General features: G+C 41.8%; 4 protein-coding genes across 9 annotated transcripts; 1 reads left to right on the forward strand and 3 right to left on the reverse strand.

Moving 5' to 3' along the window:
- Positions 1-30,437: 30,437 nt before the first annotated feature.
- MTARC2 (mitochondrial amidoxime reducing component 2) lies at positions 30,438-52,384 on the reverse strand. Its single transcript, XM_067564918.1, has 7 exons — positions 52,063-52,384; positions 50,782-50,955; positions 38,820-38,982; positions 36,442-36,582; positions 35,020-35,081; positions 34,870-34,941; positions 30,438-31,813 (listed from the first exon to the last, which is right to left on the reverse strand). The coding sequence occupies exons 1-7, from the start codon at positions 52,341-52,343 to the stop codon at positions 31,687-31,689; spliced, it is 1,020 nt and encodes a 339-aa protein (XP_067421019.1). The 5' UTR covers positions 52,344-52,384; the 3' UTR covers positions 30,438-31,686.
- A 382-nt stretch (positions 52,385-52,766) lies between these two features.
- Positions 52,767-54,724, forward strand: PFN3 (profilin 3). The gene has a single exon (XM_067565401.1). It carries the CDS (start codon positions 53,495-53,497, stop codon positions 53,906-53,908), a length of 414 nt encoding a protein of 137 aa, XP_067421502.1. The 5' UTR covers positions 52,767-53,494; the 3' UTR covers positions 53,909-54,724.
- Positions 54,725-68,966: 14,242 nt separating this feature from the next.
- CUNH1orf115 (chromosome unknown C1orf115 homolog) lies at positions 68,967-75,558 on the reverse strand. The gene is made up of 2 exons (XM_067565402.1): positions 75,169-75,558; positions 68,967-70,369 (listed from the first exon to the last, which is right to left on the reverse strand). Exons 1-2 carry the CDS (start codon positions 75,445-75,447, stop codon positions 70,250-70,252), a joined length of 399 nt encoding a protein of 132 aa, XP_067421503.1. The 5' UTR covers positions 75,448-75,558; the 3' UTR covers positions 68,967-70,249.
- A 12,451-nt stretch (positions 75,559-88,009) lies between these two features.
- On the reverse strand, positions 88,010-219,060 carry MARK1 (microtubule affinity regulating kinase 1). 6 transcript variants are annotated; one of them, XM_067564922.1, is made up of 18 exons: positions 218,943-219,060; positions 164,977-165,180; positions 164,273-164,326; positions 152,807-152,855; positions 151,564-151,629; positions 150,297-150,367; positions 148,020-148,076; positions 135,667-135,903; positions 135,461-135,580; positions 115,241-115,340; positions 114,703-114,815; positions 111,977-112,130; positions 110,062-110,255; positions 106,970-107,070; positions 97,078-97,239; positions 95,937-96,188; positions 92,584-92,628; positions 88,010-90,069 (listed from the first exon to the last, which is right to left on the reverse strand). In XM_067564922.1, the coding sequence occupies exons 1-18, from the start codon at positions 218,991-218,993 to the stop codon at positions 89,715-89,717; spliced, it is 2,385 nt and encodes a 794-aa protein (XP_067421023.1). In that variant the 5' UTR covers positions 218,994-219,060; the 3' UTR covers positions 88,010-89,714. The 6 variants fall into 6 exon arrangements, with proteins under 6 accessions (XP_067421023.1, XP_067421022.1, XP_067421021.1 ...); XM_067564921.1 differs by having other exon boundaries at positions 95,937-96,191; XM_067564920.1 differs by having other exon boundaries at positions 95,937-96,191; positions 111,956-112,130.
- Between the last annotated feature and the right edge of the window lie 24,733 nt (positions 219,061-243,793).

The following is a 243,793-nucleotide window of genomic DNA, read 5'->3' on the forward strand; positions in this document are numbered from 1 at the left end:
TTTTCTACTAATCCCTGAGGCAAACTAGGAATATTATATCATGATGTAATACAGCACTAGGCGTGAGTGTGTTGGTATGGTGTGAGTGTATTGGCATGAGTGTGTTGTGGCCACAGATACTTGAAGTGCTGTGCTACTCTGAAAAGGGAGGCTGTAGAAGTAGAACCTTTGGGCTCCATATTTGTTGTCTCAGTGACTTCCAGAGCACATCTACTCGTTTGACAAGAGCTTTTCTAACTACTAGCCCTCCACACAACCTGGGGCTAGAAAGCTGTGATCTTTCTGGTTCATAAATCACTACTAGCAACATAGGACCACATTCTGTCCTCTGCTATCCTTATGCCACCAATTCCACTGAAGAGCTTATGAAGGCATAAGTCGGGGCAGAATGTGAACCTGCTTTTGGAATGTAGTTAATTTTGTTGAAGCCAAAAGAGAAGTTACCTCTCTCATTCAGCTTGCAGGTTCTGCAGTGCTAAGAGGAGCAGAAAGTAATAAAAACTTGTTTTTAGTATCCCTGCAATAAGCAAATATGTCCCTGAATACAATTAGGGGACAGTTCTATTGAATATAATGTGCACATTTTACCGTCACTTTTCTGTCTAATTGTACTTCAAATCTTGGTAGTTTACTACCCCTCCCCCCATTTCCAAAAGAGATTGAGGATTGATACCATACATTAGGTACACATCAAAAGATATGATGAAGACTATAAACTAACACATACCACCATTCCCAGGATCTGGCACTGAAATGGGGCCAGTCAAAAGAATCTTTGCATCTGCCTAGCAAAAGGAAACAGAGAAATAAAACCTTTTTAAAACAGCAGATGGAACTGTTTGTTGTAAAATGTAATTTGCCAGCTCTGTCATGTTTCCAAGATTTCTTGAAAACCGTATCGTCTATTTTTTTTTTAAAAAAAAGTAGTGAATATTATGAGAAAGATGTCGGTTTAATTCTCCTCATATCCCCTCTGTTTCCTCAACAATATGCACATTTCTTCAAGTGATATATGAAAAATGCCTGGATTGTTTGCATCAAGTAGGTCATTACTGGTCTACAAAAACCATTGGAAAATTCATGTTAACAGCTATTTGACAATAGTGTATTTCAAGCTACACAAAAAGCTTGGAGTGTATAGGCTAGTGCTTCAATTGATTTGAAATATAGCCTAGCATTTGTCTTGGCTGCATTAACAAGATCTGTTTTACCATTACATTTATATTTATGACGACGAAGGGCAGATTATAGTTGTTAAAATTTGTCCTCCTGACATGAAAACACTACTTTGTCATTAATACATTTTGTAGTATAAACTATGATGTCAGGTCAATGTAAAGGGTAAAAACTTTCCTAAAGTATGTACACATCTTTTTTTTTTTTTAAGCAATTGAGCCTAATGGAATAACAAAGGTCATCATAACAAACCATTACAGCTTTGGTCTTGGCAACTATGTCCAGGGAAGAATCTCCAAGAAACAATCATCATTTCTCCAATGTTATGGCATTCGGACGACAGGAATGGTTCACAAATGAGTCATGTGGGCCCAGAAACGCAGTAGCTATGTGAAAGCTGAGCGATCAATTACTCATTTGTTTACCGAGAGCTTTCCTAACTGAGATTAACCAGAACTTCTTGAAAAGAAGAGCTTTACAGCTGTCCTTGGGTGTCCCATGAGCCTGCGCTCAGACACTAAAAAGATTGCTTGCTTTCTCTGCAAGTAATCTGGTATTTTTATTGAAATAAACAACAACATATGGACAAATTTACCGAGTTCAACCTGAGACCCAACAGGTGTAAAAATATCAGAGAACCATCATTGTGTGGGAAAGGAGATGGGGGGGGGGGAAGGAAGGGAGGGAAGAGGGAGAGAGACTAAAAGCCAGCACTCATAAAGTTCATTTAGAACAATAAACCATAAACACACAGAGGCCCTGATCCTGCAACAATGTATGCATGTATGTGACTTTATGAACTCAGTGAACTCAAAGGATTACTCATGTGCAGTTACTCACATGCTTAGGCCAGGTCTACATTACAAACTTACATCAGTATAAGTACATTGCTCAAGGTTGTGAAAAATCCACACCCCTGAGCAACACAGTTATACCGACCTAATCCAGTTTAGGCAGTGCTATGTTACTGGGAGGGCTTCTCCCATCAGCACAGCTACCACCTCTCATGGAAGTAGACTAACTACGCTGATGGAAGAAGCTCTGCCATCAGTGTAGAGCAGCTTCACTGAAGCGCTGCAGCGGCACAGCCACATAATGTTTTAAGCAGAGGCCTGCCCTAAGTGTTTGCAGGGACAGGACCTAAACTAATGGTGGCCTTTTAAAAAATAAAATTACGTTTGTCTGAAATTGTAAAGCTATTAAAGCCCTATTAAAGTCAATGGAAGTTTTGCCACTGACTTCAGATTAGCCAGAATTTCACCCAATACGTGCAGTACCTGCCTGCATCATGAAGGTGTTGTGACAATTAATGTTTTGACATTTTTGCGTATCATTATAGAAACTGCAAAGTGAGGCAGGGAGGAGAAAAGGGAATAAATAATGCAAGCAGTAAAGGTGAACAAGATGAGAAAAGAGGAAGCAATTAAGAGAGAGGACACAGCAGAGAAGACAGTTTAGTATTGGAAGGAGGCAGGGGCTGAACAAACAACAGGGAAAGGGAAAGAATAAATGGAAAAGAGAAGATCATAACTCTTTATATCCCAGAACAGTAAATTTAGCTAGATGGGTGTTATTAGTCTTATACTACATTCCCTCTGTTGCAGGGTAATTTCTCAGGGATAGAGTCTTCTATTTTCCAAGATATAATTAGACTGAAACGAAAGCAAAGCCATTCCATTCCTCTCATGTTCAAGAAATTATACACTAAGTAAAGGTTTTAGTTATACTGGCCTTCAAGAAAAACTAAGTTGTCACACTCACTCCTCCTGTCTCATCATGACTTTACCAACTATCTATTTAAAGTTTTAAATATATTTTTGTATTAATTTTAAGATTATTTTTATTTACATATCTGTCATGGAGATTAGGTTATTGCTGTAAGGCAATATTCAGGATTAAGCATTCCCACATTAGATGGTAGCATGATTTGAGTATGTTTTGGCAAGACATAGGGTCAGACTGAGAATAATACATTTTTCAAAGGCCTATGCAATGCAAAACTAAATCCAAAAGAGACTATGGCAGTGATTTTAGAAATAATTATTTGCAGAGAAATAAAAGGGTAAGTTTCTCCATTTAAGAGGTATCTTTCATCATTTGATTATCTTGTACACGAGGTCTCCAATCTGAAGCATTCCAATTTTATCAATGCCAAAAGACTCCCAAACTTTGCGGCCGATTTGTAGATGTGCTTCAGAGAGAGATCACACATCCAGTACCTACAGAGAGGGGAAATAATCAGCATTAGTCACTTATGGCAAAACAGACGCAGCTGCTTTAAAAGCACAGTTTGAAAATGGCATTTTCTTCTTCATGTTAAGAAAGAGGATAAAATGCAGTGGCATCATAAAAGTGTTTGCAGCACCTGTCTGCATTTCTGCTTGGAGCTACTTCACTTTACCTGTCGGGTGGTAGCAAATTACAATCAGCAGCATTTAAAGTACAACTGAAACTGATTTTAAAAAACCACTCAAAGGAATGACTAACATTGGTTCCTTAATGGAGGTGGACAAGCAAAAACCGGGGAAGTACACATAGGGATAATCTCTCATGAGATTGTTTAATACGGATGATCTCTTATACATGTTTCACTGTGTACTTTTCTTAGGGTTACAAGTGAACTGAAGTGCTTTGTAAAAAATAAATAAATACAAACACTCAAGTTCTTGAAAAATTCAAGGCCTGAGTCTGTTCCCATTGAAATCAATGGCAAAACTTCCATTGACTTAAGTCAAACTTCCACTGACTTATGGGGCATAATAAAATAAACTAGCAGATAAATTACAACAGAAAACAATACCACCTAGTTTTTATATAGCGCTTGTCATCATAGATCTCATAGTGCTTTACAAGGGAGGTCAGTATCATCTACATTTTATGGGAGTTGGAGGGGTTCCCCCTATCCTCCTGACAAAATCCAAGTTCAGAGTCCTCTGTTTTTCCTATAAGAGTTACAGACAGTACAAACATGTAAATAGTGTAAGGAACAAATCATGTAACAGAAACACAGAATCCTGAACTCGGGATCTTTCAGGTGGATAAAAGAAACTGTTTTCAAATGTGGTTTTAAAGTGTATTTGTACTTCATTAATGATTTAGGATCTTAAAATTTGTATTTATTTAAAAAGCAGCACCATTGTCAAACAGCTGACAAAAAGAATAAAATGCAGCTTCGCTGCTTGGACATCTGGAAAGCCACAGCGGTAGGGAAATTATTTTCTGACAACCATTTACCTAGCTCAGATTTAGGATCCTATGCTGCCAAGTGCTAAAGTTTCTCCAGACAGGATTGGAGGGCACTCAGCACCAGCTGAATCAGTCCTTTGTGAGATCATAGAGGACTTTCTCTCACCCAAATGTTTTACTCCATCTCCCAGAAGCTTATGCTTTATTATATTTATGATCATTTAAAATCTCAGTAAAACACTAAGCACTGACTTTGCTGCATTGTGTTGCATTAGCCACACGATGTAATTTTTTTAAATAGTTCAGTATAGAAAAAGGTAACCAGTTAGATCCTTAGTCTTATTATTAGGCCCACTTTTCTACTCTGGAGAAGTATGACTGCTCTCCAATTTACCAAAACACACAAAAAAGTAGGGAAAATTGAAGTTAGTCAAATTTTCTCAGAGTAAGAAATTCAGAATTGGGCAGGATTCTGTTTATTGGTGCTAAAGGACTTTGCACACATCTCTCTCTCTCTCATATTTGTGTGCACATGTTTGTGTGTGTGTATAAGACATACTTAAGACAAAGTGTGTGCAGGGTCCCCACATGGGGAGGAAAAAGGGTACACTTTACCAGGGGGGTCTGGCGGCCATGGGGGGGCCCGGCCCAGGCTGCAACCCCCATTACCACGAGGAAAAAATTTTTCATGGCTCATGAGATTGTATGTATGGGATGAGGGATTGTGGTATGTGTGTGGGAGGGAGCCCGTGTTACAAGTTTGTACTGGGCCCAAAAAAATTATGCTTGGGCCCTGAGTGTGTGTATATAAAATACTCGTTTTGTCTTAAGTAATAAGTTCAGGAAAGCTAATATGGAAGACTAAAAAGTTCACAGAAAACTCAGAGCTCTGAAAAAAGAGCAGCTAAGCTTAAAATTACGAGCAGTTGTAGGGTCTTTACCCAATGAGATATTGTAGAAAAGGATAAAGTCAGTAGATGATCTTTTGACAGCAAAAAAAGCAAGCTGAGATCACAGGCCAAATCCTGTTTGCCATACTCAAGTGAGTTGTCTCTTTACTCCTAGGTGTTGCTGCCACCAGACATTGTACATATGGCTTCTAAGGGATTATCTACCATTACCTCTAGTATCCGTAAGAAGATAAGCACAAGGCCAGTAATTCAGACAGACTTTATTTAAATGAAGAACTGCTGAAATATGGAATGTGTAAGTGAACCAAAAAAGCAGCAACAGAATGAATCCATTTAAAAACATTTTCTTAGGGAAAACTAGAAGGGCTGGATTGTATCATGCTGTGCAGTGGGTTTTGACCGTCATAAATGAAAACTAAGATGAAACCACAGAGGTTTGTACCACACTGTGTATATGTAAAGTTCTACATAAATACTCAGGATTATTTTCATTGTGACCACAGATGGAATTTGTCCCGGGTCTTCAATGGCAAAAGGCTAGTTGAATAGCCACCTCTATTACTTAGCACTTTTATTACATGATTTTAAAATAGCCTCCTTGCAGAGTTTTAAATAATACAGACCATTCCAGCAGATTAAGGGATTTTTGTTTGTTTTTAACTACTTAAAATAAAGAATCTAATTAACAAGGTTGAATATACTGGGTACAAATTTCAAATGCCTTTAAAATAACTGCCCACTGCAATAAGCGTACAAATATTCTTTATTTAGGCCTTAATTCATGAAAGCAACCCTATCTGGAAAAGCACTTCAATATAGCCTTTCACAAATGGGGCCTTACCATTTATATTACAATAGTCTCCATAGGCCCTAATCAGGACCAGGACCACAACCCCATTGTGCTAAGCACTGTACAGACATATAAAGACATAGGGTATGTCTACACAGCAAGGAAAACCCCGGGGCTGGCTTGTGCCAGCCAACTCAGACTACTGGGGCTTAGGCTGCAGGGCTATTTGACTTCAGTGTAGACTTCCAGGCCCAGGATGGATCCCAAGCGTTAGGACCCTGTGAGGTGGAAGGTCCCCAAACTCGGGCTCGAACCCAAGCCCAGAAGTCCACACAGTCTGGCAGCCCAAGTCAGCTGGCACAGGCTGGCTGTGGTTTTTCTTTGCTGTGTAGACATACCCTTAGTCACGGCACCAAAGAGGTCACGCTCTCAGTAGGCAGGTGACATGCAAAGCATGAGAGGGAGATGGATACAATCACATGCTTTCTATAGATTTTAGACACATATATACACCCATCTTTAAGTTACTATAAACAGATGAAGTCTCAATTATACCCATAGACCTATACACCTAGCCATCAATACATTTTAATTTAACAAAACTGTTCTGGATACATAACAGATTAGAATTACTTTCATATTTTAGCTACCCTTCCAGTGGCTCCTTCCTGTTCATGATCCCAGGGTCTGGGTCAACAATAGTTAAAATAGACCTGCAATGGCAAAGAACATTAAGCCTAACATTCAAACAGCTGATTATTCTCCTTGCTAATTATAGTAACGCACTTACTTCCCACAAGCCACCCACCTCTTTCATTTCCACATCACCAGTTAGGATCTCATCCCAGGTACCCTCAGGTAAATTAAGCAATGTATATTTAGCTTGATATTCACAAGCACTTCTCAAAATGTCCTAGATGCCATGGGGAAGTCTCTCCCCACAACTGCTTGTGTGCAAGGGACCAAAACCACAGGGAAAACCCCAATGATCCCATGCAGAGGGAGAAAGAGATAAGGATGCTCCCCATTCCCTTACACTTAGACATTTTCTCCTTCTGCAAAATATCCGTATGATCACTGGGTTGCATAGAAAGAAGCCAGGAAGGAGCATAATTAACGGACATGCTCCCTGGCACTCACGTCCTCAAACTACAAACTAGCTGCAAGAAAACTGGTGGAGAATTAATGCTCTCTAAGCCAGTATTAAATCCAGTCAAAGAGCAGAACTGGGGGAGCAAGCCAATGGTAGTATTGTGAATGGGGGAGGAGCTTTGCAGAGGTGTGTGGCAGGGAGTCCCTCTGTGCAATCAACTGGAAGCTGCAGGGTTGGAAGCCTAGATCCACATTTCCAGGAATGATAACATTATCTAGTACTTTCATCTGTGGCTCAGAAAATACTTTATAAAGGTGGGAGGGGATTTTATCCCTATTTTACACATAGAGAAACAAAGGTATTGAGGCTATGCCTACTCTAGGAAAAAAGTTGTGTTAAACTAACATGTTAAATTTGTTTTGTGGACAAGGCAAGTTGCAGTTTTAAAGTGAGTTAGCTGGTTGAGGTAAATCTTTGCATGAAGCCTAAGGTTACCTTGTCCAGCTAACATGTTTAAAATACACCTCTCCCCCCCCCTTGTCCACTCTCACCTACTCCAGTGAAGACAAGGCCAGGAAGGTTAAATTACTTGCTTGTAGATCACTGAGCTAAAAAATAGCAGAGGTGGGAGTAGAAACAAAGTCTCCAGACTCCTAGTCCAGTGACCTATCCACTGGGTCAAACTTCATGAACCAATAGAGCTGTGGAGTTCGGACATTAATTTATTCTCTTACTCCTGCTTTTGTACTGAAGAGGATCATACAGGCCTTTACCTCTGTGCCTTTATCAAATCTCTTAACACGTTGTATTTCACTTTGCTCAACTGTAAAATAGAGACAGTACTTAACCATCATCAGAGGGTTATTATAAGACTAAATTAATGTGTTTGAAGTGCACAATGGCCTTCAGATGAAAGCCACAATATTATTTCATATGTGTAATTACCAGTCATATTTCAGAATAGTTTTCCTGCTATCCCAAAGAGCTACAAACAGCTATTTGAGTATATTTTTCATAAGCCTGTTCCCCCTGCATTTATTACAGAGAGAAAATCAATTAAATTCTCCCAACTGTCTACTCCTAATCAGAGTACATCATGCATGAAATTCACCTTAGTTTAGTGTGATGCCAGGAGTGCTTCACACACACTTCACCACAGGATGGCAATGTGATCCCTCAAAATGTGTTACAGCATCAAAGATTAAAAATTACTACACTCAAACATTTGACACCTCCAATGTTTTGCCTAATTAACTGTTCATAAGTGGTATTCCAAAAACATCAGTGAAAAAAGGTAGGGTCTCATTTGTAATGCTGCATTCCCACAACAGAGTCAGGAAATTCAAGGTTATAGTAGCAACAGTAGCTAGCTCTCTCTCACACATGAAGTATATATTGTTCTAGTCCTGCATTTGCCATTAAATTTATGCCTTGCTACTTAAACAGGCCATGTGACAGTAACCATTGCTGTGAAAATTTTGAATAGGCCTGATTATTGGTTGTCAGATTAGAACGTTAATTTTTTCATAACATTTAATTTTACCTTTTAAAAGAGAAAAAAGCAAGTTGTTGCACCTTGAACAATAAGATAAAAAAGCTAAGCCTTTTCCACTAGAGTCCAAAAATGCATCTGAATAATTTTTTAACACTTGAAGAAAACTCTTTTTCTCACCTGCTCAAATAATTCAGAGAGATGCACAGAATTATACTAAAAATATTGGCCTTCAGGCTGAGAATAAACATAAGAAACCACAGTGCAAGGGGGAACATTTTCAAGAAGTTATGTACCTGAAAAGAAAAGTTTACCATAAGAATTCCATCTCAACCGTAAACAAAACATTGCTACTCAAGGTTACAATACCCACTTCACATTTCACTTGGCATGCATTAACTGGGTAATATATGTAAATATATTAAAGACCACAAATAAATGATTTTACATGGTTTGAATTATTAGTACCAGGCAAATTGGTTGAAACTATAGCAAAGAACAGGAATTATCAGACACATGGCTGAACATGATTGGTTGAGGAAGAGTCAACATGGCTTTTGTAAAGGGAAATCATGCCTCGCCAATCTATTATAATTCTCTGTGGGGGTCATCAAACGTGGACAAGAGTGATCCAATGGATATAGTGTATGTGGACTTTCAGAAAGCCTTTGACAAAGTCCTTCACCAAAGGCTCTTAAGCAAAGTAAGCAGTCATGGATAAGAGGGAAAGTTCTCTCATGGATCAGTAACTGGTTAAAAGTCAGGAAATAGAGGATAGGAATAAACAGTCAGTTCTAAGAATGGAGAGGGGTAAATAGTGGTGTCCCTCAGGGATCTGTACTGGGACAACATATTCATAAATTATCTGGAAAAAGGGTTAATAGTGAGGTGGCAAAATTTGAAGATGATAAAAAATTAGTCAAGATAGTTAAGTCCAAAGCAGACTGCGAAGAGTTACAAAAAGATCTCATAGAACTGGGCAAGTGGGCAACAAAATGGCAATGAAATTCAATTTTGATAAACGCAAAATAATGCACATTGGAAACATACTCCCAACTATACATATACATTTATGGGATCTAAATTAGCTGTTACTACTCCAGAAACAGATCCTGGAGTCATTGTGGATAGTTCTCTGAAAACATTTGCTCAATGTGCAGCAGCAGTCTAAAAAGCTGTGTTAGAAACCATTAAGAAAGGGATGGATAAGAAGACACTAAATATCATAATGCTACTATATAAATCTACGGTACGCTCACACTTTGAATACTGCACGCAGTTCTGGTCACCCTATCTCAAAAAAGATATCTTAGAATTGGAAAAAGTACAGAGAAGGGCAACAAAAATGATTAAGGATATGGAACAGCTTCCATATGAGGATAGATTAAAAAGATTGGGGTTTTTCAGCTTGGAAAAGATACAACTAAGGGGGGATATGATAGAGAGCTATAAAATTATGACGGTTGTGGAGAAAGTAAATAAAGAAGTGTTATTTACTCCTTCACATAATACCAGAACCAGGAGTCATACAATTAAAATAATAGGTAACAGGTTTAAAACAAACAAGAGGAAGTACGTCTTCACACAATTCATAGTCAACCTGTGGAATGCATTGCCAGGGGATATTGTGAAGGCCAAAACTATAACTTGGTTAAAAAATAATTAGATAAGTTCATGGAGGATAGGTCCATCAATGGCTATTAGCCAAGATGGTCTGGGATGCAACCCCATGTTCTGAGTGTCCCTAGCTCTGACTGACAGAAGCTGGGAGAAGATGACAGGGGATGGATCACTCGATGGTTGCCCTTTTCTGTACATTCCCTCTGAAGCACCTGGCATTGGCATCGGAAGACAAGATACTGGGCTAGATGGAACAATGGTCTGACCCAGTATGGCCGTTCTTGTATTCTTATGTGTTCTTACTGGCTTATTACACCTATGAACTGTGCATGCAGCTAGCCTATGCTAAAACATCCTATTATTAATGTCACTCTGTACTCCCCTTCCCCTCAGCTTGCTTGTTTCAGCCACCTGATACATCTTCTTTCTTAGACTGCAAGCTCTTTGGGGTAAGGACTGTCTTTTACTGTGTCTGTACAGTGCCTAGTACAAAGATGCCCCAACCTGGTTCAGACCATTAGGTGCAACTGAAACAAAAATAATGATGCACAAAACTGAAATAACATTGGGGGGAGGAGGGGCTACTTTTTATTTTAGCCTTGGAAAAGGTTTGATTCAGGTATTAGAAGGAATCTGTGTCAATTATTTACCTCTTGGCACTGATGGTTGCCAAAAATGTACTTTCCCTGTTGGTGGAGTTACACAGCAGTGAATTTGAACTCCTGACACCAAAGGAATTGCAGATAAATGAAGTCACCCTAAGCCAATACAACAAGGTTAGAATTATACTCAAATATATACGGTTTCTATTTTGCACACCTCCCCCCTCACTGTATCATTTTTAAGAGGCAAATATTTGGGGTGTAGTTATGGAATAACTGGGTGCTGGATGGACCAAAAACTCCTATGTTAGTACAGATGCATTTTACATATAGCAACATTTATAAAACTGAAAAATCCTGACTCATTCTGCTGTAGGCCATCTAAGAGATTATTTAGTAATAATGATTAGAAAAAGATTTGCTGAAGTTGTAAGACCAAGGCAGGGTACGTCATTCTTTCAGGAATGCCAGAGCAGAGCTTTTTGCAGAGAGCATTTTCTCTTCATAGACAGTAAAAACTAGATTAGAACACACCATAGTTAGTCATTAAAACTGACGAATGGCTGTTTTTAGCTAAACTACATTTACTAATCCCTTTACTGGAGGACACCATCAGCATAGAAGTACAATAATTAAAATCTCTTTTGAATATGGCATTAAATATTTCTTGAGTTTTATGTTGGCATGTAATGTGCTTCTGCTACAGGGTTTTGGTGGGGGCTTGGAGGGGGAGGGGATAAGAGAAATGGAAATTTAAGAATAGAGTAAACATCCTTCTAGAACACTGATGCAAAACAAGAAAACCCGGCATAGAGCAGGATTTCTCAACTTGCACATCATAACCTAGAATGTGTCAAAGGGTCATGTGGGAGGCCTGGGGGTTGAGTCCTGCCCCCTGGGTGTGTGAAAATTCTAGGGGGATTGCAGAGAGTCTGCCCCACATTCAGCAATGACTCCTAAGGCTTCAGTCGCTCTGGGCTGGCTGGACTTGACTCCTTGTTTCCACTCCAGGCATTAAAACCTGGCGCATGGGGTCATAGCACCACACAGGTTTGGTCCAGCCGACCCTCCATCATGATGACAACGGGGAATCTAGGTCAAATCTGAGTGAGTGGCCCAGGTTCCCATGGCCTGGCTGTTGGGCCCCACTGGGAGGCTGGGTCAAATCTGAGTGGCGCTGTAAACCTGAAGGTCACAATGTCCAGAGAGGCAAGCTAAGCCAAACCAGCCTCATGGGACAGGAGCCGCCGGAGTCTCTGCTGTGAGACACACGATGTACTTATTACGTTAATGTGTATGTTATATATAAGAGAATATAGAAGAAATATTTAGTAAACCAAATTTTTTTTTGCACTAAAGCTATGTACTAGGTTACAACAAGCCATCAAGGTTTACAAATGGGTCTCCCTGAGCCCAGAAAAGTTGTGAACCACTGTACTAGAGAACAGTCTAATAGAAATTGTGTTTATCCAGCACATTACTGTCCTCTTCTGCCCCATAAACATACAGACATTTGAGATTATTTACCATTTATCTATATTAGCTATACTTTACCTCTCCTTTCCCCTAACACCAAAGCCATTATACATTGCAAACTAGTTTGCTATCCAAAATGTGTGTTTTATCTTGGACTATTAATTGAATGACTGACAATGAAGTTAATTTATTCACAAACCCATTACTTCCCTAAAGCCTGTCACACATTCACAGCATACTTTCTAAAGGTGAGTTTTAGACATTTGACCCCAATACTTTAGGAAAGAAGTTATTGAATAATAAATCCAAGCCTAATGGTAACAAATATTAAAGTGTTTTCTTTACCTCTGTAGAAGCTCTGCAACCTGAAATAGTAACGTTTGGCCTAAAATTGAACATATCTATTTTCTTCCCCATCCTGGTGTTTAGATCTTCCACTGAAGTGTCTGAGATTATCCAGGCTAGATCACAGTCAGAGTGTACAAAGGAATCTGTACAAGGGTGTACAATCTGCACAAAGGAACGGAGAAACACCCCAAAATATACATAAAAAAACACACTTCCAATAGCCTGTAGAATATTAATGCTGAAAAATACATTAAAACATGATGGTCACCTCCATTCTTGGGTGTTAAAAGAACCATCCAATTGCAACTAAAATGTAGGTTTCATAATAATTACACTAAACCTTTTTTTTAAAAATAGTAGCTAACCCCTTTGCTCCTGATTCTTTCTTCTACATTACCATCACATAATTACTTATCCCAGTCCTCAGCCAGCCCACCCACTCACCATGTAAAAAGCATGGGGGGAGGGAGGGAACAGAACAAAATAACAACAAAAATAAAAAATGAGATTAAAAAACCCTGATTATCACAAGGAAAACCCATTGTCCAACCTTCTCAACTGATCGAAAAGGAGACTCAATCTCGCTTGATTTCTTTGGTGCCATGAGACTCAAAATAGTAATTAATGTTTTGGTTATGGCTCACTGTTCGAGAAGGAGGGGAACGACTCAGCTGCCTCATCACCACGCTCCCTGCCTTGCATAGCAAGTCCAAACATCCTGCAGCAGATCACAAAAAATAACCATGTGTATTACGTTTGAAAGTGGCTTGTTCAGATTTATTTTACCTCCGAGATACCACTGTTCAGAATGAAACACTGCAAACTTATTTCAAAGACGCAAGAGGAAACTTCCCTTAAGTAGGTAAACACTCTTAATGTCCAGAAGACAACTGTTTAAAATCAACATTTCTAACATAGATTCTGGATCCATTAATACAGTGGACCAGATCCTTCGATCCCACTGAGTTGTGGGTGGCGGAAGACAGGTAAGGGTCACAAGGGTAGTTTTATGCCTCCTTTTCACATCCAACTGCCTATCCCAGTTCCCTAGCAAATTATAGCAGCCTCAAGGCCATATGCCACCCAAGAATTCTTCTATGTGGGGAGATGCCTCAAAGGGCTGGTTAAGCCAGTCTGATGGCTGCTTTGCATTGTTATTTCTCATGGACATATTCTGCCATCAGAGTTTAAGCTGAAGATCCAGTAGAAACAATAAAGAGCTTTTGCTGAAGCTCAGTGATAGAGTATGGTTCTTTATTTTTAAACATTGTTACATTAGAAATTTATGCTAAAGTTACCTTCATCCATATATGCCTGGTTAATAATTAGCTTATTACTCCTGGTAAGATGCCAATACGTTATCCAGTTAGACAAAAACATTAATCCTTTTGGAAATGATATTTTTCCACTGTGATTTCCCACATCATCAGAGGCAGGTTTCATTTGTCAGCCAGTCCCCCCTACATAGGATGCATGCTCAAGCAATGGAAAGTTGCACTCACAGAGATAACAGATTCCAGTGTAATTCAACAGCTGCTAAAGCCAACTCCCCATTTGTAAATATTTCTGGACTGAGCACATCTGTTGAATGGCACTGCAAGCACTGAGGATTAACCCTGGCTGCCCTCTTTTCAGGGCTCTTATTTTTCCTGTATATTTTTCCGTCTCTGAGGTTTTTGATAAGTTCTCAATCTCAGACATCACTAATTGGCTTCAATTTAACCCAATAGCGGAGCTAGGGGAGTGGAGGTGAGAGGGAAAGGGAGAGAGAGTGGATGGGGGTGTGGGTTCTCCTTCCCTTACCACATATTCTGAGGATACCAGGTCATTAGATTTAGTAGAAAGTGCCTCAAATTTGCCCTCAATCTGTGACTGTAGCCTGATCTCGTCTAGTTAATAGATGACCAAGACCTGAAGTACCAACCATCCACAATCTCCACTGAAGTTGGTGTATTCTGCACCTCTCAAGATAAAACCCTCATAGGGTGTCTAAATGCCACTCTATGGGAATAGGTTGTAGAGAAGGAGAGAAGGCATTGCAGCCTTCCCTCTAATGTCAACCCGTACAGTACTGGGAGAAGCTCTCCCACCAACATAGCGCTATGCACATTGAGTGCTTATGTTGGTGTAACTTATGTCGAACAGGGGGGGGATTTATTCATACCTGAGTGATATAAGTTATACTGACATAGGCTGTAGTGTAACACAGCGTTAGGCTTTGTCTACACTATAGCGGCTATTCCAGCACAGCTGTGCTGCCCCAGGCCCATACAGTAGATGGTTTTTCTGTCAGTGTATGCACACCACCTGCCCAAGCAACAATAGCTAGGTCAATGGGACATTCTTCTGAGACACAACTTCAGCTATGCCAGGGGCTAAATTGGCACAGCTCCACTGGTCAGCAGTACGGGGGGGGTTTCCCACACCCTCTGACCAACGTAGCTATGTTGACCTAACTTTTAAGGGTAAATCTAAGAACATTTAATGCTCAGAAGAAGCCACTCCTGTGTCCTTCACTTTTGCTCTTTTTTGTCTGTTCGAGTGCAGTTCTGTGCCTGTATACCCACTCACATGAGAAGAGGCAAATGTTGCCTGTTCCCTCCACACCAATTTCCTGCTCAAGATTTAAGATCAATTACAGGCCTATCCCGAAGCACTGATGTAGGCAAACTCCCTTTAATAAATAAATTCTACCTGTGTAGCACTTTCCATAAGAGGATCTCAAAACACTTCACAAATGTTTATTAATTTAGTCTCAACACTGCAGTGAGATAAGGCAACATTACTGGCCCCATTTTTTAGCGATGAGGAACCTGAAAAACGGAGATTAAGTGACTTGCCCAAGGCCACACAGGATATCTGTGGCAAAAATCAAGAACGGAACCCAGGTTTCTGGACTCCCAGTCCTGTGCCTTAATCAAAACCAGCATTCTTTCTATTGAACTTAAGGGGAGATACGTCTGAGTGAAGACTTCAGAAGTGGGGCTAACAGGCACCTGCCTGAAAACAAGTGCATGACTGCTTCCAAAGAGAATACTGTCTTTTATTTATAAAATAAATACTTCTTCTAAAGTTACAGATTAATTTAATCAAGTGAATCACTGCTCAAATATGTGACTCAGCTGATTTTGTACCATAAGATAATTTAAACAGACACTGGGAGATGCAGGATTGTTGCATCTTTATACATGTTCACTCAGGGCCACCTCCTCTTAAATCAATGCCCATTGAAATCAATTAGTCTAATCCTACTCTCCTCAAAGACAGTGCAAAACCACCAATGAATTTGTGTGTGTGTGTATGGGACAAAACGTCAGACACTTCACAAAAAGTATTAAAAAAGGAGCTACTTTAGATTTAATGACAAAAAGTACACATTCAGTTTAATCAAAATTTGTTTTAGTTGGGACTATAGTTTCAATCTTATCTTCTTAATAAACCACATACCAACCGCTATAAATCCATTATTGGAACCATGGTCCTACCACGCCAAATAAACAAAGAAAATAAAACCCAGACCTCTGTCACTTGTGCTAGAGAAGAATGTTAGCTGAATAGAAGGACCCGTCTTTCTAAGCTGCAACCAGCCAATAGAAAACAGATGAGTCACTCTCCAGTGAAAAGTGGCAAAAAGTCCCACTGACACCGATGCAAGTGGGACTGGGCCTAAACTACCTGCAACACTAGCTAATAATGTACTTCAAATATATAAGGCACACAAATCCTTATGGCTATTTAGAGATATAGAAGACTTGAAGGGTTGGAACAAACTATTTATGATTACAGGAAGGTCAAGGAAAAGTTAGACAAAGGTCAATATTTCAAAAGTCAGGGAATTTTCAGGGTAAACAAATGTTTAGCAAAAAGGTGCTAAAATAGGGCTTTATAATAGTTACAAACTATATGTAAGGGTTCTTCTCAATGGACAGGGAGATGGGTTTTTTCCCTTTTGCCTCAATTCCAGTCAATAGAGATTTTATTATAATGAAAGGAAAGATCCAGGGTAGCCTGAACGAGAAGTCTTTTTTTTTTTTTAAGTTAGGGGAAACTGCATTAAAACTCTAGGTAATGTGTTATTGTAAATAAAGATGTGTTAAAGTTCTTTAACAATTTTGAGGAGGTATTAGCTACAGTAATTTGTGGTCAAACTGAACAAGATTATTAACACTAGCTATGTATTAAGAGTTCCTGTAAGTGAGATTGTGAACCCTAGGAGGGCACTCAAATTAACCACTGTTTTATTCAACATAGCCATTTTAAATTATACAGTTTCCTAATGTGGCTGTTTTTATAGATAACATCTTTTTATGGCTGAACTGTTTCTTATAACTTAGGTTTTTGTGTTGGTTTAGCCTAAAACATTACTCACTTTGTACCAGAAATGCATAAACTCCCCATAATTCCTGAGCTTTCAATGGTAATTGCAATCTTTGTTATTTTATAAAAGATGGTTACTTACCTTCCGTAACTGTTGTTCTTCAAGATGTGTTGCTCATGTCCATTCCAAGCAGGTATGCCCTTGAGGAATTAGGACACCATAGCTTTGGCAAATATTGAACAGCCCCCTTCTCCCGCGTGGAAAGCGGAAATAACCACCAAGTGCACCTTCACCGATGCAACCACCAAACCTGGCTGCTTTAGGTGCGGTAGGAAGTCCAATATAAATGGCAGCGGAGCTTGCATTGGGAGAGTTCCTCTTTGTACCGACCATACTGAGAACCTTTTCCATTTAGCCAGATATGCCGTCTGGTGGATGGTTTTCTACTACCAAGGAGCACCTCCTGTACTTGCACTGAACATTCTGTCTCCCTCGGGTTCAACCACACAGCTTCCAAGCCGTGAGATGGAACGACTGTAGACTAGGGTGACGCAGCTGGCCATGGTTCTGTGTGATGAGGGCCAGAACCGGCAGCAAGATGATCAGGGTGTCCATGGATAGCTGCAGTAGCATTGTGTACCAGTGTTGTTCAGGCCACACTGGGGCTATAAGTATCACCGAGGACCTGTCCCTCCTAATTTTTGGGGAGATTTTGTGAACGAGGGGGAATGGTGGGGAACTGTAGTACAAGTGGTGAACCCAGGGGAGGAGGAAAGCATCTGTTATACAACCCAGGCTGTGCCCCCGGTAGGAGCAAATCTGGTGATACTTTCTGTTGGACTGCGTTGTGAAGAGGTCCACCTGAGGAAACCCCCACCTCTGGAAAATCTTCCTTACGATATCTGAATGGAGAAACCACTCATGGGTGTTGAAGGAGAAGCTGAGATTGTCCGCCAGTTCTTTCTGGGAGCCAGGCAGATAGGCCACCTCCAGGTGGATGGAGTGGGCAATGCATAAGTCCCAGAGTTTGATGGCTTTCTGGCACAGGAGAGAGGAGCATGCTCCCCATCTGTTCATATAGAATATCACCATGGTGTTGTCTGTCAACACTGATACCTCCTTCCCTGTCAGCTGAGACTGAAACGCCGGGCATGGCAACCAGACTGCCCGTAGCTTCCTGACATGCATGTGAAGCAACAGCTCCCCTGAGGACCAAAGGTGCACTCCCCACCCAAGGCAAATGCGTCTGTAACCAGCACCAACGATGGCTGTGGCCTGGCAAAGGGGACCCCTTCGTACACGTCGGGGATCGAGCCACCACTGGAGGCACTCCACCACCTGTGGTGGGAGAGAGAGCACTCTGTTCAGACTGTCCCTGTAGGGTCAGTAAACCGATGCCAGCCATAACTGGAAAGGTCTGAGCTGCAGTCTTGCATGCTGGACCATGTACATGCAGAAGGCCATGTGGCCTAGGAGCGTCATGCAACTTCGGGCTGTTGTAGTAGGAAAGTTTCTGAGGGACCTTATGATGGAACCCATGGTCTGGAAACGAGACTCTGGCAGCAGAACTCTGGCCTGTACTGAGTCCAGGACTGCCCTGATTAATTCTATTCACTGCGTGGGCACTAGGGTTGATTTGCTCACATTCAGCGGTAGACCCAGGTTGAAGAACGTCGTCCTTATTAGAGCGACTTGGGCTTCCACCTGCTCCTTGGAGTGGCCTTTGACTAGCCAGTCGTCCAGATATGGGTACACATGGACCCCCGCCTCCTCAGAAATGCAGCGACTATGGTAATGCACTTGGTAAAAACCCTCAGAGCCGCCGATAGGCCAAATGGGAGGACAGCGAATTAGTAGTGATTGCGTCTTATTATGAACCTGAGAAACCTCCTGTGTGATGGTATTATTGAGATATGGAAGTAAGTGTCTTTGTCAAGGGCAGCATACCAGTCCCCCAGATCCAGGGAAGGAATGATTGAGGCTAAGGAGACCATGCGGAATTTCAGCTTTTTTATGAACTTGTTGAGTTTCCGCAGATTGAGGATAGGCCTGAGCCCTCCCTTTGCTTTCAGGATTAGGAAGTATCTGGAATAGAACCCCTTTCCTTCTGAGGGACCTCTTCTATTGCCCTGGAGCGAAGCAGTTCTTGCATTTCTCCTAAGAGGAGTTGCTCGTGAGAGGGGTCCCTGAAGAGGGACTGGGAAGGGGGGTGAGAGAGTAGGATAGAAGAAAATTGGAGGGAGTATCTCATGTCTACCGTGCGCAACACCCATCTGTCCGATGTTATACGGACCCAAGCATGGTAGAAATGGGATAATCTGTTGTGGAAAGAAGGGACAGGATCTGGGTAATTGTCCTGGAGTGTCGCCCTCAGGCGCACCTTCAAAAATTTTGTTTTGGTCCTGGTGGCTGCTTCCCTGAGCTTTTGCCAGGGTTGGGCGGCTGGGAAGTCCTGTGCCTGTTATTCCTGCCCCTTCTTCTGGAGAAGTCCTGCCGAGGATGCGGTGGATAAAACCTCTGGCTAGACTGAGGTTTAAAGTGCTTCCACTATGTGGAAGGTGTATGTAGCCACAATGACTTTAAGGTCGCCCTGCAGTCCTTGAGGCTATGGAGCTTGGAGTCTGTCTGTTCCAAGAATAGCCCTGCTCCTTTGAAAGGAAGGTCCTGAATGTTAGACTGAACTTCCAGAAGGAGACCTGACACCTGCGGCCAGGAACTTCTTCTCATGGCCAGCCCTGAAGCCATAGTTCTTGCCACCAAATCTGCTGCATCTAGTGAAGCCCGTAGCGATGTCCTAGCCACACCTTTGCCCTCCTCCACCATGGCCCCAAACTCTATTTTGGACTTGGCAGGAAGGTAGTCCTTAAACATCATCGTGTCCCACGAGTTGAAGTTGTATCTGCTGAGAATTGCCTGTTGATTGGCGATTCTCAGCTGCAGGCCCCCTGTTGAGTAGACCTTCCTACCAAACAGGTCCAGTCTTTTAGGCTCCTTCGTCTTTGGTGTCGGGCCCTTTTGCCCCTGCCTTTCCTTTTTGTTCACCACTGACACGATGAGCAAACCTGGCTGAGGGTGAGTAAAAAGGTACTCATACCCTTTGGAGGGAGCAAAATATTTCCTCTCTATCCCTTTTGCTGTAGGTGGGACAGAGACCGGTGTTTGCCATACAGTGTTTATCATGGACTGGACAGTTTCAGTTAGAGGTAGAGCCACCCTTGAAGGACCCCCTGGGGCCAAAATGTCCACCATTGGGTCTAATGGCTCATGTACCTCTTCCACCTGTAGACCTAAGTTTTGGGCCACCCTTCTCAAGAGCTCTTGATGGGCCCTATTGTCCATGGGTAATGCGTTGGCCATTGTTCCTGCTACCACTTCATCAGGGGATGAGGAAGAAGAGGCTCTGGGACCCGTCTCAGACTCTGGAATGTCCTGGGCCACCGGGTCCTCCCTACCTGGAACCTCTCCACCTGCGTCGGGTCCCGCCCCGATGCCAGGGTCTTCCTCCTCTTCAGCACTGTGCCAACAGTCCCTGCCAGCACCACCTCTCCACACCCACCAACTTCAGAGCTGTGGGGCATGGCACTGTGTTTCAGGGTGCCCACCGTATGACTCCCTGAGATGGGTTGAATAGGGCCCCCTAGGTTGGGATGATTGGGCTTGGTGGTATGCCCGTGGGGTCCAGAAGTGCCATTGCTGAGGCGCCTGCCACTGCATGGACCAAGGTCCAGTGGGGGGTACTTGCTCTCTGCCTGCCCTGTAGTATTGCCCCTCCTTGAGGAACCAGAGTCCACCTCTGAGTTGGACGATCTAGACTCTGATTGTGGGGACCACAGTGGTGCCGAGGTGGCCACAGCTCATGAGCAGTGCTGCAGAACCGGTGGCCAAGGTGAGTGCAATCAACGCTGAGATGTGGGGGACCGGTGCCGAGGTGAACATGATCTGCGAGTGGGAGACCGGTGCCAAGGTGCAGGAGATCAGTGCTGAGAAGCCAATCAGCACCAGTGCCATGGGGAAAGGGAAGGGTGTCTAGGAGAAAGTGATCCACGCCTCATCGACTGCTTACCTCTAGATGACAGCGTGACCAGCAGTGCCGGAGGTCTTGTGTCCTGTACCTTCTGTCTGGAGACGGGGGACTACTGCGCCGTCATGGCAATCAGGTCCCACACTACCTCAAACATATCTGGCGTGGAGGTCCAGCTCTTCCATCTCACTCTCTATGACCGGGGAACCCACACTCACCAGGCTCATAGGTGCTCTCTGCAGAGCTGCCGTCAACAGGCCCAGGGACTTTTACACCAAACATTCCTGCAGGCGCAAAGGACGAGCTTCCTTGCCCCATAGGCCTCACCATAGGCAAGCGCCCCCGGTCAACCCTGTGTTTCTTACAGGGCACTGGAGAATGGGATTGGTGCTGAGCTGCCTTTTCTCCCAGCGAATGTCGGTGCTGAGGCTCCTTCTGCACCGAGCTCTTCTTTGGCACCGGGTCCCTGATGGACGCTGGGGCACTGTACACTGACGCTCAGTGCCGGGTCTTGAGGTTGCGGCTGAAGAGCTGCCTCCATGAGGATCTGCTTTAGGCAAATGCGCCTCTTCTTACAGCTCCGTGGGCGAAAGCTCTTACAGATCCTGCAACGATCTGTCTGGTACGACTCTCCCAAACACTTTAGGCAGGAGTCGTGTGGGTCACCTCTCAGCATAGGCTTGTGGCAGGATCAGCAGGGCTTAAAGCCTTGGGCCCGAGGCACGCCCCGGAGCCCCGGTGAGGGGAATCCCAGAAACAGGGACGCCCCTTAACACTACCTACACTTATCTACTATATAATTACAACAACAGTTGACTAATTCACCTATCTTTAACTATTTACAGGAACCGCTACGAACAAAACAGGGGATGCTTGCAGAAGCAAGACGACTGAAGCTCCAACGACCATCACGGGCAGTAGGAAGGAACTGGAGAAGCAACGGGTCGGCGGGCCCCTATATACAGCATCATGGAGGCACCATTCCAGGGGGCACCTGCTCTGACCTTGACCGGTCACTTGCTTGGAATCAACATGAGCAAATTTCCATCTCTCTTGTATTAGTTTAAAAAATAGTTCCCAAGAGTATTTCCTATAGCAATGGAATTACAGCCAAAGTTTGTAAATACAATTCCTTAGACATGCAGATACATTTAGACTAGCTGGGGCCACAGAGGCAGTAATTTCTTCTGCAATCCACAGATGTAACACATTTAGCAGCGTGTTCTTTATTGCCATCAGTGTTTTGAATTTCTAAAAAATTATTAAATATAACTATTTTAAACACAGTGAAAGAGTTCTTATCTTTTATATTTGGCACCAGCAATTTTCCACAATGTACAGTACTTAATGTCTTTCCTGGGTTCCAGCTGGCCATCTGCATGTTCAAATAGTGACAATACAAATCAGACAGCATTTGCTCCTATAGGAAATCCTGAAATAGGCATATACATATGACCCCTTTATACATTTGTTTATATAACATTTATTTAAATATAACCAGTATTTCCAAATATTGCTACAGAAAGCCAAATTAGGTCTTGAAAAAACAACAGGCTGTATTTTCAGCAGCCATCAGTAAGTTCTGGGTGAAGCTGGGCGGGGGGGGGAATAGCATAGGAGTCCTCAGTTCCTTCTCCAGTTCAAAGGAAATGCTGAAGCAGAGGGGAGGGCAAAAGAGTACCCATAAGAACGCATCTCGATGGACTCCCATTACTGCACAGGGTGAGTAGCCTTCCTTCCTCTTCAAGTAGCGTCCCTGCAGGTGCTCCACTTCAGGTGACTCCCAAGCAGTACCCTCTATCACATCAGCAAGCGAGGTGAGAGGCTGTAGGGGATTGCTGGCAGTACATCACCGAGGGGTCCCAGTATAGCAATTGAGGGGAATTATATGGGATGGCAGGAGGCATCCAAGAGTGTTCAGACCACTGGGATAGGCTTCAGAATGTCTCTCTCAGATGTCTTCCGTCTCTCCTTAGAGTTCTAGAAACGGGTTCCTAGGACAGTGAATAGGAGAGTCCTGGATGATGATTTGAGAGGACCGAAGAGAAATCCCCCTCATCTTCTAGCGGTTGACTAATTCACCTATCTTTAACTATTTACAGGAACTGCTACGAACAAATGGTGGTGACTCCATCAGTAGTGGAGATAAGTGAGGGTCCAGAGACCAGGTGGGTTTAGGGCCTGATGAAAGGTTGGTATCCAGCAGATGGGAGTGGGAACCGCCACCATGGTCAGGTCTCTTGCATATCTGAATTCCTGGGGCACCAATAGAGCCATCATTACCAAGGTAGTAGCCTGAATAGACAGGTTTGTCAAGGGTTTTGTTCACTCCGACGAGTGCCTAGAGCTGGCTGGCCGCTTGGTCTTCTGCAGCACTCAGGTGTTAGGCACCGCGTATAGGGTTGTCTACAAGGGTACCCATCTAGTAGAGGCAGACTTTTTCTCTGACTCATGTCAAAAGCAGGTCAGAGGGAATGCTCCATCATGTGGAGTCTCAGTTTAATTTCCCAGTTCTTCCTGGCCCTGGATTTACGTATTAAATAAAAGTTGCACTTTTGAGGGACGTACATTTTCCCAAGGCAATGGATACTCAAGGAATGTCCATCACACAGTGGGATGGCCTCCTGGTAAGTGAGGCAGTTTTTAAAGCCTGGTGAACCAGCCATGCCCGTCCGATGAGATGAAAACCTCCCCAGAGGTGGGGGGTGGGAAAAAAAAAAGAGGGCAAAATGGTCCTAAGAAAAATCAGCTACCAGCTAAACTAACAACAAGACAAAATAACCAGGCAAGCTCAAAGGGCTGAAGCTCCATCTCAGGTCGAAGTAGTTGAGAAGGAACTGAGGGCTGTTCACCCATATAATCCTATACAGCCGCAGTGCAGGGCACGAGGTTGCACAAAGCATGTGCACAAGCCAAACGAGCACTGCTAGTGAAAGTCTCTGATTGAAGGCACCTGGGGCACACGCGCCCCTGAAGTGGAACACCCAGAGGAACACTGCCCAAGGAAGAATAACTCATTATTCTTCTTTATTGAGCTTCAACCGTGTGCGTAGGGCTGTACAAAAGTTAGAGGAAGACATTAACTATCCAAAGGATTTTACAATCCAAGGCCCCAATCCTGCCGAGGGATACATCTGTATGGAGTCCTACTAACAATAAGGGAAACGCTGTGGGCAATAAGGGTCCATGCAGGATCAGGCTCCAATCTGTGAATCCTTACTCACTTAAACTCCATGGAAGTCAGTGGGACAACTGGCATGAGTAAGCAATAGTCACCTGGTTAAGGATTTGTGGACTCAGACTCTTTACAGATAAGGAACAAACTTCAGACACAAAACTCACTGAATTATTAGAAAAAAATTGTCCCAGAGCAGCAATATTTTTAAAAAGATAAAGCATTAGTTTGTGGGTTTGGAGGGGGGTGTTTTGTTTTTGTTTAATTCCAGTGAACACAGTTTGTCTTTTTTGCAATTTAAGTCTGCTCTTACAGTGTCTGCAACCCGGACATGGCAATATTGTGCTAGCACAAAACTTGGAAGTAAAACTCAAGATGACCAAAAGTAAAACACATACAGAAGATATGTTGTGTAGGTATTTCTAGATCAGCTGTCACCATAATATTTAGGTATGTAGGTCGAAATTTTCAAATGTGCACCCCAATTCCTCACTGCTGAAGTCAATGGAAGTAGGATCTGGCCTTTGGTGCCTCAAGATTGGCACTGAAGTCCATATGTAGGCAAGTAAGTGGTCTGGTTTTCAAAGAAGCTGAGCACCTGCAGTTCCCATTGACTTTACTGGCCAGTCTGAGTAAAATGCACAGCAAAATCCAAACTCACCACTATATATATGATGAAGTAGATTTTTTAAAAAATCATTTGTTATTGTAGCTACAAAAAAGTATGAATTTTAGCCAGATTTTAAAAACAAACAGTCTCCCTTGAAATTAAGCAAATGGTTTGTGTGTGCGTGGTGTGTCTTCTTTCTCTGAAGTTTTTAAGAAAGCTAGGGTCTGGTTTATGGTATATTTTTGACACACAGAACTCAAAAAAGTATTTTAAACAGAAATTTTGCATATGTAGGCCTCACTCCTGCAAGCTGCTCAGCGCTGGAGGGCCCATGTGGGACCCAAAGACAGATTAAGGCAAGCTAGAGCCCTTGGCACACCAGAACATGGGCTCTTCTGGCTCTGCCCCACCACCAGGAGAGGCCGTTGGCAAGGGCCCTCCTTCCCTTTCCCAGAGAGATGGGGCAATGGCATAGGGAGCCCTTAACTCCCCTAAGAACAGCAGCAGCTGGATCCCTTCTTCCCCCAGGTGCAGCAGCAGGGCCCTTTCACCTTTGGCAAGGCAGGTGTAGCAGTAGATTCCCTCCTCTCCCCCAGTGTTCAGCAGCCTAGACACATCTGCTTAGGTGGGGGCCCACTCCTGCCGCTCTCTTCTTCTCTTCTCACGTTCCTCTGCTGGAGAGCAGTTGGCCCAGTGGCTGACACGCAGCAGAGGGTCTTGGAGTTAACACCCCGTTTGAGAGGCAGGGGGCAGTTCACATCTCTGCCGACACAGGCACAGGAAACTGCATCCATTACGCTTTGGTTAGGTTTTCAAGATTTTCTTTGCAATATGAAGACTAGAAAATTTAAAAAACCCATGAAAGCTGCGATTCTGATGTAATCACCCAACTCCAGGAACTGGGGGCCTGGCCCAGGCCTATAGCTCCTATGCCTTAATTTAGCCATTGCAGGGCCCACTGACTTCACCAGACCTCTGTGAGATCACAAGAGTCCATCAGCCCGAAGCAGGAAACAGGGTCATAGTTGAAATCACAATGTGGACTTTGACATTTGATTCTGTCAGGAGGGGCAACTTAAAATGACTAGCTTACATGGGATAGGAGACTAACTCATTTTTTCCCCATTTGGAATTATAGCAGCAGACTCCGTGCAACGTTTTAATCACACTAGATGTGCATGTCCCTAAATCTCCTAGAATATTAATGCTGAGTTTTGGAAAATCCTTCCTTCCTCTCTCTTCCCAAAATGAAAACCTTAAATGTTGGGTCTAAATTACCTGACAGTGTCTCTTTAAACAAGAGTAGGCAACAGTCTGCAGTGATTCATCTTTATTATTTATTAAAATGTTCCGTACACCTAGTAACAATTTATTATTGTTTTACCTGCCCTCCAATGGGAAATTTACTTGTAATCATGTTTTGGAATCCTTACACATTTCGCAGTGGTATACATTAGATCTTCTCTGTTTTCTGCTGACATGGATCTAATTTCTTACCAGCGATTCTTGAAAAAAAATCACAAATTACATCCTTAAACTGCAAATAGTATCAATTTGAAATTCCCGACTGGCAGGCCAAATACAGTCCACTAATATGTTTATATAGTCCTCATGTTAACCTATAGCCCCAATCCAGGCAATACAATTTTAATGGGATTAGTAAGGGCTTTCGGGATAGGGCCCTGGATCATATTATTAAACAATCAATTTGGAAGCACCTATAGTATAATAGGGTTATAAGGAATAGCCAGCATGGATTTGTCAAGAATAAATCATGCCAAGCCAACCTAATTTCCTTCTTTGACAGGGTTACTGACCTACTTGATGGGGAGGAAGCAGTAGACATAATATATCTTGATTTTAGTAAGGTTTTTGATACAGTCCCACACAACATTCTCATAAGCAAACTAGGGAAATGTGATCTAAATGATATTATTATAAAGAGGTTACACAACTGTTTGAAAGACCATACTCAAAGAGTAGTTATTAATAGTTCACTGTCAAACTGGGGGACGTAGCTAGTGCAGTCTTGGGTCCAATGCTATTCAATATTTTCATTAATGACTTGGATAATGGAGTGCAGATGACATCGAACTAGGAGGGATTGCAAGCACTTTGAAGGACAGGATAAGAATTCAAAACAACCGTGACAAATTGGAGAATTGGTCTGAACTCAACAATGTGAAATTCAAGACAGACAAATGCCAAGTACTATGCATAGAAAGAAAAAAATCATATGCACAACTACAAAATGGGGAATAATTGGCTAGGCAATAGTACTGCTGAAAAGGATGTGGGGATTGTAGTGGATCACTCATTGAATAGGAGTCAACAACGTGATGCAGTTACTAAAGAGGCAAATATCACTCTGGGGTATATTAACAGGAGAGTCATATATAAGATAAATAAGGTAATTGTCCCGCTCTACTTGGCACAGGTGAGCCTCAGCAGAGTACTTTGTCCAATTCTCAGTGCCACACCTTAAGAAAGATATGGACAAATTGGAGACAGTCCAGAGGAGAAGAACAAAAATGAGAAAAGGTTTAGAAAACCTGACCTATAAGGAAAGGTTAAAAAACTGGGCATGTTAGTCCTAAGACAAGAAGACTGAGAGGGGACCTGATAACAGTCTTCAACTGTGTTAAGAGCTGTTATAAAAGGACAGTGATCAATTGTTCTCCATGTCCACTGAAGATAAAACAAGAAATAATGGGCTTAATCTACAGCAAGGGTGATGTATGTTAGATACTATGAAAAACTTTTTAACTATAAAGGTAGTTAAGCTCTGGAGTAGGTTACTATGGGAGGTTATGGAAGCCTCATCATTGGAGGTTTTTAAAAATAAGTTAGACAAACACCTATCATGGATGCTTTAGGTAAACCTGGTCCTGCCTCAGCATAGGGGGCTGGAGTAGATGACCTCTCAAGGTCTTTTCTATTCCATAGGTATGTCTTCACTGACGGTGGCAAATTCGCCGCCATCAGATCGATGTATCTGGATCGATTGAGCAGTCAGTGAAGACCCGCTCAATCAATAAAACTCCCCCTCAAGTGGCGTAACGCTGCATCAATGGGAACACATTTCCCATCGGCTCAGCGCAGTGAAGACGTTGAATAGAAGAGAGTTACGAAGTTGATGGGAGTTACGCAAGCTACTCTGTGTAGCTTGTGTAACTACTGTCGACTGCCACTGAATTTCCAGGTAAGTGTACTCCTGGCCTATGATTCCACGACTGTATTGCAATTCAGCTCAACTAGAAGTGACACAAGGCTAACTTGAAATTAGCCATATTGTGTATGTAAAGAGATTCTAATTCTTTGAGAGAGGCAGGCTAATTCAAAGGCAATGTGCAAACAAAATGGGTTTAGCCCTGTTTAGTTTTCTACATAAAATCAACACACAAGATCTCCCCCCAAAAAAACACACCCAACCCACAAACACAAATTTTGGTTTTTTGGGTTTTTTTTGTTCAAAATTCAGATCTTGTCAGCAGTTAGAAGCTCTACAGATAACTGAATAATTTGTAGAAAAAAACTTTATAAATGCAAGAAATGAAGACTGATTTAACAGAGTTTGATAATAGAAGTAATTTGATTCAGACTGTTAAGAACTGTTTTGTTAACACAGGCTTAACATGACATCCATATATAGGAGAAAAGGCAATGACAAGTCTGTATTTAATCTGCTTATCTCTCTCTTACATCTATATCCTAACTCCTGAAGAACATCATAGCTGGGGTGCATACTCTGGGTTCCCCCCCCCTTACAGCTTCCACTACTGCACACAATTCTATATAGCTCAGATACGACTGTATACAATTGTCACTGCTAATTATGGCCCTGATCCTGAAATAAACCCTCCATACACCAATTTCTACTCTTTTTTAGTGTTTAGTTTATATATATTTTATAAACCCACAGTTATTTATGGTAGTCAAGCATACGTACCTGAGCTATGCTCTGTGGAGGACTTGCTAGTCATGTAGCTCTGGCCCTACCCATTTCTAATCCATAATATACTTTCCTAAGGTTACTTGTCTCTGTAGGCAGTTGGTGTAGGGACATTATGCATCTAGGGTCAGGACAGGCAGGTGGGTCCACCTGAACTATGAAAATGTTTACAACCTTCTGCTCCTGTTTTCTGATCACTGTCTATGCTCTGCTGGACACAGAGCAGGTCAGGGTAGTGCCCAATAAATAGTAATGATACTCATCCAGGAGGCATCACTATATTAACCCAGGGTCAAAGTGCAGGCCTCCAGCAACAAGGAAGGGGGCTGCCACACAGCAAGACGATGATTTCTATTGACCGTGGGGCTCGGAGCAACAGAACACCCCCCATTCACCACCAGCACACAGCATCTCCACATGGCTCACTGCTGGGACCCCCTGCATCTCGCTGCTTCCCAGCCGCAGCTCTGTCAACTCCACCCACTGCACAGCCCCCCCACTAGGACTTCACCAGGTATATGAAGAGGCCAGACACCATCACCACCTGCTGCAGCTGGGAGCTACCCACCCACCTCCCGGACCAGCACCAAACCACAGCTGCAAGCAGAGGGCTCAGGGCCAGCACAGTGGCAGCACCAAGCGGAGCAGCTCTCGTGCTATTTATTTGTTGGTACAATAAAAGTTATCACATTTGCAGCCATATTCATTGAGTCTCACCTGAGAACTCCAGCATTAAAATTGTCAGCAGATATTACATCCCCTCGAGCAGGAATAAGCAACTGTGACCAAGTTCAGAGGTAAAAGTTTATAGCACAGTTACATCATTTGTTTTAAGATTCTCTTGGCAAACTGCAGCCAGATAGGAAGAAATATAATTAATGATTTAAATAGTTAGGGGCCAGTCCTGCAAGTTAAGCACATGCTTTATGCACGTGAGGAATCTTAACAGCTGCTCTAACTTGCCCCCAGGAACTGTTATGCCAGCCACAGATGTCAAGAATGCAGCCAAATCTTTTCCCTCAGCCACACATTTAATGTCTCACACACACACCAATGATCCCGAGGGAGCAGGGAGCATAGAGCTAGCTCAAACTGATCAAAAATTCACCCAACCCAGCATTCAGTCTCCTTGTGCTACTACACTAGTGCAAATGGACCATAGCAGGAGCCAGGAACTAGCCTACCTTGAGTCTTGGTTCTTAGCTCCACAGCACTAGTTAACCTAAAAGGTACCTCAGCTTTGATGTGTCCTGTACTGGAAGGATTGTTCTGCATCAACATGTGGGCTTCAGGTTCAAGAACGGTGGTTTGCCAGTATCCACAAGTTCTTTGCCAATATCCACACAGATCCAGGCTGCTACCAAATCCTGATACTTTCCCCACATCAGAAATCTCAAGACTTTTCTGCACTGAAGCCTTTCTCCACAGCAATGTGTAAAGGCACTTTGGATGCTAGGTTTGGCATCTGCTTCTTGCATAAAGCCTTTCACTGTGCAATAGGGCACCAGGGGAAGTGTCTTTTGCCAAAAGCAAAAGGTATATGAAGCAGCAGCAGAGAAATGACTAAACACCAAAATAGGTAAGATGTAACATCAAATGACAAAACCAAGAGAGCAATTCTCTAAAATTGTACATCATATTAAACAGTAGTTAGGCCCCTGCAACAGTTTATATTTTGATTTATATTTATTTCCAGAGTTAAAATGTGTTTTACAGTTTTAAGTGCATAATTTTAGAAAACCATTGTTGAATTGTCTGATTAGCAATGATTACACAATCAAATTCCCCAAGCTGTTTCAATCAAATAATTACATTTCCATCAGTTAAAAAAGTTAAAATTTATGTTAAAAAATATTCATATGATCTTATCCACCCCAAATCCCAAAAAGCTCACTTTTAATTACTGTAATCTTAATGGATTTAAATTTTGTTCAACTTCCTTATGTTCAGGAACATGAGGTTTACAGGATTCACAAATTTCTGCCCACGGGGATGCTGGTTCTTCCACTGCCTGCCACCATTCACTGCACTGTGCACTGACAATGTTACATTTCTTCAGGGGCTAATACTGGGACATATATAAATGCTTAGTATTACTGTGGCAACACAGCACTTTATGAACATCAGTCAAACTTCAGCCACACCAATGTGAGATAGGTAAGTAGGCAGGCAGGCATTACTTGCGACAAGCATGATAACAGCTTATCCAGGTCTGTTAACTGAGTCCATAACAGAGTAGTCTGGTTCTTCACTTGGTTGTTATTCAAGAATATTCAACAAAAATCACACTTTAATATTCACAACAGAAAGCAGAGAATCTAAGCTCCAAAACAATCTACCTACTCTCTGCTTTGTCACAAATCATTCTTTTGCAGTTTCAAAATTTCTTGCTCTATCTGCCAATCCGTAACAAAGTAAAAAGAGATCAAAAAACATTCCAAAGGTGATTTCCTTAAGACATTAGTATTTAAAATGTATGCAAACCTTGAACGAAACAGTCAACTATCACCATCCAACCTCTTTCACCCTTTTGTCTTATGATTCCACAGAGAGCGATAATATAAATGAGAGAGAGAGAGAGAGAGAAAGTGTGTGTGTGAGAGAGAGAAAAAGACTGAGAATCACCTTATAATTTGATCTAAGTGTTTGACAATTTACCTTTTACACTCCAATGAAAAACTAAAGATTTAGGTGCTAAAGGCACATTAGTGGACTGACTGATCTGAGAAGACTTTGGCACCTCACAAGATCTGTGGACAATCAAGGACAGCATACTTTACACAGTCCCAGGGAATGCAACATTGGTATTAACTTGAGGTAAAAAATTTCTAAGAGTTATTTCAGGCTCTGTGCTCACAGAAAAAACATTTGCATATAAAAAGGAACAATTATCTCCCACTCAAAATGCATCTTCCATCAGCGGACTATCTTGTACACAGGGTCTCCAACTTGAAGCGTTCCAATTTTATCAATTCCATAATACCATCCAAACAAAGGGTGGGATTTGTATAGCTGTCGCTCAGAAGGATCGCACAAACGGTAACTGCACAGAGAAAATGATTATTATTAATCACGTAAGGCAAAATATGGCTTCAAGAAGCAGAGCAAAACAAAAGGGTCTTTGTTTTAAGTTGGATGAAATGCAGCAGAATAATGAATTTATATAAGTACCCAGATTCTGTGTATGCATTTAAGACACAAATGGAATCTGCAGATATTATATCCTAGGTAACAGAGGTCTAATGGGTTGGGGGGGGTTTTAAGATAAAATTAAGGGATGTTAGTAGTAGATCATGTTCTGGGATACTCTCCACTCATCTTTCTTTACACCACTACTACTACTTTTCAAAAAACTGAACAAAAACCTAAACACTTAAATAAATATGCAGCATGTAAACACAAGCAGCCCAGCATACATGGTCTGCCCTACAATAATAGGGACAAGTGCAGTGGAGGAAAATAAATGGTTATAAAGAAACAGTTCTGTTTCAGGCTTCCAAAGGATTAGAAAGAGAAAAGATCATTTTTGTTTAGCAATTTTTGTTAAAGATGAAACGTGAATAAAGTTTTATGGTACATCAGAAATAGATTTTCTTTTGACAAACTCAATGAGACTACTGCTGTGAACAAAATACCTCGCTCATGCATAACAGGTTTCAGGATTGGGGCCTAAGTACCAGTACAGTTTAAATAGCAGCAAACTAGTTAATACTGCTGGAGGGATATTATCTGGGTATACTGACAGATCCGACAATTCAATTCTCAGTTCAGTGTGCAGAGGTTGGGTAGAAAATTGATAAAATGCTGGCTGTATTACAAGTCCAAACCTATAGAGCTTTATGCACTTACCTAATTTTACTACTATGAGTAATCCCATTGAGTTCAAGAAAAAGTTGAGCATGAGCGTAAGTGATTGCAAGATTGGAGCCTTATAGCACACAAGTCAAAGGAAATATCACTTTATAGGGCAAAGGTTAGAGAACACGAAGTTTGAGCTCTCATTTTGGTCAACTTAATGGTTGAAAGCTAGTTAAACAGATAATGTAGGACAACGAGGATAATTAATGGAACAGTGCAGCTCACATGAGAGAGACTGACTGATCATTGTCTCACACACACACACACACACACACACACACACACACACACACACACACACACACACACACACACACACACACACACACACACACACACACAGAGTTGAATGTCTGACAGTTGAGCCAAGTAACTCACTATCTGTGCAGTCTCCCTCAAAGAACCAATGAAATTGTTGCATGCAGATTACATGTAGAGTAAGGGTAGTATCACAATGGTCTAGGGACTTTTGGCATGGCATGGATACATGCTTTACTGTAGCTGTACACCGGTGCTCGGTGTAATTTGTGAAATCAAAATGGCTGAGAACTTAAAAACTGGCCAGTAACAGACCGAAAATCCAGTGATGATTGAACCTCATGATATTCTAAACAAGAAGAGCTTTCAGCCATGCTTTTAACCATTTCCATCACTTCATACTGACTCAACAGACATGCTAGGGTTCAGAATGACAATCCTATAATCTTATATAGACTACACACATTGCAACCTTAATAAACTCAAGCACTCAAAAGTCAGAAAACGCCAGAACAAAGGTTGTCTGTGCTACCTTAATTTGGCCTTGCGGGTATTCATTATGACAACCTTTAATTACATGATCACTATTGTTTTTTCCTCCTCCCATCCCACTAGTTCTCGGTCCCAGTATACTCCCAGCTCCTTGTCCAATCTTTAGTTTCCTCCCTCCCCCACGTACCAGACTCCCAGTCTTCCCTCCACCCATTTCCTCCCTGACTCCCAGCTACAGGCTCCTTGCCAGCTAATTGCAGTCCATCCATTTCCTCCCTTCCGCCATCTCTTTGCCCAACAAGTCTCAATCTCCTCCACCACCAAATAACAATCCTCCTATCCTGCCCCACCAGTCTCCAGTCCCAATTTCTACTCCCATTTCCCACAGGTCCAGCTCTTGTCCACTCAGCATTCAAATCTGAATCAGGTAGTTTCCTCCGCCATGATGCCTCGGCCCAGCAGGGGTTCATTTAGAGCACAGGAAAGAGAGTCTCACTGCCCTTAGTTCAGGTACCCAGACCGATACCCAGGCCCAGCCCATTCCAGCCCAGAGCTTCAATTGCATAGGAAGTCCTGCTCAGCCCCAGGCTGGAACACAACTACTGCAGACAGAATCTTCAGGGAAGTCTCTACTGAGCATGTACAAACCACAATTTTTCAAAGGCTTATAACTTGGCCTCATATGGGAGGATTTTCATAGGGACAGCAAGCCAAAGCCTGGGAGCACTAAAGCTTTCCAAAGAAAAGGTCACCAAAGTTGGGGTTTTTGTTGTTATGGGTTTTTTTTGTTTGTTTGTTTTTTTAAACATGGGGGAAAAATATTTTTCCCTAGCCTCATTCTCAGAAATGGCTGAATCATTGGCTAAAATCCACCCCACACCCCCCAACAATCAACAAACAAAACCAAAGCCTCCCTGAGACAGACAACTATCATGGAAAACTTCAGCCCAAATGATTAACATTTGGCAAAGTTATAAGTAACTGAAAAAGGAATCTTCAAATGGGAAGGGTCAGGCTACCTTAATAATAGGGGGTGCTACTTGCCCCATCTATAATCACTCACACTCATGCTCTTTGTAGTTTTTATATTTGTAGGACAGATATAAATGATTACCAGCTACAATTAGGCAATTATTTAAAAAAAAAGAATTTGAAATGTATGCTAAATGTACTCATGCCATTTAAAAGGTTATATACTTTGGGTTCACTCCTTGCCTATGCGATACAGGTGTACTATACTAAAAAGAGGACACAGGAGTCCTATATATAGGAAATGGGAGGTGAATCTTCCTGAGTACTTTTTTCAACGTAGTGCATCTGTTTAGCATAGGTAAGGATTGAACCCAAAATTTACAGCCTTTTAAACTGCATGAGTACATGTAGCATATGTTTCAAATGCCTTATTTTAAAAAATAACTGCAGAACTGTAGCTGGTAATCATTTATCTCTCTCCTACAAACACCAGATGTGAGACACTACTATTTTTGCTACCTTTTCAGAGTTTCCAATGGCTCCTTTCTGTCCATGATCCCAGTTTCTGGATCAACAGTTGTTAAAATACACCTGTAATGACAGACAATGTTAGACAACAGCCATTACTTAACATTTATTTTTCCTTCAAGTTAATTCCTAAACCCTTACCTGGGGCAAGCCATTGTCCCTTTCATCTCCACACTACCAATTTGTATCTTATTCCAGGAATCCTAAGGGAAATGTAAATAAAAGTATAACATTATACTTTCACAATTTTTGCATTTAGCCATTTCCCAGAAGTTGGCTTTGAGCATGGCCATTTCTATAAAACGAAGAATCATTTTAGAGAATTATGCTTTCTTGCATCCTCACAATAAGAGCTACAATAGATAAACTAATATTTTTAATAAAACGGCATCACTGCATTTGTCAACATCAGTATTTTAATCATCTATGAAAAGTAGTCAAATCAGTTTTGCAAAAGTTAAGGGTCAGCTGTATGAATTACCTATTTGCTTCAGATACACTTCACTAAAAGATGAAAACCTGGTCATTTAAAATGAACCTGTTTGATAAGTACACTACAAGTGTTTTTTTTAAAAAACACAATATATCAAACACAAAATGCAGGATAATACAAAAAGGGAGAACCCCCTCCCCCCAAAATCTACAGAATGTATTTTCTAGTCATAAATGTGTTGGTTCTGATTTCACAATTGACAATTAACATTATATTTAATCTAAGATTTTTTGTTGTTGTTGACATTTTTGTGAAACTGTAGTTATCAGTGAAAACAAGTCTTCATTTATCAGCCTAGAAGCTTCCTATTGCAATCTTTCTTGGAAGAAAGAAACCCAATCCTGCAATGGGAATTTTGGGTGCTCATGAACCATCAAGCCCATAAAGAGCAACTCTCTAAAAAGAAATCAGAGTGAACTCAAACATGTAACATCTGCTTTGCTCCACCAGGTAAACCCACACTTATCTACACTAATGAAATGTAGAAAGTTAGAGAACCAATAAAAATACAGCAGCCTCAGTACTGTAGAACAATCAGGATGAGCTTTTATCTATAAGCCAAATGTAATAAAATATTATACAAACAAATACCCAATTGTTGGGGTTTTTTCCTGCATCATTAGATGTTTTATACTGTGCATAACATTTTCCGTTTTAGGCCTAAAAGCAAGCACGCAGTACCAACCTCACATTTTAAATACATTCATTTTATCCTTCACTAAGCAGCATAAACATAAATTAATATCCACAAACCGGTTATCTCCCTTTAAGCTTTGCACACATTTATAGTAGAGCCTTAGAAATTCTATTTGTATCTGGGATTCAGCTATTGGTGGCCAGATGTGCCAGTGCAAACTCCAAGATAGCAGCCTTCCTTATGTACATTTCAGATTAATACCATTGCAGCTACACCTGTCACTGGTCATTGATATCTAAATTAGGGCTAATCCCAAGTACAGCCAAGGCTTTAGATGTTTTATGGATTCTATATCCCAAGGAAACAGGGTTCTGAAGAACTCATCAAAGACTCAAAACAAATAGCAATTAAAGCATGTATATATATCATTTACCTCTTCAAAAGCACTGCAACCCCTAATAAGAATATTTGGTCTGAAGTGCTGTATTTTAACTTTCTTCTCCATCTTACTATTTAGATCTTCCAGTGAAGCTTCTGAGAGGATCAAGATTGGGCTGCAGTCAGGATAGGCAACCTACAAAAATGAAGGCAAACAAACCCTAATGCTCCACAGGAACATATTTCTCAACAGCCAAAGCCTGCAGGACTTTAGATGGTTAAGAAACAGGTAACTGTGAACTGATGGCCATATATTAGCTAGGTAGTCTAATGTTGTTGTAGTCACATGCTTACTACTCAGGGGCAGTATTATGAGAAGTGAAATAATATGTCCCTTTCCAGTAAAGTAGCTATCGTATATTGTATTTGGTCAAACTTTACTATTAAACTTCCATTTATAAGTTGTTTGTAAAGGATTAATAAATGATAAATAATACATGTTGCAGATGATCATAAATACATCAGTAGAAGATATTACAGAAGGTTATAAGCAACCCATTGACTTGTTGGACTCTATAATAAATTAACCATTTAATAAAACATCTATTAATCATTTACTACTATTTTACTAACTATTTATAAATGGAATTTTCATATAAAGTGTGACCTGTATTTAATTATAAACAAAGAATGTCCAGAACTATTATTTTTCCAATTTTTTTTCTGCAAGTCAAGTGTTTCTTTCAGTCTACACAGAGCCTTGTTTCTAATTCACAACCCTTCTTTGCACACCCTTTGGTCAGCATGTAGTTTATTTGCATATTTATGGCTCTCTGCCTGGTGATATTGTTAGATGGCTTTCTCTGAAGTGTCAGAAAAAAGACCATTCCCTTTCCTGTTCCCAATCTTACAGGTAGTTAACGGACTATGTTTTTCCAGTATTTCCTTTTTCAATCTGTATCAAATGAGATTTTTTGATGGTGACTAAGCAAATTCAGTCTAACTCCGGGGAAGAGATTCAGTCAACAAATAATATCAAAATTAAGTTGCAATTGATCATTAATGGCGCTGACTTTTCTCCATGGAGGTTGCCACTTTGGCAAAAAGTGTCATTGAATAACAAAGAAAACTCTCTCTGACTCGTCCGTAAATGAGACAAGCATGAGACTTTGAAGGCAGTTTTCAGGAGAGTTTCAATGCGTATTGAAAGTCTCCCTTCCCTCCCAAATTATACTTTTTTCCTTGCACATATTGTACAAAATCTGTAAAATGACAGCTAGTCCGTACCCTCCCCTTTCCCAAACAAATGAAAATGTACAGTGAAATATATTTACATTGCTATGTTCTCCATGTTAACCCCAACACCATCACCACCACTCTGTGCGCCCTGTATATGTGCATCTGCCAATTTAACACCTTGCTTAGCCACATACATACAGTATCTTCAGTTTCAGTGAGTGCTGCACTGAAACCATTAACCCTCTTAATAGTCTTAATTAGTCTTCATTACTTGTCGATAAGATACACACAGAGAGTAGAGATTTCAACGTAACTTCTTATAAATGTTTTTTGTTTGTGCAATACCAGGCAAAACGCCGATGCTCAACAAATAATAATGTTCACAGTCTACATCTCCCTGCACTACTAGAGCCACTATGCCCCAGGGGGAATTCTTACCTGAAGAAGGAGACATACTGTTTCCAACACCACACTCCCTTGAAGATTTTGCTCAAGGGAGGTAAGGTAGATGATGGGAATGAGGGGGCAAAAAGGCTCATTGGATCCCTGACCCCAGGGAGCTGAGGCTGTTGAGGGAATGCACCAATTTTGCACAACACCTGACTTCCCTGGCCTTGTACCCTGTTTCAAATGCAGTGGTTGCAGGCCCACTTCAGGGGAGAGGGGATGAGAGCACCTTGGGCTGCCATAACCCCCTTTTGCATGGGCTTTCCTCAGCGGAAGTCACAAATCTCTGACTAACACAGGGCTCAATCCAGCCTAGTATCTGTAAACAAAATAGCAGTAAAGACAGTTCCTATTAGAACAGTGCTGCACATAACTGGGGATGGAGAGAGAGGAGCAAGTTTCAGTACACGCTGAGTTTACCAACAAACTGCCTTCAAAAACTCCAGCATCTCTCATTCATTAAAGTGCAGCAGGAATTCCCTTTAGTCACGTGCTGTCACCTCTTGTCAAAATGGCAGCCTCACTTTCTCTAGTTGTCCATGTCCAATAACTTTAAATTGATTAAAACAAAACTGAAGCAAGCGAGCAACCCCACCACAGTCAACTCATATGCTTGAAGTAGGTACTTAAGCATGAATGCCTTCCCACTCCCTTCTCTGCCCATGTAATAAGTATTACAATAGGAGGGTTGGGTGGGAAGGAAGACACACACACAAAAAGGATTATTGAGGAAAACTGTAATCTAACCTTATCTGTGGTTCGGAAAGTAGTGAATAAATCCCTTGACTTTCTTGGCATCATGTCTGGCTCAAAGTGCACCAGTCGATATGACTGTGTATTGAAGAAGGTGGTGATCCACTGAGCTGCCTCATCTCCACAGTCCCTGCCTTGGATATCCAACCCAAACAGCCTAAAAGAAGCAACAGTTAGTTTGAAAGCTGAGAATTCAAGTGTACTTATTTTCATCTCTACAATTCAAAACCAAATGCCTCGCTTTTATAAAACAAAGAAAAAGATGCTATCAGTGTGCTCTGAGGGACAATAAAAAGATTAATATGGAACTTTTGGATTCTGACCATTTCTATATTAGATTCTGGACCCACTAATACATTCTCTGCAAATGTTCAAAAAACTCCAAACAAATCTAGTACATGCAATGTCAATTCCTTGCAGACAGGGAATCAGAACAGTGGTACTGATAAATACAGTAATGGAATGTCCTTCCTGTTAGGGACTAAACAAGTAAACTCCGCCTTCCTCAGTACAGTAACAATGTACTGTAAGACAACATCAATTTGCCATGCTAGATTTAAAAGAGAAAAAAAGTTATTCCACACATTTGTATCAATAATACCACTAAGTATAATTCCACTTCACTTTTCATTTTTAGAAGACAGAAAACCTTTACCAAAAGATAACACTGATTTAAATTTGATTAATTTAAGCAAATGAATGACAGTTTCCAAGAACAGAGTGTGACGCTGTCTGGATTAGGAGACCAATTTGTGATATTATTTAACATCAATATTTCAACATTACAATAATTCCAATGAGATATAACCTTTCCAACAGTACCTGACATGGCATAACTCGCTAAAATTAAAGTTCTCCATATATATGATACATTGGTATTTCATTTTGTGCTGTGTTTCTGGGTGACAGGATGGTAGCAGAACAAGCCTGCTTAATAGCCCATCAAGGAAACTCACAGGTATAATGAGACCAGGGAGGGAAGCCAGGGCTACAACTGATGAGTCATCAGGACATGTAAGAACATGGGATTCCCCCTGAGGCTTTTCCATACCATGTGCTGAGGGCCTGTGTTTGAAACAAGCCACATGGCAATCCACTATAAAAGGCAGCTGCACCATATCCATGTTGTCTTCAGTCTTCATTCCTGCTTTCTATCTCTGGACCAACTCATCTGCAACCAAAGCTGTGAAACAAAGGATTGAGACCCATCCAGGTACTGGATGTACACTAGAGGAACTATACAAGCCTGCAAACTCCACATTTCTATTGAAAACCTGATACATATGGACTTTCAAATCATTTGTATATATCTGATTGCTTTAATCATATACCTCCTCTCACCTTGTTTGTTTCTTTCCTTTTATAATAAACCTTTGTTTTAGTTACTAAAGGATTGGCTGGCAGCATGGTATTTTGGGTAAGATCCAAGATCTCATATTGATCTGGCAATGTGGCTGACCCTTTGGGGTCAGGAGAACTTTCTGGTAAAGAGCACAGAGTTTTAACAACAACTTATCTCTTTATTGGACCTAGTGGCTGATTCAGAGCCAGAGACTGAAATGCAGAAAAGGGGGCTGTGTATTTTTGGTTTTAGCTTCTTGATAATCAGTGTGGGGAATCAGAAGCACTGTTTGCGGCTGGTTGGGAAAACCAACTTCAGTGTTACCCACTAGTACTGAGAGAATCTCCTTTTGCAGCCAGCCCTGACCTTGGCATTTTCAGGTGGGCTACCCTAGGCATGGACAGATCTCACAGTCAGTCACTGTCAATAAACATTTGCTAATCTTATCCCTTATGATTAAAGAAATGTTGTCTCAAATTTTAGAGGTGTGAAAATTTAGACAAAAATGAGAGATTGTGCCACCTAAAGAATATATCAGACTAAAAACAGTCTTTCTGTGTCTTAAGCATCTTTTATTATGGGGCAAGGATAGACTTACCATAATTAAGGCTGTAAGATGGCTTCTGTTTAAAGCTGATATTGCATCCTTTTTAAAAACCACACACAGTCAAAATCATCTTGAGAATGGGCTTGTCAGTTCAGAAGCCAGTGTAGGATGTGTGAAACAAATTTAGAATCATTTGATTCAGGTGCCTGTGATAAAATAACCCCTCATTTTTGGGGAGGGTTGTGTAAGTCCAACATTTTTCCCTGACACAGGAAGGGAAAAATAGGATGATATGTGAAACTCATCTCTCTCTGGAATATCTCCTACTATAAATGTGTGCTAAGCCCTGAATGATGGAATGAGATAGAACCATAGAACCATAGGGTTAGAAAGACCGCAAGAGTCACCTAGTCTAACCCCCTCCCAAGATGCAGGATTTGTTGTGTCTAAACCCTCCAAGACAGATGGCTGTCCCATCTCCTTTTAAAAACCTCCAATAAAGCAGCATCCACAACCTCCCTAGGCAGTCTGTTCCATTGTCCTACTGTTCTTACAGTTAGGAAGTTTTTCCTGAGATTTAATCTAAATCTGCTATGCTGTAGTTTGAACCCATCGCCTCTTGTCCTGCCCTGTGGCAAATGAGAACACTTTTCTTCATCTTTTTTTATGGCAGCCTTTCAAGTATCTGGAGACCACTATCATATCCATCCTTAATGTCCTCTTTTCAAGGCTAAACATACCTAGTTCCTTCAGCCTTTGCTCAGATGGCTTGCATTCCATCCCTTTGATCATCTTTGTCACTCATCTCTGGATCCTTTCTGGTTTTTCTACATCCTTTCTGTACGTTGGTAATCAAAATTAGACACAATACTTCAGCTGAGGCCTAACCAGTGACCAATAGTGTGATACTATCACTTCTTGTGACTTGCATGTTATGCCTGTTAATACAACCTAATATTGCATTTATCTTTTTTTTTTGCAACAGCAATGTATCTAACATACAAACTAATTCCATGTGGGTCAGAAAAGCTACCAACAACAGGATATAAATATTACTTATGAGAGGGATCGTTTTCCAACCTAGAGCAATAATTTTCCCCCAAAAAACTTCTAGGCCAGTCACTATTGGTTGTATTATTACCTCTAAAATGGTCCATTTGATTTATATGCAGTGCAGCTTTCTTTACCTCTATAGTGAGTGCCCTGAAGGCCATAAGAAACTAAGTGGAAGTTATTCCCAAGTATTTAAACTCTCTCTACTTACTGCATTCATTCACATACCTGAACTCCTGAGAAAGTTTTTTTTTAATTGTTGATTTATTTTCATTAAAAAGCTATTTCAATTTTCTACAGTATGACTTGCCAGCCTTAAAAGCAACACAAAAGCTCTCTGGCCAAGATTTTCAAAATTAACTATTCCAAATTAAAATGATTTTGGGCAACCCCACTGAACGAAGCAGGGGTCCTGCGGAGGAAAAAACAGCATGTGATCATGTAATTCAAGACTATATCATAACGCACAAAGGGGCAGAATTGAGAGTAGCACAGGCAACCTTAATTATGGCATTTCCTAATTTTGGAGGGTTTGACTTCGCAAACTTAACATTTTTTAAATGTATTTTTATGCAATTTCTTAACTTTTAAAAAAACCTCAAAAGTTGAAAAAACAAATTCCATCACATGACATTTGAGTGACTCATGATGTGGAGTCTTCTACTATTCGAGCTAATGGAGTAACTAGCAGCAGTAGTCTCTGTGTAGACCTGCCATGAGAAGGGGTTGAAAACACACTTTGCCAATGGCTTTCATAAGTATTGACTGACAGCAGAGAGATGTTGAGACTCAGGAATAATGTACTGTAGGGGAGTGTTCTCTAGTAGTTACAGATCCCTCTCCTCTCCAGCCTCTCCCCATCCCCTTCAACTCTGACCCCACCCTCAGCCGCTATCCCCACTTTGGCTCTCTCTCCTGCCCTGGTCCTGCCTTTATCTCCCTCCTGCTCCTTCCCCTGCTCATGTTCTGACCCATGGCTCCTGCCATTTCCCCAGACCCTCTGATCTTATCCTCTCCCAACCCCAACTCCTGCCCCTTACCCTCGATTCTTGCTCCTATTCCTACATGCTCCCTTACTCTTGCCTCTCTTTTTCCCTCCCTAGTTTTGCTCTTAACTCCCCTCCCTTAGCTTCTGAGCCTGTCCCCTCACCTTGCATGTCTTTACACTCCCTCCATTCCTCATCCCTCTACATATGAGTCAGTCAGTTTTCTCTCTCTCCTCCACACTGCCTGGATGCCAGAAGGGGGAACACAGAGAGGACAGAAGAGACGGTCTCTGCTTTCAGTTCTGGTGCCCCGTGCCACAATGGTCTCTGGCAGCTCAGAGAAGCAATTGCAGAAATCCTGCTCAACCCGTGCAGCCCAGGGATAGAGTACGCTCAGTGGGGATGGCACATGCACACTTCAGTCAGCACACACAGGAGCTGTGAGGAGGAGGATGAAGCACACTCAGTGCAGTTGCTATCTTTGGAAAAGTTAGCTGTCAAACTCTAACAAGTCTCTAGCTGAACATACGCAATTTTAGATTTTTCAAAAGCTTACATTTAGCCAAAATTAGGCATTTTTTTCATGGTAATAGCAAAAGCACATTGCTGATCAAAGGCAGCCTTCGTGCCAAATTTTAAGTCCCTGTTACAAATCATGGAGGCCTACAACTTCTCAGCAATACAGCTATAAGAATTTTTAACAATGTAATTTTCCCTAATCTTGTTCTTGGAAATAGCGGAATCATTCAGAAAGATTTAATTTTAGGCAGACACCTGGATGGAAAAATTCAGCCAAAACTGTTTAATTATGGCAAAGTTATATGCAACTGAAAACAGTGTTTTTTAGGCTCCTACAACACCACACACTAACCAAATTAGCAATTTTTAAACAGTTGCACAAATCAATATTAGGGCTATTTTGGATTCCCCAAATCTAATATTTGCAAAGCTATGTATGGAAGCTCTTAACCGGTGGAAGAAGGAAAAATAAGTTAGTCTTAACTGAAGCAGCATAATCCAGTGGATATGGCATCTAATTGGGAGTCGTGAGACAGGAGTTGTTTCCATCTCTGCCATGGGCTCATAATTTTACCTTTGATAAATCATCATCTCTGTAGCTCAGTTTTCAGTACTTGTAAAATGGGGATTATACCTCTATAAAGCACTGAGATCTACAAGTGAAAAATGCAATGTTGCTTATTGTTTATCATTCTGATTTACACAGCTTGACTATTTTAAATCATCTCTTTCTAATCTCACTATCAATGTTTGGAAAGTAACATGTAAACCCCACTCAGCTCGTGCAGCTCTAAACTGAGCCTCTAGAGGGCTCTACCAACAGGACTACAACTCTAATGGCTACCAGAGTCCTCTGACACCATTTCCTAACCAATGTAGAATCAGGGGTAGGGACAGAAGGAACTAGAAGCTCCTGTGCTGAGGCAAATAAGGAGGTTTGTGCATGCATGGGTAGGCGAGCTGGACAAGTGACAAGCAAGGGCTGCACAGCTCCCAACAAGTGGACAGCCTGAGATATTGTTTTAGTTTCAGTTTTAAAACTTGAGTTTGAAAAGAACAGTTACTTACCTGTTGTTCTTTGAGATGTGTTGCTCACGTCCATTCCCAAATTAGGTGTATGTGCACGCCACATGCACCAGTGCCAAACAACTTTTTTCCCCTAGTATTACCCACAGGAGCTGACTCTAGTGCCCCCTGCAGTGGCGCACACATGCGCCTACATATAGGTGCCGTCAGCTCCCCCTCCCTCTCAGTTCCTTCTTGCTGGAACTCCAACTGAGGAGAAGGAGGGTGAGTGTGGAATGGACTTGAGCAAGACATCTCGAACAACAACAGTTACAGGTAAGTAACCATTTTTTCTTCTTCGAGTGTTTGCTCATGTCCAACCCCAAATTAGGTGACTCACCAGCAGCGTCTCCGATGGCGGGCAGGAGTTCATGGACGTGACACTTGAAGCACTGTTCTACCAAAGCCAGCGTCATCCCGAGCTTGCTGCATTAAGGCATATTGAGACGCGAAGGTATATACCGATGACCAGGTAGCAGCCTTGCAGATGTTATGGATGGGGACACGAGCTTGAAAGGCCACGGATGAGGCTTGTGCTCTCATTGAGTGGGCTGTCAAGGGCCCTGGAGGCGTGACTCCATCCCGCTCATAACAAGTTTGGATGCAGGCCGTAATCCATTTCAAGATTTGCTGCGAAGAAACCAGCAGTACCTTCATACAGTCTGCAACAGCCACGAAGCGTTGCGTCAAACGACAAAAAGGTTTGGTCCTGTCGATGTAAAACGCCAGGGCCCATCTCACATCAAGAGAATGAAGGCACCTCTCTACACCGGAGCTGTGAGGTTTGGGACAAAAGAAAGATGTCCTGGTTAAGATGAAAGTGCAAGACTACCTTAGGCAAAAAGGCTGGGTGCAGGCACAGTTGGACCTTGTCCTTAAAGAACATCATGTAGGGTGGTTCTGATGTCAATGCCCTGATCTCCGAAACTCGTCTGGCGGACGTAATAGCCAACAGGAAGGCGATCTTCCAAGACCAATGTGTAAGGGAGCTCAAGGCCATGAGTTCGAAGAGTGGACCAGTGAGTCTAGAAAGGACCAAGTTCAAGTCCCACTGAGGAGGGGCTCCCTTATAGACAGGAAAAGCCTTTCTAAGCCCTTAAGGAACCTTGTCATCATTTCATGCAAAAAGACTGTTCTATCTTTCACTAAGGGGTGAAAAACAGATATGGATGCTACATGGACCTTAACGGACGAGAAGGCCAATTCCTCTTGCTTTAGGCGGAGCAGATACTCTAGAATTGTCAGGATCAACGCCTCCGTCGGGGACACTCCACATTCGGTCGCCCAGCAGGTGAAGTGCTTCCACTTGGCCCTATAGGCCCATCTGGTCGATGGTTTCCTGCATTTTAGAAGCATGCGCTGAACTTGGGTTGAGCAGGCCTGCTCCTCCTGACTCAGCCACGGAGCAGCCATGCTGTCAGACGTAGAGAGCTCAGCTCCGGGTGGAGCAGGCAACCTTGATCTTGAGACAGGAGATCCAGCCACAGCAGCAGGGTCCCACCAACTCCAGAAGCATTCCGAACCAATGTTGCCGGGGCCACACTGGTGCTACAAGGATGACGCGCGTACTGTCCCTCTTCACCTTCAGGAGAACTTTATGAATCAGAGGTATTGGCAGGAAGGCATACAAGAGGCCCCCCGACCAGAAAAGGAGAAAAGCATCTGTGATAGAGCCCGCACTGAGACCTTGACGGGAGCAGAATCGAAGGCACTTCTTGTTGTGCCTGGTGGCAAAGAGGTCCACTTGGGGAGAGCCCCACCGCTGGAAGATGTGGGTCACTACCTCCGGATGGAGTGACCACTTGTGGCGAGAGCAGAAGGATCTGCTGAGTCAGTCCGCCAAAGAGTTGTTGACCCCCGGAAGCTGTACCGCGATTGGGTGAATGTTGAGTGACACAAAAGTCCCAGAAACTCACAGCCTCCTTGCACAGGGCCACCTGTATAATACACAGAGGCCATACTGTCCATGAGTGTCTGCACCACTTTGTTGGTGAGATGTGGTAGGAAGACCATAGAAGCTAAACCAATTGCCCTGAGCTCGCTGATATTGATATATAGCTGCAGTTCCCCTGAGGTCCATATGCCCTGAGACTTTAGGGAACCCAAGTGAGCTCCCCATCCCGGTCCAAAGCATCAGAAATCAGTGTTACCGATGGCTGGGGCATCTCAAAAGGCATTCCCGAGAGCTCCCAACACGGATCCATCCACCACACCAGGGACGTAAGTATTTCTAGAGGAACCGTAAGCATCCTGTCCAGGTTGTGCCTGGCTGGAGAATACATCGACATCACCCACATCTGGAGGGGTCTGAGGTGCAGTCGGGCATGTGGAACCACATAGGTGCAGGCCGTCATGTGGCCCAGGAAGCTGAGGCAGTCCCTCCTCATTGTGAGGGGGTGGGACGAAACACGGGTTATAGTGTGTCATAGCCAGAAACCTTTCCTCTGGAAGGAATGCTCTGGTTTTGGATGAGTCCAGCATTGCCCTGATGAACTCTATCCTCTATATGGGGACTAATGTTGATTTTTGCAGTTTTTTAGAAGGCCTAGCGCCTGGCAAATGTTTCGGATCATCGTGATGCCGGCCTGGACCTGAAACCTTGACCTGCCCCTGAAGAGCCAAGCATCCAGGTAAGGGAACACTTGCACCTCTCTCCTTCGGAGGTATGCTGCCACTACCGACATGCACTTGGTGAAGACTCTTGGCGTGGTTGAAAGACCAAAGGGGAGCACTGCAAATTGGTAACAGCAGTCCCCTACTGTAACCGTAGAAATTTCCTGTGGCCAGGGAAGACTGCAACATGAAAGTAAGCGTCCTTTAAGTCGACAGTGGTGTACCAGTCACCCAGATCCAGAGAGGGAATTATGGTGGCTAGGGAAACCATACGAAACTTTAACTTTCTGAGGTATTTGTTGAGGCATCTTAAATCCAGGATAGGCCTTTTGCCTTTGGAATCAAGAAATAATGGGAGTAAAACCCTTGACACTACAGGTCCCGGGGAACCTCTTCCACTGCTCCCACCTGCACAAGTACTCGCACTTTCTGCTCGAGAAGTTGCTCATGAGAGGGGTCCCTGAAGAGGGCGGGAGGGAGGGAGTGAGGCAAACTGGAGGGTATAGCCAAGCACCATCGTGCTGAGCACCCATCGGTCCGAAGTGATGGTGGCCCAGGCCGGGAAGAAGCGGGCCAAATGAAAAGAAAAACATAAGGGGGGTTGGATCCACAGGTAAATCGCCCCCAGGCGCACCTTCAAAAGGCCTGTTTTCCGCCCCGATTATAGCTGCTAGATTATAGCTGGGGGCTGGCTGATGAGTGGCCCTAGTCTCTCTTATAAACCTTGCCCTTCCTCTTACAGGAGTCCTTGTGGGAGTATTCCCCAGACCGTTGGTGATGCGGGGGCTCAAAGTGTCTTCTGGAGGAAAAAGGGGTAGAGTCCAAGGGATTTCAGCATTGCCCTTGAATTTTTCATGCTGTGCAGTCTAGAATCCGTCTGCTCAGCAAATAGGGCCGTGCCGTCGAAAGGGAGGTCCTGTATCAACTGCTGGACCTCTGACAGAAGGCCCGAGGACTGCAGCCACGACACCCATCTCATCGACACCACCGGGGCCATTGACCTAGCTGCCAAGTCCTCCACATCGGAAGCTGCCTGTTCTCCTCTCTTCCACGACAGCCTCGAACTCCTGTTTGGAGGAGGGGTTGAATGAGCCCACGAATTTCTCTAGTGATTGCCAGATATTGAAATGGTATCTTCCCAACAGCACCTGCTGATTAGCCAGCCATAGCTGTAAGCTAGCCGTGGAATCAATTTTTCAACCAAAGAGGTCCAGTCTTTTCGCCTCTTTGTTCCTAGGGGTTGAGCTCACCTTCCCCTGCCTATCCCTCTCGTTAGCGGTGGTGACCACCAGGGAACCCAGCGTGGGGTTGGTATAGATGTGTTTGAACCCCTTCACCGGAACATAGTATTTTTTCTCTGCCCTTTTCAAAGTGGGGGGCAGGGAGGCTGAGGTTTGCCACAACGCTTTGGCTACTTTAACTACCCCTTCATGGACCGGGAAAGCTACTGGAGGGCCCAGTGCCAGGGTCGATGCTCACAGTGGCGAGGGACCCTTCTGACGCAGGGAGGATTGGCAGCCCAACCCAGGTCTCGTCTGGTCCCCTTTAGCCTTTTCCGCAGGGGAGCGACCCCGCTCTGTGCGAGTCTTCCTTGGCCTCTTCTTCGGTACCAGAGATGACAAACGGAGCCAAGATGAGGCAGAGGACGCCGGAGGAGCGCTGCACACCGAGGCCGTCATGCTCAGTGCCAAGTCAGATCTACCGGGCTCAGACACTGGTCTAAGTGCCGACTCCATCAGGATGGCTTTAAGATGGATATCTCATTCTTTCTTAGTCCAAGGCCAAAGACTTCTACAGATTTTGCACCTCTCACTGACGTGCACTTCTTCCAGACACTTTAAACAACTTTGATGCGGGTCACTCCTCAGCATAGGCTTCTTACATGAAGCGCAGGGTTTAAACCCCGAGGAATGAGGCATGCCCTGATCCTGGGATTCTAACAACTAACAAACTGGAACCAGCTACAGCTAAAATAATAACTCTTAACTATCAGCTAGAACAATGAAACCACTAGATACAGCGAGAGGACTTGCAAAGGCAAGAGACGTTCTAGCACCATCACTGGCGGCAAGAAGGAACTGAGAGAGAGGAGGAGCTGATGGCACCTATATGCAGGCACATGTATGTGCCGCTGCAAGGGGTGCTAAAGTCGGCTCCTACAGGTACTATTAGGGGAAAAAAATTGTCCGGCACCATTGTATGTGGCATGCGCACACACCTAATTTGGGACTGGACATGAGCAAACATTCGAAGAACTACTGTGGGAGCACTGCACAGCTCTTGGAGTCCCCCTATACTCCCACTCCCCATAGGAGACAGTGAGGATCCTGCCCCACACAGGGGTGCACTGTCAAGATAAACAAAGTGGGCGTTTTTGTTTAAGCTGGCCAACAACAAAGCCCTGCAACACTCCATCTCAGGACTCAGCATCAGCATACCATGTGCCTGAGAAGGTGCCAGGCATGGAGCCGGGGGTCAGGATGAGTTGTGAGTGTTAGGAAGTTAGGGATTGGTTTATTTGTTATTTATTTATTTACTTATTGTTTCCCCTTAACCCCTTCTTTCCCCGATCCTATTTTCCTGTACTCAATAAAGTCCCCCTTTGTTATGTTATTTTGGATGTGTCATTTCTTTGCAGGGATTTGTGTTTGTTTATTTTATTGTCCCTTGTGTAGTGGGCTTTATATTTCTTGCCAGCTAGCATTATCATTAATTTTCTCAAGGAACAGCACTCCTGTGCAGGGCATAGCAACAAGTCACTTTGGGTGGAGGCACTAAGCACCAGAAAATAACCCAGAACCTAACCCTGGAAAGAAAGGGGATACACCACTCCTAATAGTGGTGATAGCAAGCACCAGATAGAAAGGGAGGGGCTTGAACCACAGCACAGAGGAGGGGCTGCAAACATTTTTTTAAAAGACATTATTTCTGAAAAGTGAAATAATTTGGATCAAATAGTATATATACACTAGACAGATGTTTTAAAAAAATGCTACTTTCCCCCCAAGCTTCCATCATAAACACCATCCTCGCCAATTTATATCCAGCTCATGTAAATTAAAAACAAAAACTACATTAGTAAACAGTAGTTTCCATAGCAACGATATACACTTAGAGCTGGCAAATACAGTTCCTTATAAAGCTGCTTTATTCTCAGCTACAGTAACTGGAAGGACTGGTACTCTAATCCCTTCTGCTATCCAAAGGAGAAGCCATTAACACCACACTCATGTGGCTTTCGACATTTATAGCTGCCACAATATGCTTAAATGCAACTGACATTTTAACAGGGGAAAAGTGCTGACCTTTTCTGCTAGGTACTGGCCATTTTCCAAGGCAGATTTCAGTACAGATAAAATACCTAATGTCACAAATTCCAATTTACCAATTGTATGTGATGATGCACGTCACACAGAATTTGCTAACCGGAAGTAAAAAATAGCTATATACATGATCAAGATTTTCAAATGCAAACATCCCGCAACGCTAAATGCAGAACAGACAGCAAATATGCATGAGTAATTAGATAGCATACTACAGCTCTGAAGATCATAACTTATTTTGGCAGATTTAGTGTATAATCTTTGATATTCTTGATATCTCCTAAAATCTGACTTCAGTAATAAGGGGATTTATTTAACAAATTAAGGCCAGAAGGGACCATTATGATAACATAGCCTCTTGCATAACCTAGACCATAGAATTTCACTAATTCCTGCATCGAGCCCAGTAAGGTCTGTACATTATACTTTCTTTGTAAAATATTTAAAGAAAAGCATATTAAATGAAAGTTAGTACTCCAAAAACAAAAAACAAAATCTTCCCCAGTACCTGCAATCGTGCACTGGATTTTTCCTGGAGAGTTTGACAGGAACACGCAGTTCCTTCATTTCTGGAGCATTCAGGGTTAAGTAGCCATTTTCACAGTTTACAGAAACCAGGACCAGCTGAGGCTCCTGCCTAGCAGTGACCATATGTCCATCCTCCTTAATCACAAGCCAAAACCTGTAATTTAAAAGGGAAAGAAATACATTACACACTTTACTTACACAGCACCATCAATGACCAAGGCACTGGAGTACAAAGAGAGATTCCCTGATGTACAGAGCTTAGAATTTTTCTTCATAATATCTTAACAACTCAGGTTTTTCCTTAATAAGTCTGAATTCTGACCCCTTTGTGCCCTTTAATGAGACATCAGTGATTTATATAGACTATTTACTAAAACTAATAAGCTACAGCAGAACTTTTTTTGTTTTTTAAAATCAAAGTTTTCTTGCTCAGAAACTCAGATTTCAGCGCAACTAACTTGTGAATCCAAGTAATGCAAGTAGATACAGTATATGAATGGCAGGTCGCCTTTCTAGATGCTAAACGAGTTAGCAGAGAAGGGTGTCTTGAATTTTATTCTGGATGACCTTGGGTGAATGAGACACAAGATGGATGAGGTAATCTCTTTTATTGGACCAACTTTTGTTGGTGAGAGACAAGCATTTGAGCTACACAGAGCTCTTCTTCAGGGGTATGTCTATACAGCCGGTGGCACTGCTGGATGGATGCCGTGGAATCAATTGAGCGGGCAGCAGAGAACCACTCAATCCAGACCAGAGGTGCCCTTTGGTCAACACCGTAAATCCACCTCCACAAAAAGCGTAAGGCTGCGTCGATCGGAGAGCGTCTCCCCTCAGCGCAGCAGAGACACCACGATAAGTCAAAGTCCATAAGCTGATGGGAGACGCGCTACGTAGCTTGCATATCTCCTGTCCACTGCCGCCGGCAGTGTAGACCAGGCCCAGGTCTGGGACAAATACTTCCCAGTGTCACAAGAGAACAGTCGTCCCCTGCCTGCAGTGGGTGAACTGGCCACTTCACTTCGCACAGTCCCTTGAAAGACGGGCTAACAACCTGTCCCCCCTCACCTCCCTGGGGCAGACAGGAGACCTGGGGTACGGCCGGGGTGACACCAGGCCAAGGGGGCTGAGACTGTGGACACCACCAACGCCCCAGGGCCGCTCGCCCTCCCACGGGACCGGGATACGCAGCGTCCCCTCCCGGCCGGCCCCGGGGCTGTTGGCGGCGGCGAGCCCCGCGGACTGACTGGGGCTGCGGTACCTGTCCCGCATCTCTCCGCTGCGCAGCCCCAGCGCCGTCACCTCGGCCCGCTGCACGGCCACCCCCCGGCAGGACTTCACCGGGTAGACGAAGAGGCCGGACACCGTCCCCACCCGCTGCAGCCGGACCCTGCCCGCCCGCCGCCCGGCCCAGCGCCACACGGCGGCCCCCAGCAGGGCGGCCAGGGCGAGGGCGGCGGCGGCGCCGAGCCAGGCGGCCCGGGGTTGGGGGAACGGCAGGGGGAGGCCGGAGCCGCCCAGAGCCCCGCTGGATCCGCTCATGGCGCCTGCAGGAGCGGGGCGGGGGCGGCGGCGGCACAGCCGCGGCTGAAGAGGACGGGGGGCGGGTCCGGCCTCCCACAGTCCCGCCCCTGGCTCCCGCCAGGCCGGCCGGCCGGGCCCCCACCCCCAATCCACGGGCGCTGCCGCCGCCGCCGCCGCCTGGACAGTGACTGGGACACGCCCCGGCCGGCCCCGCTTCCCAGGCCGTGGAAACAACAGCCGGCAGGCGGCGGCAGGCTGCAGCGAGTCTGTCGGGGCGGGGAAAGGCTGCAGGGCAGATGAGGCAGAGTGTAGGTAAAGTGTAGGTAAAGCTGGACTGCACATTCTGGTCCCTTCTCCAGCCCTGCAGAGCAAGAGGTTGGATGACGAGACTAGACCATAGAAAGAGGGGATCCTGTCAGGGGTGGTCTACATGGTGCTTGGTCCTGGCTTTCAGTGCAGGGGACTACACTACAATACTTCGTGAGGTCCCTCTCAGTCTTACAATTCTGTGAAAGGCCTGGCAGGGGGCAGGATGGTCTTGGCACCTTGATGAACTCTCCCCTTTCAACTTCAGAGGAAACATGGACTCTCCAGGGGCAGAATCTGATCCAGTATTCACCGAAAGAAATCCAATTTTTAACACCTTCAGCTACAGTATTGGGATGTCTGCAATTTCATCTTGTTTTGTCAGGGCTCTGTACATCCATCTGCTTTCCCTGTTTTTGGATGCCCTAATACAAAACTGAGGTTCATATGAATGACTCCTCCTGGCACTAGGAAGTGGGGGGCAAACATCTTGTTCATTTCTGGACATCTGAGGAATAAAGGTTACTTTTACTTTAAGATAGATATGACATCATAATGGCCTACAGGTTGTGATGCTAGATGCTTTTGACATCACAAAGAAACTCTTGGCAACTGTTTAAGCATACACATGACCATTGCATGCTGGGGATAGATCTCCCTTGACTGGCAAAGCAAGAGCAGTGTCTTCTGAACCCTCTTGATTCCTCATCTTGAATGCTCCAGAGTCCTCAGCTCACACAAACTCTCAGCTCAAAATCACTAGGATTAGCTTGAAAGACCCAAATCCTGAAGCCCAGAAGGCAAGCAGAGAGGTAATAAGTTGGCTGAGAGCATTTCAGAAGCATTCTCACAGCCAAAGCAGGATGGGTGACTGGAAGAGCTACATCAACACCATCCTAAAGGACAAGAATATTGAAGATGTAGCTATCGTGGGGCACAGTGACAACAAGTCAGTGTGGGCTTCCAAGCCTGGGGGCCTGCTGGCTGCCATCTCACCTCAGGAAGTGGGGGTGATCACAGGCCAGGACAGAAAGGGGTTCCTGCAGACTGGGATCACCATAGCTGGCAAGAAGTGCAGCGTGATCCGCGATTTCCTGCTTGTGGAAAAAGATGCTGTGATGGACACCAGAACCAAGGGGGGTGACAGCAAGTCCATATGTATTGGCAAGACCCCCAAAGCCCTGATCTTCCTCATGGGCAAGAAGGGAGTCCATGGAGGAACCCTCAACAAGAAGGTGCATGAGATGATTGCAAGCATGAAAACCCAGGGTAGCTAGAGCAAGAGACAAAGACACTTTCTTCCTGGGCCCAAGGGAAATGACCTTATCATTGCTTTAAAAGAAAGGAAACAAATTCCTGATTTCACTTAACTGTCTCTTTATCTGTTTCTTTCAGGTGGGATGGAGTGGGGTGGAGGAACTTCTATTATACTAGCAACCTGCCTGACCATCTCTTGAGGGGGTGTTGAGCAAGATTATTACCCTTACTGTCCTTAATCCCACTCATCGGTCTCTAAGCCATTTTATGTGGTACCTACCCTGACCATTTCCCACTGTCCCAGCTGTCCGTTAGCAATAGCTTTGAGAAGGGGGCTTTGGTCTCTTTTACATGCTAGTCCATTATTGTTGCTGTTGGAGTTCATTACATCCTGCCCTTCTGCTCTTGGTAACTGGAAAGGGTTGGGAGTTCCTTGTTCCTACAAGTAGTCCCAAAGACTAAGGAATAGCAGGGGTATTTGGGACAGTCACTTTCTATTTTATTTTTGATGATGTTTCATTAGGCAATTACTAAATTGAACTATTAATTTTCTTTCATATTATGGAATTTTTTTAACAAAAATTATGCATCGTTTTCCATTTTTATTAATCATAGAGGGTTAATTAAAGTCAGAATGTAGCTAGTCCAATTAGTATTTGAACCAGCAGCAACAATCTGCACCTCCACTATGTGTGTTGTGTACATTATACAGCCACAGTTTGACCACAGGTATAACTGGAATAAGCCCAACTAACTAGGAGGGTTAACTATTGATCATTCAGAGTTGGGATATTATGGCAGCCTCCTCCTGCCAAACCTATTAATTGACCTGAATTCTGTGTGTGGAACCCACAAATTAATCTTTGAAGCTGCTCACTTTCCAACACACTTTAATCACTGCACATCTTACAGTAACTTTGGAGGGTGAGTGGGATATTTTAACTGAACTAAAGACACTCGTGCTTTTTGGTTCACATCCTTAGCACAAGAAAGAGGAGAAAATGGGGCCAGTTGCTTCCCCATTCAACCCTTTCTTCTCCATGACAAGTACCCTCATACCTCTTTGCATCAGCCAGTCTCAGTCCTGTGACTCCTTCACACTCCACCACCATTGCCTCCACAAGAGAAGGCCATGTTGTCTTGGATGCTGCAGCACCTTCCCTTCCCCTGCAGGAAATGCTGTATATAGGGGATTCTAGTCAGCACAGCATTCCTCTCTTTTTTGCACTTTCTCCTTCTTCACACCCCTGGAGCCAGTAAGAAGCACAACTGGGTGGGGCTGGGCTGGGAGAAGAAGAAGAGCAAAAGTTCTTCCTCCCCAGATTTATCACTTTTGGACATTATGTGCCAATTTTTTTTTCCTGAAAGGTTGATAGATTGGATATATGCTCTAGACAGACTAGGTACCGTACTGCCAGGGCATTGAACCAGGGCATTCCATGGGAACCAAACCTCTGCTCTCACTCTAATGGATGACTGTTTACTTTGCCAGAACACCCCAGCATACAAAAACACCCCCATAGAGCCAGGCGTGTGGTGTCCCAGGAGACCTCAATACATAGTACAATACCAAAGCACAGCATTACGCCAGACTAAGAGGATGAGGTAGACAAGTCTTTCTTCAGAGAACTCATAGAAGTTTCCAGATCATATGCCCCAGTTCTCATGGGGGGCTTCAATCATCTTGACATCTCCTGGAAGAGCAATACAGCAGTGCACAGACAATCCAGGAGGTTTTTGGAGAGTGTTGGGGACAACTTCCTGGTGCAAGTGCTGGAGGAACCAACTAGGGGCCATGGTCCTCTTGACCTGCTACTCACAAACAGGGAAGAATTGGTAGGGGAAGTAGAAGTGGGTGGCAACCTGGCCAGCAGTGACCATGAGATGGTCAAAAGGAAGAAAGAAGAGCAGCAGAATACAGACCCTGGACTTTAGAAAAGCAGATTTTGACTCCCTCCGGGAACTGATGGGCAGGATCCCTTCAGAGGCTAATATGAGGGGGAAAGGAGTCCAGGAGGGCTGGCTGTCTTTTAAAGAAACCTTACTGAGAGCACAAGAGCAAACCATCCCAATGTGCATAAAGAATAGCAAATATGCCAGGTGACAGGCTTGGCTTAACAGAGAAATCTTCGTGAACTTAGACAGAAAAGGAAGTTTACAAGAAGTGGAAGCTTGGACAAATGACTAGATGACCAGGAAGGAGTATAAAAATACTACTCGAGCATACAGAGGTGAAATCAGGAAGGCCAAAGCACAGTTAGAGTTGCAGCTAGCAAGGGATGTAAAGGGTAACAAGAAGAGTTTCTACAGGTATGTTACCAACCAGAAGATGGTCGAGGAAAGTGTGGGTCCCTTACTGAATGGGGGAGGCAACCTGGTGACAGATGATGTAGAAAAAGCTGAAGTACTCAATGCTTTTTTTTTTGCCTTTATCTTCACAGACAAGGTCAGCTCCCAGACTACTGCACTGGGCAGCACAATATGGGAAGGAGGTGAGCAGCCCTCAGTGGTGAAAGAACAGGTTCGAGACTATTTAGAAAAGCTGAACATGCACAAGTCCATGGGCCCAGATGCAATGCATCCAAGGGTTCTGAGGGAGTTGGTTGATGTGATTGCAGAGCCATTGGCCATTATCTTTGAAAACTTGTGGTGATCGGGGAACATCCCAGATGATTGGAAAAAGGCAAATATAGTGTCTATCTTTTAAAAAAGGAAGATGGAGGATTCGGGGAACTACAGACCAGTCAGCCTCACCTCAATCTCTGGAAAAATAATTGATGAGGTCCTCAAGGAATCCATTTTGAAGCACTTGGAGGAGAGGAAGGTGATCAGGAACAGTCAGCATGGATTCAGCAAGGGCAAGTTATGCCTGACCAACCTGATTGCCTTCTATGATGAGATGACTGGCTCTTTGAATGTGGGGAAAGTGGTGAATGTGCTATACCTTGCCTTTAACAAAGCTTTTGATACGGTCTCCCACAGCATTCTTGCCAGCTAGTTAAAGAAGTATGGGTTGGATGAATGGACTAAAAGGTGGATAGAGAGCTGGCTAGATCATCGGGCTCAACGGGTAGTGATCAACAGCTCGAAGTCTAGTTGGCAGCTGGTATCAAGTAGAGTGCCCCAGGGGTCAGTCCTGGGGCTGGTTTTGTTCAACATCTTCATTAATGATCTGGAGGATGGGGTGGATTGTACCCTCAGCAAGTTTGCAGATGACACTAAGCTAGGGGGAGTGGTAGATACGCTGGAAGGTAGGGATAGGATACAGAGTGACATAGACAAATTGGAGGATTGGACCAAAAGAAATCTGATGAGATTCAACAAGGACAAGTACAGAGTCCTGCACTTAGGACAGAAGAATCCCATGCACTGCTACAGACTGGGAACCAACTGACTAAGTAGTAGTTCTGAAGAAAAGGACCTGGGGGTTACAATGGACAAGAAGCTGGATATGAGTCAACAGTGTGTCCTTGTTGCCAAGAAGGCTAACAGCATATTGAGCTACATTAGTAGGAACATTGCCAAGAGATCGAGGAAAGTGATTATTCCCCTCTATTTGACACTGATGAGGCCACATCTGGAATACTGTGTCCAGTCTTGGTCCCCCAACTACAGAAAGGATGTGGACAAATTGGAGTGAGTCCAGCGGAGAGCGATGAAAATTATTAGGGGGCTGGGGCACATGATTTATGAGGCGAGGCTGAGGGAACTGGGGTTATTTAGTCCGCAGAAGAGAAGTGTGGGGGAATTTGATGGCAGCCTTCAATGACCTGAAGGGGGGTTCCAAAGACGATGCAACTATGCTGTGCTCAGTGGTGGCAGATGACAGAACAAGGAGCAATTGTCTCAAGTTGCAGTGGGGAAGGTCTAGGTTGGATATTAGGAAAAACTTTTTCTCTAGGAGGGTGGTGAAGCACTGGAATGGATTACCTAGGGAGGTGGTGGAATCTCCATCCTTAGAGGTTTTTAAGGCCTGGCTTGACAAAGACTTGGCTGGGATGATTCAGTAGGGGTTGGTCCTGCTTTGAGCCAGGGGTCAGACTAGATGACCTCCTGAGGTCCCTTCTAACCCTAATCTTCTATGATTCTATGGCACTCTGCCCACCATTACATCAGGGTACCTCACTATGCCAGGAAAGCTCAACTCTCCACACTACCAAGTCTGTCAAGAGATCCCATTACATAATGGCACCCTACCTTTGCACCACATTCATTGTCAGTTCACTCAACTTTCCAGTCCCATCGGGCCAAAAATTAATCACTCTTAAAGAACGCATAAGGCCACCATAGAAAAAGGTGTGAGCCAGCATTATGGCAAAAATTAGAAGGACGGTCTCCTAAATACATTTGAAGTACAAAAAAGTCTCCTGTGTTCATTGATAAATGTTTATCTTTTAATTTTATATGATGCTAATATTGTGTAACTAAATTAAGCCGCTATGAAGATTTGTATCTGCAACATGCTGCTGAAAACACCCAGAACTGTGAGCACCGTGTTACCTCTCTGACTCAGCAAAAGTGAGCTTTGCTGGAAATTAGACTCTGTCAAATCTCTGCCATACTGTCTGTCTTCCTTACCAGCAAACTCCTCAAGGCTCTCCCAGCCCAAACTTTGCTTAGCAGGTAATAACCAGTGAACTCCAGCCCCCAAGCTCAGAAATGTTTCTCTGTTATGCACAGCCCCATCACTGTACATTCACAGAATATATTAAGTTAGCTGCTCTTTTAAAGAGTCAGTACATCACAGCTTATTCATTAGAATTAACACACTCTTCCCATCAAACATAGCACTGCATTGGTTTACAGTAAAAATAAAACATTTTTATTAACAAATGGACATAAGTTAAGTGATACCAAGTAGAAGGAGTAAAGACAGAAATGGTGCAAACAAGCAAAAGTAATAACACTCTTCCTAATGGCTAAATCCTAACTTCACAAGCTACAGATTTTGTTCAGGGTAGTTTCCTTGCCGATATTCCTTTCCCAGAAATAGCTGACTAATTCTGAGCCAGAATCATTACAGAGTCCAAGGTGTTGGTTTTACTTGTCTCCTCAGGTGAAGGATAATCCAAATTCTTTCTGTGCATCCTTATATCTCAAAGTCTGACTTTATTTCAAGGATCAAATTGATTCCTTGGGTCTCAGTCTCCTGTCTCCTCTAGGGGCCTGACTCCATCTTGATAAGGTGTCTACTGGTAAGTTCTAATGTGTTACTTCCTATTGCAATTTTACAATGTAAGTGTTCTCCTCCTGTAATCTCTGATACAAATGACTACACCATTGAATTCGGCCACACCTGGTTGGAGGTGTTGGCCTCTTTCCTTTGTCTTGAAGAAACATGTTTATTAACTTCCCCTGTTATGCCTGGTTTAAAACACCTTTTAGTCACAGATTTCAAAGCATAATATCCATGAGTATCCATAATTCCACACACAGCATTGTCACATACGTTTAACAATATTGACCGGTGTGTTATTAGTTTTCAAATGATACTTCACCAGGCATATTTTATACAAATATGACACCCCATATTTGCAGTAGTGTGCATAGTATGAATATAGGGGTGCCTAGGTCACAGTAGCATGCAATCACATCTGAGGGAACAAAAAAATCAGAATAAATGAAACCAGATTTCTAACACATTAGCTACAGTACACCTTAGCAAAAGGAAGGGACCCCCAGAAAATCTACAACACAGGTGCAGTCGGCAAGAGTTTTCCCCAGAAGGATAATGCTTATAACCAGCAATCACAACAAATAAACATAATCCCCCAAAAGAATATATTATATACATACACAGAAAGACACAGTCCCTGCCCTACATTGCTGAGAGCCTCAAATGACATGCCACTGAAATGGTCATGCATTTTTACTATGGCCAAAAGCTTTGCAGAGAACACAGCTCTTTGTGGTTAAAATTGCCACTTGCTTACACAAGCTCAAAGCAACAATGACCAAATATTGTATTGTGTGTTAAGTCTTCTTCACTGAGCAAATCACAAAGTACAGACAGTCCATGCCCTCTGGCACTTACAGTCTGAAAACCACAGAGCAGACAGGACTGGAGATTAGGAGAGAATAATGTCGAAGGTTTGTTTGCTTACTTGTAGGCATCACCAAAGGTGGGACTTGAATGTGGAGATGTTTTACTTTATCACATTAGAATATGGAGGCGTACAGCCCTGGTTTGTAGTGAACATTTTAACAATGTTATGCAGTAGTTCCTTGGTTATATACTCTAGTGAATGCAATGGGGTACAAAACAGTGTTGCTCCTTGTCTGAAGGTACACAAAGCCCTTCATAAGGGCCGGTGATAAGAGCCTAGAAAGTGCACGTCAGAGCCCAGTGACTGTATATGCAGAATACATTTAAAGAATAATCATAAACAGAATCTGAATTCACAGTTCCTAAAATCCTCAAGCCCTGGGTAAAAGAGCTTTTGTTTAGCTCAGCCCAGTAGAGTGTTTGTTGCATTTAACCCAGACTTCCTCTGTAGCATAGTGAAACTACAGGAAAAATAACAAAAGCCAGCCTCTGCATGATCTCCTTCCTCCTGCTGTGATGGGAGGAATCCAGTATAGCGATGACTTAGTATTTTGCTGGTAAACAGCATGTCCTGAGAGAAGTGATTTGCTCATACATACGAAACCTCCTGAAATACCTCTAATAACTAACTTAACAGGCAGCTTTATTTTATTTTCAGACACCCTGGTGTCATCCAGGAGCCAAACACATTAATTCCCTCTGAGACGAAAAGATTTACACCAAACTATACAAGAAAAATGGTCTGATTTAGTTACAATACAAACATAGCTGCAGTTTTTAGCTGAATTCTCATTTAATTATAGGCACAGCAGGTAGTGCCTCCTGTAGTTAAGGTAACCTGATACATTCCATTATAAGACCCTGTTTTCGGTTGCTTATAATGTTGCCAAACTTTAGCTGTATGATCTGAAATTTTCTATACCAGGTGTCTGCCTCAGGCTGAATATTTTTAGAACCTTTCTGCTAAAATTGTTCATCTCTTTCTGAGAAAGGGCTGCACCAAGTACAAAAGCTACAGCAACAGAGACTCAAGGTATGGGTGCTTAGCTTCCAGACTCCTCTGATTCTGAACATATTCTCTGTGAGAGTTCACGGTTGTGAACCCTAGAAACTCTTGCTGAAAAATACTGTTGGGTTCATAAATGTTCCAGAGTGATCTGTCTTAAGCATGTTCCTTTGATGGCCATAATTATCCAATATAATAAACTACTGCCTAATGAACCAAGGTGTGGTCCAGTAGTTAATGGACAAGCCTGGAGGATCTCCTGAGTTTTGAGGCAGTCTTTTTGTAACATACACAGTTCCATAAACTTGTTAGCCCACCTTCTATATCTGTCAGCCAGGCATTCACATGGCTTTCAGGATGGACACACACACACTCACTCTACAGCCCTATTTTCTAAGTTTCCTCTAAACATAGAACGAACAATAGATTTAAAAGATCCATTTAAAAGGAGGACGGGTATATAAAAGCATCACTGCTTCCATTTATAATCTTCAGCTAAACAAATAGGTTCAGTGAGTCATGCACTTGAACTGAACTCAATGAAATTAATGTGGGGAAAAAATCTCCGGTGAATCATTGGCAATGATAGAATTAAAAATAGGGTCATTAATAATGAATGCCTTCTAGCAGAGAACACTTCTGCAAAGCAGCAAGATAATGGGTCTCATTCGCAAGACACTTCCTTTATGGGGAATCATTTACACAGATTTGTTGATTTTCAGCAGTCCTTCATTTATTGTAATAAAAGTCAGATAGATTGGTATGTGGCTTTTTCCATTATCCAGCAGTGTAGCAAGGTTCTAGCATCACTGAAAAGCATCCTTTTACTCTGACCAGCATTAATCTTGGTCTCTGAATTTACCATCATCAAGAGAATACAACCTTGATTATTTTAAGCAAATATCCAATAATTGACACAGTGGCTTATTCCCCATCTTCTATTAGTTACACTGAAAATTCCTTCAATTTTCTGTAATCCCAATTATCTGACCATATTCAATGTCACCCAGAGATGGTTTAGCAGCTTCTAGCAGCTACGATGAGGCAGGGAAATAATAGAAATCATAGAAATGTAGGCCTGGAAGGGACAGGGACCTCAAGAGGTCATCTAGTTCAGTCCCCTGCACTGAGGCAGAACTATTTGGTATGCCCATTACTTCTTGTCTTTTTCTCAATGTATAAGGAGAACTGATCACTCTCCTTTTTTATAACAACCTTTCACATACTTAAGACTTATGTCCCCCCTCGGTTTTCTCTTTTCCAGACTAACCAAATCCAATTTTTTCAATCTTTCCTCATATCATGTTTTTTAAGACCTTGAATAATTTTTGTTGCTCTCCTCTGGATTGTCTCTAATTTGTCTACATCTTTCCTGAAGCGTGGTGTTCAGCACTGGACACAATACTCCCGTTGAGGCCTTTTCTGTGCTGAGCAGAGTGGAAGAATTACTTCTCATGTCTCGCTTACAACACTCCTGCTACTACATCCCAGAATAATATTCAGTTTTTGCAATAGTTTTACATTGTTGATTCATATTTAGTTTGTGATCCACTATAGCCCCCAGCTCCCTTTCCGCAGTACTCCTTCCTAGGCAGACATTTCCTATTTTGCATTTGTGTAATTGATTGTTCCTTCCTAAGTGGAGTACTTTGCATTTGCCCTTATTCAATTTCATCCTATTTACTTCAGACCATTTCTCCAGTTTGTCAAGATCATTTTGAATTCTAATCCTGCCCTCCAAAGCACTTGCACCCTCTCCCAGCTTGATATCGTCCGCAAACTTTATACGTGTACTCTCTCTGGCATTATCTAAATCATTTATGAAAACTCTACTTTAATTTGGATATAGCCAACAGAAACTGCCACCATCTCTGTGATTCTAGCTATAAAGAACAGAAGAATACAACTTGCTTTACTGTGACTTGAAGTACAGGAGCCATGGAGAGCATCAAGATGGCAAGGCACACTTAGGGTGTGTTCACACTACAGCGGCATAGCTACGGCACTGCAGTTGTGCCACTGTAGCACCACAGTGTAGATGCATCCTACATTGACAGAAGGGATTTTTTCATTGATGTAGCATGTAAATAATCCCCCTCTCCGAGAGGCAGTAGCAAGATCAACAAAAGAATCCTTCCATCAACCTAGCTGCATCTACCTCGGGAGTTAAGTTGACCTAACTCCGGTGCTCAGAGTGTGAAATTTTTCACAGCCCTGAGTGATGTAGCTAGGTCAACCTAAGTTTTAGGTGTAGACCAGTCCTTAGAGGATGCTAGTGATGGTGTCCTTGCTAAATTCCAGTGTGGGGAATTGCATTCTGCGAGCCCAAATTCCACCTGCAGTTTTAATAGCATGTAATATTCTACATTTCTTACCCTCAACTGTTGTATGGATGTTGGGCTCCATCCCAGGGGTAGCTGCACTTGAACAATGCAGGGAACGATTCCTATATCTCGCTTCACTGCAGTGAAGCTTCATTAATTAATGTTTGTAAGGCACAGTAAGATCCTCAGATGAAAGTGCAAGGCATTTTTAAATAATTAAGAAAAATACAATATTCCTGCCTCCTTACATTTAAAAACATTGCAAAATGGACATTGAGATGTTGAGTTCAAACACGTATAAGCAGCTGACGTGCAGAGAAACATACCACTGCAAGGGCTTGACACAGAATCTGGATGAAAGATCAGTCATGACAAATGACACTCCCTACTCTCTGTTCAGGTAACACCTGTGAGTGAATCCTTGCCCAAAGGAGGTACCATAGAACAATGAGCATGGCTAACTCACCTGGAACTTTGAATTCCTCCCAGCAGATGACACTAAAAGATAATTCGCTATAGGTTAGAAGTAGTGGATTCTGCACTGACACAGCTTTCACTGAGATCTTTGCACATTGCTCACAACCATCAAAGGCACAGCATGATCCTGTGTGCCTGTGTTTTCAGCCAGCTAGAGTCAGAGATCCAGATATTTGGCTTCTTAAATCTCCACATCAAGGATATAAATGGCATCTTTGGTTGCCAGGGTGAGTAGTAGTATGGCAGCGATGAGCCCCTATGATTCAGGAAGCAGCCCTACCATCTCTCATGCATTGGAGCTCAGACTAGATTCCTCTTCCCAAAACAGAGCTGGCAGCCATCTTCCAACAACGCCTCTTACCCATGCCAGGAGAAGGAGAGTTTGCATCTACTAGGTTTTTTAAAAATCTCATTAACTATACAGACTCCTTTAGGCCCCTAGTGCTGCCTGAAGTAAAAATGTTTCCAAGGCAGGCCTTGAACAGGTGACTTGAGAAGCTTGTGATGTTAGCACTAAGTTTGCCCGAGGGAGGGGAGGATAAAGGGTGAATAGTGAGCAGGGGACTAGCAAAATGAAACACGGAACAAGTGAAGGGAGAAAAAACAAACTTATTTTAAAGACAGCAGGACACAACCTCCCCCATTTGCACTGTGGTTTGGGCACACGGGCAGAGGATCTCTAACGGGTTGCTCATTTCTTAAAGCGAATGCTTCACTGTGACTAGCAAAGCTCTGTAAGTGGCTTATAAAGGCAAGTGTTACACTGTGTCGAGGCCTTTTCTGAGGTATACCACTGCAAAGCATGCTGCGCAATGGAGCAAGTTGTGCAGATGAAGCCAACAACAATCACAAGTTTTCTACCATTTCCTATGAATCTGTGAAGAGTTATAATGGCCATTAAACTGCTATTGCCAGAACAGCAGTCCTACACCTCATTTTGTTCAGTGACATAGGATTTGTAACTATCACTGAAGCACTCAGTAGATGAGAACTTAATTTAAAGGTGATCCACTAAAAAAGAAAATTGCCCATTTTTCCTTCATTACCTAAACTTTAAAAGGCTGTTTAAAAAAAATTAGTAGCTTCAGGTCTTGTATACCCTGCTCCAGCTATAGGATTCTATGGTGACTCTAGACTTAGTGGGATGATGATATCGCAAGAAATCAAACCCCAAGCAATTGAGAGGGGAAGCAATTTAAGTCACTGTTTAAAACTCTTAATGCTCTTTAACCTATTTGACCCATGCTGCAGCATTGCCAACTCTTGTAATTTTACTGCACACCTTGCAATAGTTGGTGTTTTTCTTAAAACTGCAACTCCTGGAATTATGTTACTATGCAACAACCTCAGCTTTTCTTTGACAAAAATAAAAAGGTTCTAGCTCTCATGGTTACAGAGAAAAACTTAAAAATGTGAGCTGAGTGCACCCTAAAGCTCAGATACCAGACAGCAACTAACCCAATGCAATGTTTATTATATCTCATCATTTTTAAGCCGATCTCATGATTTTGGGGGCCTGCCTTATTATTTATGAATGCTTGAGGTTGGCCATACTGCCACAGCATTTACTCTAGTATAAATGTCTAAACAGAAACTCAAACACCAGACACTTAGACGACAAGCTCTCAATGTGAAAGCTTCATTACCATTACCCTTCAATAGAGGGCTGAGATAACTCCCATTCTAGTGCTCTGCTCCTCTTTAGAGACCTGCAGAAACTGGAAGACTTGCCATTCCTGCTGTTTTAAAGGTAAACATCCTCAGAATGTTTAAATAGCCACCTTTCAGGCCTCCTATACAGCATCACAAGAAAGCCACAAAGAGAGGCAGCATATTGTCCCCCTTTGTAGATCCCTTTTGAAAACTTAGGGCTGGTCTACACTACAGTTTTGTCCACAAAAGACAGTTCTCCTGGAGCCAGGAAATTGACAAGAAAGCCAAACAGCTCCTTGTGAGAACTTGCACCACTGACCCAAGGAGGGTCATGCGGACATCAGCCACCGCAGTAATTAATGCGGAGGCTGTAAATTGACCTAGCATAGATCCATTTATCTTCGTAGTGTAGAAAAGGCCTAAGATGGTCCTTTTAGTAATTCCTTTTGTTACGGTCACTTCTCCACTGTGCTGGCTCCAGCTTTGGATTCATGCAAAACTAGGATACAGCTGATGGAGCCATATGGCACCACCGGCATCTCTCTGCTATCTTGTTTTCAGTTTCAGGGGGGAAAAAGCTAATTTCAGGCTAGCTAGCTAGCTGTTATCTTTGTGAAAAACCACGCATTTCTGAGGTTATCTGCTGCAGAGAGTCTGCAAAGAGCCTGGAAAAATAGCGTTGAGAGGTGTTAACTCAGATGCCCAAGGATAATAATTTAAGTCAACCTTCTTTACTAATTCATTCCTCTAGTGAAAAGGAGGATCATAGATCTGTAAAATGTACTATGAGTTAAGTCTTGTTTTGAGGCTGCAAGTGGGTGGTGTTTAGGAAATATCACCATTCCCCAATCTAGAACAAGCCAAACCAAAGGACCTAGCAGAGCACATGAGTATATTTAAGCCCTATGAAGGGGGAGCCAAGGTCAGGGAGCTCAGACATTACACACAATCAAATTTTGAACACCTACGCAATCTACTGTGCGGGGCTTCTCCTCTTGGTGATTCACATCTGGGCAGAACTTGTTTTATGGACGGCGCTTGGAAGAGCACCCACCATCTTTTTATTTTCAATTCAATCCTTGGATGTGTTCATCTCCTTGAGCTGTAGTGTGCCCTCCATAGTAAAACATCACGGAAGATGGGTAAAAATGTGAGAACATGCAATACAGACATGGCAGCCATAGTACACAGAGGCATGCCTTCCAAAAACTTACAGACATGTCAGGTGGAGCAGTGGGTATGATCCGAGTACAAAACAGGCACCAGAGACGGAAGAATTAGTGAAAAAGGAGCAGAGGTACCAAAACCAAATATTCTCTGTGTGTGCAACACAAAGACAACTGTCCTTTTCCACAAAGGTCAGCTTTGTCCATGACACTGCCTTCTTCCTGAATGGCTACAATGACACATGGACAAGATGCCAGACCTATCATCTTAACAAACCATTCCGTATCCCCAAATCTACTTTGCTTCTCCTCTAATAGGCCATCTCTGTTAAGCAATTGATTTGTCTAGGTTCACTGTACTTAGCTAACAGCATGAAAGGCGCAGACCAGCATCTAGATATAATCACAGATTGCATGCAGGCTGGGGTATCACTTCAGAGCCCCTCCCACTGCAACGCAGGCCAGCTGGCATTGCTTTGTTCATGAATCATGAAGTATTAACACGCTGCATCTCATTCAAACTCACGCAGCACTGAGGCCATTGTCACTGAATTTTCTGTGGACTTAATAAGGAAACTACATGCTCCTAAGTGAATGGAGACATCTTCCCTCTTTCCATGTCACCAGCTCCCCAGTGCAGTGTTTTGCAGGAGTCCTGCAGAAGTCACACAATGTCGCCTTTTCCAATTGTAAACATGCCTGATTATCAGAGGGGCTGAGCATCCCCAGCTGACTAGAGGTGGAGCCAAGGGCCTTTTCCTTCCTGAAAATTAGGCCCCATGTCATTTAATCAGTTTCTCCATGTGTTGGGGTTTTGCTGGCTGCATTTTGTTTTTTCACTCTGTGTTATGCTATCAACAGGAGTACCAGCCCTGAGACTGACTTTATGGTGAAAGGAGAAGGGATCGGAGAGGGCTGGTTGAGAAATACAGATAAGCGACACTGGGAGACTCAGCAAGAAATGAACTTGTTGATTTCAAGGAGGAAAAACAGCCTTGACATGAGTCACTGACAATTTAATGGCAACAGTATCAGCTGTTTATCTTCTCTCTCTGTCGGTTGACTGTTTTTGTTCTATTTTAGAGGCACCATTTAGCTTGAAAAGTTCCAGAGGAGTAGCCGTGTTAGTCTGTATACAGCAAACACAACGGGAGTCCTGTAGCCCTTTAAAGACTAACACATTTAATTTCTGCACGCATAAGCTTTCATGGACTGTAACCCACTTCAGTCTGACGAAGTGGATTATAGCCCACGAAAGCTTATGCCTGCAGAAATTAAATGTGTTAGTCTTTAAAGGGCTACAGGACTCTCGTTCATTGAGCTTGAGTTTCTCTTGCCAACAAGCCTCCACCTTTTTTCTTTCCAAGCCCACTACTAAAAATTCGATCTCTAGCCCCACTTTGAAAATTCATTGATAGCAACGAGCCTATTCCATAAAAGCTGCAGCACCCAAAGGGAGATCATAGTTCAGTAGACAAGAGAATGCAGTTACCTTTCAGTTACCATGAGGCTGAGCAGTTTACAAGCTAAAGTTCATATTTACCTTTGCGGAAAGTCGTTTGTGATAAACATGCTAGATTCTGGGAGTTACCCATTAGCAAGCAGACATTATATTATGATGTCAGATCAGCTGGCTGGGTATGTAACATACATATGGAATAAAAACCTGAGACATGTATCCCTCTTGCTATTGACTCCTCCACCCAAAGATTCATTAGTATCTCAGGAGAAGGCAAACACAGAGCTGTAAAAAAAAGGGGCGGGGGGTGAAATTAATCCAGACATATTTGGTGACTTGTGTGAAGTGAAGATTGCGGGTCTCAGTGCAGCCCTGAGCGGACAAGAGTTCACATTGCAAAAAAATACCATCCCAACAGATCCAACAAGGCTGCCAGTGGGTAGGTTTGAGCTGACACACCAAGGACAATATGGTCCCTGGACACTTAGGCCTGGTCTACACTGCCACGCTGGGTCAACAGGAGATATGCAAACTACGTACTGTAGAATGAGTATCTCCCGTTGACCACCTTACCACGGTGTCTTCACTGCGCTGCACCGACGGGAAATGCCCTCCAGCCAATGCAGCGTTGTTCTTTTCCGGTGCGGGGTGGAGTTACTGCGTCAAATGGAGTGCACTTCCAGGATCGATTGAGCGGATCTCCACTGGCTGCTCAATTGATCCCGCTGTGTCGACCCGTGGAGCCCGATGCAGCAGAATCAGTATAGACATTCCCTTACCTACTATCTGTCATCCCTAGAGGTGGTTTCTCTATAGCAGGGCGGAGGCCCATTAACAAAGCAATGTGGGGAAGCTTGCACTGCAACTGCCTATGATGTACTTGTTCTGTGAATAAAAAACTTACTTTCATTTGTGCACTTAAAAATAACATTCACAAACGCAAAGGATATATTTTTACTTTTATTTATAGTTTGATTAGAAAAGAATATAAACTTGTCTTCATTTTTTTATCACTGTTCAAAGACACAATCTGGCTTGTTAAGAGAAGCAATTCCAATTCATTCATAATAAGGCAAAAAGAACAATCAAAAAGATTTAGTTAAAAGACTTGCAGAAAAGCCTAATTTAGGACTCCAGATATTAGTAATGAATGAAAATGCTTGATTTCATGTCAATAACAGTTCAGATTTGTCTCCCCCAAAGTGTGATGCTAGGAGATCTTCATCCGGATTTCTTAGCCCAGACATCTGAAAGTTTCATTTTGATATGCTATAGCTACAGTTTTCGCTAAATGAAATGAATATGGAGTTGTGGGCCTCAGATGTGCCCAGTAGTGTTTTTTTCCAGAGAGTCTTGTAATATTTGGTATTTTTTCTTAAAATCCCAACTACCACAGTCAAGTGATTACACAAGAGTCTCAGCTTTCATTTTAAAAAAGTAATTTTCTAGCCCACACAATTGCAGAGAAAACCTTGAAAACATGCCTAGAGTGAACCCCAAAGGCTCAAAAACCAGAAAGCAAACCAAAAAAAAAATTGTATTTTCTTAAAATCTTGTGATTTTGCTGGGCCTAAGGCATGATTTCTCAATGTTTGGAGTTGACAATATTGAGGAAGTAAAGCTTACCATGTCTCAGACCCTGGGTCCAGCCCTGTGTATAGTATCTGAACATATTTATTTTAGCTATCACTGAAAAAAGCAATAAAATACACAAGCAAATCAAAGGCTACATATGAGGCTACCTTTTCCTAATATCTTTACTATCTCTATTTCCTTCTATTGTTTTGACTATTCCTCCTCTTAACCAGCATCAATTCTCCACTGCTTCTCCCTCCTCATCCCCATCCTGTTTTTCATTCATCTCTCTCTCCCTCTTCTACTTGCTTTCCCTTCTTCTTTGCTCTTTCTCACACATAGCCTCAGGCTTTAGCAAATTAATTCATTTTTAATTACAAACTTTAGCTCAATTAATCTACGATTATTTCCTTGGGCGTGCACATTCTTTCACTTGATCTGATTTTAATAGTTGCAAAGCACTGAGATGTTTGCATGAAAGACGCTGTAGACCTGCAATTGTTCCATTCAAATACTCTGCCACATCAGTGTCTTCTTTGTTGCTGTTGTTGAAAAGAGTTCTCAGATGCAGGTCACAGCAGTGGATCTAATGCTAGGACAGTACAAATCTACGAAAGCTCATTTCTTCTTCTTTTTGGGGGCAGGCAGAGCCACTCTAGCGGACCAATGATGCTACGGATGCTGCCACTCCAAAGGGTGCTGCATACGCAGTTGCTAATCCTTGCAGGCCAATCACCAAGTAGCGACATCCTTTCTGGAGAACTTTGCCAACATTCTATTTTTATGGAAGGGTGGGGGGGCGGGAGGGGAGAGACAACAGAAAGTATCAAATTAAACAGTTCTGGGAGCTCATATAAAGAGTAGCCATTTTATATATACTTCCATAATCTCAGACTATGAACTGACCCACCGTTTTCTTAAGGCTTGTCTTCAGAGGAAAGTTTTACTAGTTACACCAGTATAATTCAACTGATATAGTTATATCAGTATAAATTGCCTTGTGGACACTTATTCTGCAGCAAGAATGGCTTTTTTGTTTTATTTTAAACATCTTCCAAAGCAACAGAAGCTAAACTGAAAAAAGGCACTCATTCAATAGTGGGAGTTAAAACAGAGTGATACCAATGTAACTATATGTGTTTAAACTCACACCTTAGCTTATACCAGTATGGCTTTCCCAGGCAAATAAACCTTAAGTGCATTATAAAGATTATTAGATTGCTTACATTTAAAAGGGACACTAGCTGGTTAAAATTGGAGTTGGTTAAAAAATGGGATGAAAGCTTAATGGAAATGTACACAAACATTTCGACTTTTTGTCAACGTTTCATATTTTGACCATCTCTATTTAAATATCTATAACTCACACATTTGTTTACAGCACTGCAGAAAACCCACTAGCTTATTCAAACTGAAAAGATGAATCTAATTTTCATTTCAGTCTTTGCTTACATTTTGTGTTCTCATGATTGGACAGTTAAACAGTCTGGGCCAGTTCTTTTTTGTTTATAGCTAGCTTCTAGTTGATTTGACTTTCAGGCTCTCATGGCCCAGCACAAGACTGCAATGTTTGTATTGCACACACTGCAGGAGAATGTTTACTGGTTTAAAACAAAAGCAGTGGAAGCCAATCCATTTCTACTATAGCCTTAGCCTGTCCTAACATTGGATTGCAGCACCTGAAAGACCAGATGAGACCGACAATGTCCCTTCATGGGCCAAATTCTGCAGGCATCCTTCCCATCAAACTCTAAACCAGTTTTAATAGCTTTAGGGGGGCAAGACTGAGAGGCTGCACAGCCCAGTGGGTAGGGCAGCAGATTGGGACTCCGGACACATGGGTTCTTTTCTCAGCTCAGCCATGGATCTGCTGTATGATACTGCGCAAGTTTCTGCTCTTCTCTATGCCTCTGTTTCCTTCCAGCGTTTTGTGCCTTCTCTACATTTAAGAGTTTTGCCAGTTTAACTATATAGGTGTCATTAAACAAACCAAACCTTCCTCCTGTAGATGCAGTTCTATTGGTATAAAAGTGCTTACACCCACTCCCAGGACTACCATAAGATATACTGGGATAAAAACTTTTATACCATTACTACTACTGTGTCTGCACCAGGGCTTTTACTGACATAGCTGTACGTGCAAAAAAAATCGCAACCCTAACAACATAACTATACTAGTAAAATTGTATGTGTAGACTAAGGCCTGGGCTACACTAGGGAATTAGGTCAGTATAACTATGTTGCTATGGGGTGTGAAAAATTAACACCCCTGAATGATGCAGTTAAATCAACCTCACCCCCCAGTATTGGCAGCACTATATCGATGGGAGAATTCTCCCAATCAACCTAGCTACTGACTCTCGGAGAGGTGGATTAACCACAGCAATGGGAGAACCCCTCCTGTCCGCATAGGTAGCGTCTTCACTGAAGAGCTACAGTGGTGCACCACTGTAGCGGTTTAAGTGTAGACAAGTCCTAAGTCTTAGACCAGGGATGGGCAACTGGCAGCCACTTCCACATCATTTGTTTGGCTTGCTCATAGGTTGCTAGTGAAAATGTTTTTTGTGTGGGGAATGAAGGAGGCTGAGTAGGAGTATGGCCATGGCTGACCCAGTTAGCACCCCCATCCACCCAAATCTGAGCATCAGGCACAAATAAAATGGACAAAAGAGTTACCAAAATTATTCAAGAGGAATGTTACTTTCAGAATAGGAGTAATTTTGATCTAAATGATAATAGTTACTGAAGTAAAAAATTGTTACTGTTTCCTCTTAAAATTTGTGTATGACTTTCAGGGACACCTTGACTAAACTGATCATTGTATAGATATATTATGTTGTATTACACTCTTTTTGTTGCTGCTGTAAAAGAAAAAAATCCACTCCCTAAAACTTATCGTTAATTGGAATGGTGTCAAAATCAGAACACTAAGAGAAATGCAGCACAAAGAAATGTAAAGTATCCATCACATGGATGAGTTTAGTGCAATTTCCAGACTGAAATGACAGATTTTCTACCCTTTGATCTAAGTGAGAGTCAGTTTCATTCCTTTTCTTACAAGACTGGTTTCTTCTGAACAAAAAAGAAAGTCAGCAGGCTGCTTCTTCAGATTTAACTAATTAATTGTCCTTCAAGCAGACATTTCTCGTTCATATTGAATGGCAGCACTGTACTTCTAGAAAGCCTCACAATATGTATGGGTGAGCTATTTAGGGATGTTTTTAGGTTAGTTTTTGTATGATTTTACAGATGTAGGAAATCTTTTGGACAATTAATATTAGTTACTATCGTGAGCTGAGTACTCACCACTTTAGCACAAATTTAATTTTCAATGCAAAGGAAAGGTTACAGCCATAGAATAGTGAGTGTATCTTTTTAGCAGTCTGCGATTTACCTCCTAAGAATAATGGAGGTTGGTGCTTTTATGACATATATTTACAAGTTCTGATGTTACAATAAAGAGTTTGAGAAATAATTGTCAGCTACTTCCTTACCCTCTCCCTGAGACCCTGTAGGATTGTACACTACATGATTTTGTGGTTAAGGCACAGGACTACGTGTCTGGGCACCTAGATTCTATTCCCAGCTCTGCCACTTATTTCTGGTGTAACCTTGGGCATATCACTTCATTTCTCCATCTGTAAAAAGGGGTAATAACTCACAGGAGTTCAGAGGACAAATTCCTGGTGACCCTCTGAAAGAGGGTCTCTTAGTGCTTCACTTTCAAGTGACTTCTAGTGCTTTATGTAGTTTCATTTTCCCTTTTTGTTCATCTATGTATTGTAATTTGGCTCCTATCAGCACAATATCTGAACCCTTTCCATACATTCATCAATCCTTACAGCACCTTTGCACAGTAGGGAAGTATTGCCCTATTTTACAGATGGGGAAATGAGGCACAGAGAGATAATGTGACTTTCCCAAGGCTATGTAAGAAGTCTGCGGTACAGCCAGGAAGTGAAAGCAAATCTCCCTAACCTCCTTCACCGAACAGCCTTTGCTCCTTTGGTTTTATTTCCTGAAACAAGCACTTGACCTCTATGGCAGGGCAATTATACTTGTGTTTGTCTGGTGTAGTCATTCCTTTTTTTTTTTTTTTTTTTTTTTTTTTTTTTGCACACTCTGTTTGCATTCCCTTTTCCTCTGAGTTTTGAATATGATTTTGTGATATTTCAGTTCACTAGCACATGATGATGCTGAGCAACTATTTAAAAACACCTTCCCAGTTAATTTTCCTTTGTCCATCTGATCAACAGAATAGTATGAGAGAGAGAAGAGGAGCCTGGCTCTTCACCATCAAAGGAGGTGGCAACAGGAAAAGACTGTGCCCGTTAAAGTCTGCATTTCCAGGTGTCAAGCTACAAACTGGGAGCTGCTGACACATTTAGCCACCCTGGAGCTTGACAGTCCTGCAGTACATTCTTCCTCTGAAGCAGCATTGCATGGTGGGGAAGGTGAAGAGAAGGCGGTCGAAGGGATAGAAGAGCGCTGTAGTCTCCAACCTCCATTCTCTAACACAGAGGAGGGAGAGGTTGTCCCCCACTAATAGGTCTCAACATAAGCACCACTGCCACAGACAGAGTAGAGAGATCATGGCCATGTATTACGGCGCCCATTAAAAATGGGACCTGCAAGGAAGGAAAGTGCGGTGGGGAGAGGGCACTTCTAGAGTCTAGTCCAGGCTCTGCTACGATTCGCTGCGTGACCTCGTGTGAGGGACAACCTGCCTGTGCCTCGGTTTACCGATTCCTGAACCGGGGGTGATGTTTACACGCCCCACAGGAGTGCGGTGAGCTTGAACTCCTGCGTGCTTACAGAAGGGCAAAGTGTTCACAACACCCAAGGCTTTCTCCGTAGCATGAAGGAAAGTCAAGTCCCGGAATCGGTATTAGGAGAGAAAATGCACCGAGAGCCCAGGCTGGCCCATCAGAGCCCATGGCGGGAGGAAAGGGAAAGGATCCATTGAAAGCCCATGGGGGAAGAGTTAAATCCGCCCGCGGAGAGGCGAGTCACCGCACCCGCGGCCAGCCGCCGGAGACAGGCTGTCTAAAGCCGCCGGGTCAGTTTCAGGCGCGCCGGTCGGTCTGGTGGGCTCCTTGAGCCCAGGCTGGCCCCATGGGAAGCGGTGGGACGAGTTATCATCAACCCCTTCCTAGCCCGTCCTCCGCCTGGGGATTTCAGCCCCCGGCCCCAGGGAGCAGCGCAGAGCGACTTCCGCCCGCCCCTGGCCCCGGCGGGGCTGCCCGGGACCCGGGCTCGCTCCGTGCGCGCTGACCGCTCGCCAGGGGGGCGCCCCAGCTCAGCTGCCCCCAAAGGGGCGAGGCGGTTTCCCCGCCGCCCTGCGGGTCGGGCTGGCGACGCTAGTGACCGCCCGGGGCCGGGGGCCACAGAGCCGCGCTGGGCGGGTGTGGCGGGGGCCGTGGCCGGCACGAAAGCCGGGTGGGGGGGTCCCCGTCCCCCCAGGCTGGAGCCGCCCCGGGCGCCGCGTTTGTTAGCGGCTCCCGAGCCGGGCCGGGCAGCTCGATCCGGGGCAGAGGGGGGCGCAGCGCCAGGGCTGGGCAGCTGGCTCCTTACCTTGCTGTACTTCCTCAGCTTCCTCTTGCACTTGCTGCGGCCCGCCGAGCCCTCCGGCCGCGGATCGGCCGCCTGCCCCAGGGGCTCGTAGCGCTCCGGGAGGAAGGCGAAGCGCACTTTCCTGGGGCGGGAGGTCCCCTCCTCTGCCTGGCGCTCCGGGGCTCCCAGGCTCTCCTCCTCCTCCTGCTGCCTCGCCAAGATGGAGACTTTATCCTCTCCGGGCCCCACCGAGGAGAACTTGGCTTTCATCTTCCCACCCAGCCTGGCCCCCACGGTCATGGTGCTGAAACCCTCTCCCGCTGGGGCACAGCTGGCTTAGGAGACAGGCTCCACCTTTGACCCCTTCCTCCTTCCCAAGCACAGGAAGGGACTTTCAGGGGCCTGGCAAGGGAGCGCAACAGGTGGAGCTAAAGCCATGCACGTTTACATCCCATAGTCGATTGGAACCTCCCCTGGCCAGCCCAGAGCCCAGCAGAGACCGGTGTGCAACAGCCACAAGCAAGCCACTGCAGCCTCGGTGCCAGGCTCCTGCAGAGGCCTTGAGCCTTGATCCCTGCCCCTCCCTAGGCCAGGAGAAACGAGAACCGGGAGGTGTTTGGTGAGGCCTGCCGCTACCCGCTTATTGAAAGTAGCAGGGTGTTTACAGAGCTTCCCTGGTTACCCCCGGCCTTCCAAACCCATTGGAAATGCCAGGGGAGCACTAGAGCGCTTGGCAGGGGCATGCTTCTGAAGAAGACACTAGCCCCCCATGTCCACATCTGTCTTTTCTAAAACCAGCTGCCGCCCTGCCCTTCAAACCCTAGCCTTAGTTAAGGCTGGCAAAGCTTTCCCTAATTTTCTGCAAGGCCTCAGCCTCCCCTGGATTTTGCTTCAGGCCCGGTGCAGAGAGCACAGTACCTAGCAGCTCAGATAGGGGAAGAGTCCTGCAATTATTAAGCCAGAGTAACAGGACCCACATCAAAGTCAAAATTATGAATGACATGGTTCTTGCAGGCCTGCTTCTGCCAGACAGCCCTGGAATTCCCCACAGCTGCCGTACAACTATCAACTTTAAAGTCAGCCAAAGTGTTGATATTCTAAGCCCTCCACCCCCTTATTAGAAAAAGCCTGCGACTGCCGCCCTGTCTGGTAGGAGCCACCGTGGGAAGAGCACTGCCAAAGAAGCTAACTAGTTTTTAAAGAGGTTATTAAATCTTCAAGTCCATAACATGCATGACAAAGAAGCAGGGTCTAGACCAAAAGAGCAGAACTACAGCTCTCCCAACAACAGTCTCACTCGTTCTTCCCAGGGCAGGCGGGGGTGATTGGCCTTTGGCTTTTTGACTGGAATTCATTAATGAGCTTATTCTGTTCGACTTTGATGTAACCACTAGAGGAATTTGGCCAAGGCCTTCAGCATTGTTGCATGGCACTGTTCACATACGGATTCTGAACTCTGCTTGCACTATTCAAGATATTGAAAGTTACACACGCTTCCCCCCCCACCTGTCAGAAAAATCCAGTCCTACGGTGCAGCTGCCCCCTCCCAAGAAGCTTGGCCTCGGCGTCATTAAATGTGAGGAATGCTTAAACCAGGAAAGTTGGCCACAGAACTACAAGGTAAGAAATTTCCCAAGTTAAAGGCAAAATATAAGGCCCCACAGCTAATGGTACATTAGGGAAATTAACATTCATCTTTAGTTAATACTGCCCCCAGTCAGAGCAGACAACTAGGAATCTAGAAACCAGCCTGGTGCTCTCAGCTGTGCAAGGGAAAAACTGCCTGACATTGGGGAAAATAAGGCACAGAAAGATCAGACAGGGGACTTATGGGAGATCCTTGTTTAACGGGTAGGTAAAAGTGTGCACATTTTTTACTTTTTGCCACAGTACAAGGGGTCATACACCTACCATCAGTGGCATTTTGCAGTACACACAGAAATTAATCTGTTTTTCTCCAGTGATTTATAAACTGGCTATGTAGAGTCATATCGTGAAGAAAATTGATGAGCAAGATGCAACACTACTGCAATTCTTCTTGAAACTAACTGTCAGAAGAGAGTTTGGGTCAGTTTATGGTGTGAATGTGCTAGACAGTTTCACACGTTAAGATATTCAAAGCAATTTGAGATCTTAGACATCTTCCATTAAAATTAATATGTCTAAATCCTTTAGGCGCTTTGAAAAATCTCAGCCATAGCATCTAATCTTACAACTGTCTAGTCTCACTGAAAACATATGATAATTTCCCCCAAAAGAACTGTGATATGTATATGCAGTGGCAGTTCTTTAGAAGTCCAATTGCCTCACTGTCAAAGCAGCTAAGCCAGTGTTGATAGGAATCTCTTGCCAAATTCATACCACTGCCTTCATGTTGAATGATGGTGCCTCATTTGCTCAAAGAAGCAGTGTCAGGCTTAAGGAAACAACAAAAATTGCTACCAAAACATCACTGAAAAGTAATTTTCCTGTATTCATCATTTTTGCTGGTTACCAAGATAGAAATGAGGAAAAGAAGGAGGCTAATGACCCACCACCACTTCCTCTTAGTAACAACTCAGCACTTCTGAAATTCAAAATCACTCCTGAGAATTATTTGACTGTGAAGTGACCTCCACTGGCTCATCTAGTCTGGTTCCATTTCCCCAGTGTGGCAGGATCAACTTCATTAGCACTGACACACCTCTGCTGGGAAGGATTTAAGTCCAGCCTCAAATATCTGAGCAGGATGCAGAGCCCCTCTTGATGGCTTGTTCCACTGCCAGCTCTTTTTATATATACTTTTTACCAATATTTAACATAAAATTGTCTCTGCTGCTGCTTGCTCTGACCTCATAACAGTAATAATGTGCATTTAAACCTCGTCAGCAAAGCACTTAAAATACTTACTAGCTTAAGCACATTCTTAAGTGATTTGATGAATCATAATTTTATATAGCACCTTCCCCCTAAAAGCTCAAGGCTCTTTAAAACACAAAGATAAATTAAGGCCCAGTCGACACACTGAAAAGTTCTATTGGCATAACTACATTGGCCGGGGTGTGAAAAATACACAGCCGATGATGCAGCTATGCTGAAATAACCCCCAGTGCAGATGCAACTGTGTCAACAGCAAAAGGCTTTGACATAGGTAACTTCATTTGGGGAGAAAAACCCATTCTGTCAGTATAGGCTGTGTCTATGCTAATATAATCTCCACAATATAAACATATCTAAAGTCTTGCAATAACCCTGTAAGGAGTGACCGGGGCCTGTCCTCCAAGCAGGATTCCTTTTATGTGTTTGCACATCAGAATTTCCTCTAGGTTGTCTTTTCCTTTACAAACCTGGGGAGTGGCCAGCACCAACACCTGCACACAGATACTACCTGCTTTTTAGAGAGATCCCACCACTGGTCAGATTGGCAGGAAATGGGGACTGGACTGTGAAGGGTGCGGGGGTTTGAGCTCATTCCCTTTTAGTGGGCTCAGCCTTTCCTTCTCAACTTGTAAAAAAGATTTTTTTGTGCACTATGAGCCTGATCCAGAGCCTATTCCAGTCTATGAAGACTCTTGTTGATGTACATGCTGGAAGTAGAGGGCCTGCTGCAGCCCCTGGCTTGAAGTGGTTTTCATTATATACAGGGCTTACAGTTCGGCTCTATGGCTGTCAGCGTCCCAACTATAAAAATTGTTCCCATACCCACCCCATCTGTTGACTTCAATAGGGTTGTGGATCAGGACCCAAAGCAGTTACTGACCATGGTATGCCTCCCATAACCTGCTCTTCTCACTCCTTTAGATCTTTGTTCACCTATTTTTCTTGTTTAAACATCCACCCTCTTAAATTTTCATCATGTTAGTATTTAGAGTATAATGCTCAGCATCAGAGTACTTTGGCAGCAGATAGAACAGTGTATTTTCTTCTCAGTTCTCTCTACTTATACATTTCAAAGGTTATAAACTCTGCCCAATATGACAGTCTCCCTCACACATTCAAATATTGAAACTGGAGGGAATATTTTAGTACCAATCAAAGGAAAAAAGTTTGTTGGTTTTTGTTTCACAATGTCCTCCCTTACATTTCAAAATGCGACATTTGAAAAATGTAAAAATTTCAACAAGTTGGTCAAAAAGTGGAAGATTTTTATGATTTTTTTTAAAAATTCAAACTTCAAAAATGTGAAATTCCCACAAAATTAGGAAAAAATGTCAACCAGCTCTAACAAACATACATGTTACGAAAGGGAAGTACCAGTGATTCAATTCACACAAGTAATCCCATGGCCCAGTCAGCAAAGCAGCAACATGGTAAATGCATTCTTCTAGGATTGACTATGTATGAGTTTAATAACTTTGCTTTGTAAATAGTGACAATTTCTGACAAGCAGCTGAAGTAACCAAAAAGTATACAGTATACTGCAGTTTCCTTTAATGAGGTTTTGCTAAGCAAATTGCTTGAGTAGAGATATGCTCCTTTACAGATTAAGCAGTTAAATTAAACGAGACTTGTGTTCTGAGCACTTTTTTTGCATTGAGATGCCCCCTGTCGTTACACTGCTAGCAGTATTTAGTGGTTAGCGAAAGTGCTATAGTCATTTTGGGAACTATGTGGCAGTTGTACTACAGTAATTGTGACATGGCAGACCAGCAGAGTGTTCAGTGGACAAATGAGAAGTACGAAAGAGCGGGCAATACAGAATTGCCCCCATTTTTATAAATGTAGGTCTTTAAACTCACTCCCTTCACATGCCATGTAAGTTGCAAGGTACAGAAATAAAGGTTACTTACTTGTAACTAGAATTCAGGAGAGAACTCTGTATATTCCCACTTGTGTACTGCGCCTCCTAGTGGTGCCACTACTTCAAGCAGTGTCCATCAAGAGCACATGCGCCCCTTGATACTCCTCCCTCCCCTCAGTGTTTCCGAAAGTTCCAAGGGTGAGGCTATTAAGGGAGCACTGAGCCCTCAATAATCTCAGTTCCTTCCACTACTAACCCAGAGAGACCACAATAGGACACTGGGAAGGGTGGGGGGGAGGGGGGGGAAAGAGGAGGGTGTGTGAGAATGTGCAGTCATCACAAAGAAGTCTAGTTATAAGAAACCAACCTTCATTTCTTCTTCTTCTAGTGTGTCTGCATATTCCCACTTGTGAGTAGCTTGACAAGTTGAAAACCCACATAGGTGGGAAGAGAGTCCTAATTAAACAAGGAATGCTCAGCCAAATTTGGCATCTGCTCTAGAAACTAGATCTAGAGAACATTTAGTGAATGTATGCAAGGACTTCCAGGTAGCACTCTTGCAAATTTCCCTAATAGGAACATGCTTAAGACAAGCAAAAGATGGTGTTACAGCTCTAGCAGAATAAGACCATATAACAAACAGGAATTTCTGTTAATTTGTAACACTGAATGGTGTGTCGTTTAATCCAATCCAAACTGGAAATAGTCGAGTAGAAACACTATTCTTAGTATAAGAAACAACCCATACAAACTCATAAAGCTCTGAGTTCGATTAAATAAAATACAAGAACCCTTCTAGTAAAGTATGTAACACAGATTCCCTTTTATTACTATGAGATGTCAGAAAAAAACCTGGTAAATTAATTGTCTGATTAATATGAAACTCAGACACTAATTTTTGTAAAAAACCTGGGATCAGGTCTAAGAACCACATCATCTGTATGAAAAATCCTAAATGCCGAGTCAGCCATCAGGGTGTGCAATTCACGCACCCTTCTGGCTAATGTTATAGCAATAATGAAGACTGCTTTAATAGATTAATTTAATAAGGAAGACTCCGCCAGAAGATTCAAAGGGTGACCTCATAAGTATGGATAAAACCAGATTAAGATCTCAAAATGGAACTGGATCTCTTAAAGAAGGATACATATTAGATAACCCCTTCCTTATCTTTTAACAGAACCAAGTACAGTGATCTACCACCAACCAAAACATGATAAACTGAAATAGCTATTAGATGAACTTTTAAAGAATTAGACAACCCATCAGATTTTAATTACCTTAAATATTCAACAATACAGAGTATGTAAACTGCAAATGGAGAATCAGATTTTCCCCACATCCAAGTAACCAATCTAGTCCATTCTAGTAGATAGTTTTCTAGAATTAAGTGGTATGTTCTGTACCAGTGAGGAGCATGACTGTTCATGAGTAGTCAAAGTCCAATAGCCCCAGCCATCAGGTGAAAAGATTGGGCACCTGAATGAAAGATCTTGCTCTGTTGCTGTGATAAAAGATCTGGAGACAAAGACACATGCAAAGGCCGTCTGACAGCTGAAACATGTCCATGTACCACTGCTGTCTCGACCAAGATGGAAAATTTAAAATTAATTTCTGCCTTGTCTTGACTAATCTATTTTACCACTTTTTGGTAAAAGAACGGGGGGAAAGGCATTCAGAAGGCCCCTTCTCCAGCGTAGACAGCACCTGAAATGGGCTGATTGTCTCTCCCTGCTCTTGAACAGGAGAGAGGACACCTTTTTTGGATTCTTTTAACAAACCGGTCTACATCAGGCTGACCCCAACAGGAAAAAATATCTTGTGCTTCTTGATCATTCAGAGACCACTCATGAATCTGACAACTGTCCCTGCTGAGACCAGCTGCTAGCAGATCTCATCTCCCATCTCCCCATGGGCTACATTTTGTGAAGAATTCAGAGTCCATCAATCTGACCACTTCAGCACCTAACTGGAAAAAATGAGGCCCCCCCCTTGTTGGTTCATGGTCACAGGGCTGGCTCTTTAAGAGAGTTGGATGCCCAGCCTACCTGTGACAGCTGCACAGAAGGGAATGAATCAATCCCAGCTCAACCTGGGGATAGATAGTTAACTGCCTAAGAAGCTGGAAGGCAGTTATGTAAGGAGCACCTGGGTGTAATAAAAGGCTGAGGAGAGCGCAGTTGGAAAAAAACTCCAAAGCAAAAGCTCTCCAAGCAGGGAGGTCTGGGAGAGACCCTGGGCCGACAGGGGAAAGACTGCAGAGCTCTCTAGGCAGCGAGGAAGCTAGAGGACTTACCACAGAAAGAGCTGCCGCTGGCACCTGGAGACATTTGGTTTGGGACTTGTCCAAATGCTCCATTTTGAAGGCATTATTAAAAGGGAGAAATGTTGCTTTCAAGAAATGTGTTTGACTTCTCCTTGACTGGGCAGTTTAACTGACCCCATTGTTATTCCCCATTATTACTCATCCTGTTGCTTTATTCCTCGCTCCTCCTTCGGTTCCCCACTGAGTTAGCACGTGAGAGCTGGACTGCTTCTCTAGATATCTTGATGATCTTTCATCAGGTAAAACAGGGCAATTAAAAAAATTACTTCTATGAAATATATGCATCAGATAGGGTACAAAGAGGCTAAGTTCATTGTTGTCTTTTTTAAAATATGGAAAGATCACTAACCAGGTGGAAAGTAAATATCTGAATACTTGACTGAAATGACTTAATTGGTGTCACTTCCATGCCTAGTATGAGATCACACAATTGAGCACATCATCACACTCCCTATTCAGAAAAGACAATGAAAGCTTGGAGCACAGAAACCACAGCTTAACACGAGAAGCGGCCCAAAATTTCACATTGCAGCTACCAGAAAATAGGTCACAGCACTAGTAAGATTTCCCTTCTCCCAGTCCACCCCCCATTCCCAATGCAAGCTACTTGGGTGGATTGAGAAGGAGCTGTTTTACCAGGCTCTGTAAAGATGCTGATGCTGAATATGTGTAGGGATTGTGTGGACTGAGTGAAATGGATATAATCAAGGTGGTCAGACTTCATGATCCTAATGGTCCCTTCTGGCCTGAAAAAAAGGAAGCCTGGATAAGGATATCTGGGTTTTATTCCCAGCTCTGCCAACCTTTCATTCCCAATTTCTAGCAAGTCACTTACCCTCACTGTACTCAAATTCTTCCATCTGTCAAATGGGGATAGTGATTTTTACTCCCTATTGTAAAGAGCTTCGAGATGTATAGGTAAAAAAAGCACTGTAGAAGTACTAAAGTATACTACTCACTTCTTATCCAACTTAAAAACGGCAATCAACATATACTCACTTTGGGAGCTAATATTAAACTAGGGAAATCCTGTTTGTTCCGAATACTTGTGCTCTAGTATCATAAATGCCCCCCCCCCCCCAGCTCTGCTATTAGTCAATTATTGCAAGCACAATTTAAAGTAACTTTATATTAAAAACCCACATTTCTTGACAAAGCAATAAACTGAAATATTTAAAAATCTATCTATACATTTCTGTTCTGAAGATATAGGGAGTCATGGAGCTGGTGGTCATGGTACATACAGGTACCAATGACACAGGGAAAGTCAGACAGAGCTCATAGGAGGTCAAATTTAGGTTGCTAAGTAAGAGATTAAAGTCCAGAACCTGCATAGTAGCATTCTCTGAAATACTCCCGAGTTCCATGTCAGGGCCAGCTAGACAGGCAGAACTGCAGGGTCTTAATGACTGGATGAGACGATGGTGTTCAGAGGAGGGATTTAGGTTTATTAGGAACTGGTGACCTTTTGGGAAGGGAGGAGCCTATATAACATGGATGGGCTCCACCTAAACCAAAACAAAACCAGACTGCTGGCATGTAAAATTAAAAAGGTCATAGAGGATAAAAGCCAGCAGGGGAAAGGCAACAGATGTGGAGGAGCAAAAGGTTCAGACAGATTATCCCCTTTAATAAATCCTCTCCTAAAAGATGTCTCTATGTTTTAATAAAGAGGAGAGGACAGAAATTGATAAAGTTCAGGTAGGAACTGAAGAGAAACCGTCAGACAAAAGAGAGTCCCCATTCAATTACATCACATGAAGGCAGACAAGTAAATAGACAAATTTTATAAGTGCTTGTATACAAACCTAGAAGTCTAAATACTAAGATGGGTGAACTTGAGTTCTTGGTATTAAATGAGGATACTGATATAATAGGCATCACAGAAACGATGATAGTAGAACAATGGGACACGGTAATACCGGGTACAAAATATACAGGAATGACAGAGTAGGTTGCACTGATGGGGGAGTGGCACTATATGTGAAAGAAAGTCAAATATAGTAAAAATCTTAAATGAGTCCATTTGTACCATAGAATCTCCATCTTCAGAAATTCCATGCTTGAGTAATAAGAGTATAGCAGTAGGAATATACTACCAACAGTCTGATCAGGATGGTGATGGCAATTGTTAAATGTTCAGGGAGTTTAGAGAGGCTAAAAAAAAAAAAAGAAACCCATAAAAATGAGGGGTTTCAATCATTCCCACATTGACTGGGACCATGTCACCTCACAATGAGATGCAGAGATAAAATTTCTAGATACGTACCACTACTGACTGCTTCTTTGAGCAGCTAAGTCCTAGAACCCACAAGTGGAGAGGTGAATCTTGATTTGGTCCTCAGTGGCACACAGGATCTGGTCCAAGAGGCTCCAATTAACATCCTTGTAGGGGGGGAGGGAACATACCAAAGAAGCCCACGATAGAACCATTTAACTTCTTCAAAAAGGGAAACTACATAAAAATGAGGATGCTAGTTAAATGGAAATTAAAAGGAACAGTCGCAAGAATGAAATGCCTGTAAGGTGTATGGAAACTATTTAAAAACACCATAAGAGGTTCAAACTAAATGTATACCACCACTCCTCTCCACCACAAAAAACAAAACTGTAAGAGGACCCCCCAAAAACACCACCATGGCTAAACAGAGTAAAAGAGGTGGTTAAAAACAAAAAGGCATCTTTTAAAAATTGGAAGTCAAATCCTACTGAGGAAAGAAGAACAAACTCTGCCACGTCAAGTGTAAAAGTATAATTAGGCAGGCCAAAAAAGAATTTGAAGAGCAAATATCATAAGACACAAAAACTAACAGCAAATATTTTTCAGTACATCAGAAGCAGGAAGCCTGCCAAACAATTAGAGGGGCCAATGGGTGTCCAAGGTGCTAAAGGAGCACTCAAGGAAAACAAAGTCATTGCAGAAAAGCTAAATTAATTATTTGATTCAATCTTCAATGCAGAGGATGTGAGGGAGATTCCCAAACCTGAGCTGTTCTTTTAGGTGACAGATTTGAAGAACTGCCCCAGACTGAGGTGTCCACAGAGGTGGTTTTGTAACAAATTGATAAATTTAAAAGTAGTAAGTCACCAGGACCAGATGGTATTCACCCAGGAGTTCTGAAGGAACTCAAATATGAAACTGCAGAACTACTAACACTGGTATGTAACTGTGGCAGGCAGCCAACTTTCCCCTAGCGGGTCTCACGCTTTGGTTGCTTGTAGTGGGTCAGGGCATCTCTAGTCACCCCGTCTTCCCCGAGGAGGGGGTAGGGACCTGGGCCCACCCACTCCTCCGGGTCCCAGCCCAGGGGCCCTATGAGAAGCAGCTATGTGCTGCTGGCACCGTGTTCCCAACGGAACTTCTCTTCCCCTGGGCTAATTTTCCCCCTTCTTCTGGCTTCTTGAGCCTGGTACCTTTCTCCAGCCTGTTCCTCCACAGAATCTCTGCACTTTGGTCTGTTCCTCCTTGCAACTCAGCACTCCTACTCCACCCAGCTCATGCCCTGTTTGTTTGGGGCGGAGGGCTTTTATGGAGCACCTGGCTGGTCCCTAATTGGCTCAGCTGCTCCTAATTGCCTCCTAAGGAGACTCAGCTAATCTGCAGGGAACAGAGCTCTGAGCATTCTGAGGCTTACATATCTGCCGTAAATCACTTTCCTACAGCTTTCTGCCCTCGCTATATCACAGTAACCTATCACTTAAATCAGCCTCTGTAACAGATGACTGACAGATAGCTAATGTGATACTGTTAAAAAAGCCTCCAGAGGTGATCCTGACCAATTACAGGCCAATAAGCCTAACTTCAGTACCAGGCAAGTTGGTTGAAAATACAGTAAAGAACAGAATTATCAGACACACAGATGAACATGATATATTGGGGGAAAGTCAATATAGGCATGATTTTCCTTTACAAATCTATTGGAGAGACAAGGTTGGTCAGGTAATATCTTTTATTGGAACAGCTTGTTGGTGAGGGAGATGAACTAAACAGAGTTCCCAGACCTGAAGAAGAGCTCTCTGGAAGCTTGAAAGCTTGTCTCTCATCAACAGAAGTTGGTCCAATACAATATATTACCTCACTCACCTTGTCTCTACTATCATGGTGCCAAAACAGCTACAACAAAATCGCATTCACCAATCTGTTAGAATTCTTTGATAGTACAACAAATAGGGCAAGGGTGTTCAATTAATATCGTATAGTTGGACTTTTTCTGAAAGTCTTTGACAAGGTCATTCACCAAAGACTCTTAAGCAAAGTAAGGACTCAAGAGATAAGAGAGAAGGTCCTCTCATGGATGAGTAACTGATTAAATGACAGGAAAAAGGGCAAAAATAAATGGTCAGTTTTCACAGTGGATAGATGTAAATGGCGTGGTCTCACAAGCATCTGTACTGTGACCAGTGCTCTTCAACATATTCATAAATGATCTGGGAAAGGGGTAAACAGTGAGGTGGCAAAGTTTGCAGATAATACAAAATTACTCAAGATAGTTAAGTTCAAAGCAGATTGGGAAGAGTTATGAAGGGATCTCACAAAACTGGGTGAACTGGGCAAGAAAATGGCAGATGAAATTCAATGTTGATAAGTGCATTGTAATGCACATTGGAAAACATAACACATACAAAATGATGGGGTCTGAATTGGCTGTTACCACTCAAAGATCTTGGAGTCATTATGGATAGTTCTCTGAAAATACCTGCTCAATGTGCAGTGGCAGTCAAAAAAGCTAACAGAATGTTAGGAACCATTAGGAAAGGTATAGATAAGACAGAAAAGATCATAATGCCCCTATATAAATCTATTGTTGACCCACATCTTGAATACTGCATGCAGTTCTGGTCTCCCCATCTATAAAAAGTTGTATTAGAATTGGAAAAAGCACCAAGAAGGGCAATAAAAAGCGATTAGAGGTATGGAAAAGCTTCCCTATGAGAAGAAATTAAAAAGACTTCAGCTTGGAAAACAACTGCGGGGGATAGGAATGGCATGAAGAACATTAATAAGGAAATGTTATTTACCCTTTCCAGTATCACATGAACCAGGAGTCACCCAATGACATTAGTAAGTTACAGATATAACAAACAAAAGAAGTACTTCTTCACACAACACACAGCCAATCTGTGGAACTCGTTGCCAGAGGATGTTGTGAAGGCCAAAAGTATAATGGAGTTCAAAAAAGAACTAGAGAAGTTCATGGACGATAGGTCCATCAATGGCTATTAGCCAAGATGGTCAGGGACGAAATCCTGTGCTCTGGTTGACCCTAAACCTCTGACTATTAGAAGCTGGGACTGGATGCCAGGAGATGCTTCAGAGTGAACAGAACAGGACAATTCATTGAGTGATCCATTGGGCATCAGCCACTATCAGAAGACATGATAGAAGATGGACCATTGGTCTGACCCAGTATGGCAGTACTTATGATTCATGGATAGATTGCACAGAGATCCAAAACATTCCTGAAACAGATTTGTGGCAAACCTATGCAGGAGCTCCTTGGCAAACTAAGAGATCACTTCCAAAAATTGGGATATGGATGTAGATCTGTACCAGTGACCCAATTCTAAGAGATGCAAAGCACCCTGACAGCCCCTCCCCCCACACCTTTTAGAAGGTGCTCACCACTTTGCTGAGTGGGACCATAGAAATTATGGCAGGGACTGATTTTGCACAACATATAAATGTTTTTGTAAACCAAAGGAACAAATAAAACACATAACTGCAAGAGACTTCTAGGATTGTTACATAATAAAATTATCTACTTGAAATAGATTTTCATTTTGATAAAGGCAAATGACAAGTGCTTTAGTATGAGAACTGTTCAAGTAAGTTTTAATAGAGTGCACCAGTGAAAGTGAATCAAGATGACTTGAATCAAAATTTGTTTGAATGAACACCAGGTATAAAGGGGCTACAGTTGTTTCTTTCCAAACACCACCCTTTTTCTAAGGCAACAATACACGTCCATTTGAGAATATAACTGTTACAGAAGAAAGCTACATCACAGTATAGTACAGCATGAAAAGTCCACCTCTGTCAAGAAGCCATTATTAAATGGCACATTAGCTACACTTACAGCCTTCTAATTTAGAGTTACAGAGTTTACCACAGTTTTTAATTTTTTTTTTTTTTTTAAAGTGACAGATTTTGAATAAACTTTCTATTCTCCACAAGAGTGTGCATATGGGGCCCATATGTTGATATTACAGTAATTACGACATTAAATAACATTGCACAACCAACTTCTATGGTTAATTCAATACAAAATAGCAAGTATTAAAAGGTACCATTACTAGTGGTTTTACATAGTTTATATCACTAATTATGAAGGAAATTTTTTTTTCATAGGCAAATGCCTAATTACAAAGCTGCACATTACAGGCATAATGATGTGGTATAAATACAAGAAATCTGGTAAAATATTAAACACAAACAGGTTACATGGGAACAAATTGTACAACCACATAAGATAAATCAACAATTATTGTTTAGCAGTAAAGTATCATAAGGAATTGCATGTTGTCTTTGGGGGCAAATATTCCAAAAGCCAGTAAATTCCTGAGGTGGTATTATTAACTCGTACAATTGGTCAACACTTCAATTTATCTTGTGCTATGAAACAGTCCCAACACTAATGTATTTCCACACACTAGAATTTGCAATATATTGAAGGCAGCAAACAAGTGATATTTTACATCATAATATTTAAATGAAACAATTTACTCTTCTCCATGTTGATGCTACATTTGTCAATGGGCCATGAGAGTAAGCATTATAATTTGCAAACAAAACATTACCTAGATGCGACTTTTTTTCCCTAGCAGCTCTCAGCTGGCCCAAGACAAAATAATCTTTTTAAATCTGTAAGTGCCAACAATGTAAACATGTTTGTATTTTTCAGCTAAACACTGTCCAATACCAAGGATAAGAGCCAAGCGTAAGTAGGAACAGTCTTGTGTACAACAGAAGCCGACCTATCGACTTCTGATTAAAATAATATATGATTTTTTTAAATAACTAAAAATGGTCATGCTACAGTTGTGAAAACTATTTTTGTGCATTTTGACTCTGGACATAGTTTTAAAAAAAGCATGATAGAAGTAAGAATTATTAAAACCACCTAAAATGTAAGTAGTGATAGGGAAGAAATTTTTTTTTTTTTTTTTTTTTTAAACTCAAAGCATCAAACATACACTTTTGTGCAGAAATCTAGACAACTATACAAGATCTGTATTAAGCAATCATCTTTTTTATTATACAACTCTATGAACATAAAATTAACAGAATGCTCTATATACTTACCTGTACATGTGAACATAACTTTAGCTACAGTTATTTAATATAGGTCATACTGAATTTAATTTTACAATTCAGAGTAACTATGTATAACCTTATTGCAGTAGGGGCAATTTCTACATGGGAGTTTCACAGGCCAATCACACTAGGCGTAACCAGTACATTCAAAACGTACGTGTAGATCACGTATGAATTTTCCCTGATCCCATAAATTTAGTTTCTCTTTACAGCTTAAGCTCATTTGCAATTTTGGATGCAATGTTCTTAAATGCAATAGATGTGCCAGATATTCTCTTGAAGCGGACTCCATTAAGTGACAATCGTGGCAATTTGCAGACTTCCATCTCCCACTGAACAAGGCTATCCTGTCGTGCATCACCATGAACACAGAAGAGCAAAAACCTCTCTTTTTGTTCATAGTCACAGTTATTAGCATCTAACACTTTTCGAATCTCTCTCATCATATCATTCGGGTCCATGGAGCTAGTGGTCTTCATACTCCAAGTGAATCGCAAAGAACGTGGTTTGGAATCTTTGCTATCTTCTTTTTCTCTGTCTTTTGGTTCCCCAGAAGCACTCCTGGAGAGAGAAACATGTTGCACACTCAAACATAAGATCAATACAATACATTTAAGTGCTAGAAGATAATAAAGTTTAAGAAAATCCTAATATACAATGGTAACTACACATCCCTCTGCACTGTTGTAGCAAGAGACAGCAGAGACAGAGACATTTTAAAAAGTATCTTGATTTCTTTGAGCTCACCATTTGGAGCACACCATACATCAACAAAAAGTATTAATTTGTGGGACATGTAGTCTGGAAGTGGAAACATGCTGTAAAAGCAGCAAAGGAAGGAAACCCACCCTGCATTCCATACAAAAGTTTTTGCTTTCATGCTTATGCATGAAGAAAAACTAATTTCCTATATTTTCAAATTGGGAATCCCTTATGCTCATAAATAATGCAATTTGTTTTTACTGATTCTTTAGGGACTTTTGACCTCTCTATCTTCATTTTTAAAGTAACCTTATATTTTGGCAACGTTCTATTTTAACTGATGCAGCAAAATTTTATATTAGTTACTCAACTAGATGGGCAAACAACTTCTTAGACTCCCATAAAAATACAATGCCCGAAGGTAGATAACACAATAATGAGGAAGACACACAAAATGTCATTTTAGCTGATAAAATGACTTAGATAACATCCCAAGTAATTATCTTCTAATGAACACCAACAGTGGGACTACAAAACTGCTTTACCAATCAGATGATTCAACATATGAAATTTTGGAACGCGGTTTTGTAAAACAGTACTCATTTTAAATTTTAAGTAAGTTCCAGATTCAGCTATTTCCTTTTCCCAGATGCCCAAGAGCTGCTGATGCTATCACCCACAATTGCAGAAGGGGGATTTCTTTGGCAGGGTCTGTTAAATGAAGCACTGAGGTCAATTTCTGACCAGAGTTTTTTCTCACCCTCATTTTCCCCATTACCTTTTCTTGCATCTCTGTTCTCCCTTCATTTCCCATGTCCTGCCCACTTGGGCAAACAACCCAGTTCCCAAAACACTGCCTAAACTCAATCACACTCAGGCCACCACTGCTAGACAAGAGCCTCTACAACAGCCATTTAACTGGTATTATTTTTACTTAACATGTGCTAGTAGCTATACAAACACATACAAAAACAGTCCCTTCCCCAAAAAGCCTATATTTAAAGTGCTATATTCGAGCTCCCTCCCCCCAAACAAAGATAACCTGCCACTTCATTTAATAAACTTTTCACTATACAAAGAGGAGTAGAACCACACTAAATAGCTTTAAAAATAAGCATGCTTTTAAAACATTAATAAGTGATAGTTTATCTTCATTGCTGTCACCACAGAGCCACATCAGTACTAGAAAACATGGACTCATGTAGCACTTTAGGAAGTGTCCTGCTGCCCAAAACATGCTAGGCTGGAGGATAGAAAGGAGGCAGCAGAGAAAGTTAGAGAACAGGAATGAGTACATGAGATCAGAGCAGAAAGCCACTGCTATGCTTAATTTAATTAACAGACTTGACTACACTATAGATCCCTTCCTGTCCCATGAAATGGTGTCAGCAGCAGAGCAGCTTAAGGACATAGGAGGGGGGAAACAAAGCTGAAACAGGTAATTCAAAAGCATACACTGTATATCAGTTATATTAACAATGTAGACTGTTTAAAGAGCTGCTGCTCTTTTAAATACAGATGCTTAATTAATGTTTTCTTTTAGAAATAAGCCATTTTTTGTAATTAGCCATTTTAGAGTATAACAATAACTGCAGTGGATGTTCATTAGACAGCTTCACAAATGTATACCTGCTTTACCAAGCACATTAAAAAGGCAGAGTCAACATGCTGAGACATGCTAGAAGAGAACATATACTGAAAGGTGAACACACTGTAGAGTATGTTATTGCTTATGTTACTGCTGCAGTTTTGTTTATATGTGCAGTGGTTACCACACAAAGTCCGTATTTACAATTAGCACCCAACAATATCTGAATATCACTCGTATTTTTATTTTAAGTGTAAAGAAACACTGATACCTCAGACACTGCAGGGTGCTCACTTTTGGTGAAAAGTGACTTTTAAATAATGAATATTATATGTGTGTATATATAATACACACACACACACACACACACACACTCTACATAGACACTTTAAATATGAATCTACATATTAGCTACTTAAGTATATTATATTAAGTAATATTAAACATAAGAAGATGGGTTTAAAGATGTGCCTTATGATTTGGTTTAATTTTGTAGCTGGGATTGCTTTCACGGTAGTGTGTTTAACTTATCAAGTTTGCTTCTTTACAAAGCATACAATACAAAACACAGTTTTGAACATATATCCACAAGTATTTAAAAATCAAAGTGAATTTCCAGGGAATTAAGAGGGATGGGCAGGGACCCACACCAAAACATACCATTTTAAAAATACGAGTTATTTAGGAACTATTCTAGTTTAAATCCTGGTTAAAAATCTTTCAGAAATCACTTCAACTTTTAACACAAAGGACCTAGCAGCGAAGTATTAATTGTGGCTCCTCACCTTGAGGTGTCAGTTCTGCCACTGGCTTCGCCTTCACTTGGATCCCTCAAAACAAAGTTAAGGTTGAGATTCAATGATAAAGACGGAAAATAAAAGTCAAGAGAACCCATATCTATAACAAAATTAAAATAACTATCGAGCAAAGATTCAGCATACAAATGTCATATTTACTAATTTTTGTTAAGAACTATTTTTCACCACTGCCAAGTTTGACATCCCTTTATATCATCTCAATTTATTTCAACCTTGATATGTAATGGTTTTATTTTTTTTACTCATGTTAAGATTAGCAAAAATTACAGTGTTCTGGCCTAATACAGACTGAAAAATGGCCACATGACTCCAGTTTTTCCAATACGTATAATGATAGCACGTTAGTCAATGGGGACCTGATCCAGAGAGGTGTTATGCACCCTCAACTACTAATGAAACCAAACATAGCCAGCTGCAATTGATCAACACGTCTCTTGGACAGGCCCTAGGGCTCCAATTCTGAAAACATTAGGCACCTGCTTAGCTTTAAGCATGGCCACATATCTAGAGTTAAGCATGTGCCTATAAGTTTCTAGGATCTACCCCTTAAACTCCAGTTCAAAAGGTTATGTACGCATCTGCTTAACTAAGTGAACAAATTATCCCATTGAATTCAACAGCACTACTGATTGGCTTTAAATTAGGCAGGTGCTTAGGCACCTTGCTGAACTGGGGTCATGATTTGTAAAATAATCACTTAACATGTTTTAGTAGCCTCTGGTTGTTTGAAAAAATATGTATAATGCATATTATGTAAGCCAAGATATAAACATCTGATAAGTGGGTACATTCCCAGTGCTGCAGTACAAGCATTTTAGTAAACATTTTAAACGATTTATTTAATCCAGCACATAACATCCTTCAAAAGTATTCTATATAAACACCTAGTTAACTGACAGTCTAGAAAGTATCTATTACAACAAATTGTTAAGACATTTCAACAAAATACCTCAATACTCTGTACACTAAACAAGATGCATTTTAACTAATGTATAAAAGCATTTACTACACGATATCCTACATACTTTAGCACAAAAACATACGCAATTGCCAGAAATGAAATCAAAGGAATCCTGCTGGACACTCTTGTAATCAATATACATATAACTAACTATTGCTCCTTAGGATAATATTTCATATTATTCAAAAAAATTAAGAAATGAATTAGCAACATCAAGACTGTGAGACAATCCAAACAGTCAAAACAGTTAATCTAAGACTGATAGAATGCCTCAAAGGTATTTTATTATAATCACCCCCATCTTCATAAATGATCTGAGTGGCAGGGAATGTCAAGCGTTTTGTATGGTGAAATGATTAACACTACTGAAAAACAATTTTTACCACCTGATTTTGGGGTGTTTTTTTAAAAAAGGGGCAACAGCAAAAACATCTGAGTTTTAACATTTAGGATTTGTTGTTACCGATACCAGGAAAACACCAGAAGTTTGCTTTTTCTTAGAATTTTTAGCACTATAATTAATAATCAGATCTAAAACAAAACCAATCATCCATCATACGCAGAAGTAATTTTTTTTAAAGTTTGATTTAATTAGGAGACAACACTGTCAATGTATCCTACATATAAATCTATCATTAACTGCACATGATGAAAAAGTTAAAGACTAAAAGTAGCTTATTAAAAAGACCCAGAAACAAACACTATTCCTTAAAATGTAATATGCATGCCATTTTATTTAATAGTGTCTCAGAGTGACATTTATAACGACAACCAATTAATGTATCCTCCTGAAATGATTAATTACTTTGTGAAAAATACCACATTTGGAATTTTGTTACACAAATGGAATAATAGAATACTTAGTACTGGGTTGTAATGTTCAGAACAGGAACAAAAAAATGAAAACTTTTTCGCTACATATGTGCTGCTAATACCATTAATGTAGGATCATAATTCTGTATCCTCAAGTTTGCAAGAAATTCTGGCAAAGGTAGATTCATTATAATAGATCTTATTTAGACAATTAACACATTGTCAGCACCTTAGATTAATCTGATTTTAAGGGGAACAGATTGATTTTTATTCTGAACCTATCATGATATTTAATTCCATCTCCCGCTTCACATTTTGTTCATGAGATCAGCATGTACAGTGCAGAAGCTATTCTTGTCCTCTTGTAACTATTCTTATATTAAAACGGCAAGTTTCACTTGAAGGGATTTAAGACTATAAAGCATATCTGTGGAATTTAATATAGGATATTATGATTCTTCCAAAAAAAAAAAAAAAGTAAAGATATAGGGGATTTAATTCTGTTGTGAAATTGACAGTTGCACTGTAGAGCATTGTGTGTAATGTCTAGTCTACAACTTGCTTGCTATTTCCTGAAAATTGTAGGTAAATCCCTGCAGTGTTTTCGAGAACAAAAAAAATCCATCAGCTGATCAGCTACTGCTAGACAGAAAAGTTTCTTGTGAGAAAACTTTTCAGGTAGTCGTGTAAACAGTCACTTAAGAAAAAAAATTATCTATTAATCTTATGTTTTTCTACAGCATCCATCATGGTTATGTAAACATTGATGCGCTTCCTTGATTTTCAGATTCTTTATTAACGTCTTCAAAAATAAGTTTAATTGAAAGAAGAAAGGTTACTTAGTGTTGACACAAATGAGGATTTCCAGATACTAGGAGTCAGTGTACACTTTTACACTTCATTTTCACTGTCCTCATTGAGAAACCAGAATTCTCTAGAATAACCTGTGAATTGGGAAAATACTGTTTTTGTTTGAACACAGTCAGTTCTCCACTGATGAATAATCTTACTATTGTAGGAATGGTCTTTGTAACTAATTACATCTATATCATTTGGTTACACTTCATCATAAAAGTGTAAATGTTCTCTTTAATAATGTTACAAAATAATGTTTTTATTGAGAGCATATCAATTTTGCAGATGGAGATATTACATTTTTCATGTATAGATCAAACTACTCTTTCAGCTGTTCAGAGCAAACTTCACTATAAGAAAAATATTAAAATGATGTAAATAGGAAAACACCATAGTTACTGCATGAAATGTGAATATCTTGTTCTTTTAAAATAAAGAAGAAAGAGAATAGCTAGCCAAATCTGGATGGATATAATATACAGAAAAGCAAAGCAAAATGGATCTGGAAGGATAAGACAAAGCAAAAATAATCGTATTCTAGTTAAATTTACATTTATGCTAGATTGTCATATTAGAAATCCTCTAAAAGGTTTAGGAATTTAAAAAATAAATCTCATCTATTATCTCAGAGAAAGTGAAAAATATCTAGGAAACAAAACAAAAAAAATATACACAGAAGTCTGGTACTAACCTGCGAACAAACTTGGAAGTTATCTTGCTTATAATACCAGTTGAAGTGCCCCTTCTAGCATGTGCAAATGCACCAGTTTCATGTGAAGGTGAGGCAGGTGGTCCATTGTAGGTGGCATTACGCCGTTCCCGTAGTTGCTCACCATGGAAAGTGCTTCGACTTGAACTCCCACGAGGAAAGCGGGTTCGGTCCGGAGTAGTAGTGCTAATACTATGAGCTGATGGGGAAGCAGCAGGCACTCTCTGAGTTGCACTGCTGGGGAAACAGAAGAATGCTTAAGAGAAAGATTACACAAGACAACCTCCCATATATATAAATAAAATAAATAACTACTATTAACATTTGGGAGACAGTCTATGAAAAAAAATTAACTGATTGATCATGAAAATGAATGAGCATTGGGAAAAAAACCCATAGCAATTTTTTTCTTAGCATTGAGAAATGATTATATAATCCCCCCCCCCCCCCCCCCCAAAAAAAAAAAAACCCAAAAAAAACCAACCAACAAAACTACTCTTAATATTTGGGAGACTGTTCACTCCTCCTAAGAAAAAATGCTGACTGATTCCAAACTTTAATCCACCCACCCACCTACCCCCCCTCACACCTACGGTAGTCATTTGATGAGAGCTGAAATCTTTCCATCATCTTCCTTGAGGAACAAAAAAAAAAAAAACAAAAAAAAAACCATTCCCCTCCCCCTATATATGATATTGTGGGACCAGTTTTAAGCCCTTGACACTGAAAGATAGGATTTGATAGTGCTTTTCCGGACACCAATGGGTGTGTAGTAATCTTCAGTACCAAAGGTTAAACATTTATAATTCAGTTTAAATATGTCAACATATATACTATGAATCTGCATCAGATAAACATGTAGCTATTGCTGTTTTCCAGAAAATTAATTAATTACCGAGATCTAGTTCAGAGACGTTTATTATGTGATATGAGCAAAATACGTTGTGTCATGGACAAAACTGAACCTAAATGATACGTACCATTGTCACTCAAATTAAATAGATTTTAGAACTATACTGGAGTATGGTATGATGTAATACATTATGAGTATATACACTAGATTAATATTTTTATGTTCACAATAGTTTGTACAGAATTTTGAAGATGTAAAGTATTATATTACCTTGGTCTATAAGCTTCAGTGCCATCTTTGATGGTTGGCAGTGTAACTTTTATAGGATGACCAGAGGCAGACATAGATTTCTGGTGTCGAGGTCGTGTTGATACAGCAGAAGCAACAGCAGAGCCTGCAGAAGATGTGCTAGTCGCAGACATTTCTGTTAGGCTTTTATCACCACGAGAAAGGCAGGAGGGCCACAACAATAAGAAAAAAAAACATGTTAGATGTGCTTACCAGTTAATTCCAACAATAGAAAAGTTCATGTCAGACCCTGAAACTAGATAAAAACTCTGCAATATAATCTAAAAAACAAACATAACAAAACAGACTTAGAATGATCAGTCACAAAAACAATGTTATTCTTGGTAAAAATGCATGTTTTTCATCTGTTTCCATAGAAAAGATTTCATTGAAGGATGCTGCAGGATGGCTTTTTATTGCTTACATTCATAAATATAAGACTATTTTCCTTTAAATATACAAGAAGTCAAACAATAATTGCTTTTTCAGTAAGACTGCCCCCATACTTTCCATTAAAAGACCCTGTTTTCAGTTGCTTATAATTTTGCCAAACTAACTGCTTGGGCTTACATTTTCCATGCTAGGTCTGCCTCAGCCTGATTTTTTGTGGGAAAACTTCAGCCAAAACAGTTTGGTTGTTTCTCAGAATGAGACTAGGGAAAAATTGTTTCTAAATAGCAAAAAGTGTCAGCCACCATTTATTTTTTTAATAAAAACTCTAGGGCCCCCATGCTTTGGAGCAGGGACTTGAAATTCATCAGAAATGTTCTTTCTACAATTCCTGTGAAAGTCTGCCCAAATTTGGTCTAGTTAATAGCTTTGAAATAATCTTAATTCATACATGTTCATTAGAGACTTCGATTTTTGCACCTAAAATCTCCTATAGTTATGCGCTAGTGTAATTAAAGACTGTATCATAACGCATATGTTGAGGTACCAAATGAAAGTTGTATAGACAACTTTAATTCTGACATTGCCTAACTTTTGAGTGCTTGACACTGCATTTTATATGCTCTTTTAAAGTAGTTTGTGTGTGTTCAGTATCACACACACAATAGTTCCATCAAAAGTATCACTATGGGAATGTGCCTCATGTTACTGTCTCAACCTTGCACCTCTGGAGCCACAGGCTCAAAAGGGACTTAAATCTAAGTGCAGTTATTGCAGTGGTTCCCAACTTTTTGGCTCAAGGGCCACATATATTATTTTTACGACCCTGAAGGGCCACCTGTCTCTGCCAGCAGCCCTCCCACTGCAGCCCGACGGAAGGAGTTCAGCAAGGATCTCCTCACTGATCTCCCATCCCCTTGGCTGCAGCAAGTGGCCTGCACCCATCTTGTAGCCCCGTGGCAACGCACTCCACCTGGGTCCTTAGGCAGCAGCTCCCTTCTGCAGCTAGCAGGAGGGGGAATGGCGAGCCAGTTTGAAAGACCCCGCGGACCACTTTTGGCCCTCGGGCCGGGAACCACTGAGTTAGTGTGTTTTTAGTCACTAATGGACATCTGTCCACTCGTCAAAGGAACCACACAGTTTTTCATAATCTCCGTATAATTTGCCACAGGACTGAAATAAGCAAAACCACTGCAAGTCAGGACTGGAGTCCAGGACATTGGACAGAGGTGTACAGAGATGATGATCCTGGACTTCTTACAACAGTTACCAAAGCTAACTAACTTCAGGATTGACTCATTTTCATGCACCCAATTAAAACACTAAATAAAAACTACTCAGATATGTGTAACTAAGAACTGCAATTTCCTTAAGTCAACCACTTTTTACAAGCACTGAGAATCTACATTAACAGCTAGGAAATAGTCACTTTTTGTACTACAGGTTCCTAAATTAATGGATGGTAACCAACACATTAAAGGCTCTGAAGTTAACAAAAGCATGTGTATTTCAACTTTTGGACCAGACAGATTTCTCCTACAGAGAAGCTCATGGGAGTAGACTGCACTAAGTTAAAAACTCTATTGATTTTTCCTCATGAAGTTTTTAGGAAATTTCCCCCTTTAGTGGGAAGAGTTTTGGAGGTTTCAGAGTGCGTAAGGGCGAGGCCTCCTAACTCTACAGATCCATGGTATTCACAGGGAAGACAGCCAGATAATCATAATGCAGGAGCCATCATGCATAATGAGATGGCACGCCTTACCCCTGGCAACATGGCTCATGTAGCGTGGACCCCCTGCAACTAGACCCATAGAAGGAGTTGCTATTCCACACAGAAATCCAGGGGTAACCAGGGAACCAGTACCAGACAATGGCAGGTTCCCCAAAACTCTTTAGAGGAAAGCACCATGGAGCATCAACAGAGGGGTCCTTGGAAGGGCAAAAGATTAATTTCACAAAGAAATCGCCTTTGTGCAAACCTGGGGAGTTAGGATCTTAGAGTCTCTCTACTGACATAAACTGAGTGGAAAGTCCAGGCTTAGTTACCAATAAATTTAACTGAAGAAACTAAATTATAAAATTTGAGAGGGTTTTAGACACTGCAGAGGTGGAGTATACTGATGTATGATGACTGTAATCAAGCATGCTGATTCAAAAACTATTGTTAACATTTTAAGTAAATCCTTCTCCAATTATTTTGAATTGTAGAGAAAAGAGCAATGAGTCCAGGTAATCTACAGAAAATCAGCTATAGACAAACTCAGAGCTTACATAGTAAATATTTAGCAAGTGGAAAGCTCCCCATTTCTATGTTCTCCCCAGATTTAAATTTCTGTATTTAAGTATTTTAACAAGGGGACTCGCGTTCTTTCTTGCTGCCTCTCAGTTTGAAAGTTTCATACGGATGTACTGCATATTCTGCAATATAGCAAAGAGAATTACTCCCAACAAAATGAAAGATAGCTATTGCATTTAGAAGAACTCTACTTCAATTTGTTTGCTTGGAAAGTCTGACATTGTTATGTATTTGCTATGAAATGCCTTCATACCAATCTTCCAAAAAGAGATCAAATGTTAAAAACAGCTTGGAATTCTGACAGATTTGGAAGGAAGTTTGACTACATAAATACTATATTTATTCAGAAAAAGATGGTGGTAATAAACAGTTTAAAACTAGTTAAAATAGAGTCCAGTGGTATTTATGGACCCACTATCTCTCCACATGATTGCATTTCACAGATAACCAAAGGACTAGTGGACCCACAGCATTAATATCTCGCAGTCAAAGTTAGTAAAGTACAGAATAGTAGGGGGAAAAATGCTTAGTTATCTTGTCCCTGTTGTACGCTGATAACCACACCATGTCACCAATATTACTCCACAGGTTTATCTTTAAGTAATTGTTGCTGTATAAATGGGTTTCTTCCATGCTTCCTGAGATCCAGACACTACACAAATTACACAGGCTCCAACAGCTCAAGAAAGATTTCCAGTCAAAAAACTATTTTTGACAGAAAATTGTGTTTTCAATAACACAAAGATTTGGAGGAAAGTGTCTGCTTGTTACAGAAAATTTAGAATTTTCATAAAAAAACAAACACCTGAAAATGAAAATATTTCAGCCCCCAAACCAAACTATTTCCATTTTGAAATGCTGCTACAGCATTTCATGGGAGTTGTAGTTTGGTTGCCTAATTTCCCTGTTCTCATCTATGGGCCAGACTCCACAGCCAGATTACATCTCCCATGATGCACACCATGGCCAAGGATTCCCATGACACACCACCTCCCTTCTCTCAGAGGGGAGACCATCATGCCTTCACAGTGACGTAGTTAGACAAAAGAGCTTGGTTTGTAGAGGAGAAAGCGAATTTAGGGCTCCCAAATTACAACTTCAGTGAGGTATTGCAACGGCATTTCCAAATTGAAATGTTTCTGTATTTCACCAAAATTCATTGGTATTCAATTTTCCACTAAAAATCAAAGTTTTCTATAGAAAAAACAAACATTTTCTGACTACTTCTAATTAAAATTTCCAAATATCAACTAGTTTGTTAAATAAAAAAAGATAAATCTACCTGAAAAAAGAAATAAAAATTGCAAGACATAAGTAGTCTTATGAAGTTTATTACATTTTGAATTATACTTGGGTATTTCTAAGGTAACTATCACAATGCTGTCTAAGGAATGTATATGGAATTATTTCAACCTTTTTATTATACAATGCTTTACCGAAACATTTAAACACCGCAAAGCTATACATTAGTTCTTAAAAAAACAAAGCAAAACAACCCAATCCATCTCCACTATATAAAACACGTCAATAAGGCAGAAAGCACTGTAGTTTTAAGAGGCATTTTATTACTTGAAAAATACCATAGCATCAGAACTCCTGGCTGCCATACTGGATTGACTATGAGATGAAGTCCCTGTGGGGAAATTTTACAACTTTTAAAGAACATTTGAATAAGAATTTTCAAATGAGCTTTGAAACTGAAAAAAGCTCTAAGAGCTATAAAAGCATGCCAGAGGGAGTTACTTCTCAGACAGAACGAGTCCAATATCACAGACAGGGTTTCAAAGCTTTCACACGACCCCCAAAAGAATCCTGTGTCCTGTCCCATGGGGGGAGGGGGGCACAGTACTTTAATGAGGACATTGTACATTCAACAAGAGAACATTACATTCTTTCCTGAATTTCCTAGAATAGATACAGTGGTGGTTTTTCCATTAGGACAGTTGAGGCACTCCTCCCTCACACTCTTTAAAAATAATTAAAAAAATAAATAAATCAGGGAACTAAAGGTTCCTTTACTTCTGTTGCATACATCATTCATAGCTATTCAATTAAACTAGCTCTTTCATAATGTATCCATGCATGGCAATCTGTACTAATGCTTAGTGTAGACAATATAAAAGGCACTAAAGCAGCAGCAGCAGGACTTCACTGAACAGCCTGTCAGCCACATTGCAGGGCACCAGGAGTCACTTACAAAACCATCCTAGTTAATGAGCATATGTGCACCTAATGTAAATTATAATGTCCCACCATAAATTTTGGCTCAGAGGTGCCTCTGGATGGAAAGCTATCATCCTATGAATTTTGTAAACCAATTCAAGTTGTCAAAATTGAACTACTACTTTGGGTCCAAAAATTCACAGACCCGTCACGTAAAATATTTAGCTTCACCAAAGCATGATTGAAATCCATCAAAAATTCAGTAGAAACAATAGTCCCAAAGCTAAATTACACCAGACAGAAATTGATATATTGTAACGTGGAAAAGCCAAGAACATAAACACATCAAACTGTAGCTAAACAAAAATTGTTTTCTTTCACCTTTCAAAATGCACAGTATCTTAAGAAACCAAGCACAAGAATGTTTATTTCCTTGATTAGAGGAACCAGACAAAAAGCAAGCCTTCTCTTAAAAAAAATTACAGAAAATTAAGAATAAATAAAAAATAATAAGTTGCCCAGGGTGGTCTGTGTACCAAAAGGATTCCCTTTGCTGGGAAGTAATGTGGATCCTGAGGAAGGAAACACTCCCCTGGCAAACTAGCTGTGTTTGGGGGTGCGAAAGCCAACAAAGAATTGACTCAAGCAGTCTGGGTAGTTGCATCCAAAATTGTTTCTGCAGCACTACAAGGTTTACAAGCTGTAATGGGGTCACCCAGAGCCAGGATATTTGAACATACAGACTGCAGGACAGGAGAGCAACGCAGCTTGCAGGGACAAGTGTGACCTGCACCAGATGGAAGTTGCAGGGGTAGGGTGTGAAAGCGAGTCCACTGTGCCCAATGTAGGGTGACCAGATATCTTGATTTTATAGGGACAGTCCCGATATTTGAGGCTTTTTCCTATATAGGTGTTTATTACTCCTCACTCCATCCTGATTTTTCACACTTGCTATCTGGTCACTTAATCCAATGCTGCAATGGGTGTCTGTAGGGGGGACCTCAGTGGGTTCAGGGAACATGGCCACTTTTCCTCTTAGAAGACCTAAGTGGGGAGAGGGGAGGAGGTCACTTATCGCCTCCTCCTCAGAGGGCAGGAGATACTGAACATAGCCTGATAGTGGAATTAGCAAATAGACTATGCGGAGATCTGGTGTTCTAGAAACTGTATCAGGGTTGTCTGGGGTATACACACCTTCTACCGAAGCGAATGGCATTACACAGGTGTTGTGAGAACCTTCAGTTGTCGCAGCAGCTGGGAACTTCCATAGGTACGGGGTCTGGAAGTGTTAACGGAAACCCAGCATGGGCTGGAGATTGGGAGACAGATGAGAATTAGGCAGAGCAGACCCCTCACCAGGGGGCGGGAGCCTTTAATAGGGGTATAATTTATGACTCTGAGCACCCTACATCTAATTCTCACCCACGGACAGGGATGTGAATCCACGGGATAGAATTCCTGCCCCAAGGGTAGCTGGGGGGCAACAGGGCACTTAGGGTGCTCCAATGGTCAGTCACAAGGTGGCTGACCTGATGGGAGTTTACCTTCTCAGTAGTGCTAAAGATAAAATTGAGAGGTGAATATGTTGACATATCATTGTTACACAGGAAGGTGCTGACACAGAATTTGCTGGGGCAGAGCAAGCAAGATGGCTAGAACTTGAGAAAATTGGGATGGTGCCTTCCTGATCTATGGTGGTTTATTGCAGATGCTTACTCAGACAGAAGTCCAGGATTGTTCAAATATTTGGGTATAATGAGGCAGGCAAATAATACATTCGGGGGCATGGCTTGGTTTAACTACGACTAACAGTTTAGACTGAGGGCGGCAACATAAAGTGTGATCCAGTGACACATACTGCATTATACGCTGGGATTAGACTGGATGACACCACGGGGCCTGGTTTCCGCACTGACAACGGCCCATTCCTTCCCAGCAAGCCCAGCTGAGGCTCATAATGACATCTGCTGGACATTTAATGTTTTTGGAGCATCTGCAAATTAAGGCATGCTTGTGAAATGTGTGGTTGGGCCCATACAGCCTACAATTGCCACAGCAGTCTGGGAAGGCCACAGAGGGGAAGCAGAATAGCGGGTAAATCAGGTGCTGCCTGCAAATCCATGAGGGCCGGTGCAGGATACGGGGGCCAAAGGATAGGAAGAGGGGTGGAGGGGCAAGCTGAAAATGGGGGTTGGACAAGAGGACCATCTCCACTTAAACGGGACACGTTAAGGGTGCTCCTTTGGCATTACCCTAATAGGATACATGGGCATATTTGCAGGATGGGTTTATTATGGGTTTTAGGATCCCCTTTATGGAGAAAAAAAGTCATGTGATGTCCAAAAATTAAGTCCTTAGTGAAAATGGTGTAAAGAAAAAGTTACACAAGAATTAAAGAATAGGGTAGCAGGGGCATTCAATCATCCACCCAAACAGAACTTGCAGGTTTCTCCCCGGGCTTGTGCCCTAAGAAATTTCCAGGTGAATTTCACTTAATTCACTACCTGTCAGATCCTGGGGAAGCTCAGTTAACAATGGAACAGACAGCCTTGCGTTTGTGTGCTAGTCCTTTGTTGATGAGGCTGTGTGCCTGGTTATGTCTTATGGTACAGGGGTGCTGATGGCCAAGTTGGATATCAAGTCTGCTTTTCAACTGCTGCTAGTGCATCCTTCTGCTTTCAACATTTTGGGTTTCTCTTTTGAAGGACAATTCCATTTTGATAAAGCTATGCACACAGGATGTACAATATCCTGTTCACTATTTGAGAAATTTAGTACAATACTACACTGGGCAGTGATGCAGGAAGCTGGTTTATGGCAGATAGTGCATTACTTAGGACTTTTTGTTCACGGGCAGGACAAATTTGGATCAGTGTGTTAACCTAATGGACAGCTTTCAGGCCCCAGCTAAAAACTAGACGAACTCCTGTTTTTTCCTTCACTAGAGGGGACTTCTCCTATGCTGACCTACCTGAGGATTGAGCTAGACACACTGGCGGGTATATTGTGACTCCCTCACGATAAGCTTCTGGAGCTACTGGGGTTGATTAGGGGAGGTAAAGCAGCCAGGAAAGTTACCCTCTATGAGCTGCAATCTATTATTTGTTATCTTAACTTTGCCATGGGGTGCGCCTCCCTGCCCAGACACCCAACACCCCCTCCTGACCCAAAGCCCAGCCATGGGGGGCTCTCCAGTCCCAACACTTGCACCCCCTCCTGCCCCAGAGCCCATCCGCTGAGTGCCCTCCCAGCCCAGACACTTGCATCCCCTACTCCCAGAGTGCAGCCGCAGAGCACTCCCCCAGGCCCAGATACTTACATCATCTCCCTCCTAGAGCCCAGCTGCAGGCCCACCCGCTCCCCAAAACCAGCCTGACACTTGCATCCTCTCCCCCCAAGAGGCCACCTGCAGACCCCGCCCCTGCCCAGCCCAGACACTCACATGCACCCCTACTCCCCCAGACCCCAGGGATCTAGAGGGAGAAACAGCCTGATGATGGGTCCTGTGCTGGTGTGGAGTTTCCTGCATGGCGCCTCCTTCCTTCAGGGCATGCCGGGAACTGCAGCTGCCCAGAACCCTCCAGCTTCATTTCCCTCCATTTGTCTTCCATTTGTGAGCTGGGCTCTGTGGTCCAGCAGCCCCTAGTGGCAGCCAGCAACTCTGCAGCCCATTTTGGGGTGGATGGACACGGAAATTCTGCACAGAACATTAATTTTTGCGCAAATTCTGCATTACACAGTGGTGGAGAATTCCCCCAGGAGTAAACAGTTACATTTATTATTTAAAAGAAAACCTATCAATATTTTGTGCAATTAGAAAATTATGATCTACTAGATATTAAATAGATAATGCATTTTACCCTATTTTAAAATACTACCTCAGTTCTAATATGCAGCAAGGAAGCCTATAAGTAACCAAGAAATAATTCTTAACATGGAAATAATGGATGTCTAGCCTGCTATAGATTTGAGATGGAAATGTGGATCAACTGGTTACATTATTATACCCCAAGATTTCAGAAGCGTGTTTGTAACCCATTCTTCTGTGCCGATGTGTTAAAATGATCTAAATGTCATCAAAAATAGTTTAACAGGTCCCTTTTTTTCCTTTCACATGTTCCATGGTCTTTTATATATGTAAATTAACAATTCTATACTTTGGGAATTCAGAGAAGAATACTGCCTGTGTAATACAATTGATCAACATGGAACTTCCAACACTAATGCTACCATAAGAGTGGATAACGGAAACAGTTTACTGGCTTTATTTTGATGGGACTTTTCTGGCCTTTGAAACTTCACAATTTTACATTATTTAAGAACAGCACTCAGATGTATCTAGGTTAGTGCTTTAAAAATATAACAGAATTTATATGTTCCTTCAAATAAATCTTGATATAACATTTTATACTTTACACTTAAGTCAGATACCGCAAATTACAACTCCTACAGGTATTTTATGAAAATATTTTAAGTCAAAAGTAATTTTAATGGTCTGTGCCATTAATGCGCAGATGTTTCTTTAAAAAAATTAATTCACAGTAATCATTACAACTACCAGATACAGAAAAAGGGCAGGATCAATTACAGAAGTATTTGGGACAAATGAGGTAAGCAAAACTCACAGAGCTCTTAAGTCAATAAAATAGTTTCATCTTATTCAATAATTATTAGGGAACTTATACTATAAGACGTAGCCATTCTCTGGATCATCCAGAATATTTTATGCCTGAATTATGTTGTTTATTTAGATTGTAAATTCTTCTCTCTTCTTCTGTGTTTTGTTCAGTGATGAAAAATGGTTAAAGGCAGAATCACAATATTTGTTTAATATTGTCATAATTTATCTAATTATGACAAATATTCAGACAAACTTTTCTGCAATCGAAAACACAAGTATGTGTAAAGTTTAAGTTGCTCCACACCACAGCACCTTTCATTAGCATATTGATTTAAATGTTTGTTTTTTCCTCCTGTGACATACTGCAGCATAAATTCTCAGATTTTTGGATGTCAGCTGAGTACCTGTTGTCTTTCCCATTCTGTATTGCAGAATATCGATCTGTAGTCCGCTCACAAACATATGTGTTCCTTCTGGTCATTCCACCAACTGGAAATACGTTGTTCTAGAAGGAGAATAAAAAAATGAATGAAGACAGATACAGCTAATTAATATATATACACACCCACACACCCACCCACCCACCCACCTTAAATTAAGTTATACAGAAAAGTTATTCGATCATCTATCCATTTCTAATGTTCCCCTCACCATGTTATGTAGGCAACACAGGAATACACTGAATAAAAGCAAGGAAAAAGGTGTAGTTAAGGGGATAACTTGCTTTATGAGCATCCATTTCCTACATAGTAAAGAAGTCCCAGAGGCCCTGATCCTCCGATTCAACTGGGACATCCACAAAGAAGTTCCTCTGAAGTCAGCAGAACTCCATGCAAGTTTAAGGGCTTGTCTGTATAGCTTTAGTTGCCACCCAGAGTTTCAATCCTACAATTTGTTGTCCTTTTTGATAGGGACAAAAATCTTTCAATCTGTAATGCAGTATTCAACACTGGTGTTCAGCCAAAGTCAGGAATTAAAAAGAATTGAGGAGGATTTTGTTCTTAGCCACCATAGTGATGGGTGCCAAATACAAATGTGTAATATTAATAGTAAGAAAAATAATTGCTCATTGATTTTTTTTTTGCTAGTTACATTTTATACCCCTACAAAACCTACTTTTTAAAAGTTTCTGATAGCTAATTAGCTATTAAAGAGCTAATTTTAGTCCACAGAACAAAATTTTCAATTTTTGGATGGGATTATTTAAATTTTGATTTTTCAAAATGTTTGTGTAATCAGACATGTTGACATTAATTCACAACTTATTAACTATTATTACATATTAACTAAATAATATTAACTAAATATTACCTAACTATTAACTATATTAATTTTACATATTAACTAAATAATTAGTGTACTGTAGGACAGAATGCATAAACACACACTAATCTTGTAAAGTGTTTTGGAAAATATACTATGCTAATACAGTACATTATATTTCTGCATGGCTAATTAGAACACACCACAATCTATCGAAATGCAAGAAATACTGTTGAATAGATTGTGGTCATAAAACAGATAGTTGCTTCAGCAAGAACAAGGCACATGAATTTGGATCCATACTTTCATCCACCCTAAACCCATAATATATATAAAGTTATAAAAATTTCTTATACAAAATGTGAAATGTGGGATAGCTGCTATGAATTTTAAATATTTTGTACAGTACTATTTTGTTAAGCTTATGTGTCAATAAGTTAAAGATACAAAACCAGGCATATTTATTTGTATAGTGTGATGGCATGCATAGTTCTTTACTGCCAAGAAGACAGGTCCTCTCTCTTTGAAGTTTTATAGGTTTTGTTCATTCTTTTAAAAATGCTTTCAGGCTTATTTATTTTTTACATTTAACACAATACATTTGAAGTGCTTTGTTGTTTTTTGTTTTGATTTTTTTAATTTTACAAACAAGGGGGCCTTTGGACCTGGATAATCATGAAGTCTAGTTTGTTGTACAGATATTTGCACTTTAAAGTCAATCTACTGCACCTTTTGATGCTCTTTTAAAAGTAAGCTGAAGCTGCTCTTGAAAGAAACTGAAGTTATGCTGTTTTGAATACAACTGTCTCCTTCCCCCTCCCCCTGCCCCAGAACAAAAACTGCAGTTAACTATTGAATGTTTACAGTTTCCTAATCTAATGCTATTTTATAATATAGATTAACCAACTGCAAGACTTACTTTTAAATTAAATTGTTACATAATAGGAGTTGGTGTGTATTAGGGAAGATAAACATTTTCTAACAAATCTAATCTTCCCCATCAGCATGTTAGCCTTAAAATTATTCAGAAATAGCTGAATTTTGTTTTCAACCCATCCCTCTATGGCAAATTATAGTTAAAATGAATTTTTACATACAAGTTGTATAGAAAGAGGGAATTTATAAAGGAAAGATGGTTCAACTTTAACTACAGCTGTAATATCAGATGCTACTACATCTTACTAATGCTTATCATGAACCTCTTTCACAATTGCTCTAAAATAGTAATAAATCTACTACAATGAATAATCACTGTAGTGCTCAATAGCAAGTAAATCAATTTCTCACTCTTCATCGCTAAGATACTGCATTTAATTAGCTCACTGTAAGCAAAGAAATGCTTTTGACATATCATCTTATAACACATCGGCATAATCAGCTTTTCGGTGATAGTTTTGGGAATGCATGGCAGATTTACAATTCAATAAAATCTAATCTCACAGGACACCAAAGTCCCAGTACACATTCCACAGAGCCACCACTTTGAGTCCCCCCAGGGAGAGATTTTTAAACAAAACAAAAGTTTAAAAGCAGCTATGTGACGTATTGCAGACACTGTCTGTGAGAGAAAAAAGTCCTTATAATGTAGCAGTTTAAAAGTTGGGTTTGTTTGAAGAGAGAATTTCCTTAGTAGCGGCATAGATTCCATCCTTGGAATCCAAGAGGGGGTCACAGTGTGTTGAATCCCAATGGAAAAGGCAAATTCCTACAATCTATCATATGGATTTTTTTTGCCTGACAGCACTGTACATTCACTACTATCTTTATACTTAACCTTTTGTCCTCTCTTAAAAAAGATAGCACAAGTTTGATTCGTATTACAAATTCCGAGACTTGCGTATTACAAGTAATTTTCTTATTATGAGTTCATGCTTTTAAATGAAGTATTACACATTCCTGTAAAGGTAGCAAGCAAAATTTTTGACTGTATGCCCTGAAGACCCATGATACTGCACAAGCCTGCCAACATTTTTAGATTAGACTATTACACCAAGTATAAGGAAAAAAGCTTCCGATAACTAGTTCAAGAGTGGTGTGGAAGCTTTTATTTTATTTTAAAAAAGCATTTACAGCATAGCTTCTAATTGGTATACAGTTTATAGTTTATAAATAAACTATCAAAATACATAGTTAATAGAATATTCACTAACTAATATAAGGCTAATGTCGATGTAAGATGCCAAGTATACAGCAGATATTGCCCCAGCTGGTTAAAAAAAAAACACACACTCACACTTGGAACTGTAGTCGCTTTCTTTCTTTCTGGACCTACAAGAGGACTTGCGGCCATCTCTCCTTTGGATCCAACTGTAGTGCTGCTAAGTTTACGCGACACATCTTTGTCCCATTCCTCTTTCTGTTCACTTTCCACACTATTTGCCTGAGCCCTTTTTGTGTATGAAACAGCAGGAGGAATTGATGGACCAACTGTCAAATAAAAACAAAATTATACTATCTAAAAACAAACAGTGCACCTCCCTCTGTCAATATACTCTGAAGTATGATTCTCTATACATTAAAAAAATCCTTTTGAATGACTGTCAGACTGCAAGGTTGATGTACATGCTGCCTGTAAAATGTGATTGTTACGTACATTATCATCTCTAAATAAATTTGAACAACGTGTCTACTCACTACATATCTGAAGACCTGTAGTGTATGTTCAGCATTTCCTGTTTCATATTAGTGTTGATCTATACATTTCAATTAATATTTTAGTTCTAATTTTAACTAATATTAAGCATCAAATTGCTAAAAAACAAAGCAAAGAAAATAGTATGGTCAAAATGATAAAAGGGAAACTGTTCCAAATTATTTTAAAAACTTTATTTTTATTTTTTAAAACCTTTCCCCATCCTAAGGTGGCCACTACACATCCCCAGAATACTGGACATTCCGATACTTTGGGAATGGTGTGAGCTCACCTCTGCCTGCATGACCCCATCTTCATCAGTATTACCTTGCAATCACTATCTGTGCAAGGTATGCTGCATGCAGATCCCATTTTGAAGAGCGTGCTGCTCCTGCCAGCATGACCCCACAGACAAGATCAGGGCAGCACACTCTTCAAAATGGTGTCCTCCAGGCATGATACCAGACAAAGCCATGTCTGGTTTTACGTTAAGTGTCAGACAGGGGACAAATTGGACAAAAAAGACTGCCTGGCTTAAAAGTGGACAAATGGCCTGCCCACCCTTATCTTCAACCCATGAACAAAATTTCAGTCCATAGAATAATTAACAACATTTTATTTACTCTATGCTTATTTTGGGAGAATTACAGCTCCTCTCTCAGTTCTTTTTGAGCAGTTCCTCAGTTGGTGTAAAATATAACTCCATTTACTTCAATGGAGTTTGACATTTTGCACCAGCTGAGGATCTGCCCCAATGTATTATTAACTTCTGTGGGGGAAAAAAAGCCCACCCCACTACTGACCAGCATTGGCAAGAGGTGGAAGGCATAAAACAATGGGGGGAGAAAAAGGTCAAAAGTTTCTGAATAAAAATTTTAGCATTTGACAGCCTCTTTTTATATACATACACATACACACACACACATATACACATACACATATATATATAAAAAGAAACCACTGTCATATTTAAAACGTGAATACTTACTCCATTTTGTATACCCACTACCACCTGAAGATGCTTCCCAATTAACTTTGAAAATCATTACCCCCTGGCTAACCTGATAATTTGGCCTTCAGTCTCAGAATAGAACACAATAACCTGCAGTCTTAGAGTTTATTCAGACCAGGATTTGGTTTACCTCCTAAACAAGAAACACCCTCAAACTATCTTTGAGTTAATCATCTCTCCTACAAATTGATGAACTGGGAATTTGCAATATAGAGTTTTATGTTCAAAACTCTAAGTTTTGCAGAAGATTAGAACTAGTATTTAATTCCATACAGAATTTAAAACATGATGCCTATGCCAAAGTAACAAACCCAAACGAGTCAGTTCTATTAAGCTGGTCCATATTTACCACAGAAGCGCTCATACGGATAAGAAGCATCATGGTGTGGCATGATGAGGCAAACAACAAATGCACAAAGAGGTGGACCTGCCAGGCTCACAGAACACTGCACACTCAGATTTAAATTGTGTATGTTACTTTACTTGTTTGAACGTCATCCCCACCATGATCACTGAACCGTCGTTGTTTCTGATTAGTTGATATGCTCCGCTGGACTTTCAGGTGAGCAGGAGACTGCACAGAGCTGTTGTTGAGGTCACTGCTGGGTCGAGACCTTTGACTCAGGTTACTACTGGACAGCGACTCACTTCCTTCAAACTACAAACACAAGAAAGCATTTCAAATAATTTTGAAATGTAGACATTAACATTATCGGCACTATCATGTCATTATACAGTGAAGGATTCCTATATAAAGTACTTAATTTGGCGGTTAAGGCTTTTGAATGAAATAGGCTAAAATAAAAAATTGCCCATTTTAAGGTTCAATTTTCTTCAAGACTGGAAACTCATCACTTCAGCTATTATTGTTTAAAATAATCCTGCCCATGTTGACTTGTGAAAAATCAGGAACACCCGTACAAATATACTCGCATTACATCTGTCTAAACATGAATGTGCACATTTTAAAATGTACAATTAAAGCTCAGGATGATGAGCATTATTTAAAAGAAGAGAAACCAGGAGAACCTCAACATTAAGATAATTTATTATATAGTTTTAAGGCTTTTTTTTTTCCCCCCCTGCTTTGATAACATTTTTAATATCAGAACAATTTTAAAACATTCCAAACAAACTTGGAATAAGAGTTTTAAATCCAGAAATTAGGTTAGGAAAATAAGCAGTAATAACTAAAGACGTTTCAGTGCCTTTAACATACTCCTTGGGCCTAGGTAATCCAGCCTTTGGCTTGACAGGCTCTAAGAAGCACTATATAGAAAATTGTTACTAATGGCAGTGTGATAGACAAATATTTCCATCTAAACAATCTGTGTCAGCATTAAATTTAGACAGATTCCTCCTCTGTACCAATGCACAGGAGTTCTGGGGTGGGCAGTGGCTAGTGAGGCACTAGAGAATGAGTATATCAGTGTTAGGCTGCCACAGAAGAAAAGAAATGCTCAGAGGCAGTGTGGAAACAAAGTTTCTCCATGAGGAAGGTCCCAGCCTCTGTCTGAGTTCCTGAGATCATAGAAAAATCTCAAGTTATCTTCAGAATTCCACTAGTTCCACAAGAGTTGGAGGGAGTTTTCTGTCATGGGGACATGTGCCCTACTACTACACTAACTATATATAATGAATATAAAACTATATACACTAAAACTATTAAGTAAAAATTAGTAAAAACGAGTAACCACTGGATAAGAACCTTGCTGAGGCAAGAGAGAAAAAGTTTCCAGCAACCATCATGGGCGGTAAGAAGGAACTAAGAGGGTGTGGGGTCAACAGTACCCCTTATATTGGCACACATGCGCACGGCTCCAGAGGGCACTAGAGCTAGCCTTATGGATACCACTAGGAGAAAAATCTCCGGCAACCATGTGATGGAATGGACATGAGCTAACACTCGAAGAAGAATCAATACAATACAATATAAATAATACACCCTTGTTCAATTAAAACATTTAACACAAAGGTGTACCCAAACACAATATTTTATAACTGCTATTGTGAAATACTATATTTGCTGTTTTTCTATTTGTATATTCCACAATGTTTATTAAACTTAAGTGAGAGGAAAAAAACCCGTAATATTTAAACTTCACACCATTTCTGAATTATAAAGCTAGTGGTTTATAAACAATATATTGACAGAGACAAAAATCAAACCTCAGACCATCTAGCCTTACAGTGAACGAGATAACCGTAATAATTTAATCCTTAGAACATAGAGTACCCATCTCAAGGTACTTGTCACTTAGAAGTCTACACTGTGGGACAAAAAGACTGAATGGAAGATGAATTGTGACTGGGTGCCTCCTAAGAGATCCAAGTCAAATCGCACACCCAGTAACTAGAAACTCTCCCAGTTCCCTGGCTTAGCACTCCTCAGTGGCATCACAAACAAGTAACTGGCCAGGCCCCGGTGTTTTTAAACACAAAACATTGTCTAAACTCTCAAGGTCTGAATAGTCATCTCATGTCCATTAATTCTTGGTGTGGCTGAGGCAGCACTGCAAAAGACTGTTATTCAGCCTTTTTAGTCAATTGTTCTTAGGTGCCCAAGAGAAAGCCAAGGGTAAATCATGCTGATTTACAATAAAACAACCTGCACGATTCACCACTTTGCAAGCTGAATATTTAAAAAAATATATTTGTGTTTTTTAAAAATACTGATGTCTGTTATTTCCATAAGACGCTTAGGACCAGATCCAAAGCCCACTGAAGTCTATGGAAAGACTCTTGGGAACATAAGTTTTGGATCAGAACCTCAATAAGTCCCTTCACTTTGAGTAATGGATTTTCCATTTTCTCTCCAATTCCTTAATTTTTAAGGTACATAATGGACAACACTGAATAGAGCTACATTTCAAAGTGCTGTGCAATTTTCCATATACTACACCACTGCCAATGGAACTCAGTATTGATCATTAGTACCACTGCTGTTATGTTCCTGGACCTCTCCTGAATAACATCAAATCATGTATATTGGCTAACTGTCTTGGGATGTGGCAAAATGGGGACAATGACATCTTATTTGTTAATTAAACACACTTAATCCATATCAGCAAAGCAAGTTCAGAGCATAAATGAATTGTCACCCAACCCAAGCTAAACTAATTTCTGAAAGTCTTATACAACCGATTATAAAATCATAAAACAAATATAGCATGTCCAGTGTAAGAAGATTTAAAACTCAAATTGGCAAATATAAGTTAGATAAAACTTACTTCAGGTGGCTTTCTGCCTAGAAGCAAGTACGTAGCCATGACTTCATCATACTTTTGCTTTACTAAAGATTCACGGATCTCCTCTCTTGAAAAACCCATAGTGACCATTATGTCTATAAATAAATAAATAAATAAATAAAATATTTTTAAAAAGCGTAATTTATTCTTAGAGAACAAGTGTCAGATTCTTGACAATTTTTACAGACTGAAAACGGAAAACGAGACGTTAACGGAGTTCAAATTAATCTATATTATATTTATTGTTCAGTGATGAAGACTACAGTTCCAGTGTTTTCAATCTTACTATAGTCTTGAAAACTTTGTGCCTATGATATTTAAATGAATAAATTATACATACACAGGCAAAGCACAAGGTAGCTCTAGAAAAAGCACTGTGACTAAGTTTCTCATTTAAATAAATAGCAAATACATTTTACTTTTGTAATGAACCATTTCCCTTTGTGCCAATTTCTATCAAACTGTTTTATTTGCAATAAAACATTTATCATCTACTTCCATATAATATGAAAATCCTTACCAATTCTTTTGGTATCATTAAAATCTGGTTCAGGCTCAGTATATGGCTTTAATTCTTCCTCTTCATGGCCAACATTCATCCATCGATCCTTCATAATTTGCTAGGAAATGAAACAAATCCCAGCTAATGCATTAAGCTGTTTACTCAATTGGGGCTTTAAAAGTAGATTGAAAGCCTCCCATTGATTTTAATGGGAATTGAATCAGACCTCTTAAACTCTGGTTTAGATGTTTCTTAGGTCCAGTATCAACCAATACATACCTATGTGACCAACAGATAGCAATACTGCCTGGCCAACAAGCTAACTGGGAGTACAACCTTTATAAAATCAATTCTTCTTTCACAGCAGCGCACAAAAGCTACTACTATCTGCATGATGAAAAGACAGACCTAAACTGCCCTTTTATATAGTTACCATAATAATAAACCACAGTGATTACTGTTAAACGTCTGTCCTAAGGGACAGTTCAACTTCTATCTGTATCTACTGCAACTTATAACTTGAGATGGAGTCCAGCTGGCTTAATGCATTCTTTGTAGCTGGATAATTTACTAAAGGCTTTTCAAAGAAAAATGAAACTATAATGATCTGCCATTATCTCATAAGACTCTTCTAATACTATACATCTTTTTACACACAGGCTACACAGGTTGACATTCTGTCTTTAAGGCAAAAAGTTTCAAGCAGCAGATCTAAACAAGGCTCAGGCAGCAATAATCCTGCTCACGAGCAAAGAAAGACTTCCTTCAGCATGTGCAGCTGGAGCTGCACTAGTGTATCTCTGATGACGTCGGACTGAAGTTTGCAGTTTGGACTCTGGGCATTATGTTGTTTCCCGACTGGCTGTTTACTCTGACTTCCTCTCACCCCCCTTCTTCACTGTCCTTCCATTCCGTATGCCCTCAATACTCTTCTATATCCTTCACTCCTCCATCTCTTCTTCCATGTCCTCATCTTTTGCACTCCTTTGTTCCTATTAATTCATCCCCTCCTCACCCCTAAAATATTTTAACATGCATAAAAACCAAAAACAACCCCCCCACCACATCAGAATTTAAAAAAAATCATACAACAGTACATTTGCCAATCATCATTATGACTGGATGTTGAATCCCTGTCTCTCCCTTCCCCTATTTGCCTCTCTCACACTCTCTGCTTGGACAGCACTTAGCACAACGGGACCTTGAGTCTGGTTGAGACTTGTATGTGCTACTGCAATCAAAATTAAAATTGTTTTGGAAAAATTATAACAAGAATTTCTTGCAATTAATTTAAGAGCCTTTGTAAAAATGCTACTACGTTCCCAAATGACTGTTGTCCTTTGCAAGACAATGCAATAAACAGTTGGTATGACATTTATCTTTTCCTGTGGATTGTCCCCCTTCACTAAAACAAAACATATGCATAGTTCATCTGGAGAAAGAACTTTGAATTTATCTATTTCCATGCCATGCAACTATCTTTAATATTATAGACTCCTATCTATGCATTTTTGGCAGCTTTCTCCCCGCTGCACCTTGCTATGCCATGAAGAATTAGGCCTGGTCTACATTAGAGACTTTTGTCAACCAAAGTTAACTTTTTGCACAAAAACAGTGGTGATGTACACACTGCAATTACCTCCACGCCGACTCAACACCCCTGATTTTGTGACAAAATAAAACCACCTCAACAAGAGGCATAGAGCTTTTTGCCCCAAACTTTTAGAGACAAAGTGCCAGTGTGGACTATGCACTTGGTTATGTTGCAGTAAATTGCCTCCACGAACTGTCCCACAATGCCCCATCATGACTGCTTTGGCCATCAGTTTGAACTCCATCCACCCCCCCCCCCCACTTTAAAGTCCTGGGAATTTTTGAAATTCCACTTGCTGCTTGGTCAGTGTGGAAAGTTCTCATCTCATCTTCCCAGCTGACCATGCTCCACGCACCAAACACTCTCCTGCTTGGAGCACACCAGAGCTTCTGGATCTGATCGGCATTTTGGGGAAAGGAGGCTGTGCAGTCCTCCAGCTCCACTCCAGCCAAAGGAACTTCGATACGCATGGTCACATTTCTCATTTAATGGCCAAGCAGGACTGTGTACAGGACATGCTGCAGAGCCATACAAAAATGAAGGCGCTGAGGCAAGAGTACCAAAAAGCTAGGGAGTCAAACTGTCGCTCTGGTGCAGAGCGAAAGACTTGCCACTTCTATAAGGAGCTGGAAGCCATCCTCAGCAGAGACCCCACCTCCACCGCCAAGAGACCTGTAGATACCTCTGCGGGCCTGGAGGCCGGGGACACCAGACTCAATTCTGATGAAGAAGTTATGGACGAAGAGGTTGAGCTAGAGGACGATGTGGAGCAGGGGACTCGGTAGTTTGCTGACATGGGGAGCCAGGACCTCCTCTTCTCCCGAGAAGGGCTGAGCAAATTCCAACCTACCAGTTCTGGCATGCAGGAGAGGGGAGCTCAGGTAAGTGATTTTTTTGAATTGATGCTGTTCAGTAACATGAGCTACAACTTTGCTTTATTGTATTATGCAGCTGGTTAAAGGAATAGAAATACACAAGGGTAGCTGTGTTTGCACGTGCTTCACATTTCCCTGTTCAGGTAGGCAGGGCGTAGAAAAGCATGTTAATGCACACTGAGATTTCATGGGAATCCTCCAGAGAGATCTCCAAGAAACTTTCCTAGATGTACTCGCCAATCCTCTGCCGGAGATTCCTTGGCAGAGCTGCTTTGTTTCTTCCCGTTGTAGGAAACTTTCCCATGCCAATCTGCAATCACTTATGCAGGGACCAAAGCGGCACACAGCAGAGCAGCATTGAACTCAGTTTGAAGCTGCTCGCATAGAAGAGATGAACCCTATCATCCCTGCTTACTCTCAGGAGTGAGATATTGGCATCTATGGAAAATGGTGGCACAATCTGAAATTTTATCGCTACCTACCTGCATTAATATCCCAAACCACCACCCAGAACCTTTGCCACAGTTTGAGTTCCCTCTCCCCCTGGGCACAACTCAACAAGCCCTGGCTGATCGTCGAGCTGTGCGCTTGCCAGGGGACAGAGAGAAAGAGGTGTATTTTACAGTAATACATCAATGCCGTTATTGCACTCAAAATACTTCTCTTCATTGTTTAATGAATTATGTGACTTTGAGGGGAAACTCACACACCTGCCAAGCGCCTGCGGCTGATAAGAAAACGACCACAGAGAAGCAAAGAGGAGATGTTCCAAGAACTCCTCCAGTCCTCTGAGGCAGAAAAAAAAAAAGAAAAAGAGAAAAGGGCATGAGGATACACTATGTCCAAAAATCAGAAAATTGATAGGCAGGAGAAGAGGGAAAACCAGGAGTGAGTGATAGCCAGTCACAAGCGCATGATACAAGCCATAGAGGAGCAAAAGGAGCTGCTAAAGTCACTTACAATGCTGCAGACTGAATGAATGCATTCGCACCCCTCTTACAGCCAATACAGAACTGCTTTCCATGCCCCTCCCCAAACTCCATCCACACATTGCTACCAAACTCCTAGTTCATCTCCGTACCCCTTCACTCCACCCTTTCAGACAGCATCCAAAATGATAGCAGGACTTACACCCAGTTGTCAGAGCTCACACTGCCCCTCACTGCTTTCTCTCTTCCTGCTCCGCTTTTCGTGTGTGTTGTGAATAATTGTTATTTAATAAAGACATACTCTGTAAAGAATAAGCAATCTTTATTTGCCTCTTGCACCTGGTCGTTGCACCTCACAGATACACAGTGCAAGCTGGATAGCACTCATAGCATGGGACAGTGCTGTTTACAAAGACACCTTATTGGTGCTCATTGTCAAAATAGTTCCTCAAGGCCTCCCTGATTCAAATGGCCCCCTGTTGGGCCCCTCTAATACCCCTGACATCTGGTTGTTCATATTCAGCCACAAGGCAATCTGCCTCTGTGCTCCACCCAGGGGGAATCTTTTCACCCTTAGCTTCACAAATATTATGGAGCACACAGCAGGTGGCTATAACCATGGGAATATTTTCCTCATTTAAGTCTAATTGGCCATAAAGGAACCTCTAGCTTTTAATCTGCCAAAAACACATTCAACAGTCATTCAAGCACCTGCTCAACCTATTATTGAAGCGCTCCTTGCTTCTATCATGGTTGCCCGTATAAGGCTTCACGAGCCATGGCAGTAAGGGGTAAGCTGGGTCTCCCAGGATCACTATGGGCATTTCAACATCCTCCACTGGAATCTTTTGGTGTGGAAAGAAAGTCCCTGCTTGCAGCTTTTTGTATAAGCCAGTATTCCTGAAGATGCATGTGTCATGCACCTTCCCTGACCAACCCACGCTGATGTCAGTGAAACACCCACAATTATTCAAAAGCACCTGCAGTACCATAGAGAAGTATCCCTTTCTATTGAGGTACTCAGTTACAAGCTGGTCTGGGGCCAAAATTGGGATGTGTGTGCCATCAGGGAATCCCATTGCTGCAAAGCCATCCACTATTTCACAACATTTCCAAGACTCACAGACCTTCATAGCAGAATGAGATCAATGGCACTGCACACTTGCAAAAATACAGCTGCAATGGTGGATTTCTTGACTCCAAACTGATTAGCGACCGACCAGTAGCAGTCTGGAGTTGCCAGCTTCCACACAGTGATCGCCATGCCTTCTGCACCAAGAGGCCAGCTCTCATTCTGGTGTACTTGCGCCACAGGGCAGGGGCAAGCCCCACACAAAGTCCCACAAAGATGGCTTTGCACATTCGAAAGTTCTGAAGCCACTGCTCATCATCCCAGACCCGCATAACAATGCGATCCAATCACTCACTGCTTGTTTCACACGCCCAAAAGCAGTGGTGCACCATGGGCAGATGCTCCATGACGCAAACAGTAACCCAGCATTGTTTGTTTGCATGGCACATAGAGCAGGTCAGGTGCTTCAAATTCCAGTTCTGATTGGGAGCTCATGATATATTGCATGACCAACTGTGATGTGTTCAGAATACTGACAACAGTGCAGGATTCATTCTTTCATATACAGATGGCGAGCTCTCAGGAAACTGGAGAAACATTGAAAAATGCCACGAAACAGTTGGAAACCCATGGAATGATGGGACAGAAATCACTGTATCATGGGACATTGAGCCCGCACCCATGATGCTCTATGATCTTCTCTGCCTTCCCACAATTCCTAGTGGGCACAAGGTGGCAGTTGCACAGTGGGATAGCTGCCCACAGTGCACTGCTCTCACCGTCGACGCTAGAGCACCAACTTCGGATGCCCTTCGGCTGTGTGGATAGGCACAAGAATTGTAATTACAGCACTTTTTAATCATCACTGTAACTTGCATCGACAAAACTTTCTAGTGTAGACAAAGCCTTATTCAGAGTGAATCCCAAAATTCCAACATTTGCTCCTTAAACACTTATCTACTTCCTGCTGAATGGCTAGAAACAATGCTTATCCCTCAGCAATGACAGGTAGCAAAGCCTCTTTAGAGATAGACACAAATGCCGCTCACCAGGTTGACAAAAAAGAGGCATGGCCACCAAGCTACCTTAACCCCAGAGACTTCAAAAATATTACCTCCACAAAACACTTCAGCTGAATCCCACTAAGAGAGAAAGGTTCAGTTTTCCTAGGATGTAATCCATTGTTTTGCACTACAGCATGACTGCCAAACTGAAGACCCAATATAGCAATTGTCTTATAGTAGTAGTAGTGGAACTAGTAATAATACAAAAACCAAATTCTTAAAAATACCTATTCAGATAAGTCAGTTCACTTATGAGTCAGTTCACTTATGATCTTACTGTCAGCTATAAGATATAAGATTAAAATTCTGCCTCTGTAATAACCTTTGTAATCATTTTTGCTAAAGTACACAAACTGCTGCTGTCTTCTGGCCACAGACCCAACTGACAGTTGGCTCTGATTATTTATAAGGAGTCTTATCACATGAGCGTCATCATCAGATTGCAAGGTTCACAACAGACAGAAGAAGCTGGAATTCTTCAATTCATTGGCAGTATTCTCAGCAAATGGAGCAAGAATGCAAAACTGTTTCTACAATATTTTTGGCCAACAGGAGCCATAGCTGTGAGAAGCGTCCCATTCCTCTCCTGCATCCTCACTAGATTTTCCAGCACCATGAGTCGACCAATACCATTTCTGATGAAGTCCCTTAGTTTTGTCCCCTTCCTTGCTATTTGGATCAAAGCTTCTTTTCTCGAGTCTCACCATCTTTTACATTTTATGCTAAAATTCACATTTCTGTCAATTAGCTACATTAGAGGTATTATCTACTTATTGTTCAATATCCAAAAGAGCCCACTTGCAGTAAAGCATTTTTAAAGCACATGGAGATGATCCAGCCTCAGAAGGATCAATATTACATTTGTGAAGACTTCAGTCTGGCTTTTGGTCAGCTAATTGTACAGAAACAGCCTTGGTCAGGATATTTTAAAAACCTGACTATCAACCCAAACTATATTTCAACTGACTAGATGCTATGCAATGCAATTTTGCCTAGAATCTTAGGGAAGACTACCTAGCAATGTTCTGGCCTGGTTTGAGACTTGCTAATCTCAAAAAGATTAATCTGATTAGTCTTCGTAACTGTGAAACTGCCCTGTTGGAATTTTCCTACCTCATTTCTTTTAACCCCCTGGAGTCATGCCCTCATGGCGCCGTATATAGGGCTCTACAGACTCCCCTCCTCTTCAGTTCCTTCTTGACAGCTGACTGACAGAGGAGTAGGTGGGTAGGTCTGAGAATGGACATGAGCAACACATCTGGAAGAACAACAGTTACAGAACCGTTTTTTCTTCTTCGAGTGCTTGCTCATATTGATCACAAGTAGGTGACTCTCAAGCAGTTCCATAGGAGAGGTTAGAGTTTATTGACCCGCAGATTGTGGCACCGATCTGCCAAATGCAGCATCATCCCTGTCTTGCTGTGTGATAGCATAGTGTGCAGCAAAAATGTGTATAGACAACCACGTCGTGGCTGTACAAAATATCCTGGATCAGTCATTCCTGAGCCAGAAATGATACCAAAGATGACTGTGCCCTTGTGGACTGTGCTGTCAATGCTGGGGCAGGTACCTTTCCCAAGTCATAGCACGCACAGATAAAGGATGTGATCCATGACGAGATTCTTTGGTATGACAATGGGAGGCCTTTCATCCTGTCTGCTATTGCTACAAAAAGCTGAGTTGTTTCCTTAAATGGCTTTGTCCTTTCGATATAAAAAGCCAAAGACCGTCAGATGTCCAGAGAATGGTCCCTCTGCTCTCGGCTGTCGGCATATGGCTTTGGGGTAGAAAACCGTGAGGAATATATCCTGGTTTGTGTGGAATTGTGAGACCACATTCAGGAGGAAGACTGGGTGAGGGTGTAGCTGAACATTATCCTTGTAGAAGATCATGTAAGGAGGCTCGGATGTGAGGGCCTTGAGTTCAGAAACCCTCTTGGCCAATGTTATAGCCATGAGAAAGGCTACCTTCCAGGACAGATACAACAGCAAATATGTCACTAGGGGTTCAAATGGAGGCTCCATCAGTCTTGATAGGATGAGACTGAGGTCCCATTAGGGAACCAGCTGCTGTGTTTGAGGGTATAATCTGTTCAGATCTTTAAGGAAACACCTGACCATGGGGTTACGAAGACCAAACGGCCTGCAACCTAGGGATGAAATGCCAAGATCGCGGCGAGGTGGACCGTGATTGATGACACCAACAGTCCTTGCTGCTTTAAATGTAACAGATAGTCCAAGAGGAAAGGTATAGACAACTGCGCAGGCCAAGTGCCCTTCTGCATCGACCAGATCAAAAATAATTTCCACTTAGCTAGATAAGTGGCTCTGGTGAACGGTTTTCTGTTGCCAAGGAATCATAGAATCTCAGAATATTAGGTTTGGAAGGGACATCAGGAGGTCATTTACTCCAACATCCCGCTCAATGTAGGACCAACCCCAACTAAATCATTCCAGCCAGGGCTTTATCAAGCTCGGCCTTAAAGACTTCTAAGGATGGAGATTCTACCACCTCCCTAGGTAATCCATTCCAGTGCTTCATTATCCTTCTACTGAAAAAGGTTTTCCTAATATCCAACCTAGACCTCCCCCACTGCAACTTGAGAAAATTGCTCCTTGTTCCGTCATCTGCAACCACTGAGAACAGCCTAGCTCCATCCTTCCTGGAACCTCTCTTCAGGTAGTTGAAGGCCACTATCAAATCCACCCCTCACTCTTCTCTTCTGCAGACTAAACAAGCCTAGTTCCCTCAGCCTCTCCTCTTAAGTTACGTGCTCCAGCCCCCTAATCATTTTCGTTACTCTCCGCTGGATTCTCTCCAATTTATCCACATCCTTCCTGTAGTGGGGGCCCCAAAACTGGACACAATACTCCAAATGTGGCCTCACTTCCCTCCATCTCTGGGCAATGCTCTACTAATGCAGCCCCCTATATGCCGTTAGCCTTCTTGGCAATATGGGCACACTGTTGACTCATAACCAGCTTCTTGTCCACTGTAACCCCCAGGTCCTTTTCTGCAGAACTGCTGCCTAGCCAGTCAATCTCCAAGCTGTAGCAGTGCATGAGATTATTCCATCCTAAGTGCAGGACTCTGCACTTGTCTTTGTTGAACCTTAATCAGATTTCTTTTGGCCCAATCCTCCAATTTGTCTAGGTCACTCTGTATCCTATCCCTATCTTCCAACGTATCTATCTACCACTCCCCCCAGCTTAGTGTCATCTGTAAACTTGCTGAGAGTGCAATCCACCCCATCCTCCAGACCATTAATGAAGATGAACAAAACCAGTGCCAGGATCAACCCCGGAGCACTCTACTTGTTACCAGCTGCCAACTAGACATTGAGCCATTTATCACTACCCACTGAGCCCGATGATCTAGCTAGCTTTCTATCCACCTTATAATCCATTTATCCAACCCATATTTCTTTAATTTGCTGGCAAGTATACTGTGGGAGACCGTATCAAAAGCTTTGCTGAAGTCAAGAGGACCTCTCTAACTGGCTCTGAACATGCTGCTAGCTCCAGGGGGGTCGACCATGGAGCTTCCACACTAACTTAGAGAGACTCAAGGTTGGGACGTTGAAAGTGGCTGTGGTCCTGGGTGATCAGGTCTAGAACCAGAAGCAGACTGATCGGAGCTTCCACTGACAAGTTGAGGAACATGGTGTACCAATGATGACGCGGCGAGGATGGGGCTACCAGAATCAAGGAGGATCCTTCCTTCGTGACCTTCAGCAATACTTTGTGAATGAGTGGGATAGGCGGGAACATGTAGAACATGGGATGAGGAATGCATCCATGATTGAACCTGCGTTGTTATTCAGGAAGGAGCAGAACTGCAGGCACATCTTGTTGTGTTCTGTCACAACCAAGTCTATGTGGGGAATTCCCCGATGTTGGAAAATGCTGTTCACAACATCCAGGCGAACAAATCACTCATGGCTGGAGAAAAACCTGCTGAGGTGGTCCACCAAATCATTCTGAGACCTCGAAAAGTATGATGCCTTGAGGTGTATCAAGTGGGCTATGCAAAAGTTCCACAATCTGAGGGCTTCCTGGCACATGGGAGAGGAGTGTGCTCCAACCTGTCTGTTTATACAGAAAATCGCTATTGTACTGTCATTCATGACAGAAGTTGGTAAAAACAAGGCAGGGGCTGTGTCTTAAAATGTTTTCTCTGTGGTGCAGGAATATGGAGTCCCAGAGACTTCAGGGTAGCTCTTGAATCCTTGGGGCTATGAAGTTTTCAGTCTGTTTGCTCTGAGAACAGAGCCAGTACCATAAAGGGGAGGATCTGTTGGACAGTGTATGGTGGGCCTAAGGCCCGCAACAAGAACTTTGTCTCATGGCCAATGACAGTCTGGGCTGCTGAATCAGTTACGTCAAGTGCCACCTGTAGAGAAGTCTTCGCCACCATTTTGCCCCCTTCTACTAGGACTGAAAACTACACCCTAGAGTCTGACAGCATCAGTTCATTGAACTTAGACACCACCCTCCACAAGTTAAAGCTATATCTACTAAGTATTGCCTGCTGATTGGCAATACCAAGCTGGAAACCCCTGGTAGAATATACTTTCTCCAAAAGCGAAAGATGCAAAGAAGCTGGAGCTTTCTGGTAGGAAAGTCCCTGCTCGACCTTGCTTCTCATGCTCATTCGTGGCTGGCAGACACTACCAATGAGTGTGGGGAGGGGGATGGGCATACAGCTACTTATATCTCTTTGAAGGCACAAAGTATTTCCTTTCTTCTCCTCTTTGCTGTGGAGGGCAGAAAGGCTGGAGTTTGCCACAGTTTTTGTTGTTTCCTGTCTAGTGTTTATCAGTGGCAGGGCAATCCTGGATGGTCCAGAAGGAGTCAGAATGTTCACCATGGGGTCCATGCTCTCCCATACCTCCTCTACCTGGAGGCCCAGGTTTTGTGCCACCCTCTTCAGGAGCTCCTGATGAGCCCTGCTGTGATCCAAGGGCACCATGGAGCTCTCCGCCATGGCTTTGTCTGGAGATGAGGATGTTGATACCCAATCTGGTACAAGGCCTTGTTCCTGACCTTCTGCCCCCAGGGGATAGCACGGTGCTGATTCCTCTGGCTCGGTGTCATACAGTGCCACATGGATGCTCTTGTAGCAATAGAGATGGTGGAGGCGCCCTATTACCCGAAGCCACAGAGCGATCTCCCAAATGAGGATTCGTGGGCCTGGTGAAAAACATGATGGAGTCCCGGGTCCTCTGGGCAAGTTCTAGTGACTCATAAAGTGTGCACCTTGATTCTTTCCCTAGGCTTAATAGGCCATTAATTAAGCTTAGTGCTGCTGGGGCAGGGGTGTCACCCAGAAACACAGCGACAAGTTGAAATACTGACATGTCAAACATATCCATAACTTCCATTACAAATATGACATACACAAACAATATTATAATTAACAAATTATAACCTTTCTAATGGTACCCGACATGGCTTATCTCATATGAATTACTGTAATTTTGAAATATTGATGTTAAATAATATCATAAACGGTCCTCCTTTTGTCACACTGTCGTCTTCTGTTTTTTCTGTGGCACTAGGGATTGGGAACAGTGTCTCGCTTCCCCCTGGAGGAGCCCATTGGTGCTGGGGAGCCCTGCTGGTGCCACGGGTCTCTTGCCATAGACTAGTTTCTCAGAGCCATAGACTCTCTTTTTTTATGCTGGTGCGCTTTGCACCAAAGCCAACATGCTGGGTGCCAGTTCAGTCGGGCTCGGCTCAGAGTATGGGTGGAGGGCTGCCTCCATCAGGAGGAACTTTAATCTTTGGTCCCTCTCCTTTTTTGTTCTGGGGCGGAATCCCCTGCAAATTTTGTAGTGATTCCTCTGATGGGATTCTCCCAGACACTAAGCAAGTCATGTGGGGATCACTTCTAGGCATAGGCTTGTTGCAAGCCCTCAGAGTTTGAACCTGGAGGTCCGAGGCATGCCCCGCCCAGTCCTAGGGTTGCAGGACACGGTGACCACAATAACTGAGGTCATAACTATTGTAAGTGCTGTACTAATCTATATACACTAACATTAACAGTTATAACTATTTACAGGTAGAAAAAGGAAAAGTTGACTGGGGAAGCGCTTGCTGAAGCAAGAGAGAACCAATGTTCCAGCAACCATCACAAATGGTAAGAAGGAACTGAAGAGGCGGAGGTTGGCAAGGCCCTACATGTGGTGTCATGTGGGCACCAGAGCCAACCCGACGGATACCACTAAGGGAAAAACCAGCTGGCAACTGCATCACACCTACTTGGAATCGACATGAGCAAGCACTCGAACACAATATTTTCTTACTTTTAAAATATGCTTCTCTGTTCCCTGTTAGTGTGGAAAAGGCCTACACAAACAATGTTTATGAAATTTACATGACACTTACCAGCCCAAGGACTAAGCCTTCTATTTAAGGTGCTGTTTCTTCAATTCCAATTTTGCTGCTCCTATTACTGGTAAAAACCTTTTTGGATAGTCTAGAAAAAGCATGCACTGGCACTCTTACCAGAGCAGCTGAGCATGTTATGCTAGTGCATGGCTCAGAAACAACAAATGACCATCAACAAAAGAGTGACACAGCCTAAGCAAAACACTGTCAAAACACACAAACTAAAAAAAAGAAAAATATTCTCAAATCTTATAACCTTATGTATTACTTGTAAGAGTAACAAGTGCAACATTTTCTAATGGAAATGTGAATTTAAAGTTGATTTTGTCCCTTTAGCTAACATGCTGAAGAGGACTAGGAGAACCATTCAGGCAAATATATAAACAATTTCTTTCCAAGCCATGTATGCTAAACTTTTCACCCCAAATAATACATTTTATTAATGAGATATGAAGTATTGTTGTGATGGCTGTCTTCTTCAAATTAGAGAATGGACTCTTGCCCAATGTTTCATTTCAAAAGTGCCTCAGACTCTCTTTTTATTCACTCCCTTTTTGCAGATATTTGGCAGCAACCTATTTTCTATCCCAGAAAAGCAGGCTCCTGTGTGGCTGCCATCACCACCACTCTACAGGGATAAGGATGGGTTTTAAAGGACAGGAGTAGATGACTGTCATAAATAATGAGAAGCCAAGTTATGTCTCCAGGTTTCCAAGAATCCTTATTCTTAAGTGCTGGACCGGAATCACTTTACAAGAACCACCTCCTTTCTCAACATAAACTCATAAATGGAAGGCTGGAAGAAGCCAATCATTCTGAAGTCAGTCTTTCAGCTTCTTGCAGTGACTAAGCTCTTATCAGTGTATTCTCTAGGCAGGAATATAATGTAATTTATTACAATCAATCAAGCAGAAGACGCCATTATCCATCTTCCATCCAATTGTTGAACACAGCAGTTATTCTGAAGTGAAAAATACTTGTGACAAATCACAAAGTAAGCTCAGCTTGAAAGAAAAAGCTGTATACGAGCACAGCTCACTATGAGTCTGCTTCCTACCCAGGTATGGAAGAAAGCTCAAATCACTACACTAGAAAGAAAAAACTGGAACACCATCCCCTGCTATGAAAGCAAACACATGAAGATGAAACAAAGGTCATCGGTGACTAATGCACATTGTACCTCAAACATTTTATCATCCGTTGTACTTTTTATTTCAAATACTTGGATGGGCATTATCAAATAATAAATCTTTCTTTGCCACAGAGCTCCAAAAGAAATATAAAAGAGCATTTAGATTTGTGGTCTGAATATATATACTAATAAAATATTTGGTGTGATATACATCATCATCTCGGGAGCCAATCAGCAAACATATGCTGTCACAGGAAAGAACATTTAAAATTAAACTATCTGAATAAATTGTACATTTTGAATGACCTTACAAAACACTTTGCTTAAAACCAGATTCCCCTACTCCTGGTATATCTGGCATACATTTTTTACAGACAAACACAACATGACTCAATTCAGCATGAATTTTCATAAAATAATTCTGTCCTTCAGCTCAGAATCTAATAGTATTATTTCTTGGTTACCAAGAAATAAATTATTAATACCTAGGAAATCAGGAGAGGAAACAAAAAACAGGGTTACTTACCAGTAACTGTTGTTCTTCGAGATGTGTTGCTCATATCCATTCCAATATAGGTGAGTGCACACCACCGTGCACTGGTTCCCGGAACATTTTTCCCCTTAGCAGACCCCGTAGGGTCAGCTTAGGCGCCCCCCTGGAGTACTGTGCTCATGCCGCGGTATATGAGGCACCGCCGACCCTACGGGCCCTCATTCCCTTCTTTCTGCCGACTCCGACAGCGGGGACGGAGGGTGGGTGTGGAATGGATATGAGCAACACATCTCGAAGAACAGTTACTGGTAAGTAACCCTGTTTTCTACTTCGAGTGTTTGCTCATATCCATTCCAATATAGATGATTAAAAAGCCATACCTTGGAGATGGGTACGAGTTATCAGTGAGCTGCTCGCATCAGCACAGCTCTGCCGAATCCCACATCCTCTCTCGCCTGTTGCACGATGGCGTAGTGGGACGTGAAGGTGTGCACGGATGACCAGGTAGCAGCTTTGCAGATGTCGTGCAGGGGCACTCTCTCCAGGAAGGCCACAGACGAGGCCTGGGCTCTGGTTGAGTGTGATGAAACAGCCCCTGGAAGCGGTACAGTCACCTGCTTGTAGTAGCACTTGATGCAGGCAGTGATGCATGCCAAGATGCGCTGGGTGGACACAGGTGAACCTTTAATCTGGTCCGCCACTACAACGAACAGCTGCGTCAACTTCTGTAACGGCCATGTCCTATTGATGTAGTAGGCCAGGGCTCGTCTCACGTCTAGCGAGTGCCATCTCTGCTCCTCCTCCAACCCGTGCGGTTTTGGAAAAAACATGGGGAGGAAGGTATCTTGGTTATAGTGGAACTGGGAGATCACCTTAGGCAGGAAGGCTGGATGGGGTCTCAACCGCACCTTGTCCTTATAAAACACGGTGTAGGGGGGCTCCAAAGTCAAAGCTCTTATCTCGGAAACCCTCCTAGCCAAGGTAATGACCACCAGGAAGGCTACCTTCCAAGAGAGGACGAGCAGCAGGCATGTAGCCATGGGCTCGAAGGGGGGCCCTGTTAGTCTGGAGAGGACCAGATTTAGATCCCAGGGAGACACCAGGTCACGGACCTACGGTTAAAGCCTCTCCACCCCCTTGAGGAACCTGACTGACATGTGATGGGAAAACGGGGACCTCCCCTCTAGCGGCTGGTGGAAAGCTGAGATAGCCGCCAGGTGGACTTTCAGGGAGGCTAGTGCCAAACCCTGGAGTTTCAGGTGGAGCAGATACTCCAGTATTGCCTGGATAGGCGAGCAGCTCGGCAGGATGCCCCGAGACTCCGCCCAGCAAGTAAACCGTCTCCACTTGGCCCGGAACATGACCTGTGTGGAAGGTTTTCTGCTGCCCAGCAGAATTTGTTGGACCTGAGCCAAGCAGGCTCTCTCCCCCTCCGTCAGCCACATAGCCTCCAGGCCGTCAGGTGCAGGGAGTCCAGGTCCGGGTGGAGCAGACGACCCTGGTCCTGGGAAAGCAGGTCATGTTGCCTCGGGAGCTCCATTGGCGGGGCGATTGACAGATCCAGCAGCATACTGTACCAGTGCTGTCTCGGCTTGGCTGGGGCAATGAGTATTATGTCCGCTCTGTCTCTCTTGATTTTCAAGAGGACCTTGGGCAGGAGCGGAATGGGGGGAAACGCGTACACAAGAATCCCCTCCCACTTGATGAGGAATGCGTCGGAGATGGAGCCCAGCTCACGACCCCGGAGCGAGCAGAACCTCGGGTACTTCCTGTTCCAGGACAACGCGGACAGGTCCAGTTGGAGAACACCCCACTTGCGGAAAAATAAAAGTCACCACCTCTGGGTGCAGTGACCAGTCTTGGTGGGATAGAAACGACCTGCTGAGGTGGTCCACCTCATTGTTCCTGACCCCCAGGAGGTGAGAGGCAGATAAATGAAAGTCGTGCCTCACTGCGAAGTCCCACAGTCGAATGGCCTCCTGGCAGAGAGCCGAGGAGCGCACTCCCCGCTGCCTGTTCATGTAAAACATGGCTGTGGTATTGTCCCGTCAGGACCTGAACCATCCTGCCCTTCAGGAATCTGAGGAACACCTTGCAGGCCAACCGGATTGCCCTGAGCTCTCTTACATTGATGTGGAGGCTCTTCTCCTCCTCCGACCACAGCCCCTGGGTGCTCAGATCAGTACTGATGTGGGCTCCCCACCCCACGTCCGAAGCATCTATGATCAGGGTAACTGATGGGGCCAGATCCCTGAAAGGAACTCCTTTCAACACCTCCCCGGGAGTCCTCCACCAGTTCAGTGAGGCTAGGACCCCTGGGGGTACCATGACCACCCTGTTCAAGGGGTGTCTGCTCAGAGCATACACCAAGGCTAACCATGCCTGTAGAGGCCTGAGTTTGAGGCGAGCCAGTCTCACCACATAAGTGCAGGCCGCCATGTGCCCTAACAGCTGTAGGCAGTGCCTGGCTGTCGTCGTGGGGCACCTGTGTAGCTGAGCAATAATCACGGCCATGGCTTCGAACCGAGGCTGAGTGAGGAAGGCTCTGGCCTGGGTAGCATCCAAGGTGGCACCAATGAACTCTATATGTTGCACTGGGGTAAGAGTGGACTTCTGCTCATTTATGAGCAGCCCAAGTTTGGTGCATGTCGCACAGATGAGGGATACACTGTTCTGAACGTGGGACCTGGACCTGCTCCTGATTAGCCAGTCATCCAGGTATGGAAAGATCTGCGGCGCAAGTGGGCTGCCACAACCGCCATACACTTGGTAAACACCCTGCAGGCGGATGAGAGTCCAAAGGGCAGGGCAGTGAATTGGTAATGGCAGCCAGCTACCATAAACCAGAGGAAGTGCCTGTGGCTGGGAAGGATGCAAATATGGAAATACGCATCCTTCAAATCGAGGGTGGCATACCAATCTCCTGGATCCAGAGCAGGGATAATGGAGGCTAGGGAGACTATTCGAAACCTGAGATGCTTGATAAATTTATTTAGTCGGCATAGATTAACACAGGTCTCAGGCCCCCTTTTGCTTTGGGGATGAGAAAGTACCTGGAGTAAAATCCCTTTCCTATTTCTTGTGGAGGAACCGCTTCCAACGCCCCCAGGAGGAGGAGGGTATTCACCTCCTGCAAAAGGAGTTGCTCGTGAGAGGGGTCCCTGAAGAGGACAGGGTGGGGGCGGAGTCTGGGGGGAAGACCATGAACTGGAGGGCATATCCCAGAGAACTACGCCAATAACCCAACGGTCCAAGGTGATATTTTGCCATTCAGCATAGAAGGGTCTCAACCTGTCTGAAAACGGAAGGAGTGGATCCGGGAGAGAGGAAATGGTGCCACCCTCGGGCGCACGATCACAATTGTTTTTTATGATTGGGCCCCTTACAGGGTCCTTGCTGGGAGGTTGCGGTTGGAGCGGTTACGTTGTCTGAACCCCCTGCTCCTTTCTTGGCCCCTGGCGGGCTGAGAGGGTCTAAGCAATGGCCTAGGCAGTGGCTGTGTCTGGCGTTGGGGCTGCAGCAGACACTGACGCCTCGAGGCCTGTGGACTGCAGAGTCCCAAGGAACGGAGCGTGGCTCGCGAATCCTTAAGAACATGCAGCTTCTTGTCGGTCTTACCTGAGAATAGGCCCGCCCCGTCGAATGGCAGGTCCTGTATAGATTGCTGCACCTCTTGGGAGGTGCCCGATGACTGCAGTCACGAACACCGCCTCATCGCTATTGCAGAGGCCATGGCTCTGCTAGCGGTGTCCGCAGTGTCACTGGTGGTTTGCAACGGCGCCCCTGCCACCGTGACGCCCTCTTCCAGGACCGTGGCAAAATCTGCTACCTGGTCCTGGGGCAATCCCTCTGTGAACTGCCTCATGGACTCCCAGAGGTTAAGATTGTACTGCCCTAGGAGGGCCTAGCGGTTCACAATACGGAGCTGCAAAGCCCCAGTAGAGTATACCTTTCTCCCAAATAAGTTAAGTTTCTTATTATCTTTGTTTTTTAGCGTGGTGCCTGGGCCACCTTGCCTGTCCCTCTGGTTGGCCGCATCCACCACTAGAGTCCCCGGGACCGGGTGCGTAAACAAAAACTCAAACCCCTCTGCCGGGACATAGTATTTTTTCTCAGCGCCCTTGGATGTGGGGACAACTGAGGCAGGGGTTTGCCACAGGGCCTTGGTCAGCTTAAAGATCGTGTTATGTACAGGTAGGGCCACCCTCGATGGTCCTGCTGAACCAACAACACCGAAGAGGGCGTCCTCCACCTCTGATAGCTCCTTGAGTTCTAAGTTCAGGTTAGAGGCCACCCTTTTCAGGAGCTCCTGGTGCGCCCTGAAGTCTGGGAGGGGTGCCCTGTGATCTCTAGCAGCCGCCTCATCTGGGGAAGAGGAGGAGGATTGTTGAGGGGGCCCTGCGGAGGGTCCCCCTCCTCAGGGTCTGATTCCTCCTCCGAGAAATGGCCCTTAGCCTGTTGGCTTGGTGTGGGGGGCAGCGGCTATGCCACTGAGGATGGGACTGACAGTTCCCTTTTCCATCTGTGCCCCCCATGGGCCCTAATAAGGCCACTGCCAGGGCCCTTGCGGCCGCCCTGGTGCCGGCATCAGTACCAGCTGCGGAGCGTCTTGTAGGCGACGGGTGCCCTTGTCTTTCTGGGACCAAGAGCTGCTGGACTGGCACCGACGATGTCTTCTCCGGCTTTTGCTGCTCTTAGTCGGGGACCGGCCTCTAGATGACCCCGACGAGGTGGAAGAGCGTCGGTGCCACCGCGAGCGGTGCCGACGGGAGGACGTGCGCCCCGATGAGCTGGATGACGACATCCTCTGCCTCGGCACCGAGGACTTCTGGTGCCGCTTGCACTTCGGGGACCGGGAACAGTGGTGTCTCGGTGCCGAGCCTGACTCTGAAGACCGAGATCTACGATGGGGCGAAGTGGCTGGGTCTTTCGGTGCCAGGCTTCGTGCCGGGCTCCGTGCCAGAGATCGGGTCCAGTGCCGCGCTGGTGAAAGGCTTGGTGCCGGGGTGCAGGAGTGCAGGAGCTGTGTCCACTGAGTGAGGCGGTCTTGGAGCGGTGCTGTCTCGAGCGCGATGCCTCCGGTGCCGGAGACGGTCCTGAGTGCCGCGGGAAGGACGAGCTCGAAGACTCCGAGTCGGAGCTGCGAGGGGAGCCGCCGCTCTCTACCCTCCATGGCCGTCTGGTGGGAGACTTCTCCCCTGACGGGGGTCCCGACCATCCACTGGGGGCACCCAGCGTGGGTTTATCCTGGGACACCAGACCTCTCTCCCTCGGCCGAGGGGGGAACGGAGGCGTGGGCATGGCCATCAAGGCCCGTGCCACGTGGAAAGCCTCTGGTGTCGACGGACCTTGCAAGGGCGCTCCCCCACCCCGAGGAGTTGGGGGAGGCCCCCTGTGCAGAGATGCAGGCTCCGGAGCAAGCTCAACAGGCTGTGGCTGGTGCATCTCCTCGCTCGACCCTGGCCGCGCAGGTGGTGCAGTTTCTTCTTGGGCACTGGGGATGGGCGGCGTTGAGTAGACTCCGGTGCTGGTGGAGCGCTCCGCACCGAGGAGACACTCGGTGCCGAGGTGGAACGCAGCGGTTCGGAAGTCGGTCGGAGCGCCGCCTCCATCAGAATAGACTTCAGCCTAATATCCCGCTCCTTCTGAGTCCTCAGCTTGAAGGCTTTACAGATCTTACACGTGTCCCTCCGATGCTGCTCTCCCAGGCACTTGAGGCAGCGATCGTGAGGGTCACTCACTGGAAGGGGCTTGCTGCAAGCGGCACAAGACTTGAAACCAGGTGAACTAAGCCCTTAAGGGCTTCTATTCTAATGCTAACTAACTTAACTACTTAACACAAAACTATTCAAACAACTATAACAAAGTCAGTAAGGGGAATGCTACTTGCGATAGGCAAGAGACGTTCCCTCTTTCCGCCCGTGACGGTTGCTGGAACTGAGGGCCCGTAGGATCGGCGGTGCCTCATATACCGCGGCATGAGCGCGGTACTCCAGGGGGCGCGTAAGCCGACCCTACAGGATCTGCTAAGGGGAAGAAAGTTCCGGGAACCAGTGCACGGTGGTGTGCACTCACCTATATTGGAATGGATATGAGCAATCACTCAAAGTAGAATTAAGCAAAACTAGCTAACAATTATTGAGTTTACCATTGTAATGGCTTTCAGTATTTGTGTTTATGGTAACAGACAAATGAAAACTCATTTCCCATTATAGTCAGAGCTGCTAAACTTGCCTCCACCCCTCCAGGCAGTATGCTGGCAATTTTAAGTCCTGGCAAGAAATTTTGGGGCATTGCTTAGCACTGCTTTTTGTTTTTCCTCGACCAAAAAATGTTTCCCAAATCAGACATCTACAACCCCATTCTGCTTTCCACATTTTTTTTTTAAACTAGCTCCATATTCGATCATTTGCAATAAGTCAAAGGGAAGCAGTTTGCTCTTTGTAATGCTCTTAAAGTGACAGTTTTTTGATCAGCCAAAAGTTAAGAAAGGAAAAAGACTCCATGGCCTCGCCTCATATTCAAACTGCCCTGCCTTCTGCAACACTTCCTGACCATCCTAGGAATTGCAGATCTCTAAATTAGAAATAAAGTGGGATCCCGCTTTCAAAAACAATGTTTTATCTGGTTATTAAAGTAAGTAGTTCATTCTTGCTCTGAATATAATTTCAGAAAGAAATTACTTACTTCCAAGCTCCCTCGTTTTATTGGATTCAGTACCAACAGTTTTTTCAGTAGATTTTCACAGTCTGTGGACATATAGAATGGAATACGGTACTTCCCCCGTAATACTCGCTCCCTCAGTTCCTAAAAAGAAAAAAGAGAAAATAAAATACATTCTTGTCATGGAAAATTTAGCAAATAAAAATTGAGATTTCAAATTTCAACTATACCTTTAAATTCTGACCGTCAAATGGCAATGAGCCACTGACTAGCGTGTAAAGAATAACTCCAAGACTCCATACATCCACCTCTGGGCCATCATATTTCTTTCCTTGGAAAAGTTCAGGAGCAGCATAAGGTGGGCTTCCACAAAAAGTGTCCAGTTTGTTACCAATTGTAAATTCATTACTAAAACCAAAATCTGCAATTTTAATGTTCATGTCTGCATCAAGTAGAAGGTTTTCTGCCTAAGAGAAAAACATTGAAAGAAAAATGAACAATTTATACACCAGAATAAAGATCAAGATACAAGAGTGCATCACTTGTTAATAAGAAAAGTTACATTTTACAAAATATACAGTTTGATTGTTTGACATTAGAGAACAAAGGAAGCGAACTAGTTAAAATATTTGGAGTTCAATTCTGAAGTGCAAATAAAGTTAAATTTAAAGGATTCATTGTTCAGACAATAATTTACAATGTATAAAGCTAGGAAGCAGTTAAAACTAGTTGACTGTGGATTCAAAAGTAATCTGGTGCTTCTAAATTGAAAGCTTTGGCCTATAAGCCTTTACCTGTTTGTTTCCAAAGGATATAAACTGAGTCCCATGTATGTTGCCATGTGTATGGGTAGGTGTGGGAAGAAAAGGGGGTTATTCTCATTGGTTGGTAAGGCATGTTGATTTGCAATTAAATATAGCTTTTACACTAAATTTGGTACATTTTGCTAACTAGAAGAACACACTACATTTCTTCACATTTATTTAAGCAATTATATAGATAAGGTATTTATTCTTAATTTTTACTTTTTTTTATTATGTTAGAAAATAGTGAATGATGCATTTCTTATTTACTAGATGATGAATTTTTACTTGTGATTTATGTAAAGAAGCATTTGGATGAAAATTGGAATCCAATTAACTACATGAAAACAGCATTATAATAGTTCCATTTAACTAATAAGAATACCTTATATGTGCAGCATATATAAGAAAAAAGATCAAAACATGTTTTGTATGCAAAACTAACTGATTTATTAGACAAAGGAGGTATCTGTAGTTAGTGAATTGAACTGATTGTTTCTGGTCACCATGCCCTTCAAGATTTTTAGAACTAGCAGATCTCATCCTCTCACAACACTTTATTTAGAGATTGGAAGAGGAAAACAAGCTTTCCTTGTTTTTTCAACTCTCAATCAGACTAGTCTTTGAACTGTATTAGTTGAATAAACTGAAATGAAGAAAATGTTCTCTGGACCTGGAGAAAAGGTTACTGCTGTCAAAAGCTGATTTGGCACTTCAACAAACAGTTCCAGGTGCCTAACCAGTCACTTCCACCAGTTCAGTGGTTTGACTTTCTTTAAAAAATTCAGCAACAAATATGGACTGCTTAATCATTTAAAATTTAATTATAATAAGTTCAGGCCTTAATAAAGACTTCCTATTTAATTTTTAAACATTTATTTTTTAAAATAAAATAAAATTTAAACAGAATTTTTTTTATTTTAAATAGAAAATCCATCTTAAATTTAAAAAAAAAAAGTTTTTTTCAACCCTCATTTAGGACTTTAAAAAGAAGAAGTGTCTGCTTGGACAATAGCTATTTCATGGTACTTTCTGTACTTTATTTCAGCATCCTTTACCAAAGTTTTTCCTCCTCCATCGTTACTAAGCATGCTTTAATAGCAGCAGCAGCCATGCAGATTTTAGAAGCACTTACATTTCAGTAATGTGCTGTGTGTGTTTACACATGTGGAATACAAGACAGTGTATCCCTCTGGACCCGCGCGCCCGCAACGCGACGCCTGGGGAAGCGCATCGGCTGCTGCTGGACGTGGTGTGAGGAGCGCCGGGAGCTGTCGGTCCTGGTGCCCAGGATCAGAGCCTTCGACCACACTATCATCATCCCCCGCGCCCGGGGCATGCTGGAGAGGTGTCTAACGGCCTCCGTACACGCGCTGTACGTTGAGAGCCTGAAGAAGAAGCCCGACCAGGAAAAGGCGTTCGAGGTGACCAGCAAGTGGGACGCCAGCAACCACTTCCTGGCAGGTGGTGGCTACACCCGATTCCCAGACTGGCGGTTCATCCACCAGGCCCATCTCAACTGCCTCCCACTGAATGGGGCCATCCGCCAAGGGAACTGGAACAAGCGCTGCAGGAGGTGCGGGTATGTCAACGAGACCCTGCCCCACGTCCTCTGTGGCTGCAAGCCCCACTCCCGAGCCTGGTAGCTGAGGCACAACGTGGTCCAGGACTGGCTGATGAAGGCCATTCCGGCCCACCGAGGTATGGTGACCATGAACTCCGCCATCCCCGGGACCGACAGCCAGCTGAGACCCGACGTTGTCATCACCGACGAGGACCACAAGAAGATCATCATGGTGGACGTCACGGTCCCCTTCGAGAACCGCACCCCAGCCTTCCATGCAACCCGAGCCCGCAAGGAGGAGAAATACGCCCCCCTGGCCAACATCCTGCAGGCGAAGGGCTATGAGGTGCAGACGCACGCCCTGATCGTCGGGGCCCTGGGCGCCTGGGACCCCTGCAACGAGCCCGTGCTCTGGGCCTGCGGTGTGGGTCGGCGCTACGCCCAGCTGATGTGACGCCTCATGGTGTCGGACTCCATCCGGTGGTCGAGGGACATCTACATCAAACACATCACCGGCCACCGGCAATACCACGAGGAGAGGGCCGGAGCGCCTCCCCAGGACTCTTCCAGACTCATGGACTCAATCCACCACCACAACGGATGCGGCAAGGGACATACCAACGGACGCGACGAAGGGCACACCACTCTGTATTGACTTATTTACTCTGTTTGTTAAAACACCCCCAATGTAACCCACATACTTAGTAATGTTCCCCCATTCCCTTATATCCCCTTGTATCTCTTAGCGCCCACACCATCACCCTCCATCCAGGATACCGCAACTTATCTCTTGTTGTTCTCCCGACTCCCATTCACACCCCGTGCCCCCCGATAACCTGCATACTATCCCTGGATGTTTTATAACTTTGTCTCTAACTTTATGGGTTACCTTTTTTTATTTTTGTTAAACATCTTCAATAAAATTTTTAAATCCTAAAAGTTTTGTCAGCTTGAGTTTGTGACAGTCACATTACTCAGAAGTAGTGAAGACACAAGTGAGTTACGCAGGTCAACTCAAACAGTGCTAAAGAAAATCTTTATACCATAGTATTCCCTCATTTTTCGGATATGACGTGTTAAGGAGAAAACTGTTTTAAAAACCTGCAAAAGGTTCCTAAGCAGGACTATTATTTTGACTATTTCTTGTATCCTTTTGCAAAACCAGGAACCTTATTTGAGTACAATTGTGTAAGTCTCAGAGGGAGAGAAATTCAAAATGAATATAAAAACACTTCTACAAATAATCAAAAACACAAAACTTCCAAAGTCTCGTGACTTTATGGAACTTGAAGTAAATGCTGGGTCTCACTGGGAAGCCAGAAATCTCCCATTTCCAAATGGCATAGTTCTCAAGTCTGGCCCTGAAACAGCTCAAGACATTAGACTTTAAGGCTGTCACATTTTAATGTCTACAGCAATTGTTAATATCTCAGCATTGAATTCTACCATACTAGGTCACATACAAGGTGTAATTTTGGAGCAAACTGCACAGCCGAGTAGAGGAGGAAATACTCCTCTGAGTAGAGGAGGAAATACTATTTGTTAGTCTTTAAGGTGCTACAGAACTCTTGTTGTCTTTGCTGTATACAGACTAACACGGCTACCCCTCTGGAACTTCTCTGGAAGGTTGATTTAAAAAACTGTGGCAATTTAAATCAACTCATGGATTCAGAATGTTAGAATAAGCCCTAAGCAAAATAAATTTGCCAGTCTCTGACCTCTAATCTCTCTAAAGTGTATAATAAATACATTTAGCACATCTCTAATTTCTCACATGGCAATCATATGTGTGTTTATTATAAAGTATACATATAGTATGTAAAGTATTTTGTAACATTCAAAGGTCAACAGTGTTAAATTGCTAAAACTACAAATATTATGGTGAAGATAGTTGCAGAAATGCTAATAATTTTTAGTGAAATGGTATGTCTCAGTCACAATGCAGGATTGCTCTTCAGTTAACCGAAACAACAGTAATTTCTGACCATTGTGTAAATTCCCTGTAATCTGAACAGTTCCTGGAATGTGATTTGCCTAATTACTATACTGTTATTTACCAATGTCTGCACAGTGTGAAAATCTCTGTACTCCAATTGGATGATAGCCATAAGCAGACTGAAGGACTTGCATAATTGCTGAACAGCGATTTTTCAATAATTTTACAGTGATTGTGCAAGTTACTCTAATTGGATAGACTCCCTTTACTATGACTGGCTGTACTCAGAATTGAGCCTGTATGTTTATGAAGACACCATTAAACCTTCTCTCCCACTCCAAATGAAACAGAAAAAAAATTACACAGAAAACAAGACAACATGGCTAACAAACTGCTAAAAGGTGAACTGGTTGTTGGTTTGTTTTTTCCATATTAATCACACCTCTCTGACTCATTTTGTTCTCTGGGACCTCAATATCACTTGCACTGAAACCCATGGAGTTCTTTTAAAGTTAAAGTGAAGCAAGATTGGGCTTCCTCATCACTCCTCCCGACTACAGTCCTGCAAGGCTTTTGGCACACAAATCAGTGTCTATTTGCCTTTACATTACTCACATTGAGAGAATCCCTGACTTTCCCTTCCAATTCTGTTTTGAAACCATTTAAAAATAATGAGTTATCCTGAAGAGAAGAACCCTTACTAACCCGTAGGAAGTAATTAGGTGGATTGAAGAAATATGATGAAAAGGGGATGTGGGGGAAGGAAATAAACAAGGAGAGAAGAAATGTTTGGTTTTAACATCTTTAAAATCATCTTTAAACCATTTGATAGATCAGTTTTGTAGCCTTAATGCTGGACTATTTAAACAATTTTATTATAACTTCACAGTGCTTCCTGTTAACTCTAACCAACATATCCCTGGCTATACACAGCTCAGCCTTTAGTCTCAGAGTTTGATCACCTCAGGATCTGATCATTGTATTTTAAAAAGGAAATATCCTCAAGTTATAACAAACTCCTTTCTCTTTATTGGTTAATCCTTTACTGCTGATTCTTTTATTGGTCCCCCACAAGCAAGAGACAAAGTGGCCCTTACTGCAGTGTACTGCCATCATGGCTATCCATGTTAACACATGTGGAAAAGATGTACTGCTTAGCTTGAAGCTTCTTTTTTCCCCTTTAGCAGCTATTGGTAAATACAGGAATAACTGCAGAGTCTCAGGATGTGGGATGTTTGGTTTTTTTTGGCCTGTAAGTTTCAGTTCCCATGTCATAAAAGTACAGTACAATTTGCAATAGAAGTTTCAGAGACAAACACATTCAGATTACAAATTTGTTATAAATTGTAGTCTAACATTATACCCAAGAGAAGAAAGAGCAGAATCATCCTTAAAACAGTTACCATCTGAAAGGTGTGGCTGATTTACTCATACTGCAGCTGAGCCCCAGAGACCCCTGAGGGACCTGTTTCATAACAAAGGGCTGTTATAGAATAGTCTGTTTTTCATTCCTCAGATTTTTATATTTCAGCAGAATCAGGTACTCCTAATAAAAAGCCAGTATACTTGTATTTGCTTTACTCTGATTAGTTCCACTATGCAAAGCAATAGCATACTTTATGCAGCAGTTCAAAGCACAGAAAAATTTCCAGAAATGCTTCAGGAAACCACAGCACAACAATACACTCTGATATTTGCTGTCCTCTTACTAGGCAAAAAACTGTAGTTTGTGTCTCAATAATCAGAAAGGAAATGTAAAAGTATGTAAATGTAAAACATGTAAAAGTTGTGGAAGACAGAGGGACATTAGAGAGCCCAGATGATTAGAGACTCTTGTTCAAGACCTCCTCTGGAGCAGAAGTATTAACATTTCATGTTTGACATCGCAAGCAGATCTGTAGACTGTTGATTCCAATTGACAAATATTTCCTGAATGTGAAGTCCTTCACAGACAAGTCAGGATTGCTTGAATGCTTTCTGCTACAGCAATTGGTGAGCACATTCTGTAGGCCAGGGAGGGGGAGAGCCACTAAAGTTATGTTGCAAGTCTAAATTACCAAAGACCTTAGGGCTGCATGAGAATATTTTCAAGAATTAAAGGCCTCATTGGTCTTTGTATTAAACAACTCACATCCTTCAAAAGGCCAGTCTTCTCTGGTAACATGTACCTCTCTAGGAATGCCAGACACTTGTAGCTAGGATGACTCTAGACCTAATTGCCACATCCAAAGCGTCAAGCTCTGCTTGGAGGGAAGAGCATGCGAGATGCTGTCCTTCAATAATCAGTTATTTAAATTCCTCTCTGCAGTCCTGCAGGATCTTGCCAGCGAATGCTGCGATGTTTTCATAATTCAGAAAATCATTCTGCCAACACCAATTGATAGTTGATGATTCTCATCTGCAAGCTTGCAGATGAGTAGTTTTTGCACCCAAAAAGATGTAATTTTCTGGGCTCCCTGTCCCAGGGGATAACTTTCAAAGGACTCTGGTGTCCATCTTTTGTGGACTGCAGATACCAAAAGGGATCCTAGAGTAGACTGAGTAAAGCAGCTCAAATCCAGATGACAGGACCTGATGCCAATGCTCTGCACATTTTCATGTCGGTCTTATCAAGGCTGGTGTTTGCCAGAGCAGTTTTGCAGGATCCAAAAGGTCTTCAAGTAAAGGCATCATTAGACAACTTGGCATACTGGTGTCCAGGATGTCCAGGAGCTTGGACCATTTCTACCAGAACCTCCAGTGTGTTTGCCTCCCTTCCACGCAATTTTTGGAAGGAATTATAGTCATCATGGCAGAACCACCTTATCAGGAGATGGTACATTGAAATCCTCAGTCAGAAGCTCTTCATCAGAGCCATGGTCCAGATGCTCACCAGCAAGGGAAGGTTCTTGAATAGTTTTGAGTGCTAGTCTCTGTGACAGCAGAGACGGAGCTTTAGATCTAGCCATGATGCAAACGCTGCTCCCTTTGTAGACTGAAAACCCCATGTGTCCAGTAGTACCAAACGTGCTGGGAAGCATATGGAGCAGGAGGCCATGGTGGAGGACACAAGGAATTAGGATCCCTGGGTCTTTTGGAGGTAAGGTAACAATAGTAAATTCTGGATTCCCTTTCAAAGATGTAAGCCACTGATCATGCCCCTAGGGAACGAGAAGGCTCTTTGCTATCATCAGAAGCTGAGGTACTGCTCCTAAAGTAGTGGAGCTGAAGCAGCATTAGTAGTAGGCACACCCTCATCACCTTTTCTAATAAGTACCAGACTGAAGTACTTGGTACCACAGGAGGCAAACCTTAGTATTAGCTAACAGGGGTGATTTGGTACAGAGGAGATGGACATCCCAGTACCATATAATTCCTCCGTACACTCAAGTGCCAACAAGAGGTGAATCAAGGACACTGGTACCCGGGTGGTTGGTACCCAAGATGCCATATTGTGTGCTTCAGTGCCTGCACAAGTAGTACCTGGTGAAGTTTTTCAGTATGAAACAACCAATACTGGGGCTCAGTGACTGGTGCCCAAATGGGTCACAAAGGGACCTTGTAGACAAACACAAGATTTCAGCAGAAGATTTATGCTTCTTAGAGCTAGTTTCCAGTGTGGGAGAACTAGACCTCCCTTTAGCATCAGAATGCCCCTCGGCTCTTAGAGGTGTTACCAGCTGAGAAGGAAGATTGTCCACATCAAAAGGGCAGGCTGATGAGGAGATGACAGCAGTACTTTCGGATGAGAACTGATCAGGATTTTCTGTCCCACGGATCCTGGGGTCTTAGGAGGAATACATGGATTTTTCACATTAAGAACGTTTTTAGGTATTCATCACTAGCTTTCTGTATCCTCATTGAGAATGATTTACAAATTGATCCCGTCAACAGCATGCCCTTCCTCCTAGACATGAAAAGCATATGATGTGCCCAAAAGTTAGAGGCAATTGCCTCACTGGAGGGGCAATTCTGAAACCCCCGCAATTTCTGCTCCACCATAGCAGGCAAGATGCTGTGCTGGGTAGATCCTGAGAGAAACAAGTTCCCTACAATAGGTACAGAAAACAGAGAGGACAAAAAAGAGGAAACCTACCCAAATCACTAACCTAATTATCCTAGCTGACAATTTACAGAGAGCATAAAAGCAGGTGAAAGCACTCATACTGCAGGGTTCCCACGCTGAACCATGGATGGTGAAAAGCAACTGAAGACTTGTGGTCACGAGGACCCTCAGTGGGTAAGCCTGGCCACTCAGTGGACACTGCTTGCCAAAAGAATCTGAACTTGAGTGCACAAGGTGTAAGCACACTATCAGTGGAACATACATCAACAAGCACCTGAAGAACCACCAGTGTTTTCACTATACAGGAATGTAGGCGGTACAAGTAGACTCCATTGGTGGCATGTTTGAGAGCAGGATAGAGTGGCTACTAGAGCTGCCTTTATACAGGCTAATGAGCCTAAATTCCATGTGTAAGGGGCACAATTAAGTTCCAGCTGCTACTACAGCCCACAGGATGTAACAGCAACGGTTGTGAGACTCCACAGTTGCTTTGCACAAGGAAGCATTACTCCTGGGATGCAGGAAGCATTCTTCTCTTCTGTCCCTGCTCTTCCTACATCCTCTGCACAGAGAGGTCAACATTTGGATGTAAGAGGCACGAACAGAATTAACTCAAAGAACAGTTATGACAATTAAGTCAATATTATTCATTCAGGTAAGTCATTTTAGCATAAACATCCATCTATTTTGGTATGATAGGAGAAGCTTAGGTAGATTCCTTTCTTCCCGTCCACCTGCCACACACAAAGCTTTGTCTTTGGCAAGTTTCAAAATCCAATAAAAACCCAATGAGGAAAGGATATGAAGACACTGCTATTTACTCTCTCCAGAAACCAAATGGTATAATATTTAAGAGATCCATATCTTTGCAACACCTTGCAGTGAATGTTGAAATGGGGGGGGAGGGGCGCGCATGGCGGCAAAGAAAAGAGAGAAGACCATGCACTGATTCCTACTGTTATAGCTTTCCAGAGAGATATGACTTAAGACACTGAAGGCACCTCTGCAGCCAGGAAGTGATCTAAATGGACAATATTCTAAGAATAGAATTTTTAAAACAAGTAAAACAACGTGCAGTAGTTAGAGAAAATCATTTTGAAGCTACACATTTTACCCATTTCCTTCACTGAAATCAAACAAGAGTAACTTTCAATACTTTAACATAAATACACTTGAAACTGGACTGGACAAAGCACTGGGAAGTGTGTTGTATAGAATGAACAAACTTGTACTGACAGAGAGATGGACTATCAATGCCTGAAGTTGTGAGAGACTTCTCCCAAGGCAGAAAGAAACATGATCTGTGCCCCAAGGAGCTTACAAATTAAGTTAGTCATCATGTAATGAAAGAGAAGAAAGACAGGGTTCAAAGGCTGCCTCCCTGCTCCCCATTTTGATGGGAGGGACTAATTGGACTGGCAGGGGTGAGACAGTGCTTGGAAAAGAGGAGGGAAGCAGGAGCATATGTTTGGGTAAGGCAGGAGTTAGGCCCCTTCTCTTCCTCCTTAGTCTTCCACCTCCCACTGGCTGGGCAAAAGGGACCAGGTGTCCTAAGTGGCTCTTGCATATTCCCCATACGTATTCATTTAAACTCTTTTCAGGCTTTTTAATGGCCTCTTGAGCTGCCCCCAAATAACTCTGTCCCATGATGCTGAGAGTGAGAAAACGTGTGGGTGGCACCCAGGAAGTCAGATGGGTGCCTATGATCTCTGCTCTCAGGAAAGGCAGGGTACGAGTGGCAGTCAGCTAGTAGTAACAAGGAATGGGTGTCACTCTGGTACTCTGGGACAGTGTGGCACTGCCTCCACCCCTGGGGAATGAATTGCTGCAGCCAAGATTTCTCCAAGTCCATGTTTGTGAGGGCCACATGACTGTGTCTGGAACTGCCCTCCTCTCCCCACATGGAAGAAATGGGAACCCCTGCAGTTAGGGACAGGAGGAGTGCAATGGTTACTGGATGCACAGCAGTAGCAGTGCCTCCTCCACCCCACTCTCATGAGTATGGGGCCTAGAGTGGAGGGGAAGAGAGAAATTGTTGCAACAGCCAAGAGAAGACTGACTCATCAAGCCAGAGGGACCCACCCAAGTTCTCCTGAAAGCCCTAAAAGTTGTGGCTGCCAAGGGTCACTCCACAGAGTTTTGCAAAGGGATCACAGGGTTCAGACCTCAGAATTTCCATATCTGCAGGCTAGCAGAAGAGGAACAGGACCCTTCCCTCCAAATAAAGGGCGCTGGTCATACATGGATGCAGGGGAACCTTCTGAGGCATGGCAAGAATCAGGAGTGAGATACAACCACTATGGCTGGGGGAGAAGAGGTCTGGCAATGAATGTAGGTTGTCCAGAACCAGGATCTCAGTAGCAGATGGTGAGTCAATGCCCTCCACTCAGGATGAGTTCCTCCAACCAAGAGGGTGCACAAGTTCTCCATCCTGGACCATGAAGCGCAAGGGGAGGGGTAGATTTCTTATAATGGCGATAGGCAGTGTGACCCAGGTTCCTTGTATCAGGAAACACTGGACTCAGACATGGAGGGTGAGTTGAGAGAAAGTGACAATCAATCAAAGGGTGACTATATCAGAGCCTCTTTCCTTGCAGGAGCATGGACACAGCCCAGCTACTCCAAATTATATCTTGTGCGTACTATCTTCAAATACTTGTAGAGTGGAGAAAAATAGATGAAAAAACCCACATTTCTTACAGATTTTTAAGTCGTGTTCAGATTAAGTATTTTACTATACATTTTCTTAATCTTGAAACCATGAGAGCTGGTAATGTTTATGAGTATAACAAATATGCATTAAAATGAGCCTTTTCATCTTCAATTTGTGGATACAGTAGAACCGCAAAGATATGAACACCTCTGGAATGGAAATTGTTCGTAACTCTGAACGAAACGTTGTACTACAGTACCCTGCTGTCAGTGTCTTCCAGCTGAGGCTGGGCGAGATCGCTGCAAAGGTAGCACCTGGCAGCACCGCCTGGTTTGCAAGCAGCTCCCTGCCCTCTTCCTGTTTCTTGCCTTTGGGGCTGTACAGGCGGGGCGCCTGCCTCACACCCTTTGGCACTAAAAGCCCCAGGGCTCGCCCTGCTCTGTGCACTGCCTGCTGCACTCCAGAGGCTGCACATAGCAGGGGGTTGATGCCAGCATGCTGCCAGCACCCTTCCCCTCCCCTGCCCCTGGCAGTCCCAGAGATGCTGGCAGGACCCAGAAGTGCAGCCATGGGCAAAGCTTGGGCTGCATCAATGCACAGGCGGTGGCCCTTTAAACCTCGTCCAGAGCACTGTGCAGGCAGCAGCTCGGACTCTGGCTCCCGCTCCAGGCCAGGCTTTGGCTGCAACAGCAGCAGCTCCCATCCTAGCACTGGCAGCTTCTTTCAGTTCCTTGCAGCATCATCAGCTCCAGTGATGGCAGCTTCTTTCCAGGGCTTGGACTGAGCCTGCAAGCTTGTCCCCCTCCTGACAGGGCACGTGGGGGTCAGTATGTCAACAGCTTCGCCCTCCCAGGGGATGAGATAGGAGGGGTAAAACAGCACCCGTGGCTTACAGGAAACAGCGTAGACCCCAGGTTGCTTCTGCTCTGCATGCTCAGGCTGCCTTGGGCTGGCAGCAAGGGCTCACAGCAGTGCCTGTGAACCTCAGCGTCTCCGCCTCCTACCTGTAAGTGGCTGTCCCTCACATGGCAAGTTGAGTTCGGGACAGGAAACCCAGTTGTGCCAACCTTTAGGATGCAATATAGGCACAGTACAGTATTTGCTTTCTTTCTTTTTCTTTCTTTCCCCTCCACTGCTGCCTGATTGCTTACTTCCGGTTCCACATGGTGTTTGGTTGACCAATCCGTTCATAACTCTGGTGTTCGCATCCTTGAGGTTCTACTGTATTTGCATATCATTAGGTATAATTTTTGGTCTTGTGGTTATAAAGCACTAAACATGGACTCCAGAGACCTGGGTTCTTTTCCTGTCTCTGTCACAGGCTTCCTTGTGAGGTTGGGCAAGTCACTTAATTTGTATGTGCCTCAGTTTCCCCAAGTATGAAATGAAGACAATAGTTCCTCCGCCCTTCAAAGGGGTGTTGTGAAGCTAAATTCATTAATGTGTTTGAAGAACTCATACTACAGCAATAGCAGCTACATGGAAAGAGAGATAGAGGAACTTGCTCTAATACAGTCAATTAGTTAGGTTAAAAAAAGAAAGAGAAAAGAAAAGAAAAGAAAAGAAAAAAGCAGTAACTTACCTTGAGATCACGATGAACAATACACTTTTGATGACAGTATTGCACAGCAGATACAATCTGAAACACCAACATTTTCAATAAGAATTAATTTGAATCCCTATATTATTACGATTCTTCACATCTTATATTTTATTTTGCTCCATAGTATACATTAGTTGAGAATTAAGTATTTTTATAAACAGGGAGTGTAAAACTCTTTACAGTAACTGATGTTCTCTTGGGTATTTGTGCACTCCCAATGCTGGAGATCAGAACTTCTTTTTGACTGGTAGTGGTTACTGGCCTGAGCCTGTACTCCAGCACCCTCAAGCCCTTCACCCCCCAGGTTATAATGATGGAGTCATCTACCCGCCTCTGATGTTTTTGAAGGCGCAGCCTTTGTCAAAGGAGCAAAAGAGACAGAACTTCAATACACAAACACCTGGTGCTCTTTTTAGTAGAAGAGAAGGTCTATTCAGAAAGAGAAGGATCCTTGGGAGCCCAGATATAAGGTTGGCCTCAAGCATTTATCGAAAAAGTGTATTTTCAGCCTGGCCTCTCTAAACTTTTGTATTCACTTTGAAAACAAACAGCATACAGACAACCAGATATATGCCCTTCCCCTAAGCAAAACAAACATTTGTCAGTGGGATGACAATATCACAAAGGGTAGTGTTTGAAACCAGGTGATTTTGGCTTAGCAATGAAGACTAAGAACCCAGTACTTAGCCAATCAAGAAATTAAGAACAAAGTTACCTAAATGAAACCTATACTAAAAATAATTCCTAAGTTATACATAAATACTTACAAACTAATGCTATGCAAAACACAAACACACAGGAAAAAATGGACAACACTAGTCATTCCATCTTAGCCTAGGCTGCGTTAGAAGGAACTGAGAGGTGGCTGGCCTACATTGCCCCTTTTATACTCTTGGGTAGGGGATTACACAAGGGCTCTTGAGTGCAAGCACGGGCCAACAAGCACTGCTAGTCAAAGGAATTCCAATCTCCAAAGCTGAGAATACACAAACATCCTAAAATGGAATACTTACAGACAATCACTCAAGAAAGAAGTATACATTTATAAACTTGTCCACAATATTCTTATTTTAGTGAATGATATGCCATAACTAATTTATATCCGATGCTATTCAGCTACCACATTATATATTACTAATTTGTTGATATTAAATCTTTTAACCGAGAGGACACTCTCCATAAACTGTAAAAGTTTTTATGTTATTTATTCTAGGGTTAAGCATCCAAAACTTCGAGGCAAAATCTTTCATTACAGAAAACAGTCTTCAAAGCAACATAGAATAGTTCAACATATGAAGGGAATTACTTTAAATTCATGTAGCCCATTGAATGTGGCATCATTCTAGTCAAATTACTTTACTCAAGACAGCACTAGCAAATGTTGTTTGAATGACTATATATCATAGATTGACGTAATGAAGATTTATAAAAAAGTTTAATAAATATAGAAATTCCCTCTTCCGGACCCTCTCCTCATACACTCTCATGTTACCCAAATGACTGAATGGACTTTGCTCACTTTATCAAAAATATCACCTCTAGGAAGAGTTTCAGCCCAAATGGAGACTTTGAGAGGAAGTTGTGAGCATGTGGCAAAAAATAAGTCTAAAACATAACTGACTTTAATTTTCTCTTTTACAGAAACTATAATGAAGAGGTTTGTATAAGGAGACTTCAGCAAATAAGTTAATATGGTATTTAGTTTGATACTAAGTCAGTTTCTTTATATGGTTATTTTGCATCTAATTCTGAAAAAAATGAATCATCAAGTTTTATAAATAGTTTATTATATCTAAATAAACAAAAGTGCAAAAGTAAAACCTTCCCCTACCCTCTTGGCAGTAATCATACATGAAGAGTTAGTACTTGGGAAAGAACTGAGGATGTTAAAATACGTTAAAGTGCACCCCAACATAATACATGATATGTTAAAAGTGAGCAAGCTAAATGTTTATATAGTCATATAAAGAACCTCCTTGAAGAACATCTGTTTATTCCAGGATACTCAAAGAGTTGTTAAACTCTGAAGTGAGTCATAGTAGAAGAAATCTGGTTTCTCAAGAATATCTATTAACAAGAGTTTAAACAGTCTGTTACTATTTTTAAATTATGCTCAGGAACTAGGTATTTTCCTTTTGAGGGATTTTTCCATTCCAGCTTTAATACACATCACTACAACTACGAACTTTTAATATTTTTTTAAAATGTGCAAATGTTTTAAAGTTCATTCAAAAGAGTGTAAACAAAATTTCATACCTGCCTAAATTTTGCACGTGCCTCTTTTTCTTTCATTCTTCCATGTGCAACTAAGTAGTCAAACACCTCTCCTAAACCAGAAAAAGATGAAGCGTAAATTATATTGCTCAGGTTTTATTATTTATACCAGACTACCAAGAACAATGCTTACAAAAATGAAAAACACCCACATACCATGAATTTGGGCCAGACCCCCAGCTAGTGTTAACAGCTGTAGCTCCATCAACGTCAATTGAGGATCTGGCCCTCTTTGTACAAAAATCTCAACATATCCATGCGTACAAATCCACTCATGCAAGTTAATGACTGGGTTTATCAAGGAAAAATAATGTCTAGAGGTTTTAGAAAACTAACTAGTCTCTTTATTAAAACCATTTCAAATATTCCCACAGTCTTGAGGAGAGAGAGGGAAGCAGAGTCAGGAAAGATTCCTTTTTGCTGCTTGCATTTGTTTTCACTGTTCAGACACTATAGTTACTGCAGACCTACAAAAACAGATTATTTTCTAGTAAAACTTCAGGTTTTTTTAATTTGTATTTTAAAATAGGCATTAGATGAAAGACGAATTTAAAGTGCAATGATAGTTATAAAAAATAACTATGTAAAAGGAATAGGATTCTAAGTGTAGAGGGGGGCACCTTCGTATACACCAGATTTGTACTGCATGTCGCCTCACTTTTATTTAGTGAGAAGTCTAAGCTCTTCACCAAATCGCTGTCAGATTCTCATTGCTATTGGGCTCTGTCTTCCACACTACATGACAAACAGCCATCTCCAGTTGGTAGAAGTTCTACTCCCTTTCCAAACAACACCCATTTCCCATCTAGATAGAAGGCAGCTTCATCATTGTATTCCCACAATCCACCTGGCTTTCTTTCAGTTTGCCTAGCCAGCTGTCCCATGTTCTTATCCATAACTCTCAGAGACATTCTTGCCCCGTTGCACTGCTCTGACACATAAGTTCAAGAGGAAAGGTAAGTGCTCTCTCCACTGCTGAAATAAAGGATAGCAGACACGCACAAGGCCTAAGCTTCTACTAGAATGAAAGGCAGATTATCTCCTGGTATATCATAAAAATCAACATCTACACAAACATTTGTACAGTAAACTATTGTGCACAATGCTGTTAAATGACAGCAGAACTGTACCTTAAAGTTCTGGTTAGGGACTCCATGAGGCAGGCAGCCAACATGCAATATACAAGACAACCCCAGATGTAAACATTGGTTTTAGTTGCACACAAAACTGGAGTTCAACCACCACTTACCCCCACTGGCATATTCCATTACCAAATACAGTGTCTTTTCTGTTTCAATAACTTCAAATAATTTTACTGAAAAAAAAAGGAATGAAAGAAGATTGCATCAAGCAGCAAAAATTCATCAAAATTTAAAAACATAGCCCAAACAGTTATTCTTTAAATTGATATAATTTATTCACCAGTAATACCACCAAGTCAGAAGATTTATATTCTTTTGGCTAGAAAATTAAACAGTTTTGCAAAAAATTGAATTAAGTTGCAAGAACATCATGGATGTATAAAATTTACAATTTTATCAGGGGCATTTCACAAATACTATATGAAAATGAAATTCATGCTGAAATTAGTGTTTAGTTCTACATAGGAATTCTGTAAGAAACATACAAAATCCCACATAAATTACATCTTTATTACAACTGCTCCAGATTAGAGAAATTGGGAAGTTTTTGATCTACTAAAAAAAGACAAAGTTTAGGTGCCAAACTGAGCATATATTCAAACTGTTACAATCTGAAGGGCTTTCCCTATCAGAATGTAATACTAACAAAATTACCACTGTCACAGGTGGGACGGAGGGGGACCAGGAGTTTACAATGCTGGAAATTCAGCACATTCAGCTCTAAGAACGGAGAAGAGGGAGTACCTAGTATGTAATAACTTGTATACCTTGTCCATACCTTGTATGCAACAAGCCCTCTGGCCGATTCAGGAACATTAACTGTCTCTGGAACAAGACTGTCCAGCCCTCCTCAGCCAGAAGAATTGTCATCACAAAGTAGGGCTCTGAAGGTGGGGGGAAACTAAAGCAGAAAGGGAAAATTACATACTTTGTAACTCAGTTTCTCTGTAGATAGCACTTTGCATATTTCTCACTCCTAGGTCCTAGTTTCTTAGTGAGAGTGGCAGAACTCCTTTAGCTTTAAGGCTTTTCAACCCATTTGAACAACAGTAAGAGTATGAGCCTGACCCCCTACCGGCTATCCGATGCCACCCCCTTGCTGAGCATTAGCCATTTCCTTTGATTGAAAAAGTTATCCTCTCTGAGCCAAATTTCTGTTTGTCTTACTCATGCAAATAGTCCCACTGAAATAAACAGGACAAGAACAGGATTTGGCCCTGAGTGTACGTTGGTCATCCATTTTAAAAAAGATTTAATGGGTAAATAAAAACAAATATATAAAATATATTCAAACAAAAACAGATAAGAGTATAATATTAAAGTCACCAGAAAAACAAATCCAATTCCTACCTATACTTGGATGATTCAATATCTTCATTATTCGTACTTCTCGAAACAACTGTTAAGAAAACAAAGCAGTTCTATGAAAGTGTGTTTACTGGGGAAAAGATACTTCCGAAATGCTACTTTATATAGGGAATGGTAGCCACAAGGCAATTATACTACATAGCAACGTAACCTTTTATATTCTAGTCCAGTACTAGATACAATTACATTACTCACTGTACTAGACATCAAACTCATTTTGTGAACACCACTGTATTACATTTTTTATTGCAACATTTGGCTGGGTCTAAAAAGCAGGGCCATAAACCACCTTTAATGCACAACAAAACTGCACTTATTTCAAAACAAGGTATGCAAAAAGGTACGTAGAATATATGCAGGCACTTATATAGTAACAGCTTTTAGAGTCTCCATTGGCTTGAAACAATAAAGGGCATTTGCAGGACATATTGCTATTTCTGCCCTTTGTTTATTTGGCCATTCACATGTACAGTTAACTACCCAGTCTGTGTACATAACTGGGTGTGTGCACGACTTCACATTTCTGATGTTGGAAAAAACTGGATTGTGAAATATAATTAGGCTTCAGAGGTAACATACCACAAAGATAAATGGAGTCAATTCACACATCCCAGAGCTGAACAATATCTATTATCAGGTCACATCTGAAAGGTTATCTATATACCCATAAGAGCTACACAACTTTTTAGTTTTAAGAACATATAAATTGGGCCATGAGTGTAATAGTGTTGAGAATGCTCATGATTCTGGATCCCCCCGCATTGGAATTGAGAGATGTCATGAAAATCTCAGCTTTTTTTTTTTTTTTTAAATAATTCTAGCACTCATGGTTGCAGAGAAAAGCAGAGAAAGCAGAGAAAAGCTTGAAAAAGTGAGTATACCCTGAAGCAGTGGGTCTCAACCTTTCCAGACTACTGTTCCCCTTTCAGGAGTCTGATTTGTCTTGTGTATCTACAAGTTTCACCTCACTTAAAAACTACTTGCTTACAAAATCAGACATAAAAATACAAAAGTGTCACAACACACTATTACTGAAAGCTTGTTTACTTTTGCATTTTTACCATATAATTATAAAATAAATCAATTAGAATATAAATATTGTACTTTCAGTGTATAGTATACAGAGCATTATAAATAAGTCATTGTCTGTATGAAATTTTAGTTTGTGCTGACTTCGCTAGTGCTTTTTATGTAGTCTGTTGTAAAACTAGGCAAATATCTAGATGAGATGATGTACCCCTGGAAGACCTCTGCGTACCCTCAGGGGTATGTGTACCCTTGGTTGAGAACCACTGCCCTAAAAGCTCAGAAACCAAAAGGTAAATTAAAGGAACTCAAGATTTTTTTTTTTTTTTTTTTTTTTTTTTAAATAGTCATGATTTTTAAATGTTTGGCATTTGGCAATACTGACACCTGAGCTTTACTTCACTGAACAAGAAATATATTTCTATTGTCAAAAGTATTCTCTGTGCTTGAACACTCTCTAGCCTTATGCTTGGGAAGGACGTGTTGCAGAGGGTTTGTGCTGAGATACAAGAAAGCCTCACACAGCTTTGGCAAACTGTCCAACTGTCTCAGCAGTTATGAATGCTATATCCAGTCCCTTCTTCAACAAAAGCTGGCTAAATCCACAAGTAAGGTTCAAGAGGAACAATAGCGGTAACCCCATGACACCTCAAGGGACTTGGGACTGAGGGAAATTTTAAAAAAATGGTACCGCTATCAGAAAGGAATGGTGCTAACTCTCCCAAAAAGATTAATTGCCCGTTTTGTATCCTGTAAATAGCATAATTTAAAAATAGAAACAATCACAATAATTTTTCTTAGACTAGATTGAACATTTTCTACTCAGTGCACATCCTTTTAGTTTCTCATCTGATTAAGGATAATGGCATTTACACAAATAATATAACTTCATGATTCTGCTTTCATTGTGTGTTTCCCTCTTAACTACAATTAATATGATTTTGAAAATTAAGCTTTTGATCAAGCAAAATTTTCACAAGTAGATATTTACACTAGTTAAATGCTTCTAGCAGGACATCCTCCTTTCTCCTTATATTAAGGTCCAACAACTGACTTCAAAGGAGGAAAAAAAGAATGTATGAGTGAGTCTGTCCGTGAAAAAAGAACCAAATGAAAAGCAACATCCTATAATTTGCATTAATTAATAGCTGTCTGGTAAATGATAACATTGTGCTGGAATTTGCATTACAAAGTGTTTTTGCTTTTCCATAAATTCAATTATTCCACTGCAAATATTTAGGTAGACTCTGTTTTCTGTATTGGCATTTTGATTTTGTACATTAAATCTGAATTGTTCACAATTATGAAAAGCAATCTAAACCAACAAATTTGTCTGAAAACGACCTGACGGAAGACAACAAATCTAAAGCAGTAAACTGTAGAACATGGAAACTTCTGAAGAACCTGTGGGCAAATATCTGAAAAACTGCAATATTGACAAGAAGACCAAAAAGATAGTTTGCACAGTATTATAGTATTAGTGTCCATATAAAAGTTACTTTTAATGAACTCATCTGTGCCAAAGCCGGATTAAAATATTACACTTCTATAAATAAAAGGATTTCAAATCTGGAAGAAATATCCTAAAGAAATACAATTTTATATTTAATCTGAAGCATGCAGTAATTGCCTATATTATGTACATTATTCTATTAAAAGATTCTCAAGGAATTAAAATATTTACTAATTGGTTTAAGATTCAAATTGATTTCATAGTGACTGACATGTCACACCATATGCAAATATACAGCAAGAAAAAGGCAAATTAAAAAGCAGACAAAAAATTTGCTTTCTTAAAGCTAGGTCACAAGAGACTAGATCCATAAAGGAATTTAGACACCTAACTGTCGCTTTAGACACGTAAATCTACAATTTAAACCCTACCGGCAACTATATTCCCTAAATTTCACCTGGAGGTCATGCACAAAATTATCACAATCCTGATGACTGGCACTTAGCTCATGCCTAAGCCCCAGCAGGGATCCTCAAACTATGCATTCCTCTGTCTATCTTGACTGTAAGATTGATCTGGTACGCATTATGAGCGCACAACAGCAGTAGTGATGTTGGTGCCTCTTTACTCAACAGCCCAGCGGTCGGGGCACTCACCCAGAATGTGGGACACTTGGGTTCAAATCTCTGCTCTGCCCCATGTGGGGCAGGAATTTGAACCCATGTCTCCCAGATCCCAGTTTGTTCACTAACCTCTGGGCTATAGGGTATTCTGGGGTTTGTTTCTCTCAATCTCTCCTGCTGAAGCTATTCCACTTTCTATGAAAGAGTTATTGGCTCAAGGACTGGAGCCTGGGTCTCCTGGATGGAGTGCACTAACCAGAGAACTAGAGAGTCATTTTCACTCTCTCTTTGACCCAATGCCTAAGTATTTTATAAAAAGTGGAAAAGCTTCAACAAAAACGACAGAGATCAACCTTCCCATACCTATAATCCAGTGGTTAGGGAACTTGCCTGGGATGTGGGATACCTGAATTCAAATCCACCACGCTGCCTGATTTGGAGCAGGGAACTGAAACCATGTAATAGAGAGACTCTACTATAATGTTAATCAAGTGTGATATGTTGGTATATTCCATACAGCAAGCAGCTAAAACGCTATATCACTTTTTATTACAGAGACATTTTAAACACCAAATTCCAACCTCTAAAAACTGGAAATACACATTAAGTAGATGTCCTGGCCTTAGCAACATGGTGATTCAGTCCCTTCCCTAAAAAACTCCTCTCCTTACAACAGCCTGTTCACTACTGAAACTACCCAGTATAGGATTACCCTGTTATATAAACCTTCCCCAGCATACTTTTGTGATAGCTTTTAAGGCTGCAGCTGCTTGTCTCTGCCAAATTTCAAATGGCCTTTTAGCTGATGCCTTCCTCCATCCCAGACTGTAGACATTCCTACTATATTTTCTCTCTCATTTTACGAAAATTCAGAGTTTCAAACCTAACTCACAACACTTAAGTTATATGTACTACAATATTGTTATAATGGGCGCCAGGCAATCACACCATCTCACTAATGCTATTAGGTTTGACCACTGCCTTCCATTCAAGCTAAATAAGGGAACAATTAAATGCCCCTTTGTTTAATGATAGCTGAAACAATGGAAAGTCACTGCCCAAGAAATAGACAGCATGCAAAAATGGGCACTGGCTGGGCTATGCAGTCCTAGGAGGTTGCCACGGATCTGATAACAAATTGCATTGCGTGTCTGTGTGTGCATTAGAGAAGCAACAGAATGGCCAATGCAGCACACAAGAAAGGGAGCAAGGAAGACCAATAGATCATCAGAGAAACACTTGTTGACCCTGAGAAAAAGCTAAGAGCTTTTGGGTAGCATTCTGGCTGGAAAGGGGCTTGGAACTGTAAGCAAAGAAGCTATCTCCTGACATTTGGTTCTACTGTGTTCAAGGAAACAAGACTAAGTACTTTCTTTGTAAATAGACTTGCATCAAATAATTTTATCGTTATTTCATCATTAACGCTTCTCCCCATCAGAAACAATCCACATGACCCTGAATGTTGGCTAATAATATTAAGGCATTGTGAGGAAGCTGAAAGAAGAAATTTGAGATGCATTTTGTATTCTGTAGAACAATTCAATAATAGGAGCAATGCGAGAGAGAGCTAGAGACTATGAATACATTACGAGGTATGGTGTGATTCCCTTGCTTGTGTGCACACACATACGCAAATATAAATAGCAATGTAGCCACAGTGGCAGCGGCAGCACTGCTGGGCTGTGCTGAGTATATACCTACCAATTTCAGGAAGGTTTGTACTCTGCATGGCTCAGTCCTGACTCCACTGCCATTTACTCTGCTACTGCAGCTAAACTGCTACTCACACCCACCTGAGCTCAATGAGAAGTAGCATGAATGTGTGTACACAAGCAGGGGAATCATCTCTCTCATTTGTAGCATACACACAGCCTGAGACAGAGAACATATTTAGTGTCAATGGCCAAGACAGCCGCTGTGTGATTGTATAGGTATCAATATAAAAAAAAGGTGTATGTAGGCAATAGCTATTCAACTCTACCATGTAACTCTTTGGCACACTACTGTGTGTGTGTGTGTGTGTGTGTGTGTGTGTGTGTGTGTGTGTGTGTGTGTGTGTGTGTGTGTGTGTGTGTGTGTGTGTGTGTGTGTGTGTGTGTGTGTGTGTGTGTGTGTGTGTAAATAAAATTTTAAAAAAGGTATATTCAATCAACAGATCATAGATCATTTTTTTCAAAACCAAAGTCAACAAGTTTAAATTTGGCCAGAATATTGGGGTTAATACCCCTTCTCTTATAGATTTTGTGACCTTTCTTACAAGAATCATTAGTTCAGAATCTGAGTTTTTTATTTTGTCCCCCCAAAAACAGCACCTTCAGCATCACCATATCATTCTCAGACATTTGGTCCCTCACTGACCCAAAGGGAAAAGAGCTTCCTACTGAATCACCAACACAATTTCCTGCAGTGCTCCTTTCAAGTTTTCCAAAGAACCAAGTCAACTCAGCCTTGCTTATTGTAGCTTGAGATCTGATGAGATCACAAGGTAGTATGTTTGCAAGCTACTAGTGGCATATTGAGAACATTGACACATTAAAGGTTATACAAAATCAGTAATTAATGCAAAGCAAGTTTTAGTCAATACTAGTTATATGAATATTAATAATGGCATTTACCACACAATAAAAGCTCTCTAATTATGGGAAGACTCCATGGTGTTCTTAAAAGTGCATAGGAAGTGGAGAAAGAATATGATCAACTACTCAAAAATCATATCTCAAAACCTAAGGATTTTAAGTGTTCAGATCAATCACACCAATTAGTGTTGACCAAGAATTCCTGTAAAACTTAGCTACTTAGATACTTTGGTGAGTTTCTAACAAAATTCCCAATATGATGTAAACATAATGTTAATACTTAAAGTATTTTTCTCTTACTAACCTAATTCATATATTCTATTTAGGAAAATTGATTTAAACTACAGGTTGTCATAACCAAAATGCTCAGTGTATTTCTCTTCTGTTGTGTTATAAAAACAAAGTAGAAGACTAATGTCTTCTTGAAAATGGATAGTATTCTCTTAAATTTAACTATGCGGAGACACTTTTGAATATTTAAATCAAAACAGACAATCTGAGCTAACAAACAAAATAATTATTGTAATAACATTCTCTCGGCCTTCCACATTGCCCTTGCCAATCTACCCAAAAATGTGCTGTTACTTTTCAAATCCTTTTCAAATGTCAATATGATGGTGTCATTCATCCTTAAATCCTACATTAGATCCCACATCTCTACCACACCAAATTCAAGCCTCTTGTCATTTGTTCAAGACTCTGCATAAAACACGGACCTTCTTTTCTTATCTGCCCGTATCAGTTTTCATGCTGCTCTCTCTCACTCTCCTCACTTCTACTCCAAAAATCATGCTAATCATGTTCCAGCCCGAATCCAAATGTCTACACCCAATTAAACGGCCCGTTAGCCAAGCCCCGCATGCCTGAATCATCTGGCACAGGGCAGCCACAGGTTTTTAATTGCAATGTAGACATACCCTCAAATAGTCAAGTTTACCTAGACTGGAGAGACTAATGTGTTAGCGTGTTTCATCTACAGAACTATACGTTTTTCATTTTGGACATGTCTTTAACTTCATAAGCATATTTATTTTCAGACAATTTCTCAGTATGTATTTTATGTATCATTTTATAAAAATTCTTCCCCTCCACAACCAAAAAGGAAGTGGGTTTTTTTTTTTTTGTGGTTTTTAACAGGAAGGGTAAAAACAATCCATTAACTAAGATCTGAGCCACAGGAGGTTTATTAGCTTCCAGTGCTGACACTGAGATACTGAGTATGACTGGTCAAACAGGATTTTAAAGAGTAATTGCATTCAAATAGGTCAGCAACTATTACACTTCTGGGAGAGACAGGACTATCCCCAAGTCAAATAATCAAGTTTGTCAGTCATCTGCAAACAAGTCAGATATACAGTTTTCATATTTGAAGAACAAGAATTAAGAATAAACAAAACACAAGTTCTCTCAGACATCCTAATTTTTTGCCAGGATGTCCTTTGTACACCTACCGTCTGTTAATACATAATTCATGTGAATTACATGCAGTCTTTAGCGAGCCACCTTGCAACACTATCATAAATCTGGAATCCCCTAATACCAAATCGGAACATCAGAATAAATGTTATTAATCAAACAGTTTTCTGAAACTTCCTCAGGACATAGTAATGGTTTTTTAGGGAAACAGGCATTTGTAAATATCTGAAGTTTGATCTTTAGATCTCCTTTTGAACTTCTCCATCATGTCCTACTGCACTGGTTGGCCTTAATAAGCAAAAAAAGCAACAGAAGTGAAACCCTGCTGGGGGCTTGATCCTGCAAAGTGCTGAGCATCCTCAACTCTCACTGATTTCAATTGCAATCAAGGGTATTCAGCACCTCTCATGACTGAACTCCAAGAAAACAAGTGATTTCTTGGAATGCTATGCTAAACAAATTCTAGAAACTCAAATAAATCAATGTGTGAATGTGTAATTTCTTTTGACAGAAGTCTCATGACAATGCTGACTTCCTCCACTACAAATTGTTCTCTTCTTCAATTCTGCCATTTACCTAGGCAAGCAATTCTACTTCTTCTGCACCCTGATTGACTCCCACAATCCCAGCCACCTATTTGCTATCTGACTCCTTCCTCAAATTCTCTCCCTTCTTCTTTCTGTAGAAAATTTTGCTGACTTTTTCAAAGAGAAAAATGACTAAATTGGTGTGATCTTCCCATTGTCTTTCCCTCCTACCACTTTCTCCTCCTCTCCCCCATTACAGATGCAGAAGACCCTCCTCTGTTCTCTTCCTCTAATCCACTGGTTCTCAAACTGGGAGTCATGAACGATCAGGGGGTTGCAACATGATTATGTGGGGGTCGTGAGCTGTGAGCCCCAACCCCGGCCAGGCACGGGGCTGTGAGCCTCCCTGCTTCCTCCTGGCGGAGGAACATGGGGAGAGGGGCAAGCAGTGATACACAGATACTGCTCACCCCCCAATGTTCCTCTGCACCCCTCTAGGGGACTGTGGGGGTGAGGGGAGAAAGAAGCGAGAAGCAACACCAGAGCTCCCTGCATCCAAGTCGCTTTCCACACGTGGGCTGTGCTGTGAGGCAAGCATCAGGAGTTGCTGCTCTCTGCGCTCCCCTTACGCAGCCCAAGTGGGGAAAGTGGATGCAGGGAGCCCTGACACTTCTCCTCACTCCCCACCGCCCCCCACCCACAGCTCCCTAGGGGTGAGTAGAGGAGCAGCTTTCAAGATGGGAGCAATACCAGCTGCTCTGTGCATGCAGGTCTATTTCCCCAAGTGGGCGCAGGAAGGGGATACAGGGGTTAGGGGCAAAACGTCACAGTGCAGGGGTAGGGTGAAGAGGGAATCCGCTGGGGTTAGGGATGAAGGGAGGGTGGGGAGCCCACAGGGGCCCAGGGACAGGCACCCGAAGGGGTGAGGGCGTCATACTCAGAGGCTTGCTGTGTGAAAGGGGTCACCCATACAAAAAGTTTGAGATCCCACTGACCCCATTCCATCTAGTCTCCTAATCTCTTACCCCACTCTCATCCCTCGTCCTTAACCTCTTTCCCCTCAGGTTCTCTCCCATCACAATTCAAGCAAGATTTAGTCTCTTCCATCCTAAAAAATCCTACTCTTGATCCCACATGTACCACTCCACCTCCCTTTCATCTTGAACTTCATTGAACACGCTGTCTAAAACTGCCATCTGGAGTTTCTCCCAGATAATTCCATCCTAGACTTTCTCCAAACCATCTCACGGGCACTCTAGCTCTCAAAGTATCTAACAACTTCTTCCCAGCCAAAATCCAGAACAAGTATTCATTTGCATCTTTCTTGACCTGTTGGCTTTCTTTCTGCCACCCTCCTCATGGATGTCCTGCTGTCAGTTTAAAGTAATCATAACCAATACAGAGCTCTTAGTCTTTCCCCCATAAGACCTTGCTCATCCTTCCTTTCTCAGTCACTGTGGACATCACCAACTTCCCTGTCACTCGGGCCTATAACCTGGGTGTCCCTCAACTCAGCCCTTTCTAGTTCTTCACATTTAGGTACTGCATAAATCACACCACTTTGTCTAGCATAATTTCTTGAAGATCCAGTCTTTTCTTCATCCACATAATTAAAATCCACAAACTATACCAGTCAACCACCATTTTTCTAACAAGCACCTTTGCATATTTTCTGATGCTGCAACTGATGAATGGAAGGTGCGCCATGTAAATATCCAAAGAGCCATCTCATTGTTCTCCTTCAAATGTCTTTTTTAAACTCTTCTTAATGTGACTACTGAAAAAACTCAGAAATGGATAGAGGTAACTGGTCTGCTGTGACCACTGTTTCAGGCTGACCAGTATCATTTCATTGTTACCTTGTGCTTCTCTGAGCTATTTTATCCACCTGCTGTCTACAGTCTTACACTCAGATTGTGAAATCTTCAGGGCATGGACCGTCTGATATATGTTTGAACACTGACTAGCAAAATGGGACCCTGGCCTCTAGGCACCAGCATAATACAAACAAACAATTGTGCAAAAACCAACGGCTTAAAGTTAAAACATTATCTTCTCTCTCAAACCATTTTGAGGTCAACCTCACATAGATACATAAACACAAATAGTGAAAATATGTGCAGTTTATCATCTATGCTAATATTACAGATTATTTACAGTTCATCACTACATCTAGAACCCAAATATGGCCCTGGAGTTTTACTCCTACAGCATAAGATGAAATATTTGTTCACTAAGCATCTTGCACGTCGAGAGCTGCACAAAGCAGTCCTGTGGGGCTGATGATGGAATTCTAGAGGCCAAGGTTACCACCATGATCCTGAAGTGATGAATAAAGGCATTTAATCCCTTCAAGTCCAGGACAACATGCTATCTGCCTTTTTTCCCTTTTGTCTGGGAATTTTTAGCATGTGAATAGGAAGTGCAGTCTTGAAAAGTAGAAATAAGGAGAGGGACACAAATGTTTCATTCGGAATGATAGTTCAACAATTGTTTTAGTCAAAAAGGGTGCTTAAAATCTTTTCTATTAAAAACCTTTCATGAATTTGTGCAAATGTTGTCACTTCAGAATGTAACAGCTAAGAAGTTATTGGGCAAATTTTCATATGTCTCAGCCAAAAATTCTATTTAAAATGACAGGAAGAAAAGAGAAGTAGAAAAGATTTTGAGTAGGCTGGCATTCTTACAAAACACTAACTAATCAGCGTGTTTGCAGAGTGCACCTCTTGCTTTCTACTCATTTATCATCTCCTCTTCTCACTACATTCACCCATCCCAACACAAAGGCTAAATAACTAAGCTTTCTGTGAGGAATTAAACAAGGATGACAGAGCTGAATTCACCCCAGCAACAGACAAACCTCTTCTCAGGTATACCCTTCTTAGCTAGCCTAAGCAACATTAGCATGAATATTCCCTTTGTGAGGTATAGAAGCTCCCCCATATGGCTGTTCCAATCTACTATGGAACTTAATAAGCACTGAGGGCTTTTGTATAGATTTTCCATGCTTGGACAAACTTAAACCTTAAAGAACCACTGGAAAATAATCAAAATGTAGGACAAATGTTCTGTCATTTACAAACTTCACAAAAAACAAGAAAACCCAAAAATCAGCTCTTCACTGAAAACCAGATGCTCTGAGCTGTCCTACCATGGGCAAAGACAGTTACCACAACAACCTGAATGGCCTATAAGGAGTTTATGAATAGTTTGTGCTAATCAGAGAAACAGGAAGCCAGACAAACAAACCAGCAGTTTTTGTAACCACTTGAGTCATTTCTGTGAGATTTTATATATGCAAAGTAATGGACAAGAATCCCTTGAGATAACAAATACTTTTAATAAAATTGAAAGCATATACAACAGAGCTTCAAGCCTACTAAGCCTTACCAACTTTGACAAAATGTGTTTCATTATTATGGAAAATTCAACAGGATAAGTTAGAATTGGGAAAACTACTGCTCCTTACATTTTAAATGAGGAGGTAGACATTTTTATATAGAACTCTCCTACATTTGATTGGTAAAACGTCAAATGATAGTTTTCAGACAGCAAAACAAAATCAGTGGGGGGAGGGGGGAAGGACATGAAGGGAGAATCATTCAAATAAGAATCATGTACAAAAACTCTTGTTAGTACAAATTTAAGACTCCAGTTACAGCTAAGATAGCAAGATACCACTTTATGCCTCTGGAGCATACACACAATAGTCAACACAACAAAAGATTTCTGATTTTTTTTTTTTATATAAAGGAGTCAAAAATATCTTTGCTTTTCTTGGCAGCAAAGTTCAATTGTTTACAAAATTACAGAAGTTCAATTCTTACCTTTTGTAGACTGGTAGGATTTAGCTGGGTTTTATCTATTATTTTCACAGCAACCTAGGGGAAAAACAGATATTACTAAACTTGCGGTAAGCGCTGACAAAAATGTGCATGTTAGTAGCTAAACACACTGCATATCTAACGTGCATAAACATAGCTATGAAAATGTGTGCCAATCTATCTTCCAATCCATCTAGCAGAATTTCTTAAGAAACCAACAGGGCTTTATCAGTTCCCATTGCAACTTCAGCAGCTTGCAATCTGTTTTACACCACTTCCAGCACTGTGGAAAGTGTAATATTACACAAAAACACAGGTGGAAACCCAATGACAAGACATTTTCTTTTTCTTTTGGAGATTCCTGAATTATTTTGGGGGAGGGGAAGAAAGGAAGAGAGAAGGACAAAAACAAAATATTTTTTTCCTGAACAAAACAAAAACAAAAAAATCTAACATCTCACTTAAAACTGTAGAGCCTCTCCAAAAAAGAAAGTTTTCAGAATAGAGCTTTCAGTACAGAAATTAAAATTCTATCTTTTTCACACATACTGCAACTTGTTCTATTTTCTTTGCAGTATATTTTGCAATATTAAACAAGTCTTTCAATAATCAAGGATGCAGTTGGAAACAATGTTAGGAACATTTATTAGAAGACTACATATGAAGACAATACAAAATACTTTATCAGCCATACCCAAAAAGCTCACCTCTCTTCCGGTAAGAACATGTCTTGCCAGCTTCACTTTGGCAAAATTTCCTTTTCCTATTGTTTTTAGTAAACGATAATTTCCAATATGAGGGTGTTCTTCATTTGTAGACGTAATTGAGTTTCTACATCGGGGGATGTTTTGTCTGCTACTTGATTTGGTAGGCTGGACATGTGGTTCAGTGTATCCATCCACAGAGGTATGCTACAAGGAAAACAAAACCAAACGACATAGATTTTGAAACAGTTACAAAAAAATTTAAGAGTAAAAATCTGAGTCCACAATTTTTAAAAAAGTATGATCAATAACTCTCAACTGTAGCTTAAGCAGATTTGTTGCCATTGGGTGAAGTTTGATTTATGCATCTAGAAAGAAATTTAGAGGAGTACTAGAGTTGTTTCTAAATGTAAACATGGGACATATTTAGACTCATCAAAAACAATTAACAGACACAAAGATTTTTCTTCAAATATGAAGTTGTGCAATTAAAATAGAACAAATTGTGATAAATTGTGAATTTGTTAATGATCAAATCTTGATGTAAGCCTCTCTGAGCCCTTAAAAATACAAAAGTACTTTCATTTTCAAACAATCAGTCACCCTGGTTTTCCTGGAAGTTATGAATAAAAAGTATATTTTTGCAAAGTGAAAGAAAGATACGTTTATTATTTGTCTGAAAATGTTTCCATTAAAACAACACTTGAGATGAAGGGAAATAAAATCTTAAAAGCCAGCTTTGCTCTAAGAATATTTTTACTTCCATTACCTTTAGATGTGTAAACTTTCTCTTTAAAAAAAAAGTTCTGATTTAAGTAATAAGTACTCTAGTTGTAATAAAATGGACTTTTTTTCCTATGAAAAAATACTCCCAAAATATCTTTTAAGTTCATTGCTAATAAGTCACCAAAACAAAGAAATAAAAAGAAAAAGATGTGATACAGTGACTGATCATCCTACAATGCCTCCAAACCTCTAGAGGGCTACTTCTGCTTCCCAGTGTTGCACATATGAACTCATTTGTACAAGTTAGAGTAGCCTTACCCCAACCCTTCCACCCCTGACCATAACACCCCCATTCCCCTCAAAAAAGCATGCAGGTGTTTGTATCTGCACAAATTACATATGAGCTGAGGGAGTCCCCCACTTGAAAATATGGTCCCTTATGCCTTTTGTTGAGTGTTCCCTTCTTGTGTTATAAGACAGAGTAATAGCAAGCGCTCAACTGGCATTTTACATACAGGTACTGTGCATTTTATATACCTCTATCATTTTATTTTTTTCCCTTCCAAACCAGTCATTGTTAAACACTTCCCACCTCCACCAGCACACAAACTGTCCAACATCAATGGTAGCTCTACATGGGTACAGGAAGGCAGAGTTCTGCCTTTAGTCCTTACTTCACATCACAGGGAAGCACCTACTTCCTTCAAGAGCGTCCAAATTTGCATGAGTACATTTAAGATGTGGACAAAAATGAGTTCAGTGTTCGGGGTAAGGAATATCGTTACATTATTTCTATATTCTCTGCCCACGTAGTAAGTTTAACACAGAACGTGGGCTTGTATTCTGTAAACCAGTGACTGAACAGAACCTATAGATCATGGTGGATAACCAACTGAACATGGAGGTCCCACTGTGATAGGTCACTAAGAGGGATAACAAGGCCCTTGGATGTATGAAACATCTTGGAAGTGTGGAAACATCAAAGGACAATTATATTGAGATGTGCAAGACAATACAGTCATTGGGCTTATTTATCAATTTACACACATAACATAATAATGCACATCATTGTGAGCTAGGGATTGTATTCTAGCTCCGTGGGGGAAGGTAATTGAGCTACCTTTAGGAGCCAAAATCAGTGGGAACATGTAAACAGCTGCAGAAAAGTTCTACTTCCTAGGCGGAATTGCATATACTGATTTAGACCAGGTGCAAGAGACCCAGCAGACAAAGAAAGGGTTTTTGATAGGTTTTTGATATAAAAGGTCAGTATAAACTGACACAGATTCTGCATTTTGATCCAAAAACAGACAAAAAATTGTAACGAAAAGGGCAAAAATCTGAAGGACCGAAAACTGATAGGATCTCTATATGGAAGATGGGTGACACTTGATAAGTATAACGGGCATGTAAGACTATTATTGTTTTATTTTATGTTTTCTCTGTAACCATTTTGTCCTCAAATAAAATGTACTGTGTTTTGTGAAAGCTCACTCGTCACCAGTAAACCCTGTCAATTGTCCTGAGAGAGCACAAGCTGCAGATGCTGGATTAAGGTCAGACCTGCCGGGAGAGTCAGAATGAACTGCAGGGGGACTCCAAGCCTAAATCCCCCAGTGCAGAGGGAGAGGGATGCAGGTCTCTGCCCTTAGAGAGGTGACAGCTGGAGGCATGAGACTAAACCAGCACCCTTCAAACAGACTAACAGAAGGAACAGAGATGCTGTTAATCCCCAAGATGACATCGAACAAGGGAAAACGGAGTGGAAGCAGGGAGGTGATATTACTTCTGTATACTGCATTAGTGAAACTACTAATGTACCAGTACTATTGTCCATACTTCAAAATGGACTTTGTAAAAATTGAAGGGATTCAGAAAAGACCCACAAAATCATTCAAATTCTGGAAATGCTGCCTTACAACGAGAGACTAAGAAGTTCAATCTATTTAATTTATCCAAGGGAAGTTTAAGAGGTGACTTGATCACAGTCTCTAAGTCCCTACCGAGGGAGAAAGTATCTGATAGCAGGGGCCTCTTTAATTTAGCAAACCGAAGTATAACAAAAAACAATGGCTGGAAGTTGACAAATTAAAACTGAAAATATGGTGCACATTTTTAACAGTAAAAGTAATTAATCACTGGAGAAATTTACCAAAGATAGTGATGGATTATCCATCATGAAGTCTAAATCAAGACTAAACATGTAAGAATCATGCCCTAGTTTCAACCAGAAGTTATTGTGCTTGATACAAAAATTAAAGCATGAAATTCAAAGGTGTATATATATATATATGCAGGAGAACAAACTAGATCATAACATTCCCTTCTGGCCTTAATCTATGAAGGGTGAAAAAACTGCATAATTTGCATTATTTAAAACTGCTTTTTGAGTAGTACTCCAAGCCCTTCATTAGTATAAGTAAATTGTAACAAGCCTAATTATGTGTTTCTCAGCCCTCTTGAAAAAGGAAAAGGATGCTGCCAGGACAATCAATCAACATTTTTTAATTTATGTGACTACCACCACTGTAAATTATTAAAAATGATTTTGAGAGAGTAGCTTTATAAATATATCATTTACTTTTTGCACCATCTAACTGGAGTAGTAAAAATACACTAATTCCTTTTACTTTTGTTTAGTTTATGGTTAATATTACTTTCCAGTTCTCATGCAGTAATGCACATGCAGTAACACAATTCTGTAACATTTAGGTTGGATATACAAGATGGAGAATATTCATTTGTCTAATAAAATGATAGCATGGTCTGTGTACTTTAAAAACATGTAATTAAATAAAAATGTTTCCATTACAGTTGGAAAGAGATTCTCACATTAGGCCAAAAACTTCAAAAAGTTTATTCTAACACATGAAGGTAAGCAGTTCTTGCTTGATATTCTTACATATGGTCAAGTAACAGCTTATGTAAAAATTTTACCCATATCACAGAAAGGTTGCAGAAAGAGCATTTTAAGAGTTTTCCTTATTATATTACAGTTGCACCCAAGTGCTAGATGCTCTACAAGCAAATTTTAACCTCTTTCTGGGCTGGGACCACCTCTTACTAACTCAAGACAAGATGCAAATATAAACAGACTGAGGGAGAAAGGCAGGGCATTAACAGTGATTTGAACATGTGGTTACATAGCCTAACCATGTTCACAACTAGATGATTTCAGATCAAAATTTGTTGTAGCTGTAAGATGTAAACAGCTGTCAGAAATATGGAGTGGCCATCTAACTAGACATTATCAGTTAATTTCCATTGGTATCATGGAATAAGTGCACCCTGAGTAGGGATTTAAAGACACCTGCTGGAGATGAACAGTAGATGAACAGACAATAGGCAGAATAGAGATCTTCATGGGACATGTAATTTCATCCAGATTTTGTGGGGAAATATTATCAATCTTACACTGGCATCATACAAATGATGTAGGACCACACTTCCCAGTAAGGATGATTCTAAGGACTTTCAAGGTGTGAAATGAATAGGTTTTGGGGTTTTTTGTTTAATCAGGTTATTAGTGTTTCTATATTTAAATAAATCAGACCACCTTCCAAAATGACAGCAGTTTTATTCTTTTAGAAATAAACAGCTTTTTTTTTTTTGGGGGGGGGGGGGGGGGGAGAGGAGGGGCGCGACTCTGTAGCAAATTTTGAGCAAGAAACTAAAGTGTTCACCTACCTCCCTAAATGATCAGCATTAAACAATGTACAGGTAAAGATCATCAGGATATGCCTAAAAAGTTAGTCAAGTTAGATCCAAGTAAACAGACTGCGTAAACATTACTTGGAATTACTGCATCTAAATCTGAATTTGGCTTTCTGCAGGAGTTTGTAGTCTGAGCTTTCTAGACAAGACAGAGGGTATATGGTTTTATGTTTCTTTTGTTGTTTATGGTTCATTGTTAAGGTTAAGCTTTTGTCTCAGTTATTTTTAGTAAAATTCACGGCCAATAAACAAAAATTCACGGAAGCCGGTGCCCTGTCTGTGAATTTTACTAAAAATAATTGGGGGGGAGGGGGAAGGGAGATGAGAGCCTGAGCCCTGCCACCTGTATCTTGGAACTCTGAGGCCTTCCTCCCCCAGCGCCTGAGCCAGCCGACAGCTCCAGCCCTACCGCCCCAGGGCCAAAGCAACAAATGTCAGATGTCTGAAAGTCTCAAAATCCGTGATTTCCATGACATAATCTTATCCTTATTCATTGTACATCAACTAGTTGTGTGATAATTAAAAAGTGTCAGTTCAGTGGGACTAAAGACATTTCCAAGTTCTAAATTCTAAAATGCTTGTAGGTTACCAGAAACAGACTTCTTTATGTATCGCCTCAGAAGCTGTATTTTCTGAGAAAATTATTTTAATGACGAATGCAAACATTTTGCTAGATGCCCTCATCCTCTCTTTTGTTCCTTTTTTACCTAAATATTACAATATTAAAGTTATAATTCACTAAGTTTAGGAAAGCTTATGTTACATTATTTAGGAATTTAACTCCCTGCTAGCACAGGTTAAGCAACTGATTTAATTTAAGTTTCTATAATTAATACATGAAAATTTAAGTTTCCTTTAGTTATACTGTAATTTAATTTTAAACAATAACTGCCATGCTAACAAAGGCTGGTTCTAAAACACTGTCATGCTAAAATTAGCCTTTTAATTTACAAACACTAAATTTATTAATAAAATAAGTATTCTCTAAAGCATCAGAAATATGTCATGTTAATAATTCTCAATATTATAGGCATGAGAAAACCCTTTCCCACTCATTATTCCTTAATTCTCTGTACTTTGGTTGTTAGTTCAATTTTCATATTAATAGGATGTATATAAAGTCACAATATTTAAGCTTCTATAATGGCTGTCAACCACTGAGAAATAAACATACTAGCCCTGATCCAGCAATTCACTTAAACATATGCTTAATTTTTTACTCAGTGGAATTACTCAAACAGAGAAAGCATAAAATTAAGCATATGCTTAAGTGAACTGCTGAATCTGGGCCACTAAGAATACTCAGCTCTACTCTGATTCTCTAGTATCATCCTTTCATTCTGACTCACTCATTTATGGAGAACTTCCAATCCCTTTTCTAGAAACAGAGGCCATTAGCTGAAGCAGAAAACCCTCAACAACAGCATGAAAAAAAGAAAAAGCAAGGAAGATGGGGCCAATATAATTAAAGGGGACAGTAATGAAAAAATATCCATTAAATTATTTCCTTCCTTTGGGTCCAACTCCTGCTCACCCTGAAGTCAAAAAGGCTTTTTGACAGTTAATTTAATTGGCAATAGAAATGGGCTTCTCCCTCTCCCTATGCCCAAATTTCCTTTCTGCCCTCCCTACAGGCAAATAATGATCTCATTCACACAATCACTGAGATATGTGTTTTCAACTTTACACAGGGGAGAATCCCAAACTCTGTATTCCAGTTCCATTTTGAATTACAACATAATCAAAAATATACTGCAGTTATTCTGAGGAGAAAAGTTTTTTCAACCAATAGGAAGGAAAGAGAAAATAGCTAAGAAATTATCTTCTGCGGACATTTCAAAACCTTCAGCAGTTTAATAGCACAATTTGTTGTTGATTTTTAGAAGCCACATGATTCCCTTCCCTGCACCCCCACCAAGGCATCACTATAGGGCAGAGTTAAGGTTGTTGGGGGTGTCTTAACTGCATTTCTTACCTTAATATGTTTGGATTTCTTTTGAGGTATAATCTTAATTCTAAATTTCCTGGGTTTATAATGCTGGTTTGGAGCTAATTACAACCACCTCTTGAATGTTTTTTACCTTTAAAATTACTGATATATACTCCCAATCTTTACTGCATTTTAATGTTGCTTTGTGCCTGGAAATTTCTTTTAAAAGTATTTAAATTGTGATACACAAATACTAAATAAGACACCCAGAGAGAATGGTGCTATGCAGTATCCCTAATGATCTGAAGGTATGTACTGGATTAACATTAATGCTAATCAAAGACGTTATGAAAAGAAAGATTTGATTTGCAATGCACATTTTTAGGGGTTCAGCAGGCAATGCACATTTACAGGCACTGGAAGGGAAAGTTGATGGCAGAAGAACATAAAGGGAAGCATCCTTAATCAGCTTCTTCATGGGTGAGTGGGTAAGCGGAGAAACAAAGGGAATCCCTACAACATGGTGTTTTTGTTCTCTCACCAGATGTATGAAGCCAGAAAACTGACGGGGTTGGGGGATTGAGACTCATTTGTTCAGTTTGTCTCTGCTCAGAGCATAGGCTGTCAATAACCATGCCTGGAGGCACTTGAGATGAAGCTTTGCAAAAGGTACTGCATGGGTGCAGCAAGCCATATGGCCTAGAAGGACCAGGTAGGATCAAACTGTCATTTCAGGGCTCACTTTAAAACAGAAGTCCCTCATAGCGTGGAATGTGTCCTCAGGTAGACTAGTTGAAATGCAGTTTAGAATCACACAAAAAAATTCTATAATTTGCATTGGTGCTAAAGTGCACTTTTCTTGGTTCACTTAAGTCCTAAGGATTGAAGGTGGCTGCTATAAGAAGAGGACCTTCAATTGTACCTCCTGGTATGACTAGTCCATAAGCAGCCAGTCACTGAGGCAAGGAAATACTAGGCTGCCCTGGCCACATAGGTATGCCACTACCAGAAACAGCACCTTTGTGAAAGTTCTGTAGGCCACAGACAGACCAAAGGGACTAACTCTGTACGGATAACGATCTAGATCCACCGTAAAGCACAGGAGGAGTCTCCTGTGGGCTGGATGACTGTTTATATGGAAAACAGGCATTCAATCAAGAGCTATAAATCTGTCACCTTCATTTAGGGAGGTCATCCTGAATCTCAAATGCTGTGTGAAGACATTCAGTTATTTGAGATCCAAGATGGATCTTTCAAGCTCCCCATCTTTTCGGGAATGAGGAAACATATTGAGTAAAACCCCTTTCCCTGTGTTGAGGAGGCATATCTTTGGTTCTGAGCGCAAGGTGGTACAGACATAGACAGACACCACTAGTAAAAATTCTCCATTCTCAGGCACTGGGGGCACATGTGCACCCACAGTGAAAGACTCATCATTTGAAGAAACACTGATACTCCAGAGTAACACAATAGACCAAGCACATTATCTAGATGAGTGAGGATTGCAGCTGCCTTGCATCACCAGAATGGCACAAAACATCTGAAGTGTGCTGGCAAATCTGGATCTTAATTTGCAATTGACCTATTGGGTTTAGAAGGCTGAGTTAGTAGCTATGAGAAAGGGGGAGGGAAAAGCAGAGTCTCTGAGTCTCAACATCTTTGTGCTTTAAGGGCTTCCCCTGCACACCTACTTCAATTCCATTGACAATGCTGCCTCACTATACATATAGCAGAAGCTACCTACTTCTATTATAGCCTATGCACAAGATTTCAATTTTAATTATGTGTAAAGTTTAAAATGCCTGTTATTCCATTAAGATAAGCCAGGACAAGAAAAAGCCTGAAACATTTTAAGCTTCTTAACGGACCCAATTTTTAATTAATTTTAATTCATTAACTGGTTTAATAGTGAATTCTTAGAAAATTTATTCTGTACTCAAAAGAGTAAGTTGCTGTAAGTTTGGGGAGAAAAACCATATATTTCCATAAAATAAAGAGGTTGAAATTTGTTTTTAAGTTCAAAAGGTTGAGTTCTGTTAGTTACAGAGTAGTAACTGGTGGCTCCATAACAAAGGAAACAGCAACTGACAATGTTCTATGGAACGACCCTAAATTCTGGAATTTGCTTTTACTCTTGATATGCCAGAACCCATATTTGTTAACTTTCCATGAACACTGCAAAGACTGCCTTTTCTCATGCATTCAGAGAGGCTTGGTTTCATAGGAAGAGGGGCTACAGACTGAAAGAGGACAAAAATAATAGCAGGTGTAAGCAGGAGTAAAATTCTGTTTATATTTTGTTGGTTTTTTTAAAGTAGAACATACAAATTACTAATTAGCTGATTGGAAATATTGATGAACTAAAATTTTGTACTGAAGAGTTTGGGTTTGCAATTGGGTATTTAAAATTTTAGGTGGTCTGTAGTCTACTGTATAAGCACCAGAGTTTTTCTAATATTAAACACAAAATACAAACAGTATTCAAGGACAATTGCCATCCCTTCTCATTTCACCCTTGCATTAGAAGGGAAGATAGCATAACCTAATTGCAGTCCTACTGTGAGCAATATTTTAGAAGATGTGAATATTTGCTATAGCTCTGTTTTTCAGGTGATTGACAGCCTTAATATTAATTACTCATGTTTCTTATTTGCTTTATCAAGATCTTCCACTTGACACGGGACAGCCTTGAAATGCAATAAAAAGAGATGGGGGCTGGGTTGATACAGCAGGAGGGATGAAGAGGATGATTATATGCATACAGCTATACTCCTGCTTTTCTGAAACAATCACACATTTGGGAAGGTTTCTCAAGCTGCATGGTTACAATCTTTCCTACATTAGCCATCTTTATGCCACACTAAATATTGGTCACCTTGAAGGTATCCTGATCCCAGCCCTTTTTGGAGGCAAGAGAGTCACAAGCATCTGGTACCTCTCCTGACTAAAATATTCACAGATTCATTCATTGAAGGAATCTCTCTTTCCTTCTTCAGAACACAGAACAGTATGACCAATCTTGAAGAAACCTACACTAGATGCATGGAATCTGGCCAGTTACTGCTCAGTTTCAAATCTTTCGTTTCTGACCAGGCTTAGAAAAGCTAGCCAAAGGATACCTACAAGCTCATTTAGTCAAATCTAATAATCCTATATTCAGCACAATTTGGTTTTAAGCCAGGACATGTAATAGAAACCGCATTAGAGTCCTATAGGATTACCACTTGGCTGTTCTTTGATGGAGAGAAGACATCCATTTTCACTCCATGGATCCTCTCTGCAGCATTTGACAGTCTATCATGAGATACTGCGTCATGCTTGAGGGAAGTGGCAGTTGTCCAAGGGAATGATTTCAAATTGCCTGAGTCCTTCCCAAAGGTACACTGAAAATGGTGATGGGAAATTGCACCTCTGCCACTAACCCCTCATGAAGCCACAAGGGGAAATGATAAGATATGGATTAAGTGCCAACAACATACAGCACCACATATGACATTACTGTGATGCTAGCAGACCATGCACCAGCTCATGTGAAGGTCCCCATAACTGAACTAGACACTGACAGACACAAAGCTGGAATCTGTCTGGCTCACTTGTGGATTAATATTGATAGGTATTACAATTATAAGAGTATTTAGACTCTACTGAATGCTTATGAGTTGCTATATGCATTAAGTTTACTTGTAATAACTGTGTTCCATTTTGCTATGTAATACTAGAGTGGTTGTTATTGTGAACCTCTGTGAGTGAATGAATTGCCATACCAGAGAAGGACGTTAATTAGTGGGAAGACTTCCCGAAGAGGAGACCCACTGATACCAGACAGGCTACAGGTCCATCATACAACTGGAAACTCCCTACACCGGGATTGAGGAATCTTCAATAAAAGGCTTGTTCTGCTCTCCTCCTCATGAAGATGAGTCATGAGAGTAGATTCTACCCATCAACTGAGTTTGCAGATCAGACCAAGTGGTAGGAAGGGGATTAAAACCCCCAAACAAAAGGAATTAGGTATCTCTGTGCTCCCTGGACTCTGGGGGAGTAAGGTATGAGCAACAGATCCTCAACTGCTTAGCCTGGTTTAAACCTAAAGGATAAATAGAGCTTGCTGATTATAGAAACCTATATCACCCTCTGACGAACTCATTCATGTGTCTATGTTTGCTTGCTTTAACCTGGTAAATAACTTTCTAATTTCCTTTTCAAGGAATCTGCATATAGTTTAGGATTGGCTACAAGAGTTTATGGTGTGAAAACAAAAATGCAATTGACCTGGGGGAAGTGACTGGTCCTTTGCTGATATTACTATGATTCTTGGTGTAAGGCCCATCTATCACAGAGATACACTCACGTGGATGGCAAGACAGACTGGAATACCCAAGGGGACTATCTGTGACTGTGTTAAGACTATTAAAGTGCCTGAGAAATTTGCACTTGGGGCAGTTTGTTGATGAAATCTAACTGTAGAACTCACAACCAACTTGGAGTTTGTGCCCTGTTTTTTAAGTCTGCTCTGAGGTTGGCATACATAGTTTTGAGTCACCATTGGGAGCATTACAAATACCACTATCACCATGCTTCCCCAAGGGCTTGCAAGAGATCAGCTCACAGATACAGAGTAATTGGTTGAAACTGAACCCAGGCAAGATGGAGGTTATACTAGTCAGTGCAGGAAAACACTTGAAGAGTTTGCAGTCACTCTGAAGCCTCCTTCCACTCATAATTGATCACACTGATCTGTAGTTTAGAATTGCTCCTGGAGTCTTCACTAGTGATAGAATACATTGTTTGCAAGCAGCTTATCACTACAGCTGGCCAGGAGACAATACCCCATCTGACAACTCTGGTCTGAGTTATACATGCCTTTTTGTCACTTCTTGGCTGGACTACAGCAATACTATCTACCTGTGCATGAAGCCATCAGCCTCAAAGAACTCCAACTAGCACAGAACATGGTAGCACATCTCCTCAGCAACATGGGCTACCGTAAAGGCATTGAACCTGTCCTCCATTCACTAAGCTGGATTTCCACAGAATAATGTTTAAAAATTCTTGGCCCATGGTCCTTGATCAAACCTTCACCTTGCCACAGCACACACATCCTGACAATAACTCTGGGTTTCCTCAGATTTCTTTCAAGGTGCTGTGGCTCCTGTATCTGTTCTTGCAGCCTCCACCACACCCAAATTTCTGGTTTCCCCACATACCACATTTCTACCGTCACAAATGCTGACCTTCTGTGACTTCGCCCCAACTTACATTACTCAAAACTGTACTTGCTCCTTCAGCTGGTTGCAAATAAAAGGCCTTCAAAATCCAGTATCACCTTCACAACAATTGAACTGCTTAGGCTTGTAATGGCAGCGCTCCTTGCCTCTCACTTTGTAGGTAGCTATTGTTTAAAAATTAGCATAGTTCTGAATGAAACAATTCAGGAGGGGGACTGGTGTGATGGCTCCATTATTGAAAGTGGAAAAGGGTTCTGGCCAGCTCATTTCTCCTCCAGTCCAATGAAAGGTGGGAGGAACAAAAAGGAAATAAATAGCCCTTGCACACTATTGAAAAGATCCATACATCTGACATGATCATGAACCAGGAGTACAAAGCTGGGAAATTCTAATTCTCAGACTTCAATAAGGGAGGAAAAAAGTCAGAACGTCACCTTTACTATAAGGTAAGGCTTAAAATTTGTATTTTTAAAAGGCTGGGTGTTATAACTTGACTGGAGACCAACATACAGGAAAGTTAGGCTTGCCTCTTTGGCATGACAAAGGCAATGAAGAGGAAAATTACTCATAAAATGTGTGCCTTTTGGAAAAAGGAGAAATGACTTCATTCCACTCTTAGGATTTTGAAGATAAAGAATATCCCCAAGCAGTCTCAGATCCCTGAAAGGATGGGCTAAGGAGCATGAGTTTTGATTATGTATCTTCTTCCACAAGGATGAACCAAAGGGCATGGTGACTAGAACCAAAAAATGACCTGAACATTGGCTTCTAGCCAAAATAAATCCTAGTTCATATAATTTAGGCTATGCACTTCCAGGAGACAATTGGAAAGACACATTTCATTTTAGAAGTCTGGCACAGAGTACTGTCTGAGTTTCAGTTAGGCATTGTGTGGTAATTCTAAAAAGAGGAGGTGTAGATTCTCTGCAGATTTCTGGGTAATGTGGAAAATGTGTATGGAAAGGAGCAGATCACCTGCACTTTCCTAGAGACAGATGAATAAACTCCAAGGAGACCCCTTGCACAAAAATAAGAGGCCTTATATCACCTTCTGGGCCTCCTGCTTAATTATAATCTTAACTGTCCCAGACATGAGACTAAATGGGCCCAGCTCCTCAGGAGCAGTCTCCTGGGGTTTTCTACACAGCATATATGTAGCAGGGAAAGACAGCATACGGATGACATCAGAGAGGGCTAAGAATCTATTTCCTCTTCCTTGTGAATCTATGAAGTGGAACTTTCTTTCTGCATGCCAGAGACCCAAACAAAGCAACACAGAGGGCAATGGACCCTGCTTAGACCACTTTTTGGGGAATCCAGAGGCAAACTGGAGCAAAACAGTAAAACCTCAACCACCCGACTGTTGCTCCCTCCTTGCACAAAAGCAGGAAACAGCAGTGGAGCAAAGCCAGAAGGAGTGGGCTCCAAACTTCTACCCTATCTGGACTGGCTTCTTGGCTGAATGACAAAAGGAGAAGGAACATGAAATGTATGTACAGGGAGAAGCTCCACCTCAGAAATTTATTAGGTGAATGAACAACTGTATTAGCCATTGTCATTAGCCCTGCACAAAGAATAATTCAGTTATTCAAACAGCCAAACTGGAAAGTTTGCCTAAAGTCTTTTCAAGACTATAAATCCCCATTTAAGTTTGCATACATTACTATGCATCAAGGTTTGATTACACTCAACATATTCAACATATGAAAAAAAAAAAAACTGTGCAAAAACCCCTCTAATTTATTAAATGAGATTTTATAATCAGAAGCCTACATAGTGTGTACTTACTTTTAATTCAGAAATGCATTTTAGTCATTATATATTTGTTTAGCAGGTCAAATATTTAAATTGATAAACATATCACTGAACAACAGTAGTGATTATTAAGTGAAGAAATTTCCTTGTGCAGAATTACAACACACACACACACACACACTTCAGATAGACTATTTTACATCTCCCTACATAGAATATACTGAAGAACATTTGTTACTTTTTGCACTTTCAAAAATGCAATTACTCTTCCAAATTCCCAAGAAGCCAGATGTTTCAAATCACTTCAGCCCAAGATGCACAAGGATTCCACCAATGTTTTTCTGAGATACACCTTTGATTAAGTGTCTTGAAAACCTAATCTAAAAATAGGAAAGTAACTGTATTACTTGTATTTGAGGCTTTATTTTTCCCCTCCTCAACAAATTTAGATGGTTTCCAGAATAAGTTTATCAAATATTTATGATAATATCCATTCCATCAGTTCATGTTAAAATATTTTAACAGTGCACTACTGCCATTGGGTATATAACAATCAACTAGATTTATGAATTATTGTGTAGTTAACTTCCATTTTGAAAATGCATATAAAAATTCCAACAAATAGCTTGTATATTTTACTTTTGTTTAAATATTAGTCGGTCAGTAAACAATGTACGAGAAAGAACGATTGCTTGCCTCATATCTGTTGTTCTTCGAGATGTGTTGCTCATGTCCATTCTCAATTAGGTGTGTGTAAACATCACATGCACTGGTGCAGGAAAGTTTTCCCCTAGTAGTACACTTAGGGCCGGCTCTAGCACCAACCTTGAACCTCGGACAAGAAGTCCAGTCACAATGGAAGCGCCCATTGCCAGGAACCTGCCAGTTCGAGTAGCAACCCAAATCAATGTTGTTGGGGCCACACTGGAGCCACCGGAATGAATCGTGTTTTGTTCCTCTTCACCTTTAAGAGAACTTTGTGGATTAATGGTATTGGTGGAAAGACATCTCCTGACCAAGAGAGGAGAAAGGCATCGGTCAGTGAGCTGTCACTGAGCCCTTGGTGAGAACAGAACTGACTGCATTTCCTGTTGTCTCTGGTGGCAAAGAGGTCCACTTGGGGATTGTCCCACCTCTGGAAGATGCGAGAGGCCACCTCTGGGTGGAGGGACCACTTGTGGTGAGAACAAAAAGACCCGCTGAGGCAATCTGCTAAAGTGTTGTTGATGCCCCCGATAGGCACCAACTCCAAGCAAATGCCGTGACTGACACAAAAGTCCCATAAACGTATGGCTTCCTGGCACAGGGCCGGGGACTGGGCTCTGCCCTGTCTGTTGATATAGTACCTGGAGACCGTGTTGTCCATGAGTATCTGCACTACCTTGTTGGAGAGTTGCAGCAGGAAAACCATGCAAGCTAGGTGAATAGCCCTGAATTCCCTGACAATGTGTAACACCATCTCCCTTGTAGTTCAGGAGCCCTGAGTTCTGAGGTGGCCAAGGTGAGCTCCCCATCTTAAGTCCGAGGCATCAGAGATCAGTGATACCGATGGCTGGGGTGCCTCAAAGGGTATTCCTGAGAGCACTTGATGTGGTCTTGTCCACCACACCAGGGAGATAAGTATTTGTGGGAAGGGACCATGAGTACTCTGTCCAGGTGATGTCTGGCTGGGGAGTATACCAACGCCAGCCACATCTGGAGGGGTCTGAGGTTCAGTCTGGCATGCTGTACCACACAAGTGCAGGCCGCCATGTGGAGTAGCAGGCTGAGGCAAACCCTTGCCATGGTGATAGGTGGGCTGAAACACGGGCTATGATCTCTGACAACAGGAACCTTCCCTTCTGAAGGAATGCCCTGGCTCTGGTAGAGTCCAGAGCCACTCTGATAAACTCTATCCTTTGGACTGGGACTAACCTTGATTTGTGCTTGTTTTTTAGCAGACCCAGCGCTTGACAAGCGTTCTGGACAGTCACAATACTGGCCTGGACTTGAGACCTCAACCTGCCGTTGATGGGCCAATCACCCAGGTAAAGGAAAAACCTGCATCCCTCTGTGCCAGAGATGGGCTGCCAATACTACTATGCATTTGGTGAAGACCCTTGTTGCGGTTACAAGACCAAATGGAAGCACCGTGAATGGATAATGGTGATCTCCTACCACAAACCACAGGAACCTCCTGTGGCCCAGGAAGATTGAGATATGAAAATAGGCTTCCTTTAAATTGAGGGTGGCATACCAGTCGCCCAGATTCAGCAAAGGAATAATGATGGCTAGGGAAACCATATGAAACATTAACCTTCTGAGGTACTTTTTGAGGTGTCTTAAGTCCATTATAGGCCTCAGTCCTCCCTTTGCTTTTGGAATCAGGAAGTAATGGGAGTAGAAACCTCTTCCCCTTAAAACTTGGGGGACCTCTTCCACCGCACCCACTTGTAAGAGTGCTTGCACCTTCTGGACGAGGAGTTCCTCCTGAAAGGGATCCCTGAAGACGGACAGGGAAGGAGGGTGGGAAGGTGGGAGTGAGGAAAACTGGAGGGTGTAGCCGGTAGCTACTGTGCTGAGTACCCAACAGTCTGATATTATGGTAGCCCAAGTTGGGAAGAAAGGCGCCCAAACGAGAAGAGAACAGTACAGACGTTGGATCCGGGGATAAAACTGGTAGGTCGCCCTTGGGTGCACCTTCAAAAGCTCTACTTTCCACCTTGATTAGGGCGGTTGGAGCCCGGTTGTGGGGCAGTTGATGATGAATGGCCCTGGTGCCTTTTATAACCCTTATTCTTTCTCCTGTAGGAGTCACTACGGGAATGATCTCTGAACAACTGCAGCTGCTGAGGCCTGAAATGCCTCCCAGATGATGAAGGGGTATATAGGCCACAGGACCTCAGCATTGCCCTCGAGTCCTTCATGCTGTTCAGCCTAGATTCCGTCTGTTCAGAAAAGAGGGCCTTGCCATCAAAGGGAAAGTTCTGGATCGGCTGCTGGACCTCTGACGGAAGGCCCGAGGACTGCAACCATGAAGCCCTTCTCATCGACACCGCTGATGCCATGGTCCTGGCTGCAGTCTGCCGCATCAGGGATTGCTTGCAGGGATGCTCTGACCACAGTTCTCCCTTCCTCCGAGATGGCCTTGAACTCGTCTGGAGGGCTGCAACAAGGAGTCACAAATTTCTCTAAACGATTGCCAGATATTGAAATGATACCTGCCCTGTAGCACCTGTTGGTTCGCTATACACAGCTGTAGGCTCGAGGTGGAATAAATTTTGCACCCAAATAAGTCCAGCCTTTTTGCCTCCTTATTTTAGGTGTGGAGCTCACTTTATCTTGTCTGTCCCTCTCGTTGGCAGCCGTGACTACCAGCGATCCCAGGGAGGGGTGAGTGTACAGGTATTCAAACCACTTTGCCGGTACATAGTACTTCCTTTCCATCCTTTATGACGTGCAGGGCAAGGAAGTCAGGGTCTACCACAGTGCTTTGGCAAGTTTTACCATCCCTTCATGAACAGGGAGGGCCACTCTAGAGGGGGCCGCTGACACCAGGATCCTGAACAGCTCATCCACAGGCTCATCCAGTTCCTCTATCTTGAGGCCCAGATTGGATGCCATCCTTTTTAAGAAGTCATCCAGCAGAGCCACTGATGAGAGTCCCGCTACTGCCTCGTCCAGCGATGAGGAGGAAGAGGCCGGTAGCTGTGGTGGAGCAGAGTCTGTTCCGGTTGGGATGGTCCTTCCCGGACTCAAGGTGGGCGACCACTCCTGGTCCGATTCCATGTCCAAATGTGGTGCTGTGCTCTGGGGAATAGATGATCTCGGTATTGTGATCTGTGCTCCAGAACAGGCCTCTGGGATCCCAGGGGGAAACCCTCATGGGTTTCAGTAAGGCCATGGTCTGGGCCACTGTCCTTGTGGCCATGAGTGGTGGCATTGCTGGTAAACCAGGTGTTGGGGTTGGGGCTTGCCTCGACTGCTGGATCACTTCCTCACTGTCTGAAGATGAAGAGGGCCAAGGCAGTGCCAACTCCAAATATCTCTCAGTGCCGTATGGAGCCTGGCAGTGTTCCAGCACCGGAGAGCAGTGTAAAGAGCCTGAACGTTGGGCGTGTTGAGACTGGCTCTTGTCCTTGGGTTTTATATAACAACTAGGAGAGCAGGGTCACGGTCCCAGTGATCTGAGACAGAAGTCCAGCGACCTTTAACGTTCCGAGGCCCAATGTCGCTGTTCCTGCTGGTCGGTGCCGGTCACCCAGGAACCGATGGCGGGAAGTCGACCTTTTGCTACCTTGCCCCAGACAGCGAGGTTTTGCACCAGGGGACCGTCTCTGTGTCAGTGAACAGCACCTGGGAGACAAGGGGCAAACTGTCCTGCACCGCAGTCCCTGATAGGCCACCTGCCGGCATCAGTGCCAAGTCCCGGTGTAGCGCTCTGCCATCTCTCGGCGTCAGTGGTACAGGCATTGCAAGGAGGTCCTTCATTGCCTGAAAGGCCTCCGTACTCGATGGCACCGCCAGGTGACGAAGCCCTTTACCACTACCTGGAGTCGGTGGAGGGCCGGGTACTGGGGTCGAGGCTCACAATGGCAAGAGACCCTTTTGGGGGTGGAGGAGATTGGAGGCCTGACGCGGGTCTCACCTGGTCTCCCATAATTTTCCTCGTCTTATCAACTGGCGAGTGCCCTCGCCCAGCATGTCTTCTTTGATCTCTTTTTCAGTACCGGGGATGGTGATTGGTGCTGAGATGAAGAAGGTGCCGGAGAGGCACTATGTGCAGAGGCTAGAAGGGCTCAGTGTTGAGTCCAATCTGCCTGGCTCCAACACCAGTCTGAGCGCTGATTCCATGAGGATGGCCTTAAGCCAAATGTCGCGGTCCTTTTCAGTCCATGGGCGAAAGCTTTTGCAAATTTTGCACTTCTCAAGGATGTGAGCTTCCCCTAAGACACCTTAAGCAACTTTGATGCGGGTCCCTCCTTCTTACACAAAGCACAGGGTTTAAAACCCCGGGGAACAGGGCATACCCCGACCCTGGGACTCTAACTACAATACTAAAACTAATTAAAATTAACAATTAACTATATACACAAGAAGAAGAAGAAAACCACTAGGTTCGTAGAAGATTTGCAAGAGCAAGAGATGTTCCAGCACTGGCGGTAAGGAGGAACTGAGAGGGAGGGGGACCAGCAGCGCCTCTATGCGGGCACATATGTGCCCTGCCGCCGGGGGTGCTAGAAGTGGCCCTATGTGTACCACCGGGGAAAAATTTCCCGCACCGGTGCACGTGGCGTGCACACACATCTAATTGAGAATGGACATAAGCAAGCACTCAAAGAAGAACTCTAATATTAACAATATCAAATTTAGTTCTGTGTCAGAAAACAAAGTTTTGTTTTTCTAACTCTGGACCTGAAGAACACCATGAACAAAGTTGGCAATGAAATCTACAGTGATGATCAATAAGGCAACTACACATTTTTGATCACCCAGTACTGGGACACCTGTTTTAGAGAGCCTCAAAGACGTACATTTACATTGCGCAAACAACTTTGTGAGAGCTTCGCTACAATACAATGGCTGTCCGCCAACAAATCATTTACACTGCAAGATCTAACAATCTTTTTAACCATGGGACAACTGTCTTGTAACCAAGGACTGATATTGTTTTTAAAGTGTAGTTAGCACTCACAGGTCAGGCAGCTGGCATGCTCTTAATGTGATTTATTAGACAAACTTCAAAATATATTTGTGTATATGCAAGCTTTGCAAAAGACTAACAACCCTCCAAGAAAGTGTTTTATTGCAGCATAACAAAATAAATATAAAAAGTTGGCTCCAGCACTTGTAACAGTTAGGAATTGTTCAAACTTTCAACTTCATTAATTTTTTTTTTGGCTTTGTCTAGACCGGGCTCTAAAAGCATGATTTTAGACCAACTTGCTTAGCTCAATCTAAATTAATACCTTTTAAAATTCTAGTCAAGCATATGCTGAAGTAGGAGCTTCAGGTGTTCAACAGAACCACAGACAAACAGGGGCTTGGGTATTATGCAAATCCGTAGCAGCAGAATTTGTTGCAGAATTCAATCCTTGCTGCAAAGCTGTGCTCCAGAATCTCAGTTTTTGCCAAAATAGGTTTCTCTAGCTTTTATGGCTGCAGAAGTAACAATGAATACATGAATAAACTGATAAAGTATTTCTTCAGTCTACAGACAGCCTGAAAAAATAGTTCTGAACGGTGGGTACAGCCCCATCATTTAAGTCAGGGTTCCATGGACTCATGTGATTCCAGAACTTGGTAATTTTCCAGAATACTACTAAATTCCATGGAAGAAATGCTATATTTTGTATTTCGTTACAGCCAGGTGCCCAACACTTCGTTTTGTCTCTATGTCCAGCTGGGATGTCTGTCTCCAGCTTTCCACACAAATGGGAATCAAATGGATTACAATGCATACACCTTTCAGTAGTTCATAAAGGCAGGAATCAGAGCACTTTTATTAAGTCTCTAAGACCTCCTCTTTTCCTTCTTCGCTCTGCTGGGAACAGTGTTCTCTTACTAAAAACATACAACTAAAGGCCAAGACATGGTTAGACTCATATGTCAAGACATATTTTTACTATTTTATCTGCATCTTCTAGTTGGAAAAATCTGCACTGGTATAGGTCTATTTGCACAATCCGATCTTTTAATCTTAAGATTGAGTTAGTCTAAAATGTATGTGTCACGGAGAAAAGGGTAAAAACAGTAGTATTCCCTCAGGTAAGAGCTTATCTGTCCTTTTAACATGTATGTATAAACAAGTCATTATAAATTAAATTCAAAAGAACACTGCAAGGTACGGAATGTTAAGATTAAATCATTCTGATCTAATTTCTCATTTTTAGTCACCAAAATAAAATGAAGTTATTTAAGACAAAGTTAAACTGTTTCCATTATTTTTAAAACTCCATTTATATCAAACCTCCAATAGCAACAATAGTACTTTGATGAGTCAAGGTACCCAGACCCAACAATGAAAAAAACCCCATGTATTTCATAATTGTAATAACCGCTGAGGAGCTGCATGATGTGCAAAGTTTGTAGGCTAAAATGTATCTAATATTGCCTCATATAAGACTACGAGGAAACCCCAACACTGACATTATTCTACCACAATGGCCCATTGCAGCAGAACAGCTATCAGAAGGATTTAAAAGCATTTTACTTCTGCTCAAAGTTATTACAAGCAGCTTTTATAAATTATCTAAACTCACACTTCGACACTGAAATTTATTGGAAGTGAAATACTGTGAATTTAAAAGAAACCAGACAGCTGAGAAACACAATTAGACTTAAGGACATAATAAAGCAAGGACTTAAACAGATCATTCACCATAGCAATGAACAACTCTAAATCCTAGAATGCCTTATTTTATTCTCCTTCTCTCTTATCCATAACAAATCAGACTTAGTTTCCTAATTTGATAAAACCTATGACTCACAAATTTTCAGTGTATAAGCTCCAATTGCTATTGTCAATTCTCGTATCTTCACACTAATATGGGACAAAATGCTTTTGCTGCATTCTTTATTTATACAGAAAGTTCCACAAATTAAAAAGAAAAAAGGTATTAAATGGGATCTCCTATTCAGCAACGGTAAAATATTAAAATTATAGGAAAATGAGGTCATCTGAAGAAAACATGTATATTAATTTTCATATTGAAGTTTACTTTTTTATATAGAGTAACTGCTAACAAAAATCATAAAAAGCAGAGAGTAGGAACAGAAGCAGTCACCAGGAGATCTCATCAAGGTTTTAAAGACTGTTTCTGGGGTTTCCTTGTTTCTTGATTGAAGACTTTAGTGCTTATTAAATTTTCTCTCTCTCTGTGACAAGGAGTCATAGCAAAAACCTTGGTCTTAAAATGATGCCTAAATTTGCAGAACTTAAAATTGTCTTTAACCAAAACACAAAAACTGTTTATATTTCATGAGATGAACTAATGCTTTGGCTGACTACTTTATCTAACATACTTTTATCTATTACTAATTTATTTTTGCTGTGCCTTTTACACTACTCTCTAAAGGCTTCCAAGTACATACTAACATTATATCTCTCAAGTTGAACAAGTATTATAAAGCATCAGTTTATTCGGTCAAATTTTAATACTTACAGTAATTCATAGCTACATAAACCATGGTTTTCTGGGGTTATACAGGATGCATGACAGAGCAAGCTGCTTGTAGCTCTAGCTCCAATTCACCCTCCCACATAATCTATTTTTGCTTGGCATTAGCGTGCACAATTTGCTCTCTTTAAACCTTTTGCTGATGAAGTAACTGGTCAGTGCCCAATATCTGGCCCAACAGCAATAGTACAATGCAGAAGACTCCAAAAGAAATGAGATACTGTTTATTAAACAAACTGTGCCATAAGGCCCAGATGCTGCTTTAGATTAACTGCTTAATTCACAGATGGCCAAGGGAACTATAGCAAAAGTTAATCAATCTTACAAACAGTTTTAGAGTCAAAATTTACTAAATTATGGAGAGTGGGGAGGGGAATACACGTTTCAGACCCAGAGCAGAATTACAGAGTCCATTCCAGAGATACCAGACCCTATAGTTTCCTGCCATAGACACACTACCTGAGATAAGTAAAGAAGCAGGTTTTAGGGGAATAGGAGGGAACCAAAGCACTCCCCCTATCTGGAGTGCACCTTCAGAGCCCTCTGGAAAATGATGGTATCAGACTGGCTTCTTCAATGCTTATTCTTCAATTCTAACTCTTGACATTACTTTCTGCTTGCTGATGCTCATTTGTGCCAAACTCCCTCTTGCTTGTTAGCACTTGCCTTCAGATGCAACAAAATGTTTACAGGACACCTTCTACCAGGTAAACATAGTTCTGATAGCTAAACCAAATAAGCATTTATTGGATCTAGTATCTAGACCTCTCTCTAAGAAATATATATATCAAGATTCTGACTTAACTACTGGGATCCAGATAAGAAACAGTAATGTCTAAACTGATTCCCTAAAACCAAACTGGCTTTATAAAAAGTAAGAAATCACTATATAATATGAGAAAACCTCTACATTTGATACAGCTCTATGGATGCAAAAAGGCTTCTGACTTGGCAGAATGCCCATTTTTATCCATATGTGGTTTTGGAAGACACTTTTAGAAGTGGATCAAGATTATCCATAAAAATCCTACATCATGTACCTGGGGAACAAACCAGAATGGTTACTGGAATTAGTGTCTATTGGAGAGAATCCATCATGAATACAGATAGAACTGAAACTGGCAGCACAGTCATATTGCATAATTGTGTGCTAGACCCCTATTCCGGCATCCACTAAAAAACATCCCATATCTTAAAAGTGCTCTTACTAACTGGACATATGTGAGGTACTTGACCAAGCAAAAAGAGCAGATCATGGTGATATACAAAATAAATAATTGTGCTTTCACACTTTGGCTGATATATTCAGATGTTGAGACAAATATAACTGGAAAGATTTCTTCAGAAATGGACAATTCTTAAAACAAAATTGATGTAGTCAATATACTAAAAAAGAAAAAGCACAATATGAATTTATACAGATTACTTACTTTATTAAAAAACACTTCCAGAAAAGAAATGAACCAAACAAAGCTATCTGAATTAGAAATTTTCATACAAGGGGTTGAAGTTTCAGCAATCAAAAAACTGTGTCTAGAAAGAACAGTTACCTTTTAACTGTTGTTCCTCAAGATGTGTTGCCCATGTTCATTCCCAATTAGGTGACTGTGCGTCACATGCACCGGTGCCAGAAATTTTTCCCCTAGTGGTACCCTTAGGGCCAGCTCTAATGCCCCTTGCAGTGCTGTGCAAGTATGCCCATATATAGGGCACCACTAGCCCCCTTCCTCTCAGTTCCTTCTTGCTGGAACTGTGACTCAGGGGAAGGAGGGTGGGTGTGGAATGGACATGAGCAAAACATCTTGAAGAACAACAGTTACAAGGTAAGTAACAGTTCTTTCTTCTCCAAGTGTTTGCTCATGTCCATTCCCAAATTAGGTGACTTACCGCAATAACGTATTTCCCCATGTATAAGACGCACCTTTTTTCGAAAAATTTGGGGTCTAAAAACTGGGTGCGTCTTATACAGTGGTTGTAGATTTTTTTACCCCAGGGCCGGGTGGTATGCGCGCCGCCGCCGAATGGGCCTTCCCTCCCACCCCTGCGAAGCTTTGCCGGTGAAGAAGGGGAACGGGCGGAAGGGTTTCGGCGGCGGGTATTGTTTCCGCCGCGAAACCCCGCCGCCCGTCTCTCCCTGCTGCCAGAAAGCCGCGCCGGAAATCTCTCCCGCCGCTGCCGCGAAACCCCGCCGCAAGTCCCCTCCCTTTTTTTCCCCCCCGAGTGGTACTCAGGTCGGGTACAGTCGGGTCAAGTGGTACTTGACCCGACTGTACCTGGCCTGAGTGGTACTCGGGGGAAAGAAGGTTGAGAACCGCTGATGTACCGTAATACATTTTTTTTTCAAATTTCGGGCCCCAAAATTAAGGTGCGTCTTATACATGGGAGCGTCTCATACATGGGGAAATACGGTAGTTATTTGTGGATGTAACATTTGCAACACCGCTCTGCCAAAGCCAGCATCGTCCCAAGCCTGCTGAGTGATGGCGTAGTGGGACATAAAGGTATGCAATGAAGACCATGTAGCAGCTCTACAATGTCCTGTTTTAGGATATGCACTAGGTAGGCCACTAAGATGGCCTAGGCTCTTGTGGAATGGGCCATCAGGGATGTTGGAGGCGCAGCATCTGCCTGTTCATAGCAGGATTTAATACAGGTTGTGATCCATGTTGAGATTCGCTAAGAGGAAACCAGAAGCCCCTTCACCCACTCGGTAATCACAATGAAAAGGAAGGGTTTGGCTCTCTCGATGTAGAAAGCTAGCGCTCTCCTGATGTCGAGAGTGTGCAGATGCCTCTCTTCATGGGAGCTGTGAGGTTTTGGAAAGACGACCAGAAGAAAGATGTCCTGGTTGATATGGAAGTGGGAAATCACCTTCAGCAGGAACACCGGATGTGGGCATAGTTGAACCTTGTCTTTATCTTTATAGACGATTATATAGGGAGGCTTGAGGTCAATGCCTTAATCTCCAAAACCCGCCTTATAGATGTGATAGCCACCAGGAACGCCACCTTTCAGGACAGGTGCATGACTGAATACGGAGCTAAGGGCTCAAATGGAGGCCCAATGAGCTTAGAGAGGACCAGATTCAGACCCCATGTTGATGGGAAGAGTCTTTCCAGGCCCTTGAGGAATCTGACCGTCATCTCATGCAAGAAGATCATTTTAGCCCTAATGGGAGGATATAAAGCCAGTACGGCCGCGAGGTGTGCCTTAACTGCCAAGAAGGCCAATCCTTCTTGCTTCAAGTGGAGCAAAGTAGTCTAAGATCATCTGAATAAGGGTTTCCATTGGAGAGGTATTGTGATCAGCTGCCCAGCAAGTAAAGCATTTCCATTTGGCCAGGTAAGACACTATGGTGGATGGTTTCCAACTCTCTAGGAGAATCTGCTGGACTTGGGCCGAGCAGGATTGTTCCTCTCAGCTTAGCCATGAAGTAACCATGCCGTGAGGTACAGGGAGCCTAGGTCCAGATGAAGTAGACCACTATCCTGGGAGAAAACATCCTGACGCGATGGGAGCACCCATGGGCAGGTTGTTGATAGTTGGAGCAACATCCCGAACCAGTGGTGTCGGGGCCATGCAGAGGCCACCAAGATGGCTCAGTCTCTTTTCACCTTTACGAGGACCCTGTGGATCAGTGGGAAGGCGTACATGAGATTCTCCAACTACGCTAGGAGGAAAGCATCGGTCAGTGAGCAGTCATCTAGCTCCTGCCGGGAGCAGAACAGTTTGCATTTCCTGTTCTCCTTGGTGGCAAAGAAATCCATTCGGGGATTGCCCCACCTCTGGAAGATGCGACTGGCCACCTCTAGGTGTAGGGACCACTTGTGGTGAGAGCAGAATGATCTGCTGAGGCGATACGCTAATGTGTTCTTGATCCCTGGGAGATGCACCGCTTCCAGGTGAATATTGTGGCTTACACAGAAGTCCCAAAGGCATAAGGCTTCCCGACACAGGTCTGGGAACCTGGTCCCCTGTCGTTTGTTGATATAGTACATCGAGGTCATGTTCTCCGTGAGTACCTGAACTACCTCACTGGAAAGCTAGGACAGGAACATCACGCAGGCCAGACAGATTGCCCAGAACTCCCTGACATTGATATATAACGCTAGCTCCTCCATGGTCCAGACACCCTGGGTCTTGAGAGGCCCAAGGCGAGCCACCCATCCTAGTTCTGAGGCATCCGAAACCAGCGATAACACTGATCACAGAGCTTTGAAAAGTACCCCTGTGAGCACGTGTTGTGGTCTCGTCCACCATGACAGGGAAATAAGAATCCGCAGAAGGACTGTGAGTATCATGTACAGGTGATGCCTGGACAGGGAATATACCGTTGCCAGGCACAGTTGGAGAGGCCTGAAGTACAGTCTGGCGTGCTGCACCACGTAAGTAGAGGCTGACGTGGCTCAGCAGGCTGAGGCATACCCTCACCATAGTGAGAGGGTGGGCCGATAATCAGGCTTTAAGTTCCAACATTGCTAGGAATCTTCCTTCTGGTAGGAGTGTTCTGGCATGGTTAGAGTCTGGGACTGCCCCAATAAACTCTATCTTTAGAACTGGGACAAGTGTCAACTTCTTTCGTTTATTAGCAGACCCAGTGTTTGGCAGCTGGCTCAGACAATCGCAATGTTGTCCTGAACCTGTGTCTTCGACCGGCCCCCGATGAACCAGTCGTCCAGCTAAGAAAAGACCTGCACGCCTCTGCGTCTGAGGTGGGGCGCAATCACTGCCATGTACTTGGTAAATACGCGTGGTGCAGTTGAAAGACCGAAGGGGAGCACCATGAACTGATAGTGGCGTGCTCCTACTATAAATCTCAGGCATCCTTTAGGTTGAGGGCAGCGTACCAGTCGCCTGGATCCAACGAGGAGATAATGGTGGCTAAGGAGACCATACGAAACCATAGCTTCCTGAGGTATCTGTTCTCAGGTCTAGGAGAGGTCTCAATCCTCCTTTTGCTTTCAGAATTAGAAAGCAACGGGATTAAAAGCCTCTTCCCCTTAGTTCTCAAGGGACCTCTTCCACAGCCCCCACTTGTAAGAAGGCATGCACTTCCTGAACGAGAAGTTGCTCATGAGAGGGGTTCCTGAGGAGGGACAGGGAAGAGGCTGGGAGTAAGGAAAACTGAAGCATGTATCCAGTGGCTACTGTGCTGTGCACCCAGTGGTCTGATGTAATGGTAGCCTAGGTCCAGAGGAAAGGAGTTAGATGGGGAGAAAATAATAGGGAAGCTGGATCCTGGGTAATAACTGGTAAGATGCCTTCGGGCACGCCTTCAAAAGGTCTGTTTGCCTCCTTGGTGGTGGCAGCTTGAGCCTGGCTGGGGGATCGTGGATGACAAGTGGCTCTGACGCCTCCTGTAATCCTTGTTCCTTTTCCTATAGGGTTCTCCATGGCTGTTGGGGCCAAAGTGCCTCCTAGCTGAGGAAAGGTACAAGCTTAGGAAATGCAGTCACCCTTGAGTCCTTCATCCCATGCAGCCTAGAATCCGTCTGCTCTGCAAACAGAGCCATTCCATCAAAAGGGAAGTCCTAGATGGATAGCTGGACCTCCTGTGAAAGGCCCAACGATTGCAGCCAAGATGTCCTTCTGATTGACACGGCAGATGTCATCGTCCTGGCTGAGGAATCTGCTGCGTCTGAGGCTGCTTGCAGAGATGCCCTGGCTACTGCTCGTCCTTCCTCCCAGATGGCCTCAAACTCTTGTTTGGAAGTCTGCAATAGGGAGTCCGCAAATTTTTCCAGCAATCGCCAGATATTAAAATGATATCTTCCCAGTAGTAACTGTTGGTTAGACACACGCAGCTGTAGACTCCTGGTGGAAGAAACTTTTTGTCCAAACAGGTCTAACTTTTTGGCCTCTTATTTTTGGGAGAAGAACTCACTTGGCCTTGCCTGTCCCGCTTGTTGGCGACTGACTACCAACAATCCCAGGGAAGGGTGGGTATAAATATTTTCAAACCCTTTTGCTGGCACATATTTTCTCTCCGCCAGCTTGGACATGGGATCAAGGAGGTTGGGGTTTGCCAAAATGCATTGGCCAATTTCACCACCCCTTTGTGCATGGGAAGGGCCACCTAGGATGGAGCTGCTGTTGCTAGGAGCCCAAAGAGCTCATCTGCAGGCTTATTCAGCTCCTCTATTTTAAGGCCCAAATTGGACAGTACCCTTTTAAGCAGCTCCTGGTGAGATTTGAAATTATCCAGTGGTCCTGCAGTGGAGGGTCCTGCTACTGCCTCATCAGGCGAGGATGAGGAGGCTGGTAAATGTGGCGGATTGGGATCTTCTTCCCTGGCCAGGGTGGCTCGTCTTGGGCTTGAGGTGGGCGACCCCTCTTGATTGGGCTCCACATCCAACTGCAGTACCGTACTCCAGGGCACCGAAAATCTCAGTACCAAGGACCCTGCCACTGAGTAAGCTTAAGGGCCTCCTGGGGGGGGAACTCCCCTGAGTTCCAGTATTGGCACAGACCAGTCCATCGTCCCTGAGGCTACGCTCCCATCAGTGGCATCATAGGGAAGCCAGGCGCCAGGGTCAACTGCCCCTTCAGCCAGACCACTTCCTCTCCCTCCAAAACAGAGAAGCTGCTGTCAGGAGACCATGGCGGCGGCAGTGCCAATTGCCTTCAGCACCATGACGTGTGTGACGGTACTCCGGTACTGGGGATAGGTGTGGAGAGTACGAGCACCGGGCATCCCAGGACCAGCTCTTGTTCTTAGGCTTTTTATAAAGGACTTGAAGAATAGGGTCAAGGTTCCTGGGATTCGTGCTGGGAATTTAGAGACTGGCAGCATTCCAGGGACCAGTACCACCACTCTGCTGACCACTGCCGGGCACTTGGAGACAGATGATTGCAACTCAACCTCTCTCTGCACTGCTCCAGTGAACGATGGCTCGAATCTGGGGACTGTCCATGTGTCTGAGAGCAGTGCCTAGGAGAATGGGACCGTTGTGCAGGTCTCCACACCAGCTTTCCCTTTGATAGGCTCCCTGTTGGCATTGGTGCCAAGTGCCACCCTCTGCATGGACATTGCCAGGAGGTCCTTCATTGCCTGAAAGGCCTCCGGGATAGTCAGCACTGCCAGGCAACGAGGCCCTTCACTGCTGCCCAGAGTCGGTGGCGGGCCTGTTACAGGGCTCAAAGCTCATGAAAGTGAGGGACCCCTGGGAGGCTGTGGGGATTGGCAGCCCAGCGAGGGTCTCACCTGGTCTCCTGTGCCCTTCTTTTTTGCAAGCGACCCCACTCAACATGTGTCTTCTTTAGCTTCTTCTTCGGCACCAGGGATAACAATTGGTACCAAGGAGAAGCACTCTACACCAAGTCCAAGTGATTTGGCTCCAATGCCGGTCTGAGTGCAGACTCCATTAGAATGGCCTTGAGCCTAATGTCACAGTCCTTTTTAGTCCGGGGGTGAAAACGTTTGCAGATTTTACACTTCTCATAAACATGAGTCTCCCCCAAGTGCTTCAGGCAACTCTGATGCAGGTCACTTCTCAGCATAGGCTTCCTACATGAAGCACAGGGCTTAAAACTCAGGGACTGGGGCATGCCCCATTCCTGGGTTGCTATCTAACAACTAACTGTATAGCTAACTTTGAACTAAACACACCAGACAACTATATACACATACAAGGAAAGGAAAAAACCCACGAGGTTCTAAAGAGTTTCAAGAGCAGGAGACGTTCGAGCACCATCACAGGTGGTAAGAAGGAACTGAGAGGGAGGAGGGCTGCTGCAGGGGATGCTAGAGCTGGCCCTACGGGTACCACTAGGGGAAAAATTTCTGGCACTGGTGCATGTGGCGCATAAACACTTAATTGGGAATGGACATGAGCAAGCACTCGAAGAATGTATAATTTCATTACCATGTTTTTAAAAGACAAACCCAATTAAGCTATTAAGTTATGGAGAGCAGACTGTAAGTATGGAAGAGCAAAAGAACGGAATAAGATAATACAGACAAATATTGGATTGTAATGCGAACCAGATAGTACTAAATGTGCATTATGTGGTTCACAAAATGTTTGTTTCTCCACCTCTATCTATAATATATAATACTGTCTGAGACGGCAGTATAAAATGCAAGACAGCCAGGTCCTCTTTCATACTCATGGTATGGAAATGCTGGATAGTAAAAATATTTTGGAAATCTATCCTTTAAAAAAATTTTAAAAAATACTTAAGATAAAACTCCAACAGGACTTAAAGACATGTACTGGGAGCGTGTCTGTTAAAAAGACAAACAGGGAACAAGGAAGCTACACCTTTTCTTACTCTTTACAGCAAAAAGAAGAAACCCTATATCCATGGACCCAAGGCAACAGCTCCTACTGTAGCTCACAGGAATAAACTATTAGTAGAGAATCTACTAACGAAAAACTTACTGTGAGAACAGGGAGAGACAAGCTCACAAAAGACAGATAAAAAGTAATATTACAATAGAAAAACTGAAATAATTGAGATGCTTTACTATGGACACAATCTTGTACTTGTCGTACAAGAAGAGCCTATGTAGACAAAATTAAAATTACATTCTTCCTTGCTTTAACTTTCTGTGATTATCTTCTGAGACTCTCTCTTCCCCACTCCCAGAAAACAGTCAGCTTCCCACAAACAGACTTTTTTTAAAGTTGGTATATCTATCTTCAATTATTCACATCAAGGTATGGTTGTGTTTAAATAATTTTTAAAAAGGAAAATGAAATAAATGTACAATTAAATTCTGTTAATTTGGTAATAAGATAGGTACTTATGTGTCATGGCACCAACTGAAATAATTTATTGTAAACTACCTGAAATATCAATAAAATAAAACTATACTCTGCCCGCTCCATCTCAGTCCCCCACTGTTTTTCAAGCCTCATACCCCCTTGCCCTGCTTGCTCGTTTCCATCCTTCCTTTTCTCTCCACTCATTTTCCTTCTTTTCCTCTTTCCAACTTCGCATAAACAGCAAGAGTACAGATATAACATGACAAGACAAACCCTTACTCCCACCCTTAGCTGCCAAGCCTTCCTGTTTCTCACCCATGTAACAAGTGACAAATTTTCACTTTCCAGGTGAAATTTCCAATTTCAAATTTCCAGGTCTTCAGTTTTAGGGAGTAAATCTCTGTGGTTACTAACAAGAAACACTACCAGAAAGGTGTGCTTTAGCAACCATCAGCAGAGGCAGAAGTCACCCTTACACTTTGCTGGGAGAAGTATCACACCCTATAAGGTGTTAGGACCATTTGGAAGCTGGAACTACTTCAAAGAACTGCAAGCCCACCTAAGTGAAGTCGCAAATTGGAAGCACTTGACCACTACTCCATGACCTGCACTGGCTTCCAGTAAGTTTCCAGGTGGAATGCAAGATGCTAGTTTTAACCTATAACCATCCATTTAGGGCTTTAACTGAGAGAGCATCACTTACCTCATGATGCACTGTTTCCTCACTGTTGCAATTAAAGACCAAATTATAGGAAAGGCACCCAAAGCAATGGATGTGCACCTAATGCTGTATTTTAACAAAAAGAAGTAAAAAATATAATCCTGAGAACAAACAAGAGTCCACACCTAAAAAGAGAGTTTATTGTCATATCCTTGTTCTCAGTGTGCCCCCTCCTCTCATTTTTGGCAGAAAAGTAGGAGCTAAAGCTACATATAGATTTCTGTCCATACATGTACTGAAATACTAAACTGAGATGCAGATAGCCAATCTGACCTCCTACCAAATATTTACTGGGTGAAAATTACTGTTTGTCCTACTGTGGGGTAGGCAGAGTGAGATTACGGAAATCTACTGGTCATATACCTCACCATTCAATTGGATGATTTGATTCTTTCCACATCTATCCTTAATGGGTACACTTTAAAAAAAAAATCACATTTAACTTTTTACTTACTATCATTGCAAGTTAACATTTAAGATAACTATAATAGAATAACCAGATACAAATATTTCTTATTTTTCAATTTAATATCTCCATAGCCAGCATGTTGTGTACAGTCAGTTTTCCACTTTTATTTGTGTGGGTCTTTATACACAGCAACAAGAGAGAAACATTTTAATAAGGAAAATGCCATTATAAAGTCAAAAACTTTGACAGAACTCATGAGCAGAGCTAGTCAAAAATTCCTATCCACAGGAAGTACCAAAAGTATTTCAATCAGTTTTGGAACATAAAGTAGAAATTTTGAAACTTCACACAAAAGGGAAATTCTGGAAAAAAAATTGAAATAATCAAAATTGATTTAAAAAAATTCAAAACAAAATTCTACCTTGGAGCCAAGGCTTCTTTAAAAAAAAAATCAGTTGTTTCTTGTTATTGTATATAGTATAAATATGTGATACCAATATTTGACCTCTCCTTTATTACACAGTATTTTGTTAGGGACAAAACACTGTTCAATATACCATTAACATTAGATCAGTCCTGTATAACCTCACCTCAATCCTCTTTTGGAAGCTAAAATGGGTTTAATATATGCTGAGTTTTGTATTAATGCCTTATAATATTTAATAGAAATGCATTATATATTGTAATTTGCTAAGATTTAAATTAAACATGTTCAGTTCAGAAGATATAAATAACAATCATGCATAAAACTCATCATATTGCTTAGATTTTTAGAGTGAAGCTGGGGCACTCAAAACAAGACTTCAGCAAAAATTGCTTTCTCTAGTATTCCTCAGCAAAACAGTTAAAGGAACAGAGAAATCTACAATTGTAAAATCATGTACTATATACTTTTAAAAAAAAGTCACTTAAGGTGCAAGTAAACCATCAGACTACTTAATTTGAGGTTTAATGCTATTTTCTGTCATTTGTTCAAGTATGAGAGAGACCAGGTAAAGTGAGGCAATCTTTCATTGGACCAATTTCTACGGGGAAAGGTACAAGCTTTTGAACTACACAGAGCTCTTCATCAGGCCTGCAGAAGGAAGCAGAATGTCTGAGGACAGGTCTACACTCGAAGCACTACATTGCTGCAACTGCATCTGTAGCGCGTCTGTTGAAGGCACTGTACGCCGACGGAAGAGTGCTCTCCTGTTGGCATAATTACTCCACCTCTACAAAAGGCAGAGGCTATGTTGGTGGGGACGTAGCACCGGTATGGACAGTGCTTACCTCACTGTAACTTGAGTCACTCAGGGGGGATGTCTTTCACCCTGACATAAATTAGACTGACTTAAGTAGCAGTGTAGACTTAAGTAGCAGTGTAGACTTGCCCTGAGTTAAGTACAAGTTAGGACAGAAGGTTAAGCAGAAGGAGAAATGCACCTTGGAGGCAGTCACTTGAAATAAGCAGGCAATTGGGGGTTGGGTTGTTATGCATAAGAGCATGAAGTGGATAATTAAGGGCAACAACCAGTATGGTATGTTACAAACTGTTGTAATGTGTTGTAAAACCAGTGTCCCTGTTAAGTGCATGGTTCTTGGTATCTAGAGTTCCCAGGTTTGTCTTTTGCAAGTGTTATGCCGGTTTCCCTGAAGGACAAGTATTGAAAGATCAGATGTGGAGTGATCACACTGTAAAAAGTGTATGCCCACAGGGGATAGGGTATTTTTGTATTATTTTTCTGGTGAGTTCATAGCAATTGTCTGGTTTCACCCACATCGTAACTGGGGCATTTGAGACTCTGGATGATGTACACCACATGTTGTGATAAGTATAGGCAGGACCCATGAATCTTTTAAGGTGTGCTGTGAGGATACTGATCATTGTAGCACAAGCGATATGTCGGCAGGTTTTGCATCTGTTGTTCTGACAGGTCTGGTGCCACTTTCAATTGGTGCATCCCAGTCTGTGGTGAGCTTGCTTCTTATGATGACCTTGGTGAAGTTGAAGTTTAAAGGCCCAGAAGAGGGGATTCAGAAAAATTTTGTCGAGATACAACCCACATTTGATGGGAAACATAACTTTTCGATGACACCCCATATGGATTCCAGTGTGGAGTGGTAGGTAACGAGTCGTGTGCAGTCAGTCAGTTTCTTTTTTCTATATTGAAGCAGGTTCTCCCAAACTATTTGGGTGGACCTTCCCATGATGCAATCTACTTCTCTGGTGGAGTGTCCTTGTTTAGTGCATGTGGTTGTAAGTATGTATCGGTGTGTATCCTGGTCTCTCTCTTCAGAACAATTTCTGGGGCATCTGAGTGCCTGACTTGGTGTATCCGGGATGGTTGCTTACTCTATGGAGGTAATTGTGGTGATTCTTGGGTTTCTTGAATATAGTTGTTTTTACAGTTCCATTGTTGAAGCTAATCATGGTGTCCTGAAAGTTGATGCTGACATGGTAGTGTTCTGGAGAGACTTTGATGGATGTATGGTAGCTGCTGAAGTTGACGTGGAAATCTATGAGGATGAAAATACCATCAATATATCTCTCATTGTAGATTTTTGTGGTGCATTTTTCCAGAAATTCTTCCACAAGCTAGCCCATGAAAAAGCATATTGGGGAACCATCCCAGTACCCATAGCTGTTCCCATGATTTGGGCAAACTGCTTGTTGTTAAATGTAAAGTTGTGGGGGAGGATGAAATGGATGAATTTGATTATGTGTTTTGGGTGGATTTCCAAGCATTGTGCATTTTCTCTCTATTTGAGACAGGCAGTGATGCTATCATGATGAAGGATACTGCTGTATATGGAGGGGACATCTATAGTGCCAAGGATGGTCTTTTGAGAGAGGTTGTTAATGTTGTGGTTTTTCTGGAAAAAGTCGGTAGTGTCTCGGAGGCCCTTTCTGTGGTGAGTAGTTTAAGAACGATTTCTATGAGTCCTGATATTCCATTATTATGAGTGCTGTGGAGAGATATGATGGATCAGCCTGGGTTCCCTTGTTTGTGTATCTTTGGAAGCATGTGGAAGGTCTCGGGGGTGGATCAGTGGGGGATGAGGTTGCAGAGCTTTTCTTTGAGTTGTTTGGGGAAGGATTAATGGTATCCTTAAATTCCTGTTAATTCTGGTGTGGGGTCTTCTTTGAGTTGTACACAGTAGGTGATGTCAGAGCATTGTCTGTTGGCCTCATTCACATAGTCATCACAATTAAGGACTACGATAGTGCTCCCTTTGTCTGCTGATTCGATCACTATCTGATGGTTGGATTTCAGGTACTGTATAGCTATCCTCTCGGTGGTAGAGAGTTTGTGGTGAATGCAAAGTTCGTTGAGAATTTCACAATCAATGTTTTTCCTGACGCAATCAATGTAATGATCCAGTGTATGATTTTGTCCACTGGGGGGTGTCCAGTCAGATTATTCTTTCTTCTTATGACACTCAGTAGGGACGTGGTGGTTGGGGGTGCTGCTGTCTTTGTTGTGAAAACAACGAGAGTTCTGTGGCACTTTAAAGACTAACAAAGAATTCCTTAAGGCAGAGTTGGAAGAATTCTTCTAGCTCATGTTAGCATGTTATCACATTCTATGGTGGGGCAGAAGTTCACTCCCTTAGAGAGCACAAAAACTTCAGTTCTGTTTAGGGATAATCTAGATAGATTGACTGCATGACACCTCAACATCATCAATGTGGTGGATCACTTGTCTTGGTTTCTGCGGGAGGGGTGGTGTTCTATTGGTTGTGAAATTGTTGTAGTTCTATTTTTTGTTTTTGTAACAGATGGCTGTCAAGATTTTTTTATAGTTGTTTTGGGTTTCCTGAATGATCTCTAGGTAGATTTCTTGATATTTCTCTGCAAACAGCTTGTTAAAATTTAACAATATTAATGTTGGGAAGTTTTTCAGATCTAAATATTTTTTCATAAATTCTTTATGAACCATTATTAGTAGCAGCATGAACAATACTTTCTTCCTTTTAATAAATCGTGTTAGACATATGTTTTCTTAAAGAAAGATCATTTATAAAATTACATAGTGCTCTATGAAACAAGTGTTTATGCTGGTTAGTTAGAATTTCTGTATCCTAATGAATTATTTTGTCACAAAATTTGTTAATTATATACATGCACATACCTCAAACATTCATTTGGCTGACAATCAAATTAATGAAGTTTTGTGCAGAACACCCTTATATTTATTTTCTAGATCAGAGCTTAAATTACAAATACCCCATGGTATTGCCCTCCTGAGTTGATGTTTTCATCTAATTTCATCTTTGATTTTTAATGTTCTCACCATCTATGAACTCAGATTAACCTGAGTTTAACACTAAAGTATTTGAGATTCTAAAAGTTAAATCTTTCTAAGACCATGTTTTGTCTAAAGCAGTGTTCCGCAATGAAACTGAGAAGTACGTGGTAAACACCAATAGTTTTAAATGATCAGAGTGGACTCATTCACTGACACAACAGCTTTTGGATATTGTCATTCATATTGAAATATATTGCACAAAGTTTCACAGCAATTTAAAGTCAAAGTATATACAGTAAGCTATGGCAACAAATCTTGTGACAGGATCAGAGTGAAGAGAAGTGCCAAAGCAAAGGAATAAGAATTTACAATATAAGAAGCAGAACTAGATTATTTTATTAGTAAGAGAAGATCATAAAGAAAAAGTCACAGGGACAGAAAAAAATATTACAGATGATAGGTGAGAGTGGGAATAGAACCTACTGTCCACTAGAGAGAGAAGGAGGGTTGGGGGGAAATCTCTTGAGAAAACTAAAGATGAAGTTGCGGTCTAAAAGGAGTAGTAGAGTAGGTAAGAAATTACAGTTGCAGGTGAGAAGAGATCAAAAACAAAATGAAATACTTAATCAAAGATATTTTTAAAAAAATCACCATTAAAATTAGTTGAGGTTATAAAGGACAAATAACGCCTAACCACAAAAGCCAGGAAATAAGTGTAGCTGCACACATTAATTTCTCTAGTTCTTGAATGGCTGGGATAATCACAACTTCCAAGCTGCAGCCTTCTGACAACAGTCTCATCCAGCAAACCATGAGGTGGTTCACTGAATGAGACTCAGTCTCACAAACTATAGGTGGTTCACTGAACCAGATTTATGGGGGAGAGAGTGAAGGCATGAGGGGGGAACATTTTTAGAGGCTATTACCAAAGGGTCATAGATAGTTCCCCGGACCTTCCTTGGGTTTGTGGGAACATGGGGGGAGGGGATGGGAAGAAGGGAAATGGACAAGATAAACCATTATTAATACACAGGGCAGAAATGTGCCTCTTTCCCCTCTCCCTCACAATATCCATTAAGCTCAGAGGTAGAAGAAGGGCCCTGACTGATGGTAGGCCAACATTTCCATGGCTGAGTCTCCCCATTGACAAAGACAGTATCTTGGCAGAGGGAAGAATAGACTCAGCAGCTGAGCTTGTTGCTTTGCACAGCGTCTACATCAACAGATCTTCCTCTTTGTCAAACATGCTTTGATGCAGACACAGAAACTATTAAACATGTATGTCATAATACAATTAAATGCAGAGATTGCAACTTTTATTAATACTATTAACCAACAGGGACCCACTTCCCAAATTATTGGGAAGGGCTGTTTCAGTGCAAATTTCCACTGGGCACCAGCGGCCCAGAGTTCTATAAATTTGAGGGGTGGGATGAGGGCAATGCCTCCTCCACACCTTCTGGCTTTCCTAGGAATCTTGGCTGGAAAGCCAGAGTCCTAAACTGTTCCTTTCCTCCATTCAGGGAGTAAGATAGAGATGAAAGGAGAGTTACATGATGTGAGAGACATGAAGGCACAACCCTTTCACAGTGCAATCTCGTGCTTGAAGCAGCTGCCCCAACAGACACTGGATTACATGGTGCATGGAAAAAGGTGCCAATGTTAGTTCCAGCTACACACCGAGAATGGCAGCAATCAGCTGTCCATCCTCACCCTGACAGGCAACTAGAAACTAAACTCACTGCCCAAAGTCCTCCAAATATCTGATCCCATATCAGATAGATGTACTCTGTCCTCTCTAAACAGATCTGAAGAGGTTAACTTAATTCTTATATGTGAAATCATTGTACCCCTGTCCCTATTATTGTCATATATTTACCAGTTTCCATGCTTCCTTTCTTCCTCAGTCAATCCTGGCAGGTCTGACAATTCTTCACCAAATCAGTCTTGGAAGTACCTTCAATCAGACCAAGACCAACTCCAGGAAAAGGGCTGATATGTGACTGACAACCTTCTTTATCCTAATGAGGAAATTAACCCCTCATTATGCCTAAAACCATTCTCTTCCAGATGAATAATGATCACCTGCATAGAATGAGAACAGTCGGCCATAGAGTGGATATGGGGCATTAGCTGGTCCCACATCATGCTACTCCTTCTCTGCCATCTCAAGATGACAGCCAAATTAGGGAATCTTAGCAGGGGTCCTCCATTTTTGTCAGATACCCTTTTGTTGCCCTAATAAATACAATGCCAAAATAGCTACATATTCATAAGTGAGTTCTTTCTGCATTGCTCCTGGCCCCAAATGTAAATACCCTTTTCCCTGAGGGCTGTTTATGAGAACTACTGGAGCCTGTGTAAATACTTTTGAAGCAGCTGTCTGGCTAAACAACATTTTCTAAGGCAACCTCGATGGCAACATTAGACTTGTGTCTGGCATTCCTTCGGATGTGTTGAGATATGCTTCAACTAATTCTAGATCTAATTAAAAATTAAATTAGATATTAAACAGGTATAAGTGAGATTTCAGTGTTTTCATGTGAAACGTATTTTCTTTCATATTAGTTTAGAGGGTCTTCAAATTCTATATTTCCCATAACCTCTTAGTTTGTTAAGACAGATGAGAATAGTCTTTCAAAGACGCTGGAGGCATTGAGCCGCTGAGGTTTGGGGCTTATCACCCCTCCTCCCATCGCCCCCCACTGCCTCCCCTGGTCCCTCACTCATCCCCCCATTGCCCATGGTCCCCTGCTGTCTCCCCAGGCCCCCATCCATTCCCATCACCCCTGGCGCCTCCCTCCCCTCCCCCGCCCATCCAGGGCTTAATTTGTGCCCATCCCCTCTAGGCTTGGCAGGTCATAGCCAAGGCACCTCTGGGCTTGCTGCGTCAGCAATAGCCTCATGTTGTATGTTTGTTAATACCACTTTTTCACAGCCTCCCAGTTAACTAGCAGGTGTGCTGTGAAGTCTGTGCTAATATATGTGCATATTTATTTTTTTTCCCTAAAATTAATTAAGTAGTCTAGGAAAAAAGTATCAGAATGGTCACCAACACTTGTTGGTGGCCACACTCTGAGGCCACCAAAAAAATTGTTACAAGAAGCCTTGTTATTCTAGAGTATCTGGAAAATTGCTAATTATGAAAGGAACACATGTATTGTAAAATTTGTAATCCTTTGTAAATTGAAGAGATCTATGCTCTCTTCTGAGGATGTCTGTTTTATCCAATAACTCAGTGAAGTTATCCTGAAATTTCTGATAAGCCCTTACTTGCAAATTTATTTTCCATGGATGTGGGTGGCAAATGCAATTTCCAGGAAGTACCTATCTTGAGGCAAGTCCCAGAAAACATAGGTGACAAACAACTGAAGATGCTAAAGGAAACTTCGGCAAAAATGACATTAAGTGTATATCCTTTATAGATGAGTTTTTGAAAAACTTACTAGTTCATGCAAGTATTTTTTTCTCCTAGAGCCACACGTGGCTGTAATAGATACTCTAAAATCTTCTATTGCTTCACAATTCTTCAAGGTATTAACCATTTATCAGATGACTACATCAGAAGTTCCCTCTGTGAAGATACTTTCATCTAAGAAAGTTACAGCTAATATACTACTTTAATAGAGAGCATATTGTTTTGTTACAGTACTTAGAGTACAACTTGTGAAAATGTTTAATCTCAGTTCACATGGAGGAATTCTCATTATGTATTTATTATAATCACCCAGTACAGAACAAAATGTGATAAATAATTTATTTGGCAGAGAAAACACTGATTAAGGAAAAAACCCACACATTCTCTTCATCTGGTTGAGCATTTAAGAATTGTAAAATTCTACAATCTAATAGTCCCTTTTCACCAATAGTTTCAAAACATTCTGCAAAGTGTTTCTTTAGTCTCTTCATCAGAACTTTCTGATTCAGATTATTTCCCTATTAAAATGCTATTTGGGATGCATACATGAGGCTATTACTCACCTGACAATGAAAAAGGAAATAACTATGTAACTTTGGTAAAAACACCGAGTGTTGTGGACAATTTGGTTCACATCATTAAAGAACGTAAAAATTGGAGAATATATGGAAAGGTGGGAAACATAAAAAAAATAAAGGATAGATGACCAAAGCAGAGACAATAAAGGAATTTAGTAAGTACAGTTTGAAGAAAGAGACAAAGTAAGGTATACCTATCTGCAGGACTAGTATTTGGGACAGGAGAACTTACAGTAGCCAGCAGTACCATAATAAGCAGAAGCAATGCGTGTCTCGGGGTGATAAATATTAGAAAGCATGTAACAATAAATCTATCCAAATGAATCAGCTGAGGTGGTAGTTGAGGTACTATCACCATGTTTCAAATAGTCCCTCAAATGTCCTATTTAATTTAAGCCAGAAAAAAAAAGTTTGCTCCATACTGATCAGTTACACAGGCCAGAAAGTCTTTTCCACTCTGATAAACATGGCTGATTAGACAAGTGAGAAAAATCTTGAAAAAATGTTTTTAGGAAGGGTAAGATATGATCTGGTACTGAGCAAAAAAAAGTCAGAAGAAGGTATTTCTGGGAAGGTGGCCATGGCATTCTTCAAAGAAGAAATCATTTGATACAGTGACTATGGTAAATATCTTCACTGACAAAAATGTGTTTTACAGGGGGATAACTACATGCATTAAGTATCCTCTATGCTGAGATAGCTATTGCACATTGGGATTTTAAAGCGAGATAACAGTGTTTATCCCAAAGTAGCTAGGTGAGGTCAACCCATAGCTGACCAGCTTAGTTTAGTTTTACTGCAAGATACAGTGCCTGGTTTCCACTTTTTTTTTTTTTTTTTACAATAGAATAAATGCTCTTTTCTCACTTGTCTAATCAGCCATGTTTAGCAGAGGCAAAGTGAATACTACACGGGACTTCTCTTAGGATTTTACAGTGAGATAATCCTAATATGCAATAGTTATATCACTGTAAGAGAGATTTTGTCAGCAAAGGGAGAGCCAGAGCATGGATTATGCAAATAGAGTGGGAAAGTGTTGGTAAATAAGTATTTGCTAAAGTGAGAGTCTGGGGCAAATCTCAGAAGAGCAAGCAGTCAGATGTTAGTCTGTCTATGGGAAAGTAGCTCTCTCGCATACTCAAATGGATTTTTCTTTTAAAGGATGGAAAGAAGAGAGAAGGTAGCAATTTCTGAATACTTCAAGTTGGAAGCTTCTTTCTGAGGCCACTAGCATGTTTAACTTGTGCTAGTTTTTATATTGTCTCAAAACAAGAAAATTAAAGAGCAACTCTAACAAAGGAAGGAGCCTCCTTTAGTCTGCCTCTCCCTTGTCAGTGCAATGCTACTATGATACAGAGAGTATGAGACTTCTCCTAAAGCACTTTAACACACACTTGTGTGGCAATGATATTATTGTGATAAATTGTGCAACTACTTGATTAATCGTGTTCATGATGAACCTCAGGCTGTCTCTCATACGCTGTCCATTAATTCATTTCAGCTAGGATTACTTCTAACAAATCACGTCAGAGCAAATTCAAGCAGCTACTTGTTTTATTGTTTGCGTCAAACAGAAGTTTCCTTCTCTTCCCCCAGAAGTTCTCAGGTTCAAGGTGCATAAGGCCTGAAATGAGGGGGGCAAGTTTATGGTGTCAGAATACCATTTTGAGCTCCAGAACTTCAGCTCTTTATCTTTTTTTTTTTTAATTAGTCTTTTCTGGTTGCAAAGACAACTTTTAAAATGTGAATGTGACCAATGCAATCTCAGGCAGACATGACTGCAAACATCCCGAGGCGTAAACTGCTTCTTTCACTCTCAATGAGGTGTTAACGTTTACGACATCACCAGCATCTGCCATTAACACTGTTAACTACTGAACAAAGAACAGAAAGCAGGGAGAAGATCTTAGTATGAAGATCTGCACATATTCTCCCTCTATCATCCAATCAAGGAGGAGATGAGATCAAAGCACACACCAGAACACCTGAGCCTCACGAAGGGGAACTCTACCCAAAGAGACAACTGCTAAACAGACCACAGCATGCATAATCACATTTTGAGCATCTACACAATCTACAGTGAATGCTGGTACATTATAGCTTTTCAACCGGTCGAGTTTGATTTGAAAGCAGAGCGGATTGATTTAAATCAAAGCAATAGTCTCTCTACATCTGCAGAAGAGACTACTGCTGTCAAATCCTGGTTTAGGTGCTCAGGTAATAGTTCAGTGGTTGGACTTTAAAACTTTGCAGCAAACGTGTACTGTTTAATATTAATGTTGTTCATTTGCATTTTAATAGATTATAGTAAATTTAGGCTGTAACATGGTTGTCATCCTTTCAAATTGATTTTATAATAGATGTATTATTTATAAAACAAAAATAAATTTAATTAAGAAAATCAATTTAAATCAAAAATGCAAATTTTTGATTTTTAAAATATCACTGATTTTTATCCACTCTGATGGGGAATACGACATATTTTGTTTTGTTTTCCCACTTTCCCAATTCAACCCTTGCAGGCACATGATGAATACTGAACCCTAGACCACAGACAGTTTAAAGCTCAATACCTCAAGACCCAGCAAGGCTAGAAATAGGAAACTGTCATTTTTGGACTGAATACAGCTCTTGCCCTTAGCAGGTCCAGAGGTATTGGACTTTACAAGTCCAACCTTAAATGTGAAAAAAAATATTTTGAATTATTAAAAGTCTAAAATTAGTTATGTTTTCTCCCTCTAAGCCTTGAAAACTGGAATCCCTGGAACTAAGGCAGCTTCATTTTACATGTGGGAAACATAACATACTGTAACACCAACAGAAGTATTTAAGGACAAGAACATTTTAAAAACTGTTTCGCTATCTGGCACATATAAAATGGTGTTGCATGGTATGAAGTTTTAATTGGTGTTGGTATTGGCATTTATGAGTAATAATGTCCCCCAAACTCAAGCCACTAAAACCTCAGCATTTACTGCCATGCAGTCATCATTATATTCTAGATGCACAAATATGTACATATTTGTGTATGTTTTTCAGAAACAGTCCATTTCATTCACTACTGACATGCATTCACTGTTGGGGAAGGAACAATGCAAGCTCTTCAAACAAGCTCTTCAAACAATGCAAAGACATACCAAGTAAAATTTTAAGTCACAAAATTAAGGACATGAGACAATTCGAACAGAAATTTAGGCTTGCAAAATATAATTGCACAACAGTATTTTTAACATATTCATTTGGATTACAAAAAGGAAATGGTTATTTTGCTATTAAAATAAGTTTCCTCAAATCCTTTGAAATTTCTTATGCTATCTGAAGTTTAAAATTACCATTTAAAAGAGAGGGTTTTGTAGTTAAGATACTGGATAGGAACTCAGGAGATCTGGGTTCAATTCCCAGCTCTGCCACATACATCTCATGTGACCTTGAGCAAGTCACAACCCCTCTGTGCATCAATTCCCTCTCAATTGCTTGTATTTGTACTTCCTTTTTCACCCTTTGTCTGCCCGCTGTATTTACACCTTGATCCTGTAAACACCTGTGCATGAGATTAACTTTAAGCACGAGTAGTCCCAGTGAATTGAGAGGGATTGCCCGTGTGCTTAGAGTTCAGCATGTGTTAAGTGTTTACAGGACTGGTACCTTGTCCCTGTCCTGAAGGGTTTACAGTCTTTCGGACTATGTGTTTGTATGATGCCTGGTACAATGGCCCAGTCTCTGTTGGGCTCCTATGCTCTACTGTAATAATTAAATTTGTCATCACTAATAACATCTCTTACTCTTGCAAAACAGAACCATAAGATCTGTGGTGGTCACAGATGTTCCGATACATGTTCTGTGTGAATACTTCCAGTAGAACCTCAGAGTTACAAACACCAGAGTCATAAACTGACCAGTCAACCATACACCTCATTTGGAGCCAGAAGTAAGCAAATCAGGCAGTGGCAAAGAAAAGAAAAAAAAAGCAAATATAGTACAGTACTCTGTTAAACTTACACTACTAAAAAAATAAATGGAAAGCAGCATTTTTCTTCTGCATAGTAGTGTTTCAAAGTTGTATTAAGTCAATGTTCAGTTGTAAACTTTTGAAAGAACAACCATAACATTTTGGTTAGACTTACGAACAACCTCCATTCCCGAGGTGTTCATAATTCTGAGGTTCTACTGTAGTACCAGAGTTGAATTAAGGTCCTTTCTTATAACACTAGTTTCACGTCCCATAATCTCATTTGTTTAAAACAGACCAGTTTACAATGAATTATTATTTTAGGTTCATTTCCATGGATTAACTGGAATATATCTGTATTGATCAGTGTTGGTATGTCTGCCATTATGAGTAAATTAAATAGGCTTGCATAATAAGCTTTCTACAGTGCTTCAATCAATAGCATTATCAATCTTCTTAAGATTTCCTATATGAAGTACTATGAAAGCATTCATTATTCATTTAGTGGGTTAAATAGATATTTGAAGATTTTTCGAAAGATTTCTGTACTATTCAAGCAGATTTTTTAAAATTAAAGTTATATCCCAATTTATACTGTTTGTTTTTTGAAGAATTTTGTTTAGGTCTTAGAAATGAAGATATTTTCACTATCTTAGAAATTTACCACAACAGAAGAGAAACTTTTTGGATCTCCCACATTAGAAATCTGCTTTGCAGTGCTGTGGTAAACAGTGCAGGGAACACTTGGATGAAAACAAAAATGTTTCCACTTTCAAAACAATTTTATTAAGCATTTAGGTATTTATAAGACAAATCAAAATCTAAATAGCTTTGCACACAAAGGGCCTTGTTCCTGGATAGTAATGAGCACTTACGAATCCTGTTGACTTCAATAAGAATTTCAAGTGGTCAACACTCAGAATCAGTTCAAAACTTTACCAAATGAACAGTAAGAAGTGGACTGTGCGATCCAGATCAGAGCATTGCAAAAAGTCCAAAGATAGCAAAATAAAAGAATTAGGGAAAACTAAACCTTGGCAGCTGAATCAGGATGCAGCAAAAAGAGCAAACCGTAACATTTGGAAGCTGGTAAAGAAAATGTATTTGCTTCAACAGAAATATTAATCTGTTCTACTATTATCTACTGCTTCTCACAATCACAATGATTCAAGTGCACATCAAAGTGAAGGCAAATCATCTGTCTTGGTAGGACAAATAATTTTAGAACAATGCACGTCACTGCAGGATTTATAAACTGATGCACTGGAAATCTACTCACAGTATTTTATACATAAACAGCCATCTATTGATTTTCCACTACAGTCTGAACCATGCCATTCCTGCTTGCTTGTGTCTGGTTCATTGCCTTAAAGGTTAATTTTAGCACAGCTGAATTTAACTGTGCAGAAGCCTATTACAATGAATGTGACTATACACTGCGTATCCTTCGACAAAAATAAACATTTTCTTTGAGAGTTTGCACACACAAAAACCTGAGAAGACACTCATCTAAAAGAAAAATAATTCCTCATCTATCCTCTCAGCTTCACAAGGATGCAGAATTAATCTAAATAGGGCATATGCCTTTCAGTGAAGTTTCCTCAGAATTATTTTACAGCTATAGTTACTGCATACATTTGGTCATATTTATGTAAATTAAGTTGAAAATAGCAGGACAGGAAACTTGCCTTGCAAAAAGTACTACTTTAACAACTGCATATTCTTACCTTAGTTTCCCTGGGACACCTGCCAACATTCTGCCTAACCTGCAATATCCTATCCAATTACAAAACTGACCTTGAGAAAGTCTCAGTATTTAGAAGATCTTTTTGCTAGTTATCTAGCCGGAGAAGACATTCACATAATATTATTCTTCATTGCATTTAATTACAGGAAAACCACCTACTGTTAAAATTGGACATTTTACTTTAACACTGGACTAAGACTACCAAAAAAGTTCATTTACGAACTGGGGAAGTGAAAGCAACTCTATAAATTAACTGCATCAGGTAGTAAACATTCTTTTAGTGGGGAAGGAAGATACGGAGAAAGGAATCAAAATTGATTCTGTAATTAAAATTGAAGAAAAACTATTACGCTATTTTATAACATGCACCTCAAACTTCCATTATATCAAAGCTTATAGAATAGTTTCCATTTTAACATCTTGTTTTCGCATGCCCATAAGTTTCCAAAACATTCACCTTTTGCTCTGAATCTTTTCATGCTTTACCCATTGCCAAAGGGGTATAATGTATAGGGCAGAAGACACTGGGACAATTTTAAGAGTTTTAGCAAAATCCCTCCAGTGATTCTGAACTCTTGGAGAGAAGAAAACAAACCAAAAAAATCTGTACGGTTACATTCTAATTATACATTTAAAAAACCCAAAAACAATAGCTATAGCATAAGGGCCAGAGTTTGAAACTTGGCATTGCCTGCATTGAGGAACAATATTTTTTTTAGTGAAGGGAGGTGGAGGAAATAAGTTCTAAGCAATTGAAAGGTCACTTGTGAACAGTGCCAATTAAACCACACTCTCTTTGGGACATCATGGCACTTTCTACGCTTGCCCTGACCCCCAGGCTCATACACTTAAGTTGCTGCTGGGACAATTTGCATGAAGGCTATTTTGGGGCTTTGTTTGTACTTGGAAAATTGGTGAGGAGGAAGAGGAGTTGTGCTTGCACCAGTGAAGCTCCATCATTATTACCAGTAGTGGAAACTGTAGTGAAGACAAGGCTTATACATTTTCACTGTCATTGAACAGCTCGTCAGAGATGTCAGTAGTAAAATCACTTCTGTCCAATCTACACACAGTAACTTCCAGTTGCAGACATCATCCGGGGGGGGGGGGGAGAAGCTTCTAATTTATTACCAGGATAAACACTCAACTTTTACTGAAACTTCAAACTATTCAAAAAGCCTCAACTTAGAATCATAGAATATTAAGAGTTGGAAGGGACCTCAGGAGGTCATCTAGTCCAACCCCCTGCTCAAAGCAGGACTAACCTCAGCTATATCATCCCACCCAGGGCTTTGTCAAGCCTCAGCTTAAAAACCTCGAAAGATGGAGATTCCACCACCTCCCTAGGTAACCCGTTCCAGTGCTTCACCACCCTCCTAGTGAAAAACTTTTTCCTAATGTCCAACCTAGACCTCCCCAACTGCAACTTGAGACCGTTGCTCCTTGTTCTGTCATCTGCCACCACCGAGAACAGCCTAGCCCCATGCTCCCTGGAACCCCCTTTCAAGTACTTAAAGGCTGCTATCAAATCCCCCCTCATTCGTCTCTTCTGCAGACTAAACAAGCCTAGTTCCCTCAGCCTCTCCTCATATGTCTTGTGCTCCAGCCCCCTAATCATTTTTGTTGTCCTCCGCTGGACTCTCTCCAACTTCTCCACATCCTTTTTGTAGTGGGGGGCCCAAAACTGGACACAATACTCTAAATGCGGCCTTACCAATGCCGAATAGAGGGGAATAATCACTTCCCGCAATCTGCTGGCAATGCTCCTACTAATGCAGCCCAATATGCTATTAGCCTTCTTAACAACCAGGGCACACTGCTGACTCATATCCAGCTTCTTATCCACTGTTACCCCCAGGTCCTTTTCTGCAGAACTGCTGCCTAGCTTGTCGGTCCCCGTCTATAGCTGTGCATGGGATTCTTCCTTCCTAAGTGGAGGACTCTGCACTTGTCCTTGTTGAACCTCATCAGATTTCTTTTGGCCCAATCCTCCAGTTTGTTTAGGTCACTCTGTATCCTATCCCTACCTTCCAGGGTATCTACCACTCCCCCCAGCTTAGTGTCATCCGCAAACTTGCTGAGGGTGCAATCTACCCCATCCTCCAGATCATTAATGAAGATGTTGAACAAAACCGGCCCCAGGATCGACCCCTGGGGCACTTTGCTTGTGACTGGTTGCCAGCTAGACATGGAGCCATTGATCACTACTCATTGAGCCCTATGCTCTAGCCAGTTCTCTATCCATTTCAACTTCCTTAACTTCAGGGCCAGAAAAAAATCGTAAGTGGAAGTACAAATCACTGGATTTTACAATATTCCACAAATGCTGTATTTTCATTTAAAAGGAAAGTTAAAGCTTGATTTTTCTGTTGTTCTATCATCATTAAAAACTTATAGAAAACTGACTCCATCCAAACAATAGCAGCAAAGGGAGGAACTTAACCCATTAACAATAAAGTGTTATCATCAAAGATTAAATTGGGAGCCTTAGAATGGTTAAATTATTAAGGACAGGCAATTCAGTTTTCCCCTTTTTTAAAAAGGCAAAAGGTATTACATTTAAAAATATGCATTAATATAAATTAGGTCTGCCCTATTAAAATCACAATGTGTGAAAAAGTAAAGGTCTCAACAGCAATGATAATTGGCTACATTGCACATTTTTCTTGTTTTTTTGGTTAAATCAATTAGTATTGGTTGTAAAATTACAATTTTCAGGATGTGGAACACAAGCAAAATAATGTTACTGTTACATATGAACTTTAAAAACCACAAAGTCAGGAAATAAAATTGAAGTGTGGAGATTTTTTTTTCAACTTGCTTTGCTGAAAACATTTTCTTCCACTTAATACAAAATCAAAATATCATTTGACACAATAATTGCCTAAAAAAGACATGAACTCAAGAACAGAATTGAGATGAATTTCTTCAACAGAGGTCAGAAAATAAATGTTTATTTCATCTGTCCCATTAGTAGCTATATACATTTCAAATGAAAAGTTAAATGAAAACTAGTTGACATAGTTTTGTAAAAAAAAACCAAAGATGCTGACCTACATTTAAAAAGGGATCACACATTTCATCTATATTCTTCATCCACAATACTATGTCTGGACAACTGTTTTTTCCCCCACAGCACAGATACCCACTCAGTGCATGTAACAATACTGTACAATATTGACAGAGGCAAAAAAATACATGCAGTCCTCTCCAACAGAAGGTTATGACAGCATCTTTTGTTCCCACCACCTAAGCCATGTACAGCCTAGAAGCACACTTACATATAGAGAAAAATAATCTGACACGGAGATAATATGGCCAATATTCACACCACTCCATAAAATTGTGGACAAGAAAAATAGTGTATGAACCTGCAAGGCAAGGCTCAGAAACCAGCTCATGCTGTTGCTTAAGGCACTGGAACGCACAACGCACAGTCAACCTGTGGAACGCCTTGCCAGATAATGTTGTGAAGGCCAAGACTATAATGGGGTTCAAAAAAGAACTAGATAAGTTCATGGAGGATAGGTGCATCAATGGCTATTAGCCAGGGATTAATGTTTGACAGAGACTGGGAATGGCCAACAGGATGGATCATTTGATGATTGCCTATTCTGTTCATTCCCTCTGAAGCACCTGGCATTGACCACTGTTGGAAAACAGGATACTGGGCTAGATGGACCATTGGTCTGACCCACTATGGCCGTTCTTAAGGAAGAAAAAATTCTTGTCAGGATATTTTCTCCCACATCTCCTCTCCCCAGATCAAAACCACATGTTATCATCATGTAAAACAAATCCAGCCAATAAAAATATTTTAACTATAGCATAGTTATACTAGCCCAGTTAACCCATCCCATTGTCCCCTTATCTCCCTCACCCGCACTTTCACAGTTTTATCCTTCTCCTCAGCCTCTCTCCTCAGGGGAGAAGTTCTTTATTTTTGTATAATTAATTTCAAGAAACAAACATACTCAAGTCTTCATCATCATCAAAAAGCCATCCCTGACCCACCTGCCTCTCCAACTACTGTGTTGTTTCCCTTCTCCCATTCAACTTCCAAGCTTTGGGGAAATCTATCAAAATTCATAAAGCCACCTTTTTATCCTCTTCTTTATCCCTTCTTAAAACACTTCTCTGTAATCAATCTACAATGAGGTTTGCGATCTTTTCCACCTGGCATTAGTTAGATCAGGGGCAAGCTGCAACTTCTGTTTTTCTTCTCAACTCTGTTCATTTTGTTATCTCATCCTTCCACCTCACCCTCAAACTATTTTGTGCACTTGTCACATGCTGCCTGACATCATAGTGCAAGCTCTTTGGGGCAGGGACTGATATATTTGTTATTTGTCTGTATAGTACATAGCACAATGGGACCTGCTCCTTGGCTGCATTTCCTAGGTGCTACCATAAAAACAAACAACACTAAAAATATCCAAAAGAATTCAGTGGAAGTTGACTATAGAATTCCAAAGAGTTCCCAGACTGGGAGGCTAAATAGCCTTTTATGTTAGGAAAAAGACTAAAATCTTCATTAGCTTTACTAAAGCAAGCAAGAAAAGGCCAGCCTCCACCATGATGCAACATTTTGTCTTCCACAGGACAAAAAGAGCCCAACAGACCAGGATATTTACAATAAATAAGGAATGGAATTTATCATTACAAATTTATTTCTCCTCTTTTGCCTTTACCTCAAAAAAACTATTTTCTAACTATACCATGTGATGTGACAGGACATGAAGGGGAAAACATTAGAAAAATTCTCTGAATTATTACTGGCTTGACTAAAAGGAAGGAATTGATGGCTCAAAGCTTCTCCATCCCCTCATTATGTCTTACTCTGACTGGTCCATCAGGATTGTGTTACATCCACACTCCACATGCTGCACCAGCTCAAGGACACCCATACCTTTGCCCGGCGTTCACAAAAGCACTGTGCTAGGATCTTCTCAAAGAGTTGACGACTTCATAATGCATTCTGGGCAGTTTTCAAAGTGCATTATGGAATTCTCCAGGGACTGTGGGGAATTGTGGAATGAGAGGGGTCAATTTCCCATCCATCTGCTGAGGAACTCCCATAATTCCCCAGGGAATTTATCCCAGAACTCATTGCAGGGTACATTTCCAGTCTTTTGCAATCTACAAAAACATGCTGATCCTCTTCCTTACCCATCAAAAAAAGTGTATGCTGAATTTAAAAAAAAAAAAAAAAGGAAAAAAGAAATGAAAAGCAACTACTAGGAGACAATGGATGGTTTTCCAGGGCCTTATACAGAGTGGAGAAGTGCATGGATTCCTGCTTGAAGTCATCCAACAACAGTTTTCAGGATACATGATTGATCTGTTCCCCGAGTTTCACACAGTGGAGCAGCATTTCTGAAAGAGGTCCATAAGCGTACAGTGGGACAAGATTGTTCTCTGGGATGATCAGCAGTAGCTGCTGAACTTCTGGAACTTTGTAAGTGTATACTCAGGACATGGAAATCTTCCCTACTAGACCACCGACTACATCTACTCAGCCCACCAAAATATTCATACTTTCCATATTCCTCCAAGTCATGTTTTCCCTCCCAATGTTTCTGTATTACCATCACCACCTCCACCATACAGTGATGGTCTGGAGACCCTAGCCTTTTGCTAGCTAAATTCTGTGCCCCAAATTAATGCCAGTCTCCCCAACAAAAAACCACATCAATCCATTAATACTGCCCACTAACAAACACAAGCACACCACAAAAATCAGTTAAGACTATCTCCTACAGAACACATCAAATTAGTTCTGCTCCTCTGCAAGTTACTACTTGACCACCTCTTACTCCCAAACAAAACAATGGAGTGCTGACCCACCACAATAAACTAATGATCGGCAGCCCCATTTCCCTCCACAGTAAGTCAGTTTATGTCAGCCTGCCCACAAAAGCCTCTGCTGGAATGGCAGGAGAGTCTTCCAAATTCAGAGACAGAAGCAGGAGTAACCTGAGGCAGACACTTCCCTCTTCCTGTCCACCTAGGAACAGGGAGCATGAGTCTCTCATCAGCCTTTAGAACAGTTTGGCAGGCCATGGGCTTGCCACTCTAGCAGAGGATTCTTGTATGAAATCACCTACCAATTCCACTCCAAGCCAAGCAGAGGGCTTGTAAAGGCACAGACCATACTGTCCCCAAAGGATTAGAGTGAGGGCCTCCTTCAGGGTACTCTACTCCTAAAAGCAGCAGCTGCCCTTATCCCCAGCAACTGTGGTGGCAGAACAGATTCTCTGCAGACTTTTTAGGAAGACATCACTGCATTGGTTCACACTGTGTTCATGTGTGGAAGATTATGTTCATAACCATAAGAGTTAGAGAATTAGGCCAAAGTTTTCAAAAGTGACCAGTAATTTTGGTTGCCTAACTTAAGACTCCTTAAATGAGCCAATTTTTCAGAAAGTAGGTGCCCAACACTTTTTAAAAAATCCTTAATGGGGTCTTAAGTTGTCAAAAACTAAGGTGCCCAAAATCACAGGTCACTTTTGACAATTTTTTACCTAGTATGTTGTTGGGTTGATTTTTTAAAACTTTCTGGAAAAGTTGATGATACTTGTCGGGAAATGCTCTCTGCTTGCCATGGCTAAATGGATATTTGCATGTCCTGTGTATTATATTTGTATATATGCAAGCACATACTCCTTATCCTGCCATAAACTCCTCTTCCCCATTCTAAGTAACTCACAGATGTAATTCCAGATCTTTTATAGCTTCTCTCTTTTCTCATGATAACCTTCTATTCATTCCTCCTCCACTTTCCTGTATAACTATTAATTACAGAATGGAGATGTATTTACAACATATATACACACACATCGTAGGTATTTTTTATTTTTTTCAATTTTCATACTCTTCCTTAAGACTCACTTCTGTTATGACACCTGTTATGGAATGGTTGTTCAACAGCAAGGGATAGATTAATTATATTCACACATGTTTTTACACTTTGGCCATGGCTAATATGACTTGCTATGCCAGTTAAGTTTCACTGAATTACTTACATTAAAAAATTCTGATTTGGAACATTTAAGTTAAGGTCATGTGGTTACATAAAATAGCATATTTCTGTTACCTTTGTCCTTCCTTCCCTACTGGGGGTCTCTCATTTCATATTACACTGTGAACTCTTTGGAACAGGCACTGTATCTGCCTATGTGTTTATACAGTACCAAGCACAATGAGGCCCAAATCTTAGTTAGGGTCTTTAATTCTTATTTGTATTGCAATAGTATACAATCTTATTTCCACCAACTTCCCTTCCAGTTTCCTAATCATTATCTGCCTAGTGGAAACAGTATATGTAGACAGAAGGCCAGATCTTGTACACTGTCTCCTTTCTTCCTCCTACCCCTTCCATCACCTTCCTAAATAGCTATTAATGATGGACACTTTCTAGACATATTTCTTGTTTTAGGCTTGCATCCTTCTCTTCCCCACCACCACAAAAAAAGATTTCACATCTCCTACACGACCGTGTATATCTATAAAACACCACCACTGTAAAGGACCATAAAAAGGTATTTATATACATAAAGTCAAATCTTTTAACACATCTCATTCACACTGCCCTCCCATATAACAAGCTTTCCATTGTAAATATCCACCCCCTTTATGGTGGCCAATATTATTTAGACCTCTACTCTATAAGGCACCATTTTAGCTGTGGAGTGAGGAGGCAAGGTCCAGATAAGTAGCCCAGTGGAATACCAGATAATACCCCAGAAGAGGTACAGCCTCTTTCAGAGGAACAAGATGCATCAAAGTAGTAGTAAGAGGAATGCAAAGGGTTACAAAGTGAGTGCAGCTCTACCCAGTGGATGCAAGATGGGATACCATGCCCAGTCCAGACAGAAAGAGCATAAAAGGTATCATGCCTTAGGTTGAAGAACACAGAAAGGGGGCAAACCAGCCTCTAGAGAGGGAACATGGGCAACCAGGCCAACCCTGAGTGAAGGATATAGCCGAACCTGATTGTAGGTGTATGGAGGTGCTGACCCTACCAGAGCATGCACAAGGACAGTTCAAACCAGTCTAGACAGACAATGTATAAGAGTAACTGTCCGGCTTAGGTATGTGAGAGGTAGTTGCCAAGCCTCGGGGTTGGGTATAGATGGGCGAGAGCTCAGTCTGGCTCAGACGGGGGTGGGAAGCTAAGGGGCACATGATGGGTGCCTAGTTCAAGCAGAGAATGGCACATGGGAGGCAGGCGGGCGAGGGGAAGAGAATGGTGCCTGGCCTACGGGAAAAGGGGGAAGTGGCAAGCTCGCGTGCCGGGGGCGCTTGGCCCAGGAGGGGAGCCGGAGGACAAGGCGGTCCCGGACCAGCACTGCCCTGGCCGGAGGGGCTGAAGAAGAGTCCCCTTGCCCTGCACGGAGCGCGCATAAGGGGGAGCGGCCCAGTGGGGCTTAGAGGGAGGCGGCGGCGGCGGCCTAAACGGGCGGTGGCTACCTGGCCGAGGGTAAGCCAGGAGGAGGAGGAGGAGGAGGAGGAGGTGGTCCAGGCGGGGGAACAGCGGGGCGGCTCGGGGGAGGATGCGGCTGCGCTGCACCGCCCGCCGGGGGGGGGGCTCGCCTGTGCGGGGTGGGGGCTCGCCCGGCCGGCCGGCGGGGAGCGGAGCGGGGCGCAGCGCAGCGCAGCGCCGCGGGGGCCGGGGCCCGCCCGGACTCACGTTCTCGGTGTCCCTCTCGTTCACGGTGGGCAGCGGCGTCCGCGTGGACATCTTGGGGGCGGGGGCCGGGCTCCGCGCCGGGGACGGGCCGCCCGAGAGTCCTAGGCCGCGGCGGTGCGGGGAGACCGGCTCCCCCAGCGGGAGGGGAAGAGACCCGGGGACGTGCCGCGGCGCCGGCCCCGCTAGGCTCCTGGGGCCATGGCCTCCTCCGCGCCCGGGCCGGGATGGGATGGGAGGGGGCCGCCCGGCCGCTTGCACCTCCTGCTGCCCGCCCAGGTGAGTGGCCGGCAGCGCTGGGGACTGGCGCTGGAGCCGGAGCCTCCTCGCAGCGTCCGGCGGCGGCGGCGGCTCCTCCCCCCGCAGCTCTGCCCCTCCCAGCCCGCGCCGCGGGGCCTGGCCCGGCTCGGTCCGAGGCACCGGCTCGATCGATTCGGCCGCCGCCGCCGCTGCTCTGGGCGGGGGGGGAGAGAAGCCAGCAGCTGCGTCCAGCGCGGGCGGGCGCAGCAAACGGGGGGGGGGGGCGCCACAGCAGCGCCGGGTGGGCGGGCGCAGAGAGCAGCGCTGACGGCGGGGCGGGGGCCGCGCTCCCTCATTCATTGCCGGCCCCGTCCCGCCCCCACGGGCCGTTCGGGGCTGGGGTCCCGCCTGGGCTGCGCTTCGGGGGGACGGGCCCTGCGCTGACTGGCCAGCCGGGGGTGCGGGTGCGGTGCAGGACGGGAGGGGTTAACACCCCCCCACACACACACACACGCGCACATACACACACCCCTGATCCGAAGGGGGCAGTTCACACCCTGGCGCGGAGCCGAGGTTCGGGTGCTGGGGCAGCTGGCAAGGCCCGAGGGGCGGAGAAGTGTAGTGGGAATGATGCAGGCCCCGGACGGGACTGGTTCGAATAACAGGAGAGGCGGGACCCAGGAGAGTCATAAACCCTAGGGCGCGACTGAGATTCGGATAATCAGGGGTTGGGATAAAGGAGGGAGCGATTTATGCCCGAGGAAACGTCAGCCACGGGGATAAACCTGGGCTCTGGTACCCCTTCATGCTTGGTGGACGCAACCAAAAGCCTTCTAAAGAAGGGAACTTGCACACTTGAATGAAGTGGGATTCACCGCCAATTGGAGTGAAAACTAAAATGTGGATAAATTGTCCTGCCTGTAGATAAGGAGGGAGGTTTCCTGGGACCTAACCAAAATGTGGAAAGAAGAAATTATGGATTGAAGGGATCAATATGAACACCCTTTTACTGCACACTAATTAAGGTTTATCCCTGCAAGGCTTGCAGCGCATATTTCAGGCCCTGGTTCTTTGGGAATACTAACATACCTAAAGTTAAGCATCCACAGATGTCTTTGCCTTAATTTTTTACCAGTATTCATAATTAGTTTTGAAGAGCAGGCACATTTCCCTACTTCTTGTGGAGTTTGTGCAGCTTGCACACCCAGACTTTCTGGAGACTAGTAAACCATGGATCAGTATGTCTGCAAATCATGCCACTTATTTATGTGCCCAAATATGCCAGTCTAAATTAGGGCTTGTCTACACTGTCACTTATGTCAGCAAAACTTCTGTCGCTCATGGGTTGTGAAAAAACGCCCCTGGAGCAATATAAATTTTGCCAGCATAAGGGATTGTGTGCACAGCACTATAACAGCAGGCAACGCTCTCCCACTGACATAGCTACCCCCGTTTGTTTAGGTGGTTTTATTATGTTAGTGGGAGAGCTCTCTCTCTCTCTATTATGTTGGTGGGAGACATTGACAAGGCGGCTACACAAGTGCTCTTACAGTGGTATAGCTTTCATGGACTGCAACCCACTTCATCAGATGCAAGAAATAGAAATCAGATAGGGGGTATATATATACAGCCAAGGGTAAGGCACAACAATGGGGAGGGTAGGTGTTAGCAAAGTCCATTCAGTTAGAGTAGATGAGGGCTATTCACAACCATTGATTAGAAGGTAAGAATGTGTGAACAGTGACAACTACTTCTTGTAATGATATAACCATTCCAAGTCCCTATTCAGACCCAGTTTGATTGTGTCAAGTTTGCATATGAGTTCCAGCTCTGCAGTTTCTCGCTGAAGTCTGTTTTTGAAGTTTTTTTGTAGAAGTATGGCAACTTTCAAGTCAGCTACAGAGTGTCCTGGGAGATTGAAGTGCTCTCCGACTGGTTTATGGATGTAACCATTTTTTATGTCTGATTTGTGTCCATTTATTCTTTTGCGTCGTGACAGTCAGGTTTGGCCAATGTACATGGCAGAGGGGCATTGCTGGCACATGATGGCATATATTATGTTGGTAGATGTGCAGGTGAATGAGCTTCTTATGGTGTGGCTGATGTGGTTAGGACCTGTGATGGTGTCACTGGAGTCGATGTGCAGGCAGAGCTGGCAACGGGGTTTGTTGTAGGGATAGATTCCTGTGTTAGTTTTCTTGTTGTATGGTGTACGGTTGCTGGTGTATTTGCTACAGACAGGTTGGGGGGCTGTCTGTAAGCAACATAGGTCTGCCTCCCACGGCTTGAGCGAGTGAGGGATCATCTGCTAGGATAGGTTGTAGATCCTTAATGATGTGTTGGAGAGATTTTAGCTGGGGGCTGTAGGTGATGGCCAGTGATGTTCTCTTGTTTTCTTTGTTGGGGCTGCCCTGTGGTAGGTGACTTCTGGGTACCCATCTAGCTCTGTCAATTTGTTTCTTCACCTTCCCAGGTGGGCATTGTAGTTTTAAGAATGTTTTATGGAGATCTTGTAGGTGTTTGTCTCTGTCTGAGGGATCGGAGCAAATCCGGTTGTATTTTAGGGCTTGGCTGTAGACAATGGATCGTGTAATGTGTCCAAGGTGGAAGCTGGAAGCATGAAGATATGTATTGCGGTCAGTTGGTTTTCGGTATAGGATGGTATTAATATGACCATCCTTTATTTGTATTGTAATGTCCAGGAAGTGGATTTCTTGTGTGGACTGGTCCAGGCTGAGGAAATTATTGAAATCCTGGTAGGTCCAACGGTTTTGTCTCTCAATTAACAAAAGAATCTTAGACTGTGTTTACACAGAGTAAACAAACGTGATCTAACCACCATGCCAAAATAAGTTTGTGGTCAGCCTGAATTGTTAATCCATTTTGGTTGCTCAGCTCATGTTAAAATGCATAGTTTTATTCCAAATAAGAACCTTGCAGAAATAGAGCCAGATATCTGCATAGGGCCCTTACTTAGGCAAAACTTGCACTGACTGCAAGATTAGGCCCATTGCAGTATGGATTTGTCCATGGATTTGTGGTCACAGCAGAAAGCAGCCTAAACTAAAATGTGTATAAATGTATTCAGTGTCACCAGTGAGTCAGGAAAGGCTGTCTGACTTCCTGTAATAGCATTTGAACATGAGCTGGCTAATAATACATAAGGACCCCTTGGGTCATCATCAGAAAAATGTATAATACTGCCCTAACATTTTTGTCATTGAAAGTGCATTTGTCTCATCCATGCTTGTTAATGTTGTCATCGTCTATTTTCATGTTTTAATAGCTCAAATATATTTTTGTTACTAATTAATTAATACAGACCCTCTGCTGCTCCATTCAGAGTGGTACAGAGAGGAGCAATATCATAGAGAAAGCAACTGATGGGGAAAGTGATTAAAATGATGCTGCTGCCCTACTCCTCCCAAAAATGGGTATGGGCAATGGGTTGTGCAAAAATATGTATGCTTCTCCCTCCTTCCCTCCCTCCCAGAATCCTGAACTCTCAAACATGTGTAGTAAAATATGTAGAAAGTTATTGCTGCTTCATGCAGTATTAACTCCCTCCTTGTGCTCTGTAAGAGTCCCAGAGCACAACCAGTTCTCAGAAGCCACTGGCACAATGGCTACTAGCTCAGCCTCTCTGCTGTAGCTGGGTGCAGGGCTTGGAGAACAGAATGCAGTGAGAATGATGGCTGGGTTTGGTGTCCTGTGGATATTCATCCACTCTATTCCGGACTAATCCTGGAGGCCAGTAGAGAGGATGCAGAGTAAAAGGCTGCAATTGTTAGACCCATGACGTTTTTGGGGGTTTTTTTTTTATATTTTTGTTCCGTCTGTGCATTTTTGCCAGAAACATCACACATGCATTTGCTGTTTGTAGTTTTGTTGTAAACCTGTTGGTCCCAGGGTCTGAGAGAGACAAGGTGAGTGAGGTAATATCTTTTATTGGACCAACTTCTGTTGGTGGAAAGGACAAGCTTTTTAGCTTCACAGATCTCTTCCTCAGGTCTTGAGAAGGTAACCAGATGTCCAAGCTAAATAAAAGGTGGGAAAGATAGTTAAGCATAAGGGGTTCACGAATGCTGTAGGAGACCACTTAAAATGAAGATGGCAATTAAGGCAGTAGGATATGTTACAAATTGTTGCAATTGTTGATTATGGACATTTAGTGATTAGTGTGGAGATTAGTGAGTCATAAAACCAGCCTCTCTTTTAAGAATAGTTTTTAGCTTCCGTCAGAGTTATGAATTTAAGTTCCCTGGCTTGTCTTTTGAAGGTGTTGTGCAGTTTTCCTTTGAGGATGAGGCCTGAAAGGTCAGATATGGAGTGATCACTTTGTGAAAAGTATTTGCCTCCACTGAAAGGGTATTTTTGTCTTTTATTATTTTTCTGTGTGAGTTCATTCAAGAGCCTAGTAATTATCTAGTTTCACCCATATGGTTGTTGGGGCATTCGGTGCACTGGATGAGGTACACCACATACTATGATAGGCATGTGTAGGACCTATGGATCTTGTATTTGTTAACAGATACCACAATACCCCGTTCCATGAAGAAACTATGAGCTTAGTTGTGCTTTTTAGGCCTTTCTACCCAAGGAGATGCTCCAGGAATGATTCTGCTTCAGCTTCTAGGCATTCAGGCAAAGTGGATTCACTGCTGCACCTCTTGTGGAGTCCAGGATACTCTCTCCTGTACATAAAGCCAAGTGGCTGGTGGCTGGGCAGAGCCAGGGCCTTACTCTTTCCCTTCCAACTTGGAGATGCACTAGACGGGACCAATCTCTGCACGCAGGAGAAATGGGACTGCAGCTGTGCTCAGTCACTGCACAGGGACTGCTTCTTGCTGCCACCTCTCCCTTTGCACACCTCTGGAGTAGCTAGGCACAATCTAATTTTAATTAAATGATCAGTTTTAACTTCAATGACAGAAGGGTTGATATTCCATTTTTTTAATAGTGATCTACAAGTTATACAGTTCCAGTGGCAAATTTCAAATGCTAGCTGAATGAAATCTCTTCCACAATTTTAAAATTTAATTCACAATAATGCAATAGTGAGACATTAAAATTGCACAGAAAATATGATCATTTATATGTGATCAAAGTATAAGGTGAAATCCTGGTCCCACTGGAATCAAAGTCAAAACTATTGACTTCAATAAGGCCAGGATTTCACCCTTATTGTGGAAAATGAATTTTGAACTGTTATCACACCTGGGAAAAATGTAAGGAATAATGTATCTCCAGCTGTACATAATAAGACAGAAATACCATTAGAGGGTTCTAGAGCCATCATAAACCAGAGAGACAGGGCTCAATTGGTTGTTTAATTTCATCAGAACCCCAAGATGAATTTATAGTTCTGAATTTATATTGACTTTAGACGTATACTATTGGCTACAACTAAGGTTATGATTCTGACATGGCAACAATTAGGAAATGTAATCAAGGTGAAATGGGGAAAAGTAAAAAAACAAAAAAACTAAATTAAAACATGTCACGGAATTGTTTTATGGCCCAAATAACCTTTATTTTTTTTCTTTTTAATAGGAACAGTGCATTGTTTGAGAAAATAGTGATCAAGTTTGGAACATAAGTTTGCATGTGTGTAACAGAGGCAATGTTCCAATGTCTCCTTTACTAAACTAACGTAGCTAACATGTTTCTCCAAATTTCCCAGATTACTGGGCATTCTCACATCATGAAGGAATATTGTATAGGATAATAAAGAAGAATAACAATTTTTCAGTGGTCAATCTGGATCCCTGAAAGGAGTAAAAAAACAAAAAGCCCTATTTAATAACAATACTTTATGGTGTAAACATGTAAATAGCTTTTTCATTAGCAGCTCTCAATGGACTTTACAAACAGTGGTAAATATCATCATACCCATTTTAAAGCAGTAGAGCTAGGTTCTGTGCTGCATCTCTTAGGAGTGACCCCAAAAACTGATCTAAATTACGCTTGTTGCCAGTAGCCCCAAGAAGCTGATACAGCAGCTTAAGATCACAGAGGATCTCTCTCTCCCTGGGTATACCACTTACACCGAACCAGGAGGAAGAATGATGCAGGATCTACTACATTTCTTCACCACCACTGGAGGATCCCCATGTTGGCATTTATGTAATTCACAGCTAAAAACAACTCATTTCAATTGACATTTCCCAGTCTCTACTTTGATATCTGGTCCTCCTTTCCATCTGCTCCCTCTCTCCACAGCCATATCCAACTTCCCCCCACTTGTAAAGAATTTCAAAAAGAAAACTGACAAGCCACCACAGAGCTTAGCTGGAACCATACTGAACCCAGGGTAGTGGCAGTAACATGAATTTTAGCACCTGGTTTCTTCCATTGCTGTTAGTGTTTGGGCTGCTGTGGCTTTCAGCCGTGGTTTTGCACCTGCATCTTGAAAGTTTCATTTTTGCAGTTCTTTCTCTCTTCCAAAGTGTATAATACAACTTGAATTGACATTGATTATATTTCTGCAGTATGTAAAGTTCAATATCACTTTCATGCATTGACATTGCTGAAAATAAATTTTTAACTGTTTGTTTATTCTGGAAGCATGATCAACATTACAGAACATTATTATGGGTACAAATCAGAAATTAATGGAAGTAAATGTATCTGTTTAATATCTAGAGATTGTAAAGTTGTTGAGATGTTTATGCACCGGTGATGTTTGTTGCTGTTTTTATTTGATTGTCTGGGGGGATTGTTTTGTTGTTGTGGTTTTTGGTTGGTTGGTTGTTTTTGGTTGTTGTCTCTTTTATTTAAGAATATTAATTGTGGTGGCTGAGCTACAAACAACAAATTGACTGATACTGAAAGGGTACAAATTTAACGCCTGATAAGGGCCCCTGATGTGTGACAAGGTTGTGGTGGCAAAAGATGACTCCAGCACAGCTTCCCCTTCTGTCAATAAGAATTAGGAGACCAGCAGAACCCAAAAGTTCAGACAAGAAAGGGGGACTGGCCTAGGTTGCTTGGGAGAAGATTCACTGATTCTGCACATCTCCTCGTCAGCCTCCTCATCACACCTTGGTGTGGCTTCTCCAGAGAAGCATTATACACTAATTCATGCCATGTCTACTCTACAAACTTTGATTGAAGCAGGTGTCTCCTTAGGGGGAATTGCTTTTTCTTAAGGTGTATCCTACTGTAGCACAAAAGGCTTTGCCAGTGCAGGAAAATAAAAGATAACTTCAGCTAGTCAGGCCCAAATTGCAGCAGCTTTTAGCCTGTCGGTTAATGTCAGATGTTTTGATTAACCTGTACAGGGTTCTGTGACAGGTGCATAGTGAGTCTTCAGTGAGCAAGGAGTTAATTCTGGCAACACCTCCCCTTCACATTGCACAAGTTCTAAGGGAAAGGTCTATAAAAGAATGTCTGTTTGAAAGATAGAATATGGAGAATGCTTTTGGGAAGATTAAGCTCTAAGTCAAAGGGGTCAGTTAGGACTAAACCCCAGGCTGGGGGATTTTGTGGGGTTTTTTTGGGGGAGGGTTACAAATATGTTAGCTCATTTGATTTCTTGTGATAAACAGTATTCTTAGTGAAGGTACTTTGCTGATTTGACTATTCTTTTTTTCTGCTGAATCATTCCACCAGTTTATAGGCTTGTGTTGATTTATTGGCAAGTTGGTTTTCTTCCAATAAAAGTTATCATTTAAAAGAAAGAGAAAAATTTCCCTTTTTAGTCTCTGACTGTATCAGGTTGGCAGAATAATCTTAAAGGTGGTTGAAGACATGACAGGATAGAGTAAAAAGTTAGAAGGAAAGATTTGACAAACATATTCATGGGCTTTGTAACAATTTAACTGCATTGAACTGTTCAAATGAATGAAGTAGTGTCATACGCTAAAGTAAATTTTATCCCCTACGGGGGATGTAGTTAGAAAAAACCGGCATCCAACAGGTAACTGCTGTGGAATTTTCTGACTGTATCTTAGAGCACAGTGAAGTCTAAACTAAAATTGGAACAGACTTCATTAAGGTTATCAGTGAGCAGGAGAAGGCTATCTGACTTCCTGTAACAGCAACTGAACTAGTGCTGCTAATAACCTTGAATATAATAGCCTGAATGAAGAATTTAAAAGAGGAAAGATTCCAAAGGACTCCCCTAGAGAGCTTACAACATAGCAAACAAATACACTGCTTGGAATTCCCAAGTATTTTTGCTATTAAATGCTTATTATAGGCCTGATCCTGCAAGCCCTTTGCGTGAGCAGAACTCCCATTAAAGTCAATAGAAAATCTGTATGTGAAAAGCTTGCTGGATCAGGCACTATCTTAGCAGACAGCGGCATCTGTGTTTTGTTTCAAAAGTACCAAAACTGGTACTTTCATGGAAGAATATCGTATATGCTTTTTTAGTGCTGCCCTTAGCCCCAGGGGAGCGCAATGAAGCCAAGATCCATACTGCTTGCTTTGTTGTTCACATCAAGCACTGCCTTTACAGAAGGACTGTGATAACTGGTTACCCTCCCTCATACTATTTTCATTCTGCCACAGGCCTCCAGGGGATGATACAGCAAAGTAACAAGGGGCTAAGAGCTGTGGATCTCACACTTAGTAGTTGGTCCAGATTCCTCACTGCTTTGTGTAGCCATTTACAACTATGCAAAGTGAATGTAAAACACCGCCAGCTCAGAATGATAGAAGTTTGTGTCATGCTGGTAGATTGGGGTGGAGAAGGCATTTAACATATGGTTTAACATCAGTACGTCAAAATCATAATAATTAATGTGAGATATGCCATGTCAGGTACTGTTAGAAAGGTTGTAATATGCTAAGTAAGATGATAATACTTATGTTCATGTGTGATATGTGAAATGGAAGCTATAGGTATATTTGATATCTGTATTTCAAATGGTGCTGTCTGAGTAAAGACTCAGTCAGGATGGCTGCAGAACAATAGCCTGCTTAATGGTCCATTAAGATATCCCCAGGTGCAAGGGGCCCAGGGGGAGAAGCCGGAGATACACCTGATGAGGTACCAGGACTTGCCCATGTGATCTTACAGGAACCAAAATGGAGTTCAAACCCTACAAATCACAAGGCCAGGGCCAGAGGTATATAAGGCAGAGGCCTTGGGAATCCATTTTGTCTTCAGTCGCCAGTGTTCAGCCAGGACTCAGCTTCAGGTACTAACTTACCTCTGGATCAGCTCATCTACAACTGAACTGAAGCTGTGAAACAAAGGACTGAGACCCACCCAGAGATTGGGTGCACGCCAGAGGAACTATACAAGCCTGCAACTCCACAATTCTTCTAGAAACCTGATGTATATGGACTTTCAATCATTTGTATGTATCTGATTGATTGTTCTAATCCTTTAACATTTCTCTTATGGTTTATTTTTCTTTTTACGATAAATTTTAGTTTTAGTTACTTAAGGATTGGCTGGCAGCGTGGTATTTTAGGTAAGATCCAAACTTACATTGAACTGGTACTGTGGCTGACCCTTTGGGGTCAGAAGGCATAGAGTTTAAATAACTGGTCTCTTTACTGGACCTAGTGGCTGACTGGGAGCCAGAGGCTGAAATGCAGTAAAGGGGGCTGTGTGCATTTGTATACTGGCTTCTGTGGGGATTCAGAAATGCAGTTTGTGGCTGGTTGGGAAGTCTGGCTTCAGTGCCACCCTCCAGTGCTGGGAGAATCTGCTCTCCTTTTACAGCCTGCCCTGAGCTTGACATTATCAGTTGGCTACCCTGGGCACAGGACAGGTCACAGCTTGCACCTACTTTGTATATATGTAAATGATTACACACGACCATGAAGAATAGGCCCAGTGAGGGGAATGTGGGCCTGATGGTGTTCAGTGATCAGTCAGGGTATGTCTACAATGCAATAAAACACCCGCAGCTGGCTGGTGTCAGCTAAGTCAGTCTCATGGGGCTTGGGCTACGGGGCTGTTTAATTGCAGCATAGCTGTTTGGGCGCAATGTGGAGCCTGGGCTCTCGATCGCAGAGCCCAGGCTCCAGCCTGAGCCCAAACATCTATATGTGCAGTTTTATAGCCCCACAGCCTGAGCTCTATGAGCCTGAGTCCGCTGACATGGGCCAGCTGCAGTGTTTTATTGCAATGTAGATGTGTCCTCAGAGTCAGAGCTTATGGTGCTTGCAAGAGATCTGCTTTATGCTGTGTCTGGTTCCAACTGGCTGTACATAACAACCAGAGATTCGCAGCACCCCACCCACACACTCTGGGAAGCTCAACCCTCAGACAGGGTATGTCTACATTATGAAGACTACCTACATACCCCCATAGTGTAGACGCAGCCTATACCAGTGGCAGGGTTTTTCTGTCAGTGTAAGAAAGCCACCTCCCCGTATGAAGTTAGCTACATGGACAGAAGCGTTCTGCTATTGACACAGCTGCCTCTACACTGGGGAGTAGGTCAATATGACTGCCAGGCAGGGGTGTGCTTTTTCACATTTCTGACCAACCTCGCTATATCAGCCTAACATTTAAGTGTAGTCCAAACCACAGTCCCCAATACCACAGGCCTTAGTTAGCAGAGAAAATATACTGGAACCAAACTTCAGAAGGAAAAAAAAAAGCCCATTGGTTCTCCCTTGGGTTCTCCCTTGCATTCTAGCTTTTTAAAAAATAAAAATCAGACAATGTCAAACTAATTTCCTGAATGAGCTAACACCAAAACATTTGTTTTCAGATGTTCCTTCCCCTGCATGAAAGTGATGCTTCTTTAGAGTGTGACAAAATGGAAACATTTTTAAGACAGCTTTAGGTTTCTATTATTAATTACATTATTTCATATTGTTATGTGATGTGGAGCTTTTCACCTCTAGGTCAATGTTCAAAACTATCTGAGGTTAGTAACCAAAAGTCATTACCATCTGACAGCCGGTTGGCATTCTATGTCCACTTCCTATAGGAAAGTTGCTCATATCACAAAACCGCTAACACAGTTTGGCCCATCTTGGAAATCTCTGCAGAGATACCAATGACTGAATGGGCATGAGGACAGAATTCTGTTCTCAGCCCTAGTAGTACTTACTCAAAAGAGCTGAGGCATTGGTGGTGAGGTGTAGAGAAACTTGTACTTTTACTACCCCACCTATATTTGTGTTCAGTGACTAAAGGACATAAGTCTAAGATACTGTCAAGTTCAGCGTCTTTCATGAGCACTAAAAATTCATAAAACTATAATAAAAACCATTTTTATAAACCAATGGTTTACCAGAGTTGGTATTTTCATTTTACAGGGGCTCAACACACTCACAGTGAAATGTGAGACTACCTCATCAGAGAACCTTACAAAGCAGTCTCTAGTAAGATTTGCCCACACCAGCTTTGAGAAGGGCAAGAGTGCAAAGGTGCTAAAAAGGCATCAAACACCTTAGATTAGATTAGTCTCACAAGGTAATCCTTGGCACTATTTCTCAGCACATATCACATTGTCAACATAGGCTCTGCAGTGCTGCCATAGTAATACATTTAAAAAGTATTGGGCCACATTCTGAATTTCCTTACAGTGAGGCCAGATCCTCAAATGTATGTAGGCTCCTAATGTCCTTTAAAATCAATTGAAATTAGGACCCTAAATATCTTTGGGGATGTGGACCTCAGTCCTTACTAAAGACAATACTCCCTCTGGTCCAGATCCTGACAGATACTGAGCAGTGAAGCACTCAAGCTCCCACCGACTTCATTGGGAGTTTTGGCTGAGGAATGACATACAGTCTGCTTCTGCTCCCGCTGAAATTCATGGGACTTCTGACCTTAATTAAGTGGGAGCAGGATCAAGCCATAGTAAGGACGGACTTCAGGATTTGTCCCTTCATTTCTGGATGGGAGTGGTCACAGCATATTTTCATCCCTAATCAGCCTCAACAAGATCCTTGCACAGCCCAATTATGCTGTTTTAAGCTTTTAACAAGTGTGTAGGAGTTCAGAAAAACCTCCATTCCCCCAAGAAAAATTTAATTGCAAAGATTTGTTTAGATGCAGCACCTAAATAGGAATCACTATATGAGCCACACACTCATGCAAATATTTCCCTCTCCTGCATTTCGTTTCATTATAATATACATTTTTAGAGAAAATACATATGAGAGCTGATTCTGCTCCCATTGGGAAAAATTCTCAGGCCCATATTATCTGCTGCTGTAAGCTGGAGCAGCTCGATAATCTCAGTTGATCTGTGCCAGTGAGAGACCTTTTATGTTCAGAGGTTATACCTAATATATAACAACAATAGCATCGTGATCTCTGGAGCCAGATTTTGCTCTCATTGACACTAGTATAATTATTATTACTTATTATTTATTTTACAGTATTGCTTATGTGCCCTAAGTGAGATTTCATCCCATTGTGCTAGGCACTGTACAAACGTATGTCCTGATCCTGCAGTGCGGCCTGGTCAGATGGAACCCCGCACATGTGCATCTGTAGGATCACAGCCATAGAGACTGACATGATCCCTGTCTGAAAGAACTTAGCATGGGGAACTCTGCTGAAGTCAATGGAGTGAGTTCAAATTTATACTGTTTAAATGATATCAGAATATGGACCCTAATCATTAATATTATTATTACTATTTAGTTTATTGCTATTATTACAGTACCCAAAAGTGTGCTAAGCACTTTGCAGAACAAATAGATGGACAAAGCCTAAGCCACAAAGAGCTTAGATATCATGAAATGAAAGGGGGAAGCAAGCATCAGAGAAAAGATGGATTACAGAAGGACACAGGTCTGAAGAACAAGATTATTCAATTTAGGCATACGCTCTTCCAGATGGTTGAGTAAAAAGTATTTAAACATAATTATCATTGGCTACTATTATTAAAATACTAATATTGTTACTATTCAATAATTGTGGTTACTAATAATACAATTACTTGCAAGTACTGTTGATGCAAAATATATGTTAATTACATCCCTTTATACAATGAAGATGTTGTGGCTTCAGGCACTGAATATGGCACTTCCCTTACTAGATAGGAAAGAATTTATTTCTGTTCTATACAGATAGGGAACAGAAGCACAGAGAGACTAAATGATTTGCCAAGATCACACCAGGCACTCTGTGGTAGAGCAGGAAACTGAACCTGCGTTTCCCACGTCCCAGGCTAGTACTTTCACTATTATAGCATCCTTTAGAGAAGGATTTCCTACACATTGTTCTGGGTCACCCCTTTTTTCTTTCTTTAATGGCACTTTCCCTCCATCGAAAGGGCAGACTCTCCATCAATGACTGGAATATTTAGGTGTACAGCTGGGCAAAATACTGCAAAAAATAATTCTCAAACATTCAAATAAAAACACATTTGTTTTGGGAGTCATGAGTGAACAGAATTTTGATTGCAAATATATTGAGGCAAAGAGAGAGTTTGATAAATACCTGTGCAAATACTCATGCAATTCATAATTGAATATTTGTGTGACATGGTCATCTTGAAACCTTGTGGATTTGAGAATCATGCAGTTATGGAGCAAAATCACTGCCATGTGACTAAGAGAGCAAATCTCACATCAACAATTTACAAATGGCAAATACTCAAAGCAACAATCCTGGTGAATAGTTCAAGAGCAAAGCATGGGCTAAAATATGTTTGCCTTAGCTATATGCCAGATAAACTTGAATGACAAACAACAGCTAGATCCTACAAATGGATCCATGCAAGCATCTCCTGCACGTTGGGGCCCAACTTTATAAAAATACAGATCTTTATCTTGATGACTTACAGACAGCACAGGGGGACCGTGGGGAGGGCGGCGGGGAACGTTTAAGGAATACATTGTTTGCTGTGAATAGTTTGTTCAACCTTAATCAAAAGAAAAGTCATCATTGTATTCCCTTAGTACCCTTTCTAAGCAATCTCAAGGAACATGCTACATACATTAAACTACGTAAATAAAAATACCAAAATAAATAACAATGGGTCCAATCCTGATGTCCTCATTATTTCTGAATCCGTCTTTTCTATGGCAAACTTCTGTGGAAGCCAAAACTGAAGGCCGAAGGATATGGTCCAATAACAACAAAAATAAGGGAACTGACATGTACCTGACTTCATTGCTCAGTCACCTGAGTTTTGCTTCCCTTCTCTATAAAATAGGTTCTCTCTTTGGAATGTAAGTTCTTCAGGGCAGCATCAATGGCAGAAGTGTGCTTGGATATTTTTAACTGTGAAGGGAGGCTTGCACACTTTTGCCCTTGAGGGCTCAATCCTGCAAGGTACTAAGTATTCTGGCTCCAATCCAGCAAAGCACTCAAGCATGTGCTTAACTTTAAGCATGTGAATAGTCCCTTTGAAGTTAGTGATGTGTTTATGTGCTTCACGGATTGGAGCCAGAGTGCTCTGCGCAGGAGTGAGTCCATAATAAATAAGAAAATGTCCAATGCCCAGTATACTAGGAAACTAAAATATTTGGACATAAGGTGTTATATTGTGGATGAAATCTGCCTCACTCTAGCAGCCTAGAAAATAACATTGCCTTTTGCACTATAATTTGTATGATCCTACTATTAAACCCATGTATGCAAAACTGTTTGGAAAACAAAATACTTTTCAATGCTTCTGAGGCTGAGTTATACAATTTTGAATAAAACGTAGCTGAAAGCTAATTTTTTTTTTATCTTGCAGCATTAACATTTATAGTGGTTTTTAAAGGTCCGATGGTAACATATGTTAAAAGCAATTCAGAAGTCCAATTAAACAGAAATGTTAGTTGAAATATTTATATAATAAACTTAAATATGTATGCACAGAGACATATGGAGATGTATATTTTAATATTTATTTATATACTGTTGATGTATAGATGCACCATATACAAACAAATGGATATTTCAGATATTTATCAAGACAACTTCAGTTCCTGGCATCCTTTTTGGTTGGAGGGTTATGTGATCTTTCATAATAATTAAGCAGTTGTTTATTTTTGACTGCCATGTTGTCAAAGGAATAAGACATTCTGGGCTACTTTATTATCGTGAGATAATCCCTCCTGGTTTGTTGAAGGCTTGGGAGAAAACTGAATGCTTCTTAATTCCCACAAGGTCTGTGTTATCTCATGGTAACACACACACATACACACCTTGTGGTATGACACTGCTTCTTGTTACAGGTAAAATAGACCTTACCCTCATTCAGCATACAGTTATATGCCTTAATTTAAAAAGCTCATTTAAATTCCTGTTGCGTTGCAAAACATTTTAGCAGACAGTACAGTACATAATAAAATTCTGTTGTGTGCTTTCATTACTGAAATTCTAGTAGAATCCAGAGAGAAAATAATCAGGAACCGAACAGCTGTTAATGATAATATTAACAGCTATAGATGATGTTTAGGTGAAAGTTTCTTTTTTTAGTGGTTGTGTGCTGTGGATGGTTAACTCAGTGACATTTCATTGTAAATTTGAAGGAAATTCACACCATTGCCCAGTCCATTTACCCTCTTGTCAAGGCCTCAGTGTAACAAGCTTTCCTAACTTCTAGCAACTACTCATATTAAAGATCTTTTGAAGATATTTATTCCCCAGACTAAATATTTTTATTTTTCAATACTCTCTCTTAAGGGTCAAAGCTGGGGATCCAGCGCACAGCTCAAGTAGCCTTCTGCAGCCTCAATTCTCCATAGTAGACTGGAGGATTCAGATGTTGAGATCTCAGGATGGTAAGCATTGTATAAAAACCGAGAGATCAGACAGGCTTCTGGCATCGCTCTTGCCTGATCATCACTGACCTGTTTCCACTCACCTCTTGTACTTCTGTGCAGAGATCCAACATGGTACTGGCCTGGGCTCAGTGCAGGGGTGAAAGAGGCAGGCACCTTCCTGTAATAACACTAAATCCAACCTCCACTTACACAGTGGGCCCACACTGGTTCCACTGTCAAGAAAATAGCAGCAGCCATGGAGATGGGAGCTAGGTTAGTCCTCAAAAGACAACATTTTTTCTCACAGTTCTACACAGTATATTGTAACTGCACTGCTTTGCTCTCCCTCCGAGTGTAAATTCCTCTCAAGTCAATGAAAGATCCTCACATGTAAGAGAGAACAGCATAATTTTAGAGCTGAGAAGAGAGCAGTAAGGATGGCCTTAATGCCTATGTCTAAAAATACTGCCTTATAAACTGAAGTTAAAGAGAGCATTACCCTGTTATAGAATGATGGATGGGTGAATCTCTCCCTCATGAGCTGTGGCCTTGGAGGTAGGAAATTTCTGTGAAGGGAATTGCTATACACTACTAATAATAGTACAAAATATATTTGTTTCTGAACAAGGTCATGTAGCTTCCTACTTGATACTGTAGCCAAGTCACACAGTTTAATTTGTGACATCAGAAGTGATGTCTGTGGCAATAGACAGCAATACCTCAAATGCTTTACTTGAAGAACAAGCAAAAATATCCCAACAATAAACAAAATCGCAACCCATCCAACTCCCCATCTGTGAGGGAGCCAGGATGGGATCATTTACTCAAATACAACTACCTGCAGTAGCAAGACAAACAAAAAACACACTTTTCTGTGTGAATTTTTCTTTCCTCCCAAAGTTTTCTCCAGGAATAGTCCCTTCACAGGTGCAGTTCTCTAGGTGATGACCAGTGCCTGGATTCAGTTAGAAACAGAGATGAGCATAAGCTGCAAAGTTCAGCTCTGGATTCCAAGGCACTTAGAGATCAAGGGGGCATTCAGACTTGGCTTGGGCTCATTTCTAATTATTGGGGTGAAATCCTGGTTCCACTTAAGAATTCAAATGGCACAACTTCTTCTGGTTTCCATGAGGCAAGGATATCACCCAGTGGGTACTTTAAAGGGTTACTGTGACTATGAAATAGCTTTAGAACTCTAATTTAGGACAGTAATTGTGTGTCAGTGGTCTCATGCCCATGTCTATCATGCTTACAAGTGACTTTCCCTTACTATATATTTATAAAGGCTCTCCTTGCAGTCTCTTTCTGTCATTATTGAGAACTGTTCTGGTGATATCGAGGGCTCTTTGAATTACATAAGAGCTTTTAATAATATGAGAAGGAGGCACAAAGAGAGTCCTTTTCTTATGAAGTTTTAAAACACAAAACAATCTGCAACTTAAAGTACTTATTTTTCTATGACAAAAAAAGAAAAAAAAATAGCTTTAAGTCCCTCTCTCAGTTATCGCTGCAATGATATTTTCAAAATGCTTTCTCTTTGCGTCTCTTGCAATAAGAAGATTCTACTGCACCAGACAATATCTCTGTATGGCAAAAATGTTGCTTATAAAGATGCTGGGTTGGTGTGATGGATCCTGTGCTTTATAATCCTATGTATAAATTCTGTTTCATAATATTAACAGGACAATAGAGACAGGGCATTTTGGATGAAAGTTCCTTTTTTTTCCAGACTTCTGCTATATAACAACAATCGGGATGCAACATTCACCAAGAAATCCATTAACTGTAATGTCTTACTGATAAATTGTTGGTCACACTCTTGCATTTAGGGCCCCATCCAAAGCCCTAGACAGCTCCCATTGATTTTAATGGGCTCTAGATTAGTCCTTAATGTTTGAAAAGTACTTGGAGACCTTGATGAAAAATGCTATATAAATGCAAATGATTATTAATTATGATTATGATCATAGCTATAAATTGACTATTCATATGTTTATGAGCAAGGTTTCTTTAAAAAATTCATGGCCATATATAGTGTGGGTTTTGGGGATTTTTTTTTTGCTTTCATTCAGAGATATTTATTTCAATTTTCTCTTTTTTAAGGCAGCTTGTACTAAGACAACATGAAATTCTGGCATATGATACAGTCACTCAGATTCATATTTCATAAACAGATGGCTCTGTGAGTCTCAGGCAATGCAGGAATAGCACCATATTTACGGAGTTTAAGCGATGATTATGCCAAAACATCATTTGTTACACCAATATTTTGTGTAAACTAAGTTGTGTAAAATGTTCTGTCAAGCTACTCTGGTTTGCTCTTTCACAGCTGTCATGCTTTCAATCCAAAGATGATGCTTACGACAAGGAGCACAGCACTCTCATGTAGCCTCAGCTGTCTTAAGGCTGTATCTCAGCCAAAGTTTTCTTAAAACATTCTCCACACAGTATATTATAATGTATAGTTGCATGGCATGTTTTTACAATTCTTTTTGATGGGAGGAAGGTTTGCATGATGATGACCGTGGGGCTGGCTTACAAACCATTCTGAAAGTATTTACAACTACTATCTTTATAGTTCTGTATATACTGAGATCCAAATATTGAGTAATACAGTTCCATACAAAATATCAGGAAAACTACCCAACATCCACTAGATTATGCAATAGTCTCCCAAAGGAAGAGAAGGAAGCCCCATCTGCTGGGATATTTAAAACTAGATTGAATATAGCACGAGAAAATATACTCCTGCAGAGAGATGAACAAGGTGACATTATAGTCTTTCCTTCTCTAATGGCTATGACTCTATGAAAAATACTAAGACATTTATCAAGAATAAGTTTATCAAAAGCAGATTTCCAACATATCAAATACATCATTAAATAAAAAGTCAATCCAAATCTTTACAGAAATTCACCTTTAGAATCTTGTGTTCTCAAACAGTGCAGATTGAAAATTATAATGGAACAGAATACTGAAGAGGGCAGATCTGTGAAATATAAATAGAAATGAATACTTTAAAGGGATAAGAATTAACAAAATGTGTACTTCGCACTGTGTTTGAAGGCCACCTGGAGCTTGTTCAACATGTGGCAGCCCATTTTTTAGGCAGGATAGACAAAGGACAGCAGATTACATAACAATGTTCCACACTCCATGCTGGCTACTGCTTAAATTCAAGATTCAATTCAAGGTCCTGGTCCTTATTTTCAAGCTCTAACTGGTTTAGAACCCAGCTATCTCTTTGCTTGCTCCAATGAAACTTCTGCAATTAGCAGGGAAGTTTAGGTGGATAGTCCCCCAGGATCAGATTTACAGGACGAAGGCAGATATCTAATCAGTGGAGGGCCTTGGCTAGGGAATGTGCTCCCACTGGAGATCAGGACTAGCTCTAGGTTCTAGCCTGAAAGTGTTACCTCTTAAGAGTTATAGAGACTCCAGGCAATGCTCTCCTGAGGGCCAGCATCTAAATGTGTTCTCTTTTAAGAAAAGATCTCTGACTATGAAAGTCGAGGGGACTTTCGCTCCCTTTGTAGAACCCTGGAGTTTACAATCCAACCATAAAACAAGAGACAACAGATGGATTCAGACATATGAGGGGGGAGTACAAGGAAACAATGAGAGCATAGTAAGAATGGTCTCTGCACAATAGCAGCCTAAATGTTGCCAAGTTTTTTTGTGGGCATCGTGGCAAAAAAGAGTTTTGAGGAGGGTTTTGCAGATGGATAATGAGGAAGCTTTGCAGATGTTTACAGGGAGCTCCTCCCAAGTGTGAGGAGCAACAAGGGAGAAAGCATGAAGGTTCTTGTTTGAAAATTTCATAACTGGGAAATAGAAGCTGGCAACAACAGTTCAATAGTGAAAGAGAGATGTTAAGTAGGGAGGGGATTCATTGTGAAAGGCCTTGAAAGAAGAGAGAAGTAGATAATGTTTGATGTGATAGAGAAGGGGGAGCCAGAAGAGGGATGCAAAGAGAGGGGTGACATGGTCAAAATGATGGGCTAGGAGAATGATCTTTGCAGCAGCACCCTGAATAGATATGAGGGAGGCAGGACTGTGTTTGTTTAAGGCCAGAGAAAAGGATATTACAGAAATCAAGACATGAAATGCTGAGATCTGGGACAAGAGTTTCAGCTGTGTGGAGGATAGGAAAGGCCATATCTTAGAGATGTTCTGTAGAAAGAATTAGCAAGATTTAGACATAGCCTGGATGTAAGGACCTAGAGAAAGGTCTAAGTCAAAGATGATGTTCAAGTTACGGGCCTCAGTGACAGGCAGAAGGTGGTCCGGTCCACAGTGATTGAGAACAGAGGTAGTGAGAAGGGCTTGTGGGAGAAACTTAGGAACTTTGTTTTAGCCACGTCAAGCTTGACTTGACAGCTACACATCCATGAGGAGATGGCAGAGAGACAGGCTGAGATTTCAGTTTGGAAAGAAGACAGATCTGGAGCAGAGAGGTAGATTTGTCAGCATAGAGATGGCAGCTGAATTTGTGTTTGCAGATGAGATTACTCAGAGATAAGGTATAGAGGGAGATTCCATATTGTTAGGTGCTAAAGGAATGTAATAAATAATAATAATAATAAAAAAATAATAATACACATTTATTGGTTTCATAGGGTCAAATCCTGACCCTCCACAGATCTGGAAGACCTTAAATGCAGAGAAACCACCACAGTTCTGGTGCTGAGGGAGAGTACATAGATAGTCTGTGCAGGGTGTCTGAGTCTCCTGTACACTGTGAAGCACTGTTTTGTGATGTCTATCTCTGTAGGAATGTGGAGAGGGGATTTGGGGACACACTAGTGAATGGCCATCAGTAGGTCTGTGAGTCCCACAGCTGTATACAGATTAATTAGCCAAAACCCTTGCATGGGTTGGTAACAGTGACAGTGGCCACTGTGTCAGCCCATTAAGTGTAGCAACAGCTCAGAGAAATGCAGGGATGCAAGATTTAGCCCTATGTATTGTAGATTCTTCAAGGATCACTAAGATGTTGCTTCTTTAGCTAATTATCTGACATTGTCTTTCACTTCCTTATCAGTAAATTTTGCAAGATTCCTACAAAACACATGATGCACAACAGCTTCCCTTGGCCATGCAAATTCCAGTTTAACCTCTAAAGATTGATTGCAAATTCAAAGTCATCACAGAACAATTTAACTTTATTTCTTACGCCACACAAAACTATAGCCTGTTGTTTCATATTGCTGCTTGTGACAATCACCAACCATACACTGCAATTTTATAGTCAGTGCTTTTGTTAAAATAGCATCTATTTCAGACTCCCTAGGACTGGCTATTTACTGCGTTATCGCTGGTTACTCCTTGACTCACCATGGGAAAATACATTTTCAGTAATCCACCCCACTGCTATTCACATACTGTGTATTTTCCTTACACTTGAAGCCATATGCTGTCCTCAATCAAAGTACATAGCTCCCATTCAAATCCAAAAGGCAAAAGTTTCCTGTTTTGTTAAAACCCCAAATGCCCCTAAGCTTTTACGTAAAATCTTCTCTCAGTGCAGCCACTGTTGCCATCAATGATGGAAACATTGGTGTAGATGATCGCTGGGTTTTTACCATCATGTTGTCTAGACCTGTCTGTAATTCAAAACATTTTACAATATTTAAAAAATACACAATGGAGTTACACATAATTTGGTTCATTCTGTGTACTCACATTGAAAATGGCAGAGCATATGTACATGGTAACATTTATTTCAGTTTTTATTATCCTTAAAAGGAATGTTTCAATCTCTTCCGCAAAGATGAACCATGGTTGTCATATGGCAAAGTAGTAACCAGTAGTCAGAAAACATCTAGAGTATGAGGGGAACAGAATCAAATAATGATTATGTATTGCCTGATGATCAATAAAACTGGAATGGATTCATTAGAAAGTTCTACAGTATCTAAGTTTCCATGAAAATGGGTATTGTACAACTGTGTCATTTTCAGTTGTTATACATAGCTCCTTAAAGAGTTCTACAGCTATACAATACTTATATTTCTAAATAATGCTGTTATTACCCCCTTTTTGACCCTCACAGTCAGCCAATTTTCATGGTCTAGACAATTGTTTCTTTTAGGAGGAGAAATTGATGCTGGAGCCAGGAGTTTCTTTGATGCAATCCTGTGAATTTACAAAGAATGTACAAAATTCTATTTGCCTGAACACTGTAGGATTCAGACAACAGGAGACAGTTTCTTTGCTCACACTTCCAAGCCACTTTCAACCAGCCCTTAGCCCAAAATCTCTTTCTTAGCTTTTTTCTTAGGGTCACACTACCAGGGATTCTCTGGCTGTTTCTAGGCTTCTTTGCTCCTTCTGTGTCTGTCTGTGTGTTTCTATTGATTCTCTCACACACAGAGAGAGGTACATCTCCACTAATCAGTGCCCCAGACCCTGTATTTGCTACCTCAGTATTCAAGAAAACCTCTTGGGCGACATGGTTCATGTTCTGCTCAAGCTTTGTCCCGTGTTTGTGTTTTGGGTGGTGATTTCTACTATTTCAGCTGTTTGGTTCCATAAAGGAGCTTGATTGTTTCTTACATTTATCCCAAATGAAGGGTGGCAGTTACACCGCAACAACTTAAATGAGATTTCACCTAGCGCCCCAACCCGCAGCATAACACTGTAAATGCATAACAGGGGAAATCAGGATGGTTGCAAATAAATTAGTAAAGACAAGTAATGTATCTCATAAAAAGTCTCATAAAAAGTTCTGACTTACTTCCACCACATTTGGGGAAGCTCAGATCCATATCTAAACTTTGTAACATTATAAAGGTTTAACTTAAGCCACAAATCAGAACTCTGCCAAATCTGAAGAAAGGTCAGAGGTAGATCTAAATTTTGTGGAGCAAGTCCATCTCTAGTTATAAACTCCTTACTCCTTTGTTTTTGTCTGAGAACCAAAGATGTCCTTTGCTTTTTGAAAATAAAAATTACAAATTCATAAGGTAAAGGAAAGCAAGGCTGGTTAGCATTGACTTACTTGCAGATACCAAAACCTGAAGGGAGGTTGGTTCCTAAAATATTTATTTAAAATGGTCACGTAGGAATTCGTATTTGTAAAGGCAATTGATTTCCATTGCTATAAAAACGTTTGGCAGGCAGTTAAATAAAAGAGCTGACCACATTAATTTAACTATCTAATGTAGTACAATACATTCATGGGTGCATATAATTTATTATGGAGGGTGGGACAAATTCAGTCCCTTATTACACCTATGAAACCCTAGTGAAGTCAATAAAGCAAATTCACCACTGTCATAAGCAAGCACAAGTTCATTAATTTCAACCACCAGTAGTACATGAGGTTCCACCAGCATATGTAACTCAGGTCAGAATTTGGTCCATCAATTCTACCATGAAGTCAAAGAGACTAGTGTTGGTTTGGGTTTTCTTTTTTTCTTTTTTTTCTTTTTTTTGCAGGAACCTCTCCTCATCATGTGAAGTCATAGATTTAAGAGTATATTGAGGTTCATTCCCTACAGTTGAATGTACAAGAAAATATATATACTCCAAAGAATAACAAATTCTTAGTGGAGAAATCAGAAAGATGCTTTCAGGTCCACAGGTGTAAATTGTTATCTGGCCAGCTTTATGAGTGAGTCACCCAAGCAAACTTTATATTCTAATTAACAGTGAATCCACAGAGTCATCTGGGTTCGTCATACACAGGATGATGTCAAATTTCTGCTGTGTGTCTCACTTCTACATCACCAATGTCCTCAACGCTGGTGTAATGGATTTGGTTCCAGCAGTGAAGAGCAAAGATGATCATGAGCATTGTCTGGCATGTCTAGCTTGAAAATAGGTGCACAACATTATCTACAGCATTAGTTATGACTAGGGGCCTGAGGGAACTAGAAATCCATTGGATTGATTTTAAAATAAAACCTATCATGCCAATTTCATCAGCACTTCAAATAAACACTCTCACTCTACCATGACAAATGCCTTCTCAGAATCTTAGGACAAAGTCATGTCCTGTATGTTCTTTTGTGTGTATGAAATAATAACAAAGAACCTACATATATAAAGAGAGTGTCTTCCTTAAACAAAACCCTTTTAAGAAGGCACTGGGGGACAGAATATTCAGTCTTCTTCACTATTGCTGTTTTTATTTACAAAGTTATAATACCATGTTGATGGATGTTAACAAGATAGTCTTTTTCAGAATGCTTGATTATGCCTGATAGTCACAATGCAGTCCTGAAATATTCTTTTTTCCCCCTTCCCTCATAACCCCTCGAAAAGGCATTTTACTGCTTGTTTTTTACATTAGAAAATTCAGTGTCTTCCTTTTGAAGACTGTATAATGACTGGAGAATTAGGGAAATAATGAAATTACAGGAACAAAACCAAGAGACTGAAAGTGGAGCAACTGAAAGGGTAGCAAATTTATACTCAGACTATTAAACTCTCTGTTGGGTTTTTTTTAATTTTTCTTTATTTTGTTACCACCTATATGACTTCAATGACTGAGTATCATTTTCAAGATGGGAAGTCCTTGTTAAAATGTGCTCTCTCTCTCTCTCTCTCTCTCACACACACACTCTCCCTCCTCCTCCTGCTTTCAGTTAGAGTGTAACAAATAATATGCATCCTCTCAGTTTATCAATAAGTCCTCCAGCTAAATCAGGGAAGACCAGAGCTCGCATCCCTGATAGTCTGAAGTTGAATAAAAGCAAGCAAGCAGGATTTTCTTTAAATCCTTTCAGGCCTCCTTTCAACATCATTAAGAGGCAAAAAAAAATATTTAAATTTTTTTTTTAAAGGGACAGTTGCCCAATTAAAAAAAAAATTCTTTGCATCAGAAAACATTCTAACCCCAAAACTTGTGTAGTTTTCATCTATGTCTTGACTGGCTGACTCATTTTGTTTGCTGCTCACTTAGGAAAGGTAGATCAATAGCATCCTGGAAATGTCTAATTTGATGCCCATTTTACACAGATGCACAAGAA

This window comes from Emydura macquarii, unplaced genomic scaffold (genome assembly GCF_026122565.2).
Source record: "Emydura macquarii macquarii isolate MOO-44397 ecotype Brisbane River unplaced genomic scaffold, CSIRO-AGI_Emac_v2 contig_2676, whole genome shotgun sequence".
In the NCBI taxonomy this organism is placed as follows: domain Eukaryota; kingdom Metazoa; phylum Chordata; order Testudines; family Chelidae; genus Emydura; species Emydura macquarii.

What these genes read in the sequence shown, in the direction of transcription:
- MARK1 (XM_067564920.1), bottom strand. Translation starts at nt 218,993, where the DNA reads ATGTCCACGCGGACGCCGCTGCCCACCGTGAACGAGAGGGACACCGAG. An exon ending in TTGACGGTCAGAATTTAAAG is followed by an intron (nt 135,581 to 135,666) that starts GTATAGTTGAAA and finishes TTTTCTTTTTAG; the next exon opens with GAACTGAGGGAGCGAGTATT. An exon ending in ACTTCCAAGTTTGTTCGCAG is followed by an intron (nt 92,629 to 95,936) that starts GTTAGTACCAGA and finishes CTTTGTTTTGAG; the next exon opens with GGATCCAAGTGAAGGCGAAG.
- PFN3 (XM_067565401.1), top strand. Translation starts at nt 53,495, where the DNA reads ATGGGTGACTGGAAGAGCTACATCAACACCATCCTAAAGGACAAGAAT.
- CUNH1orf115 (XM_067565402.1), bottom strand. Translation starts at nt 75,447, where the DNA reads ATGACCGTGGGGGCCAGGCTGGGTGGGAAGATGAAAGCCAAGTTCTCC. An exon ending in AGCTGAGGAAGTACAGCAAG is followed by an intron (nt 70,370 to 75,168) that starts GTAAGGAGCCAG and finishes CCATAAAAATAG; the next exon opens with AATGTTGGCAAAGTTCTCCA.
- MTARC2 (XM_067564918.1), bottom strand. Translation starts at nt 52,343, where the DNA reads ATGAGCGGATCCAGCGGGGCTCTGGGCGGCTCCGGCCTCCCCCTGCCG. An exon ending in AATCCAGTGCACGATTGCAG is followed by an intron (nt 38,983 to 50,781) that starts GTACTGGGGAAG and finishes TGCTTCTTTTAG; the next exon opens with GCTGTTTGGGTTGGATATCC. An exon ending in GTTGCAGTGCTTTTGAAGAG is followed by an intron (nt 35,082 to 36,441) that starts GTAAATGATATA and finishes CATTTCCCTTAG; the next exon opens with GATTCCTGGAATAAGATACA.